Here is a 288,358-nt window from a genome sequence, read left to right on the forward strand (position 1 = left end):
ATTTCTTGTGACTAGACTCGTGACTGGACTTGTGGACTCGACTACATCCCTGGCCCTTTTCCTGTAAATCATCATTTTTTTTTTTGGCCGTCCCTCCAGATACGATCCAACACTTGTGGAATCCATGCTTTAGACTTGACTCCAGTTGAAATTTCCAAAACAACGATATCTTCTTCAGGCTGGTTCATAGTCTCGGCCCAAGACTGTATGCTCAGAATTTCCTGGGTAGCGCTGCCGAACTTCCCAAGCCTGGATTTGAGTCGTCCTGTTGACAGCCGCCTCTACTGCAACACAGGCGTTTAACTGTGCGTGCTCCGTGCAATAACTACGTCCTCGGCGCTAGCAATACAAACATACGCTATTACTGTGGGACATTTAAGCAATGTTTCTTTCGTACATCCCTGCGTAGAAATGCGTTCTTCACACACGAAGTGTGGGTGCATTCTGTTCACAACGCTGGTCACAACTCACCGATGTGCAAACGCGACACGCTCTGTCTTGGCAATAGATAGTGGAACGCACCGTGCCGTTCACAGTCCCGAAACAGGATCCATTATATGCTGCAGATGACAAATTCCAAAATCAAGACAAAACTTCAGAAGCTACGAGCGGTGTGTACTGTGAGTCTAAGCAGTTCTCGTACATGCGCCTTCTCTGTCGATGGATGCATACTGCAGAAACAACCAAGATGCAAGTCGATACCAGCACGGATCCTTTCTCTAATATACGAGAGTGCGCAGTGGAACAGGCTCATCTGCTTCTCCGCTGCAGCCCAGAACATCTAAACTCTCTCCCCGTTTTTTTTAAAAAGCATAACGCTTTCATCATCACAAACTCGCTTTCTCTCTGCATAGAATCCGCACCAAAGTACATAACGTATTAACAGTGTCCCCGTTTATAAGTTCCCAGTGCCTTCTGCAGATTTTTTTCCAAATTCCACCGAAATTATCTGTTACGATTCTAAAAAAAGACGCAAAAATTGAGAAGTGCATTCAAAGTTGCTACTGAAACCTGGAGTAAAAAAACAGAAGAAGCAAAACCACGAGTAGAATCTATGTGCAATTCTAGATGACGTCAAAGGTGCACCCAGATTTTTTTTGTAAATTTTTTTTACAGTATTTTTTATCGAGGGGTCTGGGTACATCGGGGGTCGATTTTGCTATTTTGTTTCTGTTAATAGCCCTTGCGCTCCTCGGCCATGTAGAGGGCTATTCGTTTGCACAGCTCCGTGTCCGTCTCCTGGGGGAAGAGGCAGACCTCGTTCTGGGTGGTGGCCACGACTTTGTACAGACGCTGGAAGAGGCTGCACTTGCGGCCCCGCGTCTTCTTCAAGTTGGAGATGAAGATGTACTTGTCCAGGTACGTCTCGGCGTGCTCCACGAAGCGGGTCGAGCGGCTTTTCTGCGTGCAGAAAGAGAGACAAAAAAAAAAGCATAACGAGAGGGTAAAGACTGTCCAGTCAGTGCTTAAGGGCTACATGTATGACCGCAAATATGCCCCCTTATTAGTGAATACAAATTCACAAATTATCATTGGGGCCCAATTTCACGGCGCTGCGAAGCACACGATTTTCTGCTAACAGAGCCTCCGTCTATTTCATGGAGACCGTAAGCATAAGCACAGCAAAAGGCACGCTTACTTCAGAGGAAAAATTTGCTTAACTTAGTGACGTAACTATAGAAATCTCGATGCACACGCGACCGTTAGCACACACACGCCGTGAAATAGTGCTTAAGGTTAGCAAATTTTTCTGCTATGCTAAACACAGCTTTTCTGCTAACTGTTAATCAGCGCCGTGAAATTGGGCCCAGGTGAGTGCAGAAGTGAGGCGAGGAAGCCAATTGGGGGAGGGAGGCTGTGACTTTTTCAAATAATTTTTAGACCAGGCTGGCCATGAAAATTCAAAAGGGGGGTGGGGGTGGGGATGGGGCGCGGTGAGAGGGAGGGGGTGCTAGGGGTGGGGACAGGTTGGAGTGGGGGCACTGTGTATTTTGAACATGTTTACTGCATACCCACGAGGTGATTTTCCCTTTTAAAAACCTGGGCCTTTTCATACCAGGCTTTCAATGATTACAATGTATCTTTGACTGAGCCCTGTGTAACAATATCGTGGTTAAATCCTTAAAGGGAATGTATATCATTGGCTTTTGCTGTAATTTTCAGAAATGAACTATTTGAGAGGTTAGTATAATAGATCAAATATTGTTACACTGACATTTTTGAAGTTTGGTGTTCGAAAAGGTTGGAAAAACCAAGAAAAACAAAAATGTTCAAGTAGTCTGGTTCCCTGACTCAACAAAAAATAAAATGGATCAATTTATAGATGATGGAAAATTGTAAGGCAAGGGAACTAGTCTAGCTGGCCTGCACCCGTTCATGAACATGTAACCAATAGCAAACAAAATTTGGACTGAAAAAATTGGTAAATTTGGAGCAGAAGTTGAAAAATAGTTAGGTTTTTCCAACGCTGGTCGGCCGGCCACCGTTGGAAATGTTTACAAAAATACAATTTTCTTGAAAATGACTTCACACCAGGTGCCATAATTTTACAAGATGCTTGAGACTGTCATTTACCAACATCCTAGTAAGGTATTTCGTAAAAACTTGGTAGTTTCATTTTTCGATGTTTGCAAATGATGTATATTCCCTTTAAACATACTCTGTCTGATGTGTAGGATAGGAGTGTGGTGTCCGCGGCGTCGACTGCAAAAGCCTCCACCAACGGAGCAGACGTGTCAATGTGCCGGCACAGGGCAGCAAGAACTTTATCCTGCGACAAATAAAAATAAACAAGAGGAAAATACGCTATAACACCCAAATCAACAGACTTTAACACCAAAATCACCAGACTGAAACACCCATTTCACCAGACTTTAACACCCAAATCACCAGACTGTTCACCAAAATCACCAGACTGAAACACCCCATTCACTGGACTTTAACACCCAAATCACCAGATTTTAACACCCAAATCACAAGACTCTAACTCTCAGATCACCAGACATTTTGACACCTAAATCACCAAACTTTAACACCCAAATCACCAGACTCTAACACTCAAATTACCAGACTTTAACACCCGAATCACAAGACCTTGAAATCCAAAGCACAAGACTTTAACACCCAAATCACAAGACTTTAACACCCAAATCACCAGACCTTAACACGCAAATTACTGGCTTTAAACACCAGAATCGTGTCGAAAAATCTTTGCAGGGTGAGTTGACTTACTGGAGGGGCTTTGCTGTCATCCACAAGGTTCTTGAGAGTCACCGACTGCAGTGCATAGCGATCCATATCTAATCCGTCAAAGTCAAGCTCATCTGCACAAACACACCAAAGTAGACTTCGAGCGTTAAAAAACAGACACTACTCCGTTGAAGCGTTGGAATCACAAGTCAAATCACAAGTCAAATCACGAGTCAATTCACAAGTCAAATCACAAGTCAAATCACAAGTCAATTCACAAGTCAATTCACAAGTCAATTCACAAGTCAAATCACAAGTCAATTCACAGGTCAATTCACAAGTCAATTCACAAGTCAAATCACAAGTCAAATCAAAAGTCAATTCACAAGTTAATTCACAAGTCAATTCACAAGTCAATTCACAAGTCAATTCACAAGTCAATTCACAAGTCAAATCACAAGTCAAATCACTAGTCAATTCACAAGTCAATTCACAAGTCAATTCACAAGTCATCCACAAGTCAATTCACAAGTCGATTCACAAGTCAATTCACAAGCCAATTCACAAGTCGATTCACAACACCAGTTAATTCACAAGTTAATTCACGAGTCAAATCACAAGTCAAATCCCAAGTTAAACCGCAAGTCAATCACAAGTCAAATCACAAGTCAATTCACAAGTCAAATCCCAACTCAAATCCCAAGTTAAACCAAGTCAATTCGCAAGTCAAAAAACAATAGCGGGATGAACAATGACAAAGGAATGTCTTTTATTCACAGTTGATTTGAATAAAATGTGACTGGACTTGAGACAGGAAGACTTGTGTTTGACTTGTGATTGACTCATGGTGACTAGTGTTTGACGTATGAACAACAAAGTGCCTTCTTCAAAGTTGATGCAAACAGATTGTGACTTGATTTTATGACTTGTGATTGACTTGCGTTGAATGAGTGGATTACATCTCTGCTCTGTTGTCAATAATCCAGCTGCTGGCCATATATGTTGTGTCCTTAGGCAAGCCACTTCACCACCACTTGCCTCTCTCCACCCAGGAGTACAAATGGGTACCGGCATTAGCTGGGGAGTAAACTGCGATGGACTAGCATCCCATCCAGGGGGAACAGAAATATTCTCAGTCGTTTCATGCTACTGAAACCGGAGATAAACGCCGGCCTGATGGGCCACATTGGCTCATGACAGACTTTACTTTTTTACTTTACTCTGTTGTCAATAAACATTAACCCATAACCACTTGTGGGAGGAACACACTCTTTGTGCGCGCTCACTGGTTCACGTGCATATGGCGTGAAACGTTTTTATAACTGCACGGGGGTACTTGTTCACTAGTCTGAGTATCACCCGTTCTCCATGGAGCTCTGTCTCTGGTCAAACGTCTGATACATCTAAGCAGGCAAATTTATGCGACCCCGCGCACCAGCCAATCGAAGTCGACTTGACTAAATCCTGACATCATTTCATTCCCAAATCTGGACTTAAGCTTTGATTGGTCAATTGGAATGCAGTGTTTTTGTAATACAACACTGGCCGGGCAAAGATCTAAAAAAACCTAGACAAGCTTGGCGCGGTGTACGCGTATCGCGAAACATAATACAGAGCGCGTAACCGCAGCCTCTGTTTGCTCAGTTCACAGCGTATTATTGTCGTGTCTAGGTTTTATTAATCCAGATGTCTACGACGCGACAACGGGTGCATGACCGAAGACCCGATGTAGAAAGCGCCCGCTGATTGGTCAAAATCTAGAGGTCAAGAGGCGGTTGTCTTGCATAATTAATCGGTGAATCTGATCAGGTAGCAAAGCTTTTCGCAAGGGTCTATTACACAGACTACTTGTTAACGGCATCCATAGTGAATTCTTCCTATAAGCAAAAAAAAAAAACAATTCTCACCAAAAGCAAAAATGATGACCGTGTTGACCGTCCTGATGGGCTCCAACTCGAGCTGGTGGCCGAAGAAATCGCTGACCCGGTGCCAAATGAGGTCAGCCACTCCGCAGGCTACGTCCACGGTCACAAGGCGACCCGACGACGTAAAGTAATTCAGGAAGTTCTTGACGCTGGACGTGTACAGAGCGTTACGCCTCTGTGGGGAGAAGTAAGACAAAGAGAAAAAAGTCTTTGTAATTCCCATTCTGGATGTGTGCACCATAAAGCATGCAAGTTGACCTGCATTTAAAAATCGACAGGATTTAATGGGAATACGTTATTTCTGGGCACACTGTAAAGGATTGATGTGATTTCTGGACACATTGGGCCAAAAAAAAAGAGTATCCGGTTTCTGGTATGGAGCTTGCCCAAAAAGTGGTGCGGTGACGCGGCTTTTTTTTTTTTTACCTGTTTTTTTTGCTTCAAATGTCAGCTGATGACTGCAAATGGTGCCCGACTAAACTTAGTGTAAATATATGGGAGTCCAGAGAGGCCACATAAAGCTTATTCTCGATCATAACCCCATCTAAAAACACGTTAAAATTGTGCAGCAGCAGGATTCCAGTCAAACCAGTGAGTTTGGTGGTTTTGAGACATCATCTTTTATTGAAAAAAAAACTTTTTAATTTTGCCGACGCGCATGGCTACGGCGACGCGTGCGCATACCAGACATGCCAGAAACCGGAGGCTTATTTTTTTGGCCTTGTATAGGAGTATTTTTTTGTTTGGTGCAACAAAAGAGCTCAAAATCTATTAACAAATAACCTGGGGAAGTTTTAGCTCTGTGAATGCTGTATATTCTGCGAAAAAACAAAGTTCTAGGAGCTACGTTTTCAATTCAAAATTTGCCGGCTCATGATTTGAATTACACCCCAAATCAGCGCCTGGGACACGTTCTCATTCAGTCGATTGCAGCTACGCGATGTCGCGTTGTTGAACTGATGAATAATAGCAACCGCGCACGCGTGTGTGTCGTGTCAACGCTTGCACGCACCCATTCACAGATTACAAAATGAACTACTAACGGAAATTTCCAATGATGTGTCACTTGACGAATCATAGGAAATGGCCTTCTTTCATTGTTTTCTTCAAAATGAGAGCTTGCCACAAAGAATAATTTGACAGGGAGTTTAATGCCATTGCTATCTTTAACCCAAGTAAGTTTTCAACAATAATACCGTCAGTTAGTTTTTGGATGGCTGCAAATGATTTACCCTACTGGTACCTTTAATGTTCATCTCTGATTACTTCTGACCTGACTTGTCAATTGATTTGTGATTGGCTCGATTGCAACTCTGCCAAACAGCCCCCTGTTTTGACTGACCTGCGTTCTGCTGGTGTCTGCTTCGTCGCTCTGCCCCGCCTCCTTCATCTTGTCAGGATGCTTGGCGCTGTGGGCCGTGATCTGCTTGATGACCTTCTCTTCGGGGATGGCCAGGTTCAAGGCGAAGACGTTGTGGAACTGCAAACAATCCATATTACACACGATTATACTGTAGTATATCTCAGTAAATGTGTACATGTATGTGTGCACAGCATCATGTTCACATACCGGTACATGGTTTCTTATGGGGCAGTAAAACACAATAAAACAATACGGGGTGAGTAAAAAAAACGAAACCCAAATGTTGGGACTATTGTTTTAGTGAAGTTCTGCATGTAGTACTTTCAAAACCTAGGATAGAAAACCCAATGCATAACCTTTCTTTTAGTACAAGAACCATTCAAATCACTTACGTACTTTTTAAGTTACAGAATTTTAAACACAACCACCGTTTTAAGGTTCTGTCCATGGATCACAAAAAAATTCAGTGTTCTTTCAGCAAAACGAAAACAAATCACATAGGCACACGTGTGACTTGTTTTCGTTTTGATGAAAGAACGCACGCCTTTTTTTTTGTGATCCGTGGACAGAACTGGTGGTTGTGTTTAAAACTCTGTAACTTGAAAAGTATCGTCGAATCTTGCTGTGCACCAGACTATTTTGGAATACCGAACTGGCTCATTGACGGTCATGACTACAATGCTTTTTTTTTTTTTAGCATTGGCAACGAATCGACCAGTCGCACTAGTCATAGCGGTACATGCCTTGTTGCAATGCTCCTAGTCAGCCTTCCTTTGTGGTTTAGTTGAGGGGGAAAAATAAAAAAAATTAGACATACTCCAAGGATGTCTCACCCTTTTCTCAAAGTTCTTCATGTCGTACTCGGGATCCTGGATGTACTTCTCACAGCGCAGTAAGAATCGCAGGTTGGGCATGATGTCGATGATGTGAGGGCGCTTTGGGTCTTTCTCGATCTCGTTGCCGATCAGCTCGAGAATCCACTCCAGCGACAAGAGAGATTGATTGTCCTGAGACCAAAAAAAACAAAAAAAATATTGTTAAAAATAGTGCAAATGTTTTCTAGCTGTACGTGAAGCACGGTATTTGAGTACCTAATTTATGCATGTTATTCAATAATGTTCCAAGCATGTGCATGTAAGTGGCTCTAGAAGTTTCTCTTCAAAACATTACCTTTTAAGCGAATATGGAGAGGCACAAATTTATCACGTAATGATGAAATAAAAGTAATAATAAATTGATTTGATCATTAAACATGTTAAAGGTAGGGTAGATCATTTGTCATTTGTGAATTTTTTTCGTTTGAAGCAACAAAAGTGCTCAAAATCTAAAGTACCCATCTAAAGATGGGTGCTTAACAACTAACCTGATGAAGTTTCAGCTCAGTGAATGCTATACATTCCGAGAAAACAATATTCTAGGATCTTGATTTTATTCAAAAAGTTGCCGAGTCATGTTTTGAATTGTGCCTGAAATCAGCATTCGGAACATGTTGTCATTCAGCTGATTGCAGCTACGCGATGTCACGCACTAAACCGACGAATAATAGCAACCGCACACTCGTGTGCGTCGGGTTAATGCTTGCATGCAACCATTCATGGATTCGTCAAATGACAAACAACCACTAACAGAAATTTCCAAAATTGAGTCACTTGACGCATCTTTGGAAACGTTTATTTTTTTTCCAAATTGACAGTATGCCAGACATGCCAGAAGGAATAATTTCACAAGGAGTTTAGTGTCATTACAATATCTTTAAACCAAGGGACTTATGCTTTTCAACAATAATTTGATCAGTTACATGTATTTTTTGGATCAAATGATGCAAATAATCTACTCTACCTCTAAAGGCATACGATCATTTCCTTTTGAAGCTTTTGTCTTCGTTTCCAATTATAACATCACTAAAATCCAAAGGCGAACGTTCAAGAGCTAACCTACACTTTTTGAGAAAACAGTGAAAAACCCATGCACAGCCTTTTGATCCAAAACACCATTTTTTTCAATAGAACTCTTTATTTCCAACAATTAGTCAAAATTGTCTGACCTTTGGAAATCACCTACATTTCTTGATTCTTCTATGCATGTAAATGACACCAGTGGAGTGTCATGGCCTAGCGGTTAAGAACACCGGAGTCTTGCTCTGGTGTTTCAGAGGCAACAGTGGCGTGGGTTCAAGCCCGGGCCCAGACACTTGTGCCCTTGAGCAAGGCACTTAACCATTATATTGCTTCGTCCTTCGGATGGGACGTAAAGCCGTAGGTCCCGTGTGTTGTGTAATGCACGTTAAAGACCCCAGTAACACTTATCGCTAAGAGAAGGGGTTTGCCCCGGTGTTTCTGGCAGTGGCTGCGATATGCACCGCAGCACCTTGTCACCCTTAAAGGTGCTACATAATGGGTCTCATATTTCTCATATCGAGGGCCTCCAAGGAAAGCAGTGCCCTGCACTGATCGGAGCTACCCTCACTAAAGATGACGTAAATAAAAGCCACAAGGAATAGTTTAGTACCAGTACCAGTACGATCTTTAATACAGATAAGCTTTTGCATAATACGTGTAATTCGCCTGGTTTACTGTATGCAAATGAGCCTTTGTGCCTTGAAAAACTTAGGTTTCATATCAAAACTGACTCATACACTCTAGCCTTGGCATGTTTGGTGGACATTGTCAGGACTACATTTTTAAAAATTGTTGTAATGTCATCTTTTGTAAATTGGGCAGCAGTGCGGTTTTGCCATGCAGTGCACCGAAGCATGTAATAAACAGCACAGCAAATGCATACTGAACAGTTAATTAACATGTTAGCTGTTATCAATGCATGCAATCCTCCCCATCCCCACCTCCCACCCCACCCACCCCCTCAAAAAAAAATCAAATTAAACGACCACCATCCCACCTATTTTTCGTGCCTTAAAAATATTGTGCCAAACAGAAATTCACCTACATGTATTCCCCACCCTATTTTTTTCTCAATGTACTACATGTACATGTAGGAAACAACTTTTTTCTTGGCCTTATTCAATACAATGCACAATGCACTGTAGGCAATGTACATTGTCCTCCTACTAAGCTTTAAATGGGTCCGCCCTGTCTCACAACAGTTGCAGACTTTTTATCAAAGACCAGTACATTGCATACATCTGTCATTCGTCCTCCACTTAACCTTTCTGCAGATCACTGAAGGGAAGGGCGGGCAAATTGCAGACTCATCAACCTCACCAAGAATCCTACATGTACTTAGAAATGGCATGATTCATGTGCAATTGGGAAGATGGGCCTGTATCTGTTGTGATTAATAAGCAGGCTTTTACTTGCATGAATACCGTACATGTAACGGTAGGCCTTGTCGCAGAGAAAATGCGCTGAGGATATACACAGTACATTGTACATCATGTCAGGTACTGTATACATACGTGTATAGTATTCTTTGCCATGGCATATAAAAGAGAGGTTTCGCATCTAAACGGATACATGTACATGTACGCAAACATTTAGCTATCGGTAACCATTAGGCCAAAAAAAAGAGTCTCCGGTTTCTGGTATGCGCGCGCGTGGCCGTAGCCATACGCGTCGGCAAAATGAAAAAGTTTTTTTTTCAATGAAAGATGATGTCTCAAAACCGCCAAACTCACTGGTTTGACTGGAATCCTGCTGCTGCACAATTTTAACGTGTTTTTAGATGGGGTTATGATCGAGAATAAGCTTTATGTGGCCTCTCTGGTCTCCCATAATATTTGCACTAAGTTTAGTCGGACACCATTTGCAGTCATCAGCCGACATTTGAAGCAAAAAAAAAACCAGGTAAAAAAAAAAAAAAAAGCCGCGTCGCCGCACCCCTTTTTGGGCAAGCTCCATACCAGAAACCGGGGACTTTTTTTGTGTGGTCTTATCAACCATTCTGTTGTTACGCAACTGGTAAACTAAACATTGAGCATTAGTTTGACATAAAATTCCCTACCTGGGTTCATATTAACCCTTACTCTCTGAGGGTAGTTTACTGCATGTCAGTTGGTTATGCCAATGCCCTCCAGCTGCAGTTTATTGGAGGATACTTTGATGTAGCAGTGAAGGCTCCAATTGGCAGGAGTTGGAGGCCCTGGAGGGTGCCTGATACTGACCAGCTGGGGGCACTCACTTTGTTATCAGAGGACTCTCATTGTTCTCTGTGGCATGTATTGGAGTGCCTGTCCAGTTACCCTTGAAATGACATGGCAGATATTGGAGGGCCATGCAAAAAACATAGGAGATTTTCTTGAGGCACAATTGGCATGCGTTGGAGGGTCAAGTAGGGTAAGGGTTAATTATTATTCATAAATACCTCCGACAGTTTAGCCATTCCTATTGGTCGAGAGCCCATCACGTGGCCGGTCTTAAACGGATGATAAAGACATGGCTAGCTGGTCTTAAACACTTTTCCAGTGTCACATAAAATGTGGACTCCTAAAAATCCAGTGCCTCTTACCGTTTCATTGGTTGAACGTTCACAGTCCTCACGTAGGCATGCGCAACACTACCAGGGAGTCAGAATTTTATAGTTCTAAATTCAAAACGCAACGCGCCAGGTGCGTTCTACGCGACATCGCACTGAACGTGCCGCGCGCGCGTCAATCTCCATAAAAGGGTTGTTTACATCTTAATCGCCAGCTGAACACTCCATTATTTAGCTTGAACAAAATTGGGATTTTTTGACCAAAATATTATATTTTTTTTAACCGAAAAGGCATTTATGAATGGGAATAAATATGTGCTCGGTCGGTATTAATCACTCTGTTTAAGACCGCTTGGAGTCTGGGCGGCTCGGGTAATTATCAGCACCCAGACTCTAAGCGGTCTTAACCCTAAAGGGGCCGGGTTATTTTGACCATCTCTCAGCCGGGGGGGGGGGGGGGGGGGGGGGGGGTGGATTCCGCCCCCCCCCCCCCTAAGATCTCGGCCATCGAGTGACGACAATTTTTGAAACTCACTACATGCATAGAACAACTCTTCCTCAACATGCCCAAGAAATTTCATGACTATAGGTCAAAGGGTTTGGGAATTATGGCTAATTAATTATTCATATGTATGAATGCCAATTCTGCTCGGTGTACACGACGTTTATGCGAAAATTCAGTTTTCACGGCGCGTAGCGCCGGAAAATTTTTCGCTACGTGCAAACCCGTGGTCCGATTTTTATGTTTTTGGTATCAAAAGATGCGCAAAGCTCGAGGCTAAAAAGTCATAATAGCTCGGGTCGCGAAAAAATTTTTTTTAGAAGCTATCGCGGAAAATGTTGAGGGGGGGGCGGATTCCGCCCCCCCCCCGGCCCTTTTAGGGTTAAACAGAGTGATTTAAACCTCTCGAGCACACATTTATTCCCTTATTTATTTCTGGTAACGAAACCAAGGATTCCTCAAAAGCACCCTAGGCACTGTAGCTCGAAAGCCTGAAGAAAGAAGACAATCGGAAGAAATTACAGTTTCAGAGGTGGGAGGAAAACCGCAAAGGAATGCTCCTTAGGTAAAACCCACGGAATCAGGCAGGGACTGAAAACCCTATCCACATGTGGACCGGGGCAGGAATACGGGCACGGGACTGGGCACTACAAAGGGCTCCCAAAAGAGGTTTGTTTTGCACGAAGATGATTAACGGGGTAGGCATACCTGGCAGCAACTCGTTTTGACAGTCTGATTCGCTGCCGAACTGGAACTGAACCAATGTTTGGATAAAAAGTGCCAAACCAAACACGAACTGAACACGAACCAAACCCAATGGCTCACTAACAGCACTACCTGACTCTATAAGTGACCTAGGCCCAATTTCATAGCGCTGCTTAACAGCCGACTTTGTGCTTACCGAGCGTCCATCTATTTCATAGGGACCGTTAAGCAGTAAGCACAGCAAAAGCACGCTTAACCCCAGAAGAAAACTGTGCTTAAATCAGTGACGTAACAGTAGAAATCTCCATGCGCGCAACCGTTAGCATGAAATAGTGCTTAAGCAGCAGCATGATTTTCTGCTATAGTAAGCACAACTTTTCTGTTTACTATTAAGCAGTGCTATGAAATTGGGCCCAGGAGTTGGGCCGAGTCGTTAATCCTTGTGTGTAGGATCCAGTAAGCACAGCAAAAGCACGCTTAGCCTATAAGCACAGATTCACGGCATGAAATAGTGCTTAAGCGGCAGCATGATTTTCTGCTTTAGCATGTTTAGTAAGCACAACTTTTCTGCTTACCATTAAGCAGCTCTATGAAATTGGGCCCCGGTCAAATGTTCATCTTAGATATGAATTACAATGTACATTTTTTTGGTACCATTTACCATTTATAACAACTACCATTAGTGGGCTTTAAATTTGCTGTTCCTGTGAACAGTGACATAAATTCGAGTTTCACGTTGAAACATAACTTTTGTTTGTAAATTGCTAGTTTTTTTTTAGAAATACTGAAGTTTTCACTTTTGCATTCTGAGACATCAAATTAAAAAATCTGTCAACGTTGAGTTACGGAATAATAACTCACAATTTTTGCATTGTCTGCAGCCAGACAATACTTTGTGTACGTGTCTTTTTTGTGCATTATATAAGGATGCCAAAGCTAACGAGGGTTTAGAGGGTTGAATATAAAATATAAAAAAATATTTCGTATGTTGAAGAGCAAACGTAGAGCAGCTTTAAAGGAAAGATACAACATTTGCAAACATCAAAAAAAGAAATGATCAAAACATCACAAAATACCTTACTGAATTGTTAGGGAATGACAGCATCCTGTAAAATCGTGACTCCTGGTGTGCTGACATTTTCAAGAAAAAGTGTATTTTTCCAACAATGTTCGGTCGACCAGCGTTGGAAAAACCTGGGTTTTTTTTCAAAAACCACTCCTAGTTTTTATATTAAGTTATTCCGCATTTTCTTTGCAAGTGATTACACACCTATGAAGGGGTACAAACCTGCTAGACTGATTCTTTAACCTTACAATTCCCCAAAATCTATCAATTGTTCTGTTAATATTAAGTGGGGTCAGGGAACCAGACTACAAGATGATGATTGGTTTTCTTGGTTTTTCCAGCATTTACAAGCCCAAAGCAAGTCAGTTTAACAATATTTGCTATAACATACCAGTCCTCTGAATCAATTTATTTCTGAAAACTGCAGCACAAGTACATGTTGTGCATTCCGTTTAACCATTTCAATTTTTTTCAAATCCAACTTTCAAACATTTTGACAATGGTTTAGTTGTGGTCTAGTATACAAATTTTGAGCTATATGTATAACATGTACACGTACTACCCTCTATGTAATTCTACTGAAATTTCTTCCTTGTGATAACAACCACTGCACGCTCTGTATGATATTTCCCGTTCTCTGCCTCCATAATTATTTAATCGGATAATTTTCTGCAGACACCAAATTCCCCATCAACAGCATGGGACAAGGCATTGAGCACGTACAATCTCAGCCGTCGAATGTGCCATTTGACCCGAGGGCATTTCAGCCAAGTGAACCACGCAACGCACACAACCGCAGCGAAAAAAAAAAAATAATGCACACGCTTTATACGCTGCTGGTTAATCTTTGAGAGCAGAGAAAATATGCCTGTCCTACTTAATCCCATCTGCAATGTATTGCATGGATTAACATGATTAAACTCAATTCATAGTCAATTCTAGTCGCTGTGCACAGGCAGAAAATATGCCAGTTACAAAATATTGATAGTTGAAATTTTCCTTTTTGTACACACGTATGGTAGATGTAGTAAAATTTCTCATACTATGTATTCAAATTTAACAGGGGAATTTTTACATATTTTAAAGTTTACATATTTTAAATTGCTCGTTTTTTTTTTTTTATAGAATTACACAAATTTCCTCACTTCTGAATGAGACTGTAAGTTCAACGGAAAAAAAACGCCCACGTTTAATTACTGAATTATTTCCTTTACACATTTTGAAGTACTTGCAGCCCCACAATAATTCCATTCTTTCTTGCTAGGCTGGTTCCCACCCCAAAGTCAGTATTGATAGTGTACAGACCCGGAACCAGTCTGCTCGTAAAGCGGCTCTTTTTATGGCCAATATACAACCCTTTTTTTCAGAGGGTTACAGATCCCCCACCCCCAAAGAAAAAAAATTTAAGAGTTTTTGGGGTTGAAATAAAACAAGTTGCAAATTTATGAAGAGACAAAAAAATCATATTTGTTGAATGAGCACGGATGATGCAACATTAAAGGCTGCATTGAAATTACATTGTAATTTTGGTGGGTAGGGATTGACTGAGTCATTATACATACACACCCTTCATTTGCCCTTATGTACAGTACAATGTATAAGTGTCCTTTAATACTCAATGCACACTATTCTAACATACAGACACACCACACTAAACCGTTCTCCCATATTGTTTTGACAATATAAAAATTAATTGCATCAGTTCCGCTTAATTTACTCTTTGGTGGGTGGGGCTTGACTGAGTCATAACGTACAATGTACACCCTTGCATGCACAATGTACTATGAGTGTCTTACTCAATGCACAATTCTAACATACAGTAACACACATGCATGCCTAAACCAATCCCCCATGTTGTTTTAACAATATAAAAATTAATTGCACCGGTTCCGAGGACGTACATGTGGCGACAGTTAGTACAGTCTGCACAGAAATATGCCCCTGACATCGGCTCAAAACACACAGTCAACACAAGGCATTAATCTAATATCTGTATTCCCCGGACTGACTTCCACACGGGTATTAAAACACACAGTATCAGCGTAGCACATTCTCCAGCTCCATGATGAGAAGGGGAGCCATTCTTGTGCCCCCCCCCCCCCCCCCCCCCCCCCCCCGCAGGGGATCTGGATAGCGATATTTGCATTATATATTAGCCCGTTAACGCGGCAATGAATTTCATAAATAATACATACATCACGGCCTACACTATATGCACCGTACAATACGGTGCACACTCGCCCCAAGCATTTCGGTCCTCCAGTGTATCATGTGAAAACTAGACAGCACTTCAACGGAACGACACGCCCGCGATCCACAAAAGCCCTAATTCCCCCTCCCTTAATTTGTTCCACGTGCGATTAACCTTTCAATAAAGAACTGATTATTTTAACAGACCGGCCCAAACGATATAATTATGTTTGTACTGCATGAGTGCCAGTATGTATAGTGGGGGATTTGCACATTTTAAGTTGCCACTTCGTGACTGTGTACACGTTAATATGTACACGTGTGGGCAATTCTTTGGTAACGGAATTACGGAATTTTGTCACTTTGTCAAGGATTATTCTTTCCCAAGAAAATATGTTCAATGCTAGGCAACTAATCTAAACATGGAAAGGGAGCCAAGACCCAGTAGAATTGATTGACCGCTAAAAAAAAAAAAATCCCACAAGATTACCCTTTAAGGGGCGGAGCTTAATATCGGTAACGGAATTACGGACGGAGGACAAGCATATTTGAGTTCTCGCATAAATTAATAAAACTCTCTGAAGTTTTGAAATTTTAAAATTGGACACTACCTGTTATTTGTAGAGTTCAGGGGTGTTGTTAACTACAATGCAGAACAAAGTTGAAAAAATAATCACTCTTTTCATAATTTGCATTTTAATCACGGTAACGGAATTACGCCTGGGCGGTAACGGAATTACGCCATAGGTTTACATGTAATAGGTAAATGCTATACATTAACATTGAATTCAACATAAACTCATCACAATACACATTTTAGAAGTATATAAAATGCCACAAGGGGAAAGCTCAGTGAAAATTAGCAGATCAAAATGTAAATGTAGGCCTAAACATGTCTGGGCTTCATTTTTTAGGTCAAAGGTCAAGGTCAAATGAAAGCAGTCTGGTGATGGCTGCATTGCCTGTTAGCAATGTATATTTATTTTTTAACGAAAATCAAATTTTACTATGAACAATTGTATTATCGTATTTCGCTAGTTTCTCGTGGAAAATACAATAAAACTGTACTGGTTGGCATCTCTGAGCAAGGGAAGATGTTAAGTTATGCCAAGTAGAAGTACAAGTACAGTCTGGTACTGAATCAATATTGTTGTTTTTAGAGTCGTTGTGGAATATATTTTCTCTGGGAACCAGACAACGGCTTTGGCAACATATTTAAAGGGAATGTACATCATTGGCTTTTGCTGTAATTTTCAGAAATGAACTATTTGAGGGGTTAGTATAATAGATCAAATATTGTTACACTGACATGTTTGAAGTTTTGCGTTCAAATGCTGGAAAACCAAGAAAAACAAAACTGTTCAAGTAGTCTGGTTCCCTGACTCCATTAAAGGTAAAATGGATCAATTTATAGATGCTGGAAAAGTGGAGGGTAAGGGAACCAGACTAGCTGGCCTGCACCCGTTCATAAACATGTAACAAATAACAAACAAAATTTGGACTGGAAAGAGTGTAAAGTTGGAGCAGTAGTTGAAAAATAGATAGGTTTTTCCAACGGTGGTCGGCCGACCACCATTGGAAATGTATACAAAAATATCATTTTTTTGAAAATTACTTCACACCAGGTGCCATAATTTTACAGGATGCTTTAGAGTGTCATTTACCAACATCCTAGTAAGGTATTTCGTAAAAACCTGGTAGTTTTATTTTCTGATGTTTGCAAATGTATATTCCCTTTAAGCATCCAAACAACTATTAGCATTTTTTAAATAGTAAAAAAAAAAAGTAAAAGTAAAAAATATCAATGGAACACCTGATTATTTTTAATTGCATAATAGCAAATTAAAAAGGGAAATGATTTAACAAGTAATTTAGTATTTAAAGTTATTGTTCAAGGTTTACATGCAAATCTCCTATTTACTATGTCATGTACATAATCTGGGGGAAGTGTGCATACTTTGTGCATGCGTAATTCCGTTACCGTAATTCCGTTACCGTTTCGTAATTCCGTTACCACTTGGAAAAATGCCAAGAAATTACTATTTTAAAGTTGTTTTTTTTCATGTATGTTTATAGTAGGGTCTTTTCTCAACATACATGATTTGTAGAAAAAAAACAAGAAAATTTGTGAAATAAGTAACTTTTGTCATTTTTTCGGTAACGGAATTACGTGCTAATTTTGACATTTTTAAATGAAGGCCTACACTATATATATATATTTATATATATATTTAGATGTTTTTTTAATGACCCTGAGTAATGTTAGTAACTTGTTACATCATAAAATAAATCAAATCTTTTCCCTATAATTCAGAAAGTAATATATACACAAAATTTTATTTTTTTACCAAATCTGAACGTTTTTAATCATAAATTGCAAAAATCACTGTTTTTACCAGAAATATGTATTTTTTTTTAATTTCGTTTTTTGAACTGAATTCCCCATTTAATTGAGGTCTGGAAAAAGTACAAAAAAGGTTTAATATGTAAATATTTATTTTTGACATTTTTTGCTCTCCCATGGAGAATCGCCCGTAGGCAATCAAGTGCAGTCAGCATGTTTGCGAAATGCAGTGAGGTGTCAGTAAAATTATGTCGTCTTTATTTTATTTTTTACAGTTGGACATAATTTGTTGACAGAGTTCTAACATCTGGGATCACATTCATGCTAAGCACATATACATCACTTTATAGCACAGAAAAGGTTTGCTTAAAGTTGCATCACCTGTGCTCGAGCTTCAACAAATTTGATTTTTTTTTTCATTTAATAAATTTTAAATTTGTGTGTCACTGTGCTCTTTATATGCCAACTCTCTAAAAAAAATCTCCCATTGTTATTTTTTGGGGGGGAATCTGCAACCCTCCGCAATTTTGGAAAGAATGTTGCAACCTGACGCCATTTTTTTCTTCATATCAGTCATTGCAAAAATGATGATAAGACATGACTTTGTACACAACCACTGAAGTGGCGTCGGGTTGCAACATTCTTTCAGCAATTTTTTTAAATTTTTTTTATTCTGGTCACAAAAATGAGCTGCCTTACCAGCAAACTGGTTCCCGGTTGGTCCGTACATTATCAATACTGATTGTTGAGTGGGAACCAGCCTAGAGCCTACACAACGGGAATGGAATTATTGTCGGGCTACAACTTTAGTGAAAGTAATTCAAAATATGTTAAGTAATATTTCAATTTAACTACATGTAAAAGCCCCCGTGGATTTTTTTCGGTCGATGTCTCATTCAATGAGACATCGACGTTTGTATGAAAAGTAGCAATTTATAAAAGCTTTTTTTTTCAGGACGAAATTCAAAAAGAGCGTGCTAGGAACCATCCTCAATCCTCCAAAATGGTGCACTAATGCACTTATGTTCAAATGAAGGATGCCCAGCACCTCAATCCTCTAAACTTCTCAGATAGCCCTGCCTCTCAAAATGCTTTCATCCTCAATCCCTCAAAATCCTCCTCTTCTTCAAATACCATTCATTCTCATACAGTTTGTATCCTTCAAAATCCTCATGTGCTTCAACGCCACTACCGGTAATCCTCAATCCTCCAAAATCTTCCTCTTCTTCAAATACCATTCATTCTCATATCCTTCAAAATCCTCGTGTGCTTCAACGCCACTACCGGTAATCCTCAATCCTCCAAAATCCTCCTCTTCTTCAAATACCGTTCATTCTCATATCCTTCAAAATCCTCATGTGCTTCCACGCCACTAATCCTCAATCCTCCAAACTCCTCATGTCATGCATGTGCTTCAATGTCATTCATCCCCAATCCTCCAAAATCCTAAAAAATTGTAGATGCATTCACCCTCGCTCCTCCAAAATCCTCCAAAACAGTCAGGAGGATTTTGGAGGATTGACAAGGGTTTTAAGGGTTAAGATTATCAGGTTTAGTGGCCACAATGTCCTAAGCAATAATATGTGTACATTTATAGCAGTCCTTTGAAGTTTGGTCCCAATTTCATGCCAATCTCAGTACAATAAAACATTTCAATCTTTATAAAACCCCATTTTAAAATCTCTTCTAATCACCCTGCAAAAGTGTTATCACATCTAATTTAGAGTAATTATTAGATAATTATAGTAATTATTGGATAATAGGCCACCTAATACTTCAGAATTACTGATGTTTATAGCAACATGTATGCAAAACATCATCTCATTAAACGCTTGTTATTTTTTTTTATGTAACAGTAGCAGCACTGGCAGATTTTGTCAAATTAAAAAGTTACACTGTAGTGTTTCTCATTATTCTTAAGCGAACGGTCTGCTTTCAGTAATTAAATTCGCACAATGAGGTATTAAGTGCCATTCTACAGTAGCGGCCTGTTAACATGAACATACATGCAACGTGGCCACAAAACAATCGGTATTTGTAGAAAAACTTAATTTTCTCCAAATCGAAGGTTTGGCATAACATCAAAAGCCATTTGGACTTTATCACCAAATTTCCCTTGAGTGTTTAAAATTCTTTCAGATTCATGTAATTCACAAATTAAACGACTTCTCCCCCATATAAAAATTTGACCTTGACTTTGGTATGTTTAGTGTGTGCAGTGGCACATAAGCATGTTAATTTTAAACCTTGAGTAGGGCCAATGGTTTTCCGCGATCGCGGAAAACGGACGGAATTCGCGGAATCTGCTCCTTGAAACGGAAAACGGAATTTGAATCTGAAGAAAAAACTTCTGCAATTTTATTGATAAAAAAACATAATTTCGTTAAATTTATTGAGTCCAAAACGAATTGTTGATGATTGATTGAACAAACGAGCCATATAACAAATGAGCGGTGTTAAACTATCCTAATTTGTCGCTAACGTTAGCACAAAAACAAAATGGCGGACATGAATTTTGCTTCGGCCAGCTGATGTGTGTGACGTCATCGGATTGGCCTGAATGCGAACGGCTGTTGTATGTTTCTTGGGTGTGTGGTAGTGGCGGTGCAGTATACTGTGGTGAAGTTAAATACTACGTCTGTACATTGATTGGCCGTTGATAAAATAGCAATCTTTATTGGGGCAATTTTCCCGCGTTCCAACCAAACGACTATTTCATTATCGTCTTGGAATAATTTTGTGTGTACATGGTAATTGGTTTGTATGTTTAAATGCCTTTTTGTGTATTGAATAAATGTGAAACAGAATTTTTCAGCCTGAAATGGAATTTAGGATTTTTGAAAACGGAATTTGCACTTTTCTGAAACGGAAAAACATTGGCCCTACTTGAGTTGTTCCCCCCCCCCAAAAAAAATAGATATAAAAAAAATTCATTTGACTTCTATGCATAATCTTACATGTTATGTAGTTCATGACCAAACATTGCTGCATATTGGATGGTCCATTAGCCACAGGACTCACATGATGTGCACGCCCCATGACAAGACAATCTTCAAGATCAATTCATTGTACAGTGTACAAACCGGTAACGAATGGGCCAAATGGGCGCCATGCGGACAATGGGGGGGGGGGGGGGGAGAGGGGGAGGGGAGAGGGCACAGGCTTGATTAGAAATTCCAGAGACTCCAAATGCTACATTTCTAAGAGCATCGAAGTTTGAATAAATACCCTGTATTTATTGTTTTGCCGAGAACGTCTCGCACGGGATATTTTCTTCAAACCCACAGCAGGTAACCTTTAGAGATTTTATCGTCGGCAATTTTTGGGGTTTTTTTCTGGGGGGGATGTTCATCTACATGAGTGGTACCTACTAAAAACAAAACACGTTTGACTGGGATCCGTGGGCACAAATGTCAAAGAATTACTTTTAACCGAAAGAATATAATCCTTTAAAAACGATTCATCTTGCCGAGAAAATACAAATTTATTTGAGACCCACAATGGTCTGTAAAGTCCAACTCCACAGAGACTTAATCCATGGGGGCTTATAAATGAGCAAGCATTTAAGCACAGGGCTTGTAAATGTCTGCATGCAATCCGAACAAAGACTGACGGAGCCGAGTGGGCAGTTTCTTGTTTGAATGGCAAAAATCGGATTACATGCGTCTGTAAAAACTAAAGCCCCCCATGCAATGCACGTGTAATCCCCCAAGTGCTGCGATAAAAAAATTGTACGCAATTCGGGGTCTTATACACGAGCAGGTTTGCAGACCCTTGTTGGATGCTGTGGAAATGTACAATGTCATTTGGAGTTTCAATTTAGCCAGTTCGGAATCTCGATGAAGTGGCCTAGGTCAAAGGTCATTCGGGATAAAATCGCTGACGCGATGTTACGTTGTGTTACCAGAACGGCCATTCTGCTCGTTATTAACACGCGAGGGTCACGCAACCTTCTCCTTCCACATTTGTGCGCCTTGGATGAGTGTTCGATGAATCCTGAATGACTGGTGACCTACATCATCGTGAAGTACCGTATTGGCTTATTGAGGGCTTATACTGTAAACTAGGGTTGCTGACGGCTGGTGGATGCTGTGGAAATGAATCATGTGATTTGGAATTTCAATTTAGAAAAGTATGTGCTATTGAAGCTGTAAGAACAAAAAAAAAGAAAAACAATTCTGCTTCTGGTTACCCTACCTACTCTTTTTTGACAGCCCCTACCCCGATTCTTTAAGGGGAAAAATGAAGAAAACCTCCCAAAATCATCAATTACTACCTTTTACACTTGACTACACACCAACACCTCCATATGATCGTACACAAAAAAAATGCCCCCAAAAATGTTCTGCCTACCTACCCTATTTTCAAATGACATGTAATCGGATGCTGTACTATTCCTTTTTTCACCTAATATTTACAAAGCTCATTGTGTGAGACACCCAGGGCACTGGACCATTTCATGCCCTATCGACGTTTGCAAATTGTAACCAGTACATGCGCATGACTGGCGCGCTGGCATAAATGGCGCGCGCAGTTTAGGCTGGCGCATGTAAATTTGTTTGGTGCATTTCAAAGAATAGGACATTCAACAGAATTCCAAGTTCAAATAATCGAATATTAACCCTAACTCCCTGGACATCTCTGCAGCGATGCAACCTCGATCCCGCAAAATCCACCAACTGCCTCCACGTAAAAATTGCATACAGCCTCAATCCCGCAAAATCCTCCATAATTTTTTGAATGCGTTCCTTGGAGGGGTGACCACTGCCTCAATCCTGCAAAATCCTCCGGCAATCACTGTCAATATGTTGAGGCAGAGCCACTGACATCGTAGAGCAGTGCGGAGGATTTCAAATATAATCTACATGTAGGCCTACATTAACGCACGGCTGAGCATAAACAAAAAAGACCGGCCAAAAACCTTGACACAGTGCATCCTCCAAAATCAGCAACACATTTTTGCCATGTGGCCTCAATCCTGCAAAATTCTCCGTTTTGTGCAGAGGATTTTGGAGGATTTGGGACGGTTAGGGTTAAATTATTCGAAAACGCACAACCTTACCTTGAGCATCTCGGCAAGACCCCTCGTGCTCTCGATGGTCATCACGTTCTGCACCTTCTTGGGAAGTTCCTTCAGGATGAGATCCTCGGCTATCAGGGCCCTGAAGCCGTACATGTGGACAAGGTCGTCCACGATGCGACCCTTCTTGGAGCCGGGACCGCCTGGATGATAAACACGAAAAAATAAAACCAATTAATTTCTGTATTTTTACTATTTAAAGCAAGAATTTTACTACTTCCAAGCAAGAATTTTACTTAGTTTTTCAAGCAAACATGGTTAAACCAAGGATTCCTCATTGGCACTATAGATCACAAGTCTGAAGAAACCTGTAGACACACATGGTAGAGAGAAGAAAAGTATACATTAGGCCAAAAAAAACCACTTCTGTTTCCGATTACATGGCATTCGAAAATAGGGTACCGGTAAGTAGGTAGGGAATTTTTTGTTGGCAATTTTTTTTGTGTACGATCACCAGGGCGTCTGCGTGTACATACATGCAGTTGAGGGTAAAAAGGTAGTAATTGATGGTTTTGTGTGTTTTTTCTCATTTTTTCCATAAAAATATTAGGATAGAGGCTGTCAGAATAGGGTAGGTAGGGAAACCGGAAGCAGAAGTATTTTGTTTTGGGCCTTATGAATTATTATTTTATTATTTGTATTATTTTATTTCTGGTAATGAAACCAAGGATTCCTCTAAAGTGACCTACATTGTAGGCACTGTAGCTTGCATGCCCAAGGAAACTTGAGAAGACAATGAAGAAATTACAGTTATAGAGGTGGGACGAAAACCCCACAAGACTTGGGAAACCCACATCGTCATGTAGGAAATGACACGCCTATCCACTTGTGGACCAGTGTCCACAGAGGTGGAAGCCTAGATGGGGAGGACAATCACTGCACCAACCTGACTCCCCCAGGCAGTATCCGACGAGTTTTGGGGAGGACGGGCCACCCTTCTAAAATTATACACCAGCCCGCTAAAATTTTGCTGCCCATCCTCCTCAAAATTATACTCTCAGAACATTTCATTTTACATCTTGCACTTCAAAAATGTTAATTTTAGGGATACATTTTTGTTATACAGCAGCAATCTCATCACTTAATGTCAATGTCAGCCTTCAATAAATTTCTGAATATTTCATAGTACTGATACATCTTATCAGCCATTCCATGTAAGGGTCATCACCAAACTCAAAAATTGAAGTGAAAGGAATAAATTTTTGTCAGTTATATTTGATAAGAGGAATATTGAAACCATCTACATCTCAAAAGATTGTTTAAAATAAATCATTTGAATTAAAATTTCAGCCTCCTGAACATGGATGAATTTTGTGGGCGAAACGGAGGGTCAGGGGTATAAATCACAAACTGAGGAAGTAATTGAAGCTCATTCATAAGATTGTGCTTTATCTGCATACATTTGGTAGCTATTCCAGTCTATTTGATAAAACATTGAGAATTTTTCGAAATGTCTTCAGTATTTTCCCACTATTACATCGTGAAAACACCCTCAAAAATATGTCACGCGAGTCACAAAAAAGGACTTTTTTTTCAGATTACTTAATAACTAGAGAGGGATTCAGCTAGTGTTTGATATTTGTAAATGAAATAGTGGTGGTCTATCAATAACAGTATGAATATTCTTATTTGCTCTACATTCCTTGTAGAAAAAACTATCTCAAGAATGTCACGCGAGTCACACATGATGTATGTCACGCGAGTCACCAGGGGTGGATCCAGGAATTTTCGCAGGGGGGAGGGGGGTTCATCAGCCAAAAAATCTGAAAATGTACACACGTTTTTTTCTCTGGACACTCGCTTCCGTAAAATAAAAAACTGAAGGGGGGGGGGACTGGTACCAATTTCAATCGGCGGCGCTGTTCAAATTCGACGATTATTAACACATTACAGAATGGTGTACCGTATTTTGAACAGGCGGACATTAGACCAGTATAATGTTTTTGGGGGTGTCACGCGGGGGGGGGGGGGGGGGGGGGGGGGGGGGGGGGGGGGGGGGGGGGGGGTCGACTTATTCTTCAGGAATTTGTATGAGAATTTTTTTTTTTGACAGAGCTGGGGGGGGGGGGGGAGGGTTGACCCCCCAAAAAAACTTTCTGGATCCGCGCCTGGTCACAAGCCAGGAATGTTTCATTTACATGTAATACAAAGAAACAATGCCATAGGCCCTATTAAATTATAGAATTCGAATTAAGTCTTTAAAAGCATTAGTTATGTAACAAGAAATTGAATCAGTTTTTTACAAATGTATGTATACAGTCGAGTCTCGTAAATACAAACTCGTTCGGACCTAGCCAAATTGTTTGTTATATCAGAATTTTGTACTAAGAGGAACATCAGTCCCATTCATTGTGCACATAAATGCACAGTCGGGACTAAGGCTTTATGTTTGTTATAACCAGAATTTTGTATTAACAGGAGTTTGTACAAACGAGATTTGACTGTACTGTATACGTTCCGATACAACTGCATCATTAATTGCAGCTCGATCTTACCATTTAAGGAAACTGTGACTCTACATGACCAAGAATTACAACTGTTTTCCTGAAATAATCACCCGTGGATTGATGACATCACTTCGTAACTAAAATTCCAAAACATTTTTTTCTCTCTATGTCATTGTTAAGGATATTGTGTTTAAACCAGATTTCCACCCCCAACATTTGCCAAAGTAAAGGGATAAATAGCAGTTTTCACACTCTTTCATAAGGTATTCACAGGTAAATCATTTTTATTAATATAATATTATGATTTGATTCGTTATACTAAAATTACAGTTCTAATGTGAAAGTGAAAAGCTACTGTGTCACGCGAGTCACGCATTTGTGTCGCGCGAGTCACATTTTCTTCAGGCCATTTCTTACAACAAGGGATATTTGGCACAATACAACTTATGCATGTATTGGGTGAGGGTATTAAGTTCTAAGTTCTGTAAGAATAATTTTTAGAACACTGGTAGATCCATAGGAAAAGCTATTTGAATCAAGGGATGTCAAAAATCCCTTTTTCTATCCTGTCATGCGAGTCACGTCAAAGAAACTGTGATACATGAAAAAATAGTGATTTTAAAGTAATCATATAAAGACTAAACTATAAATTCACAATGCCCTGACTCAAATACATGCTAATTTGAGTTGAATAAATGCCAGGTTAACAACAGTAATGCATTAAAACTTTACATTTTGTTCAAATGTCACGCCAGTCACCATGGAATGGCTGTTATGTTAAATGCAATAAAAAATGAATTTAATTTAATGCTAATTGTTGAACACATGTACCACAGAGATGCATGTAGTGACATTAACAAAAAAAACTTATCCACAAATTACATAAATTTTGATTCTGAAATTGAAATACCACATTACGGTCTACATTTTACATACATAAATGTATGCACACCTGTGCATGGGATTTTGTCGAATGCAATGCATGGCATTTCACTTGATGGAATTTAATAATGCCCTGTGTTTCAAGGCCAACAGACATGACAGATCCAGTCAAATTTGCTCCAGACACCCGCAGATGAATCTGGGTTGGACTTGGTGTAATTGGCATTTGATTATCTGCCCCACCGTACACGTACATTATGTGTACATATTTTCCCTGAATACACTGTATGGTGTGTGCCAGTACAACTCCATCAGTCTGTGAATGTAGCATGATGCAAAATGAGTATCATCTAATAACTGTACATGCACATGAACGAAAAATGTGGCCTTGTCTATAGACTAATTCGGCGACAGCCACTTTCCGCGGTGGCACCAGACTCGCGCGAGACGAGTCGCGCTCAAACAATACGCACCACTCCGGCTCCTTTAACCATAAGGGCTACCAAGATACGCACGCGCCTTGTCTTTAAGAACGTATGCGGCATGCATGCGGCGTGGTACCACTGCAAAAAATGGCTTCTAATTTTGTGTGGTGAATTACATTATAAAATGCACTGCGCATGCACTGCAAATGGAAATAAAATAAGATTTTTTAAATTTTTTTTAAAGATACATACACACAATACACTCGACAGATTGGATGGCAGTACTGCAACAATGTATGCTATTTAAAGCTCCTTTGCATAATATTGACATGATTAATTAATGAGGACCCTTACATCTGCTTCGTACAAATCGTTATTCTTCATGTGTACATACATGTACACAGTGTCAGTCGGTGATTTTTTTCTGTTAAAAATTTAAACAGCAAACTGTCGTGACTTATATTTTATAAGATGTCAAGAATTAGCATGTGTACATGTATGCAACTTTATTTATGCGCTCTTATTTTTGTTTTATGTTAATCCTTTCGTCCTTCATTTTTTACATTTCCTGCTATCTTTTCCCCTGCCTAAAGACAATCTCCATATGCCAATGCCAAGATAATACAGAGATTCTACCTGGGGGTGGGAGTATGAAGGTCTTGTGATACATGTACAATGTACATAAATAAAAAGGCTTTGGTATTTATCATCGTTACATTTTCATTTCCTTAGGATCAACTTTAAAGGAAAAATACAACATTTGCAAACATCAAAAAATAAAACTACCAAATCACTTTGAAATACCTTGCTGGACTGTTAGTGAATGACAGTGTAAAGCATCCTGTAAAATCATGGCACCTGGTATACTGTCATTTTCAAGAAAAGTGGTATTTTGTATCAATTTCCAATGCTGGTCGGCCGACCAGCGTTGGAAAAAACTGGCTTTTTTCAAATACTGGCCCCAATTGACCATCGCACTTGTTTGCAATCGATTACACACCTATGAACGGGTACAAGCCAGCTAGACTGGTTCCCTGACCTTACAATTCCCCAATGTATGTAAACTGCTCTGTTTCTTCTTATATGGAGTCAGGGAACCAGACTACAGGAAAATGATTGTTTTTCTTGGTTTTTATAGCATTCTCGAACCCAAAACCTCAAAAAAGTCAGTGTAACTATATTTGCTATATATTTCCAACCCCCCAATTCCATCCATTTCTGAAAATTACAGCAAAATCAAATGATGTATATTCCCTTTAAGAAATTTGGCTCTTTAGTCATGAATCACACAAACGTCAAGTGCTGAAATACTAATATTTGCTACAACATTCTGGATTTCATGTACATGTATCAGGCCTGTATTTTAATTCATGTGAAGAACAAGCTCGAAATGATCTCAGAGGCTGCGGGCCAACGCATTTGTGTTCATGCATGTGTGACGTGATTCTGCCATGTAATTTCTGGAAGTACCGTAGTGTCGTCAGTACAAACATCAGGTTTTCGACCCTAGTGACCCAATTTTCCAGGCCTGCATAAATTGGTAGGCGGTCAGTGGAGACCCATTAAAGTGAACAACAGAGGGCCGGGCCTGAGGGAGGAGTTGATATATATACCCGGGCCTGAGGGATGAGGTGATTGATAGCCATGCAAGGCTGTTGCTGATGTTTGTTACTAACTAACCGACTGACCAACGAAACAGAGAGACACGACCTTTTGTTGAGCTGCTGTTCCGCAGCTAAAAACCTAGTTAGCAAGACGAATGTAGCCCCGCCAACTTTGGAAAGAAAAAGAAAAAAGGAAGAACAAAAGTCCTCTCCTAAATGTACTACCCATTACTCTACCACACCCCTTATAATTCTGAAGTGGTGCTCAAAGTGTTTGAAGTTTTGGTTAATTCACATTTCTTCTTTTACCAAAAACATCATCAACATAAGAGATGAATCAAAAGAAACAATCTAAATGTCAATGAGGCAAGGAAATAAGTGATCAAGAGAAAACTAAATCAACAAGCTAGTTGGGTAATGGCTTTTTAGTGGTGGAGCAAACAATACAAAAGTGGTCTGCAAAATAAGCATTTTTATAAGTAACGATAAATAAAGAAGTGATACGTTATGTTGAGAAAGAGAAATAATGAGGGGAAACAGGTTGTTCAACAGAGTCGAGGTGATTGATAATCTGGGGAACGAGGGAAATGTAATCCGGAGAGTCAATCCAATTAGGGATGTACTTTGAATAAAAGATGACGGACAATGAGAGTAGGGCTGTTTTAGACACATTAACCGTCCTGTTATCTGAACAGTCGCAGACAGTCAAAAAAAAAATCCTCTTCCCTGCCATGCCATTTTACACAGACTAGTCATCAACAGTCAGATCGTATTTCAAGCAAGAACTGTGACTAGTCAAATTCAGTTAACCCGATGACTGGAAAATGTTCCAAGGACATACATGTAGTCTCAGGTATCATGAATGGCCACTGCCTGACATTTTCAGTGGTGGAGTGTGCCCGCCAGACATAAAAAAAAAACCTGTACAGGAGGGGGCGTGGCCATAACCCCTCCCATTTCATTTCACTGATAGTTGTAACGCGACGATATAGACAAATTTTAAAACTGGTTGTATTTAGTGCCTTGACGCTTGTAGAAAATAATAAAAGTGTAACTTAAAGCGTTATTTAATATCAGACTAATTAATTTAAGAGTGGCACGAATAGCATGGAGGGGGCGGGGCCGCCACCCCCTCCAAGCACATTTTCCCTTATATCATCACAACGTGTTCTTTTTATCCTGTCAAATTTTCCTGGCATGTTTGCCAATGCCTTTTGGCTATTTTTAACCCATTTCTCAGTCCTTCTGTTTTGAGGCGTGTGATCACACCCCCACGCCATCACACGCCTAAATGCTTCCTGAGAAGTGCGAATAATCGCACGCCTGAATCCCTCAGTACCGCACACCTCGGCATACATTTACGGCATAATTACACTTCATAATTTGTGAAAAATAATGTCAGTGAAGAGAAAATGGCTTTATTGTAAATCAAGATGAATATTATGAGAAAAAAAAATACCAGATTGTTCAGTCCCAACTTGGACAACAGAATCACACACCTAGAAAAATCACACGCCTAGAAAAATCACACGCCTAGAAAAATCACACGCCTAGAAAAATCACACGCCTAGCAAAATCACACGCCTAGCAAAATCACACGCCTAGAAAAATCTAGGTGTGCGTTTTTCCATACACCTGTGATTCTCAAATCAGAAGGACTGATTTCTAAAAAATAAAGCTCTGTTCTTATCAAATGTCTATTTCCCGAAACAAGTATGCTATTGACCATGTTCAATATGTCCAGTACATGTACATAATGTACAATATGTGTGGTAAGGCCAAAGCTTAGTGTAAAATAAAGGTACTGATAATAAAAACTTACAAAACAGGTGTTTTTTTTTTACATCCACTTCCCTTGTTTGTTATTCTTTGAAATACACTTGGACATACGGTAACATAATACATGAAATATAATAATACATGTTCGTACATGAAAACACTTGTTCTTTTCACTCTTTCACTATTTTCACCCCAAAATTGATAAATTGCACTTGCACAAAGTTGCCATGGTTGCAGCCGGTCACACACCATGGCACTACACATTGACACACCACGGAAAGATTCCCATCCCCATATCTGGCCATCACACATTTTACCCTTAAGTTCAGTGACCTATCAGCCATCAGAAAGTGACAATAATGTCCTAAAAAGTCCAATTTAGCATGTTTAGCTGGGAAAATATTGAAGTAGGCCTAGGCTTATTTACTGAGAAAACACTTAGAAAAGTTAACAATTTTCAGAGCAGTCTCATGCGGTTTGTGCACAGGGTGGCAAGTGATGATGGCCACAAATGGGAATGTTTCCCAAAAAATAATGTAAAAATCAAGAAAAAGACAAAAATCTGGGACTGAGCATGCTGAGAAGCATTTTCAATTTTGTTAGAAAATAGGGAGTGGATATTTAGCCGGAGACGGCAAACCTTTAGTAAACGTTAGCTTGCCGGATATGCACTGAACATGCGCAGTAACTGTTTTTTTTTTACTTAGACATTTTCCGGTGACAAATTTTAGTCTGGCTCCATGCCAACATTATTGTTGTAACTTCGTATTCACAAGATGGGAATCAGACCATTTTACAATTTCGGACTTTTGGCTATTTCCCTTTAAAAAAAATCGTCCAGAGCCACAAATCTGAAAAAGAAAATGTAATACTCTGCAATAAAATGTTGACACATGTTAAAACATGTAAAATAATAAAAGAAGAATATTCTTATTTTTGGGGGATGTAGAAAAAAACCTTTGAAATATGTCGCCAGCGGGGCCAGGGATCGAACCCGGGTCTTCCCACTCATGAGATCCATTGCTTATCCACTAGACCACAGTTGATACACAACCGTTGATGGTAATTAATTTATCTTATAATTCAGGCCTATCTATGAGAGTACAGAGCCCTCTGTTGATAGGGATTGCCGCTGGCAAACCTTTAGTAAACGTTAGTTTGCCGGGATTACCACCGGCAAAATATCCACTATCTAGAAAATACTTACTTTGAAAATGCACTCCACCATGTCCACTCTCGATCTCCATACTGTCTAACAATTACTTTGTACACAACCGGTCAAAGGGAAAAATGTTGCAACCTGACGCCACTTTTTTATTATTTTATATCACATTGTCAATGTCAATGTCAATGTCATCTCATTCTCAATGAAGGTCAGTCATTGCAAAAATGATAAGACATGAATCTGGGACTGTGAAACATTTCAAATTTTGTTAGGTTTACTTTTAGGAAAAAAAATCTTGACTCTCCATCATGTCCATAGACTTTGTACACAACCCCTGAAGTGGCGTCAGGTTGCACCATTTTAACTTGCTTGAGTAACTCCAGCTGACAATTGACATGCTCACTCATATTATTCATTCACCATGTTCACATGTAGCTACATCACATGCTGACATGTGAATGAATATGATTATGAGCATGTCAGCTGGAGTTACTTAAGCTACATTTTAACTAAACTAACGACCCAAAATCTACCGAACATGCCGAAAGAACGCCTTTAAACGAACTCACCAAACACGAACACAACGAGCGTTTCATCCTTGGAGGTCTCCTCAACGTGCTGTCCCACCCGTATGCTCACTTTCGGTCGGCGGTGAAAAAAGCCGTGCTCCTCCTCCTTTCGTCCCTCGGTTTCTGAGCTATTTCCGCAACCCATAGCTACAATTTCTCAAACTTGGAGAGCAGAAAACATCCCTTACTAGCATGCAGGGTCAATGCAGTGAGTGTCTGTCTTCAAAATGCCCCAAAATTCGGCCGTGTAAGCAGACTGTTTAGCAGTAAACACAGCTCGTTCAGGCAAATTGTTGCAGACGGATAATTTTAATTTTTCACTGACCTATTTTCCAAAATGGCGGATGTTACTACGAGTCTCGTTCCGACAAAAGTAAAACAACTAACTACTGATTTAGATTATTTATTAATAATACAAGCATATTTCAAAAAGAAATACTACATATTTGCAAACATATTTATGTCGAATTACATAGGATTTTGCGCAAGCTGTGCTAGTCGAATTCATATTATTCCAAATCATTCATCTGGAAATAATTTAGAAGGCGTTCACCTTTAAGTGGGCGAAATCATTTGATAATAGGGGTGTCGCGTTCCTGCCAAGGGCGCTATAAATAATAAGAAACGCAGACATTTGCTCCAAAATGCATTAACATGTATTTTATAAAATCGTTCTAGGTCGAAAGACAGTGAAACTTTAAACCATGTAACTAGCACTTAAATAATTTAACCGTGTTATTTTATTTCGGACTCCGACAACTTCCGTACAAACCGATGGACCGTACCTGCATGTGTGGACTATTCTCAGTAACATTCAACCAATTAGAGAAACGAAATTTTGGCAGACGAACCTTTTTTGGGCAATCAGCCAATCACTGTCAAAAAACAATGGCCGGGCCATTTCTCAAACTTCGGATCAGTCAACGGCGGGCGGTTCGCCTCCGATCCCAGAACCTCTTGAAGACATTTGATGTTAAACAAAATGGAAAATCTTCAAAATGTTGGCTCTGCGTTATAATTTGATTCTCTTTCCATAATAATAACCACACTAAGCTTAAGTTTCCAATTAGTCAGCAACCCAAAACATGTACTGCCCTTCTATTTTCGAGTTTCACCTTCGAAAAAAACTATAGGTTTGAACATTTTTGGCAGTATTACAAAAGTCATTCATATTTAAAGGGAAAATACAACATTTGCAAACATCAAAAAATAAAACTACCAAATCATTTTGAAATACCTTGCTGGACTGTTAGTGAATGACAGTGTAAAGCATCCTGTAAAATCATGGCACCTGGTATACTGTCATTTTCAAGAAAAGTGGTATTTTTGTATCAATTTCCAACGCTGGTCGGCCGACCAGCGTTGGAAAAAACTGGTTTTTTTTCAAATACTGGCCCCAATTGACCATCGCACTTGTTTGCAATCGATTACACACTTATGAACGGGTACAAGCCAGCTAGAATTGACCTTACAATTCCCCAATGTATGTAAACTGCTCTGTTTCTTCTTATATGGAGTCAGGGAACCAGACTACAGGAAATTGATTGTTTTTCTTGGTTTTTATAGCATTCTCGAACCCAAAACCTCAAAAAAGTCAGTGTAACTATATTTGCTATATATTTCCAACCCCCCAATTCCATCCATTTCTGAAAATTACAGCAAAAGCAAATGATGTATATTCCCTTTAAATGAAACATCAAACAACAAAATCACCCACATTCAGTTATGGAGTAATTACATTAGAAATTTTGATTTTTTTTGTTAACATCAATAAATCAGTTTTCACGGATAGGGAACTAGTCTACTGCAGGGCTATTCAAATAATTTGATATTCCATTATTGGAACTTGATTTATTTGAATATTTGAACATTGACATTGAGGCAAAAACTGTTTTTGATGATTGTAAATTTGACAGCTTTGCAGAAGCAAATTTGGACTATAAAACAAAACTGATGCGAATATATTTACGTCATGGACGTTTTTTGCCACCTTTTCTAGACAGGTTTACATTTTCTTAATATTTGATAAAATTCTATTCGGTGGATGATCAGATATTTGGATATTTGGTATTTTTTGGCTCACTCCTATTTCCAGCAGGTATTTGGTATAACATAATTTTTTTGTCCTCTAGCACAATTTTTAGCCTAAGATGGCGCTGCGGTGATCAATTACACCTACAAGCAGGAGGTCGTGGGTTCGAGTCCTACCCAAGTGATTATTTTCTCACAATCACTCGGGACCGACAACACCGAGTATACAGTGTTTATCATAGAAATACGCCAGTGAAGGTCAAAGCCCAACATTGCAATTACACCTATGGGTGCACACCTGTAAATAGGCCTAAACCCATCCGCCGAGCTCATGAATAAAAGTTATACCCCTCAAAATATTCTATATTAGAGAGTTCTGAGAGCCATAACATTGGGGAATTGAGGAGATATGGCAATGAACCTCTGGCCCGGACTCTGGGCTTCCAATTCTGAGCATTTTGGATACAATTGGGCTCGAAAGTGGCGCTATTTTGTTTTTCAAGATGGCTACCGTTCCGCTTTGGGGAAAATAGGGGTCGTCTTCTTTGGGCGAGAATTTCTCGAAAAGTCAATGGTCAACCCACCAAAAAATGAAAAGAAATTGAAAGATGACATGTCGATCATCATTTTTCTGTGTAGCTTAAATACCTGGGTATTTTTAAACAATTTTGAAGTATGGGCATTTAGCACTAGTGGCTATGGGACTTTTTTTGCACTGTTGCACCCCTATGATGTTGGCTGTAGATCACATCACAGATCCTACACACAAGGATGAACGACTCGGCCAAACTCCTTGTTGGACACGTGATAACGGCCCGTACAGGTGGCAATTACCACGAATACTTGTCAACAAAGACCCAGACAGCTTAACCGCTTCACTGCACGCGGCGGCATTCAAATTTGCAGGGCTCTGCGCCCGATCTGTTAATTACATTTTTGAATATTCATGATCCTACATTTTTGGCCTTTATTATTGAATTCTAATAAGTGATAACTGCATGACCATGTTAACGCCAAGCACAATATCTTTAGCTTTAAAATGAACTATGAAATGTCGCATTTGTTTCATCGGTTCGGGACCACATCTCTCTAAAACTTTCTGATTAAAGCCTTATTAAAAACGAGATTTGGGTAAACGGTGTTCTCCTGGAAAAAGGTGTTACATTTGACGTTTATTTCCCGGGTAAATACTTCATCTATGACATCAAAAACTGCACATCATCTGTTTTATCCTGAAGTATTGATTTTTGAACAATTTAGAACAAGTTTATCTTACATAAGGAGTGGTTTTGCTTCAAGTTTTATGAACATTTCCGTTTTAGATGTCATGCGAAAAAAACGCAATATGTCACACCTGGAACATTCGCGATTAACATGCCAACTGATATTAAAGCCCGCTTTCACATGTCCAACCAATTAAGATAAATCCTCAGTGCATTTTGAACTGGAGCTCAGTACAGTTGTTCAACCTTGTGTGTAGGATTTGTGATCATAAACATGCATAAGCACTCTGAAAAAAAGAGACATAATTCCCTCTGGTTGTTTACGTTCACATTGAGCTTTTATTGGTAAAACGTACAGAAACTCTTTTCAACTCGACCACATTCAGTACCACAAGGACAGCTGATAAATTTCCCAAACTGTCAAGTGTTGAATGTCAGATTTACACTCAGTGGTGGCTACGTTTTTACAGGGCTAACTGGGTTTCAGAATGGTTACCATCAGTTTCACTTTAACGTTGTGATCGTCACATGATTTTTGGGATCACATGAATTCTGTGTTGGTTTAATACCGTGTGGCCCATCTCAATTCGGGCGATTCACAATGCAGTGCGCCACCAAGAGTTTGCCATGGAGAGTCAACTTTTCAAGTTTACGGTCAACAAAATATGGCCCATTTTAATGAGCTAATTTACTTGAGCTAATTTGTCAGTAGACACTTGAGCTAATTTGTTATAGATTGGGGCATAGCGTTCTGCCACCTTACCAAAAATCACCATGTTGATACAAAGAAAAGAAAAGGCCAAACATATACTCGAATCATACGCTTTAATACGAAACTACTGACCGGGAAAAAACGAACAATTTCAAATGTACCGTGCTGCGAATTTGTCGACCATCTCCCACAATGCACTGGGAAAAATGAACTCTCTGTGGCAAACTATTGGTGGCACTCTGCATTGTGAATCGCCCGAATTCATATCCAGTACTAGTTCCGGACAACTTGTGGACATTGCATCAGGTATAAGTTGCAGAATTCCTAACAACTTCCCCACAATGAAGTTATCAGTATTGGTGATTCAAGCAGTTGCTAATGAAAACTCCCCCGGAACATGTCCGTGACAAATACGCAGCTTTTTCCCCGACAAATTGAATGATTCTACCCGCAATTTGTCTGGAACTCTTCCCAGATATGAATTGAGTTGGGCCCTTACTGATACAAGTACACGTTAAACATTAAATTCTCATTCTGTCAAGTAATTGCAAATGTAGAAAGTCTCGTTCTGTCAAGTAATTACAAATGTAGAAAGTCAGCGGGCACGCTCAGTAACCATGTATCTAAGGAGAACGGCCACAACGTGAACATTCAGGCTGTTGCCAAGGCAACGGTATCGCTGCTTTCTAGTCAGCTCGGCTGGAAAAACTGCAACAGATACAAGGAACAAGAAAAGGAAAATGAAGTATTAAGTACGGGCCTAGACGACTACATGTACTTTAATATAGGTTTCTCTCAAATCACGTCATTTCCTACAGACCAGCCAAGTGCACTGGCATTTTGAGCGTCAGCTTGCTTAACGCGCATAGCAACGCGTCGTATTTTGAGCACATTTCGAGCACAAGCGCGCGTGTTTAGAACATTTTAAACATTGCCAATGCGTGCTAAAACGTAAAACACGCAGTTGAGCTTCTTCTACAGAGATGGTCGTCTTTGAGAGAGACCTACATGATCCTCCTTTCTCAACCCTCAATATTAAAAATGTTGGTGAAAATTGTATCCCGTATCTCAATAATGTCTTGCGTGGTTTTAGCACCTTACCAAACGCTTCTGGAAAGTGATGCAAGTTGGTTATCTCTCTCGGGGTGAAATATCGGATTCTAAGACACTTCAGCTGGTCAAGGTACTTCTCCGTGATCCTCTCAATGTCTTTCTGACAATGCTTCAAGAGAGATGTCCCCTACAAACAAATGCATTAGTTTAATATTACAGTTTTTAAATTTAAGTGCCTCTGGTGTTTTACATTTTCATAATTCGTTGCCGAGAGTAAAAGTCTGGACAAAATAATTCAGACTGCCATAAAATCTTGGATTTTGACAAATTCCAGGAAAAAAACTGAAAACTGAACTCACTTTTGTGGTAGTGTTCATTTGAAGCATGGAACCGGTGCCTTCAACATAACGACCATATCTGTTGAATATAAGAGATGAGTGGTTATAGTCATTTTCTCAACTCTTTTCTTTGTTCCCTTTTAGTCTTGGTCGATGACAGGCTTGGCCTTTTCCCCCTAATTCAGCCTGTCCCTGGCACATGCAGTCAAGCCACTGCGGCAGTAGAGATTACAACTATGACGAATCAAGTCCAGCCTTGAGAACTTTGGCAGCGCTACCCAGAAAATTCCAAGCAAACCTCACACATACATTAGCTTGGATTCAGGGCGTATCAGATATGGGTAGCATAGCCATATGTGTCGCATTTCCCCCCCCCCCTTTTTTTTTAACCTAAATTTTAATATCAATGTTTGTTAAAAGTAAATTTTGAACCTTAGCAACATGAAAACTTGTGCAAATTACCTTGGATTCACTTATGTTTTTACCCATTATTAGAGGGCCCTCATTACCTAAAAACTTTAATTTGAATGAAACCTTGCCCCTACAATTACTGTTAGGTAAGTTTTTACTCACGCCTTTGTGAAGCATCTCGTGCGGCAGTCGGTCGCCGTGACGACGTCGACGATGCGGGCGAACCTCTTCAGCAGTCGGTCAGGAAGGAGGAGCTGCTCTACCACCTCCGCTGGGAGATTCTCCACATAGTCGCCCACAATCTTGCAAGAAAACTCCTTTTCATCGTTCGTTCTTTGAGAGCTTGGCTCATCACACTCTTTGGGTTGTAGCGTGAGCAAGCAAGCTTGCGCAGCCAGGGAACCTCTGTCAGTCGTACATTGAGCAATCTCATCACTGCTACCCCGATCTGCTTGTCTCTCACTTACACATTCACAACTGGATAAACCAACATCTTCCTGACAATCTTCTGTCGAAGGACGAGTGGAAACCGCTACAACTCCAGCTGAACTGTCCTCTTTGCTGTTTGAAATTGTATCTGAGCGACTTCCTTCGTGACCCGAAATGTCTTCGCTCACAGCCTCCTTACAAGATGATGTGGATTCTTCGCAGACAGCTTCTGCTCTTAGAAGTCCAGAAACTGGCCCTGTTTGGGGACTACTGGGTACTCTTCTGTTTGTGATTTCACTTGAGCAACTTCCTTCATGATGACCTGAGATTTCGGATTCCTGCGCTTCATATTTGCAAGTGTGGGTTTTCGACCCGGTGTCGACAATGTCGCAACATCTGCAATGTTTTCTTTCACGTTCATCTACTTCCAAGTGGCTATCAGAGTTTGAAGTCGCGGCAAATCGTTCATTGGTGCCTTCTTCGGGACTTTTACTTCCAAAATCCGAAACTGGATCACAAGTTTTAAGCTGTTGCTTTTGCAAGCTCTGGTGCTCGAGTTGCGAAATGTTGACGGGGTTGAACACTAGAGGGCGACGTTTTGCGAGGAGGAAGTAGCGCAGGCGCTGATTGGGGATACCGAAGTGGGTTGGAGACAGAAGAAACTCCTGTCGCAGGATAAAGAAGAGAGCGAAGAAATTAAAGAAGCACTTTCGACCAGAATGCATCCTTTTTGGCCCTTAAACGTGTGTCCAATGAAATGATGATAGCTGAAAGATCGATTGCATACAACTATACCTTGAAAATGACTTTAGGCCAAAAGGTTTTCTGGTCTGCACGCGCATTGCCGTAGCCAAGCGTGTCGGCCAAATTAAAAGGTTTTTTTTCTTATCAACACCGCCAAACTCACTGGTTCGACGGGAATCCTGCTGCTGCACAATTTTAACATGTTTTTAGATGGGGTTATGATCGAGTATAAGCTTTATGCGGCCTCTCTGGGCTCCCATATATTTTGCACTAAATTTAGACAGGCACCTTTTGCAGACGGTGTTGTAATTTTGTAATTGTGCATCTGGAAGCCAGACTGAGGGAGCGATGCTGGTGTATCCCGTAACCTGTAAACGTTTTTTAATTAGCACAAAGTGTAAGGGAGCAGACTAATGACCAGCCTGGCAGCACATGCACGATGTCGATGTCGCTGTATGGTCTGATGTTACCGTTTTCTCTGATTTTTGTCTTGACTATCAAAATTTCCCAAAGAATATTCTTATCGGTCGAGATCGTACGTGGATGCAGAATTCTCAAGCCTTATGGCCTTACTGAGGTCACCTCAAGCTGCACTCTGAAGGGGGATCGAAGCGTCATCTGCAACATCGGCCGAGATTTGAAGGAAAAAAAAAAATGTGTCGCCCCACCACGTTTGGGGCAAGCTCCATACCAGAAACCGAAGACTTTTTGGGTGGCCTTATCATTGAGTGAAGGAAATTTGATTTGATAAATGTGATAAATTTGAGGGTGGGGGGGGGGGGAGGGGGGGGGGGGGCTTGCCCCATCCTGACGACGCCCATGTGTGGAGGCTAAAATGACAAACTCAACAAACCTGGTAAGTATACTTGCACTGCGCCAGTGTCTGCACAAGGTGGTTCCTGTATTTAAGTCAATAACAAGACAATTTTTAAAAAAGGTGGGACTTTTGTTTTGGATGTGTTACAATTTTAAAGGGAATATACAACATTTGCAAACATCGAAAAAAAATAAAACTACCAAGTTTTTACGAATTATCTTGCTAGGATGTTGGTAAATGACAGTCTTAAGCATCCTGTAAAATTATGGCACCTGGTGTGAAGTCATTTTCAAGAAAATGGCATTTTTGTATACATTTCCAACGGTGGTCGGCCAACCACCGTTGGAAAAACCTAACTATTTTTGAATTACTGCTCCAAATTTACCATTTTTTTTTCAGTCCAAAGTTTGTTTGCTATTGGTTACATGTTCAGGAACGGGTGCAGGCCAGCTATTAAAACTGGTTCCCTATCCTTTCCAGCATCTATAAATTGATCCGTTTTATCTTTAGTGGAGTCAGGGAACCAGACTACTTGAACACTTTTGTTTCTCTTGGTTTTTCCAGCATTTTCGAACACAAAACTTCAAACATGTCAATGTAACAATATTTGATCTATTATGCTAACCCCTCAAACAGTTCATTTCTGAAAATTACAGCAAAAGCCAATGATGTAAATTCCCTTTAAAGGGAATCTGAACCACTTTATAATGAAAGTTAAATTCAGGGTGTGAACATGTGACCATTAAAAAAATGAAGAACCAACATACCTTGTATGTGATGTTTCAAACCCTTGAACGTTCTCCACAAGAATGTAGTTGGGCAGTTTGGCCAAGCTTTGACAAGAGTGGAAGAACATGAATTCACACGGAGTTAGAAAAATCACTTAAGTCAGAGTTCATCATTTGCAGCTATCCAAAAAGTGACTGGCGTAATTATTGTTGAAAAACATACTTGGTTGAAAGATAGTAAGAAGACTAAACTCCCTGTGAAATTATTCTTTCTGGCAAGCTGTCATTTTGAAGAAATCAACGAAAAAAGGACTTTCCAACGGTGTGTCTTAAGAAGCATCGTTGGAAATTTCCGTTAGTAGTTTGTTTTTTTATTCGGCGAAGCGTGCGCAAGCGTTGGCACGACGCACACGCGCGCGCGGTTGCTATAATTTGTCGGATCAGTGCGCGACATCGCATACCTGCAATCGGCTCAGTGAGAACGTGTCTCGGACGCTGAATTCAGGCCCAATTCAAAACATGATTCAGCAACTTTTGATTTGAAATCGAGATCCTAGAATGTTGTTTTGCTCAAAATGTACAGCTGAAGCTGAGCTGAAACTTCATCAGGTTAGTTGTTCAGGACCCTCCTTTAGATTTTGAGCACTTTTGTTGCTTCAAACGAACAAAATGCACAAATTACAAATGATGGACTGTACCTTTAAATACATACAGATAAGATCTATGGAGAGGATGGAATTACAGCGGAAGTACAAAATGCAGAATATGGAGGAAATCTTGGGAAGGTAAAAGGAGAAAACAAGTGGAAATCATATCAATATAGGAAAACTATCATGTCCAGCACTCACCGTGGCAGCATTTCTAGTAGATGGAAGAAGCTTTGAGTGCGCGGATCATTGATATCACCTTTCAGTCCGACCCTGAAACAAAAACCCCAGCAGAATCATGACTTATCACAGATAACTATTGTCAAAGTAAACTACCCAGCAGATTGATTCACCCTTCGACTAGCTTGTCAGTAAAAACCTGAACAAAGTTTTTCAGTGAAGCGTCGTGGCCTCGTGGTCTGGAGCATCAAATTCAAGATCTGTGGGTAATGTTGCAGGTTGTGGGTTCGAGTCCAGCTAGGATCTGTGGTACGTGTGTCCTTGGGCAAGGCACTTTACACTAATTGCATCTACCCTGACCTACCCAGGAGTGAATGGGTACCAGTGACGGCAGAGATGGTTATTGCGGGTGGTTTAGCTGCTTTGCATCGAAACGGCAGCATCGAGCTCACTATTCCCCGGCAGAGTTGAAACGGTCATTGGATTGTTTTTATGGGCTCGGTGAGCAGGGGTAATAATGATGCGCGGTGCCTTTTATAGGACCAATACTGATGCTATTATTCTAGTTTTTGTAAATGGACAAGTACAACCACATGTCTTCAATGAATGAATGGCATTGTCCTGTCAACTACCAAAAAGCCATTATATAATTTTACTCCTCTTTTGGGCCAATCATTCTTGCAGGCTTTTTTAACAGACCTATTTTGTTGAGCTTTTAAAAGGCAAATTTTCCTGCTCCTGCAACTTATGTGAAGTTCTCTGAAAGATTTTGTACTCAGTTTTGAGTCTCTGTCCGAAAATGATGAGTGGTCCAGTGGTGGGCCAACAGTTATGGTGTCGGACTTGTGATACCTGGGTTCGAACCCTGACCGCCAACACGGTGCTTGTGTTTTTGGGCAAGACATTTTACTACAATTGCCTCTCCCAACCCAGGAGTATAAATGGGTACCTGTGAAGGTCGAGATCAGAATGCACTGATCTTGAGCTGCTGCAGAAACCAGTCTCATGGCAATGTGAACAGGGGTAATAATTGTGAAGCGCTTAGAGACTGTGGCAGAAATTGTTATAAAAGTACATTATCAATGCGATGCATTGCGAGGGTGCAGCCTAGCCTACACCAACTCGGGACTTGGTCGCCGCCCTCCACTCATCCCTATCCAGCATTAGGTTCCTCAGCTCCCCCCGTGTCACTGAGACCATAGAGCAAGGACCCAAGGAGTCAGAACTCTTGGGCGATTTACATTTTGACCATTAACATACCAATCCCTCGGGAATGTCTATAGCTACAGCACTGTGACCGCAAGCCTCGACCATTCAAAGCGTGAATGCCAGCGGCCTTTGAACACGATGATCATCGCCGCCTTTTTAGTTGGTAACCAACAACCTCCCTATATGCTGCATAATAAGTCATGTCACGTCGCTGCTCTTTTTTGAAAAATATATTTTACGACAAGATAGGTTTTTACAACTGCGCAGTTGTTAGATGTGAGTTATGAACTCAAGTTAGCAATGTGCAGTTGTTGGTGCTTAAAAGCGTTATCTGTCCCTGTAATTTGGAGATAAATTGGATTTCTTTCAGATAAGTTTTCATGTATTTTCAGACATTTTAATTGGCAATATAGCATTGATGAAATGTGTTTTTTTGGAAAATTTCACAAGTTTTCACACTAAAAGTACAGAGCATTTTGTTCTTCATGAAATGATTGTTTCAGTGATGTTGACCACATTGTAAGCCAGTATTAGCCAACTCCGAACAAACACTTCAAAATCATTCATTTTTAGCGATGTATGACAACTGCGCATGCGTATTTACCATGGTACTGTCTACGAAGCCATGCAAACTCCTTTTTTGGCATTAGTGAGCGCGGATCTCTATTGTGTTGAGATTAGCGTAGTGAGCGACTGAGCAAGCTGCCGCCAGGTGCATTCTATTGTAGCTTTCGAGCACGGCGACCATCATTTTACTTTTGAAGTCTTGGAGTACGAACTCCTTGGGTCCTTGCTCTATGCTGAGACCAACATCCCACCGCAGCGCATCATTACCTTGTAAATGGCTGGCACGGAGGGCTCATCAGAAATATGTCCGCATCCCACTCATTAAACTCCTCTAATGTGATCGACTGTCAAATAAAAAAAACCAAATTAAGGTTGAACAAAGAAGTTGACTGCAGCGCGCTTTGAACCTGCGACCTCCAGATAACCGTTCCGGTGCTCTTCCAACTGAGCTATCCAGCCCTATGTTGGCAGTTCCCCATTTAGTCAATGCAGGGCTGCCAACTTTCACGCATTGAGCGTGTTACTCACGCATTTAAGGTAATTCTCACGCTCTCTCGCCCAAACGGGATTTTTCTCACGCAAAAAAATAAATAATAAAGAAATAAATAAAACTCCAAAATGATGTTTAAATCATGATGTTTTGCTCAAAAACATTGATTAAAGTGGTCATAAATTGCCTCAGATTGCACCATCGAGCGTCTACAATCAACTTTTTTCGGGACCCTTAAAGGGAATATACATCATTTGCTTTTGCTGTAATTTTCAGAAATGGATGGAATTGGGGGGTTGGAAATATAAAGTAAATATAGTTACAATGACTTTTTGGAGGTTTTGGGTTCGAAAATGCTATAAAAATCAAGAAAAACGATCATTTTCCTGTAGTCTGGTTCCCTGACTCCATATAAGAAGAAACAGAGCAGTTTACATACATTGGGGAATTGTAAGGTCAGGGAACCAGTCTAGCTGGCTCGTACCCGTTCATAGGTTTGTAATCGATTGCAAACAAGTGCAATGGTCAATTGGGGCCAGTATTTGAAAAAAAGCCAGTTGTTTCCAACGCTGATCGGCCGATCAGCGTTGGAAATTGATACAAAAATACCACTTTTCTTGAAAATGACAGTATACCAGGTGCCATAATTTTACAGGATGCTTTAGATTGTCATTTACCAACATCCTATTAAGGTATTTTGCAAAAACTTGGTAGTTTTATTTTTCGATGTTTGCAAATGTTGTATATTCCCTTTAAGCAGGCCCACGCACGCAAAAGCATGGTTCCTTCTGATCAAGCTCCATCACCAAATTCTCTCTCTCACTTCTTACTCAAAGTTGGCAGCCCTCTCAATGTCTTTGTTCAAGGGGAACTTGTCAGAGGCCATAAAGGAATACTGGCTCTTCGAAGTCCAGCATTTGAGAAAACATTGATGCCACCACCCTTAGATACACAAGGCAAAATTAAATGAATGAATTAATAAGCAGAAGAGAAAAACTGTATTTTACCTGGATGTTCCTTTGCATGAGGTTCACATTTGGGAAGTTGTGTTTGTACACCTTGTTGGCAAGATCGTTGATGTCAATGGCAGCAACCACTGATATGACTGAGGCATGATCTAGATGGCTTTCTGAAATAACGCAACGGAATGGCAAATATAAGCAATCAGCGTTGATATGCATTTGGTGAAAGTGTAGACCCCACTCCACATAAGAGATTAAGGAAAGAATGCTGCACCCTGACGCTGCTTTTTACTTCATATATCATCTCAAGGAAGGTCAGTCATTGCAAAAATGACGATGAGACATGAATCTGGGACTGAAATACATTTTCAATTTTGTTAGGAAATACTTAACATGCTTAAAAAAATTCTTGGCTCTCCACAGACTTTGTAGACAACCGCTGAAGTAGCGTCAGGTTGCAACATTCTTTCCGAGAATAAAGACTGTGCTGAGAATCTTTTTAGATTTGCACGACTCCAACTGGTGAATCAGGTACATGTAGAAAATTGATAGTGGATATTTTGCCGGAGGTAATGATGGCAAACTAACGATTACTAAAGGTTTGCCGGTGGCAATCCATATCAACAGAGGGCGCTGTACTCTTTAAAATAGGGCTGAATTATAAGATGTATTAAATTCCCACCAAAAGTTGTGTAGCACGTTTGGTGTAATGGTTAAGCAAAGGCTCTAGTAAGCGGGATGAATCGCGTTCGATTCCGACCGCACCACATTTTTAAGTTTTTTTTTCTCATCCCCAAATAAATAAGAATATTCTTCTTTTATTATTTTAACATGTCTCAAACATTTTTTGCAGAGTATTACATTTTCTTTTTCAGATTTGTGGCTCTGGAGGATTTTTTTTAAAAGGGAAATAAAGTCCGAAATTATAAAATGGTCTGAATCCCATCTTGTGAATACGAGGTAACAACGATAAATTTGGCATGGAGCCAGACTAAAACTTGTCACCGGAAAATGTTTAAGTACAAAAAAACAGTAACTGCGCATGTTCAGTGCATATCCGGCAAACTAACGATTACTAAAGGTTTGCCGTCTCCGGCAAAATATACACTGCCTAGAAAATTTGCATTTTTTTCCAAATCCACTATCCAGTTTACCAATTACTGATCATACCAAAACATGGAGTTAAACAAGAAGACTGTCCGAGGTTGCAAAAGTAATTTTGGAAGTGACCGCATCTGGCTGTACAGTACTACTAAAGTAGTACTACTATGATCGCAAGCTCAGAGTCAGAGCTAGCCCGACTGCGTCTGGCCGTACAGTACTATCGCAAGCTCTGTAGTACGGCCAGACGCTCAATGCTTCCAAAAAGACTGAATTTTTTTCCCCGCTGATGTAGCGATTTTGCTACAGATTTTGATCGAGATTATCTTTTCATCAAGGACACAAATTTCCAAAGTTAAGGTTCTTAGTCATAGAGCAACTCATACCTTTTCGAAAAAACGATCTTTGGTCTCAATATTTTCATCCATCTGGCCAAAAGACGACTTTTAGTCATCATCTTCCACAAATATCGTCCTGAAAATGTCCTCCATGCGATTTCAAAATGGCGGCCGCGTTGTAATGTATGCATTATGCGAGCGTGCTTGGGTAAGATAATGAATATGCATCATAGTTTATGACGTTTGTCGGGCGCGCGGCGCGGCTGGCCATACAAACACGAGGTCATGAACTAAATAATGCACATTCAACTACTCGTTTTTGCCGGCTGCGCTGGCTGTTGGCGCATGACGTCACGCGGAAGCGTAACACCCGATGACTGTTTCATGCACTATTGGTTGCGGTTCCAGTACCAAAGCTGTGATGCGAGTGGTAAACCTCATATTAGTGCATGAAACAGTCATCGGGTGTTACGCTTCCAACAGCCAGCGCAGCCGGCAAAAACGAGTAGGCCTAGTTGACAGCGATCGCTCTCTCTGTGCCTGTTAATCGACCGCCATTCATTGTACACAATTTTTTTTGTGCACAAACCAATGGCGGTCCTGGCCAATCCAGCAAGGTTGTCAAGTTAGCGGTTATTCCTCCTGTTTTCACTGCAATTGTAGGCTGAATCTTCATCGTGGATCGTTTTTTACTTCAAGGACCTGTGTAATGGTTATTCCAGGCAAGTTTGGGGTGAGTTGCAGTTGCAATTAGTGTGTAACGGGGACAAAATTGAACATTTTCCAAAAAATTTTGCAAATACTACAAGTTACGGGATAAATTCGCTCCAGCCCTTATAGACAACCCAATGATAAAACTCAGGGCTGGGTAACTCCAGCTAGGCTAATGAAGTCAGAGCTTGCGATAGTACGTACTGTACCGTGTACGGCCAGATGCAGTCGGGCTAGAAGTGACGGTCCTTTGCTTAAGCTGTCGGTCCAGTTTATAACTTAACTTTACTATCATACTATCAATATTTAAAACAACAACAAACCTTTAACTGCGTAGTGCATTCCTCCGATCCCGCTGTAGAATTCCACCACACGCAACCTGGACATGGGCGCAGCCATGTTGAATTGGTTAAACCACAACAATTGGTGGCGCTCTTACCCCGGGTTGCGGACCAGAAATTAGATACGTTGTCTGATGCATGCACAGCAGACCTGTTTCTTGTTCTGTGCTGTTATAAATCCCCCACTTCAAAAAAAATAAGGAAAATACTCAAAACTCTCCAAGGTGATTGAGACACACATCAAATTGAAACTGATTTCATCATCTTTCATTTTCTGTTCATTTTTGGGGGGTAATCAGATGACTTTTGGGGGAATTTTCCATCCAAATATGATCCCCCCAAACTTAGTCGTGAAGACAATCATCATTGAGAAATGATGCCCACACACCTAGAAGACCCAATTTCATCCGAATTTCACAGAACTAGGAACAATCCTTTTCACGGCTTCCACAACTCTTTTTTTTACAAACCCACAAGTTCAGGGCCCACAAAATGCTCTAATAGCAAAAAAAAAAATGTGAGGGCATGCAAAATCATGATTTGGCCCACGTAATTTCTTGCCTTTATACCCGCCTGCAACCTTTTGCATTTTCACAGAAATCTTTCAGCAGAAATGGTCATGGTGGATAGTTGACCAATACATTTTGGGCGGTCGTGTAGTTTAGGACCCTGTTTCATATGACATGTATAAGAGAATGAAAAGACCCTTTACGTTCTTGGACATAATACCTAAACATTTGGCGATGATACAAGCAGGAAAAGTCACTATATGTGTTTGGAATCATCTAAATAGTTCGCTGAGATACCATGTTGATTATCAGCTAGCTTCCCGTACCATTTTAACTTATAAGATCTTATAAGGTTCTTATAAGAATCTTATAAGATTCTTGTAAATGAGTAAGAATCTTATAAGATTCTTACAAGTGAGTAAGAATATGTTAAGATTCTTATAACATATTTTCAAGTCAGAATATCTTCTGATAGCTTCTTATTGTTGCTGAGGAATTCTTATAAGAGACCAAAGTTTGAGTCAGAATGTTTAAGAATTCTTATAAGAAACCCTTTGAGTAAGAACTTGGTAGGGGGTCTCTATAAGAAACTTTGTCAGGAGGATTATGTTAATAAGCTGGCTGCTAATGGGCCACAAGTAGGTCACATGACACAGTGACCTTGCATTCCAGAGACAAACAGTCTTTCTACAACAATTAGTAATTGTTGTAGAAAGAGGGCAGGGTTTGACTCATGAACGGAACTTGTAAAACATTAGAGGTGTCCTGAACTACACGATCACCACATTTTGTCGGAGCTTGCTTTAAAACAAATGTTCTGAGAGATAGTTCATACAATACACCAATAGATTGTTTCTGCATGTCCAATATATTTCAATAAACAGGGACTACTCAATAAATCTTCACTTTTTGATGCTCACTTTTCTTGTTTATGAGATATATCTTTCACTGCCTACATGAAAATAATACACTGCTTTTCATACATTACTCCTTGGAACTTTGTTGTGAAGAGATTGATAAATATAAAAAGCACACAGGGTTTATTCTGCTACACATGATTCCAAAAAATCATTACTTTAATATTTACACCGTTTGCAAACCAAATAAATGCTGATAATTAATCCCCCCCCAAAAAAAGTTCTTTTGTTCTGCTGCTCTACAACCCCGACCCCAGGTTAACAAAATTTCTACATTTCAAAATAATATTTTTAATAGTTATTTTTTTTGTACATATTCAAAGAAATATACAGAGTGAGACAACATATAAAGCATTCACAGTAGTTCACAGTAAGACTACTAAAATTGTCCCAAGATCCGATGCTTTGGCAAAGCATAATTTGACAAATGTTTGTCTGCTTTTCGTTTTCAAAACTTTGAAATACGTATCCGAGCAAACTCCAAAATTTTCTTGTCTTGATTTTTACGACATTTCAAAACATTTCTTCTTGTTAAATTTCCAAAAACTTTCATAATTTGCCTCAGAAATTGCAACTTTATCCATTTTTTTTAATGGTTGGGTAACTACATCATTTGTCATTTGTGCTTTTGTTTTTCGTTTGAAGCAACAAAAGTGCTAAACTAAACTAAATTGATGAAGTTTTAGATCCGTGAGTGCTGTTTATTCCGTGAAAAAAAAAAACTTCTAGAATCTGATATCAATTCAAAATTTGCAGAGTCAAGTTTTGAATTGTGCCCGAAATCAGCATCCGGGACACGTTTTCACTCAGCCGATTTCAGCTGCGTGATGTCACGAACTCAACTGTTTTTGGGGTTGGTTGGTCCCATGACCCCTGTACCCCCCCCCCCCCCCAACCAACCAAAAAAAATCCCCCCCTCCCCCTCTTTAAAGGCCTCTTGGTCAAGGAATACATTTGTCAACTGTGACATAGCTATGTTATACAAATATTCGGAGGCTCTGAGTGGAATGGGAGGAATATTATCGCAAGGTAAAAATCTAGACTTCTATTTCAGGAAGCGAAACCGAGTGAAATGGAAAAGTCCAGATTTTACCGAGCGATACTATTCCTCCCATTTCACAATATACAGCCACACAATATTTGTTCTATATAACTGACATACAGATCCTTGTCATTTGATTTAGTTAAAATGAACTTCTATTAACAAAATTGGTTGGAAATGTATTTCTCTCTTCCAAACCACCCCTTCACGAAATGTTTGAACCCAACTCTGTAGCTACTGGCTCTTGGGAACAATACGCGCTACGCGCAACGCTCACACCAGCATGCATTTGCACACACATACCGCGCCATGGAACAAGAATGATCCTAACTGTTGAATAGTAAATCCCATTCCCCATGGGCGGATAGCACTTTTTGAGCCCCGGCGTGAATGGGAGCAATAACGAATGCCACGTGATGTAAGTTAAACTAATCAAATGACAAGGATCTCTATGTCAGTTATATAATTAAAGATGGCCTAACTTGCAACTTGCAGAAATATTCTTCTAAGTTTAAGCAACAGCTACTGACGACGGATTGACTACAATCATTACTTAATTCAAAGAAGAAAAAAAATAATAACTGGCAATTTAAGAAAGCTTTTTACATCTACATTGCACTTTGTGTCATAATCTGATCAATTACAAACCGCCACGGATGTCATTGGATGTAATTTTGCCTGAAAATTGGGTCCTGCAACTTCATCTTGAAATCTCTAAAACTGCGATCTCTATATGCAAAATTGATTTCTACTCATTTTAAACAAATTTGGACTGTTTTGATACATTTTATACAAATTGAGATTTTGTTAATATATTTTTATGTAATCATTGTTTCTAGTTTTTAAAAGTCTCTGACAAAAGATTTGTACACATTGTTTTGTTCATTTTGGAATATATTTTTTTCTTAATCATCATTTCTGCCAGCGTTTTCTATCCTAAAAAACAAGGGTCTTAGCTTTTCATACAAAGCTAACATAACCTACGAGAATTTTTAAAAAGGCAAGATCGCAACTTTGTCAATTGTGCATTTTTTGTGCAGATTAAATTTTGCAAGTTATTTTCTCCAAGTTAATTGGAACTAGGTATGTACTAAATTAGAGTGCTCATCCGCATGTGGCAATTCCCCTGAACAAAATTAAGGATGTGACTTTGCATTTAATTCTGTAAATATTTAGCAAATAATTTAAACATTTTTCAATTCTTACATTTTGCCGGTTCCACGGAGCTGCCAACAACCACAGAAATATTTGCTTAACAGCAAAAATGGGTTACCAGCCAAACTGTCATCAGTGTTTATGGCTTGTGACTGGTACTCTGTGGCTTTTTGCTAAGCGAGATTTTCGGCTTTGGCAGCTGCGTGAAATTTGGCCCAGACTGAGTGTCGAAAACTGCTAGATGCTTGTTAGTTTCACACACAGAGATTTGGCTCAATTAACTATCAAACAAGCATCCTCTAACTGGCCAAGGTGCGAACTAGCACACACATAATTACAACTGATTTAAGAAATGATTAGCAATTACAGAAACAAGCGGCCGATTTCACAAAACGCCGCGACGTGTCTAAGGAAGACTAACGTGTCTTATTAACTCGCGATTTTACCAAACTTCAGATGCATTCAACATGTCTTATTATAAGAGTTTAGGCTTTGCATGGTGGAGTATCGGTATCGTTTCGGTTTGCGGTAACACCATGTGGTAATAACTACTGCTTAGAAGATATTTAGTTCTGAAAAGAACTTGTCCTGCTTATTATCAACTTGCGCTAAAACAACTTGTCTTTGGTCTCAACGTTTCAACTTGCATTAATTTAAGTATTGTTTTGGAAATCACTGCACCATATTTTCAAAAAAGACGATCGAGTGTTGGCCTAGAGTGATAGTTTTGTGGAAAACCGCTGTAGAAACAGATTTGAAAAGATTTTGCCACGTGTGCAGTTTTGATTAAAATAACCTTATTGACACAATTTAATTATATGCCAACACCTAGTTGACTTTTTAATAAAAATAAAATACTTTGGGTTCTCGAAATAGAGTTTTGAACCGGAGAGCACGTCATCTAGTCATAAGGGTTTTAATGACTCTATTGAATCTTGTGTAGGTGTACTTTGCATATGAAATTTAATGAGCAGGTAAATGTTTTCAGGGGAAGTTTGCATTCTATGTCCAGGAGCGGGAAATTGGTTTTGCATGTTTCTTTTCATCGACCGTTTCGTGAAGCGCTAAAACAGACACAAAACAGACATCAAATTGGTAATTTCATTGGTAATTTTGATGCGTCTTGCTTAAGATGGGTTTAGTGAAATCAGTCTTAGTAGCTAGGATCGATCTACATGTAAGAGCGGGGGCTCGTATCAAGTCCTTACGTGAGTTGTAAGACAAGACGAGTTTCGTGAAATCGGCCCCAGGTCCATATATGTGACCCGTCACAACAAAATGAGCGATTAGGCCGGACTTTTTAAGAACTGAGGTATTTATATATCTAGATTCTGCTGAACAAGAGCTTTCCAATGGTATACAACATTTAGGGGTACTGAGTTCGGTAAGGCGGGATCGCTAAAAATGTGTCCGGGATTAAAGTTGCCATTAAGTTGCAGACAGAAAGCTTCACTTTGTTACATGCAGTAACCAGAGTTGACACTATGTGGCATGTTGACTGACCTCTATGGACTGGCTGCTATGTGCTACTTGGATAACGCGCCTTGAAGCAAAGATTCCGCCATCTTGCTTCCCCAAACGTCACATTCTGCAGTTGCGTTTTTTTCTTTACATTTATAAATGTACACTTGCATGAAGTATTAAATAGTCAAATAAAACCTACGTTGTAACTGTAGGAATTCACATCATTACAATGACATGCTGACATCGCTCATTTGTCTCTGCAGCGACCGGCCCTGCCGGAAACCCTCCACCAACCGAAGAACGTCTGGCCGCTCCTCGAAGAACTCCACGATGGCCGACTCGGTCAGCATGGAAGCCAGGAACTGCTCGAACGTGATCTCCCAGGCGGGCTCGCTTCTGCCACCGTTTCCCGCGACCGGCAGAGTCTTGGGTCTGCTGGGGCTCGCCTTTGCACGACTCGGCGACTCCCCGGCACCCGTGTTTAGTTGGTGGGCGGCGTCCCCTGATCTGGATAGAAGCGTGTCTTTTGGTTGATCGACACCTTCCGCGACCACGTCGGGGCTGACGTGGATATCGGCCATGGCGTCGGCTAATTCCATTTCAAGCGAGTCTCCGCCTGCTTTCCAGTCAGTCCCGGAGCTTGGAGACAAGTTTAGATCTTTCGCTTCGGTTTTTTTATCCTCACCAACATCATCGGAATCAAGGCTGGAAGCCTCAGCCCCTCTCAACCCGATCAACCCAGGAACCGTCTCTGCTCCTGATGACCTTTCGGGAATTTCGGATCCACTGGCGGTGACCTCCGAGCTCTCACCTCCGTCGAAGCTTTCGGTCAGCTCGGATCCCGTCGGCGTTCCCTTCTTGAACTTCTTGCCGACCTCCCCCAGCTCGAAGAGCAAGGAGCCGACCGTGGCGATGGCTCGGTAGAGTTCCTGCTCCCTGGGGTGGTCGACAAACATGTCGTACATCGTCTTCAACAGCTGAATAAACTGGTCCTGCAAAAAGAGAAAGAATTGTCAAAATTTGAACAGTGACTTTGATCCTCATGAACTGGAATCAATCATCTTTTTTTTTTTAGGGTTTTGATGGCTACAGGACTGTAGAACCCAGCAAGTAATTGCAATTACTGGAGAGTCAAGTCGGCGCAGTGGTTGCTTTCCTTGCCTTCCATCGCTATGGCCCAGGTTCGATTCCTGCCCGGACCACATGTGGATTGGGTTTTCAGTCCCTGCCTGATTCCGTGGTTTTCCCCAGAATATTCTTCATGGGTTTTCCTCCCACCTCTAAAACTGTAATTTCTTCTCATGGCCTTCTCTCTACAGGTTTCTTCAGGCTTGCGAGCTACAGTGCCTAGCGGCGCTTTTGAGGAATCCTTGGTTTCATTACCAGAAATAAATAAAATAAAATAAAAATACAATTACCTGGTTGATGCGTGGGACGTGCTTGAAACCTTTCCTCCGTTCTGCTTCTTCCTTTTCCCGCTCCCATTTCCTGATGTAGTAGCGATATCCTTCCCTCTGCGATTCCATGTCATCCTCTTCTGTTTGACGATTGGAAGAAGGGTGATAGCAAACGAGACTTGAGGTTTCACACTTCACAAAGCTACAATCTTTATTCATACCCTCCCACTCCTTGGGAGAGTTTGGCCAAGTGGCGAGGGTTTGTGACTCATGATTGAATGATCAGGGGTTCGAATCCAGCTGCTGGCCATATGTTGTGTCCCTGGGCAAGCCACTTCACTCCAACCTGCCTCTCTCCACCCAGGAGTATAAATGGGTACCGGTATTAGATGGGGAGTAACCTGCGATGGACTAGCATCCCATCCAGGGGGGAATAGAAATATTCTCAGTCGTTTCATGCCACTGAAACTGGAGATAAACGCCGGCCTGATGGGCCACACTGGCTTGTGACAGACTTTACTTTCCTCCCCCATTCCTTAAATATCCACCAGGATGTTTTGTAGACACTGTAATTACGAGTCGTTGCTTCAATGGCTTGATTTTTGGGGACCAAAGTTTTGTACCCAAAATCTTTCGTTCAGTAATAACACGATCAGTAAATTTTTAAGGTACAAATGTATTTCAAGGTAACATTTAAAGCTTAAAGGTAGAGTAGATCATTTGCAGCTATCCAAAAAGTAACCGACCAAATTATTGTGAAAAAGCTTACTTGGTGTAAAGATAGTAATGACACTAAACTCTCTGTGAAATTCCTCCTTCTGGCATGCTGTCATTTTGAAAAAACAACAAAAGAAGGTCCATTTCCAAAGATGTGTCAAGTGACATATTTTTGGGAATTTCCGTGAATCCGCCCGCATGCGATCTAATGTGTAGTTGGTTTGCAATTGGGCGAATCTGTGAATGGGCGACAATCTGAATGAGAATCATGTCCTGAATTCTGATTTGGGGACTCTGTCATGAGATCGAGAGGGCACAATTTAAAATATGGCATCCCAACTTTGGAATGTTTGTTCTGTTTTCTTAAAATATACAGCATTCGCCGAGCTAAAACTTCATTAGGTTAGTTATTAGGCATCCGTGTTTAGATTTTGAGTACCTTTGTTGGTGCAAACAAAGAAAATGCACAATAATGACAAATAGCCTACTCTACCTTTCAAAGGTCGACTTTGCTCAAAAGTACTCGTTCAGCAATAGTTCTTGATCAGCTTGTATAATAGTATTAAATCAGGCGATTCACAATGTTTGCCAGGAAGAGTTCATTTTTCCCAGTGCATTGTGGGAGATGGTCGACAAATTCACAGCGCGGGACGTTTAAAATTGTTAGTTTTTCTGGTCAGCAGTTTCGTAAGCGTATGATTCGAGTATCTGGTTGTCCTTTTCTGTTCTTTTTTTTTGAATATGACGTTTTTTTGTAAGGCGGCAGAACCCTATGCCCCAATCTATAACAAATTAGCTCAAGTTGTCTAACGACGGGCATTGTTTTGTTGACCGTAAAATTGAAAAATGGACTCACCACGTCAAACTCTTAGTGGTGCACTGCATTGTGAACAGCGGGAATTGTAGAAACAAACATCCTACCTTCCTTTACAGCTGCTGCTTGTTCTCCTTCTAACAAAACCGTCTGAAGCTCGTCACCTGTTGGATCAAAGACGTCCCCCCTCCCCTCCCCGTCTTCCCCCTCCCTATCTTCCCCCTCCACGTCTTCCCCCACCCCCTCTACATCTTCCTCTTCCAGTAGGGTCTTCTTGGGGGAGTCCGAGGGCGTCTGACCTGGGGTGTGCTTGGGGGTTTGCTCCGTCTTGTCTTGGCCCTCATCGGTGGACTGGCTGAGCGGATGTCCCTCCTGACCAATAGGAAACATTGAGAAGTGGATACAAACATCAGGACAAATGTTACGACAGCTGTGATTGGTTCGGCAGAATTTGTTCAAATTTTGGCAAGAAACTTGACCTGGGATATTTCGGGTGCAGGATCTGATTGTCTCTGACACAAACTTGGGTGTTGGTCATTCTATAAATTTAGGGTTCAAAGTGTGACATTTTTCCTGTCCGCGTTACCTTGGTACTTTGCAATTTGCCATTCAAGTATCATTAAGAATGACCTCAAACGATTGTTTAGGCCGAAAAAAAAAGTCTCCGGTTTCTGGTATGGAGCTTGTCCAAAAAGTGGTGTGGCGACGCGGCTTTTTTTTTTGTTTACCTGACTTTTTTGCTTCAAATGTCGACTGATGACTGCAAATGGTGCCCGACTAAACTTAGTGCAAATATATGGGAGTCCAGAGAGGCCACATAAAGCTTATTCTCGATCATAAACCCATCTAAATACACGTTAAAATTGTGCAGCAGCAGGATTCCAGTCAAACCAGTGAGTTTGGCGGTTTTGAGACATCATCTTTCATTGAAAAAAAACTTTTTCATTTTGCCGACGCGCATGGCTACGGCGACGCGCGCGCATACCAGAAACCGGAGACTTTTTTTTTTTGGCCTTATTTGTTGGGTAGGTAGTTCGCTATTCATAATCACTCTTGGAGGACGACTGCATTGAAGTATGCATCAGAATTATAAAATAATAGAAGCCAGATGTAACAGAGACAGGAAAAAAGTGGACCAAAATTGATATGATGATCCATATCCAATGCCAAATCACCAAAAACAATCTTAAAAATCCTGAAAAATAAGAAAATTGCAAAGAGATTCTCACTGGAGCCTGTTCCACGGTGGGCGTCTTCATCGTGTCCTCAAAATACTCCGCCGCATCACATGCCGAGTCTGTCTCGCCCTGGTCCTCGTCAGGCGATGGTTGGCCGACGGTACTTGCTTCATCTGATCAGAAATGAAGTGGAAAACGAAACTGAACTTCTGTGGATATAGGCCTTTGAAAAAATGCTCCTTATAATGTGACATCTTTTGATGACATCATCATGACGTCACTTCAATTTTCATCTACTGTATGTCACGTCCCTCTCTACCTACATACCAAGTTTCAACCAAATTGGACCCAGTTCTGTAGACATAGGCCATTCAATGTGAAACCACATGAAATGCGACGACTTCATCATGATGTCACTTCAATTTTCATCCATAACACATCCCTGTCTAGGCATATACCAAGCTACAATCATTGGATCTACAGTTCTGTAGATGTACATTTAGGCCTTTGAAAAATACACCTTTAACCCCTTAAGGACGGGGTGTAATGGGGACATTCCTCCACACATAGAGCAAGTGGCCCGCATGACTGCACAGCCTTTGTGTGGTAGCGGGACTGCACAAAAGCAGCAGCTGTGGAACTACCCACTAGCCGTGTGCCACGGCATACCACAGCTGGCAACTGCATTCCAATGAGGATTAGCGGCCGCGGCCATGACCGCTTCCCGTCCTTAAGGGGTTAATGTTACGTCACATGACATTTGATGACATCACCATGACGTAATTGTTCGCAGGTCATCTACTGTAGATGGTCTATCATGCTTGTGCCATGTTTTGAGTAGATCGATTACAACTAAGTGCCCAAAGTAGGGGTGGAATAAAAAAGTACACAAATCAGACAGAGAAAACACTTTACCCGTCTGAGAGTCTCCAGCGATGCTCTCCATGTCTTCCGGAAGCAGTGCCGGGGGTAGATGCAGCAGGTAGAGCAGCCGGAGCCGTTCGGGAAGCTCGCCCCGGCACATGATGCCAAGACCCCAGGCAAAATCACGGAAGTTGATCAGGTTGTCCCGGTCTTCGTCCAGGAGCTGCAGAACCGAAGGGAAGTTTAGCCCATTAGCACTTGTACTTACATTGTGTTAGGCTGCATCCGCTATGGCTAGAAATAACACACATTGTTAGGCCTAATAATGACATGACACGACATGGCACCTGTTCAAATCTGACTTCAATGGAGGTTCGCAGTTCTAGAAGATATGTTTTTATTTTGACGATTTGGAAAGTGTGTTACAAACAATGAAAAGAACATTAAAATATGAATAACAAAAGTGTTTCTTCACCTATTCATTACTAATTGTTTTTCCGCACGATCATACATGCGTATAATAATGGCAATACTGCTGTTTATAGTATCAATACGGAAAGTGGCACAAATGGATTTTTGAGTGTTTGTGTTCAACGGACCATATCTCTGGTTTGGCAAAAGCAAAATTGATAAAACAAATAGCATTTGAAAGCTGACTATCCCAGGTTTAACATTAAATAAGCATCATGAAATGTTTTTCAATATTCCAAGGACACAGAGCCCGTTTCTGCTTGCAGCATTTTGTTTTTTTGGGGGGGACAGGCTGTATATACAATCATATGGGGTTTCGGGAACTAAGGGTAACAATCGGGACAATGGTACCCAATAACTTGGTCTTTAGAAATCTCAGTACCCCAGGAGTGAAATGCCATGTAGGTTGAGATTTCATTAGAAACAGAGGAGAACAATTGTCGGGAAGTAAAGATGGACCGTAGTGTTACCCCCTAACCACCATATGTCAAGATGGGTGTCTGTGTGATTGTGTCAATACCTACCCTAAATGCCCTGAGAACTAAGAGGTCAGCTTGGGTGCCGCGCGCCCAGGGGGAGAAGGTCAGGAACAGGGTGCGATACTTCTCCACGTCGATCTTGAAGGTGGCTAGGAAATGCTGGGTTTGGTCCAGGACTGGCGCTCCCGACAACATGTTGCTGGAAAGATACTCCTCCTGAAAAAAAAATAAGAATACAAAAAATTCTACTTTTTTGCCATTTCATGAAACAGCGTATAACTTACACCGTGCCTATGATTCACCTAACAATGCCGTTGCGTATCTGCGCAATTAACTGACAATCCAATTTCATCAAAAATTTGCATAGCTGTGCAATGTTTTCAAATAATCCCGACGTCTTTGACAAGTTCAATCACAGCTTTTGCAACGGCCGTTTGTGCGTGATTTCGTAACGGTCACGAAACAGTCATTGAATCACCTCCGCCCACGATTTTGAAAACAGTTTGTCTGACTTTCGTTGGAATCAGGCATCCATTAAGACATGTCCCAAAGATGCTTTGACTAATCGCAGCCGTGCTTAATGTCCAACATGCGTGCACAACATGTCCGACATGCATTCATGGGCGTATGACGCACGTGGCTGGAACGCGAAGTGTGGCATGAGAGAGGTGTACGTGTTGTTTGCCCACGTGTGCAACTGGCATTGCTCAACACATTGCAGGCTTTCAAGCAGACTCCGTCGAAAAAGGAGAACAGTATGGATCAAAACGTTGTAAATGTAGGACTTTGGGTGACAAAAACAAGATAAACGTAGGACTTTTGCGGGCTTTCGGGAGTAGTTGGCATATTCTGTACTCACAACACTTGTGCTCCATCCTCAACTAAGCTCTTGGAAGTACAGTTGCAGTGCTCCTGCGCCAAAGCCCTTCATTGTGTGATTAACATATGACAGTGTGTACCACTGTTATGAAAAGTATTCAATGAGATTTCATTTTTCGGAGTTGTGGGACAAAAAGTAGGAAAAAGAAGGAATTTTAAGAAAAAAGTATGAAAAGTAGGAGTAGGTAAAAAAAAAATAGGAAAAAAGTGGGAAAACTTCAAAGCCTGGGATTGGTATTAAAGACTCACCTTGAATATCGTGTAGAGTTCTTCCAGCTCTTGCGAGTTGAACGGCACCTCTCCGGCGAGACTGCGTACGATCGTTCGGCGGGCCGTGTCCTCCAGGCCCTGCACCACGCGCAGTCGCTGGTTTAGACGCATCTTCTTAATCTGGTCCGTGCGGATGTAGCCGTATTTGGCGTAGGCGTTGTGGATGAGATCCGACACGTCAACATCGGGCTGGGTGGCCAAAAAAATGTCAGAATGAATGGATCGTTTTCCAGAGCTGTTTTGCAGAAATGATGTAAAGTTGCAATTTCCCTTGTAATATGACTTCAATTTGACTTATTTTGACTTGTAATTTGACTTACACTTTCACTTGCAATTTGGCATGTGATTTGACTTGTGATTTGACTTGCAATTTGACTTATGATTTGATGTGTTATTTGACTTGAGGTTTGACTTGTGATTTGACTTCCAATTTGACTTGCGATTTGACTTGTGATTTGACTTGCAATTTGACTTGTGATTTGACGTGCGATTTGACTTGCGATTTGACTTGTGATTTGACTTGCAATTTGACTTGTGATTTGACTTGCAATTTGACTTGTGATTTGACTTCCGATTTGACTTGCAATTTGACTTGTGTTTTGACTTGTGTTTTGACTTGTGATTTGACGTGCAATTTGACTTACAATTTGACTTACAATTTGACTTGTGATTTGACTTGCGATTTGACCTGTGATTTGACTTGCAATTTGACTTGCAATTTGACTTGCGATTTGACTTGTGATTTCATTTCTTGCTTTGATTTATGATTTAACTAGTGTTGGAATTGACTACAACTCTGCAGCTTTTCACTTAGCGCCAGTAATTCGCAACTAAAATTCTATTTTTCTGCCTAGCATCTCCTAGAAATCAGACACAGCATTCTCAAGAGATACCTTTCGTTCCATAGTCATAGCTGCGAGCGTAGACATGTGAGGCATGGTGGGCCCCGTCGCGTCTTTGTTCTGGACGCTCTCCAAGTACGTGCTCAGGACCGTCATGGCCGTGCCGTCATCCTCGCATTGCAGAAGCGCGTCGTAGTTGGCGTCCAGCACGGCCAGTGCAATCTGGAAAATGACGCGGGCCCCGTCGTAGAAGAAACAGTCCATGATGTTGACGGCACTCTCAAATGGCATGACACTGTTAAAAAAAATTGAAATGATGTGTTTTGATGTGGTACAAGACTTAAGACATAAAAGCGTCAAGCTGTGTTTGCATGTGTGCTTCCCTATGGGAGCCTTGTGGGGCAATTGGCTGGCCAGCCCACCTGGCTCCAATAGGAAAGTGTACATGTAAAGAAAGTGATGTCATTATGGCTTAGGGGACAAGACCTTTGTAGTCAGTGGTGTGCCACTGAGATGGAATGTGGCAAAATGTGGTTTTGGGGGTTTTTTTGGGGGGGGGGGGGTAAAAAACCTATTGTTTGGGCTAAATTTGTCATTTGGCATCTTGTTTTCATATGCAAAATGCAAGTCTTATTGTGAGTTTTTGTTTTTAAGGCAGAGAGAAAGGTTCATAAAGATAACACACACAACATAGAATATCCCGATTCAGTAGGTTTTTATCATGTGTGTGAAGTTCAATTCAGACATCCGTAACATTATAATGTCACGTCCGTAACAAAAAAACATGATGTTTCCACAGCATCAAAGTAGCTTTTTGTAAAATGTCCTTGGTAATTATATAGAGTGAAGCTATATCTACCACAACATGGTTATTTCATTAAATTCTTGCAAGAAACTTCACAGACTTTTATCAATGCATACTGATAGTTAAAACCTATGTCAGAATGTGTATTATCTGTAACGGTCGTTTACAATGCTTATATGTCATTAATTAATTCAGCTAACATTACATTAACCATGTCATGTTGTACATTAAGGCCGAAGCTAGAGTTGTACCAAATATAGAAAATTCGACGTCACTGTCAGATTTTTTATTTCTTGCTTCAAATTGGTCATTAGCTCTCAATGCAACGTCTGTTACGATGGGATTGCCTATATAGCTTAATATTGGATGGTCAGGTCGCCAACCATGGACAAGATTTTCACCTGATGAAGATGGTCAGAAACCATGACAACGAGATCATGCTGAGAATTCCAAGCTTCTCCATCTTGACGTAGAGATCCGGCAGATACTCCTTAGTCAAAGCCTCAAATACCCCTAGAGAGAAAAACACAGACACACAAAACAGAGGATTGTGTACATGCAGTTGAAAAATCATGATCATAAGCACAAACTTTCGTGGTTAAAAAAAGCTGTGAAACTGATCCCAAGTCACAAATTGTACAAACCACACGGCTTCTTTAACTGGTAACCTGTTTTTGGCTAAGCAATTACATACCGTGCTTAGCGAGTTAGGGCCTATCACAATTCATATCCGGAGTTCTGGACAAGTTGCGGGTAGAATCATTCACTTTGCCTGGAAGAAGCTCTGCATTTGTCCCAGACATGTTAAGGTGAAATTTTCATTAGCGACGGCTTGACTCATCAATACTGATAACTTCATTGCGGGAAGATTGCGGGGAAGTTGCTCAGAATCCTGCAACTTATACCCGATACAATGTTCGCAACTTGTCTGGAACTCGTCCCGGATATAAACTGAGAGGGGCCCTTACAGTGGTTTGCATTTCAACCAAATTGGGCCCAGGCCAACTCAACGTTTTCTGCCTTCACTTACCTTGGTCAATGAGGGCGCCAACAACCCGCGTGTTGTAGTAGTCCGGCAGCAGTCTTTCGCAGATCGCAACCAGCAACCAGAAAGCCTCTTCCTCATTTGCATAAAGCAGGAGCACGGAGGTCACAATGTTCATGGCTTGGCAGTAACCTAAAAAATCAAACAAACAAAATAAATTTGTATTCATATACGAAAAATAGGTACAAACTAAAAAATTTAAAATGTGCTTTACTTTAATGCTTGTCCATGTCTTAAAGGGAAAATACAACATTTGCAAACATCAAAAAATAAAACTACCAAATCATTTTGAAATACCTTGCTGGACTGTTAGTGAATGACAGTGTAAAGCATCCTGTAAAATCATGGCACCTGGTATACTGTCATTTTCATGAAAAGCGGTATTTTTGTATCAATTTCCAACGCTGATCGGCCGATCAGCGTTGGAAAAAACTGGCTTTTTTCAAATACTGGCCCCAGTTGACCATCGCACTTGTTTGCAATCGATTACACACCTATGAACGGGTACAAGCCAGCTAGACTGGTTCCCTGACCTTACAATTCCCCAATATATGTAAACTGCTCTGTTTCTTCTTAAATGGAGTCAGGGAACCAGACTACAGGAAAATGATTGTTTTTCTTGGTTTTTATAGCATTTTCGAACCCAAAACCTCAAAAAAGTCAGTGTAACTATATTTGCTATATATTTCCAACCCCCCAATTCCACCCATTTCTGAAATTACAGCAAAAGCCAATGATGTATATTCCCTTTAACTTATGCATGCGCAGTAATAGCAGCATGTGAACAGCTCCTGTCAAACGCTGGGCAAGACGTCATAACAAAACTTCTTGGTTCTGGCTTCCGCTGTACTTTATGACGCGTGAGGCTGTTGGAAAAATGGAATCTTGCCCTGCGGTTCGGTCCCAAATGGCTGACTAGAGTAGTCCAACCATCCTGCGTTCGAGTACAGTTTGTCAAACTGTGGTTTAACCACAGCTTGGCTCCAACTTGCTCAATGTGGCATTCGGCGTGTCAAAGGTTAAAAGGTCAGATGAATAATTCATTACCTATCGTGGGGTTCCTGTAGGCGTAGGCTGTCAGGACCCGTCGCAGGGCGGCGATGCCCAGCTCTGACTGGAATGCCGGATGCTCCGGAAGGGATCGATGGAGATCTCTCTCGATTTCGTCAGTCGCGATGCTGTCCTTGCCGAGGCTCTGCTCCACTAGCGATTGGTAGTAACCGGCTTGGGTGGCCATCTTAGTTATAAAAAAAAGGCTGCAAGTTCAACTTTACCTGGGGTAAAGCGCTTTACCCCTGTTCAACAGGAATCAGACCATTTCTTTTTTTCTGTAGCAGCTCGAGATCAGCGCAATCTGGTCTCTTCACAGATACCCATTTATGCTCGTGGATGGAGAGAGGCAATTGTTGTAAATGATGTTGGTCCAGACAGGCTATAGTTAAAGCGCCCTCCAGCGACTGGATGTTTTCCGTTCGCCGAAAACACATCAACGTTGAGTCTGAGAAAATTTTGTTGACAAATTCTAAGCAAAATTGCTGAACATGGAGGCATGGAGGTACCAATAATTGTTAATTATGATGATTATCTTAATGCGTAGTACAAATATTGAATAGTTTAATATGATTTATGAGGTTAAAATTGACTATAATCAGAAACAAAACAAACGCTAGTGCATGTGCATTCTAGCACAGGGTTTATTGTGGCAGTGTACATGTACATGTTTTTGTACCGCATGTAATTCCATAGTTTCCCAACATTAATTCATTTATTAATCAAGTGCTGATCTCAGAATTATTTGATCGATAGGTTTCTATAATTGTCTTTGATTGTCTAAGGACAGGATACATGTAACAATTTGTTACCCATGTAGAGATATGCATGTCCCTGTCACATGTTGATTGTTGACATGTAACATGTTAAATATGGCTTGTGTAGTACACTGCAAGTTTAAGTCATGCTGCTGGGTCAAGGTTCATGTAGTCTGTTTACTTAATTAGGTTTTTCTTCTTGTCTTTTGTTGATAGTTTTCACGGAGTGATATGGAGTAATTGTCACACACAGAGAGTGAAATCCAAGTAGTGAAGTACACTAATAAACATCAGAGTGACATTGATAAGACACTTCAGTGAATCTCGTGTCTAGCCTAGCCTAAATATAGTTTGCGACCTCAGAGTCAGCGACATAAAGTGTCTTGCCCAAGAGCACAAGCACCATGTTCCCCGTCAGGGTTAGAACTCACGTACCACGGTACAAGAGTCGAACACCTTAAGGGCCCCACTAGTAACTTTTCTTGGAAAGCAAATGAAAAACAACTTTTCCCACCTCGTTAACGGCTCCAGAGTAGAGAAGCCATATTTCCCCGCGTAGACTCTCCGGAATTCCCTTCATGATCAATTCCTGGGTATCCACAGTGCGGTACATGCACACACCTCTACAACACAAACAGGAATATGAAACGTAAGAAGTTAGCCTTAACTTTGGACAATGTTTGTTTCATAGAGCTATATTAACTTACTAGAGCGCCAAGTCCTCATTCCCCTGCGGATATACTCTGAAGCCGTCCTGGGCGCAGGCATTTTGAATTCATGTGCCTGTTTGTAGAACATAATGAAATTACATGGAGTATGGCGGCAAAAATCAACTGCAGCGCATACGCGCACGTGTTTGTGTTTGTGTTGTTTGCGCAGAGCAAAATGAAATGCTCATTTACTGGTTGTGCGTTTCAGTTTTGGGCGTATAGGATGCAGGTATGCAATAATCGTATTAAAGCCGTACGGAATTAAGAGTTTTCCAATTCCATAGGTTTGTGAACAAATATGAATGCGCCCAGCTGGCTTCACTAGTCTGGTTCCCTGACCCTACTTCAGACGAAACGGAGCAATTCATAGACGTCAGGTCAGGGAACCGCACCGTTCACGGATATGTAACCCACTGTAAACAAAATGTGGTAAATTGAGGGCAGTATTTGAAAAAGGCATTGTTTTTTTAACAATAGTCGGCCAACCATCGTTGGAAACTGATACAAAAATTCCAGTTTTCTTGAAAATGACAGCACACCTGGTGCCATGATTTCACAGGATGCTTGAGACCATTATTCACTTACAGTCAAGTAAGGTATTTCATAACAATTTGGTAGTTTTGTTTTTCGATGTTCGCAAATGTTGTATACCTTTTAAGTCTTGTCTTACGTTTTTGAGTAAGGCACTTAAACAGCAATGCTTGTGATCTCACAAATATTTTGCATCCTCTAATGTTTTTGCGACGCCGCACAATTCTTCTTGCAGGGCTTTTGAAAAAAGACACACATGATGTTGCAGAATTCACAATTATGACGGGATACCATTGTGACGTTTCCAACCGCCTCGACAGCGATACCGACCTTCCAAACTCCTTGAAGTGGATGTCCCACAGGTGCTTCTTGACGGATTCCTTGACGGACACCTCGTCCGAACCTCGCCGATTAAAGACTGTGATCAGAGCCGGCTGGAGTTGAACGGCGATGCTGCCCGACGAATCACCACCTTCCTCTTCGAAGAAAAAAACAACAAAGTATGGCAATGTTTAGTGATGAGATTTGAGAAAAATGAAACATCCATGGAATAATCAGCAGAGGGTTTGTGGGTTGTTATTGCTCAAGAGCAACGTAAGGCCTATAATTGTATTTGCATAACAGCACCCCTTAAATTACCCTTCGAGAAGCGAGGCGGTGATAAAATTCTCCACATTTTCCAAATATGGGCATAATTTTTTTTCAATGGGCCAATTAGGCCAAGCTTCCATGTAATCCTCACCCCCACTATACACCACAAGCCTGCAGACTCCCATTGGCCAGACCCTAGCCACTCCAGAGTAAGGAGCGTTGAAAGACAGAAGCCAAGATGGCGCCTAATGCCTTTGTGCAGTAATTGGAGATCTTAGTGGCCAACCCCTAAGTGCTGCCGATCTCTTTGTGTCAACCCCTTGTGCCGCCCTGAACTCAGACAGGTTGTAAACAATCCCTGGCCATGTGAATGACCTATATCTTGTGCATGTCCAGGCATGCCAGGGTTAGTGACCTAGAAACACGTGTGGTGATAAAATTCTCCACGTGGTTCCACCGTGTAAATTTTTTCCGCTTGAAGCTCGAAGGGTAAAATACCTATTTCTTTTTAGATATAAGCTTTTGTAGATCCAAACACCTTTACGGTAAAGCCTCAGGAGTGCCAGATTTCAAAAGTGATTCTCTGAAAAATCCGGAAATCAGGAAAAAAATCCGACAAACCAAATCCTAAAATCAGGGAAAAGTCTTTAAAAATCTCACCCCTACAATGTTGCACGATCAAATCACTATCCAGTATGCAACAAGTTGTTGTCACAGAAATACCATTTTTTGCAGCGCATTATCGAGGGGAAAAAAACAAAGTTCGCATGCGAAACTTAATTTCTCTTGAAAAAGGTCTGGCATTAACGGCCATTTTATCCAACTTTTCTCAACAATATTGGGTTTTTCCCTTTCAATGACGTAATGTCATATGCACTGTATACTCAGTACTGTCCGAGGGCCCGCGGGCAAATATTCACAAGCTTTAAATCGGATGGGACTCGAACCTACGACCTCGTGCTTAGTGCTCACTAGTAGGCAAGCCCAAGAATTCGCCCACGCTATGTCCCATACATAACGAAAGTTTAACCCTCCAAGATAGTCATGGATTCAGTGTTTTTTATTCTACTGCTGGACATCTACAAGGAGAATACCCACAAGAATTTTTATGGTATTAGTCTTTGCGATGATTATGTAATTAAGGCCCCCCAAAAAAGTCTCCGGTTTCTGGTATGGAGATTGCCCAAAATGTGGTGCGGCGAAGCGGCTTTTTTTTTTTTACCTGATTTGTTTTGCTTCAAATGTCGGCTGATGACTGCAAATGGTGCCCGACTAAACTTAGTGCAAATATATGGGAGTCCAGAGAGGCCACATAAAGCTTATTCTCGATCATATCCCCATCTAAAAACACGTTAGAATTGTGCAGCAGCAGAATTCCAGTCAAACCATTGAGTTTGGCGATTTTGAGACATCATCTTTCATTAAAAAAACCTTTTTCATTTTGCCGACGCGCATGGCTACGGCGACGCACGTGCATACCAGAAACCGGAGACTTATTTTTTTTGGCCTAAAGAAAACATGGCGTTATGTATGTGACAAAAAGGGGACCTTTTCTTGGACTGTCTGTTGTTCGGACATCTTACCAATCAATCACCAAGCTTGCAAAGGTCAGCTGGTATAGCAGTTGTACTACTACCACAGCATTTTGTATGATGAAAATTTGGCGCAGGGAGATGTAAATTTAATATTGGACTTTATGTTTGGTCAGTTAAATTACATAATTTGAAATGAGAAAATGTCATGAGAAAATGCGACAGAAAATGAGGACTTGTTTGACAGACTGAGGAAATGTCAGAGACAGACACACTGGGACAGACATAATGAGACACAGGGGTGACAAACATGGTGAGAGATTGGGTGATACAAAACAAGTTTCAAAGACATTTTTAAGCCATGACTGCGCGACCAACTGTCGAGAAATGTCTGACACGTTTGAATTTTGTTTCACACGCATGACGCATGCAGTTCCAACAGTTGTAGAACATTGCAAGAACATACATGTACAAATGATGTGATGATGTGAAGAGGGTCGTAACATTTAGCAGGAAATTTGCGTTTAACAAGAAACAGCGTCAATTTAAATCTGCGTTTTCAAATGAGCAGGGAATCCTGTAACTGCAGGACTTGTCACATCCGTATGCATTGGATGAAACCAACTGTAGCTCTGCAACGATTCGGTTTAATATTTCTCGATGGTTAGGCCAAAAAAAAAAAAGTCGGTCTCTGGTCAGACCGAAGTTCCGGAATTGATGCGGCGAAGCGTTTTTTGGGTTTTTTTTTTTTTTTTTTTTTTTTTCAAGCTTGTATTGTACAGACAAGGTGGGTACTATTTTGCTTTTTTGTGTCCTCATTATACATTGGTGTCCTCCATAATTTGCCTTGGTGCCCTTTATCATTTGCCTTGGTGCAATTCCCCATTCCTTGGTGCTCCTTGGTACAAAAATTGTTGTAGCTTCCGTGTTAATTTGAAGGGGAAAAAAAGGTTGACGCGCATGATTAAAATCGACGCGCGCGCTGACAAGAGACCAAGTATTTTTTTTTTTTTTGCCTTATTCAGGTTATTTGAGTACATGTTTCAGTTACATTAGCCGACCACTCGGTGGAAATGAAGGATTTCATTCAGAAGACAAAAGAAAACTTCTCACTCGAAAATGTCAAAAATTCCGAACACAAAACTCTTTCACAAGGTAGTAAGTTGCACACAACGACGGACATAATTCGTAAAAACAATGTCAAGTCCAATGTTTGGAAAGGTGGTGAGTATTTATTTAAACTTCCATTATTTATATTGAATAATTGAAGAAATAAATTAGCCGTTCAAAACTGTAACCAAAAAGGGAAACTATTCATAAGATGGAATTTGCGTCGGGGTGATGTAAGTTCAATATTAGGTTTTGCCCTTCACCGACTATAAACACTGTATACTCAGTGTGTTACCTCCCGAGCGAAAGTTGGAAAAAATCACTCGGGTGGGACTCAAACCCATGACCTCCTGCTTTCTAGTGCCGACGTCTTACCACTCGACCACCGAGCTTGCAACATAAAAACTTGTGCACTTGCGGGCCTAATGAACACAGTAGCACCTGAGGCTGGCTTTCAGTGTTTGATGTAACTATGGACTTATGAACATGGACGAAAATCATGTGATGGCGGTGGAAAGTTTTGAGTTAGTTAAAGAGGTTGTGGAATGCTCGAAAACATTTCTGTCATTTTTTGGGTATATGTAGCCTAAGGTGTGATGAAATCAAAACGACTATTGTGTCTGTCATGAAATGAGTACAAAGGGTACTTTTGAGAGCTATTTTTCAGGTCCTGTTTCGACCCGAACGCGCAATTTGTGTTAAAGTCGTCGTTGCGGGCAGCAAACAAAACACAGTAAATCGTGACGTAATAAACAGGACTTGTTTATGCTACTCTGCATCAGGAGTCCTGTTTATTACGTCACGATTTACTGTGTTTTGTTTGCTGCCCGCAACGACGACTTTTACACAAATTGCACGTTCGGGTCGAAACAGGCATGACAGGACTTGAAAAACAGCTCTCAAAAGTACCTTTTGTACCTTTTGACAGACACAATAGTCGTTTTTATTTCATCACACCTTAGGCTACATATACCCAAAAAATGACGGAAATGTTTTCGAGCATTCCACAACCTCTTTAATAATTATAAGATACCTGGGGACATTCCAATGGCAGGATTTAGACAGAGATACTTGTTAGTAGGCATGCTGGGTGAGTAACTACGAGGAGGATCTGCCAATTAAATGATCCAAACTCAGACACAGAAAGACAAGGGACAGAACAACAATACAAATAGTGCAACATGAAGGAAGTTTAACAAATAGAAAAGCAGAAATACACCTGCTGGATGAAATTTTTCAGGGTGCGTCAACAATTTTGGCACGTAATCATTCTAGTTTATTCTATTTTCTAGCAGCAGCAGCTTTTTCAGGTGATAGTTTTCAAGAAATCCTCTAGGAAATGGCAGTCACTCAACTAAAAGATGAAATTGTTATGAGGCACAAGTAACTGAAAAGTTACAAAGTTGACAATCTGCAAAATTGGAAAATGACTTTTAAAAAGGCACACAAAGTGACCAAAGGCAATTTTTTTGCAACACTATTTTGTGAAAAATCTACAAAAAAATGTGCCTTTGTATTATCAGAAACAATATAGCAAGTCTTATTTTTGTGTGTGTGCAAAGTTCGAAACTTGAGTTTGTTAAAGATGATTTGAAGTTGCGCTCCTGGGCTTAAAATTTTTTTTTCTTCTTATTCTCAAATTTTCAACTTGCATGCTTAATTCCAACTCCAAAACCTTGCTTGTTCTTCTTTTTTTTTTTTCCTTTTTTGGACATCTGGAACCCTCTGGAAAAAAAAAAATTAATTTGGCACAAACAGATCCACTTTGCAAGTAGACTTGCTCCCAGTCCGTACATTGTCGATACCGATTGTAGGGCAGGAACCAGCCTATCCCACAAGAAACTCGAAAACAGAACAGGTGAATGCAACTTAGATAAAAGATAAAAGTAAAAGAAAGTAAAAGTGAAAAAGATGTGTTAACTTACTGTTAGTAAAAACTAGATCATCGCTTAGAACTGTGTTGTAGTAGGACATGTGGTCTAACATAACAAAAAACAAGCACACAAGGAAATCAACAAAATATATTCTAACTATCATGCATGTGCACTACATACATATACATGCATAGGGCTTTGAACTGCAGCCATATTTGGGGGCGTGCTTTTAGGCTTGTTCCACTAAGATAATGACAAATATAAGGAGAAATTAAAAAAAAAAAACTCAAAGATGGCGGCCAAATGGAAAAGGTCTATAAAAGAAAATATCTCAACTACAACAGAACAGTATTCATGCAGATTTAAGGGGACAGGATTATCCAGGTTTTGCTGTAGGATCGTTTGCTTTTTGTGCATTTTCTTTTTTTTTGGAGGCAACAAAATTGCTCAATATCTTAAGCAGGGTGCATAATAAGCAGCCAGTGAAACTTTCAGCTCAGTGGATACTATACAGGGTGAGTAAAAAAAATCCCCAAAACCAAATGTCGGGACCATTGTTTTAGTGAAGTTCTGCATGTAGCACTTTCAAAATCTAGGATATGAAAGCCCAATTCATAAGCTTTCTTTGAGTATAAGAATCATTCAAATCACTCATGTACTTTTGAAGTTACGGAATTTTAAACACAACCACCGTTGTCACAAAGGGATGTGTGTGAGTTGTTTTTGTTTTGCCGAAAGAACGCACACCTTTTTGTTTTGTGATCCGCGGACAGAACTTTAAAACGGTGGTTGTGTTTAAAATTCCGTAACTTGAAAAGTGAAAAGTACAAGAGTGATTTGAATGATTCTTGTTCTCAAAGAAAGCTTGTGAATTGGGCTTCCGTATCCTAGATTTTGAAAGTGCTACATGCAGAACTTCACTAAAACAATGGTCCCGCCATTTGGGTTTTGTGTTTTTTGACTCACCCAGTATATGTTGATAAAACACAATGCAAAATGTTTGGGTCTCTCTTGTTACTGGATACCATTGTAAAACACACATAAAAAAAGTGTGCCAGTAGGCACACTTTTTACAAACTTCCTTCGATGATTGTTTTCTTCCGACTGATATCATTTCAGGCGGAATAATTTCACAGGGTATTTGGTGGCATCCCTATTTTCACTTCGAACAAGGTTTAATTGGTAGGTCTTTTCTTGGTAATTGCCCGTGCTCTGTACATGCCTTTTACCCTAACCATCCCCAACCCTTCAAAATCCAACAGCACGTTTTGTTGGAATTTGTTGGAGTGAGTCCAACAGTTTTGGTGAATGAGTTTACCATATGGTGTTGGATTTTGCAAGAGTTAGGAAGGATCCTAGTAAACTACTCAAGGAGTTACGGTTAAAAGCTACTAGACAATTAACTTAAAAGAGCTCACGTAGACGTAGTGCAGGAGGAGAGTTTTTTCAAGAAAGACTATTAAAGGGTTTGGTTAACCTGCAAGGAACAATGATAAGAATGGTTATTTTGAATGTAAGAGCTGACAGTAGAATCGGTTATGCAAGTCCAGATTTACTTCAAGTAAATAATGTTAATCTGTAAGTATAAATGGTGGCAGTGGCGCACCCAAGAGGGGGGGGGGGGGGCTCGAGGGGCTTAAGCCCCCCCCCCCCCCCCCCCCCCCCCCCCGAGGTTGTCAATTTTTTTTTGGGGGGGGGGGGTCCTTTTTTTTAGTCCCACAATTTGACCGTGGTGATTATGTGGCCTATTTTCGAGGAGTATAATAGGGGTGTAAATGGTGCCGCCAACATCAAAATAGTTGCCCCCCCCCAAAAAAATATTTTAAGCGGCCACAAATTTTGGGCAACATTTTTTGAAAAAAACTCAAATTTCAAAAAAAAAAAAATTTAGAACCCCCCCCCCCAAGCCAAATCCTGGGTGCGCCACTGAATGGTGGGGAAAAGGGTGAACATAATAATGTCGCATTGGTGTTGTATTGGATAGTGTTCCCTCACCTGATTTGATACTGGCATTGCTGCTGGTGCTGCCGAGGCTCCCTAAGCTGCTGCTGATTTGTGCCAGGGGTCTGTGATTGGCCGGCATCTCAATCAGGCTGTTGCTGCTGCTGGAACTCATGGATATGCTGTCGCTTCTATGCCTGGCCAAACAAACAAAAGATCTTGTTCTTATTAACCTATTAAGCTTTTTTTTTTTATAAAAATTATTTTGCACTTATATTGGATGGCATGGGTGGCTTGTGCGTAAAGCGCTCGCCTCTCACCAAGGTGACCACGGTTCGAATCCTGGCCGCGGATGGCATGTGAGTAGATTTGTGCGTTGGTTTTCTCCTGTGCCACGAGGGTTTTTCTCTGGGCCCTCCCGTTTTCCTCCCTCTGGAAAAATCAAACACTTTCGATCTCAGGCTGTGCTCCGACGGTGGTCATATATGGGTCGATGTGGCCGGCAGCCATAGGCGCCTTTATGTGCCAGTGGCCCGACCACGCTGTAGTCGCGTCCTTCGCAATTCAGCATATATCTGCTGCGAGTAAGGATGGTTAGCCTCCCAAATTATTATTATCATTATCATTTGCTCCATGTATTTGCCCATAGAGTTACATTGTAGCACCCACACTTCAAATTCCTTTGAGGTAATCTTCAGTGGAGTATGGATAACACTTCAAATCCCTGCGCAATTCTTGTGTGTGGTTAAGCTCAGGGCAAGCAGGCAGATTCAGTCACGCTCCACTGCTCTCCACAGTGGTTGTTTTTGGTGCAGTGACTCAGTGTATGTAACACAGTTACTTAACCCTTTGAGCTTCAAGCCCAACAAATTTACGCGGTGGAACCACCGTGAGAATTCTATCACCACACGTGTTTCTAGGTCGATAACCCTGGCATGCCTGTACATGCACAAGATATAGGTCATTCACACGGCCAGGGATCGTTTACAACCTGTCTGGGCTCTGGGCGGCACGAGGGGTTGACACAAAGGGATCGGGCGGCACTTAGGGGTTGGCCACTAAGATCTCCAATTACTGCACAAAGGCATTAGGCGCCATCTTGGCTTCTGGTCTTTCAACACTCCCTACTCCAGAGTGGCTAGGGTCTGGCCAATGGGAGTTTACAGGCTTGTGGTGTACAAGTAGGGGTGAGGATTACATGGAAGCTTGGCCTTATTAGCCCATTGAAAAAAAAATTATGACCATATTTGGAAAACAATGAGATTTTTTTCACGGCGCCCCTGCTCGAAGGGTTAAACACTTCATATCAAGGCCAGACGCTGTGTTGTTTATGCTCAGCCATGCATAAATTTAGGCCTAGATTATAGTTGAAATCTTCCGCACTGCTCCAGGATGTCACTGGCTCTGCCTCAACATACTGACAGTGAATGCTGGAGGATTTTGCAGGATTGAGGCAGTGGTCACCCCTCCAAGGACCACATTCAAGAAATAACGGATGATTTTGGAGGATTGGAGGATGTTCACACGGAGGCAGTTGGAGGATTTTGCAGGATTAAAGTTGCGTCCTAGTAACTAGAACGGCGAAGCTGTCCAAGGCAGGAAGGGAGGCTGAAAGTAGGGTTGGGAATGGGCATGATGGAAGGGGATCAGGATTCTTGTTGATGTGCCTAGGTGTAGGGGTCAGTTTTTAAATGTCAACATAAAAAGTCAACAGATTACCTAATAAATACATGTGTATATAGGTTAGCCGTCACTGTATTATGGGGGAGTTTTCCATTGTTAGGGTAATTAGGACCCACTTGTGGATTTTTGCAGCCCCAACAGTGTCTTCTGCTCCCCATACTTGTATTACCATGGGAAAACTCTTGTGTAGTCGCCACAAAAGCAGAACAAGAATGGGTATACATGTACATGTAGACACAGCACCATCACCACCTCCCCCAAACCTTACCTCATCCCAAAACCTTACCCCATCCCCAACCCGCCCCCTCCCCCACCCAACCCCCTACCCACACCCATTTTATCCTCCCCTAACCATCCCCACCCTATCACCTACACATCCCAACCCACCCAAACTCCAATCCCTATCTCCTTCCCCCTCCCCTGACCCGTACCCTCCCCTACCCCAACCCCCTACACCCACCTACCCTATCTTCCACTATCTGTCCTTACCCACCCTACACATCCCCATCCTAACCCTTACTCGAATTCCAATATCCCGCCCACCCCATTCCCCCACCCATACATCCCCACCTGACCCCATGCAACCCCTACTCTGATCCCTATATACTGCCCCCTCCCCTTATCCAACCCCTACAACCCATCCCTACACATCCCCAACCCAACCCCTACTCCGATCCTATATCCCACCCCCTGCCCAACCCCCTCCTAACCCAACCCCCACATCCATGCCCATCCTCTCCCTACCTGTCTCCCCCTACCTGTCTCCCCCTACCTGTTCCCACCCCACCCCTACAAATCCCCACCCCACCCAAACCCAGTATTCCAACCCCTCTCCCCACCCCACCCCACCCCAACCCACCCCGCCCCACCCATCCTAGCTCCCCTACTCATCCTACTCACACAAACACTAACTCAAACCCTATCCCCCAACCCACCCCACCCCACCCTCCCCCACCCCATCCCTACTCCAACCCCATAAACTAAAAGATCAAACCAGAAGCTCATGCACATCCCCAAAATGCATAGTGTACATGTTATACCGGTAAACATACACGTACATGTACCGTAATTTTCGGAATATAAGCCGCGCGGCGTATAAGCCGCAGCACGCAAAAATCTGCAAATTAAGATTTGAAGTCGGCGTATAAGCCGCACCGGCGTATAAGCCGCACCGACGGCAGCGGTTTCAATTTTCTAAGGCCTCCAAATTCTAGCCAAAATGCTCTGAACCAGTTCCATTTACACTACAGAAGCTATAAAAAGGGCCACAAAAGTTGTATCAAATCATTTACAATCGATACTCTCACAAACAAATGTGGAAATTGATGATGAGAAATAAACACCGGGAATTGCTGCCGGCTGCCCCGTCCGGTCCCCGGCCGTAAAAGTTAATACATCGCCCGGCGCGGCAGCCTGCGCTGGCCGGCGCCTATGACAACATTTTCCTGCAGCACGTGAGAGAGTATGCAACCCACCGTGATTTTCCCCCATTGCGTGTGTTGTCTGACTGGAGCGCTACGTACAAATCTTGCTTTGTGGCAACAGATGCTGATTTGTTTTGTCCTAAAAATATACAGGTCCGTTTTTATCTCAAAACTTATCAAATTTTTGTGATTACTAATGAGCAGTATTCAAGTTTCGATCGTAACTTTCTTCGAAAATAGTCAAAACGATGCTGCCATTTTCATGGACGAATCCATTAATTTTGTAAGGGGTGATGTAGTCCCTGTTTTGAGGTTTACATCGTTTCTTGAATACATTTCAAGTACAAAAATTATATTGTGACGTTGAACAACTGATTATCGAATAACGAAATGTTTCGGACACCATAAAAAGTATTAGTCGTCTTTTTTCTTTTTTTAAACAGCGGAAATGTTGGTAATTATTGTTTCCAAGATAGTACACCCCTATATTACCTCAAATGGTGTGGTCCGCTGGGGAAAGCATGCTGCATGCAGCAGCACTAGAATCACATACGGCTTGTTGCAAGGCGTCGATCGAAGACAACTTTCACCGTACTTTTTACCGCTCGGCACCTTTACGTGGCACGTGGTTTCGGTTCGTTAATGACTTTCTTAATTGATAATTCATTTCAGCAACATATCTCTTCTTAAACCAGTACATGTACATTAAATACACATGTGAATTTCATTTTCATTCTTCAAGGCTCGGCGTATAAGCCGCCCTGTGTATAAGCCGCAGTAAACATTTTCATGGGCAAAATCAACGTATAAGCCGCGGCTTATATTCCGAAAATTACGGTATACGTTATACAAGTATACATGTACATGTAACAATTAAAAACTTTAACATTTCCTTGAATTAAAGTTCCTCAATAAAATCATAAAATTTACTGCAATGATATGAACCTAACTGAAGTTATAGAGATGATACATGACAACTGCATTTAATTTTTTTCCCCAATTTAACTAGAACCAAAAACTTCAACATTTTTATCTGAACGCGGACGTCCGGACGGGCGCCCGGACAGACGGACGGAAATTGGTATTACATAGGCTCGCATCTGCTTCGCAGCTCGCCAAAAATGCCTTGAGAGTTAATGTATAAATCATTAGCAATGTCTTTTCATGGTGCTACCGCAAAAAGTCTTCGTTTCCTACACACAAAATTCAAATCCCTTAATACGTAAAGTTCTCGTTACCTTGTGTTTTCCGTGGTTTTGGAGAGGAAATCCGCAATGTGGTGGACCAGAAAATCTCTGTCTTTCAGAGACGCAAACAGGATTGTCATCTGAAGTGGAAAGAAACGAAAACATCAAGTGACAAATGTAAAAAAAAAAAAAACTGAATTTGAATTTCTGAAAACCAAAAGGACACAATCAAGAATTTGATTTCCATTTTGCCTAAAAAATTAAAGCGACCTTTATAAATTGTCTGTGCAGGTTTTTAAAAGACAAACATAGGACACACAAATGACTTAAACGAAATTGTCTGGACTGGAGATTCATTCTACCTTGGATCTGGTTGAAACATGCAAGCCGTTTTGAATCACGGATGAGTTTTCCACTTTCTCGATGACCGTGACGTCGCGCATCGGGATCACAACGTGGACAAGATTCTTCAGCTACAAGCGAAAAAATAAACAGACGAAACACATCACGTTTTGATTCTCAAGTGAGGTGATTATTAGCATATAATTCTGTGGTAGGCAGAGCTGAGAAATTTGGCCTTGACTCTCAACAAAACTGTTAAAGACACTTTCCCAATGTGAAAAACTACTAATTTTACAAAAAAAGGGCAATTCGTATTATATTTAATGTTAATTACATATAAATTATAATCGTGAACACACTACTCCCTTATTTGCTTCTCTCAAGATTTTTTGATTTAAAGACATTCATTACCTAAATTTCGGTAAATTCATGTATAAATATTCAAATAATTTACTCCCATGTTGTTTCAACATTTTTTTTTAACTTTAACCTCGCATATTCATTCATTTAATACTAGAAGTGTTTCAAAGCAAAAACTATATGTTTATTCCAGTAGAACTTCAATGTTAAAAAAACAGCCTTGTCCACCGGGGCATTGACCTTTGGAATAGGCTGAGTGGCTCAATTGAATCATCGTTAACTTTATCTACATTCAGCAAAAAAAATTTAAACTCAATTTGCTTAACTGTTATGATGTCTGATGAATAATTATTGTACTCCTGTTTGTTATGTTCCTGTTTGTCCCTATTCGTTACTTGTATGATAAAAGTATTTGTCCACAGGTTGGGGTGCAAAAGCTATGTTGGAGTATGTATTTTGTTGATTTATGATATATGTAGGTTGAATTTAATTTATATCCAATGTTATACATGTAATTATAACAGTAATTATAACAGTAATTTTGTATATGAGGAACAAAGTTGAACAAATATCTAGCAAATTGACAAAAATAAATTGAAAGCTGATTAGCCTTACCCGGCTACCAAAGCACATGTAGTTTCGTGACAGATAGAGGATTCCGTTGACATGGGTCTTGTTGTACGGGGTCCAGAGGGTGCAGGGGACGTGGCCGTCTAACTTCTCGGAGATTGGAAGACGAAATACTTGCCTGTTGGAGAAATGTGGACAAATTACCCGATGTGGAAATTTTTATAATTTTTTCAATTTTGGTTGACAATAGTTTGGGATATTGTTGCAATTCAGGAAATATCCCTCTCGAAAGAAAAGAAAACAGTTCCGTTATAAAAAAAAACTCTGTATTTCATGAAACTGTAGTAGTACCTGCATAATTTTGGCAAAGTTCCGTTGGGTGAAATTTTAGCAATATGGACTCAATGCTCAAGTATCCATTCAATGATGAAAATATGAGCGGCGCGATGGACCGTGATCGCCTCACTGGTATACATAATAACATAACCAGTGAATAACATGCGTAAACCGGTGAAAAGTTGTGTCCTTCGAATGGGATATCATTTGAACGTATTTTATGATGGAAGTTGCGCTATGCAAATGTGAATAAATAATAATAATAATTTGGGAGGCTAATCATCCTTACTCGCAGCTGGTATGCTGAATTGCGAAGGACGCGGCTACAACGTGGTTGGGCCGCTGGCACGTAAAGGCGCCTATGGCTGCCGGCCACACCGACCCATATATGACCACGGAGCACAGCCTGAGATCGAAAGTGTTTGATTTTTCCGGAGGGAGGAAAATCGGAGGGCCCGGAGAAAAACCCTCGTGGCACAGGAGAGAACCAACGCACAACTCTACTCACATGCGATCCGCGGCCAGGATTCGAACCGTGGTCACCTTGGTGAGAGGCGAGCGCTTTACGCACAAGCCACCCACGCCACCCGTTAATTACTGTAATGTAACCTTACAGAGACAGTATTTGTCATAAGTTCTACCTAAGGAAGACACCGAACATTAGGGAGACATCTCCCTAATGTACACAACTCCTTTTTAGAGGCAAAGTTTTATGTAGTTTTATAAGGTGGATCGGTTGCTCGTGGTCCAAAACATAAATATACCATAATTCGTGGGGGTAGGATAAGGGAAATTGGGGTTAGGGGTCATTAAAGTTGTAAAAAATTTGTGCAAAACCCTATGGGAATGTCCCACTACGGTACCATTTCCCGTAAAATACGTGTAATGGCACCATTAAGGTATCATAATTTCTTCGCACGATGGGAAACATCGGTCATTAGGGAGACATTTCTCATGTCTCCCTAATGTCGCAGCCCCCCTTTAGAGGAAAAATTTTACCGTCGCAATTAGTTTATATTTGTTGCTAGTGGTCTAATTAGTAAATATACCGAAATTCGTGGAAAAAGGACAAGGGAATATTGGGTTAGGGCACATTTAAGTTTGCAAAATTTGGTCCAATCCAGGGTAATCATTATTATTATTACTATTATCATTACTTGGTGAAATAGCGCCCTCTCTTGTTCATGCACGGAGTCCGTCACGTGACCTACCTGTAAGCTTCACTCCGGAGTCTGGCATCCAGATCTCTCTTCAGAGACGAGACTTTCTTCTTCTTTTTACTGAAAGGATACCGACCAAATTTGTCACAAAATTTCTGGAAAACTTGGTCTGGAGAAAGCTTTGCCCAAAAACTTTGAATGTTTAAAGATAGTTGATTGATTATTAGATCTTCAGACACTTTTTTTATCATTTGAATATTCAGAAACGAAATGCTGTTAAATAACAAAGTCCTTGGGAAAAGCCCATTTAATTGACACTAGAGAAGTATTTTTTTCTTTTTTTCTAATGAGCATTTTGTTTAACCAATTTGTTCAACCTCGGAACTCTTAGCTGAAAAATTGGACAAAACTGTCCCAGCAGAATTCTATGCCTACAAATGCTAGGTTGATACAACCCATGCTTTGACTGTGGATGATTGAAATCAATGATAAAAATCACCCCCACATCATTTTTTGTTCTTTTTTTGGGGGGGGGGGGGGGGGGGGGTTCTTTTTGGGGGGGGGGAGGGAGGGGGTTGTATTTCAATTTCAAGCATTGTTCTGCTTCTACCAAGGGGCTCACTCGATATAAGTCGAGACTTTCATGGGCAACCTGTATAAATAATAATAAAAATAATTTGGGAGGCTAATCAGTCTTGCGTGAAGCTGAGAAGTCTTACTAGAAGCTGAGAAGCTGAATTGCGAAGGATGTGGCTACAACGTGGTCAAGCCAAAAGGCATGTAACGGCGCCTTTGGCAGCCGCAATATTATCCTAATACATCATAATGTTGGCACATGTTCAAAATAGGCACAGGCGTAGCCATAGTCCTAGCCGTAAGGTCTTACATTCTTCCTACCTGATTCTGGTTCTGGGCGGGAGATCCTTATCCTGCTCGAAGCCTTCCTCCGACAGCAGCTGCCTCATGGCCAGGTTGGCCAGTTGCTCCATCAGACTGAAGGTCTCAATGGGATTGACGAACATGGAGAAGTAGTACTCCTGGTCCCTGGTGGAAAGTTTGATGCTCTCTGGAAAGATGACCGCGTTTTTCTTCTCCAGATGCTGTGAGCGGCAAGAATTGAAAATATGTGAAGAAAGAGCCTGCAAGTTTGAGATTTTGGAATTTTGCTGTAGGCTTGTGAATTGTTTTCTTGACAGCCCTCGGACAATACTGAGTTAATAATATTTATGAATGCACATGTATGGTTGTGAAAGGTAAAACCCAAGATTAAATTATACAGGGTGGAGCAAAAAAACTGAAACCGAGATATTATTCAGGGGTTTCCCTTAACTTTTTCCTTTACTGGCCGGCCGGGCCAGTAAACCAGAGTTTTCACTGGCCCGCAACCTTTTTCACTAGCCCACATGTTTTAATAGTAACTTTCAATCAAATCACCATAAGCATTTTTGATAACATTTTTGATAATAAATTATGCAATATGAATACAATCGGCAATTATCTTAATCATGTACATAATATTGCATGTAGTTCCTTTTTAAGTAAAGTCAATGTTTCTTTAATCGTCCATGCTTTAACATAGAGCAAGGCTTTAATTAACAGGAATCAAATATAGGGGGAGAAGTTATAATCAAAATTTATACAGTGTGCTTCGTTCCGAACTTAAGGCTTTAGGTGTTCTATTTCCGACATGTTTTGATAAAACACGAACTAAAAAGCGTTATCTTGAGGAACAAGAAAACATTGCACACAGTCGTGGTATTAATGGGAGTTTACCAAGTTAGTATAAACTGAACTGTTTTAACTTGTTTGAAAATGAGTGAGAAGGCCAGTATTTAAAAAAAAAACATCTCTCGCGCGCGCCATGCATTTCTAGCGAAGAATGGTGCAATCAGCGTGCCTAGCCAAGAAGCGCTGCGGGCGGGCGACCCACAAACTTACGCTGGTCACGTCAATCCATAACGTTTTCTGGAGCACTGTCCACTTTACATTCACTAGTCTTTACATTCAAAATAGGCCCCTCGAATCTCATATTGTCCTCATCTTTTCGGTACATTCGTTTGATAGTGTTCAAGAAATCATCCCAAGAATCCGTTCGGGCACAAGTTTTGGCAGTGAAACTGTCATGAAAGTTTTCTCCTCACCACGTTGTATGATACGAATACGATGTTAACGTACGCACGTCCGTACCGTGTGGACTGCAGACGAAGTAAATCACGTGCGCTGCATGTACGTGTGCACAATGTGTAATGGCAAATACACGTTGATTCGCCTCGTGTCGTGTTCGTCGTTGGGATTTCAATGCACAGGGCACTGCGAATATACATGGAGTGATATGAATTCAAACTACCAATGTTTTTATTTCGGTCGGCGTGGCAAAAGCATTCATGTGTTGTATCACCCTTAACTTTTTATTTTGATTGATTGAAAAATACTGTAGGGAAAATTTCGTTATTTTTTATTTTTTTAACAGTTTTTTGACTCGCCCGTCGGACTACTGAGAGGAGGGTTTTGACTCGCCCGCCGCTGTTTTCACTCGCATTTGGCGAGCGGGCGACTGCTAAGGAAAACCCCTGATTATTGCTAATTGGAACAGAAGTAGGGCACATGTGAATCAAAGGGAGATATCCTCTGTTAGGGTTGAATCTCCTCTTTAAAATGACACCCTGATAAAGTCATTACATTCACGGTTGACTGAGCAGTGACCAATTTTATGAAAGGGTCTATTTAGAGACTTGCGCCACTTTTCATGGTGAAATCTCTTTTTTTCCCCACCTGGCTTGAGTTGGCAACCATAGCCTTTCACTCTGTGACAATTGACACAACTAAAACCCATTGAAAAGTGGCGCAAGTCTCTAAATAGACCCTTTCATAGATGTGGTCACTGCTCAGTCAACCGTGAATGTAACGACATGACCAGGGTGTCATTTTAAAGAGGAGATTCAACCCTAACAGAGAATATCTCCCTTTGATTCACATGTGCCCTACTTCTGTTCCAATTTGCAATAATATCTCGTTTTCGTTTTTTTTTTATCCACCCTGTATATCCCCAGCGCAACAATTCTATCATATAAACAAAATGAAATCATCATTAACAGAGTGCAATCATATCAAAAAATCTCTTTGAAAAACTTCTTGGAAGGCGTACCGTGACATCCGTCCATCGTATAGACAACCTAGCCTCCGTGCCCATCAGAAATGAGTAGAAGTAGAGATAGTTGACACTGAGGTACATCCAGCCCTGCCGGGGGACCTTACCCTTCCAATAGCTGCAGGAATAGTCTGTTGGGAGATACGTAGAGGAGACATAAAGAGGTTAAATTGATTGAGGGGAGGAGGGTGTAAGAAACGTCAGAATGATCGAGGGAATGGATCTATATTCAGCCAAGACCCAGCAACTGGGGTGCTAGAACTCCATATTTCTAATTTTTGACTATGACACGTGGAGTAGCCAGTAGGCGCTTTATAAGGTATATATTTGAAAAACATGCTGAGCAGACAGAGTTTGATGCTCCGTGAAAGTGGCCAAATTCCATCGATTTGCAGCTCAAAAAATGATTGTGAGTACCATTGAAGCCCCAGTACCTCGTCTTTGACATGTGGAGAAGCCAGTAGGCGCATTATAAGGTATTTTTGTCAAGTCTTTGCTATGATTTTGGAGACTTTTTGAGGTGGATGTTCGTTAAAATACTTTAGTCTACATTGTAGGGGTCCTTTCCGCTGGGGCGCTAGTACATGTAAAACCAACCAAAGTCAAAATTTGAAAAAGGAGTTATAGCGCCCCAGCTCCTGGGTCTATGTTCAGCCCTAGAATAATAGGAACTTAGCCTTCTAGTAGCTGCAAAAATAACGGTAGTCTAGAAAGGGAGACAGAGGGAGAGGATGTAAGAACAGTTGGAAGGATGGAGTACATGGCATAAGGTTGGAGTTTAACAGAGTCATCACTAGTCTGTTACAAGTCATCATCATAAGTCACCACAAGTCAATAACAAGGCAAGGCAATCAGAAGTCGTCGTAAGTCGCTATGAATTATCACAAGTCATCATAAATAATCGCAAGTCAATCACAGGCCATCACAAGTCAATCACAGTTTATCAGAAGCCATACACAATTCATTGTAAGTTATCACACGTCATCATAAATAATCACAATTCAATCACAAGTCAAGCATAAGTCAATCACAAGTCAATCATAAGTCAGTCACAAGTCAGACCCAAGTCATCACAAGTCCATGACAAATTGTAGCAAGTCATCCGAACTCAGTTACAACGTCTCACAAGTCAATCACAAGTCTTCTCAAATTGGTCACAAGTCATAACGAGTCATTCAATAGTTCTAAAAAGTCAACCAGATGTCACCACAAGTCCATCATAATAACTACATGTAGTCATCACAAGCCATCACAAGACATAATATGGTCTTAATGCAAGTCACAAGCTTCTCAAATGGACTGTGACAAATGCATTTTTATTTCCAAACTGCCTGCTTGTAACCTTTTCCCATACCATGAAAGATGTTGCAAATAAAGGAATTAGAGAAACAAGATTAAGGGAACTTAAAAAAGAACTTACAGTTGACGAGCTTCTCGTCCTCCGACACTTTGAACAGACGGTGCCACTTTTCACATGCCGACTTGAATGCTTTGCTCTCCTCATCAACTACGTGTTCCATAAAATTTTAAATATGTAGAAAATGTGATTTTATACAAACAAAATAAATTCTGCAAATTTAATTTTCTTTTTCAATGGAAAATTCAATTCGCATTAGGGATTATAGGCTTCTTGATAAATGTGCAAAAAAAACATGTTGCATTATATTTCCTTCTTAACCAGTCCATATTTTCCTCATCCAAAATGATACAATGAAACATCTAGCATTATATTTCCCTCTTAACCAGTCAATATTTTCCCCATCCAAAATGATACAATGAAACATCTAGAATTATATTTCCCTCTTAACCAGGCCATATTTCCCTCATTCAAAATGATGCAATGAAACACCTAGCATTATTTTTTCCTCTTAACCAGTCCATATTTTCCTCCTCCAAATTGATACAATGAAGCATCTAGCACTATATTTTCTTCTTAGCCAGTCAATATTTTCCTCATTTAAAATAATACAATGACACATCTAGCATTATACATGTATTTCCCTCTTAACCGGTCAATATTTTCCCCATCCAAAATGATGTAATGAATCATCTAGCATTATATTTCCCTCTTAACCAGTCCATATTTTCCTCTTCCAAAATGATACAATGAAACATCTAGCACTATATTTCCCTCTTAACCAGTCAATATTTTCCCCATCCAAATTGACACAATGAAACATCTAGAATTATATTTCCCTCTTAACCAGGCCATATTTTTCTCCTCTAAATTGATACAATGAAACATCTAGCATTATATTTCCCTCTTAATTAGTCAATATTTTCCTGTGTCGCACATGATACAGCTGCTATTTTTCAGTTATATCCCTAATTTCTCCATTGCCCAAATCTGCCATTGGTTGCAGTCCCATGTCTTAATCTGCCAATTCAGATACAGCTTATATTTAGTATTTATAATTTCCAATTTATATTCCCCCTTCAACCAGTCAATATGTTATATATTTCCTTGGGATTTTCACTGTTATCTGTACCTTCTTTTGGACCCTCATCTGCTGTTTCAACCACTGCAACCAGGCTCTCAATTTTACACTTGACAAATTCTGTGATATCCTCTTCAGCATCAAAAGTCCCTGGAAAATTGAAATTGATTAGTGGATCGTTGATCACGTCACTGAATTATTCCCCCAACGCACGGCGCGCGCTGCAGTGCAATGGAAGTTCTATTGCACGGTGAATAGAACTTCTATTACATGGTTTCAGTGCTGCCGGTGGTGGCAATAAGACACAACTCTATTTCACAAAATGCAGACGTTACGCGAGACTGAAACACCGTTTGTTCTCCTTTTAACAGAAGATGAAATATCAGAACTTGTAGGTGATGCTGACGCTTCTAACACAAAGAGGCAAATAAAATATGCCGCCAAACGATTAGACAAATTTGCAAAACACACAGGAACATGTTTTCAACCCGTAAGAATTCCCAGCCCTCATGAAGCAGGATTGACTGCCTTGGACTGCTTAAGTAAGGACTTTAAAGAAATGTGCCACTTCTTTTCTTTAGAGTGGAGGATTTTGGACGATTGGGGAGGATTCCCAACAAACTCGCTTGGACTGGAGGGTTAAAGATTATTGGTATAGTCCATCATTTGTAATTTGTGCATTTTGTTCGTTTGAAGCAACAAACGTTCTCAAAATCTAAAGAAGGGTGCTGAACAACTAGCCTGATGATGTTTCAGCTCAGCTTCAGCTGTATATTTTGAGAAAAACAGCATTCTAGGATCTCGATTTCAAATCAAAAGTTGCTGAATCGTGTTTTGAATTGGGCCTGAATTCAGCGTCCGAGACACATTCTCACTGAGCTGATTACAGCTACGCGATGTCGTGCACTGATCCAACGAATTATAGCAACCGCGCGCACGTGTGCGTTGTGTCAACGCTTGCGCGCGCTTAGCCGAATAAAAAAACCGAACTACAAACGGAAATTTCCAATGGTGCGTCTTAAGACACACCGTTGGAAAGGCCTTCTTTCATTGATTTCTTCAAAATGACAGCTGGCCAGAAAGAATAATTTCACAGGGAGTTTAGTCCCACTTACTATCTTTCAACCAAGTATGTTTTTCAACAATAATTATGTCAGTAACTTTTTGGAAAGCTGCAAATGATGGACTGTAGCTTTAATGGGGAATCCATGTGCATACCTAGAGTTTCAATCAGATTCTGCTCCAACCATTCCCAGTGCACAAAGATATCCCTCTTGTGGACGGCGGTGGCAACAGCTAGAGGTAGGCAAACAGAAAGAAAGAGGATTTCAATCAATACCTGAGATATGAGAGGATGGTCCGAAACTACAGAGTCATCACAAGAAGTCACAAGTCAATCACAAGTCATCACAAGTCAGTCGCAAATCCATCATAAGTAACGAGTCACTCACATTTCATCACAAGTTAACACAAGCCAGTCATAAGTCAGTCACGAGTCATTCAGAAATCAGTCACAAGTCCATCACAAGTCAATTGCAAATCAGTCACAAATCAGTCACAAGTCATCACAAGTCAGTCGCCAGTCCATCATAAGTCAAAAGTCACTCACAATCCATCACAAGTTAACACAAGCCAGTCATAAGTCAGTCACGAGTCATTCAGATAACACTACAGTCACAAGTCCATCACAAGTCAATCGCAAGTCAGTCACAAATCAGTCACAAGTCATCACAAGTCAGTCACAAGTCCATCATAAGTCACAAGTCACTCACAATTCATCACAAGTTAACACAAGCCAGTCATAAGTCAGTCACGAGTCATTCAGAAATCAGTCACAAGTCATTCAGAAATCAGTCACAAGTCCATCACAAGCCAATCGCAAATCAGTCACAAAGTCCATCATAAGTCACAAGTCACTCACAATTCATCACAAGTTAACACAAGCCAGTCATAAGTCAGTCACAAGTCATTCAGAAATCAGTAACAAGTCCATCACAAGTCAATCGCAAATCAGTCACAAGTCCATCACAAGTCAATCGCAAGTCAGTCACAAATCAGTCACAAGTCAATCACAAGTCAGTCACAAGTCACCACAAGCAAGTTACAAGTCATCACAAGTCATCATAAGTCATCCATTCTCCAACAAACTGAGTCAAATGTACTCACTTTCCATTGCTCACTTGCATACTGACTTGCAATTTGATTTGTGACTGACTTGTGACTGACTCACCCAAACTAACATTTTAGGTCCAAAATTGGAACTCCTTTGAGAAAAATGTTGCAACCTGACGCCACTTCCGCGATTGTGTACAAAGTCTAGGGAGAGTCAAGACAATTTTCTAAGTATTTCCTAACAAAATTGGAAATGTTTCTCAGTCCCAGATTCACGTCTTATCATCATTTTTGCAATTAACCCTAACCGCCCTGAATCCTCCAAAATCCTTTTTGCAAATTGGAGGAATTTGCAGGATTGAGGTAACATGGCCAAAGTGCGTTGCTGATTTCGGAGTACACACTGTGTCAAGGTCTTGGGCCGGACCTTGTGTTGTTTATGCTCAGCCGTGCATAAATTTAGTCCTTGATTATACTTGACATCCTCCGCACTGCTCCAGGATGTCACTGCCTCTGCCTCAGCCTATTGACAGTCATAGCCGGAGGATTTTGCAGGATTCAGGCAGTGGTCACCCCTCCATGGACCATATTCAAGAAACAACGGAGGAATTTGCAGGATTGAGGCTATATATGCTATTTTTCCATGAGGCCAATTGGAGGATTTTGCAGGATTGAGGCTACATCCTAGCAAAAAGGCCTAGGGAGTTAGGGTTAATGACCTTCACTGAGATGATATATGAAGGGAAAAAAGGCATCAGGTTGCAACATTATTCCCTCCTTTGGACCATAAGTCTGATACATTCCCTGCCCATGTCCTGCAACCAGATTACTCAATGGTCCGTCTTTACAAAGTTAGACATGTGCCAGTCTAGCCTTGTTTGCACTCATGGGCCAAGTTCGCGCAAGGACTATAGTTGACCAATGGTTAACTAACGTTTGCCCGAACTCTGTAGTTGACTACGCTAGTCGACTACTGGGGTTGGTTGCTTCGCGATGACATTTTGACCAGCGTTTGACTAGAGACGTTCGCACGTTGCTATCAGTGCGCAGGCGTAAGGTACGTCACAAATTAACCACTAGTCGACTAATGGTCCTTGCCCGAACTTGGCCATGGCTGCAAAAGGCCGTGGTGAAAAACCTACTGGTGACAGGATTTCAGACTCGGTTTGTGAAATACTAACTCAAGACAACATTTGATACCAATTTCATGATTTTTTTTTTGGGGGGGGGGGAAAGTTGTGAAGTTGGAATGATGTTTTTTTCCCATGACGGTGTGAAACACGCCGTGGGCTTGAGCTGCTTATGTTGGTTGGTTGGTGGACACTTTACTCGGCCATATATTGTATTCACACAACTCGAGTATTACAGCTTTGCAAGTATTACAGCTTTGCATTCGAAGACCGGTTTTGCAAACACTGTTGCGCATGGGTCTAATTTGCATACTTTTTGCATATTAGATCACGCCCCATTCCGTTTCCTTTTTTGTACTCTCGAGGTACCAGTACGGCCCGGGTGGCGGGTGTACGGACGGTGCCGTATAGCCGTCTTCGCACGTTACCCGGCCTCGCTGCTACCCGGCCACCGTGGGTTGTACCACTTGGTACTTGTTTAGTAAACGGCAGCGCAGCATTACATCAGCCGATGAAAGCATCTTTTTATTAATTAGCATGTGTGTTTTCACTGGTTGTTGTGTGTTACCAGTCAGTACTCCTGACTCCAGAACCATTCAGTTTTATGGAAATGGGTCTGGGAACGAGACAAGGAGACTTTAGAAGTTCCTGGATGTCCGCACACCTGTTAGCCTATAAGCCATTTGCGAGTAAAATTTTTAATAAAATCTGGAACGCTGACTTAATCAAATGCTTTGCACGTTTTAACTTTGCATTCTCCCGACCAAAGAGACATACTTTATCACGTGGTTCGGGGCAAGCCTTATGCTAGCAACCCCCAGCTCCGGCATGGTCTGGTGTCTTCGTGCCATTCTCACCCATTGTGAACAATGTATTGGTGCTGAGCGTCTCTTACGTAACTATGCAAGAGCTTGTCCCGAATCATGTGATTAGCAACAGTGTCTTTGGTCCGGAGAATTCAAAGTTAAAATGTGCCAAGCATTCTGAGCAAGTCAGTGTACCACATGTTTTTCAAATGTAAATCCCAAAGGGTATAGGTCACGCGCAAAAGGCTTATTTGAGGTATGGCGGACACAATATGAGGGCGCTATTTAGGTAAATACAAAAGACTTTACCCAAATCAAACAGCGGCCTCCTATTGCACTGCCATAAATCTCAAATAGGCTAATTGTTATTGTTCTGTTTTGCGCATGGGAGGTCTCACGTGGTATCGTTACGTACTGTAACTGACTTCTGAGCTGGGGGTCTGATGCAAGATGCGGTACGGCAACGCCTTGGAGTCCAGCACCGAGTCCAGCGTGCCGATGAACAACGATGCCAGGCCGCCCCCACCGTGACCCTTACGGCGCTGAAGGACGAAGTAAGGGTTGGCACGCTCTGTGATCCTACGGAAAGAACCAAGTGCAAAATGTTATTCAATTGGTGAAAAAGGAAGAGGAAATGGGAATTTAAAAACATTGAGGATTTTTTTTTTAACCCTTACCCTACTTGACCCTCCAACGCATGCCAATATGTGCCTCAAGAAAATCTCCTATGTTTTTTGCATGGCCCTCCAATATCTGCCATGTCATTTCAAGGGTAACTGGACAGGCACTCCAATACATGCCACAGAGAACAATGAGAGTCCTCTGATAACAAAGTGAGTGCCCCCAGCTGGTCAGTATCAGGCACCCTCCAGGGCCTCCAACTCCTGCCAATTGGAGCCTTCACTGTCAAGATAGTTTATCTGCCAATATACTGCAGCTGGAGGGCATTGGCATAACCAACTGACATGCAGTAAACTACCCTCAGAGAGTAAGGGTTAATATACAAAATAGAAGAAAGGCAAATTAATAATAATATACTTTTTATAATTTCTAACGAAAGCCACTGCGCAAATAAGAGGTTGCTTAACCCTTACCCTACTTGACCCTCCAATGCATGCCAATTGTGCCTCAAGAAAATCTCCTATGTTTTTTGCATGGCCCTCCAATATCTGCCATGTCATTTCAAGGGTAACTGGACAGGCACTCCAATACATGCCACAGAGAACAATGAGAGTCCTCTGATAACAAAGTGAGTGCCCCCAGCTGGTCAGTATCAGGCACCCTCCAGGGCCTCCAACTCCTGCCAATTGGAGCCTTCACTGTTAAGACTTGTTATCTGCCAAATAACTGCAGCTGGAGGGCATTGGCATAACCAACTGACATGCAGTAAACTACCCTCAGAGAGTAAGGGTTAATGAACAAAATTAGCCTTAACAATTTTGCATTCACTGTGTGACTGGACTGGGAAATATTTAGCATCCCCCGGCCCTCCCATGGCAAAATGGTGTACATGTAACTACGATTTTGACCTTTTTGAGATAAAGTCTTTTTTGGGGGTTTTGGGGGTGCTGTTTCCATTAAACGAACCCTCAAGTCCACACGGCTTTCTGTTTTAAAGATGGCAGGGCGTATCTCATGCAAAACCGTGCTTGCTTGATTCACTTTCTTTGACAAAAGGGTGCATATTGAGATACACCCTGTTTTGGCAAAAGGGCGTAACTATAAAAGATGCACCTTTTTGCCTTGTAATTATGCAGTGAGTGTGTTATACGCATTGTAGAAATGCAATAATAATAGTACATTTGGATGCTTTCTCAAGATACATCCTTACCAAAATAATCCTTTTAATTATGTTTGTGATACTTTATGGTAAAAATGGTGTAGCCGTTTCACATTGCCTCTATCCAAAACTCAGCAAAGACAAAAACTTGAAGAAGCTAACATTTCCACTGTTTATTTACATCATTCACAATCTGTGGTAGAAAAATTGGTTTAATCAATGGTAAAATAGAAAAAATTGAAGACCCTGAAATTTAAAACTGATTTTTCTCGAAATCCTTTTTTTTTTCAAGATATCCTCGACTCACCATAATTGACGCAGGTAACGCTTGCAACGCGCGCGCGTTGTCCAACGCAAAATGAATGCGAGTGCGTCAAAACATATCCTCGTCATTTTAGGGGGTCCGACGATACACCAGTTTGCCATGACAGGACCGCTCCCCCCCCCCCCCCCCAATAAAAATAAGTTGTAGGCCCCTAGGCTAGGCCTATGCATTTTCCATGTTTTTCTTTAGCTGGAGTTACCCAGCCCTGAGTTTTATCATTGGGTTGTCTATAAGGGCTGGAGCGAATTTTTCTCGTAACTTGTAGTATTTGCAAAAAAATTTGGAAAATGTTCAATTTTGTCCCCGTTACACACTAATTGCAACTGCAACTCACCCCTAACTTGCCTGGAATAACCATTACACATGCACTAATATAAGGTTTACCACTCGCATCACAGCTTTGGTACTGGAACCGCAACCAATAGTGCATGAAACAGTCATCGGGTGTTACGCTTCCGCGTGACGTCATGCGCCAACAGCCAGCGCAGCCGGCAAAACCGAGTAGTTGACAGCGATCGCTCTCTGTGCCTGTTAATCGACCGCCATTCATTGTACACAATTTTTTTTGTGCACAAACCAATTGCGGTCCTGGCCAATCCAGCAAGGTTGTCAAGTTAGCGGTTATTCCTCCTGTTTTCACTGCAATTGTAGGCTGAATCTTCATCGTGGATCGTTTTTTACTTCAAGGACCTGTGTAATGCTGTCACGCCCCAACTATCGCATCGGTCCCAACTATAGTTGGGCCTGTCCCAACTATAGTTGGGACAGGCCCAACTGTAGTTCCACAGTTGGGCTGTCCCAACTATAGTTGGGCCTGTCCCAACTATAGTTGGGACGGTCCCAACTGTAAATTCCATTGTTGGGCTGGCCCATCTATAGTTGGGCCACTCCGATCTTTTTATTTTGCGGTGTCCCAACTATAGTTGACATTGATGTACAACCATAAAACGTTCCCTACAGCTCTGATACACGTCTGACTTTACTGGGGACCACTGAAATTAGCTATTGATGGGGCGAATCTATAGTTGGGCCATCCCAATCTTTTTATTTTGCGGTCCCAACTATAGTGTACATTGTTGTACGATTATAAAACATTCCCTACAACTCTAATACACATCTGACTTTACTGGGGACCAATGAAATGATCTATGGGTGGGGACCATCTGTAGTTGGACCACCGCAATATTTATATTTGGCAGTCCCAACTATAGTTTACAACTGATGTACGACTATAAAACATTCTCTACAGCTCTTCTTACATTGGCTTACATGTCCGACTTGGGACCTTTGACATTAGCTATGGGTGGGGCCCATCTATAGTTGGCCGGCCATGGCAATATTTGAATTTTGCAAAATGTTGCTGGATAATAAAACCCAGCAGCTGGACAACTCGTCCAACTAGGCAGTACCACGTGACCGGCCAGCCTTGCGGCATGCATGCACGACGAATACACGGTGCCAGCGCCGCGGAACATTTAAACAACAAGATCTATCAAGCATGAAGCATCCAGCGCAACTCCAGTCCTAACTATAGTTGGGCCGACCCAACTGCCGCACTATAGTTGGGACAGTCCCAACTATAGTTGGGACCGATGCGATAGTTGGGGCGTGACAATGCCATTACTAATAGTAATGGTTATTCCAGGCAAGTTTGGGGTGAGTTGCAGTTGCAATTAGTGTGTAACGGGGACAAAATTGAACATTTTCCAAAATTTTTTGCAAATACTACAAGTCACGAGAAAAATTCGCTCCAGCCCTAAGTTATAGACAACCCAATGATAAAACTCAGGGCTGGGTAACTCCAGCTAGTTTTTCTTAGAAATCAGTGATTTTCACAACTGATATTTCTACCTCCATGGCATGCTTTCACTAACTGGTGCGGTTCCAATTGCAGGTAATTTTTTTGTACCATGCATTACTTTTCTGTTCAAATCATTAAGCTAAACAAAACAAGGAACCGGAAAACAAGCCCCGCCCCTTCAAGTTCAACTTCAAGTTTCACCCAACAAAAACAAACATCACGGAATGATGAACCACGACAGCACAAGGACAGCTGTTTTCAAAAGCCAAATTTGTCACCTCAGCTACCAAAACCTTGCAAAATACTTACCACAGAGCGTTTGCTAATAACACCTCCTCTGGTCTCACCCACATTTTTTACCCGATCAGTGGAAAAATGGAGTGGAATTCTTGACAAAATGTCGAGGGGCATCGGGACAAAAAGTCGCCGACCTCTGATTTTTTTTTTACTCGCATACGGCCGGGGGTACGACAATTAGTCTGGCATCCTGTCATATGGTTTGCACGTTTTAAAAGAGTCGCTCACCAGACTTCATACGTGTTTACTAGTCTTTAATACAAGGCTGTATTAACTATTATTATAATCCAAAAATTTAGTTTGGATCATTAAATGATTCAACAGAGACACCTTTTCTTGACAAATAGCAATATAACTTATATCATTAATATCAATAACAATAAAAATTAAGAAAATCCAAGCAAAGTTACCAAAGTTTAGAAAGAAAATTTGCGAGTTCCTTTAAAAGAGTTACCGGAACTTCGGAAGTCTATCGCCTCAACGAAAATCTTGTAAACTAAACATTGAAACGCAAGTGAGAATTGAGTACCAGACTAAGTTTAAGTTTCCAAGATGGCGGCGCCCAGTGGGAGAGGGAACATTTCTCTCGGTTTGAAGAAATTGGGTGCATTCATCTTGACTAGACTGCCTTTTGCTTCTGCTGTTGTTTTTGCTTTGCTCTGCCATGAACGGGAGAGTAACGAAAGGCAAGAAATGTTTATTCTACAGGCCTAGATCAAATACGTGGCGCACTTAGCTATTGAGCCCAGTTTCCGGACACGTTAACTAACACAGCTTGAACTTTGAGTTTGAGTGCCTTCACTGCCTCAGTGTCATGACTGTAAACACAATTTGTAATTAGATAAAAAGCCACGGATCACTAAGAAAAAAAAAATTCTAACATTACTTCGATTAAATTAAAATTAGGATTTGATTAAAAAGTTAACATGCTTCATTGGTTAAACTAAAGACATAAAGAAAAGGAATGGTATTTTTTGGGTAGTGGATATTTTGCCGGAGGTAATGACGGCAAACTAACGATTACTAAAGGTTTGCCGGCGGCAATCCATATCAACAGAGGGCGCTGTACTCTTTAAAATAGGGCTGAATTATAAGATGTATTAAATTCCCACCAAAAGTTGTGTAGCACGTTTGGTGTAATGGTTAACCAAAGGCTCTAGTAATCGGGATGACTCGCGTTCGATTCCGACCGCAACACAATTTTTATTTGATTTTTTTCTCATCCCCAAATAAATAAGAATATTCTTCTTTTATTATTTTAACATGTCTCAAACAGTTTTTGCAGAGTATTACATTTTCTTTTTCAGATTTGTGGCTCTGGAGGATTTTTTTTAAAAGGGAAATAAAGTCCGAAATTATAAAATGGTCTGAATTCCATCTTGTGAATACGAGGTAACAACGATAATTTTGGCATGGAGCCAGACTAAAACTTGTCACCGGAAAATGTTTAAGTACAAAAAAACAGTAACTGCGCATGTTCAGTGCATATCCGGCAAACTAACGTTTACTGAAGGTTTGCCGTCTCCGGCAAAATATCCACTGCCGTATGTTATTGATCGTCATCATGAATTTTCATACATCAACTGATATATCATTTAATGATTTAGTATTCAAAAACCATAAACACACTGGTTGGGAGGCTTTGGGAGGGCAGTTATAAATGTGAATTGAAACAAAAATGGAATAGATATGTTGAACATGTTGCATTGATTAAAAAACAACAATGTTTTCTTCTTTTTTTTCAGGCCGCTGGGGTATCCCCATATAGTCATCTACATCCACGTAGCCCTCCTGATGCTGGAAGGAAGCATGATGTCCTTCGCTACCCAGCGATCTCTGTTTGCCCTGATGTGTGCCGTGCAGATCGCCGTCATGATGCTAGTCACGCACACCAGCCCTTCATTGCGGTACAAACCGTGGCTCATGGTAAGCATATAAAACAGCCGAAACCCAGTCACAAGCAATAAACGTTTTGGCTGGTATCAATTTTATGCTAAGCATATATTGGAAAGATTTCCATATACGAAGTTCACTGATTTTCCTCTGTATTGACTAACAAGCCCCCAGATAGCAATTTCATGTCATCAAAGTCAATTTGAGCAGTGAGAAAATACAAGCATTTTCTTAGAAAACACTTAAAATTTTTCAGTCCAATCTCATAGGGTTTGTACACAGGGTGTTGAGTGAACTTCGTATATATATGGAAATCTTTCCCATATATTTTCTGTTCTTAGCATTTTGGTATGGTAAGCAGCTGTTATGCCCAAACTTAATAGCAATGACCCAACTATGGTTGGGGAAGTCCCAACTATGGTTTGGATGATGCTGTAATTGGGGCGTATCACCTGTATGAGCTTGGACCCTAACTCCCTACGGTATGTGAAAAATCGTATTACAATTAGAAGATGTTGGACTGTAAGGGCTCAGGGTTAAGCTAGATAAAAGGGAGTTTCTACTGGGATGCTGAACAATTATGGATTTTTGAGAATTTTGGAAGGTTTGTAAAAAAAAAAAAGGACCTCCAGGCCGAATTCTGGACAAGTTGTATGAAGAATCAGTCACTTTGCCCGAAAGAAGATCTGCATTTGTCTTGGACATGATCCAGGTAAATTTTCATCAATACCGATAACTTCATTGGGGGAAGATTGCAGGGAAGTTGCAACTTATGCCCGATTAGCTCTACTGAGTGGAGCGTTTAATTAGGGGTACCCCCCGTAATTCAACGTTCCACTCAGTAGAGCTAATGCCCGATACAATGTCTGCAACCTGCAACCAGAACTCGTCCGATATGAATTGAGACCGGCCCTAATAGGGTAAATTACAAAGCCAAAATAGATCTCTCTCCTGATTTTCACTCAGTTTATTTTATTGTCCAAAGATCCGGATGCTGTCCCGAGACCTGGGCGTGATCGGCTCCTACCTAATCCTCGCCAGCCGCACCCACGAGGAGCTGAGCCGCAGGTACCGCCTGGCCAAGTTGTACCCCCTTGGGCGCAGCCTCCTGGCTTCCTACTTCATCGTCCTCGCTTTCCAGCTCAACCGAGAGGCGGTGGAGCAGGACGCCTTCGTCCATCACATCCCCGGCGGCATCGTCGCCGTCTCCGCGTTCTGCGGGGCCTGCATGGTGTGCAGCCTGATGTTCCTGTCCCAGTACAAGGTCAAGCCCGCTGTTCGGGTCCTGATTGTACTCGGGCTGTTGTTCACGGTGATGGTGGATCTGGATTTCAAGTATTGGAAGCGGCGGCACGTGGAGTATTGGAATCAAGTGACCATTCTGGTGAACGACTTGGGCATGGTGGCAATGTTACTGTTGCTTGCGACTTAACCATTGCTCTACTAGACCCTACAGGACCCTAGATAATACCATTTATTAGTAAGTGAAAGTTAAGTTTGTTGGAAAGGCCTTCTTTCGTTAATTTCTTCAAAATGACAGCTTGCCAGAAAGAATAATTTCACAGGGAGTTTAGTCCCCTTACAATCTATCAACCAAGTATGTTTTTCAACAATAATTACGTCAGATACTTTTTGGATAGCTGCAAATGATGGACTGTAGCTTTAATGCAGGTGGTAAATCGAGGTTTACCTCCAAGGTTTTACAGGGTTTTACATCAACCTCGAGTTGTGAAAACCTAATGTTTTTCACATTTGGATTCATTTGAAACATAGAAGGAAGAGTTCAACCTCCTGGTGGTGATAAGTTTGAAATCCTCTGCACAGTGAATACGGGCAATTCTCAATACAGTGCGTTCCAAATGGTCCATGGTTCCATCAAGAGTTTGCCAAAAAGATCTAGTTGCAACAAAATACTGAAATCAGGTAGACTGTAGTACAGAAAGTCAACTTTGACTTGGCACTAATGCAAAACCACAAGTCCGGAAAGTTTTTATTTAACCCTTAAACTTCCCCAACTCCATCAAAGTCCACCCCCTCCCCCCATTTTGGTGGATTTTGGGGGACTGACTCCTGCAGGCCTGGTGTGACTAAATATTGATGGAGTATGATGGACTTGGGACTTTATTTTGGTAGACTTGGTCCAGAACTTAGTAAAATATAGTAGAGAGTTGGGGTTAATTGTATGTTAGCTGTAGAAGGTAATAAGGATTTCATCCCAAGCATAGAGTGAATGTTTTTGTGAAAGAAAATAAACACTAATCAAGAAACAGAATACTAAAATGAGTTCCATTAGATGTTTTTTTATATTTTATTAGTGAATACAACAATGTATTTTTGTGCTGACGGAATAATTAGATTTGTTTTACAAGATATACTGGACTGGTATGAAAGAATTTGAGCCACACATTTTCCCGCACTCCTACGCAAGACTCGGCTCAAAATGCATAGACAACATTCTACAAAGATGTCCATTTGTCAGGCATGCAACTGGGAATTTAGGGGAAATATGAGGACAATTTAAACCACACTTTGTATGGTATTTTTCAATTTGTAATGGCATTCATGAGAAGTAAAAAAGGAGGAAATCAGTAGACCCAAGGAAAAGTTGCATGCCTGATTTATAAGGGAAGGGTAAAAAATAGATATTTACTGATCCAAGGAAAAGTTGCATACCCAATCAATGTAGCATCTTTAATACTTTTTTTGTGGTCGTACGTTTCTCTGGGTAATCTATACTTTAAGTGTTTATTTTTTTAAACTAAATTTACTTTAATTTGGTTAAGGTTGTTTTTCTCGATGTTAAATGGGTTGAAATAATTAAACGCATCTGAAACTAGTATAATTTATTGTTCACTCAATTTGAAAACAATAAAATTAACAATTTATGGAATGATATCCTAACTGGTGCTTGAATTGGGTCTGTTTCTCAGATCAAGAGAAGGTAAACGTGCGAAAAAGTAAACAGATACTTGATATCAAACAAAACAGGTAATAGCTCAATTAAATTTGGGGCTCATTTTTTTTCCCCGGCACTTGTCTACAAAATGGTAATCATATAACATAGTATCAAACCTGAGGCACTATTATTGAAAAATCTTACAGAATTTACAGCAAAATTCATTTCCATAATTTTTATTAAATCAAGATCGAAAAAATGTAATTTAGAAGTGGTTAAGCCTTTTCTATTTTTTCCAACGTTGCTTTTTCTCCCAACTTATGTTCCTCCACCCCCCCCCCCCCAGATATGAACCAAATTATTGGCCAAGTATTGCTTATTTTACTGGAAAAGAAAGTATTTACTGTATGTAAAAAGCCAATCGCTGTCATCAAAAGTAATCAGCAGCAATCTGAAATCTGTAAACTTTAAATTGCTCCGACTTGATTTCCACTGCTCATTTTATATTTGTTTTTTGAAAAATTGGACTAGACTCAAAATAATGAATAACTCTCACTAAGATTCAATCAAACTCATCAGATTCAATCAAAGATGTCAAACTTGTTTTGTGCATTCCTGACAGGCAGGGCAGTTTGGGGCGGTACAGGGAGTAACAGGCAGGGCAGTTTGGGGCAGTACAGGAAGTAACAGGCAGGGTGGTTTGGGGCAGTACAGGGAGCAACAGGCAGGGTGGTTTGGGGCAGTACAGGGAGTAACAGGCAGGGCGGTTTGGGACAGTACAGGGAGTAACAGGCAGGGTGGTTTGAGGCAGTACAGGGAGTAACAGGCAGGGTGGTTTGGGGCAGTACAGGGAGTACAGGGAGTAACAGGCAGGGTAGTTTGGGGCAGTACAGGAAGTAACAGTCAGGGCGGGTTGAGGCAGTACAGGGAGTAACAGGCAGGGTGGTTTGGGGCAGTACAGGGAGTAACAGGCAGGGTGGTTTGGGGCAGTACAGGGAGTAACAGGCAGGGCAGTTTGGGGCAGTACAGGGAGTAACAGGCAGGGCGGTTTGCGGCAGTACAGGGAGTAACAGGCAGGGCAGTTTGGGACAGTACAGGGGGGGGGGGGGGTACTTATAGGTCAACTAATTGTTACAAAAGTTTCCAAGAAGACTCTTCTGGAAGTTGCTTGTATCATTTCTGCTTGGATCGCGAGCTCCTTCGCGGGCGTGGATTTCTCATCTCTGTCTCCTCTGCCTGGAAAGATGCCGAGGAGGTGCTGGCCCGGGTCCTTCTCTTGTCCCCCTGGGGTACAGTTTCCTCACCCCCGGGGCGCTGCTGATCCTCGCACGGGCGCGCTGGGGACCCTGTTTCGGGGAGGTGATGTTCCACGTTCGGGGCTTCGGTGTCCTGTCATTGAAATTAGTCAGAATTAGTCATCGGATATGGACTTCAGTGAAAGTAACATGTTATTGTAACTTGCAGAGTGCCAGCTTCAAGTGGTATGGGAAAAGCCTCTCACCAGAAGCCTCCAGCTCCGGTCTGGCGCTTGCTTGCTTCTCAGGTTATCATTCACTATGCACAGAGCTTTTATGGACAGCAGGTGTATTTACAGCATTTGCATAATTGATTGACTTACGGTTGATCGGGTGACAGCATGAGCAGCAAATCTTTGTTATTCTCCACCTCCAGCTGGGGAGTCCAATTCGCCGTGCCGACAACTTTGGAAAAAGAAAGGAAAATCGTTATGTGGCAGATGGATACATTTCGCTAAGTCTACTGAGGTAATTTTGTATGTGATATTTGATATCAAAAGGCCCATGAGATGAAATTTTCTGAGGAACACATTTTGTGCAACTTTCTACTCCTCTTAAATGTGTAAAAACTATTCGGTATCCCTTTTTTGGTTAATTTTATTGAAAAGTGCAATTCTTTTTTTTCTTTTTTTTGAGGTTGGAGGTGGGGTTTGGACATGGGAAGTTGCAACTGGATGTGGTTAGGGAAATAGGGTTGGGGTCTTGTGTAGGAGTGAAAGTAGGCTTGACGAGACTTCCTCTTCTTGAGAGTTGGGAAGGTTAGGGGTCAGGGACGGAATGGTATGTTGTATGGAAGTGAGAAAAGTGGTAAGGAAGAGACTTACCCTTCTTGGGATCGAGGTAACTGAAGACCCTGATAAGTCAGGAGCTGGGGATGGGGTGACGAGAGGGTGGAGGTTTTGAATGGAAGTGAGAGGAAGTGGTTAGGGAGAGACTTACCCTTCTTTGGATCGCCTTCACTGAAGACCCTGATAGGGAGAGAGCTGGGGATGGGGTGATGAGAGGTAGGGTGGTTAGGGATGGAGGTTGGGGTTTTGTATGGCAGTGAGAGGAAGTGGTTAGGGAGAGACTTACCCTTCTTTGGATCGCCTTCACTGAAGACCCTGATAGGTCAGGAGCTGGGGATGGGTGATGAGAGGTTGGGTGGTTAGGGATGGAGGTTGGGGTGTTGTATGGCAGTGAGAGGAAGTGGTTAGGGAGAGACTTACCCTTCTTGGGATCGACTTCACTGAAGATCCTGATAGGGAGAGAGCTAGGGATGGGGTGATGAGAGGTTGGGTGGTTAGGGATGGAGGTTGGGATTTTGTATGGCAGTGAGAGAAAGGGGTACAGAAGAGACTTACCCTTCTTGGGATCGACATCACTGAACACCCTGATAGGTCGGGAGCTGGGGATGGGGTGATGAGAGGTTGGGTGGTTAGGGATGGAGGTTGGGGTTTTGTATGGAAGTGAGAGGAAGTGGTTAGGGAGAGACTTACCCTTCTTAGGATCGACTTCACTGAAGACCCTGATAGGTAAAGAGCTAGGGATGGGGGAGGGCGACAGAGGGATGACACTGAGATCCATGGGTGCCTGGAAGGTGATGTTAGCGATGGTCTGGTCTGGGGTGCTGATGGCTCGGCTCCTCATGCCGCGACGAGGCGGGGTCTACAGAAAGTCACAAATAACAATAAACAATGAGATGTACAGTAATTGGTAAAACGGGAACAAGCTTTTCTCACTGAGCTCCTCAGTGTGTCGTCTGGATCGGACATTCACGTGGGTAGAACCACGGTTGAAAGTCCGTGTGCCAGCCAATCGAAGTGGTCTTTAGAGACTGTGGAGTCATTTCATTCAGAAATGTAGACTAAGCTGTGGATTGGCCAATTAAGATGCCATGTTTTTGTAACACAACGAGTTACGGGAGACCCAAAAGAAGGTCCCCGCTGAAAAGTGAGCCTCTCGAGGTCGAGACGCAGTCTTGTTTTGCATAATTAATTGCCGAATCTGCTCGCATATCACAGACTCTTGCTGGGCAAGCGGATATTTCGTAGACTACGAGAATTGGGCCTGCTGGCCACCCCCTAGACCCGCTGCAGTTTCAATCAATTCAGAGTTCCCAAACCTTGTTCTGTGCAGCGGCATTCTTCTCCTTTAGGGGAGATCGCTTCTCAGTTTTCACAAGGACTTCAGACGGGACTGCGTGTTCTCGCTGGGGATTCGTCGTCACCGGGGGACAGCGTTTGGCCGACGCGATGGCTCTCCGGGCCGAGTTGACGATAGCCTGGGCGGCCAGGGAGATTGGTCTGCGGTATGAAGTACCAGAGTTGTAAAAGTTCAATTTCAAATCGATCACAAGTTAAATAATTGGTGCATCACATGTCAATCACATGTCAAATCACAAGTCAATCACAAGTCAATCACTTGGCATTCAGGGAAGCTAGTATAGGTTTTGTTAAAATGTTCATTCACTTCTGAAAATCGGTCATTCATTTTCGTCTGAATTTGAGAATCATGTTTCATTTTCGCTACTAGCGCATTCGATTCCATTTCGATTCCTTTTATTGATGTCCATTTAGATTCGTTTACAAGACTTCTTTTTCGCTTTTAGAGGGCGATTCCAAACTTTTACCGTTCTATTTCACTTTTAGTTTAAAGCCATCGGCACCAGATACAATTAGAGGTTTCTTTTTCATTAACCCTCAATCAAATTAGCTGTACCTGAAATCAATTTAGACAAGGTATGCTTGCGTAAATGAATGCGCAGGTAACGTAATTGGCCGTCTGTTTCTCAAAACTGAATGCACGGACAATGAAAACAATTGAACTTTTGTTGAATTGAAATGGGATTAAAGACGTGCACTTAAATTCGGACGAAAACGAATGACCGATTTTCAGAAGTGAATGAACATTTCAGGAAATTGGCCCGGGAAAACCTATAGTACTGGGCTCATTAAGAAAACAAAGTACTTCTTTATTTCCACAAGGCCTTACCTGTTGGCTCTGATAGGAGTGGCCGGCCCGCCCCCGTTGATAGCTGGCTCCTCCCCTCCCAGGGCACCCTCACCGGTACCCCTGGGTGTGGCTTTGGGTGTGGCATCGGGTGTTACTTGGGGTGTGTTCACCACACCCGCCCGAGGGGTGCGGATGATCCTTGGGGAGCAGTTGGCAACAGCCCTGGGGGAGAGCACGGCAGGTAAGCCGACACCCTAAAAAAAAAAAGATGAAAAAAGTTTTATGAAAAAAAAAAAAATTAATTTCATCATTTGAAACTCTGCATGGTAAAAATGTGCATACAAGTTTGGTTGGCAGATACACAAAAATATTATTTGGTAAATTGTTCATTTATTACAGTGAGGTTTAGTCTCAAACACTTTTTCAAATAAACAAAAATGGAAACTGACTAGGTTCATTATAATAAAGCTTGAACAAAGAAATTGATTTGAGCGGGGTATGAACCTGCAACCCTTCGGATTGCCGTTCCGGTGCTCTACCAACTGAGCTATCCAGCCCTATGTCGGCGGTTCCCCATTTTGTCAATGTCTTCGTTTAAGGGGCGCTAGTCAGAAGCCATACACCCATATATGCCATGTGGCCAGGGACCACGCCAAAAGTCACGATGCTAGCAACATTAGCAATGCTGCCAACCTGGGAAATAGCAAACGGGGATCACTCAGAGGATGTGACTTTTTGATACACATTTTTAAATAAACCACAACGGGATCCTGACTAGGTTCATTATATTACATCGTCCGTGAACCTGTTTTCTAGGCATCAAGTTTTCGAGGTTTGACCTTGTAGCAACGCACATGCGCAGATTCGTACCACACAACCAGTTCATGAGGTGAACACTCCTCTTAAGACCAACTTGACCAACCATATAGACCACTCGGGTTGGGACACACCATTTTGGAGAGTTTGCTCTGGGGATTAAGACTCGTAACCGCACTGATCCTATAATTGGTTCCACAGCGGAGCGAAGGTCACTCTGCCTGAGAGATTTCATGCATATTATTTCGTTGCTAAATTCAATCTAAAAGTATTATCATGATGATGTACCTGAAATATTGACTTGTTTTATTATGTTGAACTGTGAAAATCGGTGAATAAATGGCCGAGAAGGATCTTTTACTGCTATGCTAGCATAAACCACAATCACCAGAATGTATAGTACCAGCATCCTAGCTCCATGGTTCCAGAAAGCAGTGTGGCTAACAGGTGGTAGTTCATTTAATCACAAGTCATTATCTTGCTGGGACTGTGGAGCAGGGAGGGGAGTTTTGATTACTTAAGGGCCCCCCAGGGGCTCTCCACAGAGGTCCAAAATGGTGTGTGAAACTAGCCACTTTCTTTAATAAGAGGGCCAATTTTCATCATGTGATTTGTTGTGTGTGCGGTACGTGTTCCACCTCCAGCCCCAAATGTCTGTGTTTTTCTCTTGCTTGAAACAAATCCTTACACCCGCGAAAACCGGTACATCGAGTACCTATACATTTTAAAGGTATAGTCCATCATTTGCAGCCATCCGAAAAGTAACTGGCGTAATTATTGTTGAAAAACAAACTTGGTTGAAAGATAGTAAGGGGACTAAACTCCCTGTGAAATTATTCTTTCTGGGAAGCTGTCATTTTGAAGTAATCAACGAAAGAAGGCATTTCCAACGGTGATTCTTAAGAAGCACCGTAGGAAAATTTAAATTAGTAGTTCGTTTTGTTATTCAGCACAACGCGCACAAGTATTGGAACGACGCACACGCGCGCGCGGTTGTTATAATTCGTCGGATCAGTGCGCGACGTCGCGTAAAGCTGCAATTCAAAACAATTCAAAACATGATTCAGTAACTTTGGATTTGAAATTGAGATCTTAGAATGCTGTTTTTCTTGGAATGTACAGCTGAAGCTTAGCTGAAACTTCATCAGGTTAGTTGCTCAGTATCCTTCATTAGATTTTGAACTCTTTTGTTGCTTCAAACGAACAAATTGCACAAATTACAAATGATGGACTGTAGCTTTAAAGTGGTAATTATGTTAGCAGCGTTTTCATTTTAAGTTAACCTGCTGAGGAGAGGTGAAGGGTGTGGCAGGCCGGATCCTGGGCGTGGCCGTCTTACTCCTGGGCGTGGCCGTCTTACTCCTGGGCGTGGCGGCTCTGCTTCCCGGGCGCGAGGTTGCCGCGGTACCAGAGGCGGCCTGTTGTTGCTTCTTGGCGGCTTCTGCCTGCTCCTCCTCGAACCGTCTCAGGTCAAACTCGATCTCGGTTGCCAGCTGCCGGTCGGCGGCTAAGATGTCTGAGTAAAAACAGGGCGAGATAACCCTCACCAATTAGAAAATCTAAAGCCCCGTGCCTCAGAACTCGGGCATGAAGCAACAAAATAGAAAGAAATTTGGCAGGCATGCAGAGCAAATAATCTGAACTGAATAATTGACTAATCTGAATGATTGACTTTGCAAGTTAGCACACTAACTTGCCGCTACCAAGGCAAGCTATACTATCCATGCATTGTATATATGGGGAAATGCGATTTCCACGGTGATCAGCCTCAAATAATTTGGCAAAGCGCGGTGACTCTAAGGTTAATTTTCATAAATTTGGTATCAAAACGTGCATCAGACGGCTCACGGCGAGAAACACGCATTTGGCAAAAACATTGCTAAAAAAGTGGGGGGGGGGGCGTTCCAAATCTAGCCCCCCCCCTCCCACTGTACTGCAAGATGGCAATTTCCGACTTTATGCTCATTTCGTGGTGACAGAAACACACATTATTTCAACAACGAAGTTGTGAAAATTGACAAGTTCAAGAAACAGGAGTTTCAGCACCATTCAAGATGCAGCTTTAATTATTTGAATCAAACTGAGCTCGCTCACTCACCTTTGACCTCGTTGCGGTAGTCTTTCATCAGCTGTTTGAGGTACAACATCAGGTGGCGCAGTGTCGGAGAGTGAGACTTCTCCAGCTGGAGATTATTAGACAATCAATGTATGGATTATTTATTTCCAATCATTTTAAGCAGGCATTTATATAGCACTTTTACACTGCAACAAGGTATCAAAACACTTTACAATTTTTATTTCTCCTGTTTCAATGGGCAAATACTTCTGAAACCTTCTCAACTCCCTAGGGAGCATACACAGCCAGTAGGCAGCCATTTCGGCGCTCTTGGCCGTAATCAACCTCTCACAGTAACCAACTCTGCCTCACTGGTACCCATCTACTCCTGGGTGGAGAGAAGCAGTGAGTGACAAAGTGCCTTGATCAAGAGCACACGCACCATAACTCCGGGCAGGACTCGAACCCACAACCTGCAGAATTACCCGCAGACCACAAATTTAATTTTTTAATAATTTAATTTGGGCGGGGGCGGAATCCCCCCCCCCCCCCCCCTGAGAGATGGTTAAAATAACCCAGCCCTAAACACTTCCATGACTTTTTCAGGCCATAGGAAGCCTGCAGAGCCTCCACTACAGTTCACTGACGCGGGTGACTCGATCGTTTTCTCACCGTGTGCTTGAGCGCGATGACGATGGGCACGATGTTCTCGATGACGTTGCGCTTGACCACCTGCGTGATGATCTTGGTCTTGGCCTGGTTGATGACCGCTTCGGCCATCTCCATCTGGTCCTCAATGTCGGTGGTCGACTTGGGCCGTAGAGAGGTCAACTTGATCTCCTAAAATAAATTGAGAAAAAAAAATAGACCCCTTCGTTATTTCAATGACAATGAAAGTACACAGTTTTCAATCATCACTTAAGTCTATAAAAGAGGAGCAAAGACCATCTTCAGTTGGGGTGTATGGCCTTCCACCGGTCGTGGAAGGAAACAGCAATGCGTTTTCAATCATTTTTTTCTCCTTTTTTCGGGGAATAATATTTTATTCCAAATTGTACAATTTTATGTTTTACCTTGCAACAGAGGATATCCAGAGTGTCTTGTAGAAGGATGTTTGTTTCTTCATTTAGAGGGAGCACGCCATCAACAATTGCTGCGAGAACCTGGACAGAAACATCACATTTTAAAAGGCATGTAGGATCATTTCGTCGTGTCTGTGCAACAAGGTTGTATCTCCTAAAATGGGCTGCACGTGAAACTCAAGTTTCAGAATGTCAAAAGGTCATATCTTAAGTTTAATCTTCGGGCTTCCCTTTATTGCAGTATTGTGTTATTTCCCTGCCATTTGTAATCTTGTTCTTGTGCATTTGTTTGCCTTTTTTGTCCTGTTCATTTGTCATTATGTGCGGGTCCGCATGCTTCCGAGCAACAGTGATTAGATTCGCTTTTACGGTCCCTGACCCACATAATCATTTTCTTTGTGATTTTTTGTGTCTTACTGGTGATTGTTCAACTCCCAATTGGGAAGCCCACTCCAGCTGTCATTTAAAGTGCATGCCCTCTACTTCATGATTTTTTAATAATTTAAGTTACATGTTTATACGTTTCTTTTGTTGTGAGTTTTCAACCACTTTTGTGTAATTTTTGTTTGGTTTTGTATCACTGTTTGTAATTCTTTGTTGAGGTCGAATAAATAATTATAATAATAATAATAATCTCACTTAAAATAACCCGGATGTATACACAAAGTCAATGGGCGTTGAGATGTGACTTTGTTGCGGGGAGCGTATTCGCGTGAGATACGACTTTGTTGCAGAGGGGCGTTATGACCTTATTATGACCTGCACTGACACGACGATTTGTATTTATCCCAAAAGTAACCTTAATCAAATTGTTATCAAACACTCTCTTGGATAAAAGATCGTACTGAACACCCCGTGAAATTATTCGCCTACCTCTTGGCACATAACGTTATGCATGACTTGAGGTCTATTGAATATTCATAGATTTATTCATCATTACATCCAATGCCAGCGACAAAGGAACTGATCACATGATTTGTCAGGTCATGATTATGCATGAATTGAGGTCGCATGCATATTCATGCCTTCAGTCACACATTCAACTTCCATCCAATGCCTTCACTTGGAGAGACAAGGGAACTGATCACATAACTTGTCAGGTCATGATTATGCATGAATTGAGGTAACATGCATATTCATGCCTACATTCAACTTTCATCCAATGCCTTCACTTGGAGAGACAAGGGAACTGATCACATGACTTGTCAGGTCATGATGATGCATGATTTGAGGTCTCATGCATATTCATGCCTTCAGTCATACTTCAACTTTCATCCAATGCCTTTGCTTGGAGAGACAAGGGAACTGATCACATGATTTGCCAGGTCATGATTATGCATGAATTGAGGTCTCATGCATATTCATGCCTTCAGTCATACTTCAACTTTCATCCAATGCCTTCACTTGGAGAGACAAGGAAACTTATCACATGATATATAAGGTCATGATTATGCATGAATTGAGGTCGCATGCATATTCATGCCTTCAGTCATAAATTAACTTTCATCCAATGCCTTCACTTGGAGAGACAAGGGAACTGATCACATGACTTGTCAGGTCATGATTATGCATGAATTGAGGTCTCATGCATATTCATGATCTCCTACCTCTTGGCAGAGTTTGGCCGTCAGCTTGAAGCGATGCTCGTCCGTCATGTGCTGCAGCATGAAGCGGTAGATGGTGCTGCGCTTGCCGGCGTTGAGGGCGCCCTTCAAGGCAAACAGCTGCTTCTCGCGCTCTGTCTGGCTGAACTGGTTGTAAACTGCAATCAAGTTGTACAAAAAATTGCTCGTTCACGATTTAAATAATATGGGTACAATTTTGCAAGTTTTGTCACAAATCGACAACAATACCAAAAGGTCTCATTCATTTTGTTTTTCTTTCCATTTAGAAAAGGTAGGGTAGATCATTTTTGTCAATTGTGCATTTTTTTTCGTTTGAAGCAACAAAAGTGCTCAAAATCTATAGACGTGTGCTTAACAACTATTAACCTGATGAAGTTTCGGCTGTGAATCTATTCCGAAAAAAAAAACAACCCAATATTCCAAGATCTGGATTTCAATTCAAAAGCATGCAGAGTCATATTTTGAAATGCGCCTGAAATGAGAATCCGGGACACGTTCTCATTCAGCCAATTGCAGCTATCCGATGTCACACACTGAACTGACGAAAAATAGCAACCATGCGCTTGTGTGTCACGTCAATGCTTGCGCGCACCCATTCACGGATTCGCCGAATCACTTGACGCATCTTTGGAAATGGCCTTTTATTGTTTTCTTCAAAATGACAGCATGCCAGAAAGAATAATTTTACAGGGAGTAGTATTGCCATCCCCATCTTTAAACTAAGTTAGTTTTCAACAATAATTTTGTCAGTTACATTTTGGATTGCTACAAAATGATCTACTCTACCTTGAAACAGACTTGATCAACCTTTAAACTAGGTCAAGATTATGCATGAATTATTCTGACAAGATTCACTTTTGCTGTCTGTTTTATTTGAAAATTTGTACTAAAAAGTTGTATCATCTATGTGATCCCCGTTGCTATGTCCCAGGTTTGCAGCATTGCTATTATTGCTGGCGTCGTGACTTAGGGCGTGACCCCTGGCTACATACACCCTTTGCACCCTAGCACCCTTTGAACAAAGACATTGACAAACTAGGGAACAGCCGACATGGGATAGCTCAGTTGGTAGAGCACTGGAACGGCAATCCGGAGGTCGCAGGTTCAAACCCTGCTCCAGTCAATTTCTTTGTTCAATATTACATCAAATTTGATCTCGTTCAAGGAATTGTAATTGCTGACCTAAGATGTCTGTAAGCACCATTGATATCAGAATTTTCAATAATGGATATATCGGAAATCCAAGTTAAAAGACCATAAAGATGACACTTTTATTAAAAAATAAACAAATTCTAAATCCCAATTTTCCATGGCTTAGGATTCATGACTCGGATTTACGATTCCACGACTTAGGATTCTCTGGAGCACATTGCTCAAACTTTTTAAAACAAATCTCAGCACTGAGAGTTCGTCCAAAATGTGCGTTGTTTTTTTTTTTTATAGATTTACACTGGGGAAACCGCGAATCCCAGCGAACGCAGAGCACAAAGCAACACCGCTTGGCATTTCGGGATGTTTTTATTTTGCGTCACAAGCACAAGATTTTACCGAGTTTTGTTTCGTTATCCAGGAAACGATAAGCACAAAGTAAACCCACAAACAGGAGATTTATTTTAAAGATAATTTAACGCATTGTCCATATTTTCGATATGATTTCTTAATATCAAACATTTTGATTTATATATTATAAAAACTTGTTATCTGCGATATCGATATCAAAATAATATAGAATAATCGGGTAATGTCTGAAGGAAAAAAACAGCAAGAATTTGAACGCTACTCACCACTGTGCTTGTCGTAAGCGTTGAAGTGGAAAACCGACTCCACGAAATGCTGGTGCAGCATGTTGGGGTGACGCTTCAACAGAAGTTGGACCAGCGAGAACTCAGCTGTCAAAACAAAAAGAAATTCTTGTTTTAAGAAAATTGAGCACAGACCTAATGTGATCAGGAATGTGCAAACCTAGCATTAGGCAGAGTTCATCAGGGCAATGGTTTCGCATTTCCCGGAGAGACGTGAGTAAGCATTTTGTGCGTGCTTTGTGACAAACTTAACAGAACGCCTCCTGAGATACCTGCAAAAGCATGGTCTTTAGGAGCTGGTCTAAATTGCGGAAGTAATAATACAGTGAAATCTCGATAAGTCAAACTCTGATAACTCAAAACAACTGTTCAGTCAAACAAAGAATCCATTCCCTTCAGTAGTATAGCAATGATATACAACCCTGCTTTACTCAAAACTCTGCTTAAGTCAAATTGTTAACCTGTTCCCTTGAGGTTTGACTTATCAAGATTTCACTGTAATAATAAATGGGGAGGCTAATCATCCTTACTCGCAGCTGAGAAGCTGAATTGCGAAGGATGCGGCTACAACGTGGTCGGGCTGCTGGCATGTAAAGGCGCCTTTGGCATCCAGCCATATGACCCATATGTCCACGGAGCACAGCCAGAGATCAAAAGGGTTTGATTTTTATGAAGGGGGAAAAACCGGAGGGCCCGGTGGAAAACCCTCGTGGCACAGGAGAGAACCAACGCACAACTCTACTCACATATGGTCTGAGCTGGGAACGAACCCGGGTCACAGTGGTGAGAGGCGAGCACTTTGCGCACTAGCCACCCATGCCATGCAAAGCATCTAAAAGTCACTGGAACTACTTTTTTTGACAAGCCCTAGAACATATCTTGAAAAGTGTCAGTTAATGTTTGCACCTCTTAAAAGTCATGTTAACATTTTTCAAGATGTCACATTTTACAAATAAGTTTATAGTTAGGCCAAATAAAAAAAACAACATGTTTAGCGTCCCTGCCCACGTTCTTTTTGGAGGCCGTCTCTTTATTATTTTTTTTAATAAAAAATGATGAATTTTGAACAGTGACATCATTCTGGCCTCTTTGTCTGTTGCATCTAGCCCATATAAAGCTGGTATGTCATTCCTGAGTCCAAGTGGCGACCATTTAAAAAAAAAAACAGCTGGCGGCCATCTTGAACAATAGCCCGGTCTGGCGACCATTTTGGATAGAAAAAAAAAATGGGGCCTCCTTCCTTTTTTTCCAAAAAGCAGGACGCTAAACATGTTTTTTATTTTTACTTGGCCTAATGTCATAAACATTTTCCAGGGTAGGTCGAAAATGATATATTTTATGAGCATTTTTTTTTTATGTTTGTCTATCGGGGCTCCAGTGTTTCTGATTTAGATCCCTGCTTTTAAAAATTCTGGCTCAACATTGGCCCAAACTTCTCGCTGTTCGTCACTTTCCAGCCACGGGAGTATCAAATAAATCCTGTAATACAAGTAAGAAAGTGGCAGTTTTTTGTTGTGAAGGCTTTCAAATGATTTGGGGGGTTGAGACAAGGCTGAGGACAAAGTCAAGGTTTTACGAAATGGCCCAGGATTGATCTTTACATACCAAAATCTCGGATTTCTTTGACGTCGTCCACGAGGCTCGTGATGAAATGGAAGAACAGTGGGCCTCTCCATTTGACATAGTCTTCCTAATTTCACAAACAAAAAAGAGAGAAAGAAATTACAAAACTTTCAAATATATGAATTTGTGGTGCGTACATTTTCCAAGAACTTGGGGATTCCAGTCCGACTCAAGTTTTAAAGATTATGTTTTTCCATGGAGTTTCAAAATGCACTGCACACCCAGTACCTATAACGTTATATTATTGAAGGCGCTGCTTAACAGTTAGCAGAAAAGTTTTGTTTACTGTGGAAGAAAATTGTGCTAACCTTAAAGGGAATGTACATCATTGGCTTTTGCTGTAATTTTCAGAAATGAACTATTTGAGGGGTTAGTATAATAGATCAAATATTGTTACACTGACATTTTTGAAGGTTGGTGTTCGAATAGGTTGGAAAAACCAAGAAAAACAAAAATGTTCAAGTAGTCTGGTTCCCTGACTCCACAAAAGATAAAATGGATCAATTTATAGATGATGGAAAATTGTAAGGCAAGGGAACCAGTCTAGCTGGCATGCACCCATTCATCATGAACATGTAACCAATAGCAAACAAAATTTGGACTGAAAAAATGGTAAATTTGGAGCAGGAGTTGAAAAATAGTTAGGTTTTTCCAACGCTGGTCGGCCGACCACCGTTGGAAATGTTTACAAAAATACAATTTTCTTGAAATTGACTTCACACCAAGTGCCTTAATTTTACAAGATGCTTGAGACTGTCATTTACCAACATCCTAGTAAGGTATTTCGTAAAAACTTGGTAGTTTTATTTTTCGATGTTTGCAAATGTTGTATATTCCCTTTAAGCACCATATCATAGCCTGGGGCAAGTTCGCGCAAGGACTATAGTTAACCATTGGTCGACTAACGCTTGCCCGAACTCTGTCTAGTCGACGATGGTTAACTACGCTAGTCGACTATTTGGAACCAACCTACTGGGGTTGGTTGCTTCGCTGGTAACCATAGCCGCGCGCGTTCATAACGTACAGCAGGGAGCCAGGATCCAGACGTTTTGCAATGACATTTTGACCAGCATTCGACTAGAGACGTTCGCACTTTGCTATTAGTGCGCAGGCGTAAGGTACGTCACAAATCAACCACTAGTCGACTAATGGTCCTTGCCCGAACTTGGCCCTTGATGTCAGGATTCGACCTTAATTTTTTTTAAACTAGCCAGCCGGGCTACTGAAACAGACTCTTAACTAGCCCGCGGGTATTTTCACTAGCCTGCATGTTTTCTTTTATAGAGTGTCTCATAAACAACAATGTGCATACATGTAAAACGTGTATCCTGGGGCAATCTCGTCAGTGTTTTTGATAAAACAGATCTAATAATTTAACCTTTTAGACACAAATTGATACAGGTTTGCTTTCTGAATTTAATGATTTATTTCTTCCTGTCCTTTCATCTTTGCCGTTGCCCAATAATTTTTGACTCGCCAGCCAGGCTACTTATTAAGGAATGGTTTGACTAGCCTACCGCTGTTTTGACTAGCATTTGGCTAGCGGGCTACCGCTAAAGTCGAACCCTGGATGTGCTAATTTTGCACGAGCATGGAGATTTCTATTGTTGCATCATTGATTCAAACATCAGCGGGGAACCAGTTACAAGCAATACACACTGCATGACATTTTGGCTGGTATCCTGTTTTTACACTGAGCGAATATGTTCAATGCTTAGCATATTTGTGTGCTCAACTTACCAGAAGTAGGTGGGTGAGTAGCGTCAAGCTTTGCTTCCTGACCAGCTGGGATTCGTCACGGAAGCACATGGACAGGTTGGAGATGTAACGGTCCACCACGTTGGGATATCTGAAAGGACAAGATGATATTTATGGATATGTATCAAGAGTTGTGATCGCGTCAATCCAACGAGCAGTGTTGTTCCACACAAGTCCATCACAAGTCTTTCCGACTCCAACTCACAAGATATTCAGATGAACTGTGTGACAGAGGCCTTCTATTTGTTATTGTTAATATACTGTAACTTGTGACAGAAACTTGTGAAAGGATTTGTGACTGGACTTCTGGACTCGTGATGACATGTGATTGACACGTGATTGACTTGTGATTGACTTGTGATTGACTTGTGATTGACTTGTGATTGACTTGTGATTGACTAGTGATTGACTTGTGATTGACTTGCGATTGACTTGTGATTGACTTGTGGTTGACTTGTGATCGACTCGTGAATGACTTGTGATTGACTCTTGATTGACTCGTGACTGACTTGTGATTGACTCGTGACTGACTTGTGATTGACTTGTGATTGACTCGTGATTGACTTGTGACGGACTTGTGGACTTGTGATTGACTTGTGATTGACTTGTGATTGACTCGTGATTGACTTGTGATTGACTTGTGATTGACTTGTGATTGACTTGTGATTGACTTGTGATTGACTTGTGATTGACTTGTGATTGACTTGTGATTGACTTGTGATTGACTTGTGATTGACTTGTGATTGACTTGTGGTTGACTTGTGATTGACTTGTGAATGACTTGTGATTGACTTGTGGTTGACTTGTGATTGACTCGTGAATGACTTGTGATTGACTCATGATTGACTTGTGACTGACTCGTGATTGACTTGTGACTGACTTGTGATTGACTCGTGATTGACTCGTGATTGAATTGAGATTGACTTGTGATTGACTGGTGATTGACTCGTGATTGACTTGTGATTGACTCGTAATTGACTTGTGATTGACTCGTGATTGACTTGTGATTGACTTGTGACTAACTTCCGATTGACTTGTGACTGACTTGTGATTGACTTGTGATTGACTTGTGATTGACTAGTGACTGACTTGTGATTGACTCGTGATTGACTTGTGATTGACTGGTAATGATTCATAATAACTCATGTTAATATTCACAAGACGACTGACCAACAGTTATGGATATCACTGGACTGCCACTAAAATCGTTGGTCTTAGTTCAGCAGTCACGTTGGAACAAGGGTGGGGGTTTGTGGGGGAAGGGTGTGGGTTTGTGGGGGGGGGGGGTTGGGGAGCGGCTAGTTGGGGGCGTGCCTACCATCTCACGTTTTCAGACTCACCTGATGCACAAGTCGCACATGATGACAGCCACGTTGTTCCGGACGGCCGGGTTGGGCGAGGTCTCCAGCTCGCGGGACAGCGCGGCCACGCACTGCTTAGCCAGGCTCTCGTTCAGCAGGCACAGCTTGCCCAGCGTGATGAAGACGTGGGCCCGGACCGTGTCCGAAAGGACCGTCGCGTTGCCAAACTGGGAGAGGGGAGGCTGGCTCTGGGAGGACTGGCTGCTGGGAATGGAGTCTCCTGTTTGGAGAAAAGAAAAATGGGGCGGTAAGGGGGAGGGAGGGTAAGTACTTTGTTGATACAGGACCATTGTAAAATTTTGAATGCGTCATCAGAGATAAAAACTCATGTTTCACTGGAACGTACTCTGTACACAGTAGAGTTTTGTCCACTTTTACCCAGTAAACGGGACACACCGCCTGTGTGTACTGGGCCTAATTTCATAGCACTGCTTAACAGTAAGCAGAAAAGTTGTGCTGACTATAGCAGAAAATCATGCTGTTGCTTAAGCACTATCTCATGCCAACGGTTGCGCGCGCATGGAGATTTCAATTGTTACGTCACTGATTTAAGCAAAGTTTTCTTCTGGGGTTTAGCGTGCTTTTGCTGAGCTTACTGCTTAACAGTCCCTATGAAATAGACAGAGGCTCGGTAAGCACAAAGTCGGCTGTTAAGCAGCGCTATGAAATTGGGCCCTGGTTGGTGTACTTAAGAGCGAAGAACGCATGACTAAGCTTATTCTGAATGTGTCCCATAGTTTCTCTGACAAATCTCTGAGGTATGTTCTGCTCAGTATGCTTTGACAGTCTTCAGGAGAATATCGCAAGTGTACTGACCAGAACATCAAACTCCTCTGGTTCTTCTCTGGACTAATGTTGTGCATCGGGTCGGGTTGACCAGGCCAAACCGACCTGAAACATTATGAGATAAACAGAATCCAAACCGAACCGATCTGAACTCCCCTAAACCGACCCAACCTGACCAGAGAAATAAAATCAAGCAAAAACCGACCCGAACCAACCCGAAACGGAACTGACCCGAATAAAAATCTAATATCTGGCTTGGGCAACTGTGTCTGCTTTTTGTGACTGAACTTACACGCGTCGCATGACAAATCGTCGTCTCTCAGTAACTGAATCATACCGTACGGTACGGTGAAGACTCATAACGTTACCCACTGGTGGACCTACATGTTACAGACTGTGCGTGATAGACCGCGAACCACATGCACATTCGCGTGCCGGGTTGACGTTGGTTGTAGCGGACACAGTAACTCTGCAATATTATTCCATTGCGTGAATTTCCGACTGAAAATTGCAAACGCAAAAACGAAACCGATCTGACCCGACTGAGATAATGGAAAAACTAACCCCAACACGTCGGTTTCGGGTTCGGTGGGTTCGGTTTTTGGGTGTGGGTTTCGGTTTTTAGGTAGGGTTTTCACAACATTGCTCTGGACCACCTCTCGTTTTAGAGACAGTTACGTCACGTAGTTTGTCTGCAAAATTCGCTCGGGGGTCAGACTCAACTACCCGAAAATTGCTAACGCAAAAAGGAAACTGTACCGACCCGACTGAGATGATGGAAAAATCAACCCGCCCCGACCCGAAGTCGGTTTTTGGGTCGGGTCGGTTTCAATTTCAGGTCGTGGTTTCACAACATTACTTCGGACCACCTCTCTTTTTAGAGACAGTTACACTCTTTTTAGAGACACTTACACTCTTTTTAGAGACAGTTACACTCTTTTAAGAGACAGTTACACTCTTTTTAGAGACAGTTACACATTGTACGTCACGTGGTTTGTCCGCAAAATTCTCCTAGGAGTTAACTTCAACTACCAACAAACTAGAACCCTTGCCTTCGAATCGGGTAGGCCCGGCCAGCAGCGACTGGACCAGCATGATGACGCGACGCGACGTCTTGGCCGGGCACAGGCAGGCCACCTCCCCAAGGGTACCCAGGTAACGGACCAGGGTATCCTCACTGACCGCGACCTGGGTCGAGGAGGGGCTCTCCTCCAGGACGAGCTTGGACAGGTAGGCGCTGCAGGCTTGGAGGATCTCCTCCGCGATGGCCTCCATGAGAGCGCTGGTCCTGTCTGCTGTGCCGTCAACCGCCAGGCACAACTAGGAAATGCAATTTGAAATTTGGAACGGTTATAAGATTTAAAGATGTAATGTCAATTCTATATTTGAGTTCACACTGAAAATTTAGGATTCTTTTATAAACTTGCCATTTTCTAGCAGTTTAAGTTATTTACTTTTGAATGACACATTGAACAAATAAAAAATTGGGACATGTTCAATTATAGAATTGTCACTCCACAAATTTCAACTTATTTGACTTACGACAATAATTCAATTATAGAGGGAACCTTTTTGGGGACTTAATTAACAGAGCTCGTATAATCAGAAGCTTGCGACACTATCACAGTGTCTTTATCAACTGGGGTTGTTGAGGCCTCAAGTGAGCATGCTTGGTCACACCACAGGAGGCGGTCGTACACGTGGGCCAGCTCGTACCCTCCATCTCTATTCATATGGGGGCGGTGCCTGCAGATTTCTACTGCCTCCTGTTGTGTGACCAAGCCTGGTCACGTGATGGGACACGTGAGGGCCTCAACAACGCCAGTTGATAAAGACACCGCGATGGTGTCGCAAGCTCCTGATAGGAGCTCTGTAACTCAAGTCCCAAAAAGGTATCTTCTATTTACTTGATATAATAATGGGACTTAAAATGAACTTTCATGCTCAACAATTATTCAGTTGGTGCAACGTAGACTGGTTCCAACTCCCATCAGCGTCTAACATGTAGGGACTAGAAAAAAAGTCCACTTGCAGAGCGGATCTGTTTGTGCATAAAGGCACCCACAATAAAAGCCTCTTTTTTCAGAGGGTTGCAAATGCACAAATTTGAATGGGATGACAGTCCATCGCAGGTTACTCCCCAGCTAATGCCGGTACCCATTTATACTCCTGGGTGGAGAGAGGCAAGTGGCTTGCCCAAGGACACAATATACGGCCGGCAGCTGGATTCGAACCCCTGACCCTCCTGATCATGAGTCACAAACCCTAAACACAGTCGTCTTGTGCCCAGCGCGCCCCCCCCCCCCAAAAAAAAGAAGCCAGTACCTTGTTAAGGGCAGTCACCAGGGATCTGCTCAGCTCAGGTTGGGCGTCGAACGCCAAGAGCCTCTCCTTGAGGTCCGCGATCATCTCTCGTTTCGCCTCGTCGTTGAAGCGACCGGCCAGGCTGCCCATGACAGACAGGACGCGCTGCCGAGTGACCGGATTGGCGGGGGAGTCGGCCTGCTTGTAGCGATCCCAGGCCTGCCGGATGACCGCGGGGTCAAAGTTCGGGGAGCAGGGCGCGACCTCAGCTAGCAGAAGCCATGCAGCCTAAGAAAAAAACAAAGCTTCAAATTCGAATAAAGCTTGGTCAAAATTTTTTCCCCACTTTTTCAGACGCAGATTCCTCAATATTGGGAGACATGTTTAAAATTGTTTTAAGATATTCCCAAACTTGTACAGTATCTTTGTGGTGCAAGGTGAAAACGGTGCTGAAAATAAAGCCTAAATTGAGAAATGGCAATGGTTTAGGCCAAAAAAAAAAAGTCTCCGGTTTCTGGTATGCGCGCGCGTCGCCGTAGCCATGCGCGTCGGCAAAATGAAAAAGTTTTTTTTTTAATGAAAGATGATGTCCCAAAACCGCCAAACTCACTGGTTTGACTGGAATACTGCTGCTGCACAATTTTAACGTGTTTTTAGATTGGGTTATGGTCGAGAATAAGCTTTATGTGGCCTCTCTGGACTCCCATATATTTGCACTAAGTTTAGTCGGGCACCATTTGCAGTCATCAGCACACATTTGAAGCAAAAAAATCAGGTAAAAAAAAAAAAAAAGCCGCGTCGCTGCATCACTTTTTGGGCAAGCTCCATACCAGAAACCGGAGACTTTTTTTTTTTGGCCTTAAAGAAAGATCGTCAAAAACCAAGTTGTCCACATGTAATTCTCCGAGATATGGTCAAAACAATAGCACTGCTTGCACAAAGTACTGCAATAATGTAAATCAGGTCTACATGACTGCCATGAGCTCCGTGCGCTAAAAAAAGAGGGCGCCCTTTTACCGAACAACGTCCCATGGGCAGGACATTTAGCTGGTTGACGCGCACCGTTCCTTGTGTGTGGATAGGCTTCGGCCAACTAGTTTAGACTACTTTTCGGTAAACGGCCGCGTTTTCGTAACTTGAGCCGTTTTCACTATATACCACCAAGATCTTGTACTATAGGAATATCCTATAAACAATTTCAACATGTCTCCCCCATTTGGAAAAACCTGCCTCTAAAAAAGTGTAAACTTCTTTTGTTTTGACCACCCTGTAAAGGGTCCAATTTCTGGAAGCTGCTTTGCATAGAAATCTGCTAAACAGGGGAAAAAATGCTTTAAACAAGAATGGGTCACCAACCAAAAGGTCATGTCATTGATATTGCTTGTAAACTGGTTCTCGGCTAAGCCATCGGTTTTAAAGATAGAGTAGATTGTTTGTCATTTGTGCATTATTTTTTCATTTGAAGCAACAAATGTGCTCAAAATCTAAAGACAGTTGCTTAACGACTAACCTGATGAAGTTTTAGCCCAGCGAAAGCTGTATATTCTGAGAAAACAATATTCTAGGATCTTGAATTCAGTTCAAAAGTTGCCGAGTCATGTTTTGAATTGCGCCCGAAATCAGTATCCCGTACATGTTCTCATTCAGCTGATTGCAGATAGGCGATATCACGCACTGAACCGACACGAATTATATCTAAAGCGCATGCGTGTGTCAACGCTCCCATTCACGGCTTCGCCAAATTAAAAACAAACTACTAATGGAAATTTCGAAAAATGCATCTTCAGACGCATCTTTGGAAATGATCTTCTTTTATTTATTTTTTTTTTTTTCAAAACAGCAGCTTGCCAGAAAGAAAACTTTCACAGGGAGTTTAGTGCCATTACTATCTTTAAACCAAGTATGCTTTTTAACAGTAATTTTGTCAGTTATTTTTTGGATAGCTGCAAATGACCAAAGTGTGTTGGATTTTAGAAGATATGCAGAGCCTTCCAGTGATAAACCCCAGAGTTGTTTTTAGTTTATGCCTAAGACTCCACAACGTCTTTTTGAACAAAGTCCATACCTGGTCATTCTCGTGGTTGATGTGTGACAGCAGAGCTCGGACTAGACTGCTGGATAGGAGTTTCTGCTTGGACCACAGCTGACAGGCTTTAGGGAGGTAACGTCTGCAAGAACACAGAAAAAGACAAGAGAGTACTGGTTTTAGGACGGATTAACACAGAAGCGCAGTAACGGAAGCTTGAAACAAACAACGGAATACTACGTGGTAGTCATGGGTGGCAAACCAGGCAGAATTCAATTCAAATTAGGTTTACAGGGTAAAGTCATGGACAGATTTATAGCGGGGTATTTTGGAAAACACAGTGGTGTTGCTTTACCTCACGATATTGATCTCTTTGCTAGAGATTATTGATATCTCCTCTGGAGTTCAATGACTGTCTAATATATTTAGAGACAATTCGTGGGGTCAAAGCAGAAAGGACTTATAAGCCCCATTCAGCATTTTCCAGTATTTCAAGATAAACGAGTTTGAAGATTCACACTGCTTTGAAAATTGCAAAATGTTATTTAAATAGGTTAAATTATGCGTATTGTTAAAGGGGGTTCTTTAACTTAACAGTTAAGTATTACTTGCCATTTTTTGTAACTTAATTATTTAATTTCAGCTAATTAAAAAAATAAGACCTTTTGGTGCATCCCAATATTACACTGAAAGAAAATGACAAAAGGACGAAAGGGTGCGTGCAAAAAGGGCCTACAAGCTCTTAAGCCCTTTTTGCATTTCCCAACATTATCAGTTATTTCAAACTGAATGACTGCCTGTTTAAAGAAAAAAGGCTTATGAGCCTTCTAAAATTTCTTAATTACTCCTTTAATTGGATGAATAATTAACATAAAACCTCTTTGGGATAAAGACTGTACTGAGAGTAATCAGTTACCATCAAAAAACAAAAATTGACCTAAAGCATGGTATAAGCCCTTTCTGCTTTGACCCGACGAATTGACAGTTGAAACTTTTTTTAGAAGGAAAAAAAATTAGAAAAGTGACATTTGGTATTGAAAGGTTGTAAAAGACAACATCGGGGGACTGAGATAGTTCTAGGGCACTGGCTAAGATCAGTATGTGGCATCTAATAGGGACACTTAACTTACCTCAAATCCCCAGAGTCGTTCTGAGACAGAACGCCGAGGAGATTCCAAGACAATCGGGATTCCTCGTTGTCACTGTGACTACGAGAGGTGATGCCGTCCAGCAAAACCTCCTTAAGAAGCTGTGAAAGGCAACGTACAAACGCTTGTTACACTAAACATCCAATTCTCAGAAACTGTACAGTACCTGAAAAAACTTCAAACTGTTTTCTTGGAAACTGTAGCTGAACGGAGCCATATCAAAACCCAGAAGTAATTTCAATATAAACATTTCATTACCTGAAGGCATTTTTCCTGTGCTGAGACCTCTCGATCCATCACGCCGGGAAGGACACTTTGAAGCCAAACTCTAGAGGGCGCCAAACATTCCAATCAAAGGAAAAGTGAAGATCCATTATAGTAAACTCCAAGAAAAAATGAATTTTTTTTTAATGTACAGTGGAACGCCGCTATAACGAACATCGCGGGATCCACAGAAAATGTTCGTAATAGTGATCATTCGTTATAGCGATTTTAAGCTGCCGGTGCTCCGGTACTCACTTTTCAATAAATGGCACCCTTCATAACTTACCCCTGCACGCCCTGGTAGTTACTGAAAGACAACTTCGAACACGTGCCGACTATTGAATTATGTAATTACACAGTTTTGAGCTTACTATCTACATCGATGGGTGGCTTTCCCCTTCTATGCCTTGGGGAAATAATAGCCACTTGTCACTCTTCTGTTGACGGTTTTCAACAACAATGTTCGCTTGTACACAAAAATCGGGAGCCAAGGACGATGTTCGGTACGGCCGAATGTTCAGTATAATGGTGTTCTGTATAGCGGCGTTCCACTGTGTCTCCCTTATTTCAAAATTCCCTGTGCAACTTTTCAAGCCATCTGAAATATGTAGGAACCCCTCTCAAGCACACATCTTTAAGTTTGAAAATTCCACCCCACTTTGATTTGAAATGTCGTTGAAACTGCAAAGGGCCTGGATATTTCTTACTTTTGCAGGGGGACGCACGTCTTCTTTTCCATCAGCAGAGTAGTCAGTGAGATGATGGCTTGCTTGCGGACCGACAGGGCCGGATCCAGGCAGGCATCGTGAAGGACTCTCAGCTCCTTGGCCGTGATGGTGCTGCCGTTAAGACGGAGAACATTCTCCAGGGCCTGAGAAACAAGATAGGCCAGGCTAGGGGTTAATCCTGGTCAAAAACTTAAAGGGACACTGCGTCCTGGAACAGCCCAAATGGGCTACAAAACACGCTTTGAACAAAATGATGTTAATCGGAAAGAGCAATTTAAAGTAGGATATAAACAGCCACACAACTATCTTTCAAAAATGGGCGTTTTTGTGCTATTCCGGTATTATGAGCGCGAGAACGACTTTCGGGGTCCATTTTTGCGACCCCAAAAAGTCAAGCTGTCTGGGTGCTAATTGAGATTGCATCCGTAAAGTGTTCGCCTTTTGCGGACATGTAAGAAACCATATTTTGTGCATTGGTGATTGGTCACCTCTGTTCACGAGCGCGGTGCTGAAAAGACACGCACAACGTGCAGATCGTACATTGACTAAGAACGACAGAAAAATCGTTTTCGTACTCCATCATGTCCGATGTAAACAACTGGGTTTTTTTCCGTCTTTTCTCGGGAACGGTACGACATTAGGTTGGTTTCCTTTCAATCAGATGTTTGAAATTAGATAAATAAACAATCCAAAACAGGAAAATTCGGGGATTTCAGGGCCTAGTGCCCCTTTAAGACAGGAAAAAGGACAATACATCAGAACAGACCAGCCCGTGCCCCGCGGTCCGGTTCTAAAAAGTCGACAAGATTTCCAACCATCCCCCTTTCGAGTGAAGTTAGTCCAACTATGGTGAGCCATAGTCCTCGCCTGAACTTGCTCTTAATTGACCTATGGCCATTTGTGAGTTAGCCACGCCCCTTAGACAACCCTATGGAGTTTTTGTACACTGAGTTTTGTTCGTCGCAGATTTTGCACGTTCCATGTCCATTTGTATGTCATGTAATTGGACAATAATTTACAAGCTGCGCTGACGCGATTCTAACGCCATTCTACCGCGATAGGTCAATTGCACAAGTTTGTCAAAAGAAATATCTGGTAAGTTTGCGTGAAGAAGTACTCTCCGTGATCTTCTACAAAGTTGATTTATTTTTCCTGTCAATTTTTGGTCTATACATTCCTGTCTTTGCAGTCAAAATCAATCAAGTGACTGTTTTCAACAGCTAAGAGCTCCCAGCCTACATAAAGCAGGATTGACTGGCAGTGACTGTTTATGTAACTTGATACAGCTATGCTTTGACTGGAGGTGATTGATAAGCCAGCCGTGCCTGCTACACTTGCCTGCTTTTGTCTGTTGACTGAATTTGACTATTGACTGAATTTGACTAGTTGTGGTGCTTGCTTGGAATATGATCTGACCGTTGGTGACTAGCCTGTGTAAAAGGCATGGCAGGGGAGAGGATTGATATGTTGACTCTCTGTGACTGTTCAGATAGCAGGAGGGTTAGTCTTTTAATGATTACGCTGAATTTTTTCTTCTATGTTGAGCAGCTGCCCCAGGAGAAATTTGGCTGGCTATTGAAAGAATAAAAGTAAACAATCCTACACAGTGAAAGCTCAAATAAAGTCAAACTCTGTTTAGTCAAACAAAGAATCCATTGCCTTCAGTAGTATACACAACCCTGCTTAACTCAAAATGCTGCTTAAATCAAATTTTGAACCTGTTCCCTTGAATATTGACTGATCGAGATTTCACTGTATGTTCACACCCATTGTTCCCGGCTGTTCCAATTGGGAACTGCGAGTGTGCCCAATTGAGAACGGGCACTTCTCCAAGTGGAATGCCTCAAGCGTTTCGAGCATTACCTGGAGTGCAGCTTTCCGGACGCCCACTTTTTCGTCGCAAGCTCGCTTCTGAAGCATGGCAATAATGTTCTGGCCAACGGAGTCGGCTGTGTGAAAAGTTAACAAATGAAAAAACCAAAAAAATAATCTCAACTTTTAAAATATTAGGCCTATCGTAAACAATTGTATTATCGTTAAACGAATTTAGGTGTGTCCAATCAGAAGTAAAGATGCTCGAAATAATACATTAACCTCAAAGGCTTTTGTTACAAGCATGGACATTGGCTGTCACAACTAAGCTAGCTAATAATCAGGAGAAAATGATTGGATTTTTTAACAAGCGATGCCATTGGCTATTCTTTTTAAAATTTACTAACAAGGACCGTGATTGGCAAGTGCCCGTACCTTGACATTCACCAACAAATACGGGTCTCTGAAATGTGGACTTGTTATATTTACTTGATTTTTTAAAGAAACGATTTTCGATTTCTTCAAAAGTGACTAATTTTTTATTTCTTCAAAAGTGACTATACTGTAGTATTCCATTTTCATAAAACTGCACACGTCCTTTACCTATATGCAATTTTATGAACCCAATAGTGACATGGCCATTTACTTACAAGGGCTGCCATTGGACATCTCCAGTAGCAACGCCGGGGACCCGCCCATCAGGTTGCCGGGCGTGGCCCCGTCCTGGGCCTGTTGCTCCCCCTCCGTCGTTTGGTCTGTGTCACCTTGGTTGCCATGGTGATTGGATCCCGGTGTTGCAGCACCCTATCAAACACAAAAAGATGTTTTTGTCCAAACTCTAAAAAATAAATTTGTAAAGTGTAAGTGTGATACCGGTATATGAAGAAACACAGAACGTGGCGAAACTTTGATAAAAGTCTCGAACAGTTGAAAAAAGTCCCAAAACTGAAAGATTAGTATGGGTATCATTATGGGTAGGGTCATGGCATGTGTGTCCCTGGGCAATCGACTTTACCTTAAAAATATATAATCCAATCCCCCAAAATTTTGAGCAAGCTTCACTTGTAACTGTAGACGCACAGAATTCTAAGGTATGGGCTCCATGCGCCGACAAAAGAGGGCGCCCTTTTACCTAGCAATGACGTCCCATGGGCGGGACATTTTGCTTGTTGACGCGCACCGTTCCTTGCGTGTGACGCACGTACACCAGGGGATTTGTACTATGTACACACGCAGTGGCCGCGCTTCGCGGCAAATGAATTGCAGTCAGGCAAGATGGCATCGGTCGGTCACCCCCAACTGTGCTTTCTTTGCCGGTGAGGGGGTACTTGTGAACGGAGCGGATGAGACCACCCTCGTCAACAAAACTTGGAAGTGCTTTGGGCATCAACTTTTTTTTCCAATTCATAAAGATTTGTTTATGAATATTCATTGTTATATTCTGGCACCTACCAATTGCAGGATTTGGGCAGGGGTGGTCAGGCTGACGGAGGGGTAGAACAGCTCTGCCAGGGCCTGCTGAATGGTGGGGTCGGTGGAGGTCGTGAACTCGGCGAAGCAGGTCAGTGCCTTGGCACGCACCCTGAAAACAAATAGAATCCCGTTGGAAATTAAGACTTCCACTTTCTTTTTTTTAAGTTCATCATCATTGTCATTGGTTTTTCCCTGATAAGTTGTACCCTTACTGTGCCCTTACTATGCACGAGTTGGCCATTTTTGTCGAGTTCCCTGAATGTATTTCAAAAATTGTTAACTGTTGAATGGGATGGCACCAGACTATTTATGCAGCCTTATTTATTGTCACATTTAAAAAAAAAAAACTGGCTTAAAACATTATGCCAAAAAAAAAAAATCTCCGGTTTCTGGTATGGAGCTTGCCCAAAAAGTGGTGCGGCGACGCACCTTTTTTTTTTTTTTTACCTGATTTTTTTGCTTCAAATGTCGGCTGATGACTGCAAATGGTGCCCGACTAAACTTAGTGCAAATATATGGGAGTCCAGAGAGATCACATAAAGCTTATTCTCGACCATAACCCAATTTAAAAACACGTTAAAATTGTGCAGCAGCAGGATTCCAGTCAAACCAGTGAGTTTGGCGGTTTTGAGACATCATCTTTCATTGAAAAAAAAAACTTTTTCATTTTGCCGACGCGCATGGCTACGGCGACGCGCGCGCATACCAGAAACCAGAGACTTTTTTTTTTGGCCTTAGGGAATGTTCAATTCCAAATTTTAAATTATTCATTGAAGCAGAGTTGAAGTAATTAGTAATTTACTTGCTTTCAGTTCTCTTCGCAAGTTCCAAAAATGAAGATTTTACCTCACTTTCAATTCAATATGGCCGACTCGTGAATAAGGCCCTAGTGATCTGACTTGCAATTGACTAATTATTGACCTCGAGATTGATTTAGGGAAGCATGCAAAATCAAAGAAGAGGAGTAAGGGTTAAACGGGGGTGTGAGATGACCACTGATAAAAATAGCTGAAAAAAGATGTAAAAAAGCTGAACTTTAGAAATTTCCTATACTTTTGTACACAGCAAGTGAGGGAAAAAGCTGAAATCCAACACACACAAAAGCTGAAATCAGCTTTAAAGCTGAGATTTCACACCCCTGGTTAAAATTAAGAAAACTCACGTTGGCGCTCGGTCCGAGCAGCGCGACAGCAGCAACTGGGTCAGGAATGTTGGGGATAGGTACTGCTGGCTGACGTCGCCTGCAGGTGCAACCGGTGGGTCTGTAGGAGCACCTTCATGCGCAGGTGTAGTTGGGCCTGCAGGTGTCGCTACGCCTGCAGGTGTCTCGTTGGCCTTGGTGTTTGGTAGCTGCTCTAATATCACAGCGACTACCTCCAGAGCAAAGACGCGGTGACCAATCTAGGTGATGGGGCAAGTAGGTGTCAAAAATGTTACCAAAAAGGGGCCATGTATGTTGTTTTGTGTAATAAGCGTCTGTACTGATGACATCACACTTTGTTTACGTGTGCGCTTTTCTATGGGGCTCATAAACCGTCGTCCCCACCAGACTCCCATAAGAAAGCACACGCGTACACAAAGTGGGACGTCATCAGTACAGAGGCTTTTTAAGGTGAGAAATCAGACATATTGCGACCATTTGTTATGACTGTCCGAGCAAATTTTGCACTGTAAGTGCATTCAAAGTGCGTGTGCCAGCTCAAAAATAATTTGGCCGGGTCATTTTTTTTCAAAACAGGTTTTGTGTGGAATTTCACAATTGATTAGGCATTTTAGTGCAAATTTGACCTCAAGTTTTAACACCACTGCAGAATAACTGTAGCTGTAGACAATATGCATTTGTACAGGCATGAGATATTTTAGACTTTTGTCAGAAATCAGACTTCTTGAATCTGAGAGGACTATCAGTTATAGAAAGAAATGCATCTTTCAGACCTTTTCTCAAATGTTCAGGTGGGGGGGGGGGGGATTTCCAGACGTCGTTGTTGGTGAAACTAAATAGAAGGTTGTAGGTCTACATCTGCAAAACTTTTTATGCAAGATGAATCTCAAATATTTCACTCACCTTCACATTCCTAGAGTATTTGTACAGCCACTCGATGAACCTCGCGCGGTGCTCGACGGTCATGTACGTCAAGACCAGGGCTACGGTTTGCGCAGTCTTTGCCCGGTACTCCGCCTTGTCCGGAACCTTGACGCACAGGTGCTGGAGCAGCAGACGCAGGCAGGGAACCGCTTTGTCCTCCAGGTCAAAGGTCATGCGGCTGAGCAATGAATAAACAAACAAACAAACAAATGAATGACACTAAAACTGTCCTTTGCAGGCACTAAACGATTGTATTTGTAACACAAATTCTCCTTCATAATGCCTACAGAGTAGAAAAGGGAAAATATGTTGCAACCTGACGCCACTCTAGCGGTTGTGTACAAACTCTATGGAGAGTCAAGAAAATTTTCTAAGTATTTCCCAACAAAATTGGAAATGTTTCTCAGTCCCAGATTCATGTCTTATCATCATTTTTGCAATGACTGACCTTCATTGAGATGATATATGAAGAAAAAAGTGGCGTCAGATTGCAACATTTTTTCCTAGAAACGATTTTATCATAATATAATTTTGTTGGAACTTGGGGATAAGGGGGGGGAGGGGGTGGTTGTAAGGAGATGAGGGCGGGGCATGATGAGCAGGACATGGAGGCAAGTTGCGTTTAATAAGGACATATAATAAGAAATTAATTTTAGGACTAAAACCAAGCGCTTATCAGCATTTTGTGCTTACTGAATGAAGGCGGTAGCGTTATCCTTGATGATCTGTATTGTCTTGGGGATGGTTGCCGCGGCAACGGCTTCGTTCTCACCAATCAGCATCAAGAAGTTCGGCATCAGGTGTTTCAACACCTTGGAAAAAAAAACAAGAATTTTCAAAACCCATCAATTTCTACCTTTTGAGAGCAAGAAAAGATATCCATTTTAGTACTACTTGTTTTTATATCAACCTAATTGCATCAACGCAGTTTGTGAAATATTGTCCAGTTACATGATATACAACTGAACGCGGGACGCAGAATGCGGGACGCAGAATGCGCAAAATCTGAGACAAACAAAACTTAACGTATAAACATTACACAGAGTTTGTCGAAGGGGCGTGGCGAACTCACAAACGGCGATAGGTCAATTCTTCAGCTGAGAAAATCAATATCGAAAGACGTTTAGATGGTACTTAAAGTTTAAGGATTGTTTTCAATTGGGCATTGTTTCCCAAATGGTCTCACCAGGGTGAACATGTCGGTGACGCTGCCGTGGGACGTTGAGGACAGAGCGGCCAGTCCGAGATACGCGACGTGAGACACTGATGTGGACGAGTTTGGAGATCTAAGATTTGAGGGAGAAAATCACCAGTTTGGCATTAACAACATTTAAACCAGATGGGTCTACATTACTTTACAGGTACGGAGGAGCATTTGCCTTTTCCACATTTTTCTTCATTTGAAGCGACAGAATCTTGAGCAGGGTGCATAACAACTAAGTTTAAGCTCAGTGGATATGGTACAAATTTTGAGGACACAGAGAAAAAGTACGCACAATGTTTTTGATAAGTATCAGAGTTTATACCTCTGGTGAAAACACCTTCAAGGTAAAAGCTCAGGAATTCCAGATTTTTCAAAGGGATTCTTTCAAAATGTTGAAATCAGAAAAAATCCTGACATGAGAAAATCCTGAAATTAGAAAATATCCTGAAATAAGGAAAAATCCTGAAATTAGGAAAAATCCTGAAATCAGGAAATATCCTGAAATTACAAAATATCCTGAAATTAGGAAATATACTGAAATTAGGAAATATACTGAAATTAGGAAATATCCTGAAATTAGGAAATATCCTGAAATTAGAAAATATCCTGAAATTAGGAAAAATCCTGAAATAAGAAACAATCCTGAAATCAGGAAATATCCTGAAATTAAAAATCCTGAAATCACGAAATATCCTCAAATTACGAAATACCCTGAAATTAGGAAAAATACTGAAATCAGGAAATATCCTGAAATCAGGAAATATCCTGAAATTAGGAAAAATCCTGAAATTAGGAAAAACCTAAAATAAGGAAAAATCCCGAAAGCAGGGAAAAAATCCTGAAATCAGAGAAAATCCTGAAATCAGGAAAAATCCGGAATTAAGAAAAAAATCCTGAAATTAGGAAAAATCCTGAAATCAGGGAAAAAACTGAAACCAGGGAAAACCCTGACTCCAAAAAAATCCTGAAAAAAATCCTGAAATAAGGATAAAAATTCTGACCAAAAAATCCTGAGATCAGGGAAAATCCTGAAAAAAAATTAAGAAATAAGGAAAAATTCTGACAAAAAAATCCTGAGATCAGGGAAAAATCCTGACAAATCCAACCTGTTAGAAGTGGAAATCACAAAAAGATTTAATGCAAATTTTCTCTCCAAAAGGTGGAAATGGTCTTTGGGGGGCAACCACAGCTCGAACTTACACCGTGGAATCAAATTCTTGAGTTTCGTTCTGGTCTCCTGTGACGCGGGTCAGATCTGACAGAACCTGCATTGCATGCTGGGTCGACTGCTCGGCGTCCTTCAGGGTCGAGTTCCGTAACAGTTGAACAAAATTCTGAGACGGGGAGAATAAACAGATACAATGGGAATGTGAATAAATCCCGACTAAAAATGAGAGAAAACTCATACTACAAGATATTTTAATGCCAAAGAACATAAATTTATGAATTTAATGCATACTGAAAAATTAGAAAATGTTTACAACTGTCACAGCTGATGCGGGCCAATACACCTGCTAGCATATAAAAAAATATTCAATTAAAATCTTAACTCACTAGCATGATTTACTAGGAACCATACCCATCCTGGCAAATCCCAACACCATATGGGAAACTGCGCACACATATTTCTGACTTTGATTCTGGAGGTGTGCCAACCCAATGTAAAAGACTGTCAGTTTATTAGGGGTAATGTACCCATCCAGACAGATTCCAACAAAACGTGCCGTTGGGGTTTGATGGGTTGAGTTCTGTTAGGGTTTGAATTGCGCCCTATCCAGTGACTTTCGATGAATAGTTAGATTGTATAGTTGCTTTAGGTTTGTTTAAATTGAAAAAAAAAAATAATAACAATAAATATAATAATAAGGCTGAAAAGTTTCACCAACAGATCATTCATGTAAATTTAGAGACTGCTGAGTTTTTCACAAAAGGATGTTGTTTTATTCCAATTTTGTTTTGTTTTTTCAAGATTTTTTGGCAAGAAGTACCCAAGACTATTTTATTCTGAATGTGCAGAAGCCCATAGCGTCTGCCCGTGAGCGTCCGGCGTCGCCAGCAATGCGTTCATTTGTCCCTCCGAGTGCTATTCTGAAATTAATGCTAATGAGTGCTGTTGCCTCGTGGTTGAGGGCATTGGATTCGTGGTCTGCGGGTAAAAGCTGCAGGTTGTGGGTTCGAGTACAGCCTGGGGTCATGGTGCGTGTGGCCTGGGGCAAGACACTTTGTCGCTCATTGCTTCTCTCCACCAAGGAGTAAATGGGTACCTGTGAGGGCAGAGATGGTTAGTGTGATAGAATTATTAGCTTTCTTGCGTCTAACAGGCAGCATCGAGCTGTATACTCCCAAGGAGCCGAGATGGAATTGGAATGTTTGATGGGCCCAATGAGCAGGGGTAATAATGATGTAGCAACTTGAGCACCAGTCCTGGTGGATACGTGCGCTTTATGAAAACCCACTATTAATCCCAAACTCTCTCTTTTGTAACAATTGAGGGGGTACTTCTGCACGCAGTCCATAGGGGAATTTCTTACCCGCAACGCTCCCAGCACTGCCGCTTTAATCCGGCCGATTTCTTGAGGCGTCAGGATGGTCATCTCGTCATCTTCCTCGTCGTCGCTGTCAAACGGCGTTGTCTTGTCCGCACCATCCTCCTCATTTCTGTCATCCACGCGTCGGGTCTTGGCAGGGCGTCGGCCTACTTGGGAGGCCTGGCTAGAGGTCGGGCCGGAAGAGTGCCTCTTTCGTTTGGCGCTTGCTGTAAAAAGGTCAATACATGTACAATTTTTATCAAAACACAATTCCTGAGAAAAAATACTCATCACAAACGTGTCCAACATTCGGAGCTTTGTGGTCTAAAGTAGCGCTTTCCATCGTATCAACAATCTCAAAGCGCTTTACAATTATTACCCCGTTCATCTGGCCATGGGACCACGCGGCAAATGATATCAGCGCTCAATCGGTTCTCCATCCTCACAGGTACCCATTTATACTCCTGGGTGGAGAGAGGCAATTGTAGTTAAGTGTCTTGCCCAAGGGCACAAACACCATGTTCCTGGCCGGGTTCGAACCCACGCACCTTCGTACATGAGTCAAACACCGTAACCGCTGGACCATGGGGTTTTAACAGACTCATGTGCAATGGTATAAACTCATGTGCAATGATATATGGTTCGAACCCCGCTGGTGAACATGGTGCTTGTGTTCTTGGGCAAGACACTTTTCTACAATTGCCTCCACCCAGAAGTATCAGGGTACCTTTGAGAGCGGAGACAAGCAGCGTGTTTGATTACTTCCCTCGTGGCTACCCGTGCTCTGGTCTTGGGAATAGATGCGCATGCGCAATCTGTAGCAATTAACGAACGGTCTCGGGTTACTTGAGCTCGAGCCATAATAGCAACCGGACCGGGTCAAGAGGTCACGTGGCAATTAAATCCCCTTTGCAAAATGGGTTTGAGCCGTCGAAAGCGAGCCATGGTGGCCTCTGTACGTGCTCCTCCGAAGTGAACAAGAAATGCCAGGTCTGTTTTAAATTATCTTAACTTTCCTCCCGTCGTCTAGTACTACTAATGTGAATGGAAGCTGAGACACTTTGAGCCCCCAACATCCCAGCGTTAGACTTAGCCACCATGTTTTTAGAGGGGCCTCGTAGCCGAGCGGTTAGAGCGTGGAGCTACGGAGTGGAAGGTTGGCGGTTCGAATCCCATTCGGACCAAAAACTGAAAAACTCTCTCTGACGACCCAACAGTAAAATGGGTACCTGATTCGTTCAGGGAAGGTAAGACGGCGAGAGGAGAGGACTGGGCCCCGCCACTCATATGCCGCGCCCAAGACACAGTGGACCTCTAACATCCCACTGCCCCTACGGCCAGTAATGGCTATGGGACCTTTATCTTTATTGTGGGATACTTACCCAAGTAACTGGCTCAGGGGGTCGGTTACTTGGGTCGAGTAAGCACGAGTAAGCATGAAAGTTAATTAAATCAAACGCAGTCGTGCTTGCATGAGTAAGCGTAGGGGAAGTAATCAAACACGCTCCAGATTGCGCTAAGCATGAGCTGCTGCTGCTGCTGCAAAAAACTGGTCCTATAGCCTGATATACATTGGGTAATAACAGTAAGCACTTTGCGACTTCCGTATACGGTGCTATAAAGCTTAAAGGGAAGATACAACATTTGCAAACATCACAAAACGAAATGATCGAATTATCACGTAATACCTTACTGGATTGTCAGAGAATAACAGTCTTAAACATTCTGTGAAATCGTGGCTCCTGATGTGCTGTCATTTTCCAGAAAAATGGGATTTCTCCAACGCTGGTCGGCCGACCAGCATTGGAGAAAACTGGCTTTTTTCAAAAAGTGATCCTAATTTTTCATAATTAGCTATTCTGCATTTTCTTTGCAATTGATTACACACCTGTGAAGGGGTACAAGCCTGCTAGACTGATTCTCTGACCTTACAATTCCGCAAAGTTTATAAATTGCTCTGTTTCATCTTAAGTGGGGTCAGGGAGCCAGACTACAAGAACATGATTAGTTTTCTCGGTTTTTCCAGCATCTACAAGCCCAAATCGTGAAACAAGTCATTTTAACAATAATTGCTATAAAATAACATACTGATCCTCCAAATCCATTTATTTCTGAAAATTGCAGCAAAAGCAAATGTTGTACATTCCCTTTAACACTTTATCATTATTGTAACATTGTTCAAATGTGTCAGAGTGCGAGTTTATGGTTCGAAATTGTAATTCCTAGTTAGCTCATTCTTAGTTGGGTTGTCATTCTCACCTGGGTCTGGCCACTGCTTCAGGAGATCCACCGCCTCTTGAAACACCAACGGATGGAAAATCTTGTAGGCGCCACTCCCTAATATTTTTAAACATTTGTAATTATTCCATAATTTCACTTACACCACTTAGATTATCTTTTGTACAAGTAGAAAACAAAAATTTCAAGGTGAAGCTCAAACCAAAAAAAAACCCACAGAAAAACACACACAAAAAGTGCAGACGGAACATCTTGAAAGGCATGTATGGATCCTTTGCATTTATCCCAAAAGTAACCTATCAAATTATTATCAAAAGCTGATCGTACTGGTACTGAACACACCCGTGAAATTATTCCGTCTGGCTTGGTGTCATGTAACAGAAAATCAAGAATTGTAGGTGATTTCCAACGATCAGTCAATTGACCGACATTTGGAAATAAAGAGTGACGTTGACGAAATCATGTTCCGTGATCCAAAGGTTGTGCAAGGTCTTTCAATGCTCCTCGAAAAAGTGTAATATCCACTGAGCTGAAACTTCAACAGGTAGGGGCCTAGGGTTTTGAACATTCCTCTTTGGATTTTGAGAGGTGTTACAATATTGGAAGGGTTCGTGGTTAGGGTTCGTGACTCAGGATCAGAGGGTCAGGGGTTCAAATCCAGCTGCTGGTCATATATTGTGTCCTTGGGCAAGGCACTTCACCCCCACTTGCCCCTCTCCACCCAGGAGTATGAATGGGTACCGGTATTAGCTGGGGAGTAACCTGCGATGGACTAGCATCCCATCCAGGGGGAGTAGAAATATTCTCAGTCGTTTCATGCTACTGAAACCGGAGATAAACGCCGGCCTGATGAGCCACATTGGCTGGGGACAGACTGTACTACTACAATATTGGAAATGAACAAAATTCATATAAGCTTTTAAACCATTACACACCTGGGATTTCGTTCAGAACAAAGTAAAGGTTGGCGGAGAGCACGGCAATCTCTCGTTGTGTTGCTGAAGACAGGACTTTATCGACGCCACACATGAAGTGATGGAGCAGAGCGAGCAGTGCACGGGGGGACAAGCCACTCTCTGACAGGACACTCCAAAACCCTGGGGAGGAAGTGGGAACTAGGAGGATGAAGAAATTTTTATCGTGGTTACGTTGTAGGATTTGTGTTGGATTCTTGTTAGGCCAAGTAAAATAAAAGACCAGTTGATCGTCCCCGCTCCTTTCCTTTTTTGAGGCTGCATCAATTTTTTAAACATGTTTTAAATTTCAGCCATAACATTTTATTAAAGAATTTTTCAGACATACATTTACTTTGGGGGGGGGGGATATCAAAATTGTGCATTTAAAACCAAACTTTTGAAAAAAAAAATTAAATAACTCACCCTGGGGGAGGGTGGCAAAGTCGATCCTTGCCCATGGTACGCAGGATTCTATGGCTCGCTGCAGGTGGCGAGTGTAGGACCGATTATCAGTGACATCGTGGGCCAGGCTAGGAGGCAGCTCCGCCTTCTCGGTGAAGTCTTGTTCCCAGACTGTATCAACCCATTCTGTGTGTTAAAGAAATTGATTGTTTTGTGAAAATCTTGACATGCTTTAAATGTATGTGTTCTATGGCTGCGTCAACATGACTTGGCTATGGGTTATGGGAAGTGGTTGGGAAAGAATGTTGCAACCTGATGCTACTTCAGCGGTTGTGTACAAAGTCTTGGAGAGTCAAGAATTTTTTTTAAAAGTATTTCCTAACAAAACTGGAAATGTTTCTCAGTCCCAGATTCAAGTCTTTATCATCATTTCTGCAATGAATGACCTTCATTGAGATGAAGAAAAAATTGGCATCAGGTTGCAACATTCTTTCCAGTGGTATTTCCAGTGGTTGTTAAACAACAAGATTTTCAATGCAGAGAGCTGTCATGGCTGTGGAAAAAGATGAGATGTTCCCTAAATTCTGAATAAATTATTACCATATTATTACCAGGATAAACTACATCACCACAAATTTGATGGCAATTTGAATTGTGTCAATCATGTCAATATTATGAATGAAAAAAACCAGCACTAGCCACTAGTATCATTCATGTTGTTGAATAGTGTTGAACTTGAAGTTGAACGAGCAATGTTTAGAAATCTGACAAGCATCGTATTTCGTCAGACCCCCTAGGCCTAAAGCTATATATACGCTTTTTTTCCTACGCATTCACCTTCAATAAATGTGTATGTGATAATGCACGCATGTTGCAACAAATGCAAGCGTTACCTGCGTAGCGTAGATCTGTAGATTATTTATGGTCAAGGATTTATTTGCCAAACGAAAAATTGACCGTTTAACTTTTAACACGGTACTCCGCGGTAGGCATGGTAGGCCTAATTCAACATGTTCAACTGGTTTTGCTAAATCATTGGGAAAGAATGCTGCAACTTGACGCTAGGATCAGTAGGAAATACTTTTCTTGAGTCCCCTCGACCCTCCATAATCTGCGCAGGTAACTCATGCTTGCAATGGGTGCGCGCCGCGCTGTCACACACAAAGTGAAGGTGCGTGCGTAGAAATAATTGGACCGCGCAGCTTTACTTAGGCCGTCTCCGGACGATACACAACCGCTTAACATTCTTCCCAATCGTTTTTATCATTTCATGTTGAATAATATAGTACAAGGGACACAATTTGTACTTCAAACTTACGCTCATCTAATTCAGAAAACCCCAATTTTTGGAGGCATTCCGTGGTTTTCACAGGGTCTGCCATCTTGTTTATCGAGCACACCTGTCATTCAAAAAACCGCGCCAAATGACAGGAATGATTTAATCTAAGCGAGTGACCATTCCATTGGGTAGCAGGGGAAATTCTCATTATTTGAAGGGGTGTTGAATTTTTTAACCAAACAAATCAAATTTCAGATTAAATTTTATCCCCAACAAAGAACGTTATTTCACATTATATTGATTTCAAAATCATACTTTGAATGTATTCCTTTCATTATTTTCTGTAGAAAAGAGAGATATATTTCCATCAGACAACCCTATTTTAAAAATGGTTACGTCTAACAGTTTTCCCTACGTGACCTTTCGAGCTCAGTGGCCTACTTTTTGTTTATTTCATTTCAAATGTTACTTTCAGAAATTGAAAACGTACCCATTTCCATCAAGTCAAAGAAGAAGTCCCATTTTTCAAAGGCAATATTATATTTTTTAGGACTTCAGTCCCAAATATATTGACCAAAATAAATAAAGACATTGTGTATAAATAAGTAAACAACGCCCCGGATGCTTTGTGTGACGTGCGCGATAATAAAACCGCACGTAGACCCTTCAGTCAGACTGTGAAACCCCGAATCCGATTGGAAATAACCCAAACGCCTTCGCTAAACCAAATTTTCCCATTGGCTAATCTGGTATGCTAATATTGGTATGCCGTCATCGCCGACCAATAGCGGTTTTTGTTATTGAAATCTCGCTATTATACGCTGGATGCTGACTACCTCGGCGGTGAGTGCGATTGTGAATATTATTTTCTGATAAAATTTACAGGGAAAAGCAGGGACAAACAGAGCTCGCAACAGTTCTAAAACCTCAAACTAATCCTTCTCGTTTGCAGAAATGCGATTTTCAATGCAATTTTGACTGCGCGGAGAGGGAAGAATGGGTTTCAAAGAGTGCCGTGCGCTGACGCTTTTTGTGATAGCAGCTCGCTGATAATAAATACAGAGCTCAATGCATTAGCGTGCATTCCCGGGCTCTCGGTGGCAAGCCTGCGCGTCTTTGCGGGATAATTTGTCAGCCTTGGTCATAACTAGACTGAGTATTTCCTCCCCTTCAGAACCCAAACTAAGTCACTCCTTCTGTCTCAGTAATTGGCCGGTGATCTTTGCATGTGCGGGGCCCCGGCCAGCGTTTCGTGGTCCGGGAAAATTGAGTGTTGAAACATGAAAATGTGGGAGGGTATGGTAATGGTTGAGTGGAAAGCCCGATCCGCGCTGTTCGTGTGCACATTGCATGCAGGCTATGTGTAATTTTGTGCGAGTTGTGCTGTTGTGGGCGAACTTGTGCAAATGGTGTACGTACATTGTGAGTGGTTGTGTTAGCATATTTGCAGTTGCACAGTGTGTACAAATGTACAGTGTGTACAAATGTACTGTTTGATCATGATGTAGTGTAGCTTTTGTCATAGCATGCCTAGCTTGCTAGGCAAAGCCTGAAATTTGTGGGGGACAATGGCCAATGGCAATGCATTGCAATATTGGACAGGTTGCCTTCCAGAATCCAGTATGAAATCAAACAGCTAACCTAGGCGTATCATCAATGATCAGTCATCATGTTGAAAATCTCATGAAACACAGGAAAACAAACAAACACACACACAAAATACTTTGAATAAAATTATTCTATCATTGAGTACATAGCCATACATAGATTAGCCAGCTGAACTCACGATCATGAAAGTTTTCTGCCTTCGTCAGTTTTCTACCTTCGACCCTCCTTAATGAAGACGCCCCCCCCCCATTTTTTTTTCATGCGATCAAGTAAGGTGAAGGAAGGGTGGAAATAAGAATCTACATGTACATGTAGGCCCTATGTCTTCAATGAGGGCATTCTCAGTTTAATTCTGGCTCATCTCATACTCATAGATCTGTGTGGCGCGGTTCCTGGAGCCCACTCAGAAGTCTAACTTTAGCTTGTCCCATTTACTGCGGCCCAAATCCTGCACTGGAGCCTTTTGGCCGCTGACTAAATGAGACAGGATCATTCAAGTTATTTCAAACATTATGGCACACTGTATCTTAGGGCGTGGCTGCTATTTTGGATAGCAGATAGTACGACATCTTCAGTTGCCCGACCTGGGTGATGATTAGATATGTTGCCTCAAATTTTCTGTTGAGGACATATTGTTTCGAAACCATAAACAAAGACATTACCATTACAATTGTATACATGTAGCCGTCAACATTTGACAGGCATGCAACTTTTCCTTGGATCCGCTGATTTCCTCATTTTTGACTTCTCATGAATGCCATTGAAAAATACTGTACAAAGTCTTGTGTGATTTGGAGTTTCCTGGTTTTTTTCTCTAAATTCCCAGTTGTGTGCCTGATTAACCCTAACCCCCTAGGCCCTTGTTGCTTACAACCATCCTCAATCCTCCAAAATCCTCCAAAATTGTTCAACTCCGCCTAAATTTTTCAAAATTGTCAGACAGTCCTGCCTCAAAATGCATTCATCCTCAATCCTCCAAAATCCTCCTCATCCCACAACTTTGCACTCGTGTTTAAATGAAGGATAACCAACACCAAATCCTTCAAAATCATCAGACAGTCCTGCCTCAAAATGCATTCATCCTCAATCCTCCAAAATCCTCTCGTGCTTCATTCACCATTCATCCTCAATCCTCCAAAATCCTCATGTGCTTCAATCACCATTCATCTTCAATCCTCCAGAATCCTCATTTGATTCAATCACCATTCATCCTCAATCCTCTAGAATCCTCCAAAACCGCCAGGAGGATTTTGGAGGAGTGAGGTGGGTTAGGGTGAGTAGCCCATCAAAATTGCCCTCAATAGTCTCCTCTCAAAAAGCCAGAACAGCAGACATGTACATGTGCATCTGAAGAATCTTATACAAAACTATATGCATACATGTAGTCAATGCATGTGCACACACATGTATTGAAAGGCATGCAGGACCAATCCTGTTTTAACCCTACATGTATTCCACAAAATGGTTTGCCACAACTTTACTGATTTCTCAAAAATATATCATATTCTGCGAGAATCCAACAGTTGATCGACTCTGCACAAAGGCAAAGGTCATTGATGCCCATGTATGTACTACAATTTGTACATGTAAACCATGGAGGTTTGGAAAACCTAACCCTACATGTAACTCTCTCTAGAGGCACTTTTTTTGCTGGGATGCAACCTCAATCCTGCAAAAGCCGCCAACTGCCTCCATGTAAAAATTGGATGCAGCGCGCGTCAATCTTGCAAAATCCTGCGTTATTTTTTTTTAAGCGGTCCGAGGGGTGACCACTGCCTCAATCCTGCAAAATCCTCCAGCAATCACTGTCAATATGTTGAGGCAGAGCCAGTGACATGCTGGAGCAGTGCGGAGGATTTCAAGTATAATCTTGGTCTAAATTTATGCACGGCTGATCATAAACAACACAAGGTCCGGCCCAAGACCTTGACACAGAGCATCCTCCGAAATCAGCCACACATTTTTTTGGCCATATAGCCTCAATCCTGCAAAATCCTCCAATTTGCAAAGAGGATTTTGGAGCTAGGATTTGGGAAGGTTAGGGTTAGGCCTGGAGGTTGGGTTCCTGGTGGATTTTGAAGGGTTTTGATGGCCAGGGGTTTATAAGACTGCATCACAGATGCATAAACTTTGTTTAACCTGTCATATCCTATGCCCTGATTATAATTCTAAAATTGCTACAGAAAAATGTGTATTTCTTAACCGAATTATGACAAATCTAGACCAGTTTGCAACCCAAACTGATGGGAAAAAGATGACGGGAAATCTTGTGAAAATGCGTGTTTTATAAAACATGTATTTCAACCCTTTACACGTGTATCAGGCATGCAACTTTTCCTCGGATCCGCTGATTTCGTCTTTTACTTCTCATGAATGCCATTACAGATTGAAAAACACAGTCTTGTATCGTTGTGAATTTCCTCGTTTTTTCCCCTAAATTTCCAGTTGCATGCCTGATGTATGTCCCAGTGGTATGTATACCAGCAACAGAAGCTATACTACACCCCAAGTTTCCTGCTTAAAAAGCAAGAAAATTTATTCCATATACCATACCATGCAGCAAATGGCACGGTTGCCATTGTAAATTATGGCACACAAAAAAGATGAACACTAAAATGGCCCCCCCCCCCAAAAAAAAAACAGTGCTTGTTTTTTTAGAGATAGCAGTGACTATAGACAACACCACAATACATAATAGTGTTGAAGGTCATACCTGAAGTACAATATGTACCTCTATATAGTCCCCATGCCTATAAGAATTACATTTGTGTACCAAAAGTTTAAAAGGTCACATACTGCAAAGCATTTAATTTCCTTTTCACTGCATGCCCCTGTGGCATTGAAAATATTCCTGATATGTACATGTACACAACACATACATGTACATCCTGTTTTATCATGCCCCTTTGTGTAGCATAGCCATGATATGCATCGTGTATCCCAGTACAAGCATCGTGCACACTTGAATTAATGTGCATTGGTGGGGTGCAGTTTTGATTGTTAGGCCAACAAAAAAAATATTCGGTCTCTGGTCAGACCAAAGTTCCGGAATTGACGCTGGGATGCGGCGGCTTTTTTTTTTTTTTTTGCTTTTTTTTTTTGTTCTTCAAGCTTGGATTGTACAGACAAGGTGGGGTACTATTTTGCTATTTGGTGTCCTCATGTACATTGGTGTCCTCCAAAATTTGCCTTGGTGCTCTCGATCATTTGCCTTGGTGCAATTTCCCATTCCTTGGTGCTCTTTGGTAAAAAAAAAACTGAGGAGGTGCGGCAATAGAGGGCGCTGTTGGAGCTACCGCGGAACATTTTGGAGAAAAAAAAAATTGACGCGCATGATTAAAATTGACGCGCGCCCTGACCAGAGACCGATTTTTTTTTTTTTGGCCTTGGGGGCAGTATATAATTTTAACATGCGTCAGTGGGGTGTTCTAGCCATCAGGCACACAAAAGCATGTCGGGCCAATCCAATTTAGAAAAAAAAATTATTTGAAATTCACAGAAACGCAATCGATTCCCACCATTTTATTTTTTTCATTATTACCCCAAAGGTGTCCCACAATTTGTCTCTTAATTAAAGGGAAGATACAACATTTGCAAACATCCAAAAACGAAATGATCAAATGATCACGAAATACCTTACTGGATTGTCAGAGAATGACAGTCTAAAGCATCCTTTAAAATCGTGGCTCCTGCAGTGTGTTGACATTTTCAAGAAAACTTGTATTTTTCCAACGCTGGTCGGCCGACCAGCGTTGGAGAAAACTAGCGTATTTTCAAAAACTGCTCCTACTTTTCATATTAAGTTATTCTGCGTTTTCTTTGCAATTGATTACACACCTGCGAAGGGGTACAAGCCTGCTAGACTGATTCTCTGACCTTACAATTCCCCAAAGTCTACAATTGCTCTGTTTCATCTTAAGTGGGGTCAGGGAATCAGACTACAAGAACATGATTGGTTTTCTTGGTTTTTCCTGCATCCACAAGCCCAAAATGTGAAACAAGTCAGCTTAACAATATTTGCTATAACATTCTAATCCTCCAAATCCATTTATTTCTGAAAATTGCAGCAAACGCAAATATTCCCTTTAATTCCCTCCTTCGACGAACCTTATTTTTTCTTATTTCCAGATATATTTATGGTTCACTGGTCAGCCAGCAACTACGTATATATTTTTCGTGATTGAGAAGTGAATTGAAACTGATGTCACCATGATGCTTTTACCTACGTAGCCGCCATACATGTATACCATTTGCAACAAGGTAGGTTTGGAATACACTCATAGTCTCCACTTTTTTTTATTAAATCCTGTTTTGAAAGTCGGCATTTCCGTTAATTCTTTATCTTAGGCCAAAAAAAAAAAGTCGCCGGTTTCTGGTATGGAGCTTGCCCAAAAAGTGGTGCGGCGATGCGGCCTTTTTTTTTTTACCTGTTTTTTTTGCTTCAAATGTCAGCTGATGACTGCAAGTGGTGCCCGACTAAACCTAGTGCAAATACATGTATATGGGAGTCCGGAGAGGCCACATAAAGCTTATTCTCGATCATAACCCCATCTAAAAACACGTTAAAATTGTGCAGCAGCAGGATTCCAGTCAAACCAGTCAGTTTGGCGGTTTTGAGACATCATCTTTTATTGAACAAAAAAACTTTTTCATTTTGCCGACGCGCATGGCTACAACGACGCGCGCGCATACCAGAAACCGGAGACTTTTTTTTTGGCCTTATCTATTTGCAAAAAAAACCCTTGAAATTGCAGTTTTATTATGAAACCCTCCTATTGCAAAACGTACATTCTCTGCCACGTTGTCCTGTCAGTCAAAATCAATCAAGTGACTGTTCTCAACAGTTAAGAGCTCCCAGCCTACATAAAGCAGGATTGACTGGCTGGGACTGTTTGTGTAAGTTGATACAGCTATGCTTTGACTGTAGACGATTGATAAGCCAGCTGTGCCTACCACCTGTCTAATTTTGTCTGTTGACTGAATTTGACTACTAGTCACAGTGCTTGTTTGAAATATGATCTGACTGTTGGTGACTAGCCTGTGTGAAAGGCATTGCAGGGGAAGAGGATTGAGTTTTTGACTGTCTGTGACTGTTCAGATAGCAGGAGGGTTAATGTACTTTGCTTCCTAATTTATAATATCACCAGATAATGTGTGCCTTATAAATTGTAATTTTTTTACCCAGAGTAAAACCAGGCGTTTAAGAAAACTTTTTTTCTTTAGGCCATGTATTCATAAAAGCTTGATCAAAGAAAAAAAGTTGCAGTTAATTTGGACTAAGGAAATACATGTACCATAAGAAGTTACCATAAACAACACTTTTTTAAAAGAAAAAATCGATAAAAATTGTAGTTCTTATTTTGGAACAGTGTTGTGTTCCAGTCCCTGCAAGTCCATCGCAAGTATTTCAGTCTGAAGTCAATTATGTCACTAGCTATTCAAATGAACTGCTACAAAAGCCTTCCTTTGTCATTGTTCGTCCAGTTACTTGTGACTGGACTTGTGAAAGGACTTGTGAAGGGACTTGTGATAGACTCAAATTTAACACTTTTGCAGGGTTTTTGCCGTGCGTAACTTGAGTTGTCCTTTTCCCCACCAGGTCCAGCAGTAGGCCATGGATGATGGTCGATGCTTACTGGACGTTATTGGGTAAGTCTTTGTGGTTGTCAACCCCCCCCCCCCCCAAAAAAAAGTTTCCAGATAATCGATCTGACATCTGAAGGTCACAAATAGTTTGGTATTTGAGCCTTTCTGGACTCCTTCCAAAATGCATTAATTGATATCCATTAAATTTGTATAGGGGTGTTCCTGTGATACACAAATAAGCACCCTCCAAATCACTCTATTGGCAATCTTTGCATCCTCCAATGCACTCAATGTGTCCGGCTGTCTGAGGAAAAAATTTGCAGTTAGTTAGGCCAAAAAAAAAATATGTCGGTCTCCGGTCAGCGCGCGCGTCGATTTTAATCATGCGCGACAATCTTCTTTTTTTTCCAAAATGTTCCACGGTAGCTCAAACAGCGCCCTCTATTTCCGCACCTCCTCATTTTTTTTTTTACCAAAGAGCACCAAGGAATGGGAAATAGCACCAAGGCAAATGATTGAAAGCACCAAGGCAAATTATGGAGGACACCAATGTACATGAGGACACCAAAAAAGCAAAATAGTACCCACCTTGTCTGTACAATCCAAGCTTGAAGAAAAAAAAAAAGAAGCCGCGTGGCCGCGTCAATTCCGGATCTTTGGTCTGACCAGAGACCGAATATTTTTTGTTTTGGCCTTACATGGGTGACTGCTTTTCTGGCTCTGCCTTCCTCAAAACCAGTAAAAGCAATTCTGGATTTAGAAAGATCTTAGAGGAAGGAAAGCGAAAGTATGTTCCATTTTTGGAGCCTTTTGGTCAGTGCAAGAAGTCGTTAACGGGATCATGTGAATTATATTCCATACCTTGACCCCTCCACTTGACTCTTGCTAGATCAAGGAACAAGGAGCTGTTTGAACCCCTGCTGCTGTTTTGGTGTGGTAGGGGTATAGAAGCTTCTTACAAACAGAAATTTGGTATTCTAACTGACAGGTTGTAACAATACAAGGTCCTGCCCAAGACCTTGACTAAGTGCATTCTCAAAAATAAGCCAAGCTATATTGCCATATAGCCTCAATCTTGCAAAATCCTCCATGTTGCAAAGAGGATTGTGGCTTACAGTGTCCATGTGTTCTACTGATAGGGTACAGTGACTCGGCCATATGTCCAGAAATGCCCAAATCGGAGAAGGCCTTAGTTGCATAAAGAAAGAAATAATTTCTTAATTACCTGTTTCTTGATGATCCGTTTGATTGCAGTGACCCTATTGCCCTGGATGAGTTTTTGCAGAATGAAAGCAGACAGCAGCAGCAGCAGCTGCAGCTGAACCTGTATAACGATGCGACAGACAACGAACAGGTACTGCACACTTGTCCCCAACAATTCTATCATTCAAGCCATGATTTTTTTTAATGTTGTCAACACGTAACTAGTTTTTCCTGAAGGAAACATCAAAACGTTTGAATATGCGATGTACCATGTAGTATGCATTTACCCGTACAACACATTTATTTATTGATTTTTGTGACGCCTAAATTAAATTTTTGGAGACACCTACCAGTCCTAAATTATGTAAGTCCGTACTGACCAGGACCACTTGTGGGGTACTGGTACAAAGGGAGCGATACCCCACAAGTGAAATTTTTAGAAAAACGGTACCCCACAAGTGAAATCTTTAGAAATAATGATAAAAGGACAGCAATGCTCCTACCCTACAAGTCCTTTCCGTGATAGCATCCGTACACACCAGAGCTTCTTTTGGGGTACTCGTACAAAGGGAACGGTACCCCACCAGTGAAATCTTTGGAAAGACGGCATCCCACACGTGAAATCTTTATCACTGTATGTCTTGAATGTGTTTCTCCTTCAGAATAACTTTCCATCTAGCCATCAACTCCTCTCGCCAACTGACCTGATCTTGCCTCAGAGTGGCCCTCAACCAAGCTACCAGCAAACATCAGTTTCGACCTCTCACGAGCTTGATCTTCAAGCCGTATCAAGTACAACTCATGGTGACGATCTCGCCGGGACAGACAGTTCAACCAAGCAGAATGTTGCGGGAGCTAGCAATTACGACCCCAGAACAGGGGCACAAACGCAGTTTGTTCAGTTGCTGCAGAGCTCACAAGTTCAGGTTGCACAATCCTCTGTCGGTTCAAGTGCAATCCCAGTAGCCACCATCAAGCCATATGCTGAGACACCACCGTTACAGGTTCTGAACAGTGGTTCCAATGCGACAGGCGCTGTTGTTGAAGACTCTACAGCCCAGAGGGCCCTACAGGGACAGGCTGTCAGCCAAGTCCAGGAACAGCCGGTCAAGGCAGCCCCTGCAGCAGCTCAGACCCCTGGGAGCACCTTGCACTACCTCGCCCCGAACTCCACAATCATCGCCAGAAATGCTGCTGGTCAACCTGTCACACTCTCTAGCACAATGCTACAGGCTGTGCAAAGCATGACCCAGTCACTGGGACAGAATCAGGCAGTGGGACAACCCATCCAGATCATACCGAGCAACCAGATCATACAGCAAGGCGGTGCTCTCCCTTCGGGAAGGGTCATGACCTTAGGTCAGGTCATCATCGGAGGAGCCGCTGGTCAGCAAATTACTTTAGTCCAAGCCCCTCCAAAAGCCGCACCCAAAGTACCTGCCATGCAGACCATCATAGCCGCACCCCAGGTCATCAAAGGCCCCGCCAACATACAGCCCAAGCCCGCTGGTGGAACCACAACAAAGACTCCAATCTCTATCAGACCGGTGCAAATTTCGATTCCCACCCAGGCCCTACAGGCTGGTACAGTTCCCCAGAATTATCAGATCATCACTCACCCGACCCTGGGGCAACCTGTCATGGTCTCTACAGCGAGCCAAGACCAGACCCAACAACCACAGGTGGTCCCGCAGTTGCTGCAGCCAGCAGCAGCAACTCAACAGGAGAATAACAACAGTTCCACACAGCAAACAAGTTTCCGCTTGGTGCAGCACCCAACTTCGGGTCAAATTCTACAGATTCCTGCGCAGGCTGTTCAACAAGGTACTTCAAGCACCCCACAGCAGCAGCAGCAGAGCTTTAGAGTAGTTCAACAGCAGTCAACAGGTCAGCCACTCCAAGTTGCAGCAGCACACCCGGATGGCAACACTCCAGTTCAGCAGACCTATCAAATTGTTAACCAACCCACAACAGGACAGGCAAGTGCCTTGACGAAGACCCTTGCCCATTCACAAGGAACTGTGACATCACAAACTGGGATTATTATGCCTCAGCAGGCTGTTGTGCTCCAGAATCAGACTGTCCTAACAAACAGCGGGACCTCCCAAAAAGTGCATCCAGTCATTACCATAGGTACAAGCCAAGGAAACATCATTGTGATGACACAGTCACAGCCAGTTGCCTCCACAACCACAACGCAGTCTGGAAATGAGGTCGCACCAGAACCTGCCATTAGTGAGAGCCAGACTGAGTCAGCAAGTAGCAAGACAAAGAAGCCCTCGCGACCTTCGAAGAAGAAGAAAACAAGCACAGACATAGCCCCTAAGACAGGCGTAGTGGAGAAGGCATCCCCACTACAAACGTCAGCGCAGGCAATCCAGCGGGTTCCAACGCATCAGAATCCAGCCACAGTTGTCTTGCAGACAGATTTCACCATCACTCCGAATGCGCAGGGTATACCAACAATGACTGTCAGTCAAGCTGGCAGTCAAGCTGGCAGTCAGTTATCCGTGGCTCCTCAAGTCACTCAGTCCGTGTATCAGGTGAGCCATAACTCGGTGTCGGTCCAGCAGAAGCAAGCAGATTCCAAGGCACAGGCCTTGCTGGATGCTGATCAGCAGCAGTTTCAGCTCTACCAGAAGGTGTTGAAGTTGCAGCAGGAGAAGCAGCAAGCCCAACAGGTTCAACAACAGCAGCAACAGGCAGGGCAGCAAGTTCAGCCGGCCAGCCAATCAATCGGGCAGGTGTCTCAAGGAGCTCAGCAGGCACTACAGCAAGCACTACGACTGTCACAGCAGCAAGCACAGCAGCAAGCACAGCTCTCAGCTCAGCAGGCACAGCTTAAGGCGCAGCTGGCACTCCACCAAGCACCGACAGGGCAGCAACTTTTAAAGTCTGCACCAGGACAATCAATGCGACAGGAGCAACAGCAGCAGCAACAGCAGCAGCAAGGGAATCTGACTGCAAATCAGCAACAAGCTCAGCAAACTGTTGAACAGGTCCTGCACAGCTCCCAAATGGCATACACATCACAGCAACAGCTTCTTTCGATGAGTTCGCAAGGTTTGCAGTTACAGACGTCACAGGCACCATTGAGTCAGCCGCAGACGTCGCAGGCACCATTGAGTCAGCCACAGACGTCACAGTCCTCCAAGCCAAGTCCAGACCAACAGGCACAATTACAACAGCAACAACAGCCATTGCAGCAGCCAAAATCAGGGTCACGGCAAATGACTTTTGGGCAAGCCCTGCAGGCCCTCATCAACCAAAGCGGTAAGGGGCAGCAGATCACATCCCAACAGCAACTGCAGCAGTTCATTCAGGCTAATCCACAGATAGTAAAACAACTACAAGTGATCCTTCAGCAACAGAAGCAGCAGCAGCAACAACAACAGCAGCTGCAACTACAGCAAGATAGTCAAAGTGCACAGGACTCCCTGCTCCAAGCCTCACAAAGTCAGTCAGGTGATCCACAAGCATTAAATAATGCCTCAACAGCCCAGCAAAGCCAGGGGACATCTCAACTTGGAAACATTAACAACAACAGTGATCAATCTCTCAATCAAACTCAAATCCAACCATCCTCTGAGCAAGGGTTCCAAGTCTTGCAACAGACAAGAGTTAACACTGTTCCACAACAACAGATAGTCAACTCTCAAGGACAGCGACCATTTGGAGGGCTTGGCTCAGCAGCCATACATCTGGCAAGAATGCGCCAGCAAAAGATTCAACAGCAGCAGCAGCAGCTGCAACTTCAGCAGCAACAACAAAGCAGTACATTGTCCCTAGACCAACAAATGGCAGTCGGGAGTGCCAACTCCCAGCAGACCTTTCCCCAGAGTCAGGCGCAACAGCAAATCTCACAGGTTACACCGGGCCAACAATCTAACCTGGAGAAGCAGGACCTAGCTCTGGGTCAGCTTGCCAGCGTGGTTCAGACTCCACAGAGCCTGGATCAGGCATCACAAGGAAGCCTCCAAGTCTCACAAGGAAACATATTCCAGATTGGGTCTCAAAGTGCAACCAGTGCCCCTGCGCCTCAAATGACAGTCCATCAACAGCTGCAGCAGCAGAGACAGTTGAGTGCTGCCACTGCGGCTGCCACACTGCAAGCGCAGCAAGCACAGACTGGAGTCAACCAGGCATCCCAGGGTGGCCATTCCCAGTTGCTGGTAAATGCACCTGCAGGTAGTCAACAGTTGCAGAGTGTAGAGCAAGGAGCCAAAAATGCTGCTCAACAAGGGGTGCAGGTGCAACAGCAAGGCCTGCAACAGCAGCAGCAAGGGATGTTGGTGCAGCAAGGTGGTCACCAGCAGGAAGGGATACAAGTGCAACAACAAGGGGTGCTGCAGCAACAGCAAGGGATGCAGGTGCAGACAAATGTACAGCTGCAAGGTGTCAGCCAGCAACAACAGCAGCAGGTGCAGCAAGGAGTACAGATGCAACAGCAGCCACAAGGCGGGCAGCAAGGCAGCTCATCAGGAATCTCCCAGTTGGTAAGTTCTCCAATGCATGGCTTCTTTTACAAATTCATCCTTTTTGTTGGAATCCAAAGCCTAAAAATTGAAATTCTTGCAGGCTTTCGCAATACTGTGATCCCTGGGTTCCTTAGGAGCTCCTGGGTATTGGTCCCTGGGTACTGTAGTGAAAATGGTTTCACTGCACATCACCCCTCCCCCTTTTCAATATAAATTGTATGACAGGTTATGTGTTTGGGAGGATGTCTTAACATATTTGTGCTAAGCACTTTAGATATATGAGACCAAAGACAAGTTCGTTTAGAACTTACAGCAGGACTGTTCTTATCAGAACAACAACAAAAAAACTACTTAGCAAAGTTGATAATAAGCAGGACAAGTTCTTTTCAGAACTAATATCTTCCAAGTAGTAGTTATTACCACATGGTGTTACCGCAAACCGAAACGATACCGATACCCCACCATGCAAAGCCTCAAATCTTATATCACTTTAGATATACATCAGTTATCATCGTGACTGTCACCTGAAAATATGTAACATGCAGATCTGAAGGTCTAGCAGCACCAGGAAAGTGGTCCCTGGATACCAAGATATAAATGGTTCACTCCCTCTGCCCATTTTATGACTGTTATTTCTCCCCCTTCTGTCTGCCTGAATCGTGCAGTCAAGCTCCACCGCCAACACCCGGCAGCAGGTCATCCAGCAGATCAGCATCCAGACCCAGAAGCAGCTGCAGGTCATCCAGAGCCACATCCGGCAGGTCAGCGCCATTGTCAACCCCACGGAGCAACAGAAGAACATGCTGGCCCAGCTGCAGTCGCTGCAGCAGAAGATAGTGCAGCAGGCGCGCCAGCAGCTGGCCCAGTACCTGGCCTCGGGAGGTGAGTGCCGTCGATCTGGGGCCGACTCAATTCTGCTAAGCACGGAAGACATTTGCTTAGCGAAAACAGGTCACCAGCCAAAGTCTCATTGCATGTTCGTTGCTGTTGACTGGTACTCTCCCATGTAAGGCAAAAGTTTTCTAACTGTATCAGTTTATTATTGTATGATGGAATTTTGTGCCTGGGAGCTTCAAATTTAAAAAGGACTTTCGCACTTCTTCTTTCTGCCCTAATAGATAATACAATGCCGCCAAAATATAACCAGAATTAAAATGGCAGGGTATCCTAGGAATTGCCTTTCCATTCCCTTCTGTTGTTGGTAAAGAATTTGTGAAACAAATTATGAATTGGCTGTTTGGACTCTGTTCATAAGTACCTCCTGACTGGTAATATGTAGCCTGATCGTTGTATCCAGAAACCGTTTGGTATTGTTTGCCTTTTTTTTCATGCTGGAGTACATATATGCGTAGATTTTATGAATAGTAAGCAATATATGTGATGCGATCAAGCTAAATGAGTCGTTTGTCGAACCTGGTCAAATTTTTGCTGATACCATCTTTAGTTCAAAAATTATGGAAGTCGGAACAACAAGACGTGATTAAGTGATGTGATGAAGTGGCTCTATTTTGGCCTGTATCTCCAAATAAAAATTCCCGACACACGACTCCTGTAGCTTGATCGCATCACATATGTGAACCCTAAAAGTAAAAAAAAAAATATGGTTCGTTTTCCCCCAGGGTCGCGGCAACAGAAGTCTGTCTCGGCATCCCAGTTGGTGACGGCTGCCACCCCATCGTCCCAGCAGTCCCAGGTTTTAAGCCAGTCCACCCCTGCCTTCTCCTCAGCTCAGCAGCAGTCTGCAGCAGCGGGATCCAGCCAAGTCCTGTCTCAATCCCTCGGTGGTAAAGACACGCTGCAACAGCAGCAACAGCAGCAGCAGTTGGCCTCAGCTGTTGCAACAGCGGCAGCGATACAAGCCTCGCCACAGGTAAGGGACCGTGACCATTCAGCCCCGGTATGAAAAGGGCCCCCCGGTAAGCTCGTCCCCTCCCAAGAAGTCCTTTCGTACCGTCCCAGCTACCGGCCCAGGAGCTGGTCCGGTTGCTAATCAGGAACTCCTCTATCCTGGGGTCTATTGTTTGCAAGTATTGACACATGTAATATATCCCAGAAGAAACCTGCTTGTGGTTTTCATCTCTCAGCGCGAAACAATAGAACACTTTCGTCGGCACAGATCAAAACCCCTGCCATGCGGTTTCGCGCACAATGGGGCCGTAAATTAAAAAGGCGTTTGGAAGGATTTTATCTTTAATCCGGTAAATCTGCTTTTGTTCTGCCTTGGACGTTCTCTGAAGGGCAATAAATTGATGCACCTGACTGACTTCAAAACTTCTGGTCAGACAGGACCATGTACCGGACGAGACTGGGCTGAAGACCGGACTGGCTCTGGACCGGACGAGGTACCGGGGGCCCTTTTCATACCAGGGCTGAATGGTCACGGTCCCTAATGGGGGTCTTGGAATGCAACTTGCTTTCATGGGTTAGGCTGTTTATCCCATGTTTTTTTCATTCTGTTTGGATTTTTGTTGTTTGCAGCTGCATAAGAGTTGTGAGGCCTAGTGGCTAGGGTTTTGTAAATCCCGATCAGAGGGTCAGGGGTTGAAATGCGATGCCTGCCGCATGTTGTGTCCTTGGGCACGCCACTTCACCAAAGTTTCCTCTCTCCGTCTCCGAGTAAAAATATATACCAGAATTAGCTGGGGAGTAACCTTGCATCCCATTCAGGGAAATGGTAAAAGTCTCAGTTGTTTCATACCAAGGAAGCCGAAGAAATAAAACACCTGATATAGCAACAATGACGTATGCATGGTACAGTCAACTCTCATTAGTACAAACACTGTTAATACAAATTCTGGTTATAACAAACAATAAGCCTTGGTCCCGACTGCATTTTTGTGCACAATGAATGGGACTGATGTTCCTCTTAGACAAACATTAACGAGAGTCGACTGTATTTGCAGAAGTATTGGTTCAAGGAAGTCTTACTTTCTTGCAGGATATGACATGTCACATTATTGTTTATTTCTGGTAATGAAACCAAGGAATCCTTAAAAGCGCCCCAGGCACTGTAGCTCGCAAGCCTGAAAAAACCTGTAGAGAGGAGACAATGAGTAGAAACTACAGTTTTAGAGGGTGGGAGGAAAATATCAGAAGAACATTCTGGGGAAAACCCACGGAATCAGGTAGGGACTGAAAACCCAATCCACATGTTGGCTCAGGTGGGATTCGAACCCGGGTCACAGTGGTTGAAGGCGAGGAAAGTACCGGTACGCCAACCTGACTCCCCACGCCAACCTTACTCGACAAATGGTACATGGGTTTGTCCAAAATCTGTCAAAATAAATGTGTCATGTTTTTGTTGCACTGATTGAGAAAAATTGAGCAGCAGCAGGGATAAAATGCTGGCTCAAACCAAACAAAACCTGAACATTTTGTTGTCTTTCATCATCAAAATATTCCGACTTTGGCATGTTATGTTTGGGTTGTCAGGGAGCAGCCCAGGCAGGTGGTCCAACCACCAAGCAGCAGCTGATGGTCAAACAGTTGCAGGAGCACCTCAAGAAGATGACGCCAGAGCAGCTGCAGCAGTTTTCCAAGCATCACCAGACGCTGCTGCTCAAGATGCAAGCACAGGTATGCGTTTGGACTTTGGAAGGCACAATTGCAGAATACCCCGCAACTCGATCTATCCACCTCGTAGCCGGCTACAGAGTCATGGTTGATTGCCCTCAAAAAGCCTTCTCAGTGCTACCTGCGTGTACACGCATCACGCTGCACTGCACTCCCACTCCGTATCCGCGTAGCCGGCAACGGGGTAGTTAATTTGGACTTGGAATTTTTTCAGCAACCCCCACTCATTTTGTATTGCTTCTTAACCCCTTGACGCCGGGGAGCGGGCATAGCCGCCAACCCACTTTCCACAAATCCTCACTGGTATGCGTGTGAGCAGTGCTTGTGCTGCGTTCGCCCCACAGATGGTAGCGGACAAAGGCCGCTGTGCAGTCATGCGTGTTAGCCGGGCATTTAAAACCCATCCGCAAAGGGTTAAGGGGATTGGCATTCAGTATCCATGTAGCCGGCAAAAGGGTAGTTAATTTGGACAGCGATTCCAACCGTGTAGCCAGATGATTTTAGGGGTGAATTTCCAAGCGGCGGGGTATTCTGCAACTACTCCCTTTCGAATGCTGTGCAGTGTCCCTTTTTCCAATATCCTTAGAAGTAATACAGTAGAGCACGCCACTCTAACAATCACTGCAATACTGAACATTTGGCTGTTACGAACATACCCTTTCGCCTCAAACTTTAGTGTATTTTTTTTTTTTTTTTTTTGGAGCCCTAGCAGCCGATCTCGCTGTAATGGGCTAAGTTCGGGCAAGGACCATTGGTCGACTAGTGGTTGATTTGTGACGTACCTTACGCCTGCGCACTGATAGCAACGTGCGAACGTCTCTAGTCAAACGCTGGTCAAAATGTCATCGCTAAACTTCTGGATCTTGGCTCTCTGCTAGCGTTATGAATGTACGCGGCTATTGGTTACCAGCAACGCAACCAGCCCCAGTAGGTTGGTTCCAAATAGTCAACTAGCGTAGTCGACCACCATCGTCGAAACGGCGTTCGGGCAAGCGTTAGTCGAACTATGGTTAACCATTGGTCAACTATAGTCCTTGCGCGAACTTGGCCATGGATGACCACTATATGAAACAATCTATTGTGGACCTCATGGAGTGGGTTCTTGATACCCACTGATATTTTGTCTTCTGTTTACAGGGAAGGATGAGTGGCAACCAGCCACAGCTGCAGCAGATCACCCAAAAGGTCATCACGAGCAGCCCGGCAAAGGTACGGGACTTTTGTTACGTTCGTTGTGTAACAGCGCCCTCGGTGGTTTAAAACGGGAAATGTGAACTCGTTAAGTGAAGGCATTCGGCCCCACTTTTCTGTTGGAACCCTCTGATTGAGTGTGTGCGCATTCGGTTGAACATTGTTTGTGAATAGTGCGCACCATTTGCTCCCATGACCAACACATCCCAGTCTGCACAAATAGGTCATATGACAATCTATGCAGTTTAGCTTTTCCTTGCATCAGCTGATTTAATAATAATAATAATAATAATAACTGGATTTATAGAGCGCCAAATTGCCAAAGGATACAAGGCGCTGAAACAAAGAAAGAAAGAACTACAGAAAGAACAACAGAAAAACAACAAGGGCGTACGACCAGCTATGGTGTGGGGGAAAAAAATGGGTTTTGAGAGCCTTCTTGAAGGTTGGCACAGTATCGGAGTTTCTGATAGGGATGGGTAGACTATTCCACAATCGGGGAGCAGCAATAGAGAAGGCCCGATCACCTGCGAGTTTATTTGTCCTCTGGACAACAAGAGATTGCCCATGAGAAGAGCGAAGGGAGTGAGACCCGGTTCGAATTGAGAGAAGAGAAGAGAGGTAATCAGGGGCAGAGGAGTTGAGAGATTTGTAAGTGTGGACCATAGTACAGAATTGAATGCGTTGTGCAACTGGACGCCAGTGTAACTGGTTAAGAAGGGGAGATATATGTGTGTAAATGGGCATCTGGAAAATGAGCCTAGCACATCTGTTTTGAAGCCGTTGAAGACGAGAAAGATCTTTCTTTGAGATACCGTTAAGTAAGCAGCAGCCGTAGTCTAATTTCGAGAGAAATAAGGCGCGGACTGCGCCTTATTTCCTCATTTTTCTTTTGAAGTCATTTTAAAGTGAGGAAAAAATGTTGGGGAACTTTCTTTTCTTTTTGTGTGTGTGACTTCCTAGTTGTAGTCTGACAGTTGTAGGCGGGGCCCATTACTCAAAAAAAGATAAACCCTAACCTCTAGGCTATTTTGAATAAAAACCCTGCTGAATGCAGCAACATGCAACACTTGTCAAATATGACAAGCTTGCCCGGTGTAGCAAGATCCATCAGATCACAAATCTCCAGGCCAAACGGCCTCAGAGTCTGCGGTCACCAAATGCAGCAGGATACAACTGTGGCATTGTTCAATGGGCCTAGCTCTCATTGTCTCAGAATTGGCCGTTTATGCCCTGGTGTTGGTGGCTCAATGCAGCAAGGTCCCACGGACCTTTACACTTGATGCAGTGTGTTGCGTCTGGCAGGGTTAGGGTTAACGATTCTCCCGTTTGTTCCTTGTACCGATAAAGATTTTAACTTTGAACTTTTGTTTCGTTTGTGATTTGCAGAAGAACATCGCCATCAAGCCGGCAATCATGTCCCAGCCGGTCGCCCCCAGGGAGTCCCCCAAGGAGATCCTCCCTAAGCAGGAGAAGGAGAAACACAAACACAAGTCCAAGCACAAAGACAAGGACAAGGAGAAAGACAAAGATAAGGACAAAGAAAAGGACAAAGAAAAGGAAAAGGACAAACTATTCAAAAAACCAAAAGCCACCCCGTAAGTGCTCACCTTTTATTTATTTATTTTTTTTGTTCGCCTCGATTTTGTCAAAATCTTGCGCCTGGTTTTTGATGGAGTTTGATGGATCCATGCTGTCGTGCTATATCACAAAGGCAGTGTCTCAAAATTTTGTTAAAAGGTGCCCCAATTTTTTCAAATTTTGTTGGATGTTCCTTGCAAAAATGTCGCGCCACAAACAGTTGGTGTACTACTTAATCTGTGAAGGAATCCCCATCATAATCCAGTGCTTTGTCTTGTGCGAGCTCCCTAGATATCAGACTCCATCACTGTTGATTGTGGCGTAGCAAGTGGGGGTTTTGGGGGGGGTTGAAACTCATACCCTCCTCCTCCCTTCCATGAATAAAACAAAAAAGGGGAAGGGGGAAAAAGGGAGGGGTAGCCACGCATTTTATCAACATGCTGAACATGCTCTCTGCACTCGGCCCGTTTGGGAATGTTGTCCGGCATATTGAACAAGTTTTCGGGAGAAAATTGTAAAAAAAAAAAATTAAAAATGTTTTAAAAACCAACAAAATAATTTCTCGATATGCCACCAACTGTTGATGAATGCCGTCTCTCTTAATCGTGTGCGGGATGCACAACTGAAGAATTTGACGGCCTTGTGGTAGCTCAGTCCATCACAGGCTGACAAGTGATGGACTCAACAAAATTAACACTAACCGCCCTGAATCCTTCAAAATCCTCTTTGCCAAAGTGGAGGAATTTGGAGGATTGAGGTTACATGGCAAAAGTGCATTACTGATTTCGTAGGATGCACTTTGTCATGGTCTTGGGCTGGACCTTGTGCTGTTTTTGCTCAGCCATGCATAAATATAGGCCTGGATTATGCTTCAAATCCTCCGCACTGCTCCAGGATGTCACTGGCCAAGCCTCAAAATATTGACAGTCACTGCCGCAGGATTTTGCAGGATTCAGGCAGTGGTCACCCCTCCACGGACCATATTCAAGAAATAATGGAGGAATTTGCAGGATTGAAGCCGTATGCTATTTTTCAATGAGGCCAATTGAAGGATTTTGCAGGATTAAGGCTACATCCTAGCTAAAATTAAGGCATAGGGAGTAAGGGTTAAAATGAAAAAAATGTTTTAAACTTATATAGTGCTTTCCATTGTATCAACAATCTCAAAGCGCTGTACAATTCATCAGGCCATGAGACCACGTGGCAGCCAACATCAGTGCACATTCGGTCTCTACCCTCACAGTACCCATTCATACTCTTAGGTGAGAGAGGCAAATGTAGTTAAGTGTCTTGCCCAAGGGCACAAACACCATGTTCCTGGCAGGGTTCGAACCCACGTACCATCGTACATGATCCAAACCATTAGACCATGGCATTCAGCACCGGTTTGACTGGTGAAACAGAGGTGTTGCGAAAATCCAAACGATCTTTGCTCTTCCTCTTTCAGCGTTGCCAAGCAGCTGGCCCAGGACCAGGCCAGCGTGGAGAGGACCGACACCAAGAGACCCTTCACCGTCCCCAGCAAAGCCATCAAGAGACTGCTGCCGTTCCACTTGTTCCAGGACAACACCGCCACCGACAAGCAGCTTGCCACAAGTGAGTTCCCTGCGCCTGTTGGTGTCTTGAAGCTGCGTCCCGGATCTAGGTTCCTGGGCCCTGAGTGGATTAATACTTACAAATTGATGGTCTCCTGAATTGCACAGAAACTCTCAAGGTTTTCCCTCTTTGTAGGAAGTCAATATTCAGAGCAATATGTAAAACCCTTGAAAAACCAGGTCAATTTCAGGTGAAGGGATATGAAGTGTTACACAGAGAGTCACTGCATAAAAAAACAGCACTGGTTGCCTTGAGCTTAATCACGACACAAAAGGATTGTGCAGAGTTTTGAAGTACATGTATTATCCATACTCCACAGAGGTTTACTCCTCAAAGAAATTTTAAGTGGGGGTGGTAACTCTATGGGCACAAGTGGTTTTGCAAGACTTGGAAGGGTTGTGAAGTGCAGAAGACGAGGAGGTTTAAAGGGAATATACAACATTTGCAAACATTGAAAAATAAAACTACCAAGTTTTTACGAAATACCTTACTAAGATGTTGGTAGATGACAGTCTCAAGCATCCTGTAAAATTATGGCACCTGGTGTTAAGTCATTTTCAAGAAAATGGTATGTGTGTAAACATTTCCAACGGTGGTCGGCCGACCAGCGTTGGAAAAACCTAACTATTTTTCAACTACTGCTCCAAATTTACCATTTTTTCAGTCTAAATTTTGTTTGCTATTGGTTACATGTTCCGATGAACGGGTGCAGGCCAGCTAGACTGGTTCCCTTACCTTACAATTTTCCATCATCTATAAATTGATCCATTTTATCTTTTGTGGAGTCAGGGAACCAGACTACTTGAACATTTTTGTTTTTCTTGGTTTTTCCAACCTTTTCGAACCCAAAACTTCAAAAATGTCAGTGTAACAATATTTGATCTATTATACTAACCCCTCAAATAGTTCATTTCTGAAAATTACAGCAAAAGCCAATGATGTACATTCCCTTTAATTTACTCTTAGACCCCCAAAACCCAAACATGAAATACGACATACAAATGTAGAATCCATCGGTGACGCCACAACCCAATAAGGAAAGATCAATTGTTGTGAATAAAGGTAACATACAACATTTGCTTTTGCTGTAATTTTCAGAAATTGGTGGATTTGGGGGTTAGTATTTTATAGCAAATATTGTTACAACTGACCTGTTGAAAGTTTTGTGTCCATAGATGCTGGGGGAAAAAAAGAAACAAATTTTGTTCTTGTAGTCTGGTTCCCTGACCCTACTTCAGACAAATTGAGCAATTTATAGATGTTGGGGAATTGTCAGCTTGGGGAACCAGACCATCTATCTTGCACCCATTCATGGATGTGTAACCAATGGATTAAAAAAAATTGGTTGACAGTTGATTTGGGGACAGGGTTTTTTTTTCAGTCAAGTATTAAAGGTATTTCTTAATTTTTTTGATGTAATATCACCTTTAAAACTCGCTTTCTTCTTGTGGCCTGACAGCTGACGAAATTTTTGAAGCCAAATGCATCGGCTTGATGGAGAAGAAACAGCGAATGCTCAGCAAGTACCAGCTGCTGCTCTACAACGAGAGCATGGTGAGTGGAGCCTGCAGAAAATATAAATCAATCCATGTCTGTATATTGTGTGGTTGATCCTCAACTTTCATAATGGCAATTCCACGGTTACTCACGTTACATTTTTGATGTACTTTTGAGTTTCCTTAGGCTGTAATTACCTTACTGAAAAGGTTTAATAGCTGTTATCCCCATGGTAGATAGAGTAGACCTAGACCTACCTAAGCACCAAAGATGACATCCAGAAAAATGTGCTATGTATGATAAACAAGACGCACAAAATCAGTTACTCACGTTACGAAAATGTAACGTGAGTAACCGTGGAATTGTCCATAACTGTCTGGGTTCAAAATCATCGTCCAGTGAGTGTGATTTGTGTATGCACATGCGATGGGCTGTAGCATTGGACAGAAACTGAGAGGCGTTGAGCTCAAAATACTTTATGGATCCAGATTTCACACCTAAAGGTTCATTGTTTGAAAGATGCTAAGCAACAAAGAGGAACTCACTGGTTGGCGTTGTGCCTGTAGTGAGCAGGAATCCACTGTGTAGAATTTGTACACTTTAAACCTTTTTAAAGGTATAGTCCATCGTTTGTAATTTGTGCATTTTGTTCGTTTGAAGCAACAAAAGTGCTCAAGATCTAAAGAGGGGTGCTGAACAACTAACCTGAAGAAGTTTCAGCTCAGCTTTAGCTGTACATTTCAAGAAAATCAATATTCCAGGATCTCGATTTCAAATCAAAAGTTGCAGAATCATGCTTTGAATTGGGCCTGAATTCAGCGTCCGAGACACGTTCTCGCTGAGCGGATTGCAGCTGCGCGATGTCGCGCACTGATCCGACAAATTAAAGCAACCGCCCGCGCGCGCTTCGCAGAATACCAAAACGAACTACTAATTTGAATTTCCTATGGTGCTTCTTAAGAAGCGCCATTGAAAAGGCCTTCTTTTGTTGATTTCTTCAAAATGACAGCTTGCCAGAAAGAATAATTTCACAGGGAGTTTAGTCCCCTTACTGTCTTTCAATCAAGTATGTTTTTCAACAATAATTACGCCAGTTTCTTTTTGGATAGCTGCAAATGATGGACTCTGACTTTAAGTATTCTTCTGAGATGTTTATTCCAATGCCACTATAAGGCATAATGGATAATTTATATAGCGCTTTTAACTCTTTCAGTGCCCGCGAAATTTGAAAAGTTTAACCCTGAAGTGCCCAACTTTGAGCGTTTTTTTAATTGTTCAAAATTCTGTAAAAAAAAAAAGTTAATAAGTTTTACTCACCAAATTCGTTGTCGTTTCTCTCTGGTATATCCTTGGTATATTGAAAAGTCAACAGAAGTCACGTACATAGTGATACACCCTGAAACACTGTCCTGCACACAGGGAAATTCCGCACTTTTTGCAGAAAATACGAGTGTCAGTGCTGTGCCCTCTCGCAAGAACTCAAATGAAACAAATAAATACCTGAATGAAAATGATATTATTAGAAAGAGCAAGAGCGCCCCCTTGTGATAGCATGCTTACTCTACCTCGTACATGTACGAGGTTTGGTGATTTTAAGTACGAACATTACCTCGTACATGTACGAGGTTCGTACATGTACGACTTTGGCACTGAAAGAGTTAACTGGTATCAAAGTGCTTTACATATGTGATGCGATCAAGCTAAATGAGTCGTTTTTTTTATCCTGATCATTTTTTTTTTAATGGATTTGAAAAGAGCACAATTACAGGATTACTGTTGTGAAAACCACATGCTGATACCATCTTGAGTTCAAAAATTCTGGAAGTCGGAACACCAAAAGATGTGATGAAGTGATGTGATGAAGTGGCCCTATTTTGGCCTGTATCTCCAAATAAAAGTTCCCGACAAACGACTCATTTAGCTTGATCGCATCGCATATATTGAAATGGTGTGACATGTGCCACAGTGAGCCCCATGTTGGAAAGTTACAGTTGCTTGGCAGGATAGTCGTGAATCGGCAAAGAAACGGTGCATATCCAGGCATTGATTTGTGTAGCCATTTCTACCGAGTCTGACAAAATCTTGTTGTTATTTTGTTGTTATTGCTGTGATTCTGTTGCAAAACATTTCTAGCACGGGGAATTTTGCCCAGGATTTTGATAGAAAGTTGAGAAAGTCTTGAGCGTCTAACAGCAAAAACAAGAATCTAGGAGGATGGGTCTAATGATACCTGCTTTTGACTCCTTACAGAGGCTACGACCGTCGGCAGAGGTGGTGATGATTGAGCGGATGTTCCTCAGCGATGAGCGCAACAAGCTAGAAGCCGACAAGAAACTCATCACAGCAAGCCAAGGTACAGCGGCAGACCTATCTTTTCGAAAATAGTTTCTCCCTTGTCTAGCTTGACAAAAGTTGTGCTGTCTCGAAGATGGAGGTGGATCTGAAGAAAAATCAGAGGTGTTAAAAGTTGATTAAACCAAACCCAAGTAAATCCTTGTCATTTGATTGGAGGATTGTATGTCATGCGGCATTACCCAAGTAAATCCTTGTCATTTGATTGGAGGATTGTATGTCATGCGGCATTACCCAAGTAAATCCTTGTCATTTGATTGGAGGATTGTATGTCATGCGGCATTACCCAAGTAAATCCTTGTCATTTGATTGGAGGATTGTATGTCATGCGGCATTACCCAAGTAGATCCTTGTCATTTGATTGGAGGATTGTATGTCATGCGGCATTACCCAAGTAAATCCTTGTCATTTGATTGGAGGATTGTATGTCATGCGGCATTACCCAAGTAAATCCTTGTCATTTGATTGGAGGATTGTATGTCATGCGGAATTACCCAAGTAAATCCTTGTCATTTGATTGGAGGATTGTAATGTCATGCGGCATTACCCAAGTAAATCCTTGTCATTTGATTGGAGGATTGTATGTCATGCGGAATTACCCAAGTAAATCCTTGTCATTTGATTGGAGGATTGTATGTCATGCGGCATTCACTAATCAAACCATTGCATGGCCCACATCATAAACTGTGCATTTTTGGTTCCATTCACCGTACATTTGATTCCATCCCTTTTGATCTATTGCACACGCACGCTAGACCAAAGATCATATAGTGCCAGGCATAGACACGCATCGGTGCTGTACGATCTTTGCGCTAGATCATAGACCACATCATGCGTTTTATACAGCAGTACAAAACTTGCTTTTGAAGCGGGTTGTTACGAACTGAACTTGCCTTGCAGATTGTTTTGCATTGTTTTAAGGACTTACATAAAGTTTTCATATTGTTCATGTTTGGACTTTTAAACCTTTAGCTTCGAACAAGCTGAAAAAAAATAGCGGATGCCAGAATTCAATTTTTTAAATTTTGTATATTTGAAAATATTCTCATATAAACATTCATTATTTGTATAATATCCAGTCACTATGGTGACCGCCATGTCTTCTGGGTCGCAACGCGCCACACTATTGTTTTTGTTTTTTCTTGCCAAGCTTTTATGAGTTTGTAGACTGATACATCGTGGTTGGTTCATATTTTATAAATTGTAAACTAGGATATTAGGAATAGAACCGTGGTTTTCAAAATCTTTTATGAAACCCTTCACGGCCCTTGTACGGTTAAAGGGAATATACAACATTTGCAAACATCGCAAAAATAAAACTTCCAAGTTTTTACGAAATACCATACTTCGATGTTGGTAAATGACAGTCTAAAGCATCCTGTAAAATTACGGCACCTGGCGTGAAGTCATTTTCAAAAAAATAGTATTTTTGTATACATTTCCAGCGGTGGTCGGCCGACCACCGTTGGAAAAACCTAACTATTTTTCAACTACTGCTCCAAATTTACCATTTTTTTTTTTCAGTCAAAATTTTGTTTGCTATTGGTTACATGTTCATGAACGGGTGCAGGCCGGCTAGACTGGTTCCCTTACGTTACAATTTTCCGGCATCTATAAATTGATCCATTTCATCTTAAGTGGAGTCAGGGAACCAGATTACTTGAACATTTTGTGTTTTCTTGGTTTTTCAAGCATTTTCGAACACAAAACTTCAAACATGTCAGTGTAGCAATATTTGATCTATTATACTAACCCCTCCAACAGTTCATTTCTAAAAAATTACAGCAAAAGCCAATGATGTACATTCCCTTTATAACTTGGGAATCGTTCAATTTGATGATGTAGTTTTCAAATGTCCTTGGCCTGCAGAGCTTCTCAACAGCGTTGCCCCGGTCTCCAACACCTTGACTGTATCAATCCCATCAAGTAATGTAGGCACCACCACCACTGTGTCATCGTCTTCAATCAGACACACGTCAATTTCCACTACAATAGTAAAGGCAGGCCAAAAAATTGTAAGTTGATTTTGTTTTGTTTTCCATCGCAGATCGGGGAAAGAATGTTGCGACCTGACGCCACATTTTTTCTTCATATATCATCTCATTTAAGGGCATTCATTGCAAAAATGATGATAAGACATGAATCTGGGACTGAGAAACATTTCCAGTTTTGTTAGGAAATACAGTAAACTCCGGCTAAACCGACATCGTACAACTCGTCAAATCGCTCAAGTCGGCCGTCTGACTAAAGTCCCGATTGTCCGTAGTGCATTTCCATTGAATTTTTTATTTCCAAGTCGGCTTTTTATAAGTCCCTTTTCCATAAAAAGCATTACAAAATCCTTTGTGTATGTCGGCATTCAACAAATCACGCATTGGCATCGACTTCCTGTACTGTGGTTTGCAAAGTGTCGAGTGAAAAGTGGTTTCGCACGGCACCCCCTCTCGGCTGTACGCATGCGCTCTGTCCATTTTGGGGTCATCTTATTGAATGACTACTGCTGCAGTCAATGCGTGCGTGGTATATACCGGCCGGACCACGCATGCATTTAATTCGTTAGTGTGCACGTACATATGTATCGCGGTCTCCCCTATCAATACCCCAAACGTGATGATGCAATTCGAGGATTAATTTGCTGGATTCAACTCGAGCATTAAAGAGGTTGTGAAATGCTCGAAGACATTTCCGTCATTTTTCAGGTATATGTAGCCTAAGGTGTGATGAAATAAAAACGACTATTGTTTCTGTCATGAAATGAGTACATAAGGTACTTTTGAGAGCTGTTTTTCAGGTCCAGTTTCGACCCGAACGTTCAACTGTGTAAAAGTCGTCGTTGCGGGCAGCAAACAAAACACAGTAAATCGTGACGTAATAAACAGGACTCCCGATGCACAGAAGCATACACGAGTCCTGTTTATTACGTCACGATTTACTGTGTTTTGTTTGCTGCCCGCAACGACGACTTTTACACAGTTGCACGTTCGGGTCGAAACTGGACCTGAAAAACAGCTCTCAAAAGTACCTTTTGTACTCATTTCATGACAGAAACAATAGTCGTTTTTATTTCATCACACCTTAGGCTACATATACCCGAAAAATGACGGAAATGTCTTCGAGCATTCCACAACCTCTTTAAGGAGATAATTCAGGGTAAATCGAAGCCAATTAGTGCAATGAATCATGTGTGCAAACGACCATTCGTGTAAGTCGGCAAAATGACGACTTACAGCAGATGTCGGCATACGCGTAAGCCGTCACAAATTCTCGGGTCCCGAGAGTGCCGACTTTGCCGGAGTTTGCTGTACTTAGGAAATGTTCTTGACTCTCCATAGACTTTGTACACCGTGCATCAGGTTGCAACGTTCTTTCCCAGATCGGTGATATTGAGGCGTAATGAACAGCAGACTTGCTTCAAATTTCTTGTGTTGAAGTCAGTTCCATCTGTTTTATCACAAGTCAAGTAACAAGCAAGGTCACATGCAGGGACCACAACATACCGACAAAGGAATACCCTTATCACAGTTTATTTAAAGGAAGAGTAGATCATTTGCAGCTATCCAAAATGTAACTGACCAACTTATTGTCGAAAAAAGCGTACTTGGTTTAAAGATAGTAACGGCAATAAACTCCCTGTGAAATTATTCCTTCTGGCATGCTGTCATTTCGAAGAAAACATTGAAAGAAGGCCATTTCCAAGATGAGTCACGTGACTTATTTTCAGTAGTTTGTAATAAGGCGATTTCATGATTGGGTGCGCACAGATGTTGACATGACGCACACACCTGCGCGGTTGCTATTATTTGTTGGCCGAGTGCGTGGCATTGCGTAGCTGCAATCAGCTGAATGAAAACGTGCTCCGGATGCTGATTTCTGGTGCAGTTCAAAATATGACTCGGCAACATTTGAATTGAAAACCAGATCCTAGAATCTTGTTTTCTTGGAATATACAGCATTCACAGAGCTGAAACTTCATCGTGTTAGTTGTTCAGCACCCATCTTTAGATTTTGAGCACTTTTGTTGCTTTGACAAAACAAAGGACAGCTGGTCTACTCACCTTAAAATAGCTTTTCACTTGACTTGAGACTGACTTGTGCTTGACTTGTGAGTGCCTGAGTTCAACTCTGTATATTGTGAGCCTGGAAACTTTTAAATTGAATTTCGTTTAGTGTTCCACGGGAAGCTGATTATCCTTACATTTGTACTTTCCCTCAGGATACCCCTATTCTTCGCGAGTTGGTGACCTCCCCGTCAATACCGCAGAACCTCCTCTCGCCCAAGATAGCGGCCGTCTTGACAGAAGCTGTCGCAAGCAAAATGGCTTCCACGAGGCGCAGTCTGGACAGTGAGGGCAGCACGACCGCCAGAGAAAACGGGTCCCTGGAATCGTCCAACTCCGAAAGCGGCGACAGCGTTAAAAACGGCGGCGGCGGGGATGGTGCCGGGTCCGGGTCGCCCCGGTTACCCCCAAAGAAGCGCAAGATTGACATGAGCGCGTACCTGATTGACGAGCAGGTCTCATCTGAAGGAGGCGGCAACATTGAAAACCATGTCAAGTTAAAACTGAAACGAAAGCCTGCTGTCGAAATCGATCCAGAAAAATGACCCAGCATCTTGGCAACAACGTCCCCCCGGCTGGTAGCGACCCCAAGATTTCCCTTCCGTCCAACCAAAGAAGGATGGTGCCAAACCGGAGAGCCTCCTTCCACGAGGCCTTTCTGAAATCCATCGGAATGGAAGGGAAGGCGAAGAGCAACAGTGACGCACCGACAAAGGAGGACTTGACAGAGGACAAGGAGATGGAGGATGAAGCAGTCGATGATTATAGTGACGAGGACGACGAAAAGATATCCGTTGTTGACTTACAAGAGCAAATGGAGTGTGCCATCAACAGCATTTTGGACTTACAACGCCAGGAGTCGCTCTCCAAAAGCCCCGTGCCCAAACTGCATAAACCTCTTGACAAGGTCCGTACAGTTCAGCCGCCTGTCCCCCAGGCCGGACCCAGCCTGCTCAGAGAGGTACAGGAACTTGGGAGCGACGGGATGAACTTCGACGACCAGTCGGCGCTCTCTGAATTAGACTTTGAAAGTCATCCAAACTCCATTGAGTACGACCTGGAGCACATGGGGGACGCCTTCCCGTTTGACGCCGACGACCAGACCCAGTTTATGCCCGAGCAGAATGCAGACATTTTCCACACGGACATCAGTAGCTCCTCCTACCCACCCGCCCCCGTGACCACGGTAGTCGATGCAAGCCCGCCCCCGGAGCAAACGATGAACGATGACACCGAGTCCAGCCTCAACAACGGCGACGCCTACTCGGCGGTGGACAAGCAGTACCCATCCTCTGGACGGATGCAAGATGGCTACGGAAACAACGACGACGACTCGTCACTGCTAGACGAAAGCTCCGTTGTTGCGCAGTTCCAGAACGAACTGAGCATGCTCCAGAGTCGGCAGGCCGTAGAGGAGCAGGCAACTCAGGAGGAGTTTCTCGCAGGTGGAGCTTCGGGGGATGCCAACGCTGCGGAGACGGACCCTGATCTAGAGGCGGCAGTCAACAGCATCCTCTTCTGAAGGACGTCAAATCAAATCCATGTCTCGGCCTGTAACTGCACGTGCAGGAAAAGAACCCAAATTATATCACTAGAATTTGGAAGGTCACAAAAACCTTTGATTCCCCCCCCCCCCCCCCCTTAAAAAAAAAGGTATCCACATTCTCTCAATCGAGCAGTGACCCCCAAGACTTGCACATTTTCTTAATGGGGTTGTATTCCTCTCTGTGCAACATTGCATATTTGTTCAATGCTTTGGCAAACCTCTTCTGGGGGACGTTGGATGGTGGGAGTCGAGATTCAGACTGACATTCTCTCGGAGCAAAGCTAATAGAGCTTTACAGGAGGATACCTGTGCAAGGCCCGGAAGTTCAGTGGTAGATCCCCGGAGGTGTGTCGTCCATGGTTGACACCACTGATCTCTATATAAAGACTGGATAGCTAATAAAGAGCCGCACAATGTACGAATTTGACGCCATATTATATTGGTGAGACCGGCTGGTGATCTACAAAGGACAAGTTGCCGTCTTTATAGACAGCTTGATTTCTTTTGTAACGTCGCGGCTCACGACACTTATATTTTGACCACCACCACTGACCAACTGACCAAGGTTTACTACAATTTTTCTAACGTAGTGGTTACTTTTATAATGCCGCAAATCACTTTTTCGGCGTTTTTGAAATAATAATCACTACGGAAATGTGTTCCTTTTAGAACATCATAATATGTGTACGTGACCAAAATGCGCGTCAACTGTTGATACAACGCGCGCGTATTACGCGTAGAACGTTCGTATTATACGCGGCCATCTTCGTGAGACCGGGGGCGAATTGGTCAATATGCAAAGTCTACTGTGTGAATGTTGTATGCATATCCGCTATCCAGTCTTTATATAGAGATCAGTGGTTGACACCCAGTTCAGTCATATTTCAAGTGCTCACCCAAGTTCAATGAAATATTGCGGTCATTTTGAATTTTACGAAGTTGAAGCTCATTTGCTTCACTTCACACATTGTTTGCAGACTGTAATTTCTTGTGTTTGTTAAGTTGTTTTTTTCCTGTCTTTAAATCTTTGACAAATTGAAATATTTTGGAGGGTATAGCGACACGGCAGTTAACCCTGACCTTGACATGAAGCAATTCTGCTAAAATGGCTGCTGTACACAAAAGAGGCTTCTTCACTTGTTTTCCAGATTCGGATGCCACAGAAAAAAAAAGATGCATTGTTGGCGTCTAACCCAGTTTTCTAACCCCCTTTTCCCTCACCAACCCCATTCCCAACCACCCCCTCCCCAACCCTAACCGCACCACCCCTGACCCACCATTTGCCCCACCACCCCACCCCGCCCACCCACCCATCCCACCCCAATTCGGGCGATTCACAATGCAGTGTGCCACCAAGAGTTTGCCATGGAGAGTTCATTTTCCCAGTGCATTGTGGGAGATGGTCGACAAATTCGCAGCGCGGGACATTTAAAATTGTTAGTTTTTCCGGTCAGTAGTTTCGTAAGTGTATGATTCGAGTATCTGTTTGTCCTTTTGGTTCTTTTGTATCAATATGGTGTTTTTTTTTGTAAGGCGGCAGAACGCTACGCCCCAATCTATAACAAATTAGCTCAAGTTGTCTACTGACACTCATTCAAATTGTTCGTTTTGTCAACCGTAAACTTGAAAAACAGACTCTCCATGGCAAACTCTTGGTGGTGCACTGCATTGTGAATCGCCCGAATTCCTCAAGAATCCACTCTCTGTGTATCCGTATCACAAAATGACCCATTTGTTTTTTTGGAAGCCAGATTAACTATTTTTTTTTAATGAAAACGACTGTTGTACTTGTTGCTGTATGTTTTGTGCTCGGAAAGTAAGCCCAAGCTTTGCCTGTACAGTTGTATTTTTGCAAACATAATGTGCAGAATGTATGCAGGTCCAATCAGAAATCACTGACAGTTCCCAAATTAAAGAAAAAGTATTTCAAAAATTGGCTTAGTAATGTTTATGTGTTGAAAAAAAATTGAAAGAAGGAAGTGCTGACACGACCAAAAAATATATTAAAATTGTGTGGATATCGAAAAAGTATTATTTATGACTATTTATGAACCCTAATTATGGTTACAAATTACTTGTTAGTGTGTCCATCTGTTGATTAAATAAATCAGACTCAGGAAATTGGCGATCGACATGGGCATGCCTGAATTTATTTCTAGAAGTTAACTAAGTTATTGTTTTTCTTATCATGGGCTCCGTGCGCCAATAAAAGAGGGCGCCCTTATCTAGCAACAACGCCCCATGGGCGGGACATTTAGAAAGGCCAAGTTCGCGCAAGGAATATAGTTGACCAATGGTTAAGTAACGTTTGCCCGAACTCTGTCTCGTCAACGGTGGTTGACTACGCTAGTCGACTATTTGGAATTATATAACTGACATACAGATCCTAGTCATTTGATTGGTGGAACTCACATCACATGACATTCGTTATTGCTCCCATTCACGCCGCGGCTCAAAAAGTACTATCCGCCCATGGGGAATGGGAAATACTATTCAACAGTTAGGATCATAACGCGGTATTTGTGTGCAAATGCATGCTGGTGTGCGCGTTCAGCGTTGCGCGTAGCGCGTATTGTTCCAAAGAGCCAGCGTTACAGCGTTGGGTTCAAACATTTTCGTGAAGGGGTGGTTTGGACTAGAGATATAGATTTTCCTCCAGTTTCGTATTGAAAAAGAGTTCAAATGTATCAAATGACAAGGATCTATATGTCAGTTATATAAAACAAATATTGAGTGGCTTTAAATTGTGAAATGGGAGGAATATTATCGCTCGGTAAAATCTGGACTTTTCCAGTTCACTCGGCTTCGCCTCGTGAAATGGAAAAGTCCAGATTTTACCTTGCGATAATATTCCTCCCATTCCACGCTGAGCCACTCAATATTTGTATACCAGCCTACTGGGGCTGGTTGCATCGCTGGTAACCAATAGCTGCGCGCATTCATAACGCTTGCAGAGAGCCAGGATCCAGAAGTTTTGCGATGACATTTTGACCAGTGTTTGACTGGAGACATTCGCACGTTGCCATCAGTGCGCAGGCGTAAGGTACGTCACAAATCAACCACTAGTCGACTAATGGTCCTTGCCCGAACTTGGCCCTAGATGACGCGCTCCGTTCCTTGTGTGTGCCGCACGTACACCAGGGGATATGTACTATGTACACGCATTGGTACGGCTGCTTGTCACTGCAGGCAAGATGGCGTCGGTCGGTCACCCTCTACTGTGCTTTCTTTGCCGGTGAGGGGGTACTTGTGAATGGCCGCTTCATTCATGTGATCACAGTATGCTCACGAGGCCCCCTTCAATGGAGAAACTATTGTGCAAGCTATTGTACAAAGCAACTGCCTGGTGACAGATTAAGTTATCTGAACAATAGCTAGCACAATGCTTTCGCCATTGAAGGGGGCCTTCGTGACGGAATTGAAAGCACGCCTGGATTCAGACAGGGCTCTGGAGTGCCCTGAGACGTGCTTAATAACTGAATCAGGTCCACTTTACTCACAGTTTAGCCAGCAAATTTCTCCAAAAAATCCACCGAGGCAAAGAAAATGTCCTCAGTATTTCACCAACCAATACTCAATTCAATCTTGTTCTTCTTGTCTGTTCGTCCATGAAGCCAAAACAGATGCACACAGCAATATATTCCAGGTTTCCCCCCTATTATAAAGACAAATTGTTTTTGAGGAGAATTCTAAGGAAGCCTGGTGGCCGAGTGGTTCGATTCGTCGTCCACGATTCGCGGAGCCTGGGTTCGAATCCCGTCTGTGTCTTTTTGCTTTTCAACACACGCGTTCTTTTCAGTCATTATAAGATGTTTAAATTCCCGTCGTAAGATACCAACTGTACCTTAGCTTAATCGGTAAGCACTGCGGCTGGTACTGTCCGTGAGTTCCAGGTTGGCGTCTTCGTACAGGTTCAGGGCACGTGGTCCACTCGGAGGATCAAGGCTTAGGGTGCCGCCCTGTTCCTCCCTTAGCTCCTTGCTTTTACATGGTGCCTGGCCCTCCGGGGTTATATGGATGGACAGGGAAGGAAGTGTGTATTGGCCGGGACCCCCCGAGAGCCCAGAAGAGAACTAAGGGATTGGCTGGGGCATTGTTATGGCTCAGACCGATCCCTGAAAGCTTGGCTAGCACATAACTTTTTGATTTTTTTTTTTGATATTCTATTTTTTTTTTTTTTTTGATACTTTGGTTTAGTTTGATATTTACATCTGCTCGGCAGGCTTACCATTATTAACGGCGCAATTTTTAATGGCGTAAGACACGCCGAGAAAAAATGCACATAACTTTTTGATTTTTTTTAAGCCTCTATTTTTTAAAACTTTGGTTTATATAGTGTCATGATTACATCTGCTCGGCAGGCCTATGGTAGTATTAAAAACAAAACAAAGGTCTATGTAATAAATCAATGAATTTTTTAATAATTGACTATAATCTAAACGAAGTTTTGTTCCAACAATATGACTATGCCATTATTGATGTCGCAATTTTCAATTGAAGTAAGAAACTCAGTATGCAATATTGTACCGGGCAAAAATACAAATGTACATTCTAATGTGTTTATTACATGTTTCAAAATAACGTTTCTTTAATTGTGAACATTCCCCAAATATACAGATATTCGCAAAATAGGAAAAAGCAAGAAAACAAAGCCTCTCACCCTTAAAACTGGAAATACAAAATAGAACAACAAAGTCAAGTGGAAAAACCCAATGTACCTTGAATTAGAAAATTCCATAACATGGGGCTTTTACAGACTTGCCTTTGACTGTAGTCACGGATCCAGAGGGGCTGGGGCGGGGGTCGAACCTTCTCCTGCTCTCACACAATAAAGTATGTACATGTGTATCTGAATCTGACGGGCCTGAACCACTCCCCCTCCTCCCAACCATATCCCCGGCAAAAGTTACTAGATCCACCTCTGACGTAAGTTGGTACATTGATATGAAATGTGACATCGACTTATCACTATATTTATCGACTTATCACTATTTTGACCCAATCTGGACTTTTCCAGTTCAGTCGATTTCGCAGGCGCGGAACCAGAGGGGTCGGGGGGGGGGGGGGGGGGGGGGGGGGGGGGGGGGGGGGGGGGGGGGGGGGGGGGGGGGGGGGGGTGGGGGGGGGTGGGGGTGGGGGGGGGGGGGGGGGGGGGGGGGGGGGAAGGGGGTCACCCCCAGCTCTGTCGAAAAAAACAAATTTGCATACAAAGTCCTAAAAAATAAGTCGACCCCCCCCCCCCCCCCCTGCTGTGTCACCCCCCAAAAATTATACTGGTATAGGGTCTGCCTGTTCAAATACGGTACACTATTCTGTAATCTAGTGTTAATAATTGTCGGATTTGAACAGCGCCCCTTATTGAAATATGGTACCAGCCCCCCCCCCCCGTCCCCCCCCCCCCCCCCCAGTTTTTGATTTTACGGAGGCAAAGTGTCCGGAGATGATGACCCCCCCCCCCCCCTGCGAAAATTCCTGGATCCGCACCTGCTTCGCCTCATAAAATGGAAAAGTCCAGATTTTACCTTGCGATAATATTCCTCCCACACGTATGTTTCAGCTGCTCACTTAGCCTGCGCGCATGCGCACTCAAAATATGAAACAATGATAATCACTAACATCGATGCTGAAGTATCGGTCAACATCACGCTCGAAGTACTTTGATAAATTTTCTTTCCACGTGGACATGAATTTAAGGCAATCAAAGTCACTTTTGCAAACCTTAGCGTAAAAAACAGAGAGTATTTGATGCAATTTTTTTTTGGTTTTTTCCGTGTCGTGTAGTACAAAAGTATTGGGTCACAAATTCAAGACAGGCGACAGTTTAGGGGATAAGTTTTCAGTTTTGCCGAGTAACTGTAAACTTGTCTTCACTCAAAAAATGGTAAAGGATGCCACGGAAAGTGCGATGTATAAATATCATTTAAGTCGGAAACCGTTTCAATGAGAAAAGTAAGGTCTCACATTATACGTTTTTTTGTTGAAGGTAACGCTATTGTGCACGTACACTCTCGGACAGTAGGCGGCGCTCTCCATCGCTGCCGACTGACGTGACTCGCTTTTTTCCGATGATGTCGCCGGCCCCTTCGCGCTCCCCTCTCCCCTCCCGGCTGGCTCTTATAAAATCTGTCGCCGGTTCCAATTTGCAAATGTGCAACACCCCACCCCCGCTATGACACTGCCCTGAGGTGGGTATTATCGGCGCTAAGAATGTCGGTAAAACTTAGAACAACAAATATCAAGCAGCAGCATCCATTTTTAGAGATCTTCGAAATACTTCATCGACGCGTCACGCACACATTTTTATAAAGTATAACATTTTTAAAAGTTGGTATATAGAGCCCACGTGCCTTTTAAAAAATTTGAATTTTCTTTTCCGAACGAAATATGAAGGAACTATTATGTCCTGTAACCAAATAAGTTGCTTGTTTGAGTTTGCAAGCCTTTACTCAGATTTGAAAGTTGGCTTTAACTGACGCGCTCCAGTTCTGAAATTGCACACACTATTCAAAACGAATTCGGAGCGCCCCGCTCTTAATTCGAAAGTTGAAATTAAATAATTGATTGCTTGGTATGGGCCATTTTTTTTTTGTGCGACGTCTTGACATTTTCGATTTTGGAGATTTAATTCCATTTGTAATTGTAAGCAACATAGTTATTAACGATCATAGGTAACTTACTTTTTTGACACGACTACTATGGAAAGACGTCGCGCCGGCAGATGCTATCAAATTCTAGCACTGTACAAGAGTCGCCCATGCCTCTATCCAGGAGGGGGGACGGGTGTCCCGGCCCCCCAGCTCTGTTAAACAATTGTTTTCCATAGAAATTCTCTGAAAATAATGTGAACCCCCCCCCCCCAACCGCTCTGACACCCCAAAAAATCTATACTGGTAATAACGTCCGCCTGTGCACAACATACGGACAGCAGAGGCAGCTTCGTCGTGGGGTATTTTGTACGCTATTCTGTAATAATATAGCATTAATAATCGTCCAATTTGAACCGCGCCCAAATGTGCGAGTCCCCCCATGATTTTCGGGGGCCAAAATGTCCAGGGGGACAAAAAAAAATTGGGGGGGGGGGCATGGCCCCCTTTGCCCCCCCCCCCCCCCCCCCGGATCCGCCCTTGATCGAGCTGGAATGTCTTCTAGAGTCTCTTTGGCATCTTTCCTGGAAGTTTGGCGCAATTTAATTTTTTGGCCAAAACTGAACAAAATGCAAGGGGTAAGCATTACATTTTTCATCAAATTTGGCCCAAAAAATGACTTTTCTCCAAACGACGCAGAAACGACTTTTGATGCAAGGAGAGTATCATACAATATTCAGACTGCCATTATTTCGAAGATTTGGGCACAAATAATAGATTTATTGAGAAAAAAAAAATCGTATTTTTCAGTGATTTTCACCCAAATCTTCGACGCATTGTTCCTGTCTAACGGCATATCAGCCCAGAAATCGAGTTGGAATGTCTTCTAGGGTCTCTTAGGCATCTTTCCTGGAAGTTTGGCTCAATTTAATGTTTTGGCCAAAATTGAAAAAAATGCAAGGGGTTAGCCTTACATTTTTCATCAAATTTGGCCAAAAAATGACTTTTTCTCCAAACGACGCAGAAATGACTTTTGATGCAAGGAGAGTATAATACAATATTCAGACTGCCATTATTTCGAAGATTTGGGCACAAATAATCGATTTATTGAGAAAAAAAATAATATTTTGCAATGATTTTTACCCAAATTTTCGATGCATTGTTCCTGTCTAACTGCACATCAGTCCACCAATCCGTCTTCTCGAGTCTCTTATGCATCTTTCCTGGACGTTTGGCGCAATTTAATTTTTTGGCCAAAATTGAAAAAAATGCAAGGGGTTAGCCTTACATTTTTCATCAAATTTGGCCAAAAAATGACTTTTCTCCAAACGACGCAGAAATGACTATTGATGCAAGGAGAGTATAATACAATATTCAGACTGCCATTATTTCGAAGATTTGGGCACAAATAATCGATTTATTGAGTAAAAAAAATAATATTTTGCAATGATTTTTACCCACATTTTCGATGCATTGTTCCTGTCTAACAGCACATCAGTCCACCAATCAAGCTGGAATGTCTTCTAGAGTCTCTTATGCATCTTTCCTGGAAGTTTGGCGCAATTTAATGTTTTGGCCAAAATTGAAAAAAATGCAAGGGGTTAGCCTTACATTTTTCATCAAATTTGGCCAAAAAATGACTTTTCTCCAAACGACGCAGAAACGACTTTTGATGCACGGAGAGTATCATACAATATTCAGACTGCCATTATTTCGAAGATTTGGGCACAAATAATAGATTTATTGAGAAAAAAAATCATATTTTTCCGTGATTTTCACCCAAATCTTCGACGCATTGTTCCTGTCTAACGGCATATCAGCCCAGAAATCGAGTTGGAATGTCTTCTAGGGTCTCTTAGGCATCTTTCCTGGAAGTTTGGCGCAATTTAATTTTTTGGCCAAAATTGAAAAAAATGCAAGGGGTTAGCCTTACATTTTTCATCAAATTTGGCAAAAAAATGACTTTTCTCCAAACGACGCAGAAATGACTTTTGATGCAAGGAGAGTATAATACAATATTCAGACTGCCTTTATTTCGAAGATTTGGGCACAAATAATCGATTTATTGAGAAAAAAAAATAATATTTTGCAATGATTTTTACCCAAATTTTCGATGCATTGTTCCTGTCTAACGGCACATCAGTCCACAAATCGAGCTGGAATGTCTTCTAGGGTCTCTTAGGCATCTTTCCTGGAAGTTTGCGCAATTTAATGTTTTGGCCAAAATTGAAAAAAATGCAAGGGGTTAGCCTTACATTTTTCATCAAATTTGGCCAAAAAATGACTTTTCTCCAAACGACGCAGAAACGACTTTTGATGCAAGGAGAGTATCATACAATATTCAGACTGCCATTATTTCGAAGATTTGGGCACAAATAATAGATTTATTGAGAAAAAAAATCATATTTTTCAGTGATTTTCACCCAAATCTTCGACGCATTGTTCCTGTCTAACGGCATATCAGCCCAGAAATCGAGTTGGAATGTCTTCTAGGGTCTCTTAGGCATCTTTCCTGGAAGTTTGGCCCAATTAAATGTTTTGGCCAAAATTGAAAAAAATGCAAGGGGTTAGCCTTACATTTTTCATCAAATTTGGCCAAAAATGACTTTTCTCCAAACGACGCAGAAACGACTTTTGATGCACGGAGAGTATCATACAATATTCAGACTGCCATTATTTCGAAGATTTGGGCACAAATAATAGATTTATTGAGAAAAAAAATCATATTTTTCAGTGATTTTCACCCAAATCTTCGACGCATTGTTCCTGTCTAACGGCATATCAGCCCAGAAATCGAGTTGGAATGTCTTCTAGGGCCTCTTAGGCATCTTTCCTGGAAGTTTGGCGCAATTTAATGTTTTGGCCAAAATTGAAAAAAATGCAAGGGGTTAGCCTTACATTTTTCATCAAATTTGGCCAAAAAATGACTTTTCTCCAAACGACGCAGAAACGACTTTTGATGCAAGGAGAGTATCATACAATATTCAGACTGCCATTATTTCAAAGATTTGGGCACAAATAATCGATTTATTGAGGAAAAAAAATAATATTTTGCAATGATTTTTACCCACATTTTCGATGCATTGTTCCTGTCTAACAGCACATCAGTCCACCAATCAAGCTGGAATGTCTTCTAGAGTCTCTTATGCATCTTTCCTGGAAGTTTGGCGCAATTTAATTTTTTGGCCAAAATTGAAAAAAATGCAAGGGGTTAGCCTTACATTTTTCATCAAATTTGGCCAAAAAATGACTTTTCTCCAAACGACGCAGAAATGACTTTTGATGCAAGGAGAGTATAATACAATATTCAGACTGCCTTTATTTCGAAGATTTGGGCACAAATAATCGATTTATTGAGAAAAAAAAATAATATTTTGCAATGATTTTTACCCAAATTTTCGATGCATTGTTCCTGTCTAACGGCACATCAGTCCACAAATCGAGCTGGAATGTCTTCTAGGGTCTCTTAGGCATCTTTCCTGGAAGTTTGCGCAATTTAATGTTTTGGCCAAAATTGAAAAAAATGCAAGGGGTTAGCCTTACATTTTTCATCAAATTTGGCCAAAAAATGACTTTTCTCCAAACGACGCAGAAACGACTTTTGATGCAAGGAGAGTATCATACAATATTCAGACTGCCATTATTTCGAAGATTTGGGCACAAATAATAGATTTATTGAGAAAAAAAAATCATATTTTTCAGTGATTTTCACCCAAATCTTCGACGCATTGTTCCTGTCTAACGGCATATCAGCCCAGAAATCGAGTTGGAATGTCTTCTAGGGTCTCTTAGGCATCTTTCCTGGAAGTTTGGCGCAATTTAATTTTTTGGCCAAAATTGAAAAAAATGCAAGGGGTTAGCCTTACATTTTTCATCAAATTTGGCCAAAAAATGACTTTTCTCCAAACGACGCAGAAATGACTATTGATGCAAGGAGAGTATAATACAATATTCAGACTGCCTTTATTTCGAAGATTTGGGCACAAATAATCGATTTATTGAGTAAAAAAAATAATATTTTGCAATGATTTTTACCCACATTTTCGATGCATTGTTCCTGTCTAACAGCACATCAGTCCACCAATCAAGAGGGGAAGGTCTTCTAGAGTATCTTATGCATCTTTCCTGGAAGTTTGGCCCAATTAAATTTTTTGGCCAAAATTGAAAAAAATGCAAGGGGTTAGCCTTACATTTTTCATCAAATTTGGCCAAAAAATGACTTTTCTCCAAACGACGCAGAAACGACTTTTGATGCACGGAGAGTATCATACAATATTCAGACTGCCATTATTTCGAAGATTTGGGCACAAATAATAGATTTATTGAGAAAAAAAATCATATTTTTCAGTGATTTTCACCCAAATCTTCGACGCATTGTTCCTGTCTAACGGCATATCAGCCCAGAAATCGAGTTGGAATGTCTTCTAGGGCCTCTTAGGCATCTTTCCTGGAAGTTTGGCGCAATTTAATGTTTTGGCCAAAATTGAAAAAAATGCAAGGGGTTAGCCTTACATTTTTCATCAAATTTGGCCAAAAAATGACTTTTCTCCAAACGATGCAGAAACGACTTTTGATGCAAGGAGAGTATCATACAATATTCAGACTGCCATTATTTCGAAGATTTGGGCACAAATAATAGATTTATTGAGAAAAAAAATCATATTTTTCAGTGATTTTCACCCAAATCTTCGACGCATTGTTCCTGTCTAACGGCATATCAGCCCAGAAATCGAGTTGGAATGTCTTCTAGGGTCTCTTAGGCATCTTTCCTGGAAGTTTGGCCCAATTAAATTTTTTGGCCAAAATTGAAAAAAATGCAAGGGGTTAGCCTTACATTTTTCATCAAATTTGGCCAAAAAATGACTTTTCTCCAAACGACGCAGAAACGACTTTTGATGCACGGAGAGTATCATACAATATTCAGACTGCCATTATTTCGAAGATTTGGGCACAAATAATAGATTTATTGAGAAAAAAAAATCATATTTTTCAGTGATTTTCACCCAAATCTTCGACGCATTGTTCCTGTCTAACGGCATATCAGCCCAGAAATCGAGTTGGAATGTCTTCTAGGGCCTCTTAGGCATCTTTCCTGGAAGTTTGGCGCAATTTAATGTTTTGGCCAAAATTGAAAAAAATGCAAGGGGTTAGCCTTACATTTTTCATCAAATTTGGCCAAAAAATGACTTTTCTCCAAACGATGCAGAAACGACTTTTGATGCAAGGAGAGTATCATACAATATTCAGACTGCCATTATTTCGAAGATTTGGGCACAAATAATAGATTTATTGAGAAAAAAAATCATATTTTTCAGTGATTTTCACCCAAATCTTCGACGCATTGTTCCTGTCTAACGGCATATCAGCCCAGAAATCGAGTTGGAATGTCTTCTAGGGTCTCTTAGGCATCTTTCCTGGAAGTTTGGCGCAATTTAATTTTTTGGCCAAAATTGAAAAAAATGCAAGGGGTTAGCCTTACATTTTTCATCAAATTTGGCCAAAAAATGACTTTTCTCCAAACGACGCAGAAATGACTATTGATGCATGGAGAGTATAATACAATATTCAGACTGCCATTATTTCGAAGATTTGGGCACAAATAATCGATTTATTGAGTAAAAAAAATAATATTTTGCAATGATTTTTACCCACATTTTCGATGCATTGTTCCTGTCTAACAGCACATCAGTCCACCAATCAAGCTGGAATGTCTTCTAGAGTCTCTTATGCATCTTTCCTGGAAGTTTGGCGCAATTTAATTTTTTGGCCAAAATTGAAAAAAATGCAAGGGGTTAGCCTTACATTTTTCATCAAATTTGGCCAAAAAATGACTTTTCTCCAAACGACGCAGAAATGACTTTTGATGCAAGGATAGTATAATACAATATTCAGCCTGCCTTTATATCGAAGATTTGGGCACAAATAATCGATTTATTGAGAAAAAAAATAATATTTTGCAATGATTTTTACCCAAATTTTCGATGCATTGTTCCTGTCTAACGGCACATCAGTCCACAAATCGAGCTGGAATGTCTTCTAGGGTCTCTTAGGCATCTTTCCTGGAAGTTTGGCGCAATTTAATGTTTTGGCCAAAATTGAAAAAAATGCAAGGGGTTAGCCTTACATTTTTCATCAAATTTGGCCAAAAAATGACTTTTCTCCAAACGACGAAGAAATGACTATTGATGCAAGGAGAGTATAATAATACAATATTCAGACTGCCTTTATTTCGAAGATTTGGGCACAAATAATCGATTTATTGAAAAAAAATAATATTTTGCAATGATTTTTACCCAAATTTTCGATGCATTGTTCCTGTCTAATACCCCGTTTCATTTTCTCATCCTACATGAGCTACAGCAACTTCATTTGAGTCAAATAGTGATAAGTCGATATCACATTTCATATCAATGTACCAACTAACGTCAGAGGTGGATCTAGTAACCTTTGCTGGGGATGGGTTGGGAGGAGGGGAGTGGTTCAGGCCCGTCAGATTCAGATACACATGTACATACTTTATTGTGTGAGAGCAGGAGAAGGGTTCGACCCCCGCCCCAGGCCGTTTGGATCCGTGACTGCATGTCACTGACAGTCAAAGGCAAGTCTGTAAAAGCCCCATGTTATGGAATGTTCCAATTCAATCAATTATTAAAGGTACATTGGGGTTTTCCACTTGACTATGTTTTTCTATTTTGTATTTCCAGTTTTAAGGGTGAGGGGCTTTGTTTTCTTGCTTTTTCCTATTTTGCGAATATCTGTATATTTGGGGAATGTTCACAATTAAAGAAACGTTATTTTGAAACATGTAATAAACACATTAGAATCTACATTTTTATTTTTGCCTGGTACAATATTGCATATACTGAGTTTCTTACTTCAATTGAAAATTGCGACATCAATAATGGCATAGTCATATTGATGGAACAAAACTTCGTTTAGATTATAGTCAATGATTAAAAATTTCATTGATTTATTACATAGACCTTTGTTTTGTTTTTAATACTACCATAGGCCTGCCGAGCGGATGTAATCATGAAACTAATTAAACCAAAGTTTTAAAAAATAGAGGCTTAAAAAAATCAAAAAGTTACATGTATGTGCTTTTTTTTCTCGGCGTGTCTTACGCCATTAAAAATTGCGCCATTAATAATGGTAAGCCTGCCGAGCAGATGTAAAAATCAAACTAAACCAAAGTACAAAACAAAAAAAAGAGTATCAAAAAAAAATCAAAAAGTTATGTGCTAGCCAAGCTTTCAGGGATCGGTCTGAGCCATGACAATGCCCCAGCCAATCCCTTAGTTCTCTTCTGGGCTCTCGGGGGTCCCGGCCAATACACACTTCCTTCCCTGTCCATCCATATAACCCCGGAGGGCCAGGCACCATGTAAAAGCAAAGAGCTAAGGGAGGAACAGGGCGGCACCCTAAGCCTTGATCCTCCGAGTGGACCACATGCCCTGAACCTGTACGAAGGCGCCAACCTGGAACTCACGGACAGTACCAGCCGCAGTGCTTACCGATTAAGCTAAGGTACAGTTGGTATCTTACGACGGGAAATTAAACATCTTATAATGACTGCATAGAACGCGTGTGTTGAAAAGCAAAAAGACACCGACGGGATTCGAACCCGGGCTCCGCGAATCGTGGACGACGAATCTAACCACTCGTCCACCAGGCTTCCTTAGAATTCTCCTCACAAACAATTTGTCTTAATAATAGGCAGGGGAAAAACCTGGAATATATTGCTGTGTGCATCTGTTTTGGCTTCATGGACGAACAGACAAGAAGAACAAGATTTGAAGTCAATTGAAGTCGATGTTTCGGGCAGTAATGAGTCAACTGTTTTCATTTGTTTGGACAATATACGGCAGCCTCGTGTAGTAGGCCTATACGTGGGCTACTTATCGTTACGCAACAATGAACACTTATTACTATGAAGGCTATTTTGAATTTTGGCGGGATGGGGGGGGGGGGGTTCAGGCCCGTTAGATTTCTATATCCGATCTGACCATGCAGAAGGCAAAACATTATACCCTCAATTTCCATAATTACTCAAATGCTGATATCTTCCTTAATTATGTGTCCTGGAGACATAATCTTAGTATCATTTTAAAGCTCATTTCATGCTCTTCGCTGTGGTATGATCAGTTTAAAACTGCCGTATCAAAAAGTTTATTTTTTTTGGTCACGTTCATATTATTTGAACTCTAACCCTCGCACGTAACTGATACGGCCCTGTCCAAATTCTTCACTAATTTAGGCATGCGCAATACAACCAAATGTCACTTTCCAAAATCACCCTATGCCGGTCCCCTCCTGAAACGCCAGATCTACACTTCGACTAAATTTCTTTTTAATTTAACTGTTTTTTCATAAGTACATTTTTAATGCCTTTTTCATGTCATTTAAATATCTAAAATAATACTCACCCAGCCCAGGTTTCAAATTTCCGAAGTCCAGAGTGGGTGGCAGTAGATTTTGTCAGCATCCTCCGTCTGTCGAGTCGTATGAGGATCGTTGCTGCCTCTTTTCTCAACTTGAAACTGGAAATACCGTAAGCGTTATTATCAAATGTGCGTTCATGTATTTTCCCCAGTCCTTTTGTACTACGGCGGGTGTTCGTTATCAAAAGAACACATGTGCGTATCTGAAATTATTCATGAAAATGTCAACAAAAGTTTAGCAACGATTCAAGACAAGACAGAGTCGTGTGCGTGTATGTTTACATGCTAACTGAGAATAGCGCCCTCTACTTGTGGAAGTCGAAGCATGCATATACTAGTTGGATCGGCGAAGATGACATCCCCATTTTCAATTATTGCAATGCACTCGATGATTTTGAACGGAATATTTCATTGTCGTAACAACCTCCTACTTCATGTACATTATATTAAATCCATCAAATGCTAAAATAAAGGGTCGCGTCTGGATAGAGCCAGCGACTGGTCTATTCCCTCCCCCGCCCATCCCTACCAAAGTTCCATCCTTTCAATGAAACTCTTTCAAAACTCTTTCAGTTAGTTTCTTTATAACTTTAAATTGTAACACATTAATTTATTCATCTAACACATACTATCATATCGTAAGTCGTCCCCCGCCCAGAAGTTCCCATGCGTGTTTACGTTACATACCTAGTGCGGACATTCCTTTGTTTTCGTGTAAAGAAAAACCTGTGGAAAAAAAATCATTTTACTCACACTATGAAAAATCTTTCAACCCAGTTTTTTTCAGTGATTCCCTTTAGTGTTTCTCTTCATTTTGCCACGGATAAACCTAACCCAAAAATTCCAGTAAACCTGTTTTCCAGAGAGGGGGAAACACTGTGTGGACGTGGGCAAGTCCACACAACGTCGCCGCTACCTGGTTTATGTGGACATCTTTTGTTCGGAAGTCCACACAGTGAATGTAATGCTTGTACACCATTCCCCACTCCACACCCCCGACCCCACCACCACCATTCCAACATATCCCCTGTCCTCCCTTTCGTTTCATCCCCAAATCATCTTCACGAAGGGCAGGTGGAAAATCTCTTCGTGTGCACGCACGTACTTCTACGGCATCCACCGTGCTCTCGGGCCGTGCCGATAGCGGGAAGGAAACGCGTCTGACTCCGGGGTGATCAACTCTTTCACTCGGTGCACCTGCACGACTCGACTCCCTCGCCTCGCAAAAAAAAAGCCGTTAATTCCCGGGACCTTGACCGCTCCTACACTATCTATCTCCCTCTCATCATCGGTGGTATTATTACTGCTGTCATTCATATTATTGCAAGACCATAAAAACTCCGCATATTACTACAAGTCCTATAAATAGACCTCAGAGTCCCTTCGGGAAAATTTATGTTTGTGGTGAAGTTGGCATTAATTAAATTCACATGGCATATGTACAGTCGGTGGCTTTAATATTTGTGTCCGTTGTGTTTGGTTTTAAAAACATGACATTGGTTTTGTTCATTGTGAATCCAGACAACAAATCCTCCAAAATCAAAAAAATAAACAGGGGATGTCTAAGTTGTGAAAATGTTGTTAAAAACTCGTCTTGTTTTGTAGGCTTCTTGCGCGCTCATTTTGCTCCAATTGTATAACAAAAATATATTAACCTAAGAATTCTGCTCTAGCAAGAGCCGGATGTTGTAGCAACATTTCTGATCTGATCATTGACTTCACATTAAACATTTGTAAATTGCAGTTAACAGAAACGAGAGAGATATTTTAGGAACAAAATGTCTGGTGTTTTTGAAGGGGAGCTAACCGCGCGAACTCATGGAAAAAAGCTGGAGACAATTGAATACCAAAAATCAAGAAATTTCGAGACAAACTTTCCAGACATAAAGACCCTTAAAGTTTTATTTCAAACGGTATTTATATATAATTGACATCTTCGCTTTTCATATACAGATAACAGTATTGTAAAATCTTACATCGTAAAGTGTACACAAACCCTAGATTCGATTGTTTAATTACATTAGAATTTTATACCAATCGTCCCGCCTTTTTTTGAAAAAAAAAAATTACGGATGAAAGCATATTTGGTCTAATATGTTCTACATTGATTAATATTTGATGCAATTAGCGGTTGCAATGCAAAGATGTTCATTGGCTGATTGTCACCTCGCTTTATCCAATCAGATGTCAGATGCTTGACCGTGACCCTGTCACGTGATAAGCCGCGGATCGGATGTTCTTTGATTGTCGCATTGATCTGGCCAATCACATTTGCTCTTTCATTATAATAGGCCTACAGTTAGCTCCAAGACGAGAGATACTTGGTCACTTTTACTGTCTGCCAAAATTATGAATATCTGTCTTTTAAAAACCATTGTGTTATCCAAGTAGTGTTGAAATGCTTACAAAAAATTGAAGATTATACATGGTTTGAAAGATTTATTGAATAGCCATGGGCTTTTCAAAATAATTCAAAATCTAGAGTATGATTAATTTTGATCTTAATGAGCTACGTTGCACACAGTCGTATTATAGAATTCCCTCAGTCGAACCATATTGCAAATGTGTATTTTTATATATAACCAGAAAATTCCATGTGGTCCCACATATAAATTAATTTTGAAATGTTAAACTATAAAGTTTGCAAAATAATCCAAAACTCATACAAATTAACGAATCTGTATAGGATTTCCAAATTGTTCCATAAATGCGAGCACACAAATCGCCTGTTTTAAGTACCATACATTTTAAGTACATAAAATATTGAAATTATTAAGGACAGAATTCTAAAATGATTACATTCAAATCTGAAAGACCCAGGGTAGGTACGGAGCATCTAAACTAGGCTTGCGACTAGTCTGACGTTGCCTGTATTTTACGTTTTCAAAACCTATGATTTTAAATTCTCTATACTTCTACCTGATGAACTCCCAACTGAAGTGTTACACACCAATTATGTACTGAGGCATTGCACAGCAAAAACAAAAGAGTATGTGACAATGTTTTTCCAAGATAATAAACTACCAAAATAATTTTGAAAAACCAACCAACAAAATGCTTAGAAAAAAAAAGACAAAAAAAAAACCAGGCAGGATATGTCCCATGGTCAAATTTTTTAGGTCCAAAAATTCCTAATTAAATATTCACAACAGTCGACCAATCACACACCACGTCAGGCTTCTAAAATCTGAGCAAGTTTAATCAAGAACTATGATTTTTTTAAACTAATATTCGTAAAACAAAAAGGAGCTTGTCGTTGGTTGGCTAGTGTTGTCAAATATTTGAAACCAGACTAAAAGTTGCTTGCAGCACTGGTTACCAACAGCCATACCAATGTTGTAACAAGTACATGTATGGCAGGGTACCAGGACCATGCCATTTTTGTAATGACAATTGAACATAATGAAATGAAGCTTGTTTGAAGTTTAACATTAGCACATAGGTGCAATGCTGTCAACAAAGGACCAACAGTAAGACCAAAATTAGTTCTTGATGAAACTTGCTCATTAATGTGTATTTACAGTAGGTTGTATTGCACAAAACAAACGCACACAATAGTAAAAAGTTCCGAAATGTGTCTTTCTCAAATTTCAGTTCAAACTTTGTACAACCAAATAATTACAATTCCGAGGGGGAAACCAAAAAACAATGTCGGCTTTTGCAATAAAAGTCTTCACAGGTTAAACAATTCCTATGAATATTTCAAAAGCTGCATTTTTTTTAAACCAACAACTTGTACATATACGTAGGGAGAATTTGGTTCTCATCACCACTGTATAAACATTGCCTCCCTATACTTTTAATATGAAACAGACAAAAGCCTCTTGATGAAGCTGGAAGAAATTCTCAATACTGGTTTATAACCAGCATTGCTAATTCAAATCAAATACAAGAAATTCAAACAGAATTTATGCCAATCTCACAGATGAAATTCATAACCGATAATTTTAACAAAGTCTACTCTACAAATTTGGCAATGAAACCCCGGTGACTTGGAAGTATTGAAAAGAAAATGGATATGCAATGCACTTGCCATTTGTTATTCTGATCTGACATTTGCTTATTTTGGCAATTTCCTAAACCTAGGTATCAGCTTATAGGGTCGGATCTTACTAAGTGATTTTAAGCTACAGCCGCAACTGAAGCCGACATTTCTTCAATGGCCTTTGCATTTTAAGGGCTCCAACTGGCATCCTGACTTCTGCAATTTGACTGAACCAAAAGTTTGAAAGCTTGGGGTTAGAGTAATTTTTGACGGGTGCATATCGCCATGGTGATGAAATAATAATGACATGTGCTGAATTAGCAAAATAAAACACATTTTGAAATGTGAAATTCAATTGTTTTAAAAAAATTCTAAAAGTAAACGTGCATTCTAGGCCAATTCTTAGAATTGGAGAACTTGTTGTCTAAACTTTAATCAAACCGTCTAATCAAAAGCTAAATCAAACACAAACTAAAAAAAAAATTGCAAACAAATTTACAGAATCTGAAATAAGAAGTAAGCTAACTCTTAAATATGTTAAGTATATGCTGGCCGCAGATTGAGTGTAAATTCTTCGAAGAATTACCCACTCTTAACATGAAAAAAAAATCATGTTAAAAAAAGAAAAATTTAATTAAAAATGGACAAATATGTTTAAATGTTCCTCTGCCCACTTTTTTTCTCACTTTGGTATTACACTGTTTTGTCTTTACAAATAAATTACTATTTTTTTTCTTCAAAATACATAAGTATCTACAGAAAACCTCACCAAGTCTATGTTTTAAGTATGTAGCCTGCAGCACGGAACGGCACGCAAATCAACCAAAACACTTTCCAAAAATCTAATTTCCAATTCTTTATTTGTAACACGATTCTGGAATGATTTTGGTCTGAAGTTCACCAGCGAGCGAACGAGCGATCTCTTCTGATTCAAACAGCTAAATAGTGAGCAGTTTGGTTTTTCAAAATAAAACTGTAATAAATTATGTGCTTAAATACGGCAAAAAAATATACACAAACTTGTACTGTGACCGAGAAAAAAAAAATCTAAAGCATTATGGAATGTTTAAGAAATCAATGAAACTTGTCCTTAGGTGAACAAAAGCACACACGTAAAATAGATCCACCACGATAAAGCAGTGAAAAGAAAGTATCATATTGCCACTCTGTTGATTTTAACAAAAAGTTTCTACAAAAAGGAAAAACAAAAACCTATTGAAGTTTTGCCACTAGTCCGACTAAAAGAGTATTGAAAAGAGGTAGAAATACATGAAGAACTTATTGCAGTTTTGTGTTACTTTTGTATACACAACCCGATCAAACGGATTTGCCAATACTCCATCAAAAAATATTGGTTTCGAAAAAGCAAATTTTGTTTTTGACTGGTTGAGCCAAGATATTCTGATTATGGGGCCCAAAGCCAACACTACTGGTACATTTGTACATGCAAGTAGAAAAATGCTGCTTTTAGCTGGGAAAATGATTTCATCGGATGTTTCCTCCAAATAAAGTCAAAATAAGGTTGGGTCTTAACACTGTCATAATTGCTGAGTGAAATTTTATGGGGCAAACATTTCCCATACTCTATGAAAATTCCGCCCCTAAATTACAGCTGTAAAATGTTCAGGGACCGACTGAATTTATATCCTGGACGAGCTATGGACAAGTTGCAGACATAGTATCGGGTATAAGTTGCAAGATTTTGAACAACTTCCCCGCAATCTTCTTGCAAAGAAGTTATCAGTATTGGTGAGTCAAGCTGTTGCTAATTAAAATTTCCGCGGAACATGTCCAAGACAAATGCAAGCTTCTTCCCTGACAAAGTGAATGATTCTACCTGCAACGTGTTTGGAACTCTACCCCGATATGAATTGAGACGGGCCTTTAAAGAAAAACTGATTTACTTTTCCAAGTGTCGGACAATAGGCCTATAGTTTCTGCAATTTTTCTTTGCAAGATCCAAACCAAAAAGTCCGGTGAGGATTTTACTGAAATGAAACCAAACACCTAAAACACCTGTACAATAAAATAATGTACATCTTTCCTGAGATATTATATTTACATGTCCATATAAGAAATTGAGAGAATTGCTCCAATATTAGGTTTTGGAAATACTAATATGTCATTGTTGGGAAAAAATCCTGCTTGTGCAATGAACATACAAAAAGTATAGTGTCTAACCAAGAAACAAATAAGAAATGGTTTTTAACTTTTGGGGTAGCTGTAAGAATATTATCACACGTTCAAGTATTGAGAAAGTACATTGTAAAGTCAGTTCGTGGGCCAAATTTCATATAGTTGCATGTGAGTACACATTTGCTGAGAAATATAGAAATCTTGGTTTGCAAGAACAGCTACAAAAACCCAATTGTCATGTCACCTACATGTACTTGTTTGTGACTGATTCTCGATTAACGATTCAAGCAAACTTCCCCAGCAAATTTTTTGACTTAGCACTTCCATAAATTGCAACCCTCATGCTGATCAAAACTTCACATGGCATTGTTGCTCTGCTTTAGCATGTGAAGTCAACTTTGGCCCAATACGCTTGTCTACATGTATGGACTCCGTGCATTGCAACTACCCCTCAACGGCGAGAAATGGAGAGTTGGGGGAGACCACTGGGAGTCGACAATGCAACGCATTGCCGACAACGCCTGACACTCACGCGAAGATGCTATGGCTTTGTACACATTCAAATATAATAAGTCGTGCGTACTTTGCGCTTTAGGTGTGGGAACCAGTACGCGCACGCGGTGCGTCCCGTCCATGGGGCTCTTGACAGTGGTAAAAAAGCGCCCTCTCTTATTCATGCATGGAGCCAATACACATTTTAGACTTAAAAATGTGAATAGAGCTGAGTATTACGTAAGCATCTATCTTTTAGCACAACGCTGGCACGTGTCGGCTAAAAGGTTTTCTACATGAATTCTTTCAAAAAAGGTTTCCCAGTACTTAATATCTTGTATTTCCTGAATTCAAATGTAAATAAGTGTATTGTGTCATTGGCTAAGACTTGAATTTATGCCTTGAATGTGCTCTTCAGGGGATGTTGTCATGGGGGGGGGGGGGAGAGTTTGCTCGGCGTCTTTCCAAGATGGTATCCCAGGATTTTTAAAAACTTTGTTTCTAGATTCCGATATCAATAAATAAATCTTAGCTCTGACCCTACGCCTTGAATTCGCTCTTGGGGGTTATCGTCGTCGGGGTGTTGGCTCCGCAGCCGCCGTTCCCGTTGGGGTTGCCGTGGGTACTGTTCCCCATCTCGTCCTGCCACTTGTCCAGCGAGCGCCGGCGGGCGTTCATGAAGAAGTTGCTGACGGTGCTGAGCTCCAGGCCCAGCTGCTGGGCGATGGTGACTTGCATCTCTTTGGTCGGCCGTTTGGTCTCCTTGAAGATGGCGTGCAGTGTCCGACGCTGGATGTCCGTGAAGACCAGCCGCGGCTTCTTGATGTGGTTCTGGGGCTGCGAGATTTTGGCCTCCTCCTCTTTCTTCTTACAGGCTGCAGAAGGCAAGAAACAAAGAAAAAAAAGACAATGAGACATTTGATAAGCGTTTGGCCCTGTGCACAAGTACTCCCTGAATTTGCACACATTGCCGACGATGCCTGATGGTCATGCAAAAATGCCATGGCCTTGTGCACATTCAGAAAAGACTAAGTCAAACTCAGCTATGAAACAGTCAAAAGGTTTTGTTTCCAAAAATATACCTTTTCTCCATTTCTCATGTTTATACATTGTACTGTACACATAAAAGTAAAGAGATTTACTGCTTCGTATTGCCAAACATGTCAGATTTCATTGCACTGAACAGATCACTAAAACCCAGAATGATGAATTGTTGTTACACGTTCATGTACTTTACCACCGCTAACCCTCAAACTCTCCCCCCCCCCCCCACGACTATACCACCACCAACAATCCTCCTAAAACACTAATCCGGTTTTCAGAACGGCCGGCAAAATCAATTTATTCCAATTTTTTAGACAAACACCAGCAAAGTGGTGTTCCCTGACCTACATTAACACTCCCCGGAGCTGGCCCGGAACCCCTTCACAGCAATCGTCAGTAGCTAAGCACGAGACGAGTGAGAGATAAGAGGGGGATTCCTTGGCAAATAAGTCAAAGTCCAAAAAAACCACGCACGGCCATTTTGCGATTATATTTGTGTACACACACACACTGCGCTGACTTATCGTTTTAAAGCATGTTGGGGAATCAACGTATTTAAACAGCAGTTTGTGTTGGGCTGAGACGTGGCCTTACACGCTGCGGCTCACCCTGGGTAAATACAGCAACCGTACTGCTCCCCCACCACCACCCTTCCCCAATCTACTCTCTTTGAATGACCGTGTTTTAGGAGTTCACGTTTCACTTCAAACAGGTCCACCGTGCCATGGCAGCGGCAGCCAGCCCCGGGAACACGGACTGATTCTCAATGGCTCAGCAACCGTCTACTAATCTTTTTCTCTTTTTTCTTCTCATAAATCCGTGCTGCCTTGCCGTTGTGTACACAGGGACAAGCGCAGGATGACATCACCCGTGTTTGGGCAAGGTAATGGAAAGGGGCCTGTAGGATCGGTCGTCGGGATGTGCGCCAGCAAAAAGAAAAAAAAAACGCTGAACCACCGGGCACTGCACTAGCAGCTTTCCCTCCTCGTGTTATTAGAAAGGCAAATGTTTGTCGGATGGTGGGGCATGGAAAATTAAGCATTTAGCTCATCTGTGATGGTATAATATTGCCCGGTGGCTCTCTACAACGTTCTTAATGCAAAGCCCGAGGCGTGTTCGTGTTTCCCGCGTCCTCCTTCCACCCTTCATTTAAGCTCCCGCCTGGGCTACTCGATTCCTACAACTCAATTTTCAAAACCAGTGAGGGATCACATTCCAGTCTGCTTCCCCTCCCATTAAAACTCCTTTCCCCCTTTCTATATCTTTTAATTTTCACACCCCCCACCCCAAGAAAAAATCTACTTTACCCTAATAAATTGTGGAATTATTAAAGTTCACTTTGGTTCATGTTCCACACAACATTATAGCTGCGATACAGACTAGCAACTTAAAAACCAAACAGTTTTCTCTTCTGGAACAATTGCATCAAAGAATGGCAAGTTTTTGGCCTTTCTCTTCCTATATGGCCAGCTCTCTTGACAGATTTTCTTGTCATCTGATATCTGATGTTATATATTTGACAAACAGCTGAGTATCAATTGCCAACATTTAATCTCTGAGTAGATCTGGACTCATTTTCTGTGCTTAAGGCTAAATCGAGAGAAACCAGATCCAAATTTGGACTCGGCAACCTTATATCATCAATGAACTCGGCAACCATGATATGGACTTTGTTGCCAAACACCACAATGATTACTTGTCCTTACTCATAGATTTCAACTTCATGAATGACAATGACAACTGATATTATTGGTCAAACTACATGTAGGAGATTACACACTGTACGACAGCTGCAGGAAACCAGACGTAAGCTAGACGAATCGACAGGATCGTGCATGTTCTGACCAGCTTTGGAAACTGAAAACACAGCATCTTTAACCTTGCAATTCACACTTTCATACAGAAACAATTTTTAAAGAAGTTTACAACGTCTTTTTGAGTTTATCAATTTAGTCCTTTTCTTCTCCACATCTATTACATCTTCCTCTTTAACCATCTTGTTTCGTCCTCATCAGGGCATCTTATCCTTTTGTCGGCAATCTTGCCTCTTTGCTTATTAAAGACGAACCATTAAGCATCACTATTCTCATCACAGCATCTCCGTTCAAGGGATACACGCCTCACTCCAAACTTCCTGAATTCATCCCTCTTCTACCGACGCCTCCTACAACACTTCCATTCCGAAGATCGCATCTTTTATTCCTTCCTCTGCCTCGGTGTCTCTTGCCTCTGTTTCCTCAGCGTCCTCCCGATCCTAAGCAGTATAGCTATACTCTCCTTTTATCTCGCCTATAACCCATCTCATTCATCCTCCACAATAACGGCAACATTGGTGTGGCAATCGCCATTCAGTGATTAGCGCCGGGCCCGACAATGCCACTGTTCCCTCGCGACATCGTGAAGACACAGCCCAGCCATTGCCTCCAATCAAACAGAATTACTAAAATTGCATTTTCTCGCCCAAAGTGCAGAGCTCTTTTATCTCTCCTTACGCTGCAGGACGCCGTGAATAGATCTTCCTCAACACATACACTCACCAGAAAAAAAGAAAGACATTTTTTTTTCTTTTTTCTTCTTCAGAGAGCCACTTTGTGAAATGCAAGTAATTCAAGCTCAAAAAAAAAAGGGTCCTTCTTACGGGAGCCATAAATTCAGTTAGGATGATTGAATTCCTTGGGGGCCAATTGCCGGGAATGAAATTCCTAATATTTACCGACCAAAACAGACAGAAGGGAAAAAAAGAAAAAAACCTTGTTGGACTAATCATATTTGTGCGCTTTGGGTGACGACATTTGTGCAGTACATATACACAAAGTGATACAAACAAAAAATCTCTTAAAGCAGTTTAAAATTTATCATGTTCGGTTGGCAATTTTAGACAGATTTACAATTTAAAGTCTATTTAAAGATTTAAAGAAATTGTCTCGAGCATAACGAGAAGTTTGGACATCAAGTGCATTCTTTAATGTGTACCTCAGTTCACAACTTATCAGGCACACAAAATGTAAATGCCCCAATTTTTTCTTTGTAAAGCTTGACTTAACTTTTTTTAAGTAAGACCAACAGTTCACGTTTGCCGGGCTAAAATTAGGAATGAAAACACACAAAAAAAGTTCAAATCCAGATCCCATTACATGTATGTCAAATATCAACACTGGAAAGAATGTTGCAACCTGACGCCACTTTTTTCTTCACAGTATCATCTGAATGAAGTTCAGTCACTGCAAAAACGTACAAAAGGCATGAATCCAGGATTGAGAAGGATTTGTAATTTTGTTGGAAAATACAATGTAGGCCTACTTTGAAAATGAACTCAACTATCCAGAGACTTATAATTTGATCACGACCAAACAAGTGGTGTCTGCATACTGCATTCTTTCCTCAACACTATTTGAATTTTTCAAGTTTCCCAAGAGAAAAATAAGATACATGCACATATTCTCAAATTTTACTTTCAATGTTAAACAATTTATCCATTTTATCCCTCTTTGAAAGTAAAAAGTTTCTAAATTTCACGTTCCTCAATGACTTTATATAGTGCCTCATGTATTTAGCATATTATATCTCCGGAGATTGTTTAATCTTCAAAAACAGGTTTTTGAGGCTTACAAATTTAAACTTCCTATTGGTTCAAATGTTTACATTGCTCCGCAAAATTGTGATGTATTCAGAGTATTGTACCAGACAGTTGCACTGCTGTTGAAGGTCATCAGAGCACATGGATGCACATGCCACAATAGCATGGGAAACTACACCTGGCACCACAATAGGACGGGTTAAGACTATTGTCACCAGCTATACAGGATACCGGGTACATAAAAGCCCAGTCTTTTTTTCTCTCTCTCCGTTTTTTCAGATCCTGGCGAGGGATTACGACGAAATTGTGCACACATGTCGTGCTCCCTTCTGCGTGGCCGCCTATACATTTCATTCATCGAGGCTTACACTCAACCTTTACAACTCTTCACCGTTTGACTAATCGGGCGGAAACAAAATATTGTGCGGTTTTCTCTCTTTCCCTCTTGACGTGTTAAAAACTCGTTCACGGTGGACTGAAACCGGCACATGTGAATCCGCCATGTGATCCGACACGATGTTTCAGACAATGCCCGCCACATGGTCCTATCAGAATACAATGGGGACAATTATCAAAGGGCGGGTTCTAGAAACACCCTTTGGAAATAATTTTAATCCACGTTTGGCTCAACTTTGGGAATTTTTTTCCGCAGAGTGGGCTGGTTTTGTAGCTGTGGCCTCCAGTTGCCCCCGGCAACAATCGGCGAGCAGTGCCCGATTGTCTTAAATTCACACCAACTGAATACAAATCCTGTTGGCAAATTGTGACCATTACCAATATAAAGTGAGAGATATATACAGGCATGAGAATAAATTTCAATTAAAAAAACCCAGGAAACTTATGCAAAAACAGGAAAAAAGATGAGAAATCTGGCCAAAAAAAAAGCCCCAAAACAGGCTCAAAACAAATAAACACGTGAAAATTTGGGCAACAGGAATTGCTGTTTAAACAGGAAGATTCTCATGCGTGGAGATATCGGTTCTTTTTTTGCCTAATATGGTAGATTGATCATGTGACTTGAAACTCTCAGGTCATTGGACAGTCAACTAACCAATGGGTCTATAGAGCCACATGTGACGGGCACTTTGTTTTGCAGCCACCTACAAAAAAAGTTTATCTGCTTTTTGTTATATGGACACTGACTTGTAGCGATTATCTCAAAACTCCTTCTCCAGATATATTCTCCAAGCCCTAACAAACTGCATTCTTTCACACGAACCTCTGAAACCTCTGAAACCGTCTGTACATACCGAGCAGATCCTATAATTAATTGGGCTCTGATGACAAGCCATCGATTACCTCCGCTTGTTTTACAAGCTGCTGGCCGGCACCAGACTTAATCCAATAATACGACCAGACCGGCAAAGTTTAGGGAACTTAGCTTTTACTGCGCAGGGCATTAGGGCCAAATTATACACTGAATGGGCACAGTGATAAAACTGTTCTGTGTAGTGGGTAATAGGTTTACGATAGTTATACAACAGGAGGATCAATATCTGTTTATGCTTCATGTTGGGCAAATGCAGTGACTAGTTACAAGTACATGTAATGTACTTTACTAATTAAGAAACAGACTGGGGGATAACATAGAGGGCAACTTAAACCCTGTTCATCAAAATAATTGGAACTTCTTCACAATACAAGCACACACACTACTCGATTCTTCTGATTTGGTGTGTAATGTTTCTGCAACTAAATCTTGAAAAAAATATGAGGGAGCAAACCCGAAGAAAATACACATGTGACAAAAAAGCCCACGCAGGATTGACAATTGTCTGAACTGTTACCGGTACTTTCTCTGCTGTTAAACCTTCATAATACTTGTAACTCTTCCTCCAAGATTTTTCTCCATTCTGGTCCTGCCCCCTTCATGTTATCCACACCGGTGCTCTCTACCAAAGTGCCCGGTGGTATAGACCGGCGGTTTCTAACAATCAACTTAATTCCATTAACACAGTGACCGATATTTCCATCCGCCCGGCGAGCCGATCAATACTTCGCATGCCAGCACCGCACAAATTAACGGACTCATCAGACAGAATATAACCTCACGTCCCATCCACCCTGTCACCCATTTTGTACCAAAAAAAATTAGAAAAAATTACTGACATTAAAAAGAGTGCCAAACTCCGATCCAAAAAATTAAAGAAGTTGTGTTGGGGGAGCGTACCCTATTTTTTTCCTTCTTTTTCTGCAGAATGGGGCAGAGGATGCAAATTGAGGCTCCTGTCTCGGTCAGGTTTCAGACCTACAGGGATGGTGCAAACCAGTGATAATGTGATCGGCGTGGAAGACGGTGTCATACGAGCTACGCTCCCGGGCCCCCCGTTTTTTGCTGCTGCCCATGTAGGGCAATGTGAGGGGAGGGAACCAGTCACCGGGATACCGGTCGCAGATTCAGTGTCACTTAACAACTCATCTTGGGCCGTTTAACCATTATTTAAATTACTTTCTTTCTTCTGGCTCGTGTCATTATTCCCACGGCCGAAAACTATGACAATTTGATTAAGGCCGGGACGATGCTTATATCGCGGCAGCCGGACGTTGCCCGGAGAATTTTGACCAAAATCACATCACAGCTGTCCTACTGGGGACTGAACAAGCTTGAATAAACTCTTGCAAGACCCCCCAGGACTTAATTCGCATTGCACATGTATCTACCATCCTCTCAAACCAATCCAAGGATATCATCCTCAAGTCCGAAAATATGAAGAGCCGGTTTCCAAAACGCGATAAACACAAAATATGAAGACCTTGTTTCCAAAATGCGACAAAGGCAATGTTGTTTCCTTTTTAATAATAGAACCCATCACAGGACATAACATCCCCGTGCACCATGTTAAGATCATCGCCAGGGAGGACCACCTCTGGAAACGCAAAATCCACGAGGCAGTAGAAATCCGTAGGCACCGCCCCCAGATGAACAGAGACGGAGGATACAAGCTGGGTTACGTGTACGACCGCTTCCTGTTGCGTGACCAAGCCTGGTCACGTGAGGGCCTCAGTAAACCCCAGTTGATAAAGACACCGAGATGGTGTTGCAAGCTCCTGCTACGTACAAGCTCTTTAAGTTAAGTCCCAAAAAGATATCATGTAGTTACACACAATTTAAGAGTACAATAAGGCAAAACTGTAGTTTTTCAGCAGCTGTTATGCTGTCTATGTTCTACATGTATAATGTAGAACATACACAGCATAACGGCTGCTGAAAAAAACTACATTTTTCATATTACTTTGCAACTTTTTCACTTTTTTTTCAAATGGATATATTGCATTTTGGAAATAAACTAATATCCTCTCCTGCATTTTTCAATAAAGAAATTAGGTAGCCAAACTTCTTCAATCATCATCAGTGATCGTCACTCATACCTAAAGTGAATAGAAAATCTAAAATCTATTAAATTTTCAGTAATGACTGTTAACTTTTCTTCTTGTTCTTCTTTTTTTGGGGGAGGGGGGGGGTGGGGTTCCGAAATCTTCATCACTGATCTCCGCCTCACACTCTCTGAATTCACACAGTAAACTCTTCTATTGCCGTTGTCTTTTTTTTTTCCAAGTTCATCACTTCCCCACCTCCCTGCTCGGATTCCCCTCAGAAATCCCACTGTGTAAACACTGTCATCTCGCCAACACACAATCGAGACTGACGATACAAGTTTCATCTCTCCTCATCACCCGAAAAATTCCTCCAGCAATTCATCTTTTTTTTTTCCTTCTTGTTCTTCTTCCAACAAACATCTTAGATCCTCTCTCCTATCTCCTAACACCAGTCCCTTCCCTCTTTCGCCGCCTCCAGCCCCATCTTCTACTCCGTAATAGATATTCCCATCTTGCAGCTTCCACCTCATTCCAACAACCTCCTCCCCTCTTGCTCCGCGCAGAGGGTACACAACTCCCCCTCCAGCACCACTCGGGGCAGCCTACACAATCAATTTCCTTGGCTGCCTCAATCTGTTGGGGGATCACAATTAGGTTCTCGTTTGGGCGTCAGCGGCGATAAGCTAAAAACTTCCTGATAAATGGTCCCGGGAGAAAACAGTAATTTTTCTTTCTTCCCCCCATCTCCCAGAGATTTTCTTGCCTCTGGGTTTTGGTCTGCTGTGGAGCGAAGAGCAGAGCATGCAGCGTGCGGTCGACAGCGTTAGAATAAAGGACCACTCCATTTATAAAACAAGGGGTGTATTGATCTTCACAAAACAACGAAGTTCCAGAGTTATTTCTACCGAAATTTAAGCTCTTGTCTGCAAAATTGAGGGGGAAAAACAACATGCAAAACATGCCTATACTTTGCCGTAAACGTAAAGCCAAAAAGAAACTTATCTCTTTCTCAAAAATTGTATTTTTGAATAGTCTGAACTGTAAAAATCGCCCCCGGTTGCCAGCGCCAACTTAAAAGCCTCCCAGATTTCAGAAAATTTAATATCAAAATGATTTGAGTGATATTATCGATTATTTATAGTGCAAACAGGTATCCGATATCCAGTGAATATTCCAACACCACCACTCAGCGGGGGACGGCACGTTCCGATATAGGATTACAAATGCATACCAATCTATCCAAATCAGGTTTGGAATCAACTCCGTAATTAGTCGCTATCCCCAAAAGTTACTTCGCTCGCGTATCACTTTTCCCTCCTCCTTCGAAAGAAGGGGGGAACCTCTTGCGAAAAAAAAAAAACAGAGAAAAAGAAAGGAAAAAGAAAAGAGGCCCCGAATGAATATGACTCGGAGCCTGACACGCAGGTCCTGTAATCACGGGACTCGATTTAAGCAATTCTAGGTAATATCATTTTCGCCGGGCGCTTTTCCCCTAGTTACAGGGGGGAAAGTTAACGTCTGCAGAAGAAGCAAGAGTGTGTGGCGGGTACCGAGTTAAAAAAAAAAAAAAAAAAAAAATCAATTTTCCCTCCATTTCTAGAGTGTTGGCTTTCAAGCAGCCGTCGGCATCGGGGCTGAGCATGGACACTTTTTGCATAACATCATGACCTAATTACGATCCGCCGGAGCACGCTACTTCTTCAACTGTCATCATGTGCTCAAAAGAAAAGGACTTTTTTTCTTCTCTCCCAACATGTCACTGTAAGTGCCTGCTGGCCTAAGGGGAAATGGACGACGAAGAAGAAGAAGAAGAGGGGAAAAAAAGGAAACCGATGGTTCTTGCCATTTCCACAAGTGTCTGACTAGCCAGGACTCGAGAGAAAATCAAAATCCTCACTTGGTATGGAACCAAACATACTTGTGACCATTAACCCTAACCCCCTAGGCCCTTGTTGCTTACAACCATCCTCAATCCTCCAAAATCCTCTAAAATTTTTCAACTCCGGCTAAATTTTTCAAAATTGTCAGACAGTCCTGCCTCAAAATGCATTCATCCTCAATCCTCCAAAATCCTCCTCATCCCAAAACTTTGCACTCGTGTTTAAATGAAGGATAACCAACGCCAAATCCTTCAAAATCATCAGACAGTCCTGCCTCAAAATGCATTCATCCTCAATCCTCCAAAATCCTCTTGTGCTTCATTCACCATTCATCCTCAATCCTCCAAAATCCTCATGTGCTTCAATCACCATTCATCCTCAATCCTCCAGAATCCTCATTTGATTCAATCACCATTCATCCTCAATCCTCTAGAATCCTCCAAAACCGCCAGGAGGATTTTGGAGGAGTGAGGTGGGTTAGCAGTGCTCTATACCGAAGGTCTCAAAGTGCTCCACAATTGTTCATCAGACCATGATACCATTTTTTTCTGCCAAAGCTCGGGATCAGCGCAATCTGGTCTCTAACTTCACAGGTATCCACTTACACTCCTGGGTTGAGAGAGGCAATTGTAGTAAAGTGTCTTGCCCAAGAACACAAGCAGCATGTTCGAACCCCATGAGTCAATACCGTAACCACTGGACCACAGCGCTCACACACTGTATCACACTCTCGTTCCTCTCGAGTTTCTACATATGATGTCCTGTTCTTGCAACACCAGAGAAGTTTGATAATTTTAAAGTTGAACAAAGATATGGACTGGAATGGGTTTGAACCTGCGACCTCCAGATTGCCGTTCCGGTGCTCTACCAACTGAGCTATCCAGCCCTATGTTGGCAGTTCCCCATTTTGTCAATGTCTTTGTTCAAGGGGCGCCTGTCAGAAAACATAAACCCGTATAGCCATGTAGTCAGAGGGATCACACCCAAAATCACAATGCTACAAAATAGCAGCATTAGCAATGCTGCAAACCTGGGACATAGCAAACGAGGATTGAGAGGGTACAGCTTTTTAATTTACAAATTGTCAAAGAAACCACAAAGGGACTCTGACTAGGTGCATTACATAAGTGGAGTTTTCAGACTTCAGGTCTGAGAACTTCACTTCAGGGAGGTCACACTCTTCAAAGAGTAATTCAAACCATGAAACAACAGTTTTGATTTACAGAATTTTGAAGATGTAGAAATTTCACAAATGGAGTTCGGAATACGTCCCTATCTAAAAACCAGGTCGAACTTCCAAAAAAAAAATCTTCAAACTGCAAAACATTACAGCACATGAACCATTTTCACAGCTAATGCATGTCCAAAACTGCCAAAAACTTGAACAAATTTGTTTTCTTTTGATCATGTTTGGAGTGTGTCTGTGAAAGCAATACCGTACATTACCTATTTTTATCTCAAGATTTGAGCTTGGGCGACATATTTTCTTTGAAATTAAGGAGGTTGTTACACTGTAGCACTTTCAACAAATGGTATAAAATTCTTTATAAAACTGATCATCGTTAGAAATGAAACTGCTGATGAATACCAACACTACAAGAAAAAAAAATCCTAACTAAATGTGCCTTAAACTTGCAGTAAACTTTACAGCCCTTCAAATTTATGGGTTGATTTTCCTTGAAATTTGATGTATACACACTGAAGTGCGGGGACAGAATAGGATGAACTTGGTTCAACCACTGGTTCGATTTTAGCCACAACACACACCCTAGCGGGCCCTTTAATGCCAAAACGCAAGGAAACAACTGTAGGGATTGATCCACTGAGAACAAACACACACACACACAATGAAATAAGACACAGTCTATAAAAGGTATCCCCTACGAGCCTCCTTAGCCCGTCTCGATCGGATGCGAGAAGGGTTCTCTCCCCCCATCGATGCGCAATGAAGGACCCTCTGTTTACCCAATGAGTAGCCCCACACCGACCGGGGAGCCAGCACCTATATCCCCAATTCAGGAAGCCATCAGCCAGGGCCCAAGAGTTCCTGTGGAGACCCCCCCCCCCCCTTGTGCGCGCATCTGAACCGCGTGCATTTCACCCGAGCCACCGCACGTGCCCGGAATGCGTTACCGGGCCATTAAGCGCCAACGATATCCGACCGGTGGACTCGTAAGGGAGAAAGAGAGAGACAGAGACAAGAAACGGAGAGGAAAAAAAAAAAAAAAAACCGGGAAAGGAAAAAAAAAAAAAAAACACAGTGCACGGACTGCGGCAAGGAGGAAATGTACGCAGGGACGCTAATGGCCTGGGGACGGCAAATATGGAGATCGCGCCGTAACCCGACCCGGCCAATTCTCCGGCAGAAGGTTTGAGAAAAAGGTCACCTTTCACGGCGATCGTGCTGAATTGAATAGCACTACCTTAGGTAGATGAACTTGATAGACTACACTAGATGCTTATTTCTTTCCCCCCTCCAACCTCAGTTCCCGCTTTTCCAACTATCTCTTGGAGGACGACGTTTTTAAAAAAAAAAAAAAAGGGAGAAAGGAACGGGGGGAAAAAAAGTGGTGGAATTTTTTATTTATTTGGGAGTGTGGTTCTGCATATTTAACCAGCGTTGCCCCAGGGAGGACCGTGTGTACTAATGATCGCTTAGGGAGGGGATTGGAATGGCCCACCATAAGATGCCATGGGTTGATCAACTTTAGATTTAGTTTAAAAAAAATTCATGATAAGCCGGCCGTCAATATTGACTTAAGCTCGCGCCATTCCTGGAGAAGGGTCAAGAATTACGAGCGTCGATCAAGAGGGAAATTTGTCCACACTCTTAAGATTGTCCACTCAAAATCCAGATAGTTCTACGAGCAAGTCCTTTTCTATCTTTTACTTCAATTTGACCCTAATTGTCCACTTGCTCTCAAACCAAAGAGTTTACATGTACCGTATTTCCAAAGCGCAATATATCCATTTGAAAAAAAAGTGAAACATTTACGCAACCACCACTTCTATACATTGGGATTAGTTCCCTTCAAATTTCAAAATATAAAGAACATGTCATATGTTTTCTGTAAACTTGAGGTTTCTGGAGGGACTAACAATTAGGAATCAACCATTTCCATCTGTTCAGTACATCCATGACCTTTGTTAGGTGAAAACTTCAAAACTGAAACAGAATGGATCCCAAAAATTATACCCGCTAACAGAAAGGTCAACTTAGAATAATTTTGGAATTAATCAATATCACAGCCTAAACCTCCCGACGTGTCAAAAAGTCCTCTTCTCGTCACAAATGCTGCCGCATAATCCCCCTTTTCATCTTAACAATACTATCCAACTGCGAAGTCTCCCCAAACATGACCACCGCCAACAACAAGAGGCGAAAAAACACACATCGAAGAAACCACCATAACGCCACAACATCCCTGACTCCTGTGACTCCGGCTGCACGCCGCGGCGCAACACCGGGGGATACAAAAGCGCCATTGTTCTTCCCTTCACGGACGCGCCATTGTCCAGGCTGGCTGAATCCCCACTCCCCAGTGACTCATTAATATTTCAGAATGATGGGCTGTGAATTATTGACGCCTGGTAGCACACTATACAGATTCTTCTGTTACGACACTTGGAACATTCTGTGAGACATTAGAAGTAGGTGTGTGGGTTTTTTTTTCGGTGGCTGTGCAATTTCTCACTAACTTCAGCAGCACCTCTTCCACCACTGCTACGGCATACCCTCTTCAGTTGCTCTTACTGTACAGTACTTGAAAGACATGTTTCGCTAAAAAAAAATTATCAACAAATGTAAGACCTCGGATCACGAGGTGCTTAAAACCAACAAAGCCTACTTCTTACAATTCAAACAAAACTTTAACTCAAATTTCCGACCTGCTTTTTAAACTCATGTCCAGTTTAAAAACTCAAGTCCAGGAGATATGCGAAAGAATACAATTCGTATAAGTGTGTTCTTGTGTAGTTTCTTGTGTTTTCCAATGTATTTACACCAAAAGTTCAAAGCTCAAAAAAGAAAATTGGAGAACTACTAGATATTTCTTGAGCACTATGTGTGTACAGTGCATTAGCACAAAAACTCTAAGGATTTTGATGAACATTTCTGAAGGACTATGTGTATTCTTAAAAAGGCAACCCAAAACGAACAGAGACTGCAAAGTTAATGAATTTGCTATAAACCTTTATGGAATTTGACCATTTTGTGAGAAGCGTTATGTACCGTAAAGGCTACATGTACTTCATTAGATAGACAAACAGCCAAATTAATACAAGGTAGGTGGAAACATCAAGAAAAGTGCGACAACATAAATATAACCAAAAAAGAACCACAAAAACTGCATGCAGAATATTAATTTGAGAAACCAAAACCTTAAGGGCAACTAATCCCCCGAATTCCTCCCCCCCAAAAAAAAAAATATGGCAAATGAATTTGGATCAGCAGAGCAGGCAACAGAGATCTGGTGATTTTTAAGAGTTTGAAGGTTTTGGGGGTTTGTTTGGTTTTTTTTTTTTTCAAAATTGAACAGTTGAAATTTCTGTCACAGAAATGTGCCAAACATTGTTTTTAAAATTGTACACACTAAAGAAAAGATTGCAATTCTTGATTTTGTTTACAAAATCTTTTGAAGAGTTCAAAATTCTTTAGCACTCGTTTTCTCTTCCTTAAAGTCTCCTCCTTCATATTCTTTGTCACTTCTGATTTAAGATCACAGTGGCGCCTGTTTTTTTTTCAGAACTAAAGTCGCCTGCTTCTAAAAAGGGAAAGTGACACAGTTCCCGTGGTTTCCTCGCCACAAAATATGTCTTGATTTTTAGAAAAGAAAACAAAATTTGGTAGAGGTACATACCTGCAGGTCTTGTGTGTGTAACTATGGAAACGGGAGAAACAGAAAAAGGGAACACATAAGTTAGGATGAAGGAAATCACACAAAAAATAGAAGATGGACAAATTGTGACGTCAAAAATAGGCGGAAAATATAAAAATGCACAGAGGAATATTTTGGTTAATTACAAACAAAAATAGCGAGGAGAGTAAACAGCAAAAAACAAACATAATCCAACAATAACAAACAAAATTTCTGTTAATAAGAAAGTTTACAAGTACTGTATCTGAGCAACACTCAAATGTTGTGTTAGTGGGCAACAGAATTCAGCAGAATTTTCGACAAAAACAAAACCAGCAGACGAATCAATTTCTAGGGACATGGTCATTACATTTCAGACCCCCATCTCCTGAAAACATTTCCAGCATTCAACTCTTCAATTCTTATACCAAGATAATACAGGTTTGTGAGACCAAAAAGCAGTCACACAATTTGTGGCCTTTTTATTGACGAATATTCAAATAAAATATGTCAAACTTTTAAAAGGCCTTCCTTCAGTATTTTACTTTTTTGACATGTCAACGGAATGCCCGACTGGAGTGCAATAAACAGTATTATAAGGAGAATCTTATTCTCTTTCCTAATACCAACAAACCCTCACTTCGACCTCTGCCTAGTTGTCTCATTTTGCCTGAACACTAGATACATTAAAGCCTGAAAGTTAAGCCACAGTTGCAGCCTACATGCATCATTCACATCAAAATCTTTAAAAATTGGTAAGAGCAGCCAGAACCGAAGTTTCAAAATCCCCCCCCCCAATAACTGAATGCAGTTCTTCCAATACAACAGCCCCCCCCCCCCTCCAAAACTTGGCCTAATTTAGCAACAGAGGGTGAAAAACACCTACCGGCCTTCGTGCGCACCGTCCTACCAGTGTCTGATTTGTGTCTTGGGGGCAAGAGAACGCCAAATGCAATGAGCGTGAATCTACTCAATGTCAGTGCTCCGGGCACAAGTACGCTGACCTGGCAATCGGTTTTAATTTTGTCTGAGGTTTCGGCCGCCGAAACTCCACGGACCAGTTCTTCCCAACATTGGATTCTGTTTCAGTTCCATCCCGTTCTTTGCTTTATATATCCCTCAATTTTATCCCTGTACAAATTTTGTAAAGTTATGCCGATTTGTCTAATATGCCACAAGTATTAACACACATCTGCTATTCCTACTACTTTTTTTTTCTTCATTTAAACATTGCTGCTTCCACTGTGATAGTACGTACATGTATGTATCTCTGTCTTTGTGTACATTCATCTTTTTGACTACACTTGAAAACATATAATTTCAGTAAAGCACCAATCTGTCCACTCGTTACTCTGCAAACACCATTGAAAATGCCGCGTGCAGTAGCAATTAACGCCAATCTTGGCCGTGGTTGCCAATTGGCTCATGGTTTGAATTCTTCAGTAACACAAAAATAAATCTATAAAATCCCACAAAATCTGACCAAGATTTTAAATGTGTCTTCTGAATCAACAGAAAAATCATCATAGTAAAAACTTGTCCACAAACAAACAACCACTATCACTACATGTACATGTACCGGTACAACCTGATTGGGCTGATCAAAGTGTATGAATGTACACATGTGTCTGGTGTGTGATCATGATGGGCTCCACATGAAAGTAAAGAAAATGATAAAGAGCATCCGAAAAGAACGACAATGGGTTTGATGGATGTTGCCACACACTTACAACATTATAAATGGTGAACAGTGCATGTGAACCAGTGACGAGTCCTTCACATGTACATTACGTAGCGCCCTCGTGGGTTCATGCACAGAGTCCAATAAGTAACCTGATTTTTGTTCATATATTTTTTTGCCACTTTGGGAAGTTCCCTTCCCGACCTAATTTCTCCTAAAAAAAAAAATTACTTTTTTTTTCACTTTTGGATTCTAGAGTCACACCCGAGCATGGTGCAAGAAAGTGCTTATTTTTTTCTCAGCCCGGTTAATTTCTGTCAAGTTCGTGCTCCGCGCAAGCTTGTCATTTTGTAGTTGCCGTTCACGTCTCGTCCAATCTTCTCTAATAAGGCCAGGCTTCGATTGATTGCCGGCACAAATCAACATGTATTACACCCCGTAAATGACGACACAATGATTTTTGCAATGATTTTTTGGCACGGGGGTGAGGAGGGGGGAAAGGGGGGGGGGGGGTGGTTGGCAGCTCGGCATGACGACCCCGGCAACAGTTCCAGTCCTTTTCAGACGAAATTGATAAATCAATTTCGCTGAGAGTGGCCGCAATCAATGACAGTCTCCTATTAAAGGCCCAAGGATTTGGAAGCTGAAGATGCGAGTGCAGGGGATGGGAGGGGAACCTGACGTGACAACAAGACGAGCGAGCTCTGGCCACGGACGAAAAAGACACGAGGACAAGTGGTGCTCTGGCCGCACCAGGGGTACTTTGAGACAAAATCCTGTAGATTAAACGTTTTCCGGGGGAGAAATTAATTGCGGGGCTTGTGTCGCGTGGATTGTCATCATGAATATTTCATAAATGAAATCACGGCCGATGTAATTTTTTTTTACTCCTTGAGATTTCTCAAGAATGAAGTGATCTACCGGTACACGTCACTAAACAGTTTCAATGAAAGCTAGCTGCTTTCGTAACTTTTAAGAAAGCATTTCAATTACAACTATTGTATTACAAAATTTTTATCATAAAAAAGTGGGGAGTCAGGTTGGCGTAGCGTTTCTTTCCTCGCCTTCCACCGCTGTGACCCGGGTTCAATTCCTGCCCTTGTCCACATGTGGTTTGGGTTTTCAGTCCCTACCTGATTCCGTGGATTTTCCCCAGAATGTTCTTCTGGGGTTTTCCTCCCACATCTAAAACTGTAATTTCTTCTCATTGTCTTTTCTCTACAGGTTTCTTCAGGCTTGCGAGCTACAGTGCAAATATTGAGGATTCCTTGGTTTTATTACCAGAACATAATTAATATCTTTTCTTTATTAAAGTACCGGTAGGATCTTTGGAAATAGAGAACAGTATGTTGTGATAAGCACAAATCTGGAACCAAGGTATGGTCCATAACACAACTCAAAATTTAACAATGTATATATTTTCATGCTACAGTTCTGAAGCAAAAAAAAAAAATTATCAGAAAGCAAATGAAAATACGTTATAAAACAATTTGCTTGAATAATTTCCATACTTTTGAATTTTAATGGCCTCCTGGATCAGCGTTTCTGACAAGACCTTGGTTTTAAATTGCACAATTTTCCCCCTCTGTCGGGAAAACATAAAAACTCACAAAAACCATCGTCATGGTAAAAGGAGAGACGGTTCTTCCGATGACTGACAGGTCCCCACTTGTCTGGTTTCCGCGAACACGTCTGCATGAGTGCCCGTCCGCCACACGCGATACGCAACCTGGCAGCTGCCGCGGAACGAAATGACCCTCCGCGTTGAATTTTCATGGCACGTTTTTTTCTTTTTTTTAGTGGGGTCCATTTTTTTCTCAACAGAGACTCCGATTCGGGGCCCCTGCATATATCATCCCAGCAAGATGATTCACCCAGCTCCATCTCCCGTTCTCCCCCGATTTTGTTTAGTCTTCTTTTGGTTTTTATCTCCCCTGCCCCCATGAAAAACCCGGGCGCCAGCGATGCGCGTATAAGCTGGAGGAAACAAGTACACATTTGATTAGCCGCGTGGCGTACGTCGCAAAGGAAAGGCACGGGCCTGCGCATATACCGGGGACACACTGATGCTGCTTGTGCCATTAGGCACAGTAATGCAAAATGAGCGTTTGTACAGCTTTTGATTATGCGAAACTTGAAATGCGGGGAGTAATAATCGCCAGGGGCTGCAAGGTGCAATGCTTGATGCCGGGGAGTCTCGGAACGGTTGGGTCGTTGGTAGGGGGGGGGGCATGATAGTCGGTGATGATGACGATGATGATGATAGTTGATGAAGGGGGCTGTCGTGAGAAACGAGGATACTAGAGTTCTGGACCACATTTCACAGACCTACCAAGCTCAAGATATTGCTTGGCAAATTAATTTACTAGCTCAAAAATCAGTTGCGAAATTTGTCACAAGGAAATTACACTCTTGCTGGAATTCTGTGTGTGATTTTATTTGGTTCTCCGTAAACTGCAGACTGATTGATCTTATTAAGGCAGAGCAGATCATTTGCAGCTATCCAGTAATTTACTGACCAAATTGTTTTTAAAAAGCTGTGTCTAAAGATAACGTTGTAATGACACTAGACTCCCTGTGATATTATTCCTTCTGGTATGCTGTCATTTTGAAGAAAACAATAAAAGAAGGTCACTTCCAAAGATATGTCAAGTGACACACTTTTGGAAATTACCATCAGTAGTTGGTTTGTAATTGGGCGAATCTGTGAATGGGTGCACGCAAGCGTTGACACGACGCACACTCGAGCACGGTTGCATCCCAAAAAGCTGCAATCCGCAATTCAAAATATGTCATGGCAAAATATGAACTTTTGAATTGAAATTGAGATCCTAGAATATTGTTTTTTCAGAATATACATCATTCACAGAGCTAAAACTTCATCAGGTTAGTTGTTAAGCATCCAACTTTAGATTAGGAGCACTTTTTTGCTTCGAACAAAACAAAAATGCACAATGACAAATGATCTACCGTACCTTTAATTAAAAGACATGATGTGAATAACACAATGTGTTTAGACAACAAGATGTCACGAAGGTTAGGTATTTAAAAACAAAGGCACTGGGATTATTGAGAAAGTCAGATAGACTGAAGAACTGCACTCCACGTACAGAACTTCACTGAAGCTAAAGGAAACTTCAATAATCCTGAAAACAAAGCAAAACCAGACACACATGTATAGTCAACGGAACTTGACATGTTGGCAACTGCACTTTTCGAAAAGGAGAATTAAACAAAAATTGGCTTCACATCTACCAGTATTTATCCTGACAAGTGAAAATTTACAAGAACTATTTATTTTGAAGCTGCAAAGAATTTTGTAAGCACCAGTATGGCCAATCATCAAGCAGACATAACAACAATGCCAAACCAAAACTGCTGCAAAATACCAGTACAACACTGAAATTCACATTGCGTTATCACAAACACATCCGAAAACTGGTGACGAAGGTCATTCATTATTTGAAACCAACAGCCCGTTAAAAAAAATAATAAGCGTGGGTATCTGTCAAGATATTGCGCACAGGTCTAATTGCGGATTGTGGCCCACATGTGTCTAATTCGGTACGTGATAATGACGGACTTTGCGAGGTACAAAAAATTCATCAAAACCCGAACAGATAAAAAAATCTGTCGTCCGATTGTTGGTGGGCTTGTGTCATCAGCTGCCAAGGCAGCCGGACCTGGGTGCCCCTCATCTAGGGGAACCTTCGCCACCCTCGTGGCAAGGAACACATCCCCCCTCGGGGGGTCTTCACCACTAAACACAGCTGCGTCAATCTCGTTTATTAATAAACCAGGCCGAAACAGGTAAATTTATTGATCAGGAGGCTGCCGCATCGATATTCGCGTGCCCTCAGTGGCGTTATTCCGGATGGTTGCCGAGAGAGAAAAGGAAAAAAACGGATCGAACGAACGTCTTGGAAGGACCACGGGGTTGTTTGTAGGGAACAGTGGTGTTTGATCCAGGAATGTTGTGATTCTTTGATTTGTGGTAGGTCAGATGTAATGGTTCTATATTGCCGCGGTAACGAGAACTGTCACATTTCTGCACACAAGCAGACGAGGCAAAACCACTGGTTGACAAAAAGTTGAAACTAACAGCTTGTATCGAGTAGAGAAATTGTCGTATATTTGAGGGTAGGAATGCGCACATTTAAAAGGCATATTTCTGCACCATTTATTAAAAAAAATTACTGAACTCAAGTTACATTTTCCACAACATCAACTGATGGACTTTAGTTTTACATCAACTACATGTAAATCATTGATGAATGCAACAAGTAGTTTCTGCACAGTTAAAAAAAGAAAAATGTGCTTCAAAACAAAGTGTAATAATAACAGTTTCTTAAATTTTCACCGGGAAGTCCGTAATAAAAAAGAGACCCCTCGTGGCCAACTTTATCCTTCACGGCAAACAGCGTCACGTAATATTAAAACCAATCTCCCCAGCCCCGTCTTGTCCGCGCGACGGCCGTAAATTCACCGACATTGTCGCTGATCACCGGCAGCCCACGGCATCAACCACCGCCAACACGTGTTCACCCTCCGTCGTATCATCCGTGTTTCCGTGTGGAAGCCCTCCGTGTTTGTGCTTTTGCTAATGACACCGTAAGTTCCTTTGTAAGAAAAAAAAATTCTGTTTTGGTTTATCACTCTCTCTCCTTCTCTCGCCCTCAATACCTCTCCCGTTTGGTTTGGGGGGAATATGGGGGGCCTCGGAGCAAGACTTAGCCCCGGTGCCAAGGCACGTGGACGTGTTGATCTTAGCCTTTAGTTCTGCGATCTGCAAGGCACCCAGTGTTTACTTTTAAGACCAGCGTTTGTTCAGGCCTGCATGTGTTTTTTCTCGGGGACTAAATGCATGCCGTGGGCCGCATTAGCTAACGTCTCAATGCCCCTGCCATTCACTCCCATAGAAATATATAGGCTTCGGAGCACGACTATTTTTTTTCTTCTCTCTCTCTCTCTTTTTTCTTCCCCCTCCTTGTGGTAATTATCCCTGTCCGCTGATGTCATCTTCGGTATTGTTGGCCCGCTAAATCTGCACACAGGGCTGGCGAGTTGGCGAGGTGAATGCTGCGCCATAGGTAATTAAAGCTAGTTGATGTTTGATTGTTCACGTATGGGCACATGCTGAGAACTAGCAAAACAAAACCCACTAAAAGCTGCGAATGTGCACACTGGAATAGGCCTGGCCTTCTACGACAACTCAAATGTATTTTGTTACGCAAAACAGATTTTAAAAATATTTCAAAAGGTATTACAAACATCTTCTTAATTGTCAGTTATTATACATGTATTACAGACACTTGTTGCTTCTTCCATACTATACAAAATCAATTTCAATTCAGTTGTTATTTATTTAGAACTCTCCAATAAAACAATACAAAGTTGGATAATGAACTCTATTAACAAAGTGTACTTGTAGCAGTTAAATGCGAGTTTAATGGTAATTGGAAAAGTCAAAACCAAAAAGAAAAAACCGAAGGTCACTATTTTTTTCCAACGTCTAGGAAGCAAAGAATTAGAACCAAGAGTAGGGCTGGACTGATATTTTCCCGAAATATGAAATTAAACATCTCTTTAAGAATATTTAATATGGAAAGTAGAATTGAAGTTGGAATTTAGAGGTAAAATTGGAAAGAAAAGATGATGGAAGCAAAAGGTTCAGGAAATTACTGTCTTAGTGAATGAATGGGTTCACCAGAACAGTAGCTCTGGCATGTTTGTCACTGTCCCTGATCCAGAAGAATTAGTAACTTTGAGTACTAAGCCTTTCTATATTCAACCAGGTCCTAAGTCGCCTTAATTGCATTCTCACGTCCAGCGTCTGATTAGAACAGAGCATTGAAAAAGTCTTGGGGTTTGTGGGTGCTCCATGCAAGACTATCCCCATTCATGAGGCGATGAGCTTCTGAAAAGATCCGGGCAGTATATTAAAGGCCGGAACGCTTAAATCCCTGAATGGGCCAACATTTGACACGGCTTTTGTCTACTGTTTTAGCTCACACCGGGTGATTAGCTTAATCCTCTTAAGACACGCCTTTAAAGGATTAAGGGATTAAGAAAGCTGGAGGGGAGAGAGAGAGAGGGGGGGGGCAATTTTAAGAGGCTTTTATCCTAAATAATGCTGGTATTTATGTGGCAGCGGTGGGATGAAGTTCAACCACAAAAGCCCTTGCAATTGAGAGTTACCAGTAGGCAAGTACTAAATGGGGGTCTACAGCTTGTATGGCTAATCTATTGTCAGCTTCTTTCCGTACAGTATGCGCGGTAGTTGTACTTGTGAAGACCTGTAGATCTTAAAAGTACATTTTACAATGAGGTATAACATTCGACTCACCGGGCAGGCAGTGGGTCCTACTAAAGTGTGAGAAATCTTGGCATTGGGCCAGTCCTGCCCCTATGTACGATCGGCTATTAAGCACTTTAAGGCTAGTGCAGTAAGGAGCAAACTGGTCGCACCGGCATTCGCATGGGGCGAGTTGGCTAAAATCCCACATTCCTTGTAAAAAGTTTTGACATCCAAAAAACCTTTTTCCCCCAGACAGTTAACAACCATGAAAGTCCATGAACAGAAGCTTGAACTGAATATGAAGATGCTGGACAATGATAGGCAAACTCGCACACACACAAACGATATTGTTATTATCGCCGGTAAGTTCCAAGCAAATACCGTAGCTGAATGTTGCTTGTGCAAAACTACACACAACCAAAGCGAACGTATACATGTAAGTCGTGCGGTCAGAAATAATTGAAGCGTGAACTTTGCACTCTCAAGTCTGCTTAAGATTTTGAAGGCATAATCCAAAAGTGAAAGGTACCGGTGTCACATAAAAATCCGACTCCTATGAAAATCGGACCCCTATTAGTATCGTACTCACGCGTGCGCAGTACTACCAATGAGTCCACATTTCATGGAGTCAGATACATGTATTCACGCTACACCGGTATGCTACAGGCTCGGACAACAGATCTAGAGATTCGTTCACAACCTAATTAGATTTACATCGAGATCGTTAACTACTGGCTCTATCGAACTTTTTTTTTTAAAACAGTCACGGTCTTTTTGGATGAGAAACAAAAAATACCAAGAACAGATGAATGCTATAAAAAACACCAGTAGGCCCTATAGTTTCTGACTTTTTTTCTGGAGAGTACTTTTAAAAAGTTTAACAATTTTGAGAATGTGGTTTTTCAAAACCTCTTTGCATTTAATTGGTGTACTGTTTTTGAACTAAGCTTTTTGAACAATTTTTACAAAACTGTAAATAAGGACCATATTTGGAAAGAAAAAAAAAGTATTACCGGTATATAGGCTTTGGGGTGGCTTTACATAGCTCCAAGGACCTTAAAGTGCCGGTAAGACGCCTAATTATGACAGGTATCGAACCAGGGCCAACAGAATCAGTGACCCATTCAGTAGCACAGTCATATATCTTTTTATTGCATCATTTTACTACACACCCTGTTCATGCACATTATCCAACTGTAAATTTTGTAGAAATCAACAGCCATTCTTTCAACCACCACCACTGAATAAAAAAGTACCCATTTTTGTTTCAGTCAACATTTTACGAAAGTCAATTTTTTTTCTGCACTACATGTAGGCCTACATGCATGCACAATCTAACGTGAGCCAAAATGACATGCGTATTTATGCAACAGCTTTCTACATCAATATACAGAAAAAAATTGACACATGTTGGGTTTTGATTTTGTCATTATTTGGATAGTTAGAAGAGAACTGTACTTTCAGGCACTATTTTACAAGTCATGCCGAACGTGGCTCTGCATTAGCATAACAAAAGCCCACATATTGTGTTTCCCTACGGTACTTTCTACCCTGCAAGAATTCAGGAGCAAAGCTGCATGGATGTTGTTAATGATTTGATTGCACCCCCCCCCCCACCCCATGGGGAGTTGCGAGTCCTATTAATTAAACACCCAAATTGTTAGGCGCAAAACTGTTGTGAAAAAAATAATAAATTGGCTTGACTCTGGTGAATAAAGCCCTGTTGGGAATGCGGTGTCGATGCGCGGCTTCGCCCGTGTGTGCGTATGTCTGTGTATATTGACTCTGTATCCTTGTAATGTCAATGGGTAAACACTAGCCATGAGATACTGATAAAGATCATTATCATACGGTCAATTGTGGTGGCCGTACCGAACGCTTAATTGACGCATTTCAACACAATTGCAGATTTTCTTGGACGCGCAACTTTTCTTTCAGGGGGATTTATTTTTACGTGTACATTGTCTCCGTCTTTATCTTTAAATTCTTGTTTTATCAGATTCAACCAAATCAGATTCTGATAGACCATCTCTAAAACAGCTTTTAGCTTACAAAATAAGTGACCTGTTGCCATAGAAACCTGTAAAAAAAACAGGATTTGTTTCTCTTCAAAATATTACAGGTGCAAGCAGCAGCCGTGACAAATTCCTTAAAAAAAATTGTAAACCAAAAAAATCACTCTTTCAATTTGTTTAGGTTTTAAAAAAAAATGATTATTTAAATATCCTACTTGTTTGGGTTTATCATGTTGAAATGTTACAGATTTAAAAATGAATGTTAAAAGCAAAGGGTCTATACCGAACGGATCCTAACTACTGTTCAGCATATTAGGAAAGATGACGCATAGGCTACAGTGTACAATAATCCCCAAACAAATAGTCTTTACATTGTACATGTAAGTGCTTAAGAAAATGAAGCATATATAGACCTTTATCATGCTGCCACCATTTCAGTCATCTTCCCTGTATCCAATAACAGTACTGAATGTTAATGGTTTTTGTTCAAAAAGGAACCAGACTGTTTTTTCTTCCAGCCTCGCTTTGGTTGCGTTGATTTGAATGGGAAAAAAATCAAGATGGCCGCAACATGATAATGGTCTACACTTCCCCCTTGTTGGCCTTGGGAGGTTTTTAAGAGGAAATCTTGCTGCAGAGCTTTTGATCAAGGAGAACCTATGTTCTACTCAGACCTCATCAACAGCTAGATTTTTGTTGCATAACAGTTCTATCACAGTGTTTCGACCTTCAATACACGAATGAAAAAGTCATTGAATAAAAAAACGTAGTGCGATAATTAAGAGGTTCACCTTTAATCGATGTAAGGTTGAAGGTCAAACAAAGAAATTGACTAGAGTGGGTATGAACCTTTGATTTATGGAACGCTGTATCGGTGCTCTACCAACTGAGCTGTATACATGCAGCCCTACACTGGTGATCACCTGACGAAAATAGAAAAACCTAATTGGTTGACAAACGCTCACAATGTCTTCTTAAAAATCACAAGCAACCAACTGTGGAACTCTTTCTATTTAGTTGGGTAGATTTTTCAGGCAACTTTCACATGCCGGAAAGCGGAGATCACCAGCTTAGTCCACACCTAGCCCTGGCAACCATAATCCTATACCTTCATCAGGGGATCATTGTAAAGGATTAATCAGATTAAAGTATTAAGCCACTGTAGGGGCTACCTTATCTTGTGGTTTTTCACTCCAGCAAGGAGCAGACAATAAAAGGCTTTAGGAGCATGCTCAGGTAACTGCATGAATGGGAGTACACAGCTCTGAGGTACAACTACAAGGCGAGTTTCTTTTTTTCAGTGTTTGTTAACCACCATGAGAGTGTACAGACAAGCCAGTGACAATAACTGACATGATGTGGGAGTGCTTGAGAGAAAACCACAATGCCCAGTATTGAGAGTCTCCACACCACGAGTTTAGAAATAGCTTCTTTTCACTTATCCTCTCTTGCTGCATGAGCACAAACTGAAACCATTTAGTATGGCAGATAGGATGGCATTGTGCCTTTGTTGATAACAGCATGGCATTTGGCACACAGTCGGAGCATTCAATGAGAAAGATATTTGGTAGATAGAGCCATTGCAGATTCGTCCTTTGAAAAATTATAGGGGTGCAGACCAGTAAATCGATCCGAAATTGCCTACGTCGGCCAAATCACGATTTGCATGCCCTCAAAATCTTCAGTATTTGAGCATGCTGTGGGCCATGAACTTGAGCGTTTGTAAAAAAATAGGGGTGGAAGCCGTGCACAGGACTGGGAGCTTGCAGTTCTGTGTAATTTGGATGTAATTTGGACCCTAAAAGCGCTCTATTTTGCAATGGAGTGTAGGCATCGTTTTTCAAAATGGCGATGGGCTTCAGGACTATTTTCGGGTGATCATCTTCAGGGGTGATCATCTTGGGGTGATGGAAATTTCTCCTAAAAGTCATCAGTTGACCCCCCAAAAATTGAAAAGAAAATGAAAGATGATGAAATAAACTTTAATTTGATGTGTGTCTCGAACACCTTGGAGAGTTGTAAGTATTTTTCCCGAATTTTTGAAGTGGGAGCATTTACCATTGGGGTCTATGGAAGTTTATTTACTGGTCTGCTACCATAGGGGTTATTCTAAGTAATGGCAGCCATACTGATTTTTTTTTATTGCTTGTTATCAAATCTGCGATGGCCCTACAGCCAAATATCTTTCTTAAGACATACTCTGACTGTGTGCCAAATGCCATGCTTGTATCATCAAAGGCACAACTCCCCCAAATATTTCCCCTGGAAAGATCCCCCCCCCCTTCCTGGCCATCACTAAATGTTTCCCTTCAGTGACCTATCAGCCATCAGAAAGTGATATGTCCTAAAAAAGTCAAATTTAGCAGGGAAAATATTGAAGTATTTACTGAGAAAACACTTAGAAATTTTCAGACCAGTTTCATACTAGTTTGTGCAGGGTGACAAGTGATGGCCAGATTTGGGAATCTTTCCTTTGCCCTACCAGCCCCACTAATTAGGCCAAGAAAAACAAATTGCATTTCCCTATTTTATTTTTTTGTTTGGCTCTGAATTAGAAAGAACAGAAATGTCGGATGGGTGATTGATGATGATCAATGAATTTCAGTAATTTTTTGGGCATGTATTTGTAACAATTAACAAGTGAATCAACTTACATTCGGTATTTGCTGCGCCGCTTATAGATAGCCTTCGCTGCACGGTGCGGCAAGGCTGCGCTGTTAAATAACCACAAAATCAAAAACAAATTTTAAAAAAAATGCAGAACAACACAAAAAGACTAGGGCGGGGCGTCACCGTAAGTTTTTAATAAGCCTTTTTCGCTATTTCAACTGCTCACATCAGATTTACTTTTGGGAGATAAACAAAGCAGATAGATGGATGCAAGTCTAGGGGGACTGCAATTTTTCATCTAATCAAAAAGAAGATGGACACTTATACAAAACATCTTAAAGCATGAGAAAAAAAAACATTTTGCATTTACTTCAAAACTTGTTTTGATTTCGTTGGTACCGCGCTATGATTTTGCACGCATGTGGCGAACAATTTGTCTCTCAAAACTAAATAGTGAATCATGATGTGCGCATGCGCGTTAAAATTGCAAAAAAGGCTATTTTTTTATATTTTTATTTTTTTAAAGAACAATATTTTAGGTTCTGCATGATTTTTAGGTTGGGTGGGTTATAGGAAACACATTTGTTTTCTTGGTCTTACCATGGTCTTACATGCCCTTAATCCATGCTTTTTAAGGATGTGACTTTGCGTTTAATTTTGTAAATGTTTGGCAAATATTTTTAGAACTGTTTAAACGTTTAAACATTCACACGGCTGATGCCTGCTCATTAAATGTCTGCATACAGGCATGATTGACATAATAAATCAACAATGGCAGTCATTAAAAAAGCAAGTAAGTTTTTCAAAAACTTAACCAGACCTAAGTCTATCCCTAATAATCAAGTACTGCAGTGCTTATAAGATTTGGTAAATGAAAAAGCTTTGAAAACATCGTTAATGATTTGCGCTATGTATGTTTAAACTCAAACTAACATCGCATGAATGTAGGCCCCTTTTTATAATCCGGGACAGGTTTAATCGTTTTGGAAAATTTGTAAATGGATTTGGAAGTGCTTTCGTTTAAACGTTTAAACGTGTAAATATCACATCCCTAATGCTATTGCACAAAATATCATTAGATATTGTGCTGCGGCAGCAACATGACATAGAAAATGGTCACATGGAGGGTAATTTGGAAGCCAGAATGATCTGCAGATGCTGCTCTTTAATTACGCCGAACAAAAGCCATCTTATTCTAGAGACAGCACCTGTTGTATACACTTCAAAAGAGCCTGTTGGTTTTTAATACCAAAATTCAATGCATAATTTGCAGCAGGGGGAAAAATTTTCACTTATAGGAAAGATGTCCTTGAAAAATGTTAACAAAAATATTTGCACAGAAATAATTTTTGGCACCCGAGTGCTGATTTCCTGTATAACAATAGCCGGCGCCGACGAAAAAATGAAGAAAAAAAAATCCACAAAACAAAAGCTGTGAAGGGCTTGGGATGACGCCGGGAATGATGGGAAATAGCCAGGTGATTCAGCCTTAATGGCCGCAACAGATGCTGCCGTGTTTTTTGTTTTGTTTTTTTTCTCTCTTTTTTTCCCAAAAACGAAACTAAATTCGTGAATGGCGATAGATGTCTTGCATATAAAATAATAATCTCCATGCAATTGCGTATTATCGCAGCTGCGGAAGGTTTCTGCTTTTTTTGGTGTAAATCCTAATGCATAATTTATAATTAACAGTTTGGGAATGAATCGGGGTAGTCTGCGTCGACAAATTTATGCAAGTTACTTTTAGACATACATGTGGTCTTTATGGAACTCTAATGACTCGTAAAAATTTCATTAAAATTACATTAAAAAAATTGAATGCCCAATGATCCTTGCCATCTACCAATTGTGCCGATAGATTAAATTTAGCATTTACACCGTGAGCCAACTAGTGTACTAGTGATAATCAGCAAATTGCGATGGAGAACATTTTTGCTGTGACATTTTATAATAGCCTTCTGTGCATATATATCCAGGGTGAGTAAAAAAAAAGCGGCACCCAAATGTCAGAACCATTGTTTTAGTGAAGTTCTGCATGTAGCACTTTCAAAATCTAAGATATGAAAGCCTAATTCATAAGCTTTCTTTTAGTACAAGAATCATTCAAATCACTTGTGTACTTTTTTAAGTTACGGAATTTTAAACATAACCACCGTTTTAAAGTTCTGTCCACGGATCACAAGAAGGTACATGTACATGTACCGGTACATGTTCAGCAAAACGAAAACAAATCACATAGGGATGTCTGTGAATTGTTTTCATTTTGCTGCAAGAACACACACCTTTTTTGTGATCCGTGGACAGAACTTTAAAACGGTGGTTATGTTTAAAATTCCGTGACTTGAAAAGTACATGAGTGATTGGAATGATTCTTATACTAAAAGAAAGCTTAAATTGAATTGGGCTTTCATATCCTAGATTTTGAAAGTGCCACAGGCAGAACTTCACTAAAACAATAGTCCCGACATTTGGGTTTCACTTTTTTTGACTCACCCTGTATAGTGATTAGAGTTCCAGACAAAAACAAAACGAGAAGAATTCCAGCCCTTTCCGAGTTTCCTCTGCTGTTTTGTTTGTTTACCAACTAACGATCTACATTGTACCAAGTGCATGAACAAGGTATCATACACGTAGTATACAATGCAGAAAGCTTAAATATACAAATTTGTAGTTATGGATGATTTACATAAGGCAAGTGCTAGTGAAAACACTACTCAATATTTTTTATAATCATTCTACACGAACCATACCCTAAAAATCCACAGTATGTATTCAATTAAAAAAGAAAATTATTCATGGCCCCACAAACATTAAATTTTGACTTTATAATAATAAAAATAATAATACAAATAATAATAGTACTTCATGTACCGGTACATGAAACCTTCAAGAATTTGCTACTTGTGCATTTCAAATCTACTGTCGAGGCCATGACAAATTTCACATTTGATGTGAAAGAGTGACGTCAAGAATCTCTCAATGATGATAATTCTTTTCTTTTTAAAGATATTTTTATGTCTTTCATTTGGTACACGAAGCTCTCGTGATCATTTCACAAGGATTCCCGTCACTGCACTTCAGCGGCAAGGCCGCGACGCAGAGCACACAATCTCGTCGAGGTCTTCCCCCTCCGACAAATTGCAAGCAAATACTCCGGGCCTCTTCACGGTGTGTAGTCCTCCGCTCGCCGCAAAACGAGCGACGGTATTTACCGAGGCCGCCCGGTATCCCGGGCTCGCTAGGTAAACCCCCGGCCGCACCGTTTGTGTTATTCCACGGCCCTCTGCACCACTGTATTAAGACCGAGACAGAGTGAGTTGTGCGTACATTAGGAGTTGGTGAATGAAAAGCATGCCTTGTCGTTTTTTTTCCTTTTTCTTTCTTTCTTTGGCTGGCTGGAGTTTGTTTTCTTTCTGATTCTGCGGGACGGAGAGGTTGTTTTGACGGGTGAGCAAACACAAGAGCATAAATGACCCGGCGTCATAATTAGCAAAGGTACGACAGCGTTGTGTGTGCATGTTTGTTTGATAGATGTCAATATGGGTTCTACAAGAGGGGGGGAAAACAGCGAGTCATTTATCGCGGGTCGGAGAGTTTAGCCCAGAAATTGTAATTAGTGTTACAAGTCACACGCTGGGCGGTGGTAATTAAATTCAGGCTCGGAGTAGCACGGACAAGCTGAGTGTTCTAGAATCCTGAGGATTGTTATAAGTCAGACAAGAAAGAAATAAAAACTGTTGATTGTTGTGCAGGTAGTTTAAAATAAAGAAAACAAAGATTTATAAGATGGAATAGATTTATAATCTGATAAACAAAAAAAAATTCCTCTTAAATAAAGAAGAAAAGGTGGAATTTTTATTTTTAAATAAGCCTTTAAATCAACATTTTATGATAAACATTTTTATGATCAACATTTTAATGAATTTATGACCCGAGTCACCAGACTTTTCTCAGTAATAATAACTCTGCCGAGAAATTATCCAAAACAAGGTAAATTTGCCATTCCTTTTCCGGTGGGAATATAAGGGCAAAAACAACATGTGCACAGTTTTAAAAAGGGAGTTATATTGGAACTTTATGAGTAAATTCAAAAACAAAACTTCAGTGCTTCAATTTTTTGTCGTTAAACAATGCTGGCTTTCTGTAGCTAATATGGTCAACATGTAAAAGAGGTCTATTTTCTAACAAACATAGGCTACGCATCTCTTCAAATTTGCTTCAACATTTATGACACGCAGTGCAGACAATCTCCAATAAAAGAAAAATCGTTGTAAATTGTGTTTGTTAAGATGATTTGGGTGTCAAAAGCAAATGCCCCAAAATGAAACAAATGAGTCCAATCAATTAAGTAATCGACTCCATTTGTATGAGTGTCTTCAGCTGTAAGTGACAGGCGTTTCAGATGTAGCAAATCAAAAGTCTGGCTCTCCCAATCGATTTAACGGCTTTTTCATTGACGGAAAAAAAAAAAAAACCACACAAGAGCGCAGGAATCCACGTGGGTTTGTTCTTCTCAGCGCTCGTCGTGACTGAGCCATCCATGCCAACAGGCACCAAGTCTCAAAAACCATCGTTGCTGAGTAGTGCAGTGCGTTCCTGTAGCGTACACTGCGCGAGGCAGAATCCAATACACGTACGCCCAATGAACAGATTTACAACAATCAATACATTGATTGGGCTGTATATGTACACTTTAGCTTCCGTTTGGATGGGCATTTTGTCGGCCACGGCCAAAAAAAAAAGGAAAAAAAAGAAAGGAGGGGACCGGTACAAGGGGAAAACAGAATTACCTAGCCAGACTCGTCAGTTTCTGGGCAAGACGACGAAATCTTGTAAATTGTGGAGTAATTTGTTTGTCCGTTGGGTAACATGGCTGCCATCGGGCCATTGGGCAGTGGAGCATGTTTACTTTACTCTACGCAACATTCTCCGATTAAATTAGCCCCCCTTTTTTCAAGGATTACGGAATCGCCTCCTTTCACCCTCAATTCCCCCTGTCTGAAATTTGTTTCGAATTATGTTCTGCCTGAACTGGATGCACAAGAAAGCTGACAGTATAGTTACGGGACTGGTTTAGTTACATGTAAGCTGTCTCTCTACCGTAAATATTGAAGACTGTGTGTAGTTATTTGCCACTGTCGTTGCTTCAAGACAAAGTTGCTAACAAGCTGTACCCAATTTGGGGAGTCCGGTCGGCGCAGTGGTTCTTTCCTCGCCTTCCAACTCTACGGCCCGGGTTCGATTTCTGCCCTGGCCCACATGTGGATTGGGTTTTTAGTCCCTGCCTGATTCCATTGGTTCCCCCCAGAATATTCTTCTGGGATTTTCCCCAGCCACTGCTAAAACTGTAATGTCTTTGTCACTGTCTTCTCTCTACAGGTTTCTTCAGGCTCACCGGATACAGTGCCTAGGGCACTTTTGAGGAATCCTTGGTTTCACTTTAACCAGAAATAACTCAATAAATAAAACCACAATGTCACGGAGCTGTGAGAGTGAACAGAAAATCTTGCTGGGCAAATGTACATGTGCTGAGCAAAATCATGCCAGGTACCAGTCATGGGCAATGCATGCCACATGACATTTCAGCTGGTAACTTAAAGCTATAGTCCATCATTTGTAATTTGTGCATTTTGTTCGTTTGAAGCAACAAAAGAGTTCAAAATCTAATGAAGGATACTGAGCAACTAACCTGATGAAGTTTCAGCTAAGCTTCAGCTGTACATTCCGAGAAAAACAGCATTCTCAGATCTCAATTTCAAATCCAAAGTTACTGAATCATGTTTTGAATTGTTTTGAATTGCAGCTATACGCGACGTCGCGCACTGATCCGACGAATTCGAATAACAAAACGAACTACTAATTTAAATTTTCCTACGGTGCTTCTTAAGAATCACCGTTGGAAATGCCTTCTTTCGTTGATTACTTCAAAATGACAGCTTCCCAGAAAGAATAATTTCACAGGGAGTTAAGTCCCCTTACTATCTTTCAACCAAGTTTGTTTTTCAACAATAATTATGCCAGTTACTTTTCGGATGGCTGCAAATGATGGACTATACCTTTAACTGTTCCTAACATTCAACCAAAATTTAATTTCTATGCTTTTTTATAGCCAGTTTTTGTAATTGGCCCTTCATGCTTTGAGTGCTCACACGGCTATGTGCTCACGCTAGAAAACCTCTGTGTGGATCCTTTATCGTGACACGGACCTTGAGAATATTTTGGAAATATTGTCCCCGGAGAACAATGTCAGCAACGCCTGGGGAGTTCTACTGCAAGAAAGTGATCGAGGGAGCGGGTGGATGTCTATACAGTTAGCAATAATGAAGACCTTCGAGTGAGGTCAAAACGATGGTGAAGATGATGATCCATGATGATGCACACACAGCATATCAAAGGCTTCAGTTGCTCTTCATGCATTTTGTTCGTTCCCAATAATAACACCACTCAAATTCAACGCGAATGTTCAAATCCCAACCTGTTGAAGTTTCAGCTCAGTTGATACATGTAAATTTACACTTTTCGAGAAAAAAAGTGAGAAACCTTGAACATATTTTGATTGTTAAAGGCATTCATGCATTTTGTTCGTTCCCAATAATAACACCACTCAAAATTTGAATGTTCAAAACCCAACCTGTTGAAGTTTCAGCTCAGTGGATACATGTAAATTTACACTTTTCGAGAAAAAAGTGAGAAACAATGAACAATTTTTGATTGTGAAACATGATTTTGTCCGTAGCACTCTTTACTTCCAAAAGAAAAATCATTAGACTGATCACTGGAAATCACAAACATTTCTTGATTTCTTCGCAATGACAGCAAGTTAGACAGAATAATTTCACGGGGTGTTTTGAACCAGTACGATCTATATAATCCATGATGGACGCCTTTCAGCCAGTACAAAATTTCCAATTTGTGAACACAAAACACATTAATGTGGCACTTTTTCTCTGAAAATGTAGTACAAGCATCGTTTTGGTTTAATCATATCCTCGCATGCAGTTTTTGCTCCCTCTTGTAAGAAAACCAAATTTATCTGCAAGATGGCTGCCACAAACTATAGCCTCAAATTTCTCTTTGAAGACCTTACAAACAAAATTTCTTAATTTCTGAATCCCCCCCAAAAAGATGTTTTATTCTGCAATTAAACCACACAATCTTCAAACAGAGGTATGCTCCTTTAAAGGCATCCCCCACCCCCCCCCCCCCCCCCGAAAAAAAAATCTGGGACTCAGTCGCCAGGGCAACCGCACAGCAAGGCAGACAGCTGAAAATTCTTGGGGAAGCCCGCAGCGTAATTCTCAAAATTAGTTTCTTATCACTGAGCTATCAGGACGGACGCATCTTCTCGGAGCGGGGAGCCGGGGAGCGCGTGGAAGACACCGCAAATATCCACTAGCTTGTGAGCTTACTCGCTTGCTTGCTTGTTTGTTTCGCTGTCGGGCCCCTAAGGTGTCCATTTTAATGATGAGAACCACTGCTTTCGGCAACATCGGCTCCCGAACAATGTACATGTACTTGTTGTATACACTGTCTGTACCCTTAAATAAATGTACACACGCGATAAACCTTGTTCTTTTTTGGGGCTGTTGGCCAGAGAAGGCAGATTTCATGTTCTCCATTTCTGGCATGGAGGTCATACAGGTGAAGACTGTGAAAGGTAGAGTAACAAACATGAATCGGGAGTGCAGTCGTCTCGTTAATACAAACTTAACCGGACCTAGCCAAAATGTTTGTTACATGTATATCAGAATTTTGTATTAAGCGGAGTGCTGGTCCCATTTGTTGTGCACATATATACGGTAAATGCACTGTTGGGACCAAGGCTTTATCTTTGCTATAACCAGAATTTGTTTTAACAGTGTTTGTATAAACGAGAGTCGACTGTAGTAGGTTTGTGTTTGGGTCATTCAATGATTTTGGGGTCCAATTTTTACGTCCCTGTTACATCTGACGTCTATGATTTTATAGTTTTGATGCACTCCTTAATGCAGTCATCCTAAAAGAGTGATTATGTATTAAACTTCCTACCCAACAAGTAAGACATTGTTTGAAGTATTCCTTAGTGATACTTGACTGACAAATCGCAAAGTACCAAAGTAACAGGGACAGGAACATTTGTCACACTTTGTGAGGGTTAGAAAATGCAAAAAAAAATGCAGTCATTCTACACCTCAATTCTTGTTTTGTGGTGAACAAAATTGACAAAAAAAGAAAATATATAGATGATTCGCTACCAGTATACAGACTTAGTCTGCAAAAATGCAGTCATTCTGACCAAAACTTTTGTTTTATGGTGTAAAAAAATGGTGTATTTTATGAATTCCAGAAAATCTTTGACACAAAAATAACAGAAACACAGATGAATCTATATGTATGGCTAGACTAGTCTGTCTGCCTATATGTGAAATTTTCCACTGTCCTGTTTTCTGTACAAATACCTTGTTTTTCCCTTCTTTTTAAATGTAAAGGGTCGGTTTTAACCTTATATGTTCGAACCTACCACAATGTGCCTTTGTCTGGGTTTCTTTTCAGTGTGTTTGTCAGTCCATCATTGTGGCTGTTTCCCCCTCCGTATCCTATAATTCATTTCCTTGTGCCACGGAGCCAGCCCTCCCATGGTACCCAGAGTATTAGGGAAGAGACAATTTTCATCATTTATTTACGTTTTGTCCCCACGTCTCCCCCTCGCTGCACCGCAGGGGCCCGGGCTATTGTGCGACTGTGTCAGTCCTCGGGGGTGCTTCTTCGTTTCGTTAATCAACTTTACCCCGTCCGCGCACTCTATTCACGATTCACCCGATACCTGGGCCCCTCTCTCATTGTTGCGTGTGTCCCCCGGTCGCCGAAAGTTCAATGACAGTCAGGGGTTTACAATTAAATAACGCTCGGTTCCCGCCGGGGTACCTCTATACCGTTGCGTCGTCGAGGGGGGAAACGAAATTTAAACAGTTTGCATTCAGCGACAACGGCGACGCTGTACAGAAAAGCACCGGACGGAGGACTGTGAGGAACTAAAAGGGATTCTTCTTCTTCGTCTTTTTTTTTTTTTTTTCGTGAGGTGCACGGTTTGATGATGTTTTCAGAAGTAAGAGTTATCCTTGATAGGGTATTGAGTAAACGGAGGTTGTGTGTGGCCATCTCCCAGCTGATTCCACACAGCATTATTGCGCCAGGTTTGTTGGCGCTAGCCGTGCTAGCCAAGCAAGCTGTGGCATAGGATCGAGGGGGGGGGGGGGATATGGTCTGTATTCAACGATAACGAGCCTTGGTTTCGGAAGAAACATTCCAAGCTAGCCAAAAGGGGGCCATCAACAAGGTCAAAGGCACGGGGAGCAATCGACGGCGCGCTTACACAACAAGGGGTAAAATTTACAGCACGCGTAGGGACAATGGTAGGGGGTTGACGTGACCACAATGCCATTAAACACTGCGCTGAAAAGCCACCGTTGTTGTCATAATCGGCGTTATTGTCCGCCCCGCCCCGCCGTACGACACAACGTGTACGGCCGCACAAAAGCCGGCCAATATTGCGCCGGCGAATATCTGTTGCAAATTTTTGCTGGAACTATTTAAGGACTGCGAATATAAGAAAAACCAAGGCACCGTGGGGACCTGGGGGAAATTAATATATAAGGTGTGGGTGACTTTGTGTGTCTCTCTCGACCGTGTGCGTGAGGTTGAGAGGGGAGGGGTGAATCGAGAATGTATTTATAAGCTAAAAGCCGAGTGAAAATGGACACCACGAGTCAGCTATTTGGTGGTGTCATCAATTACTGGTGTGATCCGCAAAACGCTTATAAGCATCCCATTGTGTTCGGATCTCCCCGCTTTTCTTCTTTTGTTCACAGGACGAGCAAACGGCCAGAATTAATTAAACGCTAACCTGCCTCAGCTTTCAGGGTCTATTTTACAGGCCAGACAAAAAAAAAAATCTCAAAAAGAGAGCAGTCTTTAATAAATTGCAACCAATTACATGGAAATATGACTCTTCTGCTTCTTTGAGAGAACAGAAACTGCCGGGTGACCAAAAAAAAGAAAAAGAACAAAATGTGGCACCAAACACGTACATCTTTTCAGATTTGCACAATTCACATTTGTAATCAAGATGGTACACAAAGCTATTTGATGGAACATTTTAATATTGGATTCTTTAGAGGGGCATCTCCAATTCTATCCTCGTAACATCCGATCACGAGCACAATGCTTTAGCAACAGTTGTGGTGTCCATGTTTCCAATTTTGACATTAAACTGACAATATTTCTGGTTCTCTTTCTTTCTTTTTTCTTTCTGTTTGGGGGTAATGACTCAAAATATGTTGTAGCATTCCACTGCTGGTTTTTCATTATTAGCTCAAAATTTATTTAATGTCGAAAAGAAATACAGAATTCTGACAACATGTAACTTTTACAAATTCGGTCACAAAGATTCTCCGTGCAAAACAACATTTGCAATTTCAACAATTATTAAGTCGCTCCATATATTGGAATTACACTCTTGAATTTAAACAAACAACGAAACAAAATACTTTAGAGCTTACAAATCCAAACAAAAATCTAATTCTCGGTTGTTGCATTTCATGTAAACTAGTGAGAATTTGCGGGAACATCATGTGGAAGAATATCTTTTGAAAGAAGTGTGGCTCGATCTGAAAAGAACGGGTTGGTCGTGAGCTCGATGTTCAGATCAGTATGCTCTTATCGTCTTCAGGATATCTTTTGAAAGATGTGTGGTTCTGAAACGAACGGGTTGGTCGTGAGCTCGATGTTCCAATCAGTATGCAGTCTGATCATCTTTAGGATACGCTCAGATCAGAGCATTTTTTAATTTCTCCTGATGATGATCAGACCATACTGATTGGAACATTGAGTTCACAAGCAACTGTTTTTTTTCCCGGAACCACACAGCTTCTAAAAGAGATTCTTCAACGTAGTGTTACCGCAAACACTCACAAGCATTTCATGGATTTTTTTTGATAATATCCAAACACAAACTTAAAGTTAAAAACAACAATTCACCAATTCGTAAGGTTTCACCAACCACTCTTCAATGTTATTTTTTTAAAAACAAATCTCGACTTGAAACAAAAGAAAGCTTCTATTTCCCCTCGTACCGGTATGCTAGATGCATTTTAACACTCACGGTACTTCCTTTAACCGTTGCTCAATGAAGCACGACAACCACTGGAGCGTCTAAATTGTCCCCCACTGAAACACACTGTACATTTCCTCAGATTCCGGGGACATCCATCCAAATATAACATTGGATACAAACCGCAGTCAAGCGTGGTTTTTTTTTTTTTTCCTTTGCCAGTCTGCTTACTGTACATGTAGACTCTTTTTTTCGCTAAACTCCTAGATTTTTTTAGCCAGACTGGGTCTTTGCGATTTTATCTTTTCAGTGTTATCGGGTCAATCGTACTACGCATAAACAGTCCGGTGTAATTCTATAGTATTTTTTATTAAAACATCTTCTCTGAGTGCAAAAATATTTGGACGATGTTCAGATTTCTAGAATTGTCAGATTTTCACTTCAGACAAAGGTTGACGGAAGTGAAGGTTTTTTTTTTTAATCAAGATAAAGACCAGTAGAAAGAAAATTGAACTATGAATTTTTTTTTTTTGGTGGGGTAGAATTGGGATGTGCAAGTAATTGGTCTATTGAGGGATCTATGTGTACAATGTACTTTGGTTAATGACAATTTAAGAGAGCATGCTCAATAAATGACACACTTCAACTTAATAGAAATAAAATTGCAACTTGTGAAATAGCTAAATATCTCTGATGGATGAAGTTCTCAATATTTTGGTTGAATTATTTTGTTTCTAATTTTTCTTTCAAACTAGACTAAGATAATATGTACCTGTACATGTACAACATATCACAGTCTGAATAAATATAAACTTGTGGATAGAAATTTTAACAGGTAACCCTGCCTCTTTAAGCTTTCCAAACAAACTAACAAAAACTCGATTAGAGTTAAGACATCAACGGAACAAACTGAAAGGTTTTCCCAACAGTCTGAGACTGAAAAGATGGGCAATATCAACCAGGACTTCAGAGATCTACATAATGCATTCGCGTTTACCGTAAATTACCATGCTGTAGTCTGACCATGAACGCCATCATAAACTTGGCACACGACAGATTTCTGAGCGTGTTATATTCGGCGGCGAATTCCCAAGGCGACCTCCTATCGCCGCACGGCAGTGCCGCGTCAACCGTGAACATTTGGCAAAACCCTGTGATGCGTGCAAACGGACATTACACGTTCCGTTTCGCGGAGCTTCAATAAATTAATAAAATTTATACTGCTTATGTTACGGAAGCTATTTGGAGGTTCGCGTCTGCTGCTGGCAACATGTGTGCTTGGAGGGTGGATATTTGTGACAGGGAGGGGATTTTCTCTTCTTTTTTTTGGTGAGAATTCTTGGCTGTTTTCACAATACAAAATATTTTATGGTCTAAAGGAAATTTTAAAAAATGTAGGCCCCTATAGTCATCAGTTGAAAAGGTGTTGAATTCTGCCAAATACATATATGGGGCTATTTAATGCAGTGACAAAATACTAGGGTTTTTTTGGAAACCACAAAAAATAGTTGATATTGAATTTATCTGACAGATTTCTTGTTTGTTTTTAGGGCTGAAATCTACCTTAAAAACACCAAAACTTTATCATCATTTTCACTGATTTAAATCAAGAGTCGACCATATTTAATCCTTAAAAAAATCAAACCTTAATGGCAAATGACCAAAATGTCGCGGTTTCAACATAATTGGAGTCTTAATTTTCTAATAAATATTGTGATTTCTGTAGGTCGGGAATTGTTACATTTCAGGGGGAAATGTAAATTCTTCCACAAAGCAAAATCCTCACACTAAAAAGGACATCTATGAATGACTGAATTCTTTTTAGTCAATGGATATTCCTTTAGAAGAATAAAATGGTTATTAAGTAAAAATGAGGTTTTAATCGAACGGCATTTCTGATAAAAGTGCAAGAAGCCACAACCAAAACATGCACACGTTGTTGTTGATCGACCACTGGATACAAGTGTGAGACCTTGTCTAGTTTCCGCTACCATAGCAACAGCAGGGACGCAACAAAAGGCGGCCATTTTTTTTCTTCTCCTGTTTCTCTCAGCAAGAGCAAAAAAAAAAATGTGTGAATGCAAATGGTGGAGAAGGATTATTCTGTCTCTCCGTGTTTACATATGTGCCACTTGGGGTGTGGGAGAAAAAGAAGGAAAAAAAAACAAGGAAAGTGGTCTTTGATTGGTGTTTCCATGGCAACGGTAAATAGAACATCACTTCATATGCAAATGAGAGGAAATTCACTTCCGGGCTGGGGACTCTCTCCGGCAGCGTGCCGTGGTTTAACAATAGTTTCCGGTGCTGTAACAATGAGGGAAATTGCGCTGCCATTCAAACCCTCCTCAGTCACAGAGATATTTGGCGAAAATGCCGAGCAATTAAGTCACCCAGCCAGCCACAAAAAAAAACACCAAGTAGGGGGCTTATGAATGGCAGGCCACAATATAGAGGTTCTGTGTAGGAGCACTGACAAGACAGGAGTCACAAATTATGACTGCGGGTGCCAAGTAGATTGATTAATTATCACCGTGAAGAACGCAATAAAGCGAGATATAAATGTAGCGAGATTTGGGCCGACACTGTTGAATTTTCTACGGAAAAAAGGCCATTAATAAACAAACCAATGTGTACTGTGAATAAAAGTCCCCTCCAATCCTGAATCACACATAATTTATATTAACAACAATGCATGAAACACTTGTTGAATTAGAATTTTATTTAAAATTACAGCACAATAAAACATTTAATCGATGCAGTGATAGGCCTATAGTAATGGAATTTTGTTTGTGATTTCCCGCATCCTCATTTTTTTTCGCTTTATGCTTCTCATAGGCCTAATGTAATCCAGAAGAAAGTGAAGAAACACCAGACATATGAAAAACAAAGAACAAAAACACTAAACTACAGTATACATACAATACATGTAGCAAAAAGAATCTGAAACATATAAAAACTCCAAACTTAGGGTTGGCCAATTTTAACTTTGTGCTGTAATTTTTTGTAATTAAAACACAGAGACCTACTTAACACAAATATCGGTACCTTAGACCTATTTACTAAATATTTTCATGTGTAACTGTGTATAAATTTATAACTGTTTTGAACCATAGATAACGGAGTGCAATTTATTTCATACAAAGGCATGTCTTAGAAGCACCAGTGTTCAACATTTCTGTCTAGTAAGATACATTAAAAAATAAGTATATTAGGTTATTTCTGTTCATCAGATGGAAATTCTTCAAAAATAAATTCTTCCGTCTCGCAAATTCCTAATGTAATATTTTGTTAACCTCTGCATTTGACAACGCCGAGTGTGTCGCCATTTTTCCATTGACTCTCGTCTGCACCGGGGAGACGGAGGTTCCAGGATTCCTCGCCGCGAAGCAACAGCCGCTTTAGAAAATGTTCTCCTTGCCTAGGCTCGGGCAGCGTTTTAACTGCAGAGTAATTGGAGTCTCGGGTTACCCTAAAAGCTGGACTATGCGGCCAAAATTTAATTTTTCCTTTGCGCAAATTGGTAATGGAGTTGATTTGTTGCAGGGGTGCCCCATCGTTTGGCGTGCTTGAGCGACAATTGCCGGGGAAAATTGCCATTTGCGGAATTGGGTTTTGGGCTGCGGGATTTGCAAGGCAACGATGATGTTGGGAGATTGTGATGGAGTAGCAATCAAAAAAACGCGACCGTTGCTTGTGGCAAATTTATGGCCACGTAAGCGGCCGCTAAACTGACGTCTGATACTGCAAGAATTGCTTGTCACTGATTGTTGCTGGTCGTTTGATACAAGTTTTCCTTACACATGGTTGCTCTGTGTGTATTATTACTGTTGAGGAGATGACAAGTTAGGGGCCTATGGTCTAAATAAACAAACAGAACTTTTGCCTTTTTAAAACCACAAAGATTTGGCTCATTAGCCCATCCCAGCAATAATTTATTTATTTTATTTATTTATTTATTTCGACAATATCCAACAGCGCAAGCACCAGAACAGGATGGATAAGACTTGGTAGAAGATGTGGAAGGAAATTACAGTTTTAGTGGTGGGAGGAAAACCCCAGAATGATATTCAAGGGAACCAGGCAGGGATTGAAAACCCAATCCACATATTGGCCCAGGGGGGATTCGAAACTGGGTCACAGCGGTGGTAGGCTAGGAAAGTACCGCTACGCCAACCTGACTCCCCAACCTTAATAATTCTCTCACACCCTGCATGCCAAATCCACTTGGAATTTGGAGTTTGACAACTTTTATTAAATCTAAAGCATCTAAACTTACCCGGTAAGAACTAAAGCACTTATGTTCTCTACTCTGAGGGTTCAATAAGGAAGTACCCACTTTGAGTTCTTGTTAAATTCAGCATGAAATCTTGGTAGTGGTACTAGTATTGTTTCTGTCAGATTTTGTTATATAGGTGTGTGGCCCGTGCTCTTCAAAACATTTCCAATTGTCTACATTTTGTATAAATAATTCAAATTTTGGACGTCTACAACCCTCTGAAAAAGCGCTTCCATTCTGCGTAGAAATAAACCTGCTCTGCGAGATGCTGAGAATTATTGTCAGGCTGCAAAATAATTTAAATTTTGTAACAAAAAACTATGCAGTAACTAAGCTTTACTGGTATTTGTTCAATCAACAGTGACTAACTTTTACATTGCTAGGAAAATAGCAATTGAACCCCCCCCCAAAAAAAAACAATCCTATTTTTCGGGGTGCAATTGGAAATAGCACAAGGAATGCATCTTTTAAACAAAGGTTCTTCAATTTAGTAATTGAAAATTCAGAAGATGACAACGTGGATTTCAGGCCGAAGAGCGATTTGCCAATATATGCTTGATGATCACTGGATTCGACTCCGAAAATTCAGCCAATATATCAGCTGGGTCATGAATCTGAGCCATGGGGTTTTCATCACAACCGGCTGCAATATTCCTGTCGGTTATGCGATATTTCGCCGTAATCATTTTCCCTCATCCCGTCTTATTGTGTTGCAGTTGGGGGGGGGGGGGGAGGAAGCCTGTGGATCTACAGAACCCTCGGCCCTAATAGTCTTGGGTTAGTCGGCGTGCCGTTAGTGAAGGCACCTGTACTTCTAGCCTGAGAGCGAAGCTAAGCATATGATTAAACCACCACAACGCGGCATTGGATTACACCAGCCCGGACTTTATAACGACTATCTCGGTCTGGTAACCTCCCTCCCGGGGGCAGCGTTGTGCTACCCGGGGCCCCCGGGGACCAGACTCATCTAATCACATCAATTAGGTCCAATGCTTGGCTTAATTCAATCAAGCCGGTGCGGCCCAGCGTGCACCATATTGTTTTGCGCGCTCAGGACGGGTACCCATGGGAGAAGCCACCGAGCACGCAGCTTTATACAGGGTACCGAGCGCCGGGGATGCATGATGACGGAGCAGCCGCGATAGGCCAGGGTAAATCATCAGGCGTTTGGGAGTTTGTCTGCAAACTAACGACCGGTTTAGATTGACAAAAAAACCACAGCCAGCCAACCGTAGCGCTGGGTCCAAAATCTAATACACGTGTTGTTAGCGCTCGATCAACCGGAGAGGAACCTATGTACATAAAATATTATTTAGCGTAGAAAGGTAAATGGAAATTTATGACCGGGGGAAAAATCTTAAGTAATTGAATCGCAAAACCAGGCCGAAAAAAAAATAATACTCAACTTAATCATAAAATAACTTAATTATTCTGTGCTATAAGACGGCATCACAAAATCTAGTTTTGCACACAGAAATTTGTTCTAAGCACATGCATGTTCAGATAAGAAAGGTTTTATTTTAAAGTAAGGAATCACACAGGTTGTTTAATTTTTTGCTTTAAAATGGAACAAACTTAGTCGCAAAGTCAGTGCAATAATAAGAAAATCTTTGGGGGTACATTTCTGGAATTTGTCTTTAATCCATTCATCCTGATCATTTCGAATCCACCATAATGGAAAATTTAGTATCGATTTTGCTTTAAAATCCAGACCCAAACAATATAGTTCATACTAAACATCGTATGTCCCAATTTGATTAAAGTACAAAGAACAAGTCATTTTGGTCAGCTGCTGCACTTTGCTGGATTTTACTAGATTTAGAGAGTTTCCCTACAAAACTAGCTAGGATAATGAGAGTTACATTTTGTGTACTTTTTCTCAAAATGTTGAATACTTGCAGGTCATATCTACAAGTCTACTGGGTCATTTCATCAATTTGAAGTCCAAATTGTTCATGTCTGTTACATCAGATATAAGATTTTGTAAATTCAGGATGCATTTTTGAATGCCTTCTATCTAAAAGAGTGATTGTGTAAAGGAAGGTAACTGCCCAAAAAAAATTAAAAATTACTTTAAGTCGTCAGTTTATGACGTTTGCATGGCAAATTACACAGGTCGCGTTGTAACAGTTAAAGGGAATGTAGGGTACAACATTTGCTTTTGCTTCAATTTTCAGAAATAAATGGATTTGGAGGATTAATATGTTAAAGAAAATATTGGTAAACTGACTTGTTTCACGTTTTGGGCTTGCAGATGCTAGAAAAACCAAGAAAACCTATCATGTGCTTGTAGTCTGGTTCCCTGACCCCACTTAAGATGAAACGGAGCAATTAATACACTTTGGGGAATTGTAAGGTCAGAGAATCGGTCTAGCAGGTGTGTACCCCTTCAGAGGTGTGTAATCAATTGCAAAGAAAAGTCAGAATAACTAAATATAAAAAATTAAGAACAATTTTTGAAAAATGCCAAGGTTGGAAAAATACAGGTTTTCTTGAAAAAGTCAGCACACCAGGAGCCACGATTTTAAAGGATGCTTTAGACTGTAAGTCCCTAACAATTCAGTAAGGTATTTCGTGAAAATTTGATCATTTCGTTTTTTGATGTTTGCAAATGTTGTATTTTCCCTTTAAACTGTTGGATCCCAAATTTATGGAGTGGACCCTACTACACTCCCTACCGGTGCCTCCCTAACCCCATCCCAATCTGCGACACGGAACACAAGGAAATTCAACAAATGAAAATCTGTGATATGACAACACAATCACATCATGACGACATCTATCTTCAACTTTCGTCACCATGTTGATTGCAGTCCAAATATACCCTCCAGCATACCCGTCATGTGGGTCCACGAGAAAGAGAAAAAAAAATATCCCTCACAATTTCAATTAAGTAAAACGCGGTCTGAGCTTACCAACACAGTAACAGCCTTCAGACATCAGCACGTGAAACTTTAATGACATTAAGGCTTGATTTAATTGTATCACGTCGATGGTTGAGGGCTTGGGTTTATGGGTACATACATGTAGATTCTCTATCGTAATCTTAGGTATACAATCCCGGTATTCCAAACGAAGATGCATCCACCTCAAAAATTACCGTACGTGCGCTACCAAACAAAATAATTACGTTTTGTTGCTAATTTAGATCAAACTCATCAGTATGAGGTTTTTTCTTCTTGAGATGGAAGGATCTTGCGGAGTCCAGACTATTCTCAGCAATCTGGCATTCAGAGACTCGAGGGGTCGAAGGTTACATTTTGTTGCTAATTTAGATCAAACTCATCAGTATGAGGATTTTTTTCTTGAGATGGATGGATCTTGTTTTTTCCAGACTATTTTTCAGCAATCTGGCGTTCAGAGACTTGAGGAGACAAAGGTGACAGAGAGGCTCAAGTGATGGACTTCTTGGAGCTGAAACTTTGGGGTTCCCCCCCCCTTCCAACAACAAACCCAAGCCTGGTTGAATGTCGACAGGGATTCCCAAACAAAGTTCAGGTTTATCCCCAGTCAGTGACATATCAGCCGTGCAAACAAACTCCGCCAAGAGAGTCAATTTCGCAAACAAACAAACACGGCTAATAATAACGCCCAAGAAAAATCGGCCGAGAAATTTATCGGGAATCCTGTCAGCCAATATTGCGCTCCTGTCAGATCCGGCGCGGGGGGTCAGCGGCCCGGGTCGCGCCGGATTATCCCGTGTTCCGCAAATTGAAAAAAAAAAAAAGGAGTTGAGGTCAGCGCAGTTTTCCCGGCGACATTCCCCGGTACCATCAGATCCATTGCCACTCTCGGATCTAAACAGCCCTCGAAAAGTACAAGCCCCAACAGGTGTTCGGCAAAATCGCCACATGATGCCGGCCGACCGTCCTCCGCCCAGGAAACCTGAGAATAAAACCGGCAATTTGTGGGGGAAACTTAACCGTGCGTCTGCCCCATCACGGGCTGGGAGAAGCACCCGACAAATCGCCACTTATCCTACCCCCCACAGTAGCACGGAAATGCTGCATTTATTTTGAAGATATCCTGTCAATTTTCATAGGGTGGTGGTTGGTATGTTGGGGGGGGGGGGGTAGTTGAGTTAGTACAGAGAGACAGACAGAAGAGACGCAAGTACTGTACTAGAGGAACTGCCGCCATGATTCATTTGCATAAAGCGCTTCGGTCAGAAGATTGCGAGCCAAGGTCTTATTTTTCCTATTTGCAATGCAACACTGGAGAAAATATTACAGGGTGCATTACGATGGCAGGTGTGCGTCAAGTGCCACCGAACGCTGAAAAGCTGGACAGGTTTTTTTCTTCTCTTCTTCTTCTTCTCTGTCTCTCCTAAGGAGAGGGAGCTTTTTTATTTAAACAAGAGTCGGCAACTGATTTCTTTTAGCTCGGATGTGGAGGGTTGAAGACACAAGAGCTTAAGTGCTCTGTTTCGGCACCGAATTCATAAACACCTTTTCATCCCTTCCTTCCCTCCGGCAAATTACTTAAAGGGCATTTTTTTCTTCTTCTTTTTTTGACAAAAGACTTTCAAGTTAAAAAAAAAATACATTATTTAAGACAATCGTTGTGATCTTATGCGCCGCCAGCCGCGCCAAATTATTTTGCGATCCACTTGAAAAGCAGCTTGTGGTTGCACTATCCTGTTCAAATTGAAAATTTTGCAAATGACATTGACGACAGGCAACGTCAACTATCTGGCACGTAGAGTTCTTAAAAAGTATTTTTTTTTAAGAAAGATGTCAAAACATCTTTTTTTATTTTGTAGGCAGCCATCTTTTACGACCTGACTTTGGGACATTTTTGCGACATTTTCCAAATTAGCACTGTTTACAATACTTACTGCAAATTCCAAAAGATCTCAGTTAATTTACAACGTATCTAATGCACATGCATCTCACAAAATTTTGTCCGGCAAAAAAACTATCAGGGATCTTCAATCGGCCAACTTTTTCAGGAATATCCCCCGACCCTTGACCTCCGTAGTCTGCCATACAAAAACCAAATTAGAACGGTGTTGTCCAACAAGACGTGAATACAACATATCTTCCAGAGTCTGCTGGGTTAGTTTTTTACGCTTCAGTTATGTGCAGGGGATGATGAGTCACTGCAGTAACTGAATGACGGGTAGAGGCAGAAGCGCGTACATTATATCACATGCTAACTGTTGCACTGTGCTTTATAGTCCCTGTTAGTTTAATGCATTTTGATAATGGTGCACTTATGTGTATGGCCGTGTCCGAAACGGGCTTCCAGAGCTACGGCTACGTCTATTGTCAGCGCGTCCCCGCGTATTTTCAATGGGCGCGGACCTAGACCTAGCTCTAGCCAACTGATTCGGATGCAGCCTAAGGGTCATTCACTCAATTTGGGGTTCAGTTTTTTTTTCCCTGTCCCTGTTACATCTGACTTAGATTTTCTTGTAATGCTGGATGCACTCCTAAAAGGGAATGCACAACATTTGCTTTTGCTGCGATTTTCAGAAATGCATGGATTTAGAGGATCAGTACATGTATGTTTGTTATAGCAAATATTGTTAAGCTGACTTGTTTCACGTTTTGGGCTTGTAAATGCTGGAAAATCCAAGAAAACCTATCATGTTCTTGTAGTCTGGCTCCCTGACCCCACTTAAGATAAATCAGAGCAATTTATAGACTTTGGGAAATTGTTAGGTCAGAGAATCAGTCCAGCAGGCTTGTACCCCTTCACGGGTGTGTAATCAACTGAAAAGAAAATGCGGAATAACTAAATATGAAAATTTAGGAGCAGTTTTTGAAATAAAAGCCAGCTTTCTCCAATGCTGGTCGGCCAACCATTGTTGGAAAAATACAAGTTTTCTTGAAAATGTCAGCACACCAGGAGCTACGATTTTACAGGATGTTTTAGACTGTCTTTCTGTCACAATCCAGTAAGTTATTTTGATAATTTGATCATTTCCTTTTTTGATGTATGCAAATGTTGTATCTTCTCTTTAAATGTGTTCTACCTCCATGGGTGCTTGAGACAGAATTCGGCAGAGGTGGAAGTGAGGGTTTGTGGGTATTGGGAAAGAAAAGAAAATTCTCCTAATTACCGGTACAATACTGTTTGTTGCAATTCACATCGGACATTCCATTGACAAGTTATTGATTTCCAATTCTCCATGCTCTGAAGATCCTGAAAGTGTATAAGTTTGCTAATCTCCAAATAATTTGAACGAAACTATATTTGTTAATATCCACTCCGTTCACAAGTACCCCCTCACCAGCAAAGAGAGTACAGTTGGGGGTGACCGAGTGACGCCATCTTGCCTGACTGCAATTCATTTGTTGCGAAGTGCAGCCACTGCGTGCACATACATGTAGTACAAATCCCCTGGTGTATGCGTCACACACAAGGAACAGTGCGCGTCAACCAGCGAAATGTCCCGCCCATGGGACGTCGTTGCTAGGTAAAAGGGCGCCCTCTTTCGTCCGTGCACGGAGCCCATAGTGAACCTGACTATGATGTTTAAGTTTGCATTTATCGACCAGTAACAAAAGTCAAACTAAAAATACTGAGAAAAAGGCCTTTAAATTTTGAGTTCTGTTGTCATGAAAATGACAGATCCCAATTGTTATTCCACAAAAACACTGTTATTCCATAATTTTTACACCATTTCCTTAAAATATGTGTAGTAGACATGTCAAAGATGACAAACGTCAATAAATCTATGTCGAGTTCTGTCTCATTTTGCCAGAATGCATCGCTAATGCGAAGCAAATGACTAACCGAACAAATTATAGGCCTACAAATTAGTTTGAAGTCATTTTGAATGACACTTGAATGGCAATTTACAAAGTTCAGGGGAAACAGGGACAGGAAGCACGTCACACTTTGGACCCGAAATCTATAGAATGAACTTTAACTCCAGATTGACAGATAAAATTAAATTTCACTGTCGGGGAAGATAAATTTGTATGGGTGACATTTAATTTTATACTCTACAAGGAAAGATACATACATCTTGCAAGCTGTAGCAATGGTTGTTGGGAATGTTACCGGGGACATCTTATTCACGTGTCGGCGATATTAAATTCAAAGCGAAGTAAATTCTTCGTTTTTGGAACTTGCGATTAGAAATGAAAGCAATGAAATAAAAGTTCATTACAAAATAATAGGGGGCCTACCAGTCTACTCTGATGAACAATTTGAAATTTGTGATTAAACATACCCTAATGTTTACGCCACGTTTACACACACAAAATTGAAAGTGAAGCTTGACATACACTCCAATGTATAGTCTGGCACCATCCCATTCAACAGTTTACAATTTGTAGAATAGATTCAGGGAACATGATCGAAAATGGCTTCCTTGAGAATAAGGTCTATGAAATGGTTTCTGGGGAAACAAAGAGACTTGAATGGATTCCACAACCAATAACTACCGGTAGGAATTGTATCATTTCAAGACGGTGTGTGACAAATATCCCAAAATATAGCACAAAAAGGATCTAACTTCACGGGTGAATAGGTGAATTTCTGTATCTTCACGAACCACATCCAATTATGTCCCAACTGCAGGAGACGAAAACCATATATTCATTTGTTCTGCAGCTTTCATTTTGACGATGAGCCAAATTGAACGTCGTACTATCATTGTGGCTTGTACTTTCAGCAAAAGTGCACTGCTCTTTTCAAATTTGGTTACAAGACTCCGCGTCCAACTCGGTCTAGTCCCTTTTTTTTTCCCATTTTCTTTTTCTTCCGAGCGTCGAGGTTTTTTTTTTTTGCCATCGGCCAAGTTGCGGTTAAATTTGAACTGCCACACAGTAACAAAGATTATGCTACAGGAACTGGGAACCGGGGGTAAAAGAAAAAAAGAATCTGGCATTGGTGAAATTAAAGAGATGTGCATAGTAGAAACGAGGAAAAAATATTTATTACTGGAATGGAAAGTATCTAGACTTCACTGTATTTCAAGAGCTTTAAAGGTAGAGTGGATCATTTGCAGCTATCCAAGAAGTAACTCACCAAATTATTGTCAAAAAGCGTACTTGGTTTAAAGACAGTTATGGCACTAATCTCCCTATGAAATTATTCTTTCTGGCATGCTGTTTTTTTTAAGTAAACAATAAAAGACGGTAATTTCCAAAGATGAGTCAATTGAGGCTTTTTTCGAATTTTCTGTTAGTAGTTGATTTGTAATTAGGCGAATCCGTGAATGGGTTCTCACAAGCACTGACAGTTTCTGTTATCCGTCATTTCGGTGCTCGACATCACGTTACTGCAATCTGTTGAATGAAAACGTGTTCCGGATGCTGATTTCGGGCGCAATTCAAAATATGACTTCGCAACTTTTGAATTGAAATCAAGATCCTAGAATATTGTTTTCTCGGAACATACAGCATTCACATAGCACAAACCTCATCAGGTTAGTTGTTCAGCATAGTCTTTAGACTTAGAGCACTTCTGTTGCTTCAAACAAAACAATGCACAAATAATCTACTCTACCTTTAAAGCCAACCATTATTTTCAAGGTTTTATAAGTTTTTCATTTAAAATTGAGTGTTATAAAAAAAGCTACCTTTAAATCTTAAAAATGGGCATTGAATGCAGCCAGTGATTGTAAAATTAAGAATGAATGAATACATGAAACAGTCAGTTTTACAAAATTGAATAAGTTTTATCAAATACCCATTTCTTTTTACTTCTAATGTTAACACACCCTTTTATTCAATTGCCACAAAAAAATCTTGCTAAATATTTCCACAGAGAGAAACTTGTATTTTAAAAATCTGTACTCAACCTTAGTCCAAAAAACTGAGTTAGAAAATTACTCAACCGTGGTGTCAAAATTGGTTTCTTAAACACTTGTCATGTTGTGCATTCTGTATGTAATGCATTAGTCACCCAAGAAGGCCTTGAAAGTGCGTCCTTAACATGAACACAATATAAAGCACATCTCTAAATAGCATTTGTACCTATTCACACGAGCTTTACATGTACATTAAGGCCCTCATTTGAAAGACCCGTGCAGCATCTACAACACTTCAGTTAGAAAAGAACTTCAATTCATTCACTGGAAAGTGTGGTCATCTCCTGCCTATTTTTTTTCCTAAGCCAAGGTTCGGAGTCCTCAGCGTGAATTGAACTTCAATAGATGGGGAGCTTGGAAGCATTTCCCCCATCACTTTGCTCATGTAAAGCGCGGTACAAACGCAACCTCCCAACACAATCAATCATTAGAGATTCATTGCTGACATAGTAGCAAGGGCTTTTGACCGCTTGTGGGAACAGGAAAAAAAGCTTGAATCTTGTTGCGTAATGCCAACAAAAGCCTCACAATTACCGAGTTGACAGAGTATTGTGTGTTTTAGCTGAGGTACGAACGCGAACAATAAACCGTTCACCACTGTACAACTGCTGCCAACGTTCCAGCACTAACCGACCACAGCGCACACACACTCACTAACACGCCAGTTTAATTTGTCTCTCAGCACCCCCAATCAATCAACTTGATATTTATCTCGATCTGTGTCCGACGAGTTCCCAACAGATTTTTTTTTTTACTTCAACGGCTGACAATTCAACCACCGACTTGATCACTTAACGACATACTTAACGCCGTGGCTAGTGATAAGGCAATCTAAACAACACGGACCGGCCGAGGAGATCAAAATTGGTCATAAATTTTCCCAGGTTGATCCGCTCCTGTTTTTTTGGACACTGACAGGTCAGCGCTACTAGTGCTACGCGATCTCGTTATCTCTGCGTGCAGTGTTTAAAACTGTCTACCATATAAACATCAAACTGACATTTTGGGAAGAGATATTTATTTTATTTTCCCACATTTCCTGCCGGGATAATTGTCGGCATGTCACAAAAACATTTCGCGGCTTTGCGGAGATACTAAACGGGTTACATTCCTGATCTCAAAAAGGGCAATGTCCTAGTTTGTATTCAACGCACAGGGTTGGAATGTGCCCGGCGCCGTCGTGCGGAAAATACACAACATCAAATGAACTCAAGAAATGTGGGAATCTTCCTTGTAACAATGACACGTCTGGTAAAAAAAAATCACTTTGTGAAAGCTGACAGTTAAAGCTCAAACCGAATAGAATTGTCAGAATACCGTAAATACGGAAGTAAGGTTTCAAACGAACCTTCAGTTCTGGGAAGGTGTCGTGCTTAAATCATAAATTTCGGAGAATCAACATCAAGGAGCTATAACAGCCAGGGTTAAAATAGCTCCACGATCATATCTGCTAGATTATTCGGATCAAAAGTATTTTATTACAAACAAAAAAGCCTTCGAAGTTAGACAGTTTAACACATCAGTGACAGAAAAATGGGGTGAAAGAGTATTCCCGCGATCATCTGAAATCTACTCCCGTCTCGTGCCCGTTATAACGCAAGGAGCCACCGCGCTTCGACATCGCCTTTTACCCGCTCCGAGCAAAAAGCTGTCATTTCCACTTTCCTAAATTGTTTCTCACCAAGCGCCGTTTTACACCGTTATTCCACCCCCTACTTCAAACGACGCTTTTTCCCCCTGACCAGGACGACAGCTAAATTACCTAGACAAATAATTACTGATGTTGTTTCACAAGTATCAGGACTAGAGCTAATTTTTGTGGGCCTGGGGCAATCTTTTTTTTCCCCCGCTCTGTGTACGTCTCCCTTTCCCCTTCGATCAGTTTTCATAAAAAAAAAATGGCTGCGCTCTCGGACTAACACGCACACACGCGTCTAGCATTTAGTGACTTATTGCACAGTGACAATGGAACACCGTGCACCCGAATTCTGGCTAATATTTCCCGGAGATTAAAACTGGGGTAATTATATCTATCCAGGACGCGATCCATTTTCTTCCCGCGATAATTACATGTAAGTTTTCAGCTGGCGTCATTTTTGGAGGCAAGCGGGAAATTTGCGATATTCCAAGTTAATTTAAAATTGCAAGGCTTAAAGAGAAAACCTTCATCACGACTGTTTAATTTTTTTGAAGCATAATTTTACCAGGACTGGATATGCACGTGCATTCCCAATTTCAATCTTGTTAATTTCCCCTATTTCACCAAGTCTGTGAAAATTTAAACTATTCTTATCATGTTAAACCTGGATAATTATAATCTGATGTAATTTAAAATATGAATCAATTCTTATAAATCATCTTTATTTTAAAAAAATCTAAAATTTTCAAATTTGGCAAGCTAAATACACTGACTTAGAAAAAAAATTGACAGAATCCTCATAATTCGGTCAACCTAAGTACAATATTTTCAAGCCCATGTCATGAAAAATAGTTCATACTTCAGTTCAAAGTATAATCGGCAACATAAACTGACATAACTGTTGTAGATCTGTGGCTGAATTTCCCTGTGCAGTCGCTTCTATCGGCAATCAATTTTTGTTTGTGGACAATGCAATCGACAACTAACGCATATACTTGTCGACCAAAGAAAAAAAATAGCCGGGACCCCAAATGATCTCCAAAAGTGAAGGGAGATAAAAATCGAAATCCCGCCATTGATTTTCCGAGTCGGCATGCGTCGGAAAACGAAAACGCGCGGTTTGTTTACAAACGGGCCGCCTGCGCCAGTTTGGTGAACTTCCAGTTACAATTCCATCGGGTCCCGTTAGCTTAGGAGGTCAATCCAACGCAAATTTCGATTTTTTCCCCCTTCTTTTAACAAGTATGTTGTTTTAGCTTTCCTGGAGTAATCTTTGCAGAACAGTTCCATTGATGTTGAGATGAAGTTTGTCTTGGATGCTCACTTTAAGAGGATGCTGGAGTTTAAGACGTTTTCAAGGATGGCATCAACAGGTTTATTGAAACATTTCTATTTTCTAACTTCAGATGGACAATTCTTCCTTAAAGCAATGTTCATTTGAATTTCCAGAACGTATTTCAGCTCTCCTGTACTTTATTATGCATTACATGAGATTCTGAACTATTTTCTTTTTTTTTTATTTTGCCCAGTAGACATCAGAAAACAAATTGAAATACAACTTCCCTTAATTAATACAACCGCATCAAGCAATAATATACTTTTTTTCAAAATGATTTTTAACCTTTCAAAAAAGAACCGGTAAAGATTATGATGATTTTCTGCATAATAATTACATAACTGTTACACTGTTGAGGAAAGAAAATAGCCATGTAACAACTTTTTTTTAACTAAGAATTAATATTCTGTATAAACCTGACGCCATTTTTTAAGACAAAGTTTTGGACCCTATTTTTAAGATGTGCAACTGTTTGCATGTTTGTTTTGATACAATTTTTAAAATAAATGCTACAATCGGGGTGGAGATTTGAAGAAAAAAATAGTAAAATTCTTACCTGCTAATCTGAGTGCCGACATCCTCTGAAACTCAGGTTCCTGGAGCCATTTCCACATCCTTCTGAAAGTCTCCCGCCCGGATTTGAGCTTACTCCACGGCTTGGGATTTCGCAGGAGATCGCTCAATGTTCCCTGGCTCCGGCACAGCACCCTCTGGGCAAAGACAGCTTGGGGGATGCTGTACCTCTTGAGCTCGCTCGTCACCCTGCCTGCTACCTCTTTGGTGTTGACTTCTTCCCCAGTGTTCCCTGAATCGACCCGGGACGACCCCCGATCGCCCGACCGTCCCACGGAGTTGGGACTCGGGTGCGTGTGGCCGGTCATCCCGGCGTAACCGTTCAAGACCATGGGGCTGGTGAGTCCGGATCTTTGGTGGTGATGCGAAGGGGGTTGCAGTGCTCGCATGTGGTGTGGGGAGCTGGCATGATGCGTGAACTGCTCGTAGCCGTTCATCGGGGATGCATATCTGGGGTCTTGAGGGGTGCAGGACATGGTACCGTGGTGGGGGGACCCGTAGCCCCCCATGGATTGATGGGGCGCGTAACCGTTCAACACCGAATTGTGGCCCATGCCGCTGTGCGCGACCATGGAGGAATGTCCCATGTTCATACCGCCGAGCTTGTCGTAGGGGTTGGACGACATGCCGTGGAGATTGGAGCCGTTCATCAACGTGAAGCTGCCGCTGACATTGGACGCCTCGTGCCGGAACTTATCGGAGACCGTGGAGATCGGAGGAAGGGGCTGCAAGGGGGTCAGCGTGGTGAAGTTGTTGGAGCTGGTGGCCGCCGACTGCTGGTGGTAACCATTCATGTTCAGGGGCCCCATGCCGTAGTCGGCCACGCTCCGGAAATCGGGCTCCAACATGCTGGCGAGGGAGGCTCCGAACCCGATGCCTGCTGCTGCTGCTGCCGCCGCTGCGCTGCCCGTGTGACTCCGCGAAGTCTTGGCAAGTTCGACGGGGCTGAAGAAATCACAGGTGATCGCCGAGGAGGAGAATGCCGTGGAAGGGCTGGATTCGGAGTGACCAACGTCTCCTAGGCCGCTATCCAATGTGGCGGCTAGCTCGCTCGAAAGCATCACAAACTCTTTTTATTTTTCTATACGGTGCGAGCCCGCAGCTAGCGAGAGAGCGGTTGAATTGCCGACACAATGTGCACGGGGGCTGGGTTTAGTCAGAAGAATCACCCACTGATCGCCGCGTCAGTGCGCGGTGCTTACCACACACACAACAGCGGTTTCACTCAGTCGATCCAGAAGAGACACAAACCAGAAGAAGAAAAAAAACCACGGTGTAATAATAATAATAACTCACTATACAACGGCGTGCATGGAAACCACACCAGAACGGACGACTCGAGTCATGGGTAAGGGGCACGGTGGAAAAACCAATCGGAAATAGGAACGATGCAGGCTTGATTAACCTCTATAGTCACGATGGAAGGGAGGCAAGAGAACTTAGCATGTGATGTATTGCCCAGTCCGTGCCATGTTGTTTATACAGCTGCGAGTGATGCACGCGTTTTTCTTCATATATTCCCCCTCCGCGCCGGTGTATAGTAATACGCGACAAGGCGCCCTCACGCAGGCATCAGCACGCGTGCGCAGATGCATCGCGGTTGTCACACGCAGAGGGTTGAGGGTTTTGTTGAAGGTGAGTTTTTGGATGAATGGAAGGGATTATTGCCCAGCTATTGTTGGACCACTACACAGGAGGAGCATCTCCTATCTATTCCCTTTGTCTAGCATGTGCATTGTCTGTATCAGTTAAACCCTGTGCAGAACCCATCCCGCAACTTTACTTCTCCAAGACTTCATTAATTTTGCACCCAGGGTTGTATATATTTTTTGTTACTAGCACTGCAGACTAAATAAAACCAAGTTACATATCTTTTTACTTTCCCTATAAAAATGTCCAATAAAAAAGGCTGATTATGAAAATAAAATACGAAGCGAAATAAAGTCCGGAATTGCCGATTTTCACAGATGCGATTTGTGTTTGTAAATAGTGGGACCTTGAGATACAACATAATCCTATTGATTACGTCGTGGTGCGATGTAAATAAAGAAAAGGCCAGAGTATTTTTTTGTTAGATCTTAAGGTAAAGGTGAGGTTTGTCATTGTTTTGTCTCGAGTCTTCGTGACGAAGAAGGTGATGCAGATATGAACACTGACTCATATGTTTGTTTCATTGTCTTTTTGCATTGTTGATACTTTTTGTCACCTTTTCCCCTGTGTTTTGTTGCAGTTGTTTTCCTGATAAGAATGATTCATTGATTTTTTTCATAGTATAATTTTTTTTCATATTATTCAGAAATATTTCTTTTTGGTAAGAACGAGCGGCATTGTGGTTGTGTTGATGGTGATGATGGTGACGATATTGAAGATGACAATAATGATGACATCAACGATAACGATAAAGTAATTACTATGCCAACGAAGATGACAATTCTGATCGTGATAAAAAAAAAATCACAAAGTGTTCTTCACAATGTGCCATCCATTATACTGACCTATTCAAAATCTCTGTTTTATTATGTTTCTCAAAGATTTTAATATAAATACAGAGTATATTGTTTAGTACAGAAATAGCTCGCAATAGGTGCCCATTCGACCCAATTTATAGGATAAACTATCTATATAGGTTTATAGGATATACGATTTAAAAAAAAGAATTCAAAAATAAAACTGCCAAAATATAAAATATCCCATTTTTTTTCAAGGTATGAAGTAAATAATAGGATCAAACATCCTGTGAAATCGTTTCGCCTAGTATGCTGTCATTTTCAAGAAAATAGGAATAAATCATGTTTCGCGATGTTTAGGACCTAACCATCGCGTTTAGCTGTCAATAGAAAACGTGCTTTGCGTGGAGAAAAATAAAGATGCACTTTCCCAGTTTTCTCAAAAGGTGTACTATCCACTCCACTGAACTGAAACATCTGACAGGTAAGGTTTTTTTAACAGTCTTCTTTTGATTCTGAGTGGTGTGGTGGTGTTATTGGAAACGTACTAAATGCATGAACAACAAATTACCCTATGCAAAAGAGATTACTCAGCAAGTTTAGATAAACAAACGGTTACACCTCTATGTTCCGACACCATGTTCCGACATCCCTATGTTCCTACACCCATATGTTCCGACATCCCTATGTTCCGAAACCTCTATGTTCCGACACCCTATGTTGTCGGAACATTAAATTTTATCACTAAATGATCAAATTGTTTATAAGCAGCAAAATTTGCAATGATCTTCTCCTGTTGGCTATATTATATGTGTTGTGCAAAATGAAGGCTAACTCCATGCAAACATCTCACTGTGAATGCATTACATACTGTACTTTCTTATGGAGAACTTTGTACATGAAACCCCATAGACAAATTTGTGACAAAAGTGAGATCCTGTAAACAGAAGAATAGCCAATCAACAGCCACAAATTTTAACCAATTGCTGAGCAGGCTTGGAGGGGCAACCTTGTGATTTTTTTATTTGTCTGCTTATAAAGGGGTGTCGGAACATAGAGCAGTCACCAAACAAACATCAGAAAAAAAGAACCAGTCCCAACAGTGTTATAGGCTTACATTGCAACCTGTTTCCGCTAAACAAATCATTTTCTGTGCCATAAACTTTTCCGTGCATACCAATTCTCATGCAATTTAGCCCCATATCACCCACAGCTCAATTTCACCAGGAAGAAGATGATTGGCACATCTGAAGCGATCTCATGCCCTCGTTCAACCGACAACTGATAGCACCCAGACACCCTGTAATAATGCTATCACAAATTCCCAGATAAAGAAAAGCCAGTTCTTTCTGTGCAAAATCTGTGATACGCTCGCACAGATAACACGCACGGGAGCCGTTATAAATGAGTGATAAATGCACTTTTGATTTACGCCACACAGAATTAATTGAAATTTTTAATTAAGTCTGAATTTAAACACATTTTCGGTTGACTTCTCTCTAGAGATAGTTACATTTTTAGAAATAGTGTGGAGCGTATGAATTTTATTTCATGGGCTTACGCCATTGCAGTGTTCCATGTCATAAACAAACTTTCAAGTTAAAATAATTAATCAATTATTATATTATGTATTTTTAAAAAATCATAAAAAAGACTTAATACAACAAAATCAAGAATTGTCTCCCAATGGTATTTTATTAAGCATAAATAATTATTATCCATGTTGTGACGATAATCCTTCGTGAAAAATAATGAAGCATTAGAAAACAGCGCACATAAATTTTAAAAAGACCATAAGTAAGACGTAACCAACCAAAATTAAGTATTTTCTTGCCAATATATAGCTTTAGTATTAATATATTATGCTTAATTTTTTAAGCCAAGCCTATATTCTCAATCATCAAAAAGGAAAAAACGTAAGAAACTATAGAAAGCACTCAGAGAGTGCAAACCTCCGCCAAGGCTAAACAACTCCCCGCCATAAAAAGTATTGTCAGTACACCCAAAAGAAATACTCGCATTAAAATGGTGGAGAATCCTCCAAAAAATCCTGGATCCAGACCCAGATCCGGATCACTTCCAAAATTTAATCGATTTGTACTTATACCAAGGACCACCCCTAAAATGTTTTCATGCAAATCCGTCCATAACCGTTTGAGTTATCTTGTTAACAGACAAACCAAGCAATCAACGAACTAACCAAACCCGATGAAAACATAACTTCCTTGGCGGCAACGTCGGATCCAGAACGCAATTTTTTTTTTTGGGGGGGGGGGATTAAAAAAATGTTGGTCCCCCCAAAAGTGGGTCCAAACAATTTTACGGCGTGGGGTTCGGGGCCCGCTTAAGGGCCCCGAAATATTGTTGGATTCTGGGTGTTCTGTGGTGCGATCTGAGGCAATTTCTGACCACTTTAACCAATTTTATTGAGGAAAAGATGATGGTGTACACAGTGCCTGCCTTTATTGCGACGTCAATTTAAAAAAAAAAATCATTCTTTTTGTTGGGGGGGGGGGGGGGCTGGGGGCATGGCCTCCGGTGGCCCCTCCCATCCGCCCTTGCTTGGTGGAGGTAATTATAACATACTTTGGCAGCTGTACGCCCGTGTAGCCTAACTGAAAAGAAACATGAATGGCCATTTTTGTCCAGTAAAGTTTAAGTATACAGAATGTTCTTTCAATCACCAGCATTTTACTTTTGAAAGAAAAAGTGGTGTTACCTGAAGTTTTGTTTTGAACTGTTGTGTTCTTTCGAGTTTTTTTTTAACAAAATGGTTCGCGATTTCAGTGCCATCATTAACGTTTAGAGTGTCCAATGCATTCTTTGTGAAAACATTAATGTTGTAATTGTCCCAAGGCTTTGCTTTAACAGGAAGGAGTAATGACAGAACACATGTCCATATCGAGCCACAATCTGGGCGTATTGATCAAACTCATCGATTGTCTTTTGTGAAGTGGTTTCTGGTATGGTGGATTCGTAACGGTCCCGTCCTGAGCTGTCATCGTGTTTGGATCAGAAATTGGCATGGCAGGTTGCTATCAGCCTGGGCTAAATTGTGGGCCTCTTTTCACCCACAGTGCCTGTGTTGTCATTGAGTGCATATCCGTAAGTACGAGTACGAATGTGTGTTATCGAATAACGCTTTCCACCAAAGGTAGTTCTCAAAGCGCTTCACAGTTATTACCCCTGTTCATCAGGCCATGAGACCACTTTTCTGCTGCCGAGATTTCATTTCATTTATTATTTCGCAGGAATAAAAACAGACATACAAGTATAAACAGTAAACTACAATTATGAAAATTGGAATGACCAATGTACAAGAAAATTGCACCCCTGCAGGATCACAAAAAAAAAGAGATCAGCGCAGGTATACCCATTTATACTCCTGGGTTGAGAGAGGCAATTGTGGTAAAGTGTCTTGCCCAAAAACACAAGCACCATGTTCCCCGTCAGGGTTGGAACATAATGTACCACGGAACGTGGGTCGAACACCGTAACCACTGGACTACAGCGCTCCTCTGAAATGTACTTCCACCGCAATGAATGCGAGAACGAGTATGGTTACCCTGCCTTGAGTATACAAGGATTTTTCCCATGAAGACGAGTACGAGTAGCCTATACATTTCCACGAATACGATTGCGAGCATTGCGAGCACGAGTACTTTTATGAGTTCTAGCACATTTCCTGTACACAATGTTCCGAATATCTTATTGTTGACAAAATATGCATGAAATATGGCAAGCAAAAGCCTACCAAACTTTAGAAAACGGTTTCTGTTCCCTATGTTCCTCTTTAAACGAAATTTCAGTTTCGGTGGGAGAACATTTTCATGAGCGAGTAAGAGTACTTTGTCTTGAGAAAGCCAACTAGTCCGAGTACAGGCAGTTTTTCTTCTTGCGAGTGCGAGTATCCTCATGAGTACGAGTATAAAATTGTGCCTTCAGTTCGAGTACGAGTGCTACAACATTGCTCACTGCTTTAGGCCCATTGTACGGTTGGATTGAGCACGAACCATTTACGAGACAGTACATGTATATAAGAAAAGCTACATGTACTGGTCAATCTCGGGCTTACGAATGATATTGGAAACTTAACGGGAAATTTGTATAGTTCTCGCAGACAGATGCATTTGAATACAAACACTGCTGTTTTAAATTAACACCGTGGTTAGTGTCGAGGCGGTATATAAAATACTAATACAACACAGTTTATGTTTAACACCGAAGTGGTTTTCGTCGTGGAATAAAAATCGCACAACTTTCATAGTTTACTCCGGAATTTGAACCATGAAAGTCGCGACCAATATTACATTTCCACCAAACTTTACATTTCAATCACTTGTTTTGTTCGACACGAGAACCCCAACTGTGTTAACACGCTTCTAATTCGCGGTTACAAATTGTTAATTAATCGGGGTATAATCTGCTTAAGAGGCTCATTAACTGTTGGTTAGATTAACTGTTAACAGATGTACGCTTAGAGGCTTAAAAAAAGGTAATAAAAGCAAGGTAACTAACGCAGCAAGATCACGAGTCAATCCATGTGCCGATTATCGGACATTGTCCCACCAGCGATCGATGAAAGTGCCCGGCTACACTGTCTGTTTTGGTGTAAGTTCATCAAACAACTTTTTTTTTCTTTCTCAAACCTTTTTGGGGTTTGGATTTCGAGCCAGGGGAACATCTGCTTATAGACAAGGGATTACAGGTATTAAGAGCTGAGAGAAGTGTCGGTATGTTCTAGGTTTTTGACGATGGGGGACATGTCTTCTCTTTTGTCCCCAACCCCATCATTGCCTCTCTGTCATCGATTTTTGGCCGGGGAGGATAGACGTGTGTTGGGGCCACTAGGAATTAACAAGGAGAGTGTTATGGAAACATACGACGGGTTTAAAGGATAAGGGTATAGTCAAGGTCCAACAAAGGGAAAGACATTGGTGTAGAATGGGAACTTGTAAGTCTGTTTGCCCCGCCCCCTGGGGGAGGGGGGAGGGGGAGCAACTTCATCTTGGAAGGTAACATCAGTCACGAAAGAAATAGTAAGTCCTATTGTACGTTGTAAAAGAGTTGGTGAACACAAATTCCGGTAATGTTATTCTACCCGTAAATTGGTATGAAATTATTCCGAAGCCATTTAAGTCAATTTCTTAACTTTTGTGAGGTATTTTAGTTGCCCCAATTTGAAAAGTTCATCTAACTTTGAGCAATGAGTTTGGTTATGCGATGTTAAAAAAGTTGCCAACAACATTTTGGGTAATGTTATTCCACCTGAATATTGGTATCTCAATTTACTGGCTAATTCGACTAAAAAAAATCCAACTTTACATATGTACATTTGCCTGGTAGATGAACAACAACCTGCTGTCGAAGCGAACTTCAAACTTTGCCTCGTACTAAGAAAAAAACCAAATCCAGTTCCTGAATGCCGGGAACCTTGCAATCGCACCTTAAAGCACCCGTTTTTCAAATGTTAAATCTTATGATTCCTGTCCGTATTTTCAATGAATGAAACTGGGGACTACAGACGATTTGTTTGGTTGAAAATTGCTCTAGTTTTTAGACCCAAATTCTTTGAACAAGGTTCGTTTCAGTCGAAACTCCAGTGAAAACTCTCATTTTCAGTTCAATGAATTTCACTCTTAATTAGCTGTTTCGGTGACACACCGAAACAGCTCTTGTTTTTGTTAAGATTTTTTTTTTTCTTTTTTCTTCTTTTTTTGGCTTTTCCGCATAGTTGCGGAAAAGCCTTTCTTTTTGTTCTCATTTTTTTTCTTGCTTCTTCTTCTTTTTATTCCCCGGCAAATCCCATAGACATTGTACACGTTTCTTCTGCCCCTCACTTTTGCCATTCATCTTTGTCATACATCGTTCAAAGTCAGCATAGGCTTAGTCCTTATAGCATAGATGTGCCCCGAAGAGTGACGTCATGGTGACGTCATCAAGTGATTTATTATGGATTTTTGAATAATTAATTTTTCCCATAGACTTTGTACACAGAAATTTAAAAAAAATTGTCGCTTTTCAAAGGGCATTTTCGACTCTTTGCCAGTTATTCATTTACACCACTCTTTGTCCAAGCAAAGACCCTAATTCAAACAACATTGTGGAATGATGACGTCATGATGACGTCATCCTGTGTTTATTTATAGGCAATTAAATTGTGACACTTTTAATATTTAAAAATGCATAAGAAATCAACCGTACGCGTCCGCAGCATTCTGTTGCCGGCAAGTGGTAGAGTAGGTTGAGGTCTTCATTTCATTTAGTGTGTGTGCAATCACGTGACCCTTGCTTCCGGTCGAAAAAGGCCCAAACCGGAAGTGGCTTATTATTTAAAAGTGGTAATAGATATGAACTTGCTTTTAACGGTGTTAGTCTCTTGGCTGATAGTATTCTTCAAATCATCTACCGATGACGTCATGCAATCTTCGAGCGCCCTCTAGCGACAGGTTGAAAATTAGCAAAAATGTATTTTGAATAGATGTCTGTGGCGAAGTTTGTCGGAATCGCCTAAATATTGGTGTATATAATGACCTTGACCACCTTAAGACGTGTGCGAAGTTTTAGGCGAATGACGTCATCAGACCGGAAGTTATAATGAAAAGACCCTTTTTCCTTAGAAAATTCCTGAAAAATCAACCATGGCATTTTTTATATTAGTTTTTACTTTAATTGTAGATTTAAGGGTAGGTCTAAAACATTTTAAAGTTTCGAGGCGATAAGCGAACTCGAACATACCCTGCACACGCTTAAAACTTCACGTTGACAATACCTCTGCTTCAAAACATGCACAGGACACAATGTACATGTACATGTACATGCACGTACGTTGTACATGTACATAGGCACATACATCGTATGTCAGTCAGCCTGCAGCGCACGTGTTGCTGAGGTCAAATCCTGCCCACAGTGACCGTTTTAGCCGATTTTCGGCTAACTTTGACAGATTTTATGTTCATGCATGCGCATAGACAGTGACGTATTATAGCACTTTTGGCATTAATCTTTGTCAGATATCATTGAAAGTTGGCATAAGCATAGTCCCTATAGCCAAGATGTGTCCCGAAGAGTGAGGTCATGGTGACGTCATCAAGTGATTTATTATGGATTAATGAATTATTCATTTTTCTCATAGACTTTGTACACAGCTTTCTCCACAAGTCTTTTCCTATACAAAACTGATATATCTTAGGCCAAAAAAAAAAATATTCGGTCTCTGGTCAGACCAAAGTTCCGGAATTGACGCGGCCACGCGGCCTTTTTTTTTTTTTTTTTCTTCAAGCTTGGATTGTACAGACAAGGTGGGGAGCTTTTATGCTTTTTTGGTGTCCTCATGTACATTGGTGTCCTCCATAATTTGCCTTGGTGCTTTCGATCATTTGCCTTGGTACAATTTCCCATTCCTTGGTGCTCTTTGGTAAACAAAATTGAGGAGGTGCAAACTTGCTACTTGCGCAACTTTGAAATTTGCGCGCGCAAGTTTCAAACTTGCGCAAGTAGCAAGTTTGTGCTCGACAGTACTTGTAGTAACGATTGCACGAGGAACAGCGTGCGCGCGAAGGTTTATTAGTCAGACCCTATTTATATCTAACAGTACGTCTAGATTCCAGACTAGCTGCTACAACTCCCCAGTTCATTAGGAATTTTACTGAAAGGTATGCGACAAGGTATGCAACAAAATTCACGACATTGCAAACAAATTCGCATACGTGTGCGCACATATTCGCGAATTGTTTCACGACATCGCATACGTGTGCGCACATATTCGCGATAAATTTTGCGACATCGCATATGTGTGAGCACATATTCGCGATAAATTTCTCAACAACGCATACGTGTGCGCACATATTCGCGAATTGTTTCACGACATTGCATACGTGTGCGCACACATTCGCGATAAATTTCGCGACATCGCATACGTATGCGCACACGTTTGCGATATGCGATGTCCCTTCAGGGCCACCATACATACGCACATACATCGTATGTCAGTAAGTCCGCAGGGCACGTGTTACTGAGTTCAAATCCTAACCACAGTGACTGTTTTAGCCGATTTTCGGCTAACTTTGACAGACTTTATGTTCATGTATAGTCAGAGACGTATTATTGATTAAAAAAAATCATGATGCGGAAAAGCCCTATGTTCTGTTGCAAACAGACATAGATCTCTAGTTTTTTTTTCTTCTCCTTTTTCAGACTTTTTCTCCATAGGTTTAACACACGTTTCTTCTACCAATCCACTTTGCCACTTTTTTAAATACGATTGATTTCAGACTTGGTACATACTTAGACCACCACCCACAGATGGTCCTAGAAGAAATTCGTGACCGTGACGTCATCAGGTGTCGGGTTACGTCACATTAAAGATGCATTTTTCCCCATATGTTTTGTACACGTTTTAAAACACTCCACTTTGGCCTCTTCGTAAATCCGATCGGCCTCAGACTTGATACACCCTTAGACCACCACCTACAGATGGTCCTAGAAGAAATTCGTGATCGTGACATCATCAGGTGTCGGGTTACGTCACATTAAAGATGCATTTTTCCCCATATGTTTTGTACACGTTTTAAAACACTCCACTTTGGCCTCTTCGTAAATCCGATCGACCTCAGACTTGATACATACTTAAACCATCACCCACAGATGGCCCTAGAAGAAATTTGTGACTGTGACATCCTCAGGTGTCAGGTTACGTCACATTAAAGATGTATTTTCCCCATAGGGTTTGTACACGTTTTAAAACACTCTACTTTGGCACTTCCGTAAATTCGATGGACTTTAGACTTGGCACACACTTAGACCATCACCCACAGATGGTCCTACATGTAGAAGAAATATGTGATCGTGACGTCATCAGGTGTTGGGTAACGTCACATTAAAGATGCATTTTTTCCCCGTAGGGTTTGTACACGTTTTAAAACATTCTACTTTGGCACTTTCATAAATCCGATCGACGTTAGACTTGGTACACACTTAGACTACCACCCACAGATGGTCCTAGAAGAAATTCGTGATCTTGACATCATCAGGTGTAAGGTTACTTCACATTAAAGATCCATTTTCCCCATAGGTTTTGTACACGTTTTTCTTCAAACCATGTACTTTGGCACTGTATGTCTGATTGACTTTTCACTTGGCAGATGACATTCGAAGTGACTTCATCAAGTGTTCATCACGTGCACAGAGTATTTCAAATATCCGAAACAGCTTGTGTTTGTCCACAAACACATTTCTAGTCGTTTTATAGTTTCACTTCCGAAGTAGTTAGGCCCAATTTTCATCTCGAATGGAGTGAGTTTGTACTCTTTGGAAATAAGGGGGCACCTGTGCTTCAAATTAGAAGTTCCCACGTCACCTGTCCCTCTTAAAGATGATCTCTTCATCCCTCCCCCCCCCCCCCCCATTATACCGGTACCTGCACTGCGGGAGAAACCTGAGGCCGCACCGTGCGGGCACTAATTCCAAGCCGATGAATAGCCAACATTGACGGTGGGAAAAAAATTCCTCCACCACACCTTGATCCTCTTTTAGTAAAAGTTCATCCCAAGACAGCTTTGACGGGAGTAGAAGTGTCTTTAACCTCTACCAAATCCCTCTTAATCTCTCTAGGCTGATTAAGACTAGGCAGGAACATCCCGTATAAGAAGATGATCCCTAAAGATACAGTGAGCGGGCGGGGTATAACCAAGTTACGCGTTGGACCCACGGCCAACTTGGTAGGTATGTTGTAGACATGATGTATACATTTGTATACATTTGTATTCAAAAATCATCAATGTGATTCCGGTGTACGTGTGAAAGTTGACTTAGTGAAATACGGTCTCCCTGTTGCATTACGCATGCCTAATTGGGACAATGACGGATCACATGGGTTAGAATCCACATAAGGTAAAGAAACCGGATTTCACAAGAGTCCAAATTGCATTTGACAGCGGCTTGTTTTCTGCAGAGGATTTTGGAGGTCAGCCAGACGTTCATATTTTTATGTGTCCATTTTCTCTTTTAAAAATTTGATGGAAAAAATGCTTAAAATTTACTGTCCGCTGGAAATCGAAAGTTTACACAGTCAACTGCAGCTGTAGGCCAAATTTAGCAGTGTAAAGCACGTTTTAAATCACGCCAAATTTTGCCCAATAAAAATTGATTCACGGCAGTTAGATATGATTGCGTTGGGCATGTAACTCTCCTGTGAATATTACACTCCCAAAATTGCGGTCTTAAAATAACACTCTACGAATTGCCTATTTTTTTTACGAGTATAGTTCAATAAAGATTCCGCATGGTGTTATTTTAACACGAGGTGGCACCATGACTCAGGTCAAAGGTAATACACAACATATGCAAAATATCAAAAAACAAAACTACCAAATAATTGTGTAATACCTTACTTGACTGTAAGTGAATGATAGTCTCAAGCATCCTGTGAAATCTTGACACCTGGTGTGCTGTCATTTTCAAGAAAAGTGGAATTTGTGGTCTGCCGACCATCGTTGGAAAAAAAACTGACCTTTTTTCAAATAAGGCCTACTTCCCCTAATTTACCAAATTCAGTTAGTCTACATTTTGTTTGCAATGGATTACACATTCATGAACTGGTGCCAACGAACTATAGACGGGTTCCCTGACCTGACAATTCCTCAACGTCTATAAATTGCTCCGTTTCGTCTGAAGTAGGTCAGGGAACCAGACTTTAAGATCAGCACGTTTTCTTGGTTTTTCTAGCATGTGTGAACACAAAACTGTAAACAGGCCAGTACAACAATATTTGCTGTAAACTAATAATGAACCCCCACAAATCCATCCATTTCTGAAAATTACGGGTAAACTCAAATGTTGTATATTAGCTTTAATTCGTCTTACTGTGTTTCTGAAAACATTTTTTTTTAATATCTAAAATATTGGCCTACATTAAATTTGAAATGTGGGTTGTTGAGCGGATTTTGTTCCATGGGGTGAATACTCCATGTAATAAAAAATATTGAATTAAGAGTGTATATTATGGAATATATCCCCAGCAAATAATAGATACAAACTATATACCCGGGTAGGTCGTTGTATACAGGTATCGAAAAATGGTGTTGAATGCATAATCCGCAGCTTATTATACAGGGTGGAGAATTCCTATTTGTTTAAGACTGTTATGAGGGGCAAAAATGGGATTATGCAGGAGTTATTTTCCCTTTTTAGTTTTCAACATGCACCCATGTTTGAAGAAGGCGACCCATGACATAGGTGCTCCATTTCTAGCGGCGTTGCGACAGCGTGCTGGCACACGGCCCGGCACGCGTGGATCCGCGCGCCGAGCCGCCACGTGCCCTCGTGCGTGCGGCGCGGCCGGCCCGAACAAAAAAAACCTCCCAAAATGACCCAAAACCTTACGTAGCACGTCACTCTTTTTCGTCCTACACCGGGGAAAATTATTCCCCTTAAGCAAACACCATTCATTATTCACTATTTGTTCTTGACCCTACGCCATTTATTGTTACCGTAGATTACGAGGAACGAACCAAGAGGGGGGGGGGGGCAAACCACGGGAATAATTTTGTTCGCGAGGAAGTAAAAACACAAACAAAAACCACGCGAGTGTGCGGTGAAAAAAACATACCGAGGGTTCTTGGTCGCGCGCGTATGTGTTATGCATGCATGCACGATGCATGTTGAACTTGTCTATGGAGAAAGGGCGTTGTTTGGTCGCTGTATTATATTGGCTGCTATTTCATTAATAGGAGTAAACGTTGCATTGTGTGAACACGTGTTGTGGGTCTCAGGCTTCGCGCAGAACGGAGTAAAAAAGGCGCCATGGCTTCATTCAGCAGAAAACCTTGTCGCGAACGCGTGAAGGGTAGAAGCGCTCTTTCTTGTCTTGTTATTTAAACTCTGAACAACAAAAATCGGTCAGTCAGACGGTAATGTTATTAAACCGGGCCTAATTCATTATTTTTGACTAATGAAGAGCGATATGGAGCAAGGTCGCCCGGGACCGATCTTTATTATTGGATCGGACGCAGTTCAAATGCCACTTTTTGAAATTGAAATTGAAATTAAACTAGAAAAGTGTCTGGCTGTAATACGCGTTGCGTTGAATGTGATCGTGCGTTGCAACAAAAGGAAAAAGTGAGCAATCGTCACGGTGGTTAACATTCGCAATCGAGAAACAATTTTAATTTATCTTCTCCTTTCTATAAACAAAGCTTATTGTAATGCGTTTGTGCCCTTAGAACTACCAAAGAAAGCTTTGAAGAATAAATTTATTTGCTCGAAAATAATAGTTAATGTGTTTACATGCCGATTGAAGCATGATGTTAAACAAAATATATCGTTAGTGGCTTTTTGTAATTCTATACATTTGGTGTGTTGAACGGAGCACCCTAAATAAACACCCCCCCCCCCCCTCAAAAAAAACCCCCAAATACTAATTCTATCAACCCTCCCACATCGCAGATCCGTAGCCGGGGGACCCCCCCCCAAAAAAAAAAAACCGCGAATAGGCCTATATGTATTTCCATGCGTAAATCAACTAGGGTTTTTAACATTAAAAGGTCCACTCTATGCTTCTTAAAAATGTCCACTTCATATAAAAAATGTGTATCCATCCGTAATCAACTGTTTATTACACATTAAAATGTTCAGTTTATGGTGAAAAGGTCCATTTTTTATGGCAAAAATAACCCGACCCTCTCCTTCCTGCAGGCTGGCTAGGCCCTGAATCGTCAGCTCCCACGGTCCAAAGGGATCAAGAAATCCCATCATTAAAAAGAAAAACGTGAGATTTTCATGCCCAGTCGGCAGATCTGCCAGTCGGCAAACATAATAAATGTCTAGCCAGTCCCCCCCCCCAAAAAAAACACCGCACGCAATGCTTCCCCAGCGCGTCGCTCGCCGTCAATGTCGACCGTCTGTAGGCCGCGTTTGACCCTACTGCGGCACGCGCTGGGCCACGCTGCGGCCACGTGCCCGCAATTCCGATGATTTTTCTGTTCCGCCCCAAGTTTGTTCTATCCTGTGCAAGAATTTACCGTGGCGTTTAGTCAATAGTTTTAAAAGACAGTTCCAAGGATAAAGTAATTTCCAAAGAAGGTAAACTGAGGACATATCCACGAAGTTCCCTTTTTGGAATGGAGGTTTACGGCACAAGGAACACAGTTTGATTCTGTATTTACTTCAATGAAAAGTGTTGTTTATTGTTAATGTCAAACCCCAAAATAGTCCAACATAATTTCGAAAAGTCTGAATGTCCGTTTGCCATTTAGGCGCAAGTCTGTTGAGATAAAATCAGGGTCACTTATAAGGATACAGTAAGCTCCAGGGATATATTAATTTCCCAAGACGATGAAAAGGGTAAGTGTTCTTTCACCAAAAACGAAAACAATTCACACACATCCCTATGTCAATTGTTTTCGTTTTGCTGAAAGAACACTTACCTTTTTTTGTGATCCGTGGACAGAACTTCAAAACGGTGTTTGTGTTTAAAATTCCGTAACTTAAAAATGAGTGATTTGAATGATTCTTGTACTAAAAGAAATCTAATGCATTGGGCTTTTATTTCCTATATTTTGAAAGTGCTACATGCAGAACTTCACTAAAAAAATGGTCCCGACATTTGGGTTTCGTTTTTTTTATATTTTTTTTACTCACCCTGTATAACCCAGATTCCGGGTCAAATCTGACCGGGAATTTTGTTTACAGTTTAAGCAACTTGAACCACATGGCAGTTTGACTTTTAACTAGCTGTTTTAACTGAGCGATATTCCTGTGCTGAGCAGCCCCACGCTATATGAGGTCCCACGTGAATTTTAACAGCGAGATGTTGCCTCTTTAATGCATGGGCCAACGCGACTTTCGCGTCGCGTGTGATGGGACATCCCCATTATGCTGCAGAAAATCACCAATATTGGGCCCATTTGGAATAAAAACAACGCGGTGCATATTCCCCACGTTGTTATGATTGTTATTCTTCTCCCTTTCTTTCTTTTTCTACTTCTTTCTGGAGTACCGTTCTATACTTCCCCTGTGGCTTCACTACGGACAGGGACCGAGGCGCGTTTAGATTCTCTCAGGAGCTGATGAAGAGGAGTCGGGTTACTGACAAAAAGGGGCAAAGAAAAAAGAGACAGGCAAGAGAGAGGCATTTGGGGCCTCGGGACACTCTTGTTTTAATGGGCTGAGGTTGGACGCAAGCCTTTAGGCGATTTTTGTGATGTGTGTGTGGGGGGGGGGGGGGGGGGGGGCTGCGTCCTCCGTTGAGGTTTTTGGAATTGTGACGCGGTTTGAGAACGAGAGAGATTGATAGAGGAGATGGTCTAAAGATAGGGCACGAACCCTGGCAGGAACGGAGGTAGGACACTTCCGAAACCTCAGCTTCGAAGAAGGCGTCCAGATTTTTTTTAAAGAGCTTCCGGCACAAAGTGGGTCCCCTTTCTACCAACCTCAAGGTCGTCCAAACTGCTTACAGTATTTTTCAAACGACCACACAGGGAAACTGACTATAGGTGAATTATAACAATTGAAAAGTTTAACAAAGAAATTGACTGGAGCGGGGCTTGAACCTGCGACCTATGGAACACCGTTCCGGAACATTAACTAATTGGGGAACCGCCAACATAGGGCTGGATATAGTTCAGTGGGGTCCGCTCATAAGTCCTACGCCTCATAGGTCCGACGCCTCGGTCCGACAAAATCGCATCCCCTAACCAAATAAAGGCCCATAAGTCCGACGGCTTATAGGTCTGACACCTCATAAGTCCGACGCCTCATAGCTCCGACGCCTCATAGCTCCGACGCCTCGTAAGTCCGACAAATGAAACACCTCGTTTTTGCGACGTCGGACTTATGAGGCGTCGGACTTATGATACAGTTCAGTTGGGCAACTGTGCGTGGTAAATAACTGAGCTGAAGCTGCAGACTTTGTCAATATTTATAAAAATGAAGATGAAGGAAATATTGATAAAAGAAAACAGTCAAGGTGTCAGACATTATATTGTTTATACTGGCTTTGTCCTAAGATTTTGGTCTCAGATTGCAAATTAAGAAAACTCGGCGCCATGATAGCTCTCCGGAAGGTCAGAGATGAATAATTAGAAAAGTGATCACCCATTGTTGAAACGTTTAACAGACTTAACTTCCATCATCAACCACTTAAGGGGAAGAAGGCAAACTACTTAAAAAAACGCAAAAAAGGAAGAAGAAGATGGAAGCTCAAATCAACAACAAAGGTGGTAAAACCATTGAATATCCCGCGGGCTGAATGATTTACACGGGACCCAATCTTACTGTAATTTTCTTTCTTATACCAACTCGGATGACACGCAGGCCCGTCACTAAACACTGCATTAGCCTTTTAATAGAATTACAGGTATTTTTTTAACCACCGAATCATTTCATAGCAGTCTCTTTTACAAAATTCCCCATTAACCTAATCACCAATCAATACAGAAATCTCCCCTAAAACATCCATTATTCCTACAAAGCCCCTCCATGCCAAAAAAAAAAAAAAACATCATATTTTTTTTTTTAATCTCTACTTTCTTTTCTGACCCGAAGTGAAACTTAGCTTCGCATTAAACTCGCATTAATTGGCAATCGTGTGATTCGGGCCGGATCCAGGTTTTTGAAACCCTAGGATGGGGGGCTCCTACCCCCCGGAGCTACCCGGGTCTTGGGTTGCAGGTGAGTAATCAATTAAGGGTTATAGTACACCCTTTAAAATCAAATAAACTCCTCCGTTTCAAGTGCGGCGGGGGAAATTAGTTTCATGTCTATTACTGCCTCGATTGTGTTTTGTATTCATTTTTTTTCAATCGAAGCGTTTGTTGGGGGATTCTGTGTCCATCGTCTATTGCGTGTTTTGGTGTTTTGTTTCTAGGTTTTGTAAACGATGTATAAGTTTCTTCTATTATTAGGGAAATAAAAACGCATGAGAACGGAGCGAATAAATTGACGACACTATAAGCTTTCTTGTATTGGACTTGACTGATGCTATAGAACTTTAATTTGCTGGTAATTTTTACTTTGTGCTTGGCATCTAGAGACAAGATCAACAAGCCAAAAAGCGACCAAAAAAGATGTAGCTAAAAATACCTAAATATATTCAATTTAATTCAACAGAACATTTATTTCCTTCACAGTAAAAGAGATACGAGGATGATATATTGTGTAAACACATAATATAATGCTAAAAGAAGAAGAAAACAAAAGAAAGAGGATAAATAGATATAGAAATAAATACATGTTCAGTGCATGCTGTGTACAAGATGAAGGCATGAAGGCACTTCCAAGCTTGTATACAAATGTCTTTATGCTAGAACATGAGAATAGCTCTTTAACTTTTGCTATATCTTTGTGGATTTTTAAAACTTAATTATATTCTTCATTTGCCACTTCTTTGTTTTTGGGGTTGTGACTTCTGTAATCTTTGTTTAACCATTTGTCCGATTTCATACATTCAGTTTGTTGGTTAAATCCTAAAATTACGTATAAATGGAACACAATAAGATAGATTTTGAGCCAACAGAGAAAACATATGCAAAATGTGTGGGTCTCGTAACTTAGCATGTAAAGAAATAGTGTCCACATTTTTATAACTACCTTCAATGGTTGTCTTCTTTCAAACTAAACCATTTTCAGTCGGAATCATTTCACATGGTATTTGGTACCAGTCCTGCCTTCACTTTGATCTAGGTTTTGCTCATGAAACCGGGAGGTGCGTTTCTGTGTACCAATGCTCCTACGTGTCTTCAAAGGTAGTGGCGGTCTTCGTATTGAACCGTTTACCCAGCATAAACACAGCCTGGTAATTGTTTTGAACACCCCTGTTTATACCGTGTAGTTCTTGAGTCAATTTAAGTTGATAATTCAAGTAGTGGGTAAATTTCCCCTTGTGTGCACGTTTCTCGTATAGAGTTGACGGAGTATATGCTTTTTACTCCTTACGGGCAGCTGAGGCGGTCGCTGTGGAGTGTTTCAAGGGTGCTTCAGTGCAACCGAGCCCCACTAGGCTTGGTACTCGCAGCTCGCTGATCGCCAGGGCTTTTCCGTTCTTGTAAATGATCAAACTAGTTTATAGGGAAATTCCTCGGCCAGTAATTATTCGGTTGTCTGAGTGTGTAGAATTAAACGGAGCTGGGATGCAGGGATGTTCAAATGCATAATGGGACCGATTTGAACGCGACACACAACACACAGATTGAGCGGTGTCAACGTAGGCCTATCATTCCAGTCATAGACATCATCATTACGAGCGTATGATTGTACCAAGATAGCATTTTAACATCGACTTGCTTGAGTACAGACAAGGTTTTTCCCCAACTTTTAGTGTTTTGGTATTGGTACTTCTGTAACTGATGCTGCTGTTGTTGATTTTGTTACCGGAACTGTTGTAAAACTTTTTTGCTTAATAAATTGTTTACGTGTACTAACATTTTGTTGTTGGTAATGTAGTTGTTGCTGTATTAGCAGTGATTGTTGTTGTAGTTGTTGTTGTTAGTGTTGTTGGTGCTGTAAGTGTTGTTGTTGTTGCTGTTGTAGCTGTTGCTGTTGTTGCGGCTGCTGCTGTTGTTGCTGTTGCTGCAGTTGCTGTTGCTGCTGCTGCTGCTGCCGCTGTTGTTGTTGTTGTTTTTGTTTTGCTGTATGTCTAATTTGTGTTCTTCTTTTTGGCTCAATAGTCGCTTTTAGTCGTATTTGTTTAGAGGTACATGTACCGTCATTTCCAATTGTGGGGGTTGTTGTTTGTTGTTGTTTGTTGTTGTTGTAATTGTAGCTGTTGTCGGCTTAAAATATTTGATTATTTTGTTCAGAGGTACATGTTATTTCATGCTCACGTGTTGTTTTTGTTGCTGTTATTGTTGTGGTTGATGTTCTTGTCGTGGTTGTCGTTGAAGAAGTTTAATATCGTCATTGTCATTGTCGTGCTGCTGTTGCTGCTTCTGTGCGGTGAGTATCTGTTGTCGTTGTTGTCTTCGTCCTTATTGACATTGTCGTCGTCGGATGTCGTTAACGTCATTGTGTTCGCTGTTATCGTTGTTGCCATTGTCGTCGTCGTAAGAGTCATTGTCGTTGCTGCTGTTGCTGCAGCTGCTGTGGCAGTTGTAGTTGTCTCCAATGGTGTCATTATCTTCTATGTCATTGTTAGTGTTGTCATCGTTATTGACATGAATGTGCTTTGCTCTTGCTCGAATAGACCTTTGTAAAGTCAAAATCGCACAATTGTGATGCTTAAATGGGACAAAATCTCATCTTTCTACTACCATTAAACTACAGAATAACTGTTTTCAGTTTGTTTTGTTTGTTCTCTGAGGTTGCGGTGCTCCCGTACTTTTTCACCTTTAGGAATCACAGCTTTGATCCCCGTAAACACAAATCTTCTTCAAAAAGGCCGCGTGACCAAAAATGCCAAAATGTCCTCCCTCGCTTCGATCCTACCATGAAGCCACTTTTAGATATCAAGTGCCGCAAGTCCCCTTATACGAGCCCCAAAACAAATGCTTTCCGATCACGTACGCGTTTTTTTTGTCCCCTGAGCCTAATTATTTGTGTATGCCCAATGCGAAAAACACACAATCTCACACGGCGGTCGAGCCAGATGACGACAAATTTGTATTCAATCACCTTCACTCATATACATACGGGCCGCCGCTCGATATCGAAAGCGGACAGCCGGCTGTGTGTACTCATTACACGTTTCAGCGTCACAGCACACAACTATAGAACTTCCCCTAAATTCCAAAAAAAACCCACCCAGTATTATTCTGACACTCGGTGTCTTTCCTACATAGCGGCGATTTAAAAGAATTCGAAGATCCATGCTTTTCCTGTTGTTGCAAATATTTTCGATGTGAGTGTATATAACTCTTACACGCAAGTATACCAATAGGCCCTATCATGTTGTGGCCATCTTGATTTTTTTCACATTCAAATCAATGTAACCAAAGCGAGATTGGAAGGAAAAATAGTCTGGCTCTTTTTTGCACAAAAACATCATCATTCAGTACTGTTATTGGATACAGAGAACATGACTGAAATGGTGGCAGCGTGATAAAGGTCTATAGTAAAGGATACAACGGGCAAAAAAAATGCACGAAAAAAATAACTAAGTAAGTCATGTTTACATCTGATTCGTGCCTTTTTCTTCTTACAGTAAACTACAGTCATGTATGCCACCCATGTTTCAAAACACTGGTCACACCATTTTACGCTGTTACTTGTCCCTCTTTTACTTTCCCCTGTGTTTGAACTCGACACAGTTGAAATGAGATTTGACGCAAAGTTTCAGTCTCTGCAAAACAGCTACAGCACAACACCTATACAAGACCAAGTTACTTGTTCTCCTCCATGACTCCCCTCCCCGCCCCTACCACTACCACATGTACTTAACACGTATAGCATGATTTTTTTTTCCATTTCCCCTTGAAACTACCACACTTTCAGTTCTCTCAGAATCTGACATGCAGACCCTGAAATTCCCGATTTTCCTTATCTTGGATTTTTTAAAAGATTTTTTGTAACGCCAGTGTCTTTTGTTGCCGAAAAGTTCAACGACTGTGGACATATACCCAACACGCGCGGAAATGAAACGTGATTCCTTAAAACAGGTTAAAATTGTACAGAACATGTGAAAAATTGTTATATTTTGTCTCAACACAGCCAAAAAATCCATTCGGAAGCTCTACAAGATCGAAAAATCCTGTTTACAATCGTGTACACTGACAGGAAGAGCACGGAACTTTGGAAATACCTAAGCAATATTTCCGTCATTGACAGTTCATCATTCAACACCAGATTTTTTCCTACCTCTCTCCTTCCTTCAACCACCAATCCTTATGGAAATTGGACAACATTCAATATTTGTGTTAGCTATTTGTGTTTGGACCACAGCTGCAGATTCTCCCCGCCACGAACATAATACGAGGCGAAGCTTGACTCGTGTTTTTTTGGAGGGTGCTTGAGCGCCGAGCCCCCCGCGCAACAGTTCCGCGGAGTCCTGGTTAAAAATTTCCAGAGTCTGTTGAATACCATTAATACCAAACACTTCTGGACTGTTACGTTCTTGTTCTACCGAGTGTTTGTTAATACGAACAGTCAACTGTTAGAAGTGTTTTTGGTCTCTTCTCTACGGTCCTTCTCACGTACAAAGCTTGCAGGATTTTAATATTTCTGTATAGCACGCCCTTGACCACTTCGTTTGCCTTTGTTCGGCGCAATTATAGTCGAGTGCCTTTTCCGATCGCGGCTTTTGTTCCGGAGAGTGTTTTGGTGATAAGAACAGTCAACTTTCGGTGTTTTTTTTCCTGTAAGAACTCGGTTGATTTAATTGAGAATTGTTAGTTTTGGAGCGATATCCAATTAGAAACTGTGCTGTTGAGTGTGACGTGAAAGTCCTTCTAAAATGTGCTATGCTTGTCAGAATCAAAATAAATTCCAAACCATTTTAGGCTAATTAGTTTCAAACTCTCCATATTCAATGTTCTCATAGTTGAATCGTCGTATTTCTTGATGGAATTAAAAGGTCGGTTTCGGTTGTTGGTGGAAGTATGTACAGGTTGTCCCGCAAAAAAACTAACAGTCGAAAACCAATTAAATAAAGGTATATTGCATGTGAGTTTGGAATATTTCAAATTACCTCTTAAGGTCAGATAGGGCCTAACCAATCTACCATAAAAACTTTATTTCATTCAAATCGATGCATTGGAACATGCTATGCTTCATCAAACTCAAGGGTTGAAAATCGTCTTGGGCTACTTTCCTTGACAGTCAGAAAGTGCAGTTAGAAAAACACGCAAAGGATGTATGCCCTTTTCATCAAGAGTAACGTGTGGCATATTCAACCGGCTTTGATCTGTAAACTTGATAAATAAAAAAGTGGCCCAAGTGGTTTTTCAAGTCCCGTGTTGTGATTGCTATATCTTTTGAACAAAACACCCTAATGAAACCAACTAAAAAGCATTTGGAAGACCAATTATTCTATACTCAGCAATACATTAGCCACGATTTTGAATACAACCCCCATATTTCTGAAAACATGCCCGATTCGACTGGTGTTTTTTTTGGGGGGGACAACATGTATGCTTTCATTTTGTTAATACATTTTGATAAATTTTGGTATTTCAGAAGTTGGGTAGGCTACCGTCATTTCAGGAGCATTTTCTTGCTGACGGTAGTGGTGAGGAGATGCATTGATGCATGTGGTGATGATGACGATTGGGAAGAAGATGGTGATGACGAAGGTGATGGCATGGACCAAAAGTGATGATGAAAGGTGTGAAAATAGTGATTTCGATAACGGTGACATGTTGGTGATATCAGTGATGAAAGTGGTGATGAAAGTTGTGATGGTAGAAGATGCGGAATGGGTGATTTTGATAATGGTGATATGATGGTGATAACAATGATGATGAAGTTGATGATTATTTAGGTCTTGGTGAAGTCGGTGGTGATAATCTGAAGTGAAATGGTGATGTCACGAATCGAGTCTACTGCTGAACACCCCAACATTCACACCCCACCTTAAAAACCTAATAATAACATCAATAACTTGTAGAAATCGCCATCCAAAACATCTCCCGATCTTATCACTATTAAGACGCCCCAAGGGAGTCCAACACCAAGCCTAAAAAAAAATCACTCCACCGCGCTGCATTTTCAGCCAGTCCGGCCAAGAACGACAAAATGCGTGCGCTCGCATCGAGCTCCCCCGGTTAACTCCGGGGCCTGGGCAAAAGGGAATGGCGGATTAAGGCCGCGTAATCGTGTGTCTCCCGGCGTGGCGGTGCACTTAGGAGGAGGAGGAAATCAAAACACATAATAGACGAGATGGGGCGAGAAAGGGAAAAGGGAGGGTGTTTTTGAGGAGAAAAGATGATGGATACCTAGTGTATAGGGCAAGGAGGAAATGGGATAAAACATTGCCAGGGGGACACAGGAAAACGGTCCCGGGCGGCTCATTTGATTGTCTTTGAAAGCCCATAAAGCGCACAGTTGGTGTTAACGTGGGATCTCTCATAGACAATTGGCGTTAGTCGTATTATAGGTGATTGCGGTCATCAAGATGATCCTTTGCTGAGCAAGTACGTACGCTGCTAGCGTTAACGCAGATCTTTGGTATATCGTGGACTAAGAGTTTGTAGGCCTAATGGCCATCGTGGTAAAACTGGTACATACATTCTCAAATTTCGACGTGTAAAATTAGGCATCATTATACTCTCTTTTTACCAAGGAGTGAAAATGGAGACCAGGCGATTTGGAAAGCAAAACACTCTAATTTTAGTCTGAAATATTTCGGAAATGAAACATTTTCTCGTGGAAACTTAAGTGAAAACGTGATCTATTCGATTGAATAACTTTCTCTCTAATTCGCCTTGTTCCAGTCGGGTGGGGTGTTCACTCGAATTGAGTGTTTTTTCCCCACTATTATATTTGTTAATAGGGAAAACATTTAGCGTGGATACGTTGTCTTAATACTTCATGCATTGCATTGTAAATATAGGTGCACCTGTGATGCAAGTTAGAAAACAAATGGATGAAAAAGGAGGAATGTACGAAGATGATAATTCACATTTTGAAAGACGGAGGAATTTAACATAGTGATAATGATATAGATATAGACATTAAGATGACTGCTCTACGCTCTAAAAACTGTGTGTTTAGCAATTAAACACAATTTTGCTATCACTTTTTGAACATGTTTAGAAGCTAAACATTTTGTGTTCAACTCCTAAACATCAATGTTCAATTGCTTAACACTATCCATCCTTACTCTAAACATGTTTAGCATGTAAACCTGTTTACAAACTGATGGCAAGAAAGTGTTTGGAAAAGTGTTTAATTGCAAAACACAGATTTGGCCGTGTATGTTCCGACACCCCTATGTTCCGACACCCCTAAGTTCTAACAACCCGCACATGAGATTGTGTTACTCCCGGTTAGGGATAGGGTTAGGGTTAGGGTAAGGGATAGGAATATCTACAGTCGGAACATAGGGATGTCAGAACAAAGGGTGTCGAAACATACGGGTGTCGGAACATACGGGTTTCGGAACATTGGGGTGTTGGAACGTAGGGGTGTCGGAACATAGGTGTGGAACCGATATTAGTCAATGAAGATAGCACATAGATGTGAACTTTAATCTTAGTTTTGGCGGTGCAACCACAGAAGCTGCACCCGTCATGCAAATTGTATGAAAATGAATGGTTAAGGACATAGAATCACCACAGCGTAACACAGCATAAGAAACCATCAACAAAACCTCTCAAGGTTCATTATCTTTGGTACCAAAACAAAAAAACATCTTTGAAGAAAACAGCCAAGACCGGCTAATGAACCAGTCTTAATTAGATCTACGAGAAAATGTAATTAAAAAAATAATAATAAAATGAGCATGAAGGTGGTGAGTCGACATTCCTTCACTGGAATGACAGATGGCCCTCCGAGACGCGCGTCCTTCCGCAACACAATGGGGGAAAACAACTAATAGCGATAGGCGAGGCCAACATAATCGATACCGGTAGATGGTATCGATCCTGCCATCTCATCTATAATTCAGTTGGTATATGATTAGTTATTCTCCGATTTTTTTTCTTTTGGTGCTGCTTGCGTGTCAACACCCTTGACAGTTTTGTGTGATATTCGACGGCTGTGCATGTGCACGGGCACAGAGAAGGACTAGGGATGGAGTATGAATCAGACAAACACAAAAAAGCGACCTATAAGGCACATATACACTGAACAATTGCCTGGGTTAATTTTACCCAAGAAAGGTTGAAAACTGGGACTACCCAAACTTGGGTTGTTCTATAACCAATTGTTTGGGTTAGAATTTATGTTAAATTCAACCAATAGTTGTAGTCATACAAGACCAAATTAAATTTGAATGACCACTAGTTTTGGTTGAATTTAGCAGAAATTCTAACCCGAACAATTGATTATAGAACAACCCAAGTTTGGGTAGTTGCAGTTTTTACCCTTTCTTGGGTAAAAGTAACCCAGGCAATATTTCAGTGTAGGATGATTTTGCATTTATCCCGCGAGTAACCTACCAAATTATTATCAAAAAGGCTTACTTGGATTAAAGATCGTATACTGGTACTGAACGCCATGTGAAATTATTCCGTTTGACTTGCAGTCATTTAAGAAGAAATCAAGAAATGTAGGCGATTTCCAACCATCAGTCAATTCACTGTTTTTTTAAGGCAACAAATTATATTGACGAAATGGTGTTTCGTGATCAAAAGGTTATGCATGGCTTTTCACTGTTTTCTCGAAAAAGTGTAATATCAACCGAGCTAAAACTACAACTGGTCAGGTTCGGAACATTCTTCTTCGGATTTTGAGTGGTGTTATCAGAAACAAACACAATGCATGAAAAGCGAAATATCTCGTATATGCATTGAAGTATAGAAAGAGCAAGACCAGTTATTAAATCTCTTTTCTGAGTATGTATGGTTCTGAAAAGAACCAAACTTATCTTGTCTTAGTATCTTTTTACCATGCAAACCTTCAAATCTCAAGACCAGTTAAGCCTTACATCCTGTGGTATATACTCGTACCAAGGCGCACGAAATTCTCTTATTTGGTAGTCAGGGTTCCAAACCAAACGTTTCTGACAATTCTGGCAAATGTTTAGGTCAGGTAAAATCGCTTGAAGGACTACAACATAAATTGATTGTGGCACGAAAATGTTCAACTACCAAATTTACCTACACCGACCCTGATACAAAAAAAAATCATTGTTTTACAATTAGAGTTCTGCAAATTACAAAACAGCCTTCTGGTTTTTTTTTTAAATTTTGTTGTAACATGCCAAAAAAAAAAACCGTACGAAAAACACTTGGAAGATTCTTAAACGCCATCCATTAATCTCACACTGCTCCTCAAATTTCCAAAGTTATCTTCGCTTCTTAAAGCCACTCGTTTCCCCTCTCTCTTAAATAAGCAAAAAAAAAGGAACCCGGCATCAGTTGGTGTATTTTTATAAACCACCGCGAATGAATAAAAAAGAGTAGGAGTAACCGTGCTTCGCTCGCCATCACGCTCATTTGCCCCGGGGCCCGGGAGCTTCCATTTCCCCTGCTAAAATTCCAAACAGGGCCCTCTATCACAAGTCTCCCACGCAAACTCCCTCCAAAAACCATCTCCCGTCTCTTAATACACCGTTCGGCTGGCGGTGTTTCTTTACATCCATTCCAGCGAGCCCCGTACAGGTCCGGTGACAGGCCCTTTGGTGTAACACAGCGCTCGCTTTCCCTCTAAGAGCTAAGCTAAAAAAAAAAAATTACAGAAGCGGTGACAAACCGCGGCTATAAGGTCCCTTCCCCCTAGGGGGTAATTGATTTGCATAATAGCGGGGTTAATTGAAAGCATTTCTCCCCCTCTTTTCTTTTCGTTTTGTGGTTTAGGTTTTTGCTTTGCATCCTCTCTCTCTCTCTCCGTCTCTTGAGAAAGATTTTCATCAGCTTCTCCGTGGAGAGCAAGGGCCAGTGTTGCTGTTGGTACCTCTGAAGAGCTGTCGATTTCGGGTAAAGATTTATGGGTTTTGACCCGGGGCCCGCCGCGGCTGAGTGTCGTGTAGGACTCTCACGATGGATAGAATGGAAACTTGTTGGTTTGGAGAGCTGTGGGGAGGGGAGGGGAGGGAGGGGGAGATGGCATGAAAGGGAAGGCAGTTCGTTCACTTTTTTTCCTCAAATACTTTAAAGGCCGAGACCAAATCTATATACAGGAAGGTCCAGATTTTCTTTTAGTTGAATTCAGCGTATACACTCTAAAAACAGATTGGTTGAGTGCAAGCAATCTGGTTGGCTGGACACATATTAATCAATCTTTGGTTGTTTCAATGAAATATTTGTTATTTCAACCAATCTTCTATACCAATCTATTTTTAGAGTGTACTCTTTCAAATTCCGGGTCAGATTTGACTCGGAATGGCGGGTTATGTTCTGATATTGTATTTTTCAGGGTCAATTAGACACTTTTCTGGTCCAAAGAGTCACTTTCGCCAAGGTTTACGAGTCAAATTCTAACCCGAAAATGAGCAAGAGAAAAGTCATTTTGACTTGGAAAAAGTGTCGTGTTGACTCTGAAAAGTTTTATCAGGTCAAACTCTGACCAGGATTCCGGCTGACCCGGGACATTTTAAAGAGTCTAGTGAAAAAGTGGGTCAATTTTAATGAAAACACAAAATATCACTTCCAATTGACGCACTAAAACCCAATTACCACGAATTGCAGGGGTCGTACAATGTTGAAAGCTGAAATAACTCAAAATATCGCCCTTTATATAATCTGAAATAACAATTGGGCCTGATTCTAAAATCAGTAAAATGGCCCTCAACTATGATATGAGACTTCACCCGAAATCAACTAATAATGTTAATTAAGTACTTGAAATATCATTACCGCATCAATCCTATGTATATGTGATTGTAATAATTAATTGGTGTGGAAACATAATCTTAAAATTGTAAAATAATGTTTACACACATTTTATGACAAGCGAAATGAAAGCTAAATTGACCCCCAAAACAACAAAGATCTGCGGTGAAAAGTGTCTCGTTTGCCATCTATGATCAGCCTCTGGCTCTGGTCCATGCCTTGAAAATCTCCCAAGCCTCAATTCCCGCCAATTTACTTTTAAAACCATATAATCCCACCTTTAATAACGCATCAGCCTGTCCACCGTTCCCTTACTCCTCGCAATACATGCATGCATGCATGGCTTGGCGCCCATAAACAACCCGTATGGATCCGGCCGAAGAAGGTCAGGACGCGCCAGATCCCCAGGAAAAACCACATCGATTTTTTTTGGCTCCCCTATTTTTTCCCCCTTCTTTTTTTTTTGGCTAAACGCCGTACATTAGCAAGCCTATACATAAATACATAACACACAGCATGATTAAGCACGCCAGGGGAATCTTGTCATGGGTATCGTACGGTACACACAGATATAAGGTAGACTTGTATTTTTTGGTAGGTCGTTGGCAGTAAGACTGATGTTTATAACGTGCAAACACCAATAAAGACTAGTTTACAGTCGAACACCTTTATAACAAGGCCCACTTTACAAACTACCTTCTTATAACAGGCACCTTGTATTAACAGTAATGGAAAACAAAGAATAACAAAGACTTGGGACCTGGAATGTTGCTTGTTATAATCAGGATGTTGTATTAACAGTGCTCTTTATATCAGAGTTCGACTTTACATGTTAATAATATCACAGAGTATATCCATCCTTTCGCATGTAACCCGAATTTTTTTATCAAAAGACGGCAAATGTCTCGATTTGTGTAATAAAAATCAAAGCTAACATTATAAGCCCATTTCTTCACTACTTTATTTTACCTTTTGTTTCATCACAAACTGCCTTACAGTCGATATCAATCTTGGTTCCTTGTACATTTTTGTATCCGATTTTTTTTTGTCTCCGTAGAATATTTTCCCTTTTCAAATTGGTAAAAATCCGCAATTCAAGGCAAGTGTTCCTGAGTTCAGAAATTGCTTTCATATTTGCGAAATTATACGGGCATATAGACTACATTGGGTACGTCACAGTTAGTTTTATTTGTAAATTGTTTGTTTTTTATCTTGTAAACACTTCACTTGTTTTACTCTTTTCTTTTGAAATACATTGTCAATACAAAAGTCAAAACAATCCACAGTTTTGCCAACCAGTGGCCCCCGAATGCACGACAATCGTTAAAAAGCATTAGTCTCCAAAATAAGTTAAAGAAATACTATCCAACAATGATAATGTTAATAATACAAATTCTTCTTGTAAATACTACCTTGTTTAATATCAAATTCGTAAAATTTTCGACGAAATCTGTCGCCATCAACGTTTGAAAGTAAGCAAACTGTATATGACCAGCCGACACAAAATAACGCGCATTGTCTGTCAACAGCAAAAAAGGAAAAAATATCTTATAAGAATTGAGCAGAATGACGAGTCCTTCACAGTCAATATTTGCGTAAATTTACACCCAATTACACCCAATGTCTCCAGAGTTACCAACATTACGTTGAGTTGTTTACAACATCATGCTTCATTTTCCCGATGCGTACATTTCCATAAAATCACTACCATTTCAATCATTACCATTAAATACCACGCGACAGAGTAACAAGCGAGTTGATTTTTCTTACAGATAAAAACTAGAGATACAAATGTTTGGTGATCGGGCAGACAACTATTTCATGGGACATTGCCCACTTACATATAAGTTGTGAATGTTTTTGTTTTTTTATGTCAAAACAGAATTAACAAATTGCAATCAAAATCAAATATAGGAGCATGATAAATGGCACGCGTGTGCAGTTTGCGCGTTCACACTGCCTACAATGCCGCTCACTGCGTTAGCTGTGAAGAATTATTCCGCTCGGTGTTTTTAATTATACAATTTTTTTTCTCGCAACCGAGTCAACATGATTAATTAATGGCCCATAGTCCGAGTCCCGATGAGCGGTGCAGAGTTACCTTGCCTGCGCGGATATTATTACTGCTCCTGATGCCTTGGGAATTCTCACATATTTTTGGGACTGAATAAACACTGTTTTGTTCCCATCATAAGCATTTGTTTACAGATGTGCTGCATTCAGTTCAAAAAGACGAGTGTCGCATTTGAAACATTATTTAATTAAAAGTTGTTAATGTTTAATTCTACAGGTAAATGTCCAAAGTGAAGTTAAATTATATGAATAACGCTTTAACATGTTGGACAACTTTAGAATAAGACAATTTGGCTGTTAGAGCATATATAACAAATATATCAATCACAAACTATCATCAAGAAAATATCCTATTTTGAGTATCCACCAATGAAATCAAGGTAATCTTTAAAAACTGGTTAAGACAAAAAATCGGTCTTGAGTTACATCTTGACGAGACCGAGTACCACTTCATCGCTGGTGTGCAAGCCAGTATTAGCAGCACTTACAAAAATAAAGGTACAGTTAATTGAAGCTATCACTGTAAGTTTTGCGCCATGTTTGTTTGACTATATCTGATCCGAGGCGTCATAGAAAATGTTGTCTCTCAGTTTTGTGAGAAAAACAATTACAAGAGAAGGATTGTTTACATCATTATGTGTACGACTCACTCGGTAATATTGTACTTAGGCAAATTACACAAAATGTATAGTATATCATGCATTACCCTTTAAACCGTGCCTGAAATCTCGGCTTCAACTTCGTCTCTGGCTATGTACAGAGCCCCGTTGTCGGTTTGGCATGTTTTAGTCAAAATTGATATGGTTGTGGCTCTGGCTCAAAACGTCATGTACATGCAGCCAGAAAAGACGCCTTAGATCGAGCCAAGGCCTCTTACAGCCTGCGGCTTCATGACACGAAACTGAAGCCGTGGCTTCAGAAATGGCTTCAGTCACCATGCATTTTTAAGAAACATGCTACAACTGGTAATGTAGTAACAAACGGATGACGTATCGCAACCGATAATGTAATACCAAATTGACCGATAGTGTAGTAAAATGTAGCAGTGTAGTAAAATGTACTACACTGTCAGTCAATTGTTGTTACATTATCGGTCCTAACCGATAATGTAACAAAAAAAGTAACAAAAATTGACTGATAGTGGAGTAACATTTACACCATCAGTCAATGTGGTGTTACATTATCGGTATTGATACAGTATCAGTCAATTGTTGTTACACTATCGGTTGGCGATACGTTATCCGTTTGTTATACTGCATTATCAGTTGTAACAAACCCACGCTCTGAAACGTACAGTAACAACACGCATGAAAGCCTGCGTTGTTTTACCATGATCGTTCATGATGACGATTTTAATTATATCCAAAGGCATCAACGTAATTTTATGTCAAACTTTATATTCTCGTTTGATTGAAAGGGCTTAATATTGTAAACAGGTATCCATGTCGTTGGTGACGCCTTCTCAACGAAGTGTGTTATTTCCTATAGATAAAGATCCAAAGTTTGCAGTGTAGCGTAATTCCAATGGACGGGATCCGCACGTGCGCACAAATTATCTGCTTCAAACCATTCCCGCCATTTTTCCTCACCGTTGCCATTACGCATGCGTTCATTACGCATGGCAAGAAAACACCGTACCCGTAGGGCGTATCACGTACATTCTGTGTAGACTCGTTCAGTCTGAGCGTAAGCGTAAAACTGGTTGCACATTATGATCTTCAACAGAAGATACTTTCTGTCACGTCAGATTTTAAGCTGATACTCTTGGGTTGAAAGATGGAAACTTTTTTTTTTCATTCAGTCAACAGGTCCCATTCTTCCACACGGTCTGTGCGGACGTAGTATCCCTAACCAAACACGTGCTGTTCCTTTCCCAGCAAAACTTTTTTTTCAGGAGTCGCGCAGACGATAATCCAAAAATGGCGGGAACCGTGGTGCACAATAATTCTACCTCTGGTAGAGGATTTCGTGGAGTAATTTTCCAAGAATGCATCTTTGCTCCGGCCTAACCTCCCGTACCGCTGTCTCAACCCAAAATGACGACAAGGGAGATTTCTCCCCTGTATTTAAACACTTCCAGTGAGTTTCGACCGATTTTTACCGATTTTTTTTCGTCTTTCAAAGGGAAACACTTTTTAGTCGTCTATCAGGAGTAGTGATCGAAATAATCCATAGCCAGCCCCGGCTGACGTATCAAACTTTCTTGTTCCAAACACTCGGAAACTGAATGCATTCCTGAGGCGTGCCGGCCAAAAAAAAAAAAAAAAAATCGAAAAAATTTATCGAAATTTTTGTGTGTGTGAAGGGCCCCGCTCCGGGCTCGTGCCACGGGCGGTGCGAGCATGTAGTGAGTGCTATACAGGCCGGCTGCATGTGGCAGGGAGGGGACGGGACCCAGACCATGAGTAGAGGCATTGGAAATCGAACAGGGATAGATCGGTCTGAGCGGGGCACCGGGGCCAAAAAATCGAAGCGGAGAAGGGAAGTGTGAAACATGGAGAGGCAGGGGTCAATATTGAGGGCATCCACTGGTTTATTCCCAAAAGCAAAATAAACAACAAACAACAAGGTCATTCTAATACAGTTTCACGTTTGCTTTCAGATTTTGCAGCTAATCTCAACTCGGCTGTCATGTAGCTTTCAGAGTTCATATTTCCCCCCCTTTTTTTTCCTTTCTCGAAACACAGGATATCCAGCGACACCTAGAATGTTGATCTAAGTAATGCACCAGTGTTTGTCAGTTTGGTTTGAGGCAGAGACAGGGAGAGAGAGGCTGAGAGGCTGAGAAATCTGACATATCTTCGATTTTTTTTCCTTCCTTTCTTGATGTCCTTCTTGGTGTGGGGATGGAGATGCCACGCTGTAATTGCCGGAATGTCTTTTGATCTCTAGTTTCTTTTTTTCATTTCTTCTTTTCCCCCCTTTTTTCTTCTTTCCTCGGGCCCATGATGCTTTGGCAGGTTATTGAGCGCCTCGCGTGCGTGATGACGGGGTGTTTGTCTTCAGTCGACCGGGCAGAGCTGAGGTCATGCTGGTTCGAAACTTTTTTTTTTGGCAGTTAATGCCACGGCGGTGCACAGCAAACATTGGAGTGAACTACCCGTGTAACACTGCTACATCCTCGGTAGTTCGGCGTTCATACTGTTACAGTGTAACTTTTATTCTTCCCTTGATGAGCGCATCATGGATGCGGTATGACGTCAATAATATATGAGTGTTATAGAGACATCAGCACTTTAGGTTGTACCCTTAATTTGTTTTTTTTTAACCAACCATCCTCGATCGATATTTAGCTCTATTGTCAACGTATTGCTGGAGGACCTTTCCCGGCCACGACCTGACCTGATCTTAGTGTAAGATATTTTTTCAACTTGTTTGCATATTTGCAATAAAAATGTTAGTGGTCTACTCGTCAGAACGGTTCGATCAACTCCATTAGGTTGAATCAACGGGCAACCCATACTTATACTTATACTTATGCTAAAAATTACGGGAATTGGGTCATTTGGGAGACATTCCCATAGACTTGTGCACAAATTTGTTCAAACTTGAATGTGCCCTAACCCAATATTCCCTTGTCCTTTTCCCACGAATTTCAATGTGTTTAATAATTAGATCACGAGCAACAAATATAATCTAACTGCGACACTAAAATGTTGCCTCTAAAGCGGGGCTGTGACATTAGGGAGACATGAAAATGTCTCCCTAATGACCAATGTCTCCCATCGTGCGAAGAAATTACGATAACGTGTCTCCTTAATAGTACCATTACACGTATACTTAAACTTATACTTATAATAACGCCAATATACTTATACTTATACCGGTACTGATTATTATACTTATAACTATTCTTACACTAATACTTTTGTATCTATACCTGTACTTATACTTAGCATAAGATATTTCTTTTATACTTAATTATTATTTTATATTTTTCTAATATTTTTATTCGCACTTATACCTATACTTGTACTTAGCCTATACTTTACTTAAACCAATACTTTAACTCACTTTAATATTTGAACTTGAATTTATTTGTTTGCCTAAATAATTACGCTTAGGCCTTCCTTTACTTTATAATTTTATTTATACTTAGCTATCTTAGGAGCACAAGAAAACGAAAAGCTATTCAAAAGAGTGAGTTTCAAAAATAGTTCACTTCAGTGGAAAGTTCACTGAATTAAAAAATCTTACGAAAAAGTTCCAAATGAGATAAAACAGTGAAGTATAAATTTTCCCCCTGATATGTCGCATGAAGACGGTATAGATTTCAGCTGCAGGCCTGGAATATCATTATGTTGTAATTTATCAAATCATGAATTAAAAACCAAAAATGAATTCGGGGAAGAAGCTAAAGAAGATGAAGGAGAAAAAAATGCGAGTTGGCGCCAGGTAGTCAAAGGCGTCATATCTTAACGGGCAGGTGTTTCAAGCTACGGGGGCAAGAAGGCGCGAGAAATTGTCACAATCTCGGCGAAATTGGCCCCCGCCGGAAACCACGCACGCTCGACTAGTCAGCGGGCCCGAGCGCTGAACGCTGCATCATCAGCGCCGGGGCCCCCGACGCGAAAGGCCCGGGCATAATGCAAGCCAAAGCTCGCACAAGGCGTGCACGGTGCGTGCATGATGGGCAGTAATTGTAGCGGACGCTGGAGCGGAGAAAATTACGTCGCGCTGGATAGAATATGAAGGATATGACAATTCACGTCAAAGACTGGGGAGACGAGGGAAAGACGACGGGGGACAGAACAGCAGAGAGTGAAGATACAGAGAGGTGGAATGTGTTTTTTGATGTTTGCATTTTTGACGTGTGCGTGGCAGTGGATTCTGCTCCGTGCCTTTCTTTCTTGTATTATCTCTCTGTCTCGCAAAAGTGGGCAATAATTTACGCTTGGGTCGCGGTGCGCGATTTTTTTTTTTTTTGGCCGGTGAGGGTTATTTTTGAGCGACAAATGAGAGTCAGTCAGAGCGAAATGAAATGAAAATAGCATCGGGGGAGAAGAAAACAACCCTCCCCGAGAGGCAGATGTTTTTTTTTTTTTGGAAGGCATCTCAGTTGATGGCAGGGCAATAGTTTGACATGTTCAAGTTTAGGAAGATGTTCTGCAACTCTTTTGTCGTCTTGTTTTACCTGGAATTAAGGAGTCACTTCAATAAGTATGCAGGATCACTAGCGGTAAAGTTTATCCGCAAAATGCAGGTTCATTCGTTTGTGGTATTTGTTGAAGAACTCCGGAGAACTTCCCCGGAACCTTCCCGCAATTAACCTATCGCTGAAGAATCGTGTCAACGCAGCTTGTAAAATTTTGCCCAATTACAAAGATACAAATGGACGCGGAACGCGCAAAATCTGGGGCCAGCGAAACTTGACCGTACACAAATTCCCTAGGGTTGTCTAAGGGGCGTAAGGGGCGTGGCTAACTGGCAAACTGCGATAGGTCATCGCCGTTTGCGAGTTAGCCACGCCCCAATAGACAATCCTATAGAATTGTGTACGTTAAGTTTTGTTTGTCTCAGATTTTGCGCGTTCCGCGTCCATTTGTATATCATGTAATTGGACAATATTTCACCAGCTGCGTTGACGCGATTCTACCGCGATAGGTTAATAAAGTTATGGACTTCAGTTCGGCGAACAAAATTGAAAGCCTTTTATGTTTTGGTTCGCGCGCATGCATGCCGCACGCTTTCTTAAAGACGAGGCGCGCGCGCATTTTGGTAACCCTATATTCGTTTCGTTAGTAAAAAGTCATACACGCACGCACCACTGATTACTAGCGCCCATTGGATAAACACGTTAAGTCAACTCCCGGTTCCAATGGTTCCAATGCTACTTAATGGGCAGTGGGCGTGGTTTAAACTGAAGTAACGTAACACTAACGAATCGCCTCGGGTAATAATCAGCATTCTAGACTCCAACCAGTCTTAAATATAGTGTTTAACACCTCCCAAGCACACATTTATTCCCTTATAACACCATTTCGTTCAAAACGCGTTTTGGCCCAATTGGGCGCTTTCCAGGACGTAGTGTTCCCTTTAATCAAGTGAAAACCGCGGGAAGTGTCGGTGGTGGTGGTGGTGGGGGGGGGGGGGGGTGGGGGGGGGGCTGTTTCGGGTCCCGTAGCCCCACTCCTGGATCTGTCAGTGGAAATTACAGTTGGTGTTTATGCACAAATCTGCGGCTAGTTAACAGCTGTAACTGGCCGACACCTGTGTCCGTTTGACGGCTTTCCTCACGTCAAGTGCATGGCGCTCGTGGGCGGAACGAGGCTAACAGATGCGAGCAAACTGGTCAATACCAAAACAAATCTGAAAATGTAAATTGGAGAAAATCAATATGTAAATTTGAACTACAAAAATATTAATATGCAAATATAGCTCAGACAGATAGGTCACAAACATGGACAGTGCGTTATTGTTGATGCGACAGCCTTCCCTGTAGTGTCTAAACGAACAAACAAAATCATAGTTCAAAACATTATTTCATCAAAATGTTTTCCAATATTGTTTTTGTCTGAACAATAAATATGTATTAGAATTAGAATTATATAACATCTTACAGACTCTAAATTGTACAAAAAAGATATTGGTATGATTATAAAGAGATTTGCAATTTTTGTGAACAGTCATTAGTATTTTTCATGCTGACTTGTTTGAAGTTTTGTGTTCGTAGATGCTGGAAAAACTAAGAAGAACAATCATGTCCCTGTAGTCTGGTTCCCTGACCCCACATAAGATGAAACGGAGCTAACCAGTCTAGCTGGCTTGTACCAGTTCATAGGTGTATAATCGATTGCAAACAAAATGCGGAATAACTAAATATGGTAAATTGGGGGCAGTTTTTGAAAAAAAGCCATTTTCGCCCAACGTCCAAAAATACCACTTTTCTTGAAAATGACAGCGCACCACGTGCCACGATTTTACAGGATGCTTTAGACTGTCATTCATTAACAGTCCAGTAAGGTATTTCATAACAATTTGGTACTTTTGTTTTATGATGTTTGCAAATGTTGTCTATTGCCTTTAAGGGCAGTGAATTCAGTTCAATCAAGGGACAGAGCAGTGGAGCATAAAACCAAAGGCGTGCCGCACAGGGGCCAGGAAAAAACACAATAATGAGTTAAAATGACGCACAATGACACATTAATGAGTTAAAATTACAATCAGGGTGCAAGTGTATAAACGCCAATAAACCCCGATCGCCCTGTAACCGCGCATGGCCGAGCATCTGGGATCGAACACTGTCAACGGGCAATATAATTCCAATTAGGCTTTCAAAATTTGTTCATCATTTTATAAAAAAAGGGCAAGGAAAACGGGGCGAAGTCTGGATCGAACGGTTTGGGTCTCTTTCATTTTGGAGGAAAAAACACAGTTATTATTAAAAAAATAAAAAGAGCAAATACAACAAGGCGACCGTGAAGGTTGTGATTAGGCCCTAATTTTAAAGGAGGGCCCGGGCGGATCGATATGATTACGAGTGAGTGGGCCGTCGATATATCTAGCCCCGTCCGTTGCCCAGGAAACCCTGGATGCCGGTGGCTGTGCCTCGATTGTTTGATTGGAGGTCTCCCTGATATAAGGGGGAAATCCTTGAAGTTTGCAATCGGCTGGTTGGGATGAAAGTGGATAATGATGAGGACGATAGCGGTGAAGCAATCGAAGCTGGTATAATGATTTTGAATTATGATAGTGGCTGTCGGTGTGGTTATATTGTAAGGATGTTGATGTTTATAAACGTGATTCATTTGGCATAGTTGGTACATTTGGGTGTTTAAAGGCACATACAGGGTGAGTCCGAATGATCTGGACCCAAATTAAAGAAAATATTTTTAAAAAAATGTAGCAATTATCAAAAACAAGTGCAAATGAGATGTGTTATAGGCTAGTAATTTGGACACATTTGGTGAAAGTTTCATGACTGTATATCCATTGTACCATTGTGAAAAAAAGTTCTAGCAAAAAAAAAACACACGCTAAAAACACTCTGACCACGGCTCCATGGTTCAACAAATTTATTGAAATCGCGTACTGATGTGAAGCAGTGAAATAACGAATAAAAACCTAGTCATGGTGACTGACTCACTTGAAGTTATTGACATTTAAAAAACGGCAGACTGGAAAATGAGCCACTTCAATGAAAATTGCATATAACTCCTCACCACGGCCACTAATTTGAAAAATTCAAAATTCCTGTGGAAGACAGGGTAATAACCATTCATATGAAACTCAGCTGTTTTCTCTCTCAATATGCACTATTTGCCACAACAAAAATGGTGAACTTGGGCTCAGATTATTCTGAGACCACCCTTACCATGAAAATTATACCTTCCGACTTAACCGTCTTTAACAAAACAATTTTGCAGTGTTAAATCAACACTGTTGTACCTACAGGGTGATTCAAAAAGAAAGTGACCAAATTCGAAAAAGAATGTGGCCCGCTCTATTCATAAAAAATAACATTGGGATAAAGTACATGTTCTTGACTAGTAACTGCGACAAGTTCACCTAATTTGCAAACTCTATACCTAAGTTATGAATATTGCATTAAAAAGATAGCAGAATTCAGCTGTCCACCACTGATCATTTACCGTTTTACGAGCTGACGAATACCCATAAAAATCAATGAAACATGAGGTTTTCCCACCTCCATGGATGAACGAAAACTTGGGAAGGAAAACATACAAAAATCACCATCAATATTCAAAAACACTCATCACACAAAATCTGACAGTGAAATAATATTTCAGTCTCGATTTAATTTTAATGAATAAAATCCCATTTTTTATTTGAATGCGTGTGTGTAATCTGTAATTCTCACTCGGCTCAATATAGCTTCCAATGGCATTCCCAGGACAGCTACAAAAATGGATTCATTTAGTAAAACATTCATAGCTTCTGATTGCATGGATCAAATTCAGTAATTTCTCTTTTTTTCAGATGAGTGGAAGAACATGCTCTTTTATGACATACTTCTTTCGTGTGTTCAAGTTGATTGGTTTTTAAGGAAAATATCGTTAATCCAGGTCACTTTCTTTTTGATTCATCCTGTATACTGAACTTGGTGTTAATTGAACACTGACTGCAGTTTGTTTATTGCACCATTGCAGAGCAAAACTGCGGTACCAAAGTGTCAATCCTTCTGTTTTGTTTTTAACAGACTCAAGCCTTCCCATAGGAGTTGGAATATCCATTGTCCGCATTTTTGTGTAATAAACGCCCACGTCGAAAATCCACCAGTATTTGCCACCTTTCCCCACCCCCTGGGGACCCTTTTCCCCTACCGGGGCAGAGTTCCATTTTCCACCGGTGCATTTGCAGCTGACCTTCGATAGGGGAGGGGGGGGGGGGGGGGGAGAGAGAGACGTGCTCTCCAGTGTCGCCTCACATGGACGTTACGAGAAAACAAAAAAAAAGAACCCCGAGACTCGACTGAATCGCGTTTCCGTCGCAGCGCCTCGGTGGGCGGGCCCTGCGCCAAGGTTACACGGCGGGGCTTTGCAGAGAATCACGCCAAGCGTGAGTTCCGCTCGCCGTGCGTCGGAAATTGGCCCGTGAATGAGCCCCGGAGAGAGAGAGGGAGACCGCTGCAAACTTACCCTTCTCCCCCTCCATCTCTTCTTGGACTCGTGTGCTTTCATTTTGATACCACGCGTATATACGTCTCTTCAATGCAAAGGTATCATCGTGTGCTGACAAGAACATAGAACATTACTGGAAAAAAAATCACGTTGCATCAAAATGGCAATGTTTGCATGAAACTGAAAAACAAATACTGAAAAAAAGTCATTGAAACTTTCAAAATCATTTGGACTAAAAACGCGAACCACATTTTGCTTCTGAGAATTAGAACTCTCGATAAATAAAATTGGTGTCTGAGTGGTGGGTACACCAAATGCAACGAACTGAACTTCGCTGTTAACTCTTTTTCTTTTCTTTTTCTTTTCTTTTAAAGAAGGTTTACAACTATGGAATTAAGATATTTTGATCGCGCCATGACCACGCTGGAATGCACGCAATTGTTCACGATTAAAACGTGTAAAAGAGCGCGATATTGTGAAAGGGGTATACTGGAATGTTGTAGAGAATTTTGCAGTTTGCCAACAGCTGCCTAATGAAGCGAGTTAAGTGGATGGTGTTTAGAGGAACAGGGAGGACAGGAAATACTTGCATTTCTATAGATTTTCAGTGAGAACGAAACAAACTGAAATTGTGTGGAAGGGCTGTTTTATGCATGACTGTACATGTAGAGGGCGCATACCTATGTCCCCAACTGACATGTTATGTTCACCAATGCCTGTATATTCCCCAATACCTGTGTTCCTCATACCTAAGTTCCCCATAACCCTAACCCTTAAGCCCCTAGCCCTAACCCTTTGGGGGACATCGGAGGAAAGGACCTTCATGTGAAAGATGATGGCAAAATGTTACCGCGAACTCGCGGTGAAGGAAAAAACTTAAGACGAAACTTGCCAACGCACGGATTAGGGAATGGGACTCATGGGACTCAATTCTCTGAGAAATGGATGGCTGAAGAACAGAAGAAGAAGCTTGTTCGATGGTGAACAGCAATACACCCAAGCGGCAACCAAATTTGAAATTGCAATGGAGAAAATGCACGAAGTTTGATGAAGAAAATGAAAATACTTCGCAAGGGATACTCTGGGGAAAAGATAATGCAGAAAAGCAGGAAAGCTATAGTGACAACCAAAAAAGCTAAAAAGATGTATGAAGCAAGTGGAGAGGGACTGCAAATTTTTTTTTGGGGGGAGGGGGATTGGAAAATTTGCAGTTGTAACGGAGAAAATGCATGAAGTTTGATGAAGAAAAAGGAATTACTTTGCGAGCAAACCCTAGGGAAAATACAATGATGAGAAGCGGGAAAGCCAAGACGGTTTAACCAAAGCTAACAAGATACAAGAAGCAAGTGGAAAGGGACTGAAAAATTGTCGGGGAAAACTTGGCTTCTTTCAAAACCAAAAAAAAAAATGACCAGCTGACGAATTTGCCGGAGTAGTTGAGGTCCCGTTGCGCGGGGACTGCGTGTTTGTCTCGGTATCGATCGGGCGACGCCATCCATCAAGGCGCTGTGCGGGAGAGAGAAATAACGGTCGATAATGCCCTAACCAAATGGTCGGATTCCCACAGTGGCTTATGGAAAGGGGGACAAAAAACACCAGGTACAGGAGGGGAGGTAGATGAAGAAGGGGTGAGGGTGGGGGTAGGGGGTTGAAATAGTGTGTTATGAAGAGCTGGGGAGAGGTACGGGATAAGTTTTAGGGAAGAACTGGGTGGACAAAAGGGGGGGGGGGCATGTTCCCCAATTCCTATGTTCCCCAATACCTATCTTCCCCAACCCTAACCCAACCCTTATACCCTAACCCTAAGGATCGAGGGAAACATCGGTATTGGAGAACATAGGTATTGGGGAACATCGGGTAGACCCCGGACAGAAGTTCAAATGTTCAAAGGAAATAAAAAAAATAGGGAAAAAGGTAAGGGTTAGGGGTAGAGAACGAGTAAAATGGGGGTTAAAACAGTGAGATACAATGAGTTGGGGAAAGGTACGGGAGGGGATATAGGAAGAACTGGATGGACAAAAGGGGACAAAACTGGATGGTTCAAATGAGATTTAAAGGGAAAGCAGACAGAGAAAGGGGTGAGGCTTAAGGGTCGGGGACGAGTAAAATGGGGGTTGAAACAGTGTGATACGAGGAGTTGGGGGAAAGGTACGGGAGGGGGTATAGGAAGAACTGGATGGACAAAAGGGGACAAAACTGGATGGTTCAAATGAGATTTAAAGGGAAAGCAGACAGAGAAAGGGGTGAGGGTTAGGGGTAGGGGACGAGTAAAATGGGGGTTGAAGCAGTGTGATATGAGGAGTTGGGAAGGTACGGGACGGGTTATAGGGAAGAACTGGATGGACAAAAGGGGACAAAACTGGATGGTTCAACATATTTAAAGGAAACACAGGCAGGGGAAAGGGGTGACGGTTTGGATAGGGGGAAAGAAACAGAATGGGGGACCGGAGGGGGTTCAAGTAAGGAGAAGGGTGTAGAATACAACTCGATTGGGAGTAGGTGTGAGACTAGGTTCAACATCGCTTTGATGGCCATATGGGAATACAAAGGGGGAAAGGGGTAAAGGGTTGAGGACGAAATACATTGGGTTGCAACGATTGCACGGGGCATATGATGTCTGATCTGAGCAGTTAGAGTGGGGGTATTATTATGGTAAACTACCATACTACTGGATGCGAATAGTGTGGTGGCCCTGAAGGGACATCACACGTCGCAAATACCTTTGGAAATATTTGCGAAAATATTTGCAATGTCGCAAATATTATCGCAAATATTTGACAGGTTGTTGGTAAAATGAGTAAGAGGTGGGGTGAGGAAGGGTTTCGAGAGGTACTACTGGATATAGGAGTAGAGATCGGTAGTAGTGGCTAAACTTTGGGTCCACTCTCAGGTTTTGAAGGGGAAACGGGCAGGGAAGGAGAAGGGTACGAGGAGGGGGAAATGGAATTGGGGGAAGACATGACGTTTGTGGAGACGAGTTAGGGGCGAAGTGTGGAAGAGAGTTGCCTGGTGGAAGAGGTTCGGGCTCTACGCTTAAAGGGGAAAGCGTTTCTGTACGAACTTTGCCAAACGTGGCTTTTGATACGAAAGGAAGCTGAAACCTCAGAAGCGGTGTGCTATCGTCAACAGTTGACCAATCGAGCCTAGTAAACAAAACACAACATCGTCCTCGGGATGAAAGTGGGAGCAGATACTGACGAATCCAGACACGTGATCACTGTACACTCGCGAGGCCCCCTTCAATGGAGGAACCATTGTGCACGCTATTGTACAAAGCAACTGCCCTGTGACGGAGCATCTGAACAATAGCTAGCACAATGCTTTCGCCATCGAAGAGGGCCTTCGTGATAGAATTGACAGCGTTCTCGGATTGGTTTATGTACAAAAGTTGTCGCGCAACCAACACTCTGATTCCCCAAGTTCACTGGTAAAAGACATCGGCCCACTGTGATGAATTCCAAAGCTAACAACACTCAACAGGAATGTGCTCTCAAGGAGCGTTCGTCAAACTGATGTCGTCATCATTTCGTTGGTTTTGAACCAGCGGAGTGCCATCTTAGCGTACGCTCACCCCGTACACGTCACCACTCAAGCACAAGGCGACTAGCTGTTCCTAAACCGGACCGTCAAAAGAAGAAGAAGAAGAAAAAACCTCGATCCCCGTCCAAACCTCAATTTGCTCAATTTCTTACGTCAACATGACGATCTAATTTCACCCTTTCCTCCATCTCCTGGCTCGATCGAGCCTCCTTCATGCCAACTCGTACTATGTCAAATCCAGCCCACCCCCGCGGTCACAAACTCGGTCCATAGATTTTTTTCTCTCGCCTTTTTTTTTTATATCTCCGGGGCCTCTCATTTAGTCAGTTGAACGATAATGTTTCCCAAACGAAGGAAAAAAGAGGTGTCTTGTTCCTGCGCTCATAAAACGCATCCCATCAAATTCCCGTGGCTCACACAACACGCAGGCAGGGGTTTGTTACGAAACCAGCGCCGGTTTTGTATTTACAGTCGATTTTTGTAAATCCCCTCTGGAGATGTAAGGGCCCCCGGACGGGATCGACCGAACGGTCGAGTGTCTCCCCGGAGGGCGGAACGGAGGTGGTTCACTGGACCACTTTTTATACAGGTCACACGGCCAGGAGATGTACAAGTCGCCTTGGTTTTTTCTACTTTACGGTTGCTCATTTCAATCAAAGCAACTTCAACACATTCGGCTAGTTAACAAGTAAATTCCAGAAACCACCCCAGTTTAGCTTCCAAATTCAGGCCTCAAACGCTTGTTGGGTCACTCAATTTTATTTGAAAATAGCGAAACAAAACAACTTAAAAACAGACTAGCAACCATAAACTAACTCTCAGAAATCACAAAGTTTTAGTCAAAGGTCGTGGCTCGGCCTCATAATACGTACAAAATGATCTCAAGTTTCCTTAAAGGGAAAATACAACATTTGCAAACATCAAAAAATAAAACTACCAAATCATTTTGAAATACCTTGCTGGACTGTTAGTGAATGACAGTGTAAAGCATCCTGTAAAATCATGGCACCTGGTATACTGTCATTTTCAAGAAAAGTGGTATTTTTGTATCAATTTCCAACGCTGGTCGGCCGACCAGCGTTGGAAAAAAAACTGGCTTTTTTTTCAAATACTGGCCCCAATTGACCATCGCACTTGTTTGCAATCGATTACACACCTATGAACGGGTACAAGCCAGCTAGACTGGTTCCCTGACGTTACAATTCCCCAATCTATGTAAACTGCTCTGTTTCTTCTTATATGGAGTCAGGGAACCCAGACTACAGGAAAATGATTGTTTTTCTTGGTTTTTATAGCATTTTCGAACCCAAAACCTCAAAAAAGTCAGTGTAACTATATTTGCTATATATTTCCAACCCTCCAATTTCATCCATTTCTGAAAATTACAGCAAAAGCAAATGATGTATATTCCCTTTATGACGCTTGCGTCATTTCAAAACGATTGATGGCATAATTTGGTGTCAGCGGTGGGATCAATACAAAATTAAGCAAATAACTGACTGGTGGGATGTTGGACTGAGCTTGTATAGTGTATTCAGTTATGTTTCAGCAAACACATAACTGTCTTGAGATTCATATTTTCCCCCTCTAATTGCTAGAGACACAACAGATCCGACGGTGTAAGAACGGTGCCGTCCGTGGGTCAATTTAAGATTTCTCATAAAAGAGTCCTCCTCTTCCATTATGTAACATAGCTTAATACATGTATCTTTCCTTATCTATTTAAGATTTTAGTCGTCATGAGATTATTACATTCCTTCTGTGTATTATTTTGCCGTCAGCTTTTGTCATGTCTTTTTTGTCTTGTCTGTCCCGTTCGTGTTTCGTTTGTAGTTGTTATTTCTTTTCTGTATGTATTTTCCAAAAGGAGTAAGGAATAAAATCTCTTCTTGAATCTTGGATCTTTACAACTCTTTACAACGCAGCAAACCTGAAGGCTAAAGCGGACGGTATGGAGCGCCCAATGCGGCAAACCAAACATAGACCGCTATTAAAAACTGTCTTCAGATTCATAACGACTGCTATTAAGGCCAAAAAAAAATAAGTCGGTCTCTGGTCAGCGCTCGCGTCGATTTTAATCATGCGCGTCGATCTTTTTTTTTCCAAAATGTTCCGCGGTAACTTCAACATCGCCCTCTTTTCCCGCACATCCTCAATTGTGTTTACCAAAGAGCACCAAGGAATGGGAAATTGCACCAAGGCAAATGATCGAAAGCACCAAGGCAAATTATGGAGGACACCAATGTACTACATGAGGACACCAAAAAAGCAAAATAGTACTCCACCTTGTCTGTACAATCTAAGCTTGAAGGAAAAAAAAAAAAGCCAAAAAAAAACACAAAAAGCCGCGTGGCCGGGTCAATTCTGGAACTTTGGTCTAACCAGAGACCGAATATATTTTTTTGGGGCCTAATTTTAGTTCTCTAAAAATGTCTTTTTTGCTAGAGACACGACGGACTCTCTACAACTCTTTACCACGGAGCAGCCCTTAAGGCCAATGCCAACGGTATGGGAGCGCCCAGCGCTGCAAACCAGGCATCGACCGCGCCGCGCCTCGCTATGCCAGCTGCC

The 288,358-nt window shown here is 41.4% G+C and overlaps 8 protein-coding genes across 9 annotated transcripts; 2 read left to right on the forward strand and 6 right to left on the reverse strand.

Moving 5' to 3' along the window:
- Nucleotides 1-807: 807 nt before the first annotated feature.
- LOC119725335 lies at nucleotides 808-32,864 on the reverse strand. Its single transcript, XM_038196729.1, has 8 exons — nucleotides 31,664-32,864; nucleotides 22,775-22,935; nucleotides 7,311-7,484; nucleotides 6,457-6,594; nucleotides 5,097-5,289; nucleotides 3,232-3,323; nucleotides 2,660-2,770; nucleotides 808-1,401 (listed from the first exon to the last, which is right to left on the reverse strand). The coding sequence occupies exons 1-8, from the start codon at nucleotides 31,806-31,808 to the stop codon at nucleotides 1,174-1,176; spliced, it is 1,242 nt and encodes a 413-aa protein (XP_038052657.1). The 5' UTR covers nucleotides 31,809-32,864; the 3' UTR covers nucleotides 808-1,173.
- Nucleotides 32,865-36,119: 3,255 nt separating this feature from the next.
- LOC119725336 (tRNA (cytosine(38)-C(5))-methyltransferase-like) lies at nucleotides 36,120-46,833 on the reverse strand. The gene is made up of 10 exons (XM_038196731.1): nucleotides 46,678-46,833; nucleotides 44,250-44,371; nucleotides 43,020-43,096; nucleotides 40,998-41,069; nucleotides 40,189-40,254; nucleotides 39,458-39,503; nucleotides 37,594-38,525; nucleotides 37,042-37,099; nucleotides 36,731-36,869; nucleotides 36,120-36,337 (listed from the first exon to the last, which is right to left on the reverse strand). Exons 1-10 carry the CDS (start codon nucleotides 46,751-46,753, stop codon nucleotides 36,225-36,227), a joined length of 1,701 nt encoding a protein of 566 aa, XP_038052659.1. The 5' UTR covers nucleotides 46,754-46,833; the 3' UTR covers nucleotides 36,120-36,224.
- Nucleotides 46,834-49,766: 2,933 nt separating this feature from the next.
- LOC119725337 (TBC1 domain family member 9-like) lies at nucleotides 49,767-92,714 on the reverse strand. 2 transcript variants are annotated; one of them, XM_038196732.1, is made up of 26 exons: nucleotides 92,552-92,714; nucleotides 88,752-88,915; nucleotides 85,507-85,584; nucleotides 84,340-84,438; nucleotides 83,271-83,357; nucleotides 81,848-81,981; nucleotides 79,600-79,802; nucleotides 78,754-78,822; nucleotides 77,252-77,384; nucleotides 76,297-76,407; nucleotides 75,986-76,074; nucleotides 71,695-71,837; nucleotides 69,751-69,804; nucleotides 64,923-65,070; nucleotides 63,866-63,974; nucleotides 62,591-62,780; nucleotides 61,529-61,675; nucleotides 60,900-61,011; nucleotides 59,745-59,988; nucleotides 58,831-59,040; nucleotides 57,748-57,918; nucleotides 56,804-56,975; nucleotides 55,940-56,061; nucleotides 54,818-55,082; nucleotides 53,201-53,319; nucleotides 49,767-52,774 (listed from the first exon to the last, which is right to left on the reverse strand). In XM_038196732.1, the coding sequence occupies exons 1-26, from the start codon at nucleotides 92,593-92,595 to the stop codon at nucleotides 52,007-52,009; spliced, it is 4,185 nt and encodes a 1,394-aa protein (XP_038052660.1). In that variant the 5' UTR covers nucleotides 92,596-92,714; the 3' UTR covers nucleotides 49,767-52,006. The 2 variants fall into 2 exon arrangements, with proteins under 2 accessions (XP_038052660.1, XP_038052661.1); XM_038196733.1 differs by lacking the exon at nucleotides 69,751-69,804.
- Nucleotides 92,715-93,049: 335 nt separating this feature from the next.
- LOC119725338 (transmembrane protein 101-like) lies at nucleotides 93,050-95,967 on the forward strand. The gene is made up of 3 exons (XM_038196734.1): nucleotides 93,050-93,225; nucleotides 94,285-94,465; nucleotides 95,418-95,967. The coding sequence occupies exons 1-3, from the start codon at nucleotides 93,092-93,094 to the stop codon at nucleotides 95,862-95,864; spliced, it is 762 nt and encodes a 253-aa protein (XP_038052662.1). The 5' UTR covers nucleotides 93,050-93,091; the 3' UTR covers nucleotides 95,865-95,967.
- Nucleotides 95,968-98,433: 2,466 nt separating this feature from the next.
- LOC119725339 (condensin-2 complex subunit D3-like) lies at nucleotides 98,434-135,067 on the reverse strand. Its single transcript, XM_038196735.1, is given in 34 exon segments — nucleotides 98,434-98,641; nucleotides 98,644-98,717; nucleotides 98,947-99,028; nucleotides 100,102-100,270; nucleotides 100,728-100,908; nucleotides 101,597-101,811; nucleotides 103,657-103,889; nucleotides 104,472-104,556; nucleotides 105,102-105,269; nucleotides 105,503-105,592; nucleotides 107,119-107,273; nucleotides 108,921-109,025; nucleotides 110,544-110,628; nucleotides 112,302-112,410; nucleotides 113,660-113,900; nucleotides 115,519-115,786; nucleotides 116,792-117,058; nucleotides 118,836-118,938; nucleotides 119,927-120,045; nucleotides 120,203-120,272; nucleotides 120,916-121,079; nucleotides 122,800-122,885; nucleotides 123,399-123,552; nucleotides 124,201-124,330; nucleotides 125,384-125,622; nucleotides 126,287-126,485; nucleotides 127,001-127,119; nucleotides 127,494-127,593; nucleotides 128,712-128,845; nucleotides 130,043-130,266; nucleotides 132,299-132,376; nucleotides 133,213-133,374; nucleotides 133,657-133,821; nucleotides 134,954-135,067. Coding segments are annotated over 34 exon segments (4,977 nt in total). The 5' UTR covers nucleotides 135,018-135,067; the 3' UTR covers nucleotides 98,434-98,501.
- A 581-nt stretch (nucleotides 135,068-135,648) lies between these two features.
- Nucleotides 135,649-165,274, forward strand: LOC119725340 (treacle protein-like). The gene is given in 16 exon segments (XM_038196736.1): nucleotides 135,649-135,757; nucleotides 140,651-140,782; nucleotides 142,122-142,171; nucleotides 143,363-143,462; nucleotides 143,974-147,807; nucleotides 148,455-148,671; nucleotides 149,409-149,659; nucleotides 151,222-151,365; nucleotides 152,500-152,571; nucleotides 153,943-154,151; nucleotides 155,582-155,730; nucleotides 157,190-157,284; nucleotides 159,478-159,580; nucleotides 161,449-161,594; nucleotides 163,793-164,177; nucleotides 164,180-165,274. Coding segments are annotated over 14 exon segments (6,720 nt in total). The 5' UTR covers nucleotides 135,649-135,757; nucleotides 140,651-140,782; nucleotides 142,122-142,136; the 3' UTR covers nucleotides 165,160-165,274.
- A 16,808-nt stretch (nucleotides 165,275-182,082) lies between these two features.
- Nucleotides 182,083-214,220, reverse strand: LOC119726019 (hepatocyte nuclear factor 6-like; the record flags this gene model as incomplete). The annotated part of the gene is made up of 3 exons (XM_038197639.1): nucleotides 182,083-187,696; nucleotides 201,500-201,520; nucleotides 214,145-214,220. Coding segments are annotated over 3 exons (432 nt in total), but the record flags the coding sequence as incomplete, so codon positions are not given.
- A 26,884-nt stretch (nucleotides 214,221-241,104) lies between these two features.
- On the reverse strand, nucleotides 241,105-243,322 carry LOC119725341 (one cut domain family member 2-like). The gene has a single exon (XM_038196737.1). It carries the CDS (start codon nucleotides 242,842-242,844, stop codon nucleotides 241,720-241,722), a length of 1,125 nt encoding a protein of 374 aa, XP_038052665.1. The 5' UTR covers nucleotides 242,845-243,322; the 3' UTR covers nucleotides 241,105-241,719.
- Nucleotides 243,323-288,358: the final 45,036 nt, after the last annotated feature.

This window comes from Patiria miniata, unplaced genomic scaffold, assembly GCF_015706575.1.
Source record: "Patiria miniata isolate m_02_andy unplaced genomic scaffold, ASM1570657v1 HiC_scaffold_19, whole genome shotgun sequence".
NCBI classification, from domain to species: domain Eukaryota; kingdom Metazoa; phylum Echinodermata; class Asteroidea; order Valvatida; family Asterinidae; genus Patiria; species Patiria miniata.

Coding starts and splice junctions, on each gene's coding strand:
- LOC119725335 (XM_038196729.1), bottom strand. CDS start 31,808: ATGGGTTGCGGAAATAGCTCAGAAACCGAGGGACGAAAGGAGGAGGAG. Junction 7,485..22,774: donor GTCTTGCCGAGATGCTCAAG/GTAAGGTTGTGC, acceptor TTTTGGTCTCAG/GACAATCAATCTCTCTTGTC. Junction 5,290..6,456: donor CAGACACCAGCAGAACGCAG/GTCAGTCAAAAC, acceptor TTCTCCCCACAG/AGGCGTAACGCTCTGTACAC.
- LOC119725336 (XM_038196731.1), bottom strand. CDS start 46,753: ATGGCTGCGCCCATGTCCAGGTTGCGTGTGGTGGAATTCTACAGCGGG. Junction 41,070..43,019: donor CCGTGCCAGCCATTTACAAG/GTAATGATGCGC, acceptor TTTTTGTTTCAG/GGTCGGACTGAAAGGTGATA. Junction 36,338..36,730: donor TCACTTTCCAGAAGCGTTTG/GTAAGGTGCTAA, acceptor TATCTGTTGCAG/TTTTTCCAGCCGAGCTGACT.
- LOC119725337 (XM_038196732.1), bottom strand. CDS start 92,595: ATGTGGGTGAGACCAGAGGAGGTGTTATTAGCAAACGCTCTGTG. Junction 83,358..84,339: donor AGATGAGGGTCCAAAAGAAG/GTACAGATAACA, acceptor TGGAACACGTAG/TTGATGAGGAGAGCAAAGCA. Junction 63,975..64,922: donor CACTTCAAGGAGTTTGGAAG/GTCGGTATCGCT, acceptor TTTGTGTTGTAG/AGGTGTGTGCATGTACCGCA.
- LOC119725338 (XM_038196734.1), top strand. CDS start 93,092: ATGGCGGCGCCCAGTGGGAGAGGGAACATTTCTCTCGGTTTGAAGAAA. Junction 93,226..94,284: donor GAACGGGAGAGTAACGAAAG/GCAAGAAATGTT, acceptor CTTTTTTTTCAG/GCCGCTGGGGTATCCCCATA. Junction 94,466..95,417: donor GGTACAAACCGTGGCTCATG/GTAAGCATATAA, acceptor TATTGTCCAAAG/ATCCGGATGCTGTCCCGAGA.
- LOC119725341 (XM_038196737.1), bottom strand. CDS start 242,844: ATGCTTTCGAGCGAGCTAGCCGCCACATTGGATAGCGGCCTAGGAGAC.